At 40.1% G+C, this 268,174-nt stretch overlaps 11 protein-coding genes and 1 long non-coding RNA gene across 19 annotated transcripts; 6 read left to right on the forward strand and 6 right to left on the reverse strand.

Moving 5' to 3' along the window:
• Positions 1-15,551: 15,551 nt before the first annotated feature.
• Positions 15,552-19,385, forward strand: ankrd34c (ankyrin repeat domain 34C). The gene is made up of 2 exons (XM_046393083.1): positions 15,552-16,280; positions 17,182-19,385. The coding sequence occupies exon 2, from the start codon at positions 17,232-17,234 to the stop codon at positions 18,819-18,821; it is 1,590 nt and encodes a 529-aa protein (XP_046249039.1). The 5' UTR covers positions 15,552-16,280; positions 17,182-17,231; the 3' UTR covers positions 18,822-19,385.
• Positions 19,386-19,517: 132 nt separating this feature from the next.
• si:ch211-107o10.3 (uncharacterized protein LOC407663 homolog) lies at positions 19,518-23,336 on the reverse strand. Its single transcript, XM_046393086.1, has 7 exons — positions 23,084-23,336; positions 22,146-22,283; positions 21,823-22,014; positions 21,553-21,714; positions 21,301-21,417; positions 20,961-21,165; positions 19,518-20,428 (listed from the first exon to the last, which is right to left on the reverse strand). The coding sequence occupies exons 1-7, from the start codon at positions 23,154-23,156 to the stop codon at positions 20,332-20,334; spliced, it is 984 nt and encodes a 327-aa protein (XP_046249042.1). The 5' UTR covers positions 23,157-23,336; the 3' UTR covers positions 19,518-20,331.
• Positions 23,337-26,954: 3,618 nt separating this feature from the next.
• idh2 (isocitrate dehydrogenase (NADP(+)) 2) lies at positions 26,955-37,295 on the forward strand. The gene is made up of 11 exons (XM_046393085.1): positions 26,955-27,183; positions 31,754-31,845; positions 32,496-32,661; positions 32,922-33,082; positions 33,172-33,315; positions 34,034-34,170; positions 34,408-34,559; positions 34,682-34,794; positions 35,056-35,153; positions 35,235-35,327; positions 36,902-37,295. The coding sequence occupies exons 1-11, from the start codon at positions 27,069-27,071 to the stop codon at positions 36,984-36,986; spliced, it is 1,356 nt and encodes a 451-aa protein (XP_046249041.1). The 5' UTR covers positions 26,955-27,068; the 3' UTR covers positions 36,987-37,295.
• A 227-nt stretch (positions 37,296-37,522) lies between these two features.
• Positions 37,523-44,287, reverse strand: znf710a (zinc finger protein 710a). 4 transcript variants are annotated; one of them, XM_046393076.1, is made up of 5 exons: positions 44,232-44,287; positions 40,721-42,238; positions 39,831-40,022; positions 39,561-39,735; positions 37,523-39,134 (listed from the first exon to the last, which is right to left on the reverse strand). In XM_046393076.1, the coding sequence occupies exons 1-5, from the start codon at positions 44,274-44,276 to the stop codon at positions 38,965-38,967; spliced, it is 2,100 nt and encodes a 699-aa protein (XP_046249032.1). In that variant the 5' UTR covers positions 44,277-44,287; the 3' UTR covers positions 37,523-38,964. The 4 variants fall into 4 exon arrangements, with proteins under 4 accessions (XP_046249032.1, XP_046249030.1, XP_046249031.1 ...); XM_046393074.1 differs by lacking the exon at positions 44,232-44,287 and adding an exon at positions 42,859-43,258; XM_046393075.1 differs by lacking the exon at positions 44,232-44,287 and adding an exon at positions 42,859-43,254 and having other exon boundaries at positions 40,751-42,238.
• On the forward strand, positions 42,237-124,224 carry sema4ba (sema domain, immunoglobulin domain (Ig), transmembrane domain (TM) and short cytoplasmic domain, (semaphorin) 4Ba). 2 transcript variants are annotated; one of them, XM_046393073.1, is made up of 15 exons: positions 42,237-42,546; positions 103,144-103,563; positions 112,393-112,553; positions 112,728-112,790; positions 113,250-113,348; positions 114,198-114,309; positions 114,557-114,673; positions 114,950-115,107; positions 118,279-118,460; positions 118,870-119,020; positions 119,355-119,565; positions 119,690-119,805; positions 120,213-120,370; positions 120,498-120,589; positions 120,790-124,224. In XM_046393073.1, the coding sequence occupies exons 2-15, from the start codon at positions 103,446-103,448 to the stop codon at positions 121,560-121,562; spliced, it is 2,511 nt and encodes an 836-aa protein (XP_046249029.1). In that variant the 5' UTR covers positions 42,237-42,546; positions 103,144-103,445; the 3' UTR covers positions 121,563-124,224. The 2 variants fall into 2 exon arrangements, with proteins under 2 accessions (XP_046249029.1, XP_046249026.1); XM_046393070.1 differs by lacking the exon at positions 42,237-42,546 and adding an exon at positions 86,839-87,046.
• Positions 124,225-124,493: 269 nt separating this feature from the next.
• On the forward strand, positions 124,494-133,881 carry zgc:162879 (ras and EF-hand domain-containing protein). 3 transcript variants are annotated; one of them, XM_046393079.1, is made up of 17 exons: positions 124,494-125,087; positions 125,711-125,863; positions 127,789-127,879; positions 128,325-128,420; positions 129,825-129,902; positions 129,994-130,109; positions 130,209-130,277; positions 130,917-130,989; positions 131,130-131,200; positions 131,381-131,513; positions 131,611-131,712; positions 132,472-132,616; positions 132,704-132,785; positions 132,902-133,016; positions 133,104-133,217; positions 133,330-133,406; positions 133,492-133,881. In XM_046393079.1, exons 1-17 carry the CDS (start codon positions 124,777-124,779, stop codon positions 133,592-133,594), a joined length of 1,929 nt encoding a protein of 642 aa, XP_046249035.1. In that variant the 5' UTR covers positions 124,494-124,776; the 3' UTR covers positions 133,595-133,881. The 3 variants fall into 3 exon arrangements, with proteins under 3 accessions (XP_046249035.1, XP_046249034.1, XP_046249036.1); XM_046393078.1 differs by having other exon boundaries at positions 124,499-125,087; positions 131,324-131,513; XM_046393080.1 differs by having other exon boundaries at positions 124,920-125,145; positions 131,324-131,513.
• Positions 133,882-134,019: 138 nt separating this feature from the next.
• fkbp16 (FKBP prolyl isomerase 16) lies at positions 134,020-163,883 on the reverse strand. The gene is made up of 8 exons (XM_046393084.1): positions 163,313-163,883; positions 162,860-163,029; positions 161,472-161,560; positions 139,128-139,345; positions 137,007-137,188; positions 136,747-136,824; positions 134,716-134,853; positions 134,020-134,630 (listed from the first exon to the last, which is right to left on the reverse strand). Exons 1-8 carry the CDS (start codon positions 163,785-163,787, stop codon positions 134,544-134,546), a joined length of 1,437 nt encoding a protein of 478 aa, XP_046249040.1. The 5' UTR covers positions 163,788-163,883; the 3' UTR covers positions 134,020-134,543.
• LOC124061364 lies at positions 154,447-158,121 on the forward strand. Its single transcript, XR_006843736.1, has 3 exons — positions 154,447-154,581; positions 155,300-155,891; positions 156,301-158,121. It is a non-coding gene; the product is annotated as an uncharacterized LOC124061364 (long non-coding RNA).
• Positions 163,884-166,118: 2,235 nt separating the features above from the next.
• On the forward strand, positions 166,119-189,142 carry LOC124061358 (RNA polymerase II elongation factor ELL). Its single transcript, XM_046393082.1, has 12 exons — positions 166,119-166,278; positions 169,379-169,426; positions 180,277-180,404; positions 180,853-181,007; positions 183,414-183,655; positions 184,321-184,445; positions 185,878-185,995; positions 186,542-186,998; positions 187,480-187,543; positions 188,008-188,179; positions 188,280-188,324; positions 188,612-189,142. Exons 1-12 carry the CDS (start codon positions 166,141-166,143, stop codon positions 188,720-188,722), a joined length of 1,803 nt encoding a protein of 600 aa, XP_046249038.1. The 5' UTR covers positions 166,119-166,140; the 3' UTR covers positions 188,723-189,142.
• A 2,304-nt stretch (positions 189,143-191,446) lies between these two features.
• On the reverse strand, positions 191,447-197,065 carry pex11a (peroxisomal biogenesis factor 11 alpha). The gene is made up of 3 exons (XM_046393087.1): positions 196,622-197,065; positions 196,371-196,486; positions 191,447-193,696 (listed from the first exon to the last, which is right to left on the reverse strand). Exons 1-3 carry the CDS (start codon positions 196,675-196,677, stop codon positions 193,128-193,130), a joined length of 741 nt encoding a protein of 246 aa, XP_046249043.1. The 5' UTR covers positions 196,678-197,065; the 3' UTR covers positions 191,447-193,127.
• Positions 197,066-215,938: 18,873 nt separating this feature from the next.
• gnrhr4 (gonadotropin releasing hormone receptor 4) lies at positions 215,939-228,539 on the reverse strand. 2 transcript variants are annotated; one of them, XM_046395267.1, is made up of 4 exons: positions 228,428-228,539; positions 227,353-227,968; positions 216,564-216,768; positions 215,939-216,474 (listed from the first exon to the last, which is right to left on the reverse strand). In XM_046395267.1, exons 2-4 carry the CDS (start codon positions 227,866-227,868, stop codon positions 216,014-216,016), a joined length of 1,182 nt encoding a protein of 393 aa, XP_046251223.1. In that variant the 5' UTR covers positions 227,869-227,968; positions 228,428-228,539; the 3' UTR covers positions 215,939-216,013. The 2 variants fall into 2 exon arrangements, with proteins under 2 accessions (XP_046251223.1, XP_046251224.1); XM_046395268.1 differs by lacking the exon at positions 228,428-228,539 and having other exon boundaries at positions 227,353-228,183.
• Positions 228,540-252,538: 23,999 nt separating this feature from the next.
• On the reverse strand, positions 252,539-254,516 carry si:dkeyp-59c12.1 (Ras-related and estrogen-regulated growth inhibitor-like protein). The gene is made up of 4 exons (XM_046395292.1): positions 254,359-254,516; positions 254,220-254,273; positions 254,057-254,133; positions 252,539-253,684 (listed from the first exon to the last, which is right to left on the reverse strand). Exons 1-4 carry the CDS (start codon positions 254,405-254,407, stop codon positions 253,277-253,279), a joined length of 588 nt encoding a protein of 195 aa, XP_046251248.1. The 5' UTR covers positions 254,408-254,516; the 3' UTR covers positions 252,539-253,276.
• Between the last annotated feature and the right edge of the window lie 13,658 nt (positions 254,517-268,174).

Consider the following 268,174-nt stretch of genomic DNA (forward strand, 5'->3'; position numbering starts at 1 on the left):
TTCTGTCTTCGTATGCCAAAGGAAGCTGACAAAGACCTGGGGAGGTGGCTCATGAGCAATCTGCCAGTGATTTCTTCATGCTTCTACGCGTCAGCGTTGACAGGAAGTCTAGCAAAGTGCTAATAAGAGATGTGTTGCCATACGCAAGCATATTTTTGCAAAACGTTCTTGTTTCATGCGCCTGTTTGCCACCAGTCAGTGGACCATAACAAGGCAAAGAAGGCAAATTCACATCCAAAGATAAGCGGCTACACAAGCAGAGGAATGAAGGAAACAGTCATATCAGTTTTTCCTCCCATTGGCTACGTGGATTTAAAGAAGAAAAAAGAAACCTCCATTATGTTTTCATTACACAATGTGCCAGTCTACGTGACGCTAAGGGACGTAAGAGCCTCGACTGCAGGACCTTGGCTGTTAACCTCGTTGACCTTTCACAAAGCAGAGATCAGTTGACCTTTTCAAGTGCATATGATAAAAACAGGAAAGGTGAACAAATTGTGTAAGGTCATCAAAATAAAGGGACATAGGGGGAAAAATAGAGGCACAGTTTGCTTAAACACCTTTCTAAGCTGTAAGACAGAGGGTATTTTTGTGCTGTTATAAATGTGTGTGTCAGTAATAATCAGCAAACTGCAGCTCATACATTGGTATGTGAGACTTCATTCTGTGTGAACATTAGACAGCATAGGTTTTGGACAGGTAGACCTAACAAACTTGACAACCATTCAGCTTTCTTGGGGTAATAAATATCCATCCATCCATTTTCTATACCGCTTCTCCGTCAGGGTCACGGGGGAGCTGGAGCCTATCCCAGCTGACCACGGGCGAGAGGCGGGGCTTACCCTGGATTGGTCGCCAGTCAATTGCAGGGCCAACACACAAAGACAGACAACCACACACTCACACCTAGGGGCAATGTAGAGTAGCAAATTAACCTGTATGTTTTTGGTATTGTGGGAGGAAGTTGGAGTACCCGGAGAAAACCCACACAGGCAAAGGGAGAACATGCAAACTCCACATGGAAGGGCCCAGACCGGCTACTAGACTACTAAACCACTAAATATAAAATATCCAAAGTACTTACATGAAAGGAAACAGTGAAATATTGTACAAAGTGCACAAATAATCTCTTTTCATGTGCTGTATGTAACCCAGTTGATTTAACCAGAGCATGTTTACAGTGCTGCAAATCTTTAGATCATGGAAACCTTTTTATTTTTTACTATGCAGGGTGATTCAAACAGACCTGCGTGTTTTATTTAATCAAAAACAAGCAAATCAGAATGATGCCAGCTGCACCTCCGACAACAAGAGACTCATCATTTGATGTCATATTTGGGTGTGAAGTAGCTCTGTGGGAAGAGTGTCAGTACAAGGCTAGATCAGCTCCTCCCTCCTCTCTGAAACATGAACCAGCCTATAAATAAAAACCGAATCCTGCATTAGTTTTCTATCATCCTCTGTCACTTAAATCAGCCAAGACTGATGCAGCTCATCAAGACAAACTGTTCTGTGCTACTTTTATTCCTGATTGATCCCATCACAGCATTGCAAACCCCTTGTCTTAATCAAGTACAGCTCAGCAAACGTGTTGGCTCAGCAGTGTGGAAGAGCCCAATGTAAAGCCTCATGTTCTCAGTACTTCTGTTTCTTCTTTGTACCTGTAATGCAGCAGCGTGCAGTTTTTCTGACTCTCATCTGTGCTGAAAAATGTATCAGCACTTGAAGCGGGAAAAACACCTGGCATTTGGAAGAGACTGCAGCCTTGCAAAGCAAACCAGCAAGCGCATGCAGACTTTACAGTGTGAATAAAGTCAAGTTCGTAGTTCATATATTACTGTGAGGGACACTTCACCATCAAGCAGTACACTTTGTTCAGAAATGTTAAACAGTTAGTTGCTTGCTTATTGATTTTCTAGTCAAGAGTTCAATATATTTGTGTGAATTAAACAAACAAGGTATTGCATATTAATTAGTGGGCTTTGGAGGTGCCAATAGTGTATTTGTTATTTTAACATATGGAAAGACGCAGGTTAGCTATTTTTCCCTGCTGCCAGTATTTATGCTGTGCTAAGCTAACTGGCTGCTGATGGAAGCTTCAGATTTACCACACAGGATTGAGAATAAAATCCGGCTTCTCATCTACGTCTGGACAAGAAAGCTAATCTTCCAAAAATAACAAACTATTCCATCAGTTAAAACAAAATTAAGCATAAATATTAATTTCTAATTGCATCTATGATTTAAATTCTCATTTGTGACTTGATTCAATTCCAAAACAAACAGACACAGACACATTCAACAACAAGAACACGAAACCGTCCATGTGATGACGCATGGACCAGATCAATGATAGTTAATGATATATATGATATTTTCTATTCTAGGAAACCATAATGTTGGACTTTTGAAGTACAGCAATCTGCCAAGCACCACATTTGAAAAGTGAAAAAATAAATCCTCGTGTCAAGGGTCTTCGGATTATTATTCTGAGAGAAGTCTAATGGCAGTTATGGCGAGCTAACACATCATTATCCAACAAAGGATCCTTGATAAAATGAATGATTTATTTATTTATTTTTTTTGTCTATTTGAAGATTATCACCATGACAATTGACTGCCACACCGCAAGTGCATGTGCTGCAGTGCTGCTGTTCTCCGAAACAGATTGTATTGTGACTCTGCTTGGTGGTCTCGGCTGGATGTGTGGTGCAGCATGGTGGTCATCTCCCCTCAGAGACATGATCAGAGCGCTGCTTCTCTCTAATGATGCTATTCTGGGCTGACTCACCTCCCAGCTGACAAGACAGTGCTTTATTAGTTTCTTCAGGATAAACGTCTGCCTTTCCAACCCTTCCAAAGCCACATCTCAAGGGTCACTGACGACACAGTCCTTTGTATGGTTTATTTATAAACCCCGTCCCTGTGCCTTACTGAGCTTCTCTACACACCTGGCTGTGCGTGGCTGATCACATTGATCGAGCCAAGCCTCTACTAATAATGTGTGATCAGCAACAACAACAGCAGCAGCAGCAGCAGCAACAACATGCCCTGATCACCTCAAATCCAACGTCTTATCTTCATTTTTAAATGCCTTCACACAAATGTCAATGGTATCTCTGCTGTCAGCGGTGATGTTGAGATAAAGGCGCAGTGGGATATGCTCAGACAGTTCTGAAATGCTGAATGTGTTGGAATGCTTTGTTGTGCATGTGCCATGATCATAACATTTCAGTTATGATCATGGCACAATTACTCTTTTTCAGCAAAGACCTTTAACATACAACAACACTGTGCAATGCATCATTCACGCACAGTGTCAGATATTAATTTATCTAAGGGACTGTTAGAGTATGTGTTTTTTCTTTTTGCTGAGGGGCAGTTAGTCTAAATTATTTGGGAGAGTTTCAGCAGAGGGTTTTTTTTTTTTTTCGTTTCCTAATTCCGTATTTACATTTTATTTACTTATTAAAAAATAATTTAAGCTGGGTTGTTTCAGTTTCTGAAAATAAGTAATTACAGTTATTAGTTACATATTTTAAAACTAATTCAAAAAGTAGCTTCTGTATTTTGCGTTTTACTAACCCCAAAAGGAAATTCTTTTCTATGATATGTAACTTTTTTGTCTTACCTTACTGTTTTGGTTCACATCTCATGACACAGGCAGCTGTTTCCAGCCAAAACCCAGTTTACACAACCTGCTGAGCACCAAACAGCAGTCACACGTGAATATTATTTAGTTGATCACAACAAACATAAGTCAAAATGAGTGATTGTGTTGCTCTGTAACTGCTGTATGTGCAAAATAATTAACTATGTGAAACAAGTTGGCCCCATTAGCTTGAAGAGTGATGAGTGAGTTATCTGTTACTTCAGGTTTATGAACATATAAGAATGATTAGGCATCATGAATTTAAACAAGACTCCATGATTATGGAGGTGTTCAAAAATAAATCATCAAATTTAATGTACATCAGGAGAAAAAGGATGCATCTGTAGTTGTACTAACAAAAACTATAAGAAAGTATAAGGAAAATCAAAGTGTAAGATCAGGAAACAACGCTCTACTGCACAATGACCACATGTTTTTTTTTTTCCTTTTGGATGACCCAAAACCCAATTCCATCCATACTCCCTTATGTATTGTGCTCTCCATTTGGCTGTCCTGGATTTGGAATCACATTAATCATCCCTATAAATACACAGATACTGTTGTTGCTGTTACTTCTGTTGGTGTGAAAAGTTCTTCTTCTTCTTCTGTGTTCAGTAGCTGCAATCTGAACATTTGCTTGTGAAGAAGCTGACCAGATTTGAATCTGTTCTTTCCGATTCAAATCAAGCCAGCTGTCAGTGGGCAAAGTCACACACCCTGCATTGATGAAATTGCATGCTTTAATGTAACAGCTTTTCTTTCAGGACTCTAAAGTAATCTATACATTACAAGATGGATAGATGGTATAATATATTTACTGGAATAAGAGCTTGGTTATTGATTTGCCTCTCTCAAATTCTGGGAGCGGGGTAAGGGGGAACGGAGTAAAATTAGCCACATCTTACCTCAGATGACTGTATTGCAAAAAAGTTAAAGTGTATCTGTGTATAGGTATATTTATTTCAAATAATACTCACTATGTATACCTAACGATTGTGCATCAATTGAAATTAAAACAAGTAATCCAATTGTTATGGTTTTAGGACAATGTCCCATCCAAAAAAGTCTTATGACACAACTTATTCCAAAGGGGCAAAATGAAGTAAACGGAGCCCTCTAGAGGTTGGTCTGCTTGCGAACTAAAATGCAATTTCTCTGCATTTTAAGGGCTAAGGGCATTTTAAGGCTCGATTCCACCAGGAACGGCTGTATTGCCTTCTGGCTGCAACATGGCTGCCAGAGCAGATCGCAGCCATCGTAGACAAAGCTTGTGATTCTACTGGGCGTACTGCCAAGCATTTCAGAAGCACCCTCTAGTCTATTTGTTGATGGACATTGCATCAAGCTACACAGAGCAGGCTGAGCTGGGCAGACATAGGATACAGCAAGGAGAGTCTAGTCAGCTTTCAAAATAAAACACCCTTTGCAGATTGCTGATTGTATATCAAAACAGACCAAAAAAAACCCAAAACAAAACAAAAAAACCCCAAAAAACTATATATCTGCATATTATACCTACCCATGATAGAAGCACAGAAATCATAAGGAAATGACCAAATAAACAAAACCTGAGCAAGTCTGAAATGCTCCCGGTGGGGTGAGAAGCCGTGTGGAGGACAGAACAAAGCGCAGAGGACGCAGCTGTGCCCGCTGGAGTCAAGCTGAGTCCTACAAACTGGTCTGCAAGTTTCTTAATATAGCTGGCAAATTCAAACTCGATGCTGTCAATAAAACATCTGTTGAGTTATTCATGACCTGGCACAACCTGAAACTTCATTATACCTCTTCAATGTTCTTCTGTCTCACCTCGTTGCTCTCTTTAGGCCTTCTAAAGAATCTGAGCTTGTCTTTTTTTTTATATTGCCTTAACTGCCATCTCAATCTTATTGATATAATATCATGAAACAATACTTATGCTGTGTACTAGAAAGTCACTTTGTGCAAATGTAGCCTATTTAAACTTCTGGGGGTAAATTAAGCTATTGACTCAACCTGCCCCAAAATCATTGGACCCCACAAACTCCATTTTGACAAAACACAGTGGCACACATCCACAATTATGCTACGTTTCCGACTTTGTTTTGGAGCTCATACTAACATAGATTAACATGTAATAATGTCCAAAAGTTGCCTATTTTATTTAAGATACAAAGCTAATAACTTTCGTAACAACTTTTTTAGCATGACAAATATCACTTAGAGCTAAGGTGGACTGAATAATGTGAACTATACTTGCTTAATTTGTGGCCCCATGATTATTTGTTGTTAATTTTCCCAAGATGCAGTGGGTGGCTCATTTTACCCACTGGCTTGACTTACCCCGTTCTAATTTCATTGGCCCTTTTTCTTCTTGCTTCATGTATGGATAATCATATGCAAATTAGGTAGTTCTTCATAAAAACTTGCTTGCATAATATTGAATATTTGTGAAATAGATGGCATGGTGCCTGGAAACAGGCTTTTCTTTATTTTATTTAAGCATAAAATACATCCATTGTGTGTTCAGGAGAGAGGGCTTGTGAATATGAGTGACTGATCACAGGCTCAGTATCCAGACAGCTGAAGCCTCTTTTGCTGACTAGTTTACAGAGGGAACGTTACGGCTGAGGCATTTGGACTTTAAAAGAGCAATTAGATCAATAGCATCAGTGAGAGCAGCAGGAAGACCAGGAACTCAGCATGGCTACTTGCATATTTATTTAGGGCACATCCCTTCCATCTGCGCCAGTATGAACAGTGACACCGTAAAACACAGAAACAGCCACATCTTCTCATGACTGTAACAGTGCAACATTTGTGATACAGCAGATTTTTTTTTTTATGTACAGTAAATTAAAACTTGCATTAACATTTGCCAGTTTTCCTAACTTCCTGATTTATGAAGTTAAAAAGTCAGTGCGTTTTCAGAGTGATTTCGCAGTGGATGACCTGGAAACTTTCTTCAGTTTGGGTGGAAAGACGTACATGTTAATACCTACAAATAAAGGATTGATTTCTGTATTGTCTGTATTCAATAATGCCTTAACTACTGCATCATTTCCAAGTAAATTCGACTTATTGTCTTCTGGTGTGGATCAGACGTGTTACTGTGGTATCAAAGCTGCTGCAGATTATGCTTTGTGACCATTTTGTCAAAGGCACTGATGGACAATGAAATGCATGGTGAACCCTTTGATCAGCGCTAACTGAATCAGGTTCCCACTCTGCTCAGCATTCAGTGTGTCCTATTGAATAGAGAGCAACATCACAGGTTGAGCCTGAGGACAACACACTGTCCCGGTGTTATCAGAGAAGGCAACTCAAAAAACAATGGAAAAATGATCAGATGTTTGTTAAATTATGACTTGAACAAATGTTCATGTGTTCATGTGTTTATTGAATATATAGATTTTATCACATTTAACTGGTCTATTACACAAAGATTTTAATATAAACACAGACAGACAAGATATTGACACACACACACACACACACAATATCTGCTACACTCTTCAAACCTCATATTAGGAGGAGGCACAACAGAATAAGAGATAAACATGAGTCACCACATTGTGACACTGACACAATCATGCCATGGAAAACATCCCAGCAGCACTCTGAATGTCTCCAACTCCACGTGATGTGCGCCATTACAAATGTGCCTTAAAAGAAGGGCATCAGGAATCCTAGAAAATAAGACACTGACTGAGTGTTAGGAAATTTAAATTTTGAACTTAATGAATCATCAGGTACAGAAGTATAAATAATCACAGTAAGCAGGGTAAAAGACGCATCCTTTCAAGAATAAAATGTATCAAGAACTTAAATTTAAATTTCCCCTCCTCTCTTTGGACAGAGTGGCATACCTCTGAAAGCTTCTCTAACCGTGACAAGATACAAGATGCACAAGATACACAAGATGTTCTCAAGATGTGCCAAATGGAGCTCGGTCACCCTGAGTTTAGAGCCAAACTAAACTGACTCCTCTTCGCACAAATACTGGGAGAGGCCAAGGTAATGAAAAGGGCCTACACCAGTTCATCCTCCGTCTTCTCAAAGACTGAGTCACTTGAAAAACTTAAAGCTGTACGAATCAATATTTCTCACAATAAGGGTTGAATATATGAAATATGCAACACTAATACAGCAGCAAACAACTGTTTGTAGTGATATAGTGGAATAACAGCATCCTGAGCAGGGAATGATGATATTTCTCTCTGTACCATGAGCTTGTCTGTTCTTTCTTTTTGTGGCTGAGCTGGACCTGCGTGCACTACATTAGTGCATGTGAATCCTTCTCTGCCCTCCTCACACACCATTGTTTTCAACATGGCAGCCTGGTAAGAAACTTACATATTTTGGCTAAACAGCACACCAAATGTTTGATTCATATTTGATCAGCGCTGTCTGATTTTCATGTGTGTTCAGATGCCGCTTTAAACTAAACTCACACTCATTTGTCTTGCTCTAAGATGCTGGTGCTCTAGTTTGATGTCTAGTGGCAGTAAATATAGTATTATACTGCACCCTTAACAAACAGAGAAAATAGCCGTGTAATTGTTAAATATCATCACGTATAACTGTGCAGTTCCCCTCACCTCGATGAAGCCATTTCCCCTATTTTGGATCATTATTTTTGTTGTGCTTTGTTATTTTCAGCAAAAACATTCCAGCACCAAACAGGCAGTTAATGACAAGCTGGTGAATTAAGTGGAACATTTGGCAGGTAAAGAGCCAGATTAAATTAAATTAAATATTGGACATAAACTCAGGTGGAATTAAACACAACTCCAAATGAATGATAATGTTGCTACTGTTTGTGTGATGTGTAAACAAAAAACAGTTGTCTAACATGATCATCAGCAGCCTTGAAGGTGACAATACGTCAGTGTTTTGTTTTCATTCCCCAAGTGGCTAAAAAAATCAATTAATGTAGCCTTAATGGAGACAGCAATAATGGGTTTTAGAGATTTCAGTGTGGTGCTTCACGTGATTAGTCTATTCTGTGTCTGTTCTGTGTCTGTACATGATGGTCATATTTTGTATCATGTGTGTTGTGACTTTTGTATTTTACAGAGATGCATACAAATACACTGTATATTACTGCATAGATTGTTAAATCTTTCCATATTTACTTTTCATTTCTCTCTATGTAGCATTTGTCAGCGATGGGGTCAAATTAAGCTTTCAGTAAAGTCATTCAAGAATTGCTTGATATCACATCAGTGTATTACAGGAATAATCAAGTGTTTACACGTTAATGCCCCTGAAAATTTTTTTTTCAGTTAGCCTCTTACTATGAGCAATACGGTTAGCGAAGGTTTGGCCACTTCTGGTTGTTTCTCATGAGGTAAGCTATTAACTGGTATGGCCTAGTTAGAAAAAGATGTGGTCTCTCTCTCAATCAGAGATGATGAACATTTGAAACAAAATCGATGGATTGTCGTGGGCTTGTGTTTTCAGCGATGTCAGTCAAGCGTAATCAAACATCACTCACACAATCCTAGAAGAAGAAGAAGATAAGCTGGATTTTTAATCCAGTTTTAATGTTAATGTTGCCTTCAGTCATGAATACATGTTAAATGCTTATGCAATTTGAAACTGAGACTTTGTGAGCTGTAACAACAAGACCATAATGTATAAAGATGACTCCTGTCGAGCACTGGTATAGTTGAGTTCAAGGGATCTGACCTGCTGGACGGCAAATCAAAGTGAAATAACAACCCTAAATAGCATGATGCATCTACCTTACAACTTACCTGTAGATAGATAGATAGATAGATAGATAGATAGATAGATAGATAGATAGATAGATACTTTGTTGATCGTGAGGGAAAAACAGGCACTCTTATTCATAATCCCTCCTCTGTGATTATTCACATTTAATCACGTTTTGGTGCTCTTCTGCTTTTAAATTGACTGTAGATGGGAGAGTAAATGGTACTGCTCTGGTTTGAGTGAATCCCAGGCTGCCGCGTCTACTTGGAAAGGTAATCTCCCTCTGGGATGTTGAGCTCTGTGAGGCAAAGATAACTGGTTCTTATCGTGATCTGCTCAGTCAGGTATGAGAGCTCCTGGACCAGGGGAACACTAGCGGGAATCTCAGTGCTGTGGGCCTCACAAGCACAATGGGGACCAGGATGTAGATTAATTTTCTTTCCCTTTAACTGAGCGCTGTGTATTTTAATTATGTCTATTATCTTCCTCTCACCAAGTATTTTTGCCAGCAGGCAAGCAGCCAGATCACCGTGGTGGTGTATTACTGTTGTGCCTGTTTTGAATTGAAATCAGACGGGATAAGGGATTAAAAGCCGAGAGTTGTGACTCAAGCAGAGAGAGCCCTCACTTGCTCTGCCACCCGTTGGAAGCTCTGATACCAATCTTGCATGGTCCGTGTGCGCAAGCAGCAGGACACAAACACAGGCGCCTCAGCCAATTGTGTCAGCTTAAACCGCTCAGATTTATAAAGTACGAGAGGAGTGAGAGATACACAGGTGATACTATGCTTTCAACACCCGAATGCTGATTTAGTGCTTTTCAAGGCTTTTTGTTTGCCAGTACATATGGTCAGTTGACATAAAAAACGGCTTAAAGATAAGGTAACCTTCTTTTAGGTCAGTCTAGATCAATGCCTGCTTATGTGACTGATTGAATGAATGTTGATGTCATGTGGGTCTAATGTTGGTCAGCTGAGCAAATCTAAACAAATCTTGCGAGGATTGGCAGGAAATTTTGTACAGATTTTAATGGTTCCTAATGGATGAATCCTACTGACTTTGATGAGCCAGAACTTGAATTTTCATCGAGCACCACCAGCTGGTCAGTTTATTTTTTTTCTTCTACAAGAATTTCATTGTTTATTGCTAAACAGCAAATGTTAGCGCGCTAACAAGCTATCCTAAAGTGGTGAACACAATAATGCTGCCAAACATCAGCACATTAGCATTGTGCACATTTTAGCATATGAGCATTTAGTTCAAGGCACTGCTACTGCGTTTAAGCACAGCCTCACAGAGAATTCTTTAATAGCCTGAAGCAATTTCAGTCTCGAACTGGATGCAAGAGCGAACCAGGAAGTGTGCGTAAAAGCAATTCATCGCTCAGGAGTTGGAATACATTCAGTGTGACAGCTTTCATTGTCTCACAGCTCCTTTCTTTTCGCAGCCAGCAATAATTACTGACTTGTGTTTGTCCTCTGGTACCTGCCAGCTCTTACCACCTCCTAACACAGCTGATCAGACCCAGCTGCAACACGTTTGTGCCTTCTGAGACTTGCTACGCTTTCATATTGGGAACCTGAAGAACAATTATCTCTCTGAACAATACCTCTGTTCACCAGCCTTTTATTGTTGGAGGAGGATTATATTATGATCCACTTACTTAAATGTATTATAGAAGATATATAAAGAGATGTAAAATTCAGCCCACTACAGGTTAATACAGTTGATTCAGTTGCTCAGTGATTAATTATGGATGTGCTCAGTGGAGCATGATTCAGTCTTAAATTAATAGGTGGCAGGTATCCTGCCTTACAGTCATGATGAAGCTTCAGATGTATTGTTAGTTCTGTCACCTCGAGAGGACTCATTTTGCAGTGGCCGGACTGAACCTGTTTGGTCCCGTCATGTCTGATTCTGCAGATGAGCCCTGACATCCTCAAGGATGGACAGAGATGATCTGACGTCACCAACAACAACAGACACAGAAAAAGCTCTTTCTTCACCTTGTGCTGCAGAGGAGGTGTATTTTGGTCAGAGTGTCTCATGGTGTCAAAGACGTCACAGTCTCAGGGGTGTGAACTGCAAGAGTGAAGTTCTCAAACTTGCTGTCAGAACATCCACTCATCCACACTGATGTACCCACATGCTCTGACAGACCCAAACTTCCGACAGATACAGCTCTGAAACATTTATTTTCAGCCACAACAACACAGCTTATTCTGCAAATCTATATGCACTATATGCAGCTATTAAAAGGTTTAGAACAAAATCTTTAAACAAAAAGCCCAGTAATCTCACAGATACTCAGTTAGGTGTCCCTGGATGTATATGGATGGCTCTGTATTTTCTCTGTAGTGTTTCATTGGACAACTTATTTGGTAGCAGCTCAGCTCCGTGGGGGACAGACACATTGGTAAGCTTTCGATTTGGTGGTGTGAACAGAGGTGCGACAGATTTTTACCAAAACATCAGTTTTGCAGCTAATTGCGTTTGTATTTAGTGCGGTGACAGTGCAGAACCTCAAACTCTGCCAAACGCTCCACAAGATAAATGGTCTGCAGGAGAAAAAACTATCATGAAACATGAAGAGGAAGGTACGAGTGCATGAGCGTTTGGTTTGGATATTGATGGTAAAATTCTTAATGATGTTAACAATACTGTCATTTGTGGCTGTATCTTGACCACTTGATTACTGACAGGCTATTAAAGCGCCTCCTATTCCAATATCCAATTAAAGGCTCCACAACAACTCCTAATAAGTGGGTGTAGAGTTGATAAGCAACCAATTCTGAGGCTTCAAGCCCTCTGCTTCATTAGGAGGATGTTGAGCTAAAACAGAAAATTCAACACAGAAAACATCAAAGTACCCACTCTGCAAAATGAGTAACAAACTCCTTATTAGATATGCACCAATCTCCTAGGATACAGCAGACGTACACAATGATCACCCAGCAAAATTGTTGCCTGTACAATGCTCTTGAATAATGTTTTTGAATAATGCTCTCCTCAATTACTGCTCGCCAGAAGGGCAGGTGTTGGTCTGCACAGCGAGATGTAAAAGAGCAGAAGGAGTGATGAAGGAGGGGGAGGCAGAGGAGGAGTGTAACCATTTCAAAATTTCAAGTATGAGAAAGTAGCACTTCTCAATATGAAAAGATCAAAGTGTCTGAAAATGTGTTATCCTTCACGGGACACAGTGGATGAGGAAGGAGGGGGAGAAAAATCACTCATAGCATATGTGAGGGGTGGCAGGTTTTTAAGCTGCACTGGAGGCATTTTCCTAAATCTGCCGAGGTAGGAGGGAGGCATGGAGCAGTCCAGTGCAGATCTGCAGCAGGGTTCGTGCCAGTTCATCGCTGTCGCAGCCCACACATTCGCTTGATACAATCGCAGAGACACCAAATGCCATGAGAATGTCAAACTCAGCCTTTAAAGAGACAACAAGCTCAGTGGAAGAAACACAAACAGCAGCTCAACAACAGACGAGGCACGCTTTGGGAAACTCATCTTCTGTGTCGAAATGCAAACGGTAATGTCAAGATACAAAAGATGGGCAGGGTATAAAAAGATCTGCCTTAGAAGTTAATTGTGTAAAAAAAAAAAAGGACCTGATGTTGATTTTTCTCGATATAAAATGTCGACCATCCTTTTGTGAGGCAGCAGCAGATTTCTTACAGCAGAATATTCAGATCAGCTCTACAAGACAGTGGAGGTGTGTCTGGGCATAAGTCAAATTCTAATACAAATGGTTTTTCAAACTTATAATGTAAAATCTCTATATGCCATCCTTTAAAGGAAAAGTTTAACATTTTGGGAAATACATATATTTGCATTCTTTAATACCGTTAATTAATCAATCTCACATCTGCAGGCTACAGTAAAAATAAAGCTACAACCATAAGCTGGCTAATTTAGCTTAGCAAAAACAGGGAAAGCTGCAGAAACCGACCAAGTCCAGGTGTAAAAATGACACATCCACTTTTTACAGGCTTTGTGTCGAACTGTGTTTTTGGCTCTGAGCATTTACCAGGCAGTCAATGGAGACTCCATCAAGTTGCTGGCTGGTCGTCTGACTTCCAGTAAAACAGCAAATTGTCATTTGTCAGTTAAGTTTTAGGCTTATTCAAATGAAATGCAGTGTGGATTTTGTTAAGCTACCTCTGAAGCTTGGTGTCAAGGTTTTGACCCCTGAAACCGAGTCAAAAAAGTTTGCGATATTGTTCAACCTGTTAAAAACTTGATCACAAGCTGAGCTGTACTCAGGCCATGTTTGAACCTCACAGATTTCACTGAGTAAGTGGAATTTTCTAATAGCCCCAGTAATTCTGAATATGAAAATGAGCCACCGTACATACATATCAAGCAAATAAGAGACTTATTGAGTGGGGCTGGAAGGGTTAAAGTTTAAGAAGACTGTGAAGAATACAAAAGGTTTGCTGACATCATTGTTGAATTTTTCTCTGATAAGTCAGTGAAGCCAGACATTCAATCAACATAAGATTTTAATATAGACACGGAGGCCTATTCAGAGTATGGTCCAGGATAATATATTTCATATATTCATTTTGGACTTATTTCCATTTCCATTTTGTTTGACTCCATTTCCATTTCCTTTCGTTTTTCTTAAACCACTGGCATGAGTTGGGGATTAAGACCAGACATAATGTTTTCTTTTTGCTGACTACTTTAGGAGACATTGTGATGAGACTCTAAATTTAATAACTTTTACATGTACTTTGTCAGGATCTGTAAATAGTCTCAGAGTTACTGTAGTCTGTAGAGTAAAAATCTCACAATGCAGACAAAAAAAAGAGGTTATATTTAGAAAGGTGGGGAGGGAGAGAAGCAGCTGCGATGTAAGATATTTGAAAATGGAAACTGCTCCCAGGGGTGACAGCGCTTATTCTCTCCACTTTAATTATTTATTTTCCCTTTAATATACCGCGGATGACAGCGTCGGTGGGGTAGAGATCACACTGCATGAGGACTGCTGACGTTTTTAAGGCTTCCCATGCGAAAGAACATGCATGAACCAGTGAGCTTTGGCCATGTTCTGCTCTCTGATCCATCATGTCTCTGTGGACAGCAGGTCTGTCCATGATTTGGGTCATTTCCAAACAAATTCTACATTATACACCTTTTCAATAACAGACGTAATTTAAATTTTCTATTCCAAAACATTGAGACAAGTTCTTTGAATAAAAACTGTTGCAGATTCCTTCAAGTTGTTTGATACTTGCCAGAACTGCACTTTTCAAGATATTAAAACAGTATTTATACAAGTCAACACATACCATACACTTTGTATTTGGAAATTTGACCAAATCAGGACAGACAGATATTTGTGCAGATATTTCTATTACAGTGTCTCTTGAAGGGGAGGGAGACATTCCTTTGATTTTGTGACTACAGTATGTGCTGTTTTATGAAACCTCTTTCTTCATGTGCCTCGTAAACAACATGTCCCCGGGGTCTGAGAAGGCAATCACAGGTGAGAAATCACTGCCAGCATTGACGACTGGAGTCCTGAGACGTCAAGTCTTTGGATGGGTCATAAAGTAATTAGTCCCAGTCTCAGAGGAAAAGAGCAGGGGTCAGAGGACTAATGATTGAACATGGTGGTGATGGTGATGGTGATAGCAGTGGCTTACTTGTGCAAGTGATAAAACACAAAACACCTCCATCAAAAAAAAGTATTTGAGTAAATGCCATGAAAGCCTTGCGGTCCTTGGTGGAATGTTATGTGTCTGATTTACCTGTTTCTTACAGGGCTGGGAACATCACTGTTCTCATTAGAAACTGCTTCTGTGCTGTCTCATAGCAACCTAAAAATAGAAATGTCCCTATTAGGCTCTATAGCTGTGATGGCTGCCACAAGTTTTGGCCTCTTTAATTGTGCAGTAAATATATATATATATATGCAGTAGGTGTGAAATATTTTTCTCTATCTCTTCATTTCTTGAGTGAAGATCCAAGCCAATCAGAGACACAAGTGCTTGCATAAATAAGCTCAAATTATTATTATTATATTGACGCAATGTTATAGAAATAATCACACTGTTACAACATATGATTTCTGATTTTAATGAGTGAGGAAGCGGTAGATGGACCATATTGGCATTTTCCGCAGGAAGTAGCATGATGGAGATCTCACTCCTTTGTCATATTTTACAGTCTTCACTGTGCCCTTTCTTACACTGCAGTCTTGCTTGTCTTTACTCCAACAACTGGCGCTGATATTCCACACTGCGGAAAGATTAAATCGTATTTATAGCACAGACTTAAACTATCTGACGCATGGATGACATTATTGTTTTCAAAAAGCAGCATAACCAGTAACCAACCAAATTGCCCCCCCCCCCACCTCCACCCCCCATGTCCATCACGTATAGGCCCGGCAGTGGTTTTGATTTATTAATTCTCCTTTTTGAAATAGTTAAATGGAAAACACTCACGCAAAGCATTTACATGTCTTTGGGAGGAAACGCTCGTTTTGTTTGTGTCCTGCAGATATGAAGATCAACACAGAGGTTTTTCATCAGACGCAATTTATTTTGGTCGACTCTGACGTCAACAGAATACACGTTTCATTCAACATGCAAGAAAGTAAGTTATTTATAACCCGCAGCATCTTCAGGTTGTGATCCTTGAGTGCGCAGTGAAAGGAGTACTCCCCATTGGACTGATGTAGTGTGCCTTCATAACAAAAGCCACGCAGCTCGTGTGCTATGGTGCCAGAGAGGTACGGCACCCTGTAACCCAAACTAGGACGCATCGGTGGGATCACTCACAGCGGAAAAATAGGGACACAGGGAAGACCTGCAACAAACTTTCTGTTTTGAATAATTTATTTTTTCCCAGATTTCTTCCCCCCCTTACATGTCAAAGCATCGGGTGCTTTGAGCATGGAAAGCCTCTCCTCCGAACAGGTAAGGGAATTAGCAAGCAACAGTTTGGTCTGCGACATTATTAAACTGCAAAATTATTGATAACGAAGGTTAATTAATGCAACTTTGTGTCGTTGTCTTGCGCCGCTGTTTTCTTTATCTTACAGGAGGCTGGTGAGAAAATACATTAAACATAGCATCGGATGTACATTATATGTAGGCTAATGTTATGTATCAAGTACGGGATATTAATATTTTCAATAGAAATAACATTTCAAATGAGAGCTTTAACGCAGAATTAGAGAAGCAACCCAATAACTTGTAATTCGGCGCGTCCCTGTCGCCAAGTTATCCAAAATGAGAACCATGTACAACGTGCCGTTATTTAATGTCGCCTGTATAGGCAGGTGTTTCTATTGTCAGTATTTCAATTTTGGTTATCAAAAATCACACTGACGCACAGTCTGAAACATGTTGCTGTTCCGACAGAAGCAAATGAACACGACTGGTGCTTTTGCGCACTTACAGGTCGGTGAGCTGTGGATGCTTTGTCATTCCCCGTCGCTTCCATAAATGTAATGATAAAAGACACTGGCAGGCTGCTGCTACGATTTGAACTTTGATTCTGATATTTAAATTCAAAAGCCTTAACGCCTGTTCTATTTGTGAATCTAACAGGTGCTGTTACATTTCTGTCGTCAGTATGGTTTTGGGCACTGGGCACTTTGGAAAAATATTCCTTTGCACTCTACCTTCGTATAAGTTAGTATGTAAAAATATATATTTTCAAAAATCAGAAATCTGTCATGACAAGTTATATGTCTGCGCTTTAAGTTGTAACAGACTGCCACCTGCTGGTGGCGATGAACAGTGGCGCAAACAGTATGAGTCTTAAATTATAAAGATGTTGCAAGCTGAACTACTTCAATGATTTTGTTCAAAGGGCTGCGAGCTGTAAGTTCAACGCTGAGAAAATCTGTGATTGGCTGGGAAATGGCAGACATACTGGAGCTGCGGACAGACGGAAACTCACTCCTGAAGGCAGTGTGGCTCAGACGCCTGAGACTCACCAGGCTCCTGTTGGAAGGAGGTGCATATATCAACGAGAGCAACGAACGTGGCGAGACACCACTCATGGTGACCTGTATGTCCACTCACAGTGACCAGCAGAGTGTCAGCAAGTCAAAACTGGTGAAATATTTGCTAGACAACCAGGCAGACCCCAACATACAAGACAAAACAGGAAGGACAGCTCTAATGCATGCCTGCATCCACAAGTCTGGACACGAGGTGGTGGATCACCTGCTGAGCAATGGAGCTGACCCCAGTTTGGAGGACAGGAGTGGTGCCTCAGCCCTGGTTTATGCCATCAATGCAGATGACAAGAAGACGCTAAAACTGCTCCTGGATGCATGCAAAGCTAAGGGCAAGGAGGTCATCATAATCACCACAGACAAATCACCATCAGGCACTAAAACTACCAAACAGTACCTAAATGTCCCCCCGTCGCCAGGGTTGGATGAGAGGTCTTCCCCAGCATACTGTACCTCTCCTTCTGATATTGATGTTACTGCGTCTCGCACACCTGAGCAAGAGCAACAAAACTCAGTCTTCAGTTTCCAGACAAAGCTGAAAACCTCTAGTTCGGCTGCGAAGCTCGCCAATGGGCCCACGTCTCCAACACGGCGGCCTGCAAACCCCAAACGTGCGCGTCTGCCTCAGCTGAAGAGGCTGCAGTCAGAGCCTTGGGGTCTGATTGCTCCTTCAGTCCTGGCTGCAGCTGCCGCCCATGAGGAGAGTAAGAAAACCAGCTCTGATGACGATGTAGTTGCAGGGGTAAACGGACTCTCTATAAGCAAGAGGTCAGCTTTATCTCGACAGAATAGCGTGGATGGAAAGGACAGCTTATTCCCACCGGTGGGTGAACAACCCTGTAAAATGACAACCTCACTATCGGTTCCTCCAGCATCCAAAGCGTCATATGAGAGATCTCTAGGCCAGCACCAGCCGCTGGCACGGCGCAGTACTGTGCCCACAGAGCAAGAGAGCAGCAGCTGCAGCACTGGACTCGCCAGTCTGAGAGACACCATGCATAGGAGACGCCTGGGGAATGATCACTATGACTCAGACTCACAGCTCTACACAGACTCTGCCATGTTAGACTCACCTAAGGTTCCAGTGGAGCGAAGGAAACTGAACACATCTCCACTAGCGCTGCTGACCAGTTCCAGAGAATCTCTCGACAGCAATGCCAGCCCATCCTCTCCCAGTACAGCACACAGGCGTGCACCTGGCCTCCTGGAGAGGAGAGGCTCGGGCACGCTGCTCCTGGACCACATCTCCCACACCAGGCCCGGCCACCTGCCCCCTCTCAACATCAACCCAAACCCTCCCATCCCTGATATCGGGGCTAGTAGCAAGCCCTCGTCACCTCTGGCCACAGGTATTAGGTCTATAGCTCCAGTAGCACCAAACACACCAAAGAGAGGCGGCCTCAAGTCCAAGAAGAAACTTGTGAGAAGGCACTCTATGCAAGTGGAGCAGATGAAACAGCTTTATGATTTTGAAGAGTTGGCTCATTAGTTAGCGATGGTGTTTATGCAGCACATATTGTGTGGGTAGAAATGTTAACACCACTAATTGTTAGGATGTACATCCATAACTTTAGCTGAATAGACACGGACATCTAGATGTTGAATAATGTATAATTTATAAAATATATATACATATATATATTGAAACTGAGCAATATAGATAGATGATTTCTTCCCTGTGTTAAACCCAACCATAAGGATTATCTTTCCTTCAACTTCAGCTGTGTATGTATTACAATATTGAATGTAAATGCCAAGAGATGGTACTTTTCCTCTGAACTAGCTCACTTAAATGATAATGTAAAGTGTAGACAACATACAGGGTCCATTCGTAGCCAGCAGGCCACTTGGGTGCACTTTGTGCATATGTAATTAGCACAATTAATGGACTTTTTTGGAAACGAAAAATGTGATGCACTTGTCTGAGATGTAGCTTTGAGTGAGATGAAAATTGACTGTTTGTAGCAATTTTGTACAAAGTGCCTTCAAGATTAAAAAAACACAAAAAACCTAAAAGAAAAAGAGCGGTCAGATACATTTGATGTATTAGGTGGATTTGTAATTCATGATGATGTAACCTAAAATGTGTTTAATTTCAATATTGTTGGTCTCATGTGGAACAAAATGAGTACATGTGATGTGGATGAATGAAAAACATGCCTTAAGAAACAGGTAAAACCATGGGTTATGTATAACAGCACTTTATTGCCCAGAGAAAGGAAAAAATATCAAAATGTTGAATTAACAGAGTTACAAAAAACGTTCAAAGCACACGTGATTCTTATATGACTGAAAAGAAGTAACACTGAGTTACCTTCAAACACACACATCGGTGAAACTTGTCAATTAAATGTCATTTCACGCTAATGGCAATCAAAACTAAAGATCATACAGCTTCCATGTAATTTACCTGTGAAGCATTGCTTCTGTTTAAGTAACAAACTTAATTTAATCCATAGTATTTTTGCAAGTAGATTGTTGTAGATTCTGAATAAATGTCTATCTCTTGTGAATTTCTGTTTTCTATTTGTTTAATCATTGGTTACATTAAGTACAACCCCATGCTGTGTAAAACATAAAACAGAATATGTGATCATTTGCTCATCCTTTCTGACATATACTCAACTGAAAACAGTGCAAAGACCATATATATTATATACTTCATTAATTCTTGCAAATATATGCTTATTCTGAATGTGATTCCAGCAGCAAGTTTCAAGCGAGTTGGGACATGGTCAACCAAAGACCAGGAAAGTTGTGCAACCAAAACTTTTGGAACACTCCTTAGGTTAACAGGTTAATGGTTAACAGGTGATGGGGAAAGGTTCATGGCTTTATGAAAGTCATCCCTGTATAAAGGGCTCAGCATAGCATAGCATCCCAACTGAGTTCAGCTGATAGTAGTCACGCAGATTAGAAAGCACACCAGTCTCTCCTCGGGCCACTTGGCAGTCCATCGGTGCTGATGACCATCATCATCATCATCAACGCCACTGTGATTATATCAGACCAACCATAGAGGCACTCAGATCCCACAGCTTCTTGGCAGCTTCATCATCCCGACCCTGAGGAGCTGCTGTTTTCCGGGCGCAGTCGCTGTAATCAGTGAAGAATTCAGTGTTAAATATGACTCACCCCGTTCCTACTGTGTTGATTTAGTCGTAAGAATAAGATATTATTCAGGATACAATGACGAATGCAGATGGAACTCACATGGTTACATCTTACAATACGGTGGTACTGCAGTATTTTGTATTTTCGTACTTATTCACTGTGTTAGGAGGAACTTGCAGCTCTTAGATTTATAAACCAAATAGATTAAAGTGTGTACATGTACATAAAAAAGTGCAGAGAAATCAAAATACAATACAAATTACACATTACTAATGTTACTCTCTGTCTGTTGGATAAATAGGTACCAATAATATGTCAGTGTCATGTTTACAATTTGTTCTGCTGCCAACACAATTAATATCACTATACTAATTTTCAAGCACAACGCTGTACACAGTGCACAGAGAGGGGGGAGCAACAGGTGAACAGGGGCCATGCAGGCTCCCGATTTATAGCTGAACACACAGTGATAATGGTGCCTCTGATTATGAAGCTGCCGATTTATAACACTGACCTGTAGTAGAGTCCGCTTTCATTCTGCAGGCTTTCCTCCACAGCGCAGTAGATGGTGGTCTGGGCCCCTTGTGTTGCAGACTTGGCCGTGAGCATGAATATTCTAAGTGGAATTTTCTTCCACAGGGGCACTGTGGGCCAGAAGTGCCGGGGGAGCTCAGTCCGGATTACTCCAGGGTGGAGGCTGTATGCCGTTACTCCGGTACCTGCAAAATGAGAAGACACAGAACATGATGCATTTATTTTCTTTTCTTCAGTTTACAGTGGTAATCGGAATATAAAGACAGTTTTTCTTTACATACAGCATAAGGTCTGGTGTGGAATATAAATGCTTTTAATACCTCGCAGCCTTTTAGCCAGCTCCCGTGTGAAGAGGACATTCGCCAGTTTACTCTGTGAATAGCTTTTCATGTGGTCGTAATCTTTGTCCATGTATATGTCATCAAAATAAATTTGACCTGGTGAGTAAGAGTAGTAAATCCTTGTTCAGAAACGTGGCATTTAATGTTGAATAACGCTGAACGAGAGAGAGAGAGTAAATAAAAAGTGCAATCCTTCTCTTGAATTGAGAAAGGAAAAGAGAAAATCTGCACCTGTTTCATGAACTAAGCTGGAAACATTGACGATGCGACTGGGGGAAGACTTCTTCAGAAGGTCCAACAGGCTGTTTGTTAAAAGGAAGTGGCCCAGGTGGTTCACACCAAACTGCATTTCAAAGCCATCTTCAGTCTGCCATTTTGGACAGCCCATAATAGCTATAAATCAAAGTATTAGTTTGTGTAACACCTCCCAACTATTTATTTGAACAGCCTCTTAAAGCTGTTGTAATACGTCACACCATAAGATGTCATTTAGAAATCCACCTGCATTGTTGATGAGAACATCCAGCCTCTCTTCGCTTGCTAGGACGTCTTTGGCCAGTTGTCGCACTGATCGCAGCGATGCCAAGTCCAACTTTTTGACAATCACATTTTCATTTCCGCTTCTGTTCCGCACTTCGGCCGCAGCTTTGTTTGCCCTCTCCATGTCTCTACAGGCCAGAATAACCCTTGCGCCTGTAATACAGTAGCAAATCATTCACATAAAAATCTTTCATATCTCATTTACAAATTATTCAGCAGAAAATGAGTCACAAAATTAGATCATTAAAAGCTGAGACACAGCAAACCAACAAGAAGTCACTAACCCCTCCTGGCCAGATCAACAGCAGTTTCCTTGCCAATTCCAGTGTTGGCTCCGGTGATCAAAACAGTCTTCCCATCCAGCCGGGCTTTGCTGTTACACACTCCACCTGCCATCCATTTCTTGAAACCGAGAAATCCAACTGCAAGAAAGTGAAATAAATCCCCTCTAACTATAATACCTCTTCACCTTTCATAGACAACTTCAGATGAAGCTGTTCACACGACTGCAGTTTTACATTTTGTACCATAATATTCTCAAATGTACAATAGCAAACACTGACTGAAGGTTTTAAATTCAAACTACTGATCAACTAATCATTATATAAATATTTGTTTGCAAAATCACTGAAACCAAAAGATTAAGATTAAGAATGACTGAGGCTGAAACTGAAGTTTTTTTGTTTTTTAAAAAAAATAACTGTAAATAGGGTTTACAAAAACAAACAATTTTAATATGCCAACTTAGACGCTGACTGTCTGACTTAAAGATCTTTCTCTTAAAAGACACTCAGTGATTACTGACTGTTTTGTTTGAAGACGTCTGCAAAAGCAATAACAAACACCAAAACGATAATACAGTTTCATTATTTCAAATTCAATTCAATTCAAATCGGGTGTTTTTGGAAATAATTTGACGTATTACTTTTGGCCTTGTTCTCCTGTAATAGCTGCATTAGTGCACAGCCAGTGCTCGTCTTTACAAGCCCATCATTTAAATAACCATTATGAGCTTTCATCGCAGTTGAAATGAGTGATGTTGTACTGATGATGTACTGTTATTAGACCAAAACCTTACAATAATAACAAACAGTGACAGATGGAAGGATGGACAGAGATTAGACAGAGGTAGATCAATAAAAGTTCATTTAAGACTGCAAAACCCCGACATACAATTATGTGAAGAATAAAGACACAATAATTTATTAAGTGTAGAAATTACCTGCTACCGTGATCAGACCAACAGTTTTAGGATACTGCAAAACAAGAGATCTTATCTCCATGAGGTTCTGCATCGTCGTAACAACCTGCTTATACTTCTGAACTGAACTTTTTCCCTGTGAGGACCCCGCTCAGACCCCCGCTGTCTGACCACAGTCTCTCTCTCTCTTGCAGGAGCAACTTATTAACTGCGAAATAACGACAAGTTTGCCGTTTAATACCTTCCGCGTCTGTACAGCTACATAATAGGCTGTCTTTTACCCGGAAGTACCGCCTACCATCGTCATAGAAAAAAATCCTATTGGTTCTCCTTATTAATAACCTTCTAAATAATATTTTCAGTCATAAAATCTGTAAAGTTACATTGAACAGTGTGCTATATTTAAAAATAAAGAGATAATACAGCTGCCATTTGGTCAAAAGCACTGAATCAGGTAAATTACATGTAAGAAAATAAATTTAAAAAAAAAACATTCTTAAACTACATGTAACTCCTGAATGACACGGTGAATTTGGTGATATTCTGCAGGAAGTTCCAAACACATCATACACATCAATCGCAACAGAATCTGTTCAAATAGCGCTTGAGAAATGACATGACAATAAATTAAAAAAAAAAAAAAAAGACAAACAGACTCAAAACTATGTGTCCTCTGTGTTAAATCCTTGCTGCTGGGCCCTTCCTATGGCTGAGGCAGTGTTAGTGCCTCTGGTCAGACTGTCTGTCACACCCAGGAACTTAAAGCTATTGACCCTCTCTACCACTTCACTTCCAACACAAAGTTGAGGGTGGATGAACTGTCCAGATTTACAAAAGTCCACTACCATTTCTTTTGTTTTTTTTTTATCTTGGGGGCTAGATTGTGTTTAGTACACCATGCTGCCAGTTGCCCAACCTCCTTCCTGTATACAGGTCCATTGTTGTCAGTAATGAGGCCAAGTACAGTTGTGTCATCACCAAACTTAATCATGTAATTCTAAAGGTGGGAGGCAGAGCAGTCATGTGTAAAGGTGTGTTGACAGATACTGTGGATGAAATGTGCTTGCCAACTCTAACACACTGAGCGATTTAGTAGAAAGTCCAGAGTCCAATTGCATGCTGATGCGTTCAGACCTAGGTTGTAGAGTTTGGGTCCCAATTTGTTTGGCAAGATTGTGTGAGAAGCCGAGCTAAAGTCGACAAATGGAAGTCGTGTGTGTGTTCTTATGTTCTATATGGTCTAACAGTTTGTGGAGCACAATTGCAGTGACTAGATGTTGTCCCCTTATAGCCCTGATTCCCTCCCAGACCTGCCAAGAGGTGTGAATGTGTCCAAATGGTCCTTAATTCTCCTTTTATAGTCCTGTTTGGCAGGTTATAAAAGGTTATGCGATGTCTTGCGAGGAACATTAGATGATTTTAGAAAAGACTGGTCACCTCACAGTATATATTTTGGTTGCGAGTGGGCAGCAAAGTGTTCAAGCTGGGGCAGCAGTAAAAGTGAGGTGCGTGGCCAATTCAATTTGCCTGATATTGCTGTGTCAACATAAAAAAAAGTAAGTGGGCAAAAATAATGCTGAAGGTGCAGCTGAGATGCCTTATATAACATTGCTGTTAACTGTTTTCCGTACGAATCCATAATCTGAAATCACATTCCCACAAATCCTCCAGCAGAGGTCGCTGTAGGCTCACAACACAGCATCAGTGCATTCTAAACATGACCACTAGATGGGGTCGCTATGTTATATCATGCCCAAGACGATGTCTTATCTTTTAGGTCCACAGTTACTAGTAAAATCTAAGAGCACTGGGAAAGTACTTTATTTAGCATCAAATTATATCCCAAACTCCCACGCAAATGAGGATGCACCCTCATATTTAAAGTAAAGCCTGATCAGAGCTGCAGCTGAGCAACTGACTTTTATTGTTTAGTTTCTTTGCTTATCAAAGAGAGTACAGTTTCAGTGTGTGGGATCCGCACTCTCTTTTAACTGCAACGCACAACACTGTAGCTGAACATCATGAGTCTGGACTGCGTTTAAGAGCTTTGACCTTGGGGTTTACAGGGTGACATCTGAGAGTGACTGTTAACACTGCGGAGAACTGGTGAGTGTCTCTGAAGGTAGACAGCATGTGGACACTGTTTACATGTCATTGGATCAAAGGAGGCTGTAGAAAGTCCGCAGAACATGTAATTGCCACTGTCCCTGTCTGACCACAATAACCACGTCACAGCCTCTCATTACATGTGCTGGACAAAACTGTGTATTTCAGGGACAAAACAGCTGACCTAGACTGACCTTCTCTATATTGATATAAATACATGCTGAAGAATGCTAATTTCCATATTCCTTGAGACATTGTAGGTTTATAGATTTAAGTATTTTTGTCAGGCCTTTGGAGATCTGACCTTTGTCAATGCAGGCCCACTGTTCTCTAATGTGGTTCCTCAGAGGTGACCTGACTGTCCCTTTTTCTGGCTCACCACCAAGCTCCGTCATGTGACTGCTCTGCACACTTCCCAGTCTTTCTCCCAGTATGGTAACCTTCCCTTGCTAAAATTAGAGGGCCCTCTGCTGAGACTATTTGGAATGTGACTGTCCTGTACCCTGCCTGCAGATGATATGCGATCTCAATAAATATCACCATGTCTCTATTTTTTATAAATCTTAGTTTGAGTTTACTGAGGACTATGTATACTTATATTAATCATGAACGTGCTGTATATTTGTGGATATGTCTTACAGTTACAGATACAGTTCTGTATAACTGTATCCACAGTTTAAAATATATTTAATCCGTTTAGTTTTTGCACCCCAATAAACTCACTGAACATGCAGTATATGTATTCATTCTTTACTGAAGTTGTGCAAATTACACATGTAATCATAAGGACACATTTAAAAGTGTCCTTAAGATTACTATTATTTTTCTTCACATTGTTGTATCATAAATAGTTTGACTTGGGCTTTCTGACAAGATTCATTCATAGTATGTAAAATGGGACTTCAAGACTTTAAGAGTAAGTAAGTTATGTCAAGATAAATAATCAAACAGCTGGTAGAATTATTCCAAAAAAATACTATGCCAAAAATACTAAATTATGTTTGAGATCTTGAGGGCTACATTCCAGCACTTACTAACATTTAACCAACACAATAACCTATTTGTCTGCATTATAAAAGATCTTATTGAGCTAGAGTATTTATGGATGAGGCACTGACAGGCAAGAGCACAATGTACACACTGTGGAAAATCTAAATGCATTTCTGTTTTTCTTTTCAGCGATTAAAATATCTCTGTGGAAAATGGACATCCATTAAGTGGGAATTGTGTTGGCCATCCTTTGAAGGGGCTTTTTAAATGGGCGCTTCACTGAATTTACACATCAAGGAGCAGCCTACCTGACAGTCTGTGAAAACAGTTATGTAATATCATCTAAAGTCTAAAGTTAACCCTGGTGGTGTCATCAGGGTTTCAGTTGTATTACTGGAAATGCGGGATCAAGTGTTTTGAGTGGCTTGATCAATAACTGAGAATTAAAGTTAGGATATTCTTTTTAAATCCGTATCTTGTGAGTCCTGAATATCCATTGCACATCTGTGGCTTTTGGCCACAAAACATCAACAGTATTGAGAAAATAAACGTGCCACATTCCTAAAGATGTCTCTTCAGTGTGTGGGACTGTGAGGAAATAAACTCAAGAACCTACAATCAATACACAGCAGTGGTGGTAGAGAGTGACCTTAGCTCGGCCTGACCCCGACAAGAAAGTTCACCCTGGTGTGAACTCAGGGTGTCCAAACGGCGGAGAAGCTACTGAAATTCATTATGTGTCGGTCCCTCCTCTGAGTGTGCGTGACGTACTCCTAGCGTACCCCGTCGGGGAGGGGTGGAAGGGCGGTGCTGCAGCTCGCTATATTGCAGAGAACCCAGGAGCGCTTGACCCCCTCTTTGCTCTGAGTTTCGTCGAGTGTCAACCGCCAAGTGAACCGGGCCGGGAGACATGGCTGGATATTTGAAAGTCCTCAGCTCTCTTTCGAAGTCTGCTGCTGCCTTTTCCAGAAACCCTGCGGTTCTTGCGCCGGCTGCAAATTGCCAGACTTTGTCTCAAAGAAACTGTGAGTAGGGAGAGATAACCGGTGTGAACCTCAGCATCATTATGATAACGGTTAACTGCTGCTACCTTTGTGTTAAGATCATGCCCTTTAATGTAGCTTTGCATTAGCTTTTGGCTGCCTTTGGTCAGCCAGCCTGGGGAAGTCGGTGGTGCTGTGCTAGGCAGCTATGCTAGCCAAGTTGCATCTGCCGTTAGCCATCAGGGATGCTGTTCCTAGCGTTAACGCGACTGGTTAAACGTTAGAGGCAGCGACGTCCTAATCGCCCACTAGTGTCTTAATAGTTGTTTTATGGCTGTTCGAGTATGCGGCCCACGGTGATTTAGATTGTGATGAGGCTGTAAACGTCGAGAGAGACGAGAGCTGTTGAAGCGAAGCGACCAGCCGCCGGGGGGGATATCCTTCTTTGTCTTCGCTATCGAAAGTTTGAGGAACAGTTGACGACAATGTGAAGATACGTGGTCACATTAATGAATGAAATGTTAACTTTAAGATATCTCCTAATAAAACAGATGTCGTAGGACAGGTTTATAATCCCACTTTACCCGGGAATAAAGAGATAAATCAAGTAGGAAAAAAATAGCCACGCAAAAACTGGCATCAAATGAATCAAGTGAATCTTCCGTTTTTAGCTGTCTGCGCGGAAATGTCATTGCTCATGACTGGGGTTAAAAATATATTTTCATGCAAACTCGGATTAAATCGTTTGTCCAGAAATTATCGGATGAGCTGCTTTTCAGACATCACGACAGTAGTCCGACACTGACTTGGAAAACTTTCCCGAGGTCAAGGACCGTATACGAGACTCTGCTATAGAGAGCAATGGCTGCCGCTGCCGGTGTTCGCTCTGTCCTACATAATGTTTTCCATCTGGGTTGCATTCACTGTCCTACCGAGATCTGCGACTAACCGCATCTATCCCTTTGCGGCTTGTTACTGTTATAGCTGTTAGAGTTTACACATTTTATTTAGTCCAGCACCAGGAAAGCAACCAAAATCAGAATCCTTTATTTCTCTATGATTTGGAGCAGGGATCCAGATTTATCACGTGGTCTCTGCAGTCATCCCAAATTTCATACAGCATGAATATGAAACTAGAAGCTCTGCTGTGTTGTAGATCTCCCTGCAGCCTGTACGAGCACCACCAGTCAGTCAGTGTTTATAAAGCAGTGGGTCATTTGAAGGGCACTTGCCTCTTGAGTGTGATTGAATCAACATGTCATTTGAGCTGTCAGAGGTGAATGATAGTAGCCCCGTTTACATAGCAAACCACCAGGAATGTCACAGGTAGATAACACGACTCATGGTGTTGAAGTGTACTACCATTGCTCTTAAATCCCAATGGAAAGGTCCTACTGATATCGGCAATCTGTGTGACATTTGTTGCCATACAGATGAAGCAGCAGTGCCACTGCGTTTTGTTTGTTGTTTATATGAGAAATTCTTAGGACTGAAAGCAACGTGCCTATCTGTGTGACCTAGCTATGGCCAAGATTGAGAATACAGACAGGGCTTTTTCTTTCTAAAGCGCAGTCATGAGTTGCTGCAATTAAATTTCAAACTGCTCATAAAATTGGCCAACATGCTGTATGTTCTTGGCTGTGGATTTTATGAAGGCAAGGTGGAGTGCTCTTGTTAGACTCCAACTTTACATTTTAACAGTGTAAGGTTCAACAGTTCCTTAAATGATTGTCTTAAAAACGTCTGCAATCTTGCCTGCAGCTTGGTTTGAGTCATTTTCTTTATCCGCTAAGAGGGCCTTTTCTTGGTAGGATTACAACCAAAGGAGTTTAATGCTAGCCTCTCTGTGTTGGAAGTTAACTGGAGAGGACACGTCTAGACAAACAAGACCGTCTTTGACTACTTGCCCCAATATAACCACCTCACAACTCTGTTCTCACAGTTCAGCTGTAAACACCCTGTTCTACAGGGAGGTATTTAAAACGGCTAATGCTGAAATTTGGCACTGAATATTGGTTCCTGTTATTAGTCATGTTTACTCATTCTCTCATGACATATTTCCTGATTTTAATTCATAATTAAGATTTTTTTACACTGGCTTGTATGTGAATATGAGACTAAAAGGGAAATAAAAAGCACGATTGGTGTTCGTGCTGAAACCAAGCCATCTCACTGGTATCAAAATGTTTTTATTGCTATCAGTCCTTGTCGAAGTTGTGTCTAGACTGAATGGAACCATTGATTTGTTTTCTGTTCGGTCTTGTATTCATTGTGTGTCGACTTTTTCATTGACCCATGCAAAGATACGATCAAAACAGGATTTCCTGTACAATTCTTCCATTCCACCATTTTACGCTTGGTAAGTTGTACATTCTTGCTATTGACTAGTTTTGTCTTAAGCTATCGCCAGGAACAAAAATCTTGCAGACCTCTCTGCAGTGCATGTACGAATGAGGTGGCAGGCAGACCCACATGACTTTGTTTCAGCTCGCCCTTCAGCGTCCAGTTTGTTCATACATTCAGAAGTTACATAACGTACTCAGCTCCCTCCTGCACTCCCCTCCCCCTTCACTGTGATAGTAGAGTCCTGTTTTAGCAGATTTAGGTTAGACAAGTCAGAAATGACGCCAAGCAGTACCCATAAATTGCAGCAGGTACTGCTGTCAAAATGGCAGATAGAGAATGTCAGTGTCTGGTTTTCAATTAACAAAAATCCAGTTCTCCTGATCATAATTCATAGACTGCTAATGATTTGGAAATGTTGATTTCAGGTCCACTCTTTGATGGACTGTTTTCTGTTTTTGATACATGTTTTCAGATAGGGTAGCAGCTACAGCAATGATTATTGTAATTACTGGTTAAGCTGCTGTTTGCTTTCTCGATTGATCGTTTGGTTCAAGAAACTGTCAGAAATGTATAAAAACTATAAAGAAAAAAAAACTCCTTAATTTGCTTGTTTGTTCATCTAATTGTATATAACCCCCAAAATATGTAATTTACCATCCACTCTTATAAAGAAAAGAAGTGAGTAATGAAAACTGAACATGATTGATTATAATTCTATCTCCATTGACCAATCAGTCAACTACTTGTTTGACAGTATCTCTATACAAGTTATTGCCAACATCAAATCTGGGACAGTGAGAACAAGGACAGTGGTTCAGTCCATTTTCTGTTGTGCAGCAACTGAGGTCATCTTGTTGGATAAATCTAAAATAAAGCAGGCAAAATGATTGTCATAGTTTCCTTTTACACATGACCAAAATGACAGACTCTCTAAACAAAGCCAAAGTGGTGGAGCACGATGCCACTCATATGCTAAAGGTCAAACTATGACCAGTGAGGTTACCAGCAAGCAGTATTCAAAATTCAAAATATGTCATTTTTCACAACAGTCAATGCTGGTGACAGCATTTGTGGTTGGATGGAGAAGTAGGCTGTTGCAAATAAATAAAAGTCACCAGTAACAGTCAAATAATACTTTTACTTATTTCATTTATATCAGTCTGATTTACACTACTGAGTAACATAAAGATCTCGTCTCTGCTGTGATGTTATTTTCAGTACCTAGTAGTCTCCATGTATCTGTAGTGAGAGGGGCTTATGTCATATTAAGAGAGCATGGGAACAGAGCAAGAGAGGGAGCTGGGCTGTTTGGACAGGTGTTACCAAGGCTTCAAAGTCAGGACTAGGTCATATGTCCTACGTGGATGTTTAATATTTTACTAAATTCACTTAATATATATGGTGTGAACATATAACGACATGTTTGTTGTGTAATGATTCCCCCAGACGCCTTCACTTGCATTATTCTGGGAAGGCTTTGGTAGCAGTGGGGGAGCATTAACTTGGCTGGGAAATGTGTCACTTGATCCTCTGTACCTCCCCATGTACTTTTCTATTCACTGAAATGATCCTGCTGGCAGGACTCACACACTTAGCAGAATAAGAGCAGATACGATTAGAGATGCTAATCTGTGTTGATCCGACTGGACAGCAGAGTGAATTTCACTCTCTCCAAAGTCATTGTTTGAAATAAAACTGAAAAAAGTACAGTATAATGTAACATGCCTTGAGTTATCTAACAGTTAGGATTAAAATTACATTCATAAACACACATTTTACTAACTTTAAGTGCAAAGCAGTCCAAGAAACACTGGAGAAATCCACTTCAGAACTTCAACAGATGGGATTTTACTGAAATTATGAAGCTCTTACAATTGTTATCAGTTAATGTGGCCAATCATGTCAGCCCCAGGTAAAATGATTGAAAGATTGTTATGATATTAATATGCCAAATTATAGCAAAAGTTCCTCAGTGGAGATGAAAAAAAATGGTAGATTTAATAAGCTGGTCAACAGAAAATTAATAAAAATAAGAAAAAATAAGATAAATAGGCAGATTAGTCAGTCTTGGAAATGGTTGTTAGTTGCAGCCTGAGGTGCAGATGTTATCCGACAAAGGAAACAGGAAAAGCTCCTGCTTGTCCTCTACAGATCCACTTTTATTTTTCTGTGTTATGCTCAGCATTCTTTGAGCTATGAGTTAATATGTACTGTTGCGAATGAAAAGCTGGCTTTAGTTGAAACATTTTGCACGAATGATTGACAGATGCCGACAAACGCATCAAAGTGGCCCAGCCGGTGGTGGAGATGGACGGAGACGAGATGACCAGGATCATCTGGGAGTTCATCAAGGAGAAGGTGATAAAGTGACGTCCAGGGGATGGAGGGGTAAACGCACAGACACTGGAGTGAGTCTCAGTGGAGGATGTGCACCCGCCGTCTGACTGGCCTGTTTTTTTTTTATCATAGGCCTGACACGTGGATGTGGAGGGGAGGGTCATGTGGAAGATTATATATGTATGATGTGGAGGAGGGGCCTCTGATGTTTCATTCAGTCAGTGGCTGATTGCCTCTGGAGGGAGCAGATGGTGTGTTGACTCAGGGAAAAAACGTGGGCCAGCATGAGATTAAATATCCTTGAATGTTTTCTGACAGTTGTTGAGTTTTGTGGTTGTTGTTGTTTCAAAAGCGGATACATTAAGCATGTAATCATGCAAATACTTGAAACACACTTTTTGCGATGTATCATACAGTATACATATAAATGAGAGTTGGTAATTTGAAAGTCTTTATTTTTTATATTTTTGATACGTATAGAGCCAGTTCTTGAGTTTAATGTCTTGCGTTACCAGCACCAGTGATACCAGAACAGATTAAAGGATATTTCATTCAGCCTATCAGGAAACCACATTGAAATAAGGTTTTCAAGACAGCAGAACACTGTAATCAAACCAGAATATTTAGTAGATGCTAATTTGTATCACTTATGTTTTTGTTGTGTCCTTTAGCTCATCCTGTCCAATGTTGATGTTGAGCTGAAATATTTTGACCTGGGTCTTCCGTACCGTGACCAGACTGACGATCAGGTCACCATCGACTCTGCCCTGGCTACTAAGAAGTACAGCGTGGCGGTTAAGTGTGCCACCATCACACCTGACGAAGCCAGAGTGGAAGGTATAGAAGAAGTCTTTGATAACTTGTTATGAGTTTCTACTTACAGAGCAGTTTAGAATTTTTTTTCCTGGCCTTTTGTGAAGCTAATGTTGATAAGTGCTACATCTGTTGATCAGTCCAAGTCAATCTGGTGACCGTACTGCATTTTTAATCCATCATGGCAGTGAACATGAAGATGAACCGATAATTTATGGCGATCATTTGTAAATTCTTTGGTGAGTTTTTTTGTTTATTTAGTAATTAATTTATTTGACATTTAGAGTTTAAGCTGAAGAAGATGTGGAAGAGCCCGAATGGAACCATCAGGAACATCCTGGGGGGCACCGTCTTCCGTGAGCCAATCATCTGCAAGAACATTCCCAGGCTTGTTCCAGGTTGGACGCAGCCCATTACCATCGGCAGACATGCCTTTGGTGATCAGGTGAGTCCAGTCTACAATGCTGCAGCAAAAGTAGCCATTCTTTTTTTTTGTTGTTAGAGTTAATGAAACTTTCTGTGCTTCTCTTACAGTACCGAGCTACAGACTTCGTGGTGAACCAGCCAGGCAAATTCAAGATCATCTTCTCACCTGCTGATGGTAGTGCAAGCAAAGAGTGGGAAGTCTACGACTTTCCTGCTGGTGGCTGTGGAATGGGAATGTACAACACAGATGAGGTGAGTGTGTTAGTCTCTTTCAATACATTTCTTACTACCTAACCTGTCTGGGGTGGATTTGTTCCCACTGAAGATGTGAATCTTGAAAAACGGGTCAGGAATAAATACCACAGGCTAAATAATTTCCATTACTTATTTTTAGCAAATAATACTCAAGCAGGCGTAATGCTGCAATCCAGTGCCCTCAAATGACCTCTTAGACAGACAAGTGCAACATAACGGTCATTAAAGTCATAGACTCAAGCAGCGTTCGTATATTCTGAGCTCGCATGTTCTCCTGAACAGATGCACTGGGGCACATTGAAATCGAAGGTCTGGAATACAAACTAAACTACTGATTTGCTAACTTGAAATGGATTACAGCATGAATTAAGGGTGGGAGGTATTCAATTCAGAGGGCTGTGATGCAGTTATAAATGACTATTGATGCATCTTGTGGACTTGGACAATGAAATGATAGCGATATGTACCTGGGATAAGAAAGCTCTCCCTAAGGCTTTTTGTAAAATTGACACAGCAGCCGTTGCAGTAGACTAACCTCTTTTCAACCTGCTTGGCTACTGTTTTGTTTGCCTTCATCACCATGGCTGTTTGATTTAACAACATCAAAGGTCATAGCAGATGACTTTGAACTTGTCAAGAGGACGGTTGTTGACCTCTGTACTACAGGTAAAATGCTACAGCAATTGTGAACTGTTTGCATTTTTCCTGCCAACAGTCTATTACAGGCTTTGCACACAGCTGTTTCCAGTATGCTATTGCCAAGAAGTGGCCCCTGTACATGAGCACCAAGAACACCATCCTTAAAGCCTATGATGGCAGATTTAAAGACATCTTCGAGGACATATTTCAAAAGTGAGTGATTTCAGTGTTGGTGTTTGACTGGTGTTTCGTTTTTTATGTACAAATACATTTGAAACATTTGAAAGTTTACCTTTTGTATGTTGTGTAACTGGTAAAACAGAAGACTGAGACACCAAACTAAAAGGAATAGCATCAGGAATTTGTTTTGGACAAAATGATGTGGTGCAATATTATAGAAAGATGAAACCTTTTCGAAGTTTCAGTTTATTATGTTTATACTTCCTACAGGCACTACAAGCCCGAGTTTGACAAACTGAAGATCTGGTATGAGCACAGGCTTATTGATGATATGGTCGCTCAAGTGCTCAAGTCTTCTGGAGCATTTGTGTGGGCTTGCAAGAACTATGACGGAGATGTTCAGTCTGATATCCTGGCACAGGGTAAGATACTGGAAAAGCAACAGGACTACTGCTTCTTGGGAAATTACGAAATACTGAATGCTATAATTTTCCAAGGTGTTTAAAGGAGGATTCGTATATTTTTGTGTTTTTCCCCATTTTAGGTTTTGGCTCTCTGGGATTGATGACATCAGTTCTCGTGTGCCCAGACGGCAAGACGATTGAGGCTGAGGCGGCCCATGGCACTGTGACCAGGCACTATCGCGAGCACCAGAAGGTTAGTAACCATCTTATTATAACTCTGTATTGGAAAACATTTCATCTGGGCAATGAAACAGAAAATGTATAAAGGGCAAATTATGGCCTTGCAAACAGACTGTGTAATCTGTGGAGCTATACTGCCACCATGTGGTGAAAGCTGAGAATCAAATTCGTCCTCAAAAACTAGTAAATAAGCGATGCATTAAATTCATGATTAAAATAATGTTTAATATTGTTTAGTAATTAAAATAATAATAACATAATCATCTTCTTTCAGGGAAGGCCGACCAGCACCAATCCCATTGCCAGCATTTTTGCCTGGACCAGAGGCCTGGAGCATCGTGGCAAACTTGATGGCAACCCAGACCTTATAAAGTAAGAGATGTTTAAATTTGTAGAGACGTTCTGTCCCTGAGATGAAACAGGCCTTTTCTAAGTGTCTTTGTTTGTCTGCAGGTTCTCCCAGACTCTGGAGAGGGTATGTGTTGAGACTGTTGAGAGCGGCACTATGACCAAGGATCTTGCAGGCTGCATTCACGGCCTGTCCAAGTAAGTTCATTCCTGTGTTAACGGAAGATTTAATTTTTACATCGTAGCTGTTGATGTAGTTCTGACTGCTCTCTGTAACTTAATTCTCACAGCGATGATAATGAACATATACATTAGATATATGTTGTTTTTGTTCTCATTATTAGTTTTTCATTACATTCATTTCAGCAAAGTGTTTGAAATATCCAACAGTTATCTTTGTGTCGTTCGGAACCAAAGAACAATAAAAATAAGCAATGGAAAGTGGGACATCACACCTGAAATACGTAGAATGAAAGACATGAGTGTGATTATGATTAATTTTCCTGATTACATGCATGTAAATTTAGAGTGTAATAACATTATAACATTTAGAGGATAAAAACAGATTGTTACATGTAATCCACAAATGGAGTTAAGACAGTTATTCAGTTGGTCTGTTGATGTAAAAATAATGTGCAGCTCTTTTATTTATATTTAGCTAGTTCATTTGCTGTTTCCCTCTGTTCTATAGCAATAAGCTGCAAGGAATTCTGATTTTCTAATATTTTAGCAAGCAAATAGTTTGAGACAATAATCTGCAGATTAATCAATCATACAAAAACTCATTAGGTGCAGCCCTAATTTGAAGTATGTTTCCATTTATTCCATGGAGCATCTTTGTGTTTTGGGACATTAAGCCTGTAATGGCAAGAATGAATGTGCTTTCAATGTTGCTTTCACTGGCAGATTTCCTACTTTAACTTTGAATGAAAATATTCCCTTTGATGAAACCCCCACCATCAATCAGTTTGAAGAACTGATAAGAGAGGCTGTTATTTAAACCAATTCTGGCCTGCCAGCTTGTTAAACAGGCTGGTAACCTGAAACCTCATCAGTTTAAGCCAGTGTGATGCTAGTAGCCCACATGGTGTAAATTTTTGAGGTTTTTTTTTCCCCCTGTGAAAGTCGTGTTTTCGTTTCAGTTTGCCTGTTAGCAGGATATCTTAAGAACTTGTGACGTTTGGCGAAAAGTTACACTGTGGTCGAAGAAAAAAATGGATTAGTCTTGGATCAAAATGTGAAAGTTTATCAAGAAGATTTCAAAGGATTCAGAGCATTGTGAAATATTAAGTGTGCATTTTTGCACATGAATGATGAAGAACAAACATCACACGTGCTGATCCAGGTACAGCTGAAACACTTGATGTTTGTTAAATCCTTACTTAAGGGTTGTGTAGCCCTGGTTCGAGGTATGTGCCTTCTTGTTCACCTGATTTTTTTTTTTTCTGCACATGACTGCTATATTTACTACGTTATCAATTAATCAGTTCCACTGGCTCACCTGCTAGCTCGAGCATAATCTTTTCTTGTTCTTTTGAAGTATTTTTCATCCATGAGGAAGTGCAGCTCACGTTTGTATAAATACAAGTGCACGGCCATTTTCAAGTAGTACAAAGTCACAATATTTTGAGATGCAACTTGCTCATTCTAATGTAATTAATGATGATGTAACATTAACTCCTGCTAAACCCCTATAACAATAAGGCATTTTCACAGTGTTGTGGTTTCGTTAAGTATGGTATTGAATTTTCTGTCTTCTCTTGTCTTCTCAGTGTCAAGCTGAACGAGCATTACGTCAATACTACGGACTTCCTTGATGCCATCAAGACAAATCTGGATAAGGCCCTTGGCAAGTGAAGGACTTGAAAGAATGAAGTTAGAGTGAAGATGACGGTGTCACTCATCTGTTTTTGTACCTCATTTTTAACTTAAAAAGGTCAACTTAAAAGTAAAGCAATGTACTGTCTGTAGGATTATATAGTGTTTGATTAGGTTATTAAATGGTTGACAGCTGCCGTTCCACCTGATGCCCCCTGACTATCTGTCCCACTATTCACAAGGTTTTATTTTTGTAATGTGAAGTACTGTATTGAATACTGTGTTATGCCTTGGGCAGGACTGAAGCCTCTGTCAAACATTTGCCAATAAATCACTTGTTTGACCCACTATTGGTATGTTTTGTTGTTGTTTCACAAAAAATAAAGGTCAACCATTTTAAAGGTAAATAAATTTATTATTTTACAGTATTTTCTGGTACACAACATTGTACATACATCTCTATCCACATTATCTCCACACTAATGTCTAATACAGAAAGCCATTTAAGCTGAACATTTTCCCTTTGTATCATCACTAAAACAGTGATGGAATGAACACAGAAGCTGAAAAACTCACAAAATTGAGCATTTTTATTTTAATTGCGCTCTATCAACATTGCAGATGGATACCTTGTTTGCAGTTTACAAGTTTGAAAAGCTAAGCACTGGGAAACTGAATATATTGAGCATTTCCCAAATCATTTTCTGCAAGGTCCGTGGCCCTGTCACATGTTGGGAGGTTGTCGTTCATCACTTGAGACCAGTGTACAGCATGATGGATGGCATGCTCTTGCAGACACACTGGGGCACTTAATATTTCTGAGTTTTTTGGGACAGCTCTTGTTGAGATTCATCCATTTATTTATTTATTTAAAAAAAAAACGCAACTGGAAAACAAATGCAGGGTTTGCATTGCTTCTCAAAAATACTGCAGTCTTGTATGTGAAGGCCTGGACTAGGAGAAAACGGTGAGGTTTGGTTGAAAGAAAGCTGTGCCACAGTCTGTTCTCTGTGGTAATCTTTTAAAGAGATCTACAGATGGGATGGTGGGAAACCTGAATGTAATTTCATGAGGTCTGCGATTGGACCCCAAGAAATCCAATGTCCCAGCTCAACACAACAGCAAGGCAGAGAGACTTACAGTGCCGATAGCTGCAAGGTTTGATCCAAGTCTTTGGTAAAGGGATCCTACCATTTTTTTAAAAAAAGAAAAAGAAAAAAAAGGTATTTTGATTTTCTTTTCATTAGCATCATAAAACATTCCACAGAAACAATTACATTCATAGACTAGAGATCAATACAGGGTGATGCTTGTTAATGCAGAAACCTAAAAAGTAGACACAGAGGTCCTCAGTGCAACGCACTGGTTACGGTACCAGCCAGCATACAAGAGGACTGATACATTCTGTACAATAATATACAGTAAAACACGGATTGCAAATGCAGTGGAATATCACTCATTTTGCACACCTCAGATTTAATTTATCACAGTATGAATCAAAGTAAATTGTTATGCTTTGGCATGTGAAATGCACAGCAATACTTGTTCCCGTCTTTAACCCTTCACATTAGCTTGCCCCAGTAGACTGAGAGAAGGACCGGGATTGTCTGAATGAGTAAGTGCAGTAACATCACCGTATGCTTTTATGCTTGTAGCTAAAAATGTGCTTTTCAAATTAGGCTCAGATAGTGTTCCTGTAGTTAAGCAGCTCACAACATTTATTTATTTTTTTGTCACCGAATTGTCCCGGTTTTTGACAGTCCATTTTTGTCAAATATATTTATTAAGTAGATGTGCTGTGTTTTTGAGATGAAAAATATTTAATAATGTAAAAAGTATACATTTCCAAATTTTGTGTTGTACAAGTGATTCCAGTGCATATGAATGTGCAGTTTGCCGGGTTTGTTCTCATTCTTGAAGGAAAAACCCAAGCACTATGCCTTTAACAACAAAAACCAAAAACAACTGCGTTTTCTTTAGTTTGCACTTCTATTCAATTTGGGGTGATTTTAATAATTCATGTAGTGCTGAAGCGCCCTGTGCCCTTCCCATAGGTGCTATAATACTCTATTTGAGATAGTTTAGCAATTTCTGGAGTATTGTTGTTGTTAGCCCGGTTTTCTCGCTCGCTGAATTCAAAGCTCTCCTCTTCATAGTCCTCCTGGCCTTCTGTGTCCTGGGGGGGTTCTGAAGAAGGAAGAAAAGGCGCACATATGATGTGATCCCTGTCTGTTCTCAGTGACACACACATACAGCTCTTCCTAAAGAAACACAGCCTCATTGAGGACAGATGGCCCCTCCTCCCCTGCCTCAGTATCAGTCTCTACTGATAGAGACAGGCATGTCTAATCCAGGCACTGCTATATTTACTAAACACACAGGGAGGGAGTGACAGAGAAACATCAAAACACTTGGCCACTAGAATACACTACATGCTGAGTCAAAGTGCATTAGGGACAGACTGAGTGACAATAATGCGACATGAAGCCCACTGAACAGTCCCACTAGGAAATTGGCCACACATAACCCATCAACAAATTCAAATGTCATTGGGGAGTTTCATGTGTTTCAAAGAAAAGAGTGTGATTAAGGATAATGGATGGAGCTATTCACCTTGTCCATCTACTGAAGTGTCCATGATGCCGTGTTTGACCTTCATGTGTCGGCTGAGGTTGCCCTTCAGGTTGAACTTGCTGGTGCAGTAAGGGCACTTGAAGGGCTTGCTGCCGGCATGGAGATGCATGTGGCCGAGGAGGTTGTACATTCTGTTGAACGACTTTCCGCACACCTGAGAGACAGGAGGAAAAGAGTCAGTATCCCTCCCTGCTCCATCATAGCAGGACCTAATTTGTCTTGAAGTGAAGCTTCACTTGTCTCACTCACCTTGCATTTGAAAGGCTTGACCGGCAGGTGGACGATCATGTGCGTTTTAAGGGTCTGCTTCTGGACAAAGGTCTTGAAGCAGACGTGGCACTGGAAGGGCCTCACACTGGCATGAATCAACATGTGTCTCTTCAGGTTGGCAGACAAGGTGAACTCTCTGGCACAGACGTCACACTTGAATTCTTTCATACCCTACGAGAAACAAAAGGTATTTGGGCCTTTAATTAATTTGGCTAAAAGTATGGTTCAAAGGAAAATGAGTCAGAGGGTAAAAAAAAACACACACAAGGACTTGTGTGTGAGCTCATAAATTTTGGCTTTTGATTCAACTCATGTAGCTGTCATGTAGTGCTGAAAGACAGAGAGGGGAAAAAGTCTAACAATGGAAAGAATAAACTTTTTCTTTGGTTTTAACATTTATTTAACTCTTATTTCAATATTTAACAAAAGCAAAAGTCATGAAAAGAATTTTTCCCCTATAGAATAAAACAGACTATGTAATGAAATGGAGAGAAGGGCCAGAGTGATTCATCAGACACAAAGGGAAGCAGCTCTGCAAACGACACACAGCACAAAATACATGCAAGTGGGGGGTTGAGCCACACACACAAAAAAAAAAAAACTCAAGGCCTTTGAAGACTATGTTTACAAAGCAACTGGTTTTGGAAGAAAAGCTCTGTTGCAAGTGTGCATCATGCTTTTTCTATGAAGATTCATACAGAGAACTCTGAATGAGTGAAGCCGAAATACCTCCCCTTCCCCCTACGTGTTACATTTTTCTATTCTAAAAGGCTTAGTGATGTTGTGCAGTTGCATAAGGCTAGCCTACTCTGGGTTTGGTTTTGAACACATAAACTGGTAGACAAAGGCACATCGCTGGGTCCCAGTACCTTAGTTGCAAGGGTGTGCGCTGCCAGTACCTTGTGAGTGAGAGCGTGTTGTCTGAGGTGGTGGATCTGGACAAACTCCATGCCGCACTCGGGGCAAACGTAGGGTCGCACGTTCTGGTGTTTCATCAGATGGTTTTGTAGTTGGCTGCGGTAAGCGAAGGACTTATGGCACTCTGTGCACTGGTATGTGGTCGGGCCCTGATGGCTGGTCAGGTGGCGCTTCAGGTGTGCGTAGGTAGGGAACTCAAGACCACACTGGGTGCAGACATGGCACTGACCGTTCTCGTGTTTGTTCTCGTGGGTCCTTAACTCGCTCGGGTAGGCAAAGCCACGGCCACAGAAGCGACAGCTGTAGGGCTTGACGTCCGAGTGCTGCAGCATGTGCCTCTTCAGATGGCTGGTCTGCGTGAAGGCCTTTTCACAAACGGTGCACTTGTGAGGTCTGGTTCCCTGGTGGGTGAGCAGGTGAGTCTGGAGGTGGCTCGGCTGCTTGAAGAGTTTTCCACAGTGTAGACATTCATGGGGCTTAATTCCATTATGGCCTAGAATATGCGTTACAAGGTTGTATTTGGATGTGTATGACTTCTCACACATGCGGCACTTCCAGCGTTTCAGACCCTCTCCCACATCAACGCAGTAAGACTCATCGATCTGTACGTTGATGTCCAGCCGGTCAATTTGCATTCGCCTAGCAAGGCCCTCTGGGTCAGACCACAGCATGGCCTGGCTGTTCTCCTCATACTCCCCTGGCAGTGCCATATCAGCAGACTCATAAGCCACCTCATTGGACTCATAATAACGGTTCTCCAGAGGACTGCCACTCTCTCCAGTGGTCTTGAGATTTAGTGCCTCCTCCTCTTCTTCTTCCACAACCAGCTCCTCTTCCTTTCTTACTTTTTCTCCACCAGTATTTTCTTCTTGTTCTTGTTCTGGCTGCCCTTCTGTTTGTCTGGATGTATCTCTCACACATGAGGGACAGTTTCCGCAGGTCTGCTCCTCTTTCAGAGAACTTTGTCGGGTGACTGGATCCTCTGACTTGCCAGGACTACGCCTGCTGTCCATGAGAATGCAGGAAGGAGGGGAATCAGACTCGAGGTGTTCACCTTTAACCTGAGTCTGTGGAGTTGATACTTTGTGTACTTGACCCTCTAAATCTGCATCATTTCTGGGCCTTTTGGTCCTCCCTCGAGGCCCAGGTCGTCTTCTTTCACTGCAGTGGGGCTGGGGTTCAGGCTCCCCAGCAGGTTCAGCCAGGTAGTCCCCATTGGCCCCTATTAGCTGGTCAGCATACTCATACTCCATTGCCTCAGGTGGAGGAGGAGGACATTCTCTGGGTTCTCCTGTGTAAAAGCCATTAGGTGCGATGGTGGCCCCAAAGATTTCATTCTGGGAGATGAGCCCGAGAACGGCTGCCTGCGCCAGAGATAGCACCACCACAGGCTCTGTCTGTGTGCCCACGTCCACTTGGCCCTCAGTCATCTTGGGGAAGGTCCGCACCAAGCGGCTACTCTCCTCCTCCTAGAAGGACACATATAAAACGTACCACAAGTTTTTAAAAAAAACGAACTGAAACTTTGGGTCTTGCTTTAAAATTATTATATACAGTTGTTGCAAACTGTGCCTCACACAGTGTTTCCTCATATAACCACATTTCCTCATAGCAGCCTCGTGATATTGGTAACCTTCCTCTTAATACAAACAAAAGGTTTTGTGTTCCCCTAATACTGAAATTATCAAATTATTTAGTTTTTAAGATTCAATGCACCAGACCAAAGCCAGAAGCGATACAACCTTCCTTTTTTCCAGGACTCCGGGAGAGTATTAAGGTAATGTTTTTAAGGGTTACTCTTTGTAAGCCGCATTCGGACTACGCCTTGTTTCTTTGCTCTGAATCCACAGAACATTCGATTGAGGAGATAAGGCAGATCTGTGTTAGCACCCCGTTTCCTTCCTTGACAGGCTTTAGAATAATAAAGAACACAACAAGGGATGCAGGTCCAGCCAGGAAGTTGACTTCCGTGGACTGTCCTCAGTACTTCCTGTGGGGTCCCGGGGCAGCCCGGCTGACCAAAGTCAGCTCATCACTGAAGCTATCTGTCCCATTCATGAGGAGCAAAGCGTCTCAGCTCTACACTCACCGTAGCCGACTTCATAATGCTGCCACACTGGGCTTCCTTAACAAGATGATATATGCCGCCAGGCAGTCTCATATCCATAACAGACGTTCGATTGAGCTTCGAGCTCATTCCGTATTCCACACCAATGCATAAGCTTTGCTAACATAATTGTATGGTTCTAAAGTGTTTCAGACCCACATGCACATGTTTACTGCACCACCTGTAAAAGGCGAGCAGTGAAACTGTGGATAAGAAATTGTGGCACAACCAAAACTGGCTCTCTGTGGTAAAGGAGAAGTGAGCATTGTAAGCCGCTTATTTCTCAGCGTATTTCTCAGTATCTGACTAGTAGGAAAAGGTATAGAGAGAAGCTTTGACCCCTACTTTCTTGCCAGGCTATACACTATTCTTCAGTCTGTTTCATACAAAACGGCAAGAGCTGCTTCCTTACCTGACACAATACTGAGAGAAAAGAGTGGATGGAGAAAAGGGAAAAAAAGAAGAGGAGATAGTGCAAGAATAAAGGTGTGTGTGTGTGTTGGTAGAGGGGAGTAGACCTGGATGCCCTGATAACCACGTCATTTATAATTACTGCTTTTAAAGTAGTCAGACAGAGACAGACTGTGTGTTTGTGAGAAAGAAAAGGAAAGAGACTGGGTGTGTATTTGAAAGCGTGTGTATGTGTGTACGAGTAAGAGAAAAGAGAGGGAGGGAGGTATGGAGAGAAGGAGAAAGAGCTGTGGGCGGGGGAGGAGTGGAGGGAGGGAGACGGAGACAGAAATGAGATGGAGGGGCTGAAAGATAAAGAAAGAGGGGAGGGGAGGGAGGGGAGGGAAGGGGAACGAGAGATTGAGTGAGCATGTGAGAGGAGGGAAGAGAGAAAGGAAAAGGAGGGGGGGGTGCGGGGAGGGGGGGCTGGAGAGAGACAGAAAGACAGAGTGAGTGAGTGAGTGAGAAAGAGGGGAAGGAGGGGGGGAGCCAGAGAGAGAAGAAAAAGCACAGCAAAATGAAAGGCTGACAAAATGAAAGAGAAAAAGACAAATGACAAGGAGAAAAAGAAGGTAGGGTAGTAATTGCCAGAGTCCGTACTTTCACATTTAAAGTTGCATCTGAAAGACACCTAAGGACAAACAATTAGAGCAGCAGCAGAAAGCGTGAGGCAGAGATAGTAACACAACTCTTGTCTTTTTGAAAAGATGTTCCCACTGCGGTACTCATATGAACGTGAAAAGTAATCTCTCTTCCCCTCACACTGACAAGAGTGTAAATACCTAACTAACAAACTGCACAACAAGTAACCCCCCACCACACACACACACACACACACACACACACACACACACCCAGCCCAGAGCAGCAACACCTCTTTGCCCATCTTTAGCTTACAAACTCACCACATTGTTCCTGGAGTGATGTTTGAGGTGTTTCAGGGATCTCATCCTTCAGGAGAAATGAGTGGAGTAAAAAAATCCACCTCCTATTTATATCTGTGGGAGAGTGGGGCGGTCCCACGGCTCATCCTCCTCCTACTGTTGCTGTTATCAGAACTGACTGTGCCTGCCCCCCCCCTCCAGCCCTCCACCCCACCACACACACACACAGACACACACACACACACACACAGACACAGCATCACCCCATTTCTTTCTCTTCCTCCCACCCTCTCCTTCCCATCTCACTTCCCTTTCTCTTCTCTTTTCTCCTACAAACACACACACACACACACATCTTATCTCCCCTTTCTCACTACATACAATTCAGCATGACCCTTCAACACACATTTCTCTTTAAGCCACACGGAGACACAAGCTCTATCTTTTCTTGATCACACTTCATACTTTGCATTTCCTTTTTTGTGAGTGTGCACTCAAATGCACAATTATAAAATCTGTAGTTTCCCTGTGTACGCCAGACAGATATATGTGAGTCTACGCGTGCACAAACATGTTTATATATATATATATATATATAAAACTATATATATGTATAGAGAGAGAGAGAGAGAGAAAGGATACACATATACACATAGAGGCACGTTCACACTTTCGCAACATGCACAAACACTCAGAGAGACTATGGCTAGAGGTACGTCTGTCAGTAGCAAAACAGTCAGACAGATAGTGTCTGAGAAATGCTAAAATTTTAACTTTCCAGTGCTCATGTAGTTTGCTGCTATTATTTCTAGATTCAAACTAATTAACTATTGAGACAGCATGAAGTATACTGTCTGAGAAATTCAGGAGAAAAAAAAATGAGTGACAAAAGAAAAGAGAAAGAAAGAAAGGAGAGAAAAGCAGTTAGGAGAGAGGGAGGGAGGGAGACAGACATGGGGGAGAAAGAATAAGGAAGAAAGAAGCATAGGGAGGGGGGAATGAAGCTGAGTGGAGGAAGAGGAGGAGAAGTGGGGGTGGGTGGGTGGGAGGGAGTGAGAGAGACAGAAAGAAAAAGGGAGAGAGGAAAGAGAGCCGGGGTGGGGGAGGGAAGAAGAGAATGCAGCAAAAAGGAGGAAGAAGGGAAAGGGGGGTGGGTGTGTGTGTGTGTGGAGGGGGGGTGAGGCATAAGAAAGGATGTGGCAAAAGAAAGAGAAAGAAAGAATAAAAGAGAGAGAAGAGAAAGAGGGGAGGGGGAGTGGTGGAGAGGGGGTGGGGATGGGAAGAGAGATAGAGGGAGGTTTGAAAGAAAATGCAGTGAAAGAGAAAAGTGTGGGGGGGGGTGGAGGAAAGAAGGAGAGAGAAAAAGAGAGAAGAAAAAAGGGGGATGGTGGAGTGTGAAAATAAAAAAGAAGAGTCCATCAGCAAGAGAAAAGAGAACGGGGGGGCGCAGAATGAAGAGAGGAGGAGGAGGAGGGAGGGGGGAGTGGTGGTGGTGGTGGGGGGGGGGTGAGAGCAAAGGGAATGGAGAGAGGAAAGGAGATAGAGAGACGGAGAGAGTGAAGAAAAGGAAAAACAGCAAGGGAAGACATTAACTATTGAACTTCCAGATTTCTTTCAGGCTGTGTTGAGAAACAGTGCGGCAGAGTACCTGCGGGCTAAGTACAGGTTGTGTGCTTAAGTAGTCGGCACTGAAGATGATCCTGATAATTAGACAGGTATTGTATTAAAGGAGAGCTTACCTTACCTTTTAACTAGTAAACACAGGGAAAACGTGTGGAGAAAATAAAAAAAGTGCATTTAAGAAATGTATGTTTAGGTGCAGGCGAGCGTGACAAACACTGTGTGGACACATGCCAATTGTGACTGTAGGGCTGAGGACCGTGCATAAACATTTCCTACTAAATAACAGGAAAGGGCAAACCTTGAAAACCTTGATCAATCATCAGCGGCTGGGAGTGCTGCGAGAATGAGAAAGATAGAGAGAAAGGGGAGCGGAGGGGGAGGAGGGAGAGATAGGGAATGAGAGTGAGAGCGAGGGAGGCAGGCAGGCAGGGAGGGAGGGAGGGAGGGGGGGTAGAGAAAGAGAAAGAGATTGAGTGAGGGTGTGAGTGAGGGGGAGAGATAGCAGGAAGTCGAGGGAGAGAATGGGAGAGAAAATAGAAGGAGAGCAAGGGAAGAAACAAAGAGATAAGAGGCTGAAAGACAAAGAAACCACATGGAAGAAACAACAAGGGACACGTACATAAAACAACACAGAACTAGCCTATGGGGAAAATGAAAAAGACACAGACAACAAAAGTTTGGGGAAGAAATACACTGGCTCCTTTCCAGGCCTGAATCTTCATAACAGCAAAACCTGCTCACTTGTCCATTTACTTTGGGTACATTTGCCTGTATAGGGAAAACTAATAGTGGAAAAGGCTACGGTGGATAATAAGCGTAAAATTTCATTCATTTCTAAGATTATACAGGTTCCTATGTGCATGTGAGACAGAGAGAGAGAGACAGAGGGAGAGAGAGAGAGAGAGAGAGTGTAAGGGAAGTAAGCCATTGCCCTGCTCTCAAGCGTACTAACCCTCAACTGGGATTTCAAATGTGTGTTTGTGCGTGGTTGTGTGTGCGCATTTGTCTGATGTCTGAGATCAGGGACAAGCGCACACACCACTGACACCAACACGCTTTCAGTTCCCCACAGCCCTGAAACAACACACTTCTGACACAGGCGTCCCTATGACTTACTGTATTTCTACCAGCGACTTCTTGTCCATTTCAAAACCTCCGTCCTGATTCGGTGTTGTTTATCTATAGGGGGACAACCATGCGGTGCAGTGTCACATCCTCTCTGTGATATAGGTCAAAGTTGTAACTTTATTTTTTATTTTTTTTTTCAACAAGAGGAAGAGAACAAGTTAGAGATAGAGAGTGAGGGAGTGAGAAAGATAGAGAAGGGGGTGGGAGGGTGAGGGGCAGATACAGATATCAGCTGTCTGTTTTACCCCTGAGAAAAGCTCAATGAATCATAAAACTACAGAGGACTCATTGATGGCAACTCTCCATTTTTCTTCTTCTTTTTTTTTTTTAATCTTGGTTAAAACATATGTTAGTAGAAATGCGAACGACAATATGCTGGAGAAACTCAGTTGCGTACCAGCTGTAGATTAGTCTCTTTATACGCACACCCCACTCTACTTTGTGTCTGTTAGTGAGCTCGCATTGTCAGTGTTGTTTCTTCATCCAGCCCAGTGACAGGCTGCACGCAGCCTGAGTTTGCTCTGACTGTGTGTGAGACGCTGTGCTAGGTGATGGCTATAATTCAACATCCTCTCGCTGTCAGGCAAACTGGAAGCTGTGTAGGTTTGGGTATAGGGTCGTTATAGCTACAGTGCCCAGGTGAGGATTTTCTTGTGATCAGAAAGCAAGAAAGAGAAGAAAGGAATCAGTTCGCTCTGTGTTTTGAACTTTGAGTTATTGGACTGATGTTGATGCTTTAGCCAGCCATTCCTCTCAGACCCGTGTCTAAGGCAGCAAGCCCACACACCTTCTGTTATTTCGAGTGCTGGATCAGTCTCACCTCTGCACGGCATGCTGATATAATAGTAAGTCTAAAGCATGATTAGCTGTTATAATTAAGCTTTCACACAAAAAAAAAAAAAGCACAGCGGGCTTTTTCATAAGCACGGAACAGACAATCACACAGCTTGAATCTAAGCAATGCAGATGGAATATAGCAAAAGTGTATAAAAGCAGCCACACCCTAGTTGCACGCCTCCAGCTTCTTCCATTAAGGTCAGTAAGAACAGACTGGACACAGAGACAGGAGAACACAAACTGAAAAAAAACCCACAAAGCTTCAGTCTTTATCAGTATTGCTTCACTCGCTGCTGCAAAGGAGTGCAACTTAAAATGTATGTGAGGCATATGTGATTAGACAAGGTAGACTATAGGTGAATCACTTGCAACTTCAAGCAAATAAACAAACAAGAATCTGAATCGTATTCTGCATTTCTGTTTCAACATTGATGCTTTCCATGCTTGCTTGTTTTCCACCCCATTTTTGTATTGTATATTCAAACAAATCAAACCGTGATTTAACTCAACAAATCATTCTCATGCAAACCGTAAGACAGGATGCAGAGATGGCCACAGCAAAAAAAAAGAAAGAAACAAAACCAAAAAAAACCCTAAATAAAAGATTACTCTTTCCATTTTGTAGTGGGGGTACTAAATGGAAAGACAGAATATTAGCAATGAAATAGCTCTGCTTGGAGACAACATTGGAGAAAGGAGTGTGGGGAGAGCTTGAAAAAAAAAAAGACTGAATATAAAGGAGAAAAGACAGAGTTGAGGGAGGAGAGGAGAAGAGCATTCAGCAAGGAGGATATAAAAGGAACAGAGAGGGGGGCGAGGGAGTGAGACAGAGAGCTATGGAAGGAAAAAGAGAAAGAGAAGGGAGAGAGAGAGAGCATAAGAGAGTGAGAAAAAGAGGGGGGCATGGGAGAGCAAGAGAGAGAGGAGGAGAGAGAGATCAAGAGAAAGAGGGAGGGGGGAGGGAGGGAGGGGTAGCGAGTGAGAGAAACAGAGACAGAGGACGAAAGAGAAAGACAGAGAGGAGAGAAAAACAGAGAGGGGGAAGGGAGAAAGAGGGATAGCCACAAGAGACTCAAAAACCACAGAATAAAAACCCTCTGTCTGTCTGTAACTCTATATAGATATACAAATATGAATCCTAATATATGGGTGCATTGCATTTATTCAGCAGGAAAGGATAGTCAACAGTACAGATTTCAACATGCACCTCAAGTTCATTCAGTAAGTCAGCAAACACAATGTAGGACCATGGAGAACTCATATCTTCTTATCAGGAATGCAGTTTTTCATTGCAGTAAGGTGGGAGAGGAATTTTACCAAGGTACTTTATCCTATTTTAGTCGCTCTGAAGTCTCTTCCTGCTATGTGATTCATGGAAAAGTATGCTTATAAAATACACTGTACAGTCTCACCATATCCTCTCCGTCTGTGTTGAGATCTTGGCGCTACAGACAGATGTACACAAAGACAGAAAGACATGATTTCGACGATGGCGCAAGTGTCCTACATAGTGAAATGGCCCCAGATTTACTCAAGGTGAGGCCCACAATGAACCACAGAAGCCTATTAACACTAGAGGTCTCTGGAGTGCCTTATATGCTGGTTAGAGGCGACCACATTCAAACTGGCTATAGCAGACACTGTCCCTCTATGGCCGTCACTCCTTTGTATTATTCCTCCACCTCCCGGTAACAAATTTCAGTCGGAATTACTTTTCTTTCGTCCAAGTTTCATTCTTTTAAATCAAACCCTTTGTCTATCTCTTCTTTTGTACCTTCCTCCTGTTTCCATGGTTACCTCTCTCTCTGCTCTGTACACTATCTATCTCTTCCTCCGTTTCCCTCTCTGTCTCTCTCACTCTGTTCTTATCTTTCTCATTTTGCTTTCATCTCTGCCTCCCTTCCTCCTGCTTTATCCCACACCCTCCTCACTCCGGCTTTTATCTCTCTTCACTTTCATCTGTCTTTCACCTTTCTCTCCCCTTCAAGCCTGCCATTCCATCATGCTGGTTTTTTGGTTCTTACTTATAGAGAGAAAGTTTTATCGGTTTCCCTGTCAATTCTGCATTTTTAATCATTTCCAATTTATCCAACCCACTTTCAATGCCATTGAGTCATGCATTAAATTGTCTTGGGTAGAATGTGTGAGTGTGTGTGTGTGTGTGTGACTGTGAGATGGAAACCAAAGGTGCAGGAGGCTCTAGTCTTTTACCGTCATAAAGAAAGAGGGATCATTTCTGTCATGATATCTGGAGATTAACTGGCTGCTGTGGTTTTGTCTTTCAGGAGTGCAGTAATGGACCCCCCCCCACACACACACACCTTATTTTCCCATTTCCATATCAACAGCTAGTGTACGTCAACAAATTTACAAACTGGCACTTATGATTTATTATTTTTGATTTACTAGTGGTCTGCTCTGGTGCTTATCTGAGTGGAGTCCCACTGAGAGCGAAGCCGTTGAGGAAGCAGTGCTCCTCGACGTGGGGCTGCCTCCTGTAAGGTAGCCTGTCATTTCTCTGCAGTGATGAAGATGTTCTTGTGAAGCACAAATGCCTCCCTCTACGCACCTCAGTTGGGAGATAATCGTATTCACACACAGCTGTGGTTGCTTTAACGCACCACCACATCGTGTGTCACCATGTGATACTGCACACTGAACTAACACCGCTTAACCACAAACAGAGACTGGGACACACATTCACAACATGCCCCTTTGATATTTAAGAGGACAATTGTCACTATGGAACATGTGTATGTCTGCTGGCCTAATACCAAATCACTGTAGGGTTGTCATCCATGGTGGTATACATAGGAGGGGGAGTGTGTCTTCAAGTCAGTGACAAACTCATTCCAAGAGACACTGCATGTGGTGTGGGAGGAAGTTTTGTTCTGCAGCTTTGACTGAAACTAACCTCCCTCCCCTCTCCTTCGCCTTCCCCTTCCCCTTCCCCTTAAAGTACCACAACTATTCAGAAAGGAGAATAAAGAAAACCTGAATAGAGGAAGAGAAAAAAAAATGGGGTCCCTAGGCGAGAAAGAAAAGAAAAACAATGAAAGAAAACAGAATGAAAAGCAGCCAAAGAAAAAGGGAAGGAGAGAAAGAGAAGGACAGAGGGAGGGGAGACAGCAAAAGATACAGAGCAAAAGGAGCATAAAGCAGGGAGAGAAAAGCATAGCAAAAAACACAAAAAACAGAAAGCTCTGAAAGACAGAAACGTTTCAGTGGAAATAAATTCTAAGAAGGAAATGAGGGGAGCAATATATTGGCAAGGAAAAGGGTTATGTGGAGTCAGCCAAAATGGGTTTGAAAAATCGATAATCAAAGTAGAGATGGTGCAAATACTAAAGGCTGAGCTATCTTGATTTGCGTTAAATGAACATTCACACCACATTAGACTGGTTGAATGCCTAATTTTATTAGCAGGATAAGAAAACACAAAGAGAGGGCAATGTGTGTACACATGCACACACACACACACACACACATATATATATGTGTATGTATATACACACAAATGGTGTGACTATTTGAAACTTTCATATTATGACAAACAGAGAAGCAAACAGATTTGACCTTTTAAAATGACTACATAATTTGACCTCCCTGTGTTTTAATTCACATTACACATCATCAGTATGCCTGCCAGAACACTTATTATTATCATTGTTAAATGCGTGGGGTGTTTGCATCAGAAAGATGGAGTACATGTAGTTCTGAGTGAAATTAAATGTTTTAATATTTAAATGTGATGTAACTTGAATTAAAAAAACGAACCATTTCTGAGTGAGCAGCCAGTTTTTTAATATGTATATATACAGTATATATATATATATATATAGAGAGAGAGAGAGAGAGCATAAAGCTCCATATTTTTTAAGGTTATCTATATGGAGAGACAGAGACAGAAAGTACAGTAGCCTACTGTACAGCAGGGTAGCTTAGTTTCACTGAAAGACTGGAAACAAGGGCAAACACCAAGCAAAGGTAGGAAAATCTGTACCTCCAAAGCTCACTAATTAACTCACTCTATCTTGTTTGTTTAATCCAAAGTGTAAAAACCTCATGTTGCAGTTTCATGGGAGTTAGCTGCCTGCATTTCCGCTGGCTCGCAACCTCGTGGTGACAACAAGATTCCAGGAAGTGACTGCTCCTGGACAAAAAATAGTCACATGGCAGATGGTGCATAAATCCTGTCAATGAGTTTCAGAGGTGCTTTTTTTGTTTTTTTTTAATCTTTGAACATAGTCAGACTAGCTCCTTCTCCAGTGCTTAACTCACCTGCAGCTGGAGGTAGCTTCATATAGCCGACCGACACAAGCGAGAGAGGACATAATAGCATTTCCATATTCCTTTGATTCTATATTTAAACAAACAGTATATGAAATAGCCGCTGTCAGGGGTCTCTCAGTCAAAACAATGAAAACATTGCTGTTTCTGAAAACTTCAACTGGCATTTAAATAAATAAATAAATGAGATTATAATATGCTTTTGAGGAAATTGTTATACATCTCACTCATTCCCTAGTTGACTTAACTTATGTGACTGCAGCCACTCCATCTAACTGAACAGTGCTTGTAGTTCTTAGATGATGTGGCCTGCAGGAGGTTAACTCTGTCCACCGGCACCAGTAATGTCACGATCAAGAATCTGATACGAGGTATCTGCACTACCATCTGTAATTGAAAACACTGACCTTCCAGCTCTTCTATAGCAAAGTTGCACGTGACAAACAATAATAATTGTTTTGACCACTATGAAAGATAATGTAATGAGCGACGACAGCTATGTGCACCATCTACACAGTGCAGGGACGACATTTTAGTCCAACATCACCCTAAATGCATTGGTGCTGAAGTTAGTGCATATCTTCACTTTGTTTAGATAGAGCCTACATGGATGCGGTCTGTATTGGAGTCTATAAGATAACTTAAAAAAAAAAAAAAAAAATCAAGTAAAGGATAGCCTGTATAGCAATAATACAACAAGCAGCATTACTGCCAATTAAATAATGCCAGGTGAACCATACCAAGCTTACCAGTAGATCTTACTAGTAGATCTTGAAGACTACTGAAGACATCTTCATGCAGTGAATATTACTGCATCTAAAAAGGGTCGCGGAGCAACACAGGTCATTGTATTAAACTCAACTATTATCATGCTCTTAGAAATATTGTAAGATAAACTTTTTTTGTGGTATACTGTGACATTACAAGATAAATCTTCCAAACAACATGCCTGTATGACTCCATTACAGTTAATACACAGACACGAAATTCTGATTAAGTTGTTCATATGGTTCAAAGAAAGCTGACTTCCTCTGTGACCAGAGTGTAGTAAATGATATACGTGTTAGAACACAGGTTAATAGGAAATATGACTATTGTGATAAAACACAGACATTTGAGTGCTATATGTATTTGTTTGTTGGTATTTGTACTAATTGATCTGCAGGGTAACCTGTGTTTGCTTATAGTATTAGTCGTAGCATGGATACTGCTTCACTGTTGCCACCTAAACATTCATTGTTTCCCTACCAGCATCAATTCTGTCTATGATGTTCTTGTTTCAAAAACATCACATTGTGTCTGGTTTACTTAGTTTAGCTTTGGGGTAAATTCACTGAAAACACACAAAGGAACCAGGTTGTTTGATATATGTGCCAAGAATAATTTGAAAGACTTATAAGTGAGCTTAGTTTGTTGACCTTAAATCAAACAAGATAACCTAATTAAGATTGTTAGTTGTCAGCTCAGTAAATACATAAGAAATTAAAAGATTTGATGTAAAATTACAGAACCTAAAGTAAACAAAGTTCCAGGTCATCTTTGGTAAACATGATCCTGCCATACTTCATTCTTGACTCGACTGCTGCTGTACATCATCTGCATCCTGGTTAAAACTGTATACTGAGCTGCAAGAGTTGGAAAAGGACTTTAATAAACAACAAACGTTTCTTTCATCTTCCCCAGGGTACTTTTGGTATGACTGTTTAGCCGAAACGTGATGCTAAGATAAGTATGGAACTACCTTCCTTCCCACCCATTATTGAAGGCAGAAAACTGTAACATTCTTACATAATGTTTTTCAATAAAATTTCTAAAATATTTGCCTGGAACATGAAATGCCTGCTATATATAACTTAACATAGTGTTATTATCCAATATTATATTAACATTTTCAAATCTACTGCCCACTAAAATCAACAGTCTAAACTCTGTGTTGTACCTGTCTGCAGTTCAACAGATAGATGGCCTGGACACTAAATCTGGTCTACATCTCCTAGACTTTTCAATTCTGTTGGCTGATAAGCCATGCACAAATTTCCCTTGGCAGTTGGAGTTATTTTACATACTACATATTTATATTGCATAAATGATTATTTCTGTATTTGTATGGTAAGCATTCTGTAAGTGTAGTATGGTAAGTGAAGAATAAGCGATGGAGAAATGCACTTTTCAGATGAGTCAGACTCAACTGGCAGTGTAGCCTTTGAGCTAGTGCGAGGCAGAATTGCCATGAGGGTTCATCTTGGTCTGCAAGAGAGGAATTGACATTATCTTGGGTAGCAGTTTGACAGAAGGTTGAGTTTGCCTCATTTACCTCCAGATCTTCAAGAGACACTTTCACCTGACAACTCAAAGAAAGCAGAGGATGGTGCATCCTGAAGAGTGTAGTGCTTGTGTTAAGAGCTGGTTTTGCACGTAAAGTTCAGCCAAAGTTTTTGTTTTCTGTTTCATCAGAATCACGTTCGCTTGATAGATAAGTGTCTGACTAATAACCCTGACAGGTTTGTGGTGCTTGAAACAAGCTAGTTTGTAAAATGTGTCATCTGACCTTATCTAAAGTCAAAAAGATCTCAGTACCTGTTCTAAATAACCACTCCGGGCATTGGGCGCAAAAAGCCAACAAACAAGGACTCCTCCTGGCATCACAGGAGGTTGTCACGGTGTCTAAGTGATCTTTCTCAATGGGCTCTGTTTTTTGTGAGCCATTCTAGCTTCCACACAATGAACTATGCAAATGAAAATATGGCCGCACATTTTTTTAAGGCTGTTGCTGAAGGCATCCTTGGTGTTGTGCAAAAAGGGAAAGGACTATTTGTGCAACGAATGAAAAAGGAGAACTTGAGCAAGAAGATCAAACCCTGGCTTTATGAAGTGGACGTGCATTCTGCTTTGTCAGATTGTGGAAAGTGTTGGCAACCAGCACCCAGCAAATCCCAGTTTCCAACGCTGTAAAGGTGTAGTCACCAGTGGTTGACTGACAATTTCCAGAGTAGCTCCTCAAGTTTCAATCAGTAAACAAATAAAAATATTTCAGTTTTCTTTTAAAAGAATTTCTAGCTAATCAAGTGCACATACTTTTAATCAAGTATTTCTGCACTATGGTAGCTTTACTTAAACAAAAAAAAAAAAATCTTTCTTGCACCACTGTGCAGAAATCTTTCAGATCAGGAAACAAATAAATAAAATGAATGAATGAAAATAATCCAGATACAAGTACTGCCATCTTACACTGGTGAGGGCACTTAGAACCAGAGTCTGTCCAATAGTGATTGGGCTGTGGAGTCACGGTACTGAGGTCCTGCCAATACACCTGCAAACTAATATTTCACTTTTTTTTTATTATACCTAATAACAGATTAAAACCAAAACCAAATCAGAATAGACTTGACCATATACCAGTGTTCCATCTGCTGACATGAAAGAGGCAGAATTTATGACCTATACTGCAGCCAGCCACCAGGGGATAAGTGAGATGTTTTGGATTTACTTTTGGGGGCTGTCATGTCGTTCATCTTTATTCACTGTTGATGGTATGTAAGGGACTTACAGCTCTTTAGGAAAGACATAATTGAGCACCAGGGTCAGGGGATCTTTGAATGGTTCCAGCAGACACTAAAATCCATTTTGACAGCATATTGGCAGCTGGAGAAGTATCATAGGAGAGCTCTGAATTCAATCTGAATCAGTTGGACTTTTGCCACACTGCAGTCCTTAGGTTTTCTTGTGGGATTGTTTGAAAACCACTGAGCCACATCAAAAAGTCTTGGCATATGTGGGTGAATTTAAATGCGGGCTGCAAGTAATACTGGTTAGTTAAGAGTCTTAAGGAACAAAACAAAACACCTTTTTGAGATCAGTCCTAGAGATCAAGTCCTGAAGATAGGCAACATCATACACGTGCATAGGTGGTATAAATTCTGTTGAGTTGATTAAGATCCATGGTCCATTAAGGTCCATGTGCCTCAAATTTCATCATCTGCACAACTGTGTGTAGTCCAGAATTTATGTACATGTTGATTTCATGTTTGAACCTGTATGCCTATGCAAACACCCAGGCAGACGGCACAGGTGGTAACTTACTTTCGGGGGCCGGCTTCCAAAAGCTGGTATCAACCACTAGAAGCAATGTCTCAAGAAGACCCATGTGCAGTCAGTATTCAGATGGCAGCTTGAGTTCATGACCATACTTGACATACTTTTTCTCCAGCATTATGGGAGAGAAGCACATAGATGGAGATTTTGCTAAAGGGCTGAACACTGAAACAAGACAGTTCCTCCTTTTGAATGAACAAAGTGATAGCTGGAACTGAGCACATCACAACAGGGTCTGAGATAAAATGGTGCTTAACATCTTGCCTGATTGCCTAGTTGGCCATTGATGACCAATTTTAAACAGGAGGATGAGAAGCAAGTGCATTTTAACAAATAAAGCCCAAAAAGAGAGACCAGGTTGGCCTGTGGGCAGTGAGTACTCCGGCCTCTGGCCATGGGATGTGTCCTGATGTCAAAGTTCACTGTGGCTTGGGCTTTGCTGAACACTTATTTTAGTTCCATGTATTAAGGAGGAACCTCAGAGAAAGGAACTCAGAGGAAGAGAAACAGGAAGCAGAAAAGGGATGAGGAACATTTATGGTTTTATTTCTGCTACCAGGGTAACCTATTAATATTAGATTATTGAGAGCTCAACAGAAATGTTTAATCTAGTGGTGTTTACCTGACATCCAAGCAGAGATGTGAAGACAATGTGTGGGTAATGCATCTGAGCAGACCACAGTCCAGGGCAATGAACTCCCTTTATTTCTGCGAATCAGACAAGATGCCAAGCTGCCAAACATTAATGAAGACTGAAACTGAGAAAGACTGGTCAGACAGGTTTAACCCCATGAATTTTGGAATTTGGATTTTGCTTGGTCAAGGAGTTGGTTAGCAGTTCTGGAGACAGATAGTCAATTGTTGAGTCCCAGGTCAGCGGAAAATGTTTTACATAAGACAGAAAGGAAAGCTAGCATTTAATGTAGCCTTGAGCTGCTGACCTCAAGCAGAGATGAGGAGTGGCATACAAAGGTTTGGTTCACTCACATCTTTCTTTCCCTAGATATTCTTCTATTCCAAACTTGTAGTTTTCAGTCCCAGTCATGTGCAAAATTTTGTGCAGCTTCCTTTGGAGTCCCAAAAAGCTTTAGCCAACTTTTTTTTTTCTTTTCTTTTTCACATACTCCCCAAGACCTTGATGTATGAAACTGGTGGAGTTCTGCGTTCAGCTGTTTAGTAAAAAGGAAAAGACATTGTCCACCTGGACCAGCAGAAAAGTGTTCAGGTATTGATATCAGAATGATGCGCACAGAGAGCAGGCGGAGAGGGAAACTCTGGCTGTAGAGCTTGAATAGATTTCTGATGCACTATATAGACTAAATGCATTGCAGATTGAGATATCATGGCTTCTTTTGGCACTGTGCGTGACTTTAGTACGCATAACACAGAAATGAATTTGATGAACTGTTTCCCAACCAAGATAAATAAAAATACTGAATATAAGCACTTGCCCTGGTTAAAAAAAAAAAAAAGCACTTAAGCCCATATTTGTAAGCCCATGAAACTATGAAGAAAGAATATTTTTATGTTTGATTTCTCAATTTTTTTTTTTTTTTTTTGTGACCTCTGAAGTTATTTTTGGATGTATCTACAGCTTTCCTCAGTACAGGGATTATGCATGAACCATCACTCGATTCTTTTATGCTTTTCAAGCATTTGAGAATCTCAACATACTTTACTGTATATTAAGAATTTGATCTAATTTACTGTTTCATAGTCATTAAATCAGCATCACATCAACCAAATCAGTCTCTTTTTGAAATAAATTATTAAGTAATACAGATGGAAAATACAAGTCAGTTTAATCCAACATTGTCCATACAGTTAATCTTCCAGGGTCAAAAGTAACCATCCATCCTCACACTGTCACAACTTTAAGATGGGAATCTCACCAGTTCTGAGTAAATATGAGGGAAAAAAAATATTCCACACATCTGTTTTCTTTAAATTCAACTTTAAGGGCGCACTCTAAGGGTTTCCTAGTTGTGGCATTGTGCAGTAGTTTATGATCAGAGTCCAGTATTATTTGTATCTGATGTACCAGCACACAATGTGAATATGGTTTGATATATATTTTAAAAAATGGTGAGGAAAAAAAACAGAAGGCTTTGCAAATGCATTACCAGGTAGCAAAGAACCTTATTACGTCTGTCAAGCTTTGTCATTGGAGAAACGTCGTTTTAAATAAAGCTCTTCAGGGCACCTTCACTAACTAGGTATGTACTAACAAGCCAGCAAGGACTCTCATAATTAGGCTGAAAACACAAAAAGGATCAGTTGTGTGAACAATTTAACAAGCTGGACTCCATATTTCAAATGTTTCTCAACTAATTCAGGCTCATATGATATTAGCCAGCTTAATTGATACAATTAATTTCATTTTCATCAACTAATTTATTTCTTCAAATGCAGATGGAGGATTGGTTTATTAATTTTAGAAAAACTAAGTTCTTACTGTGGGGAGAGAGAAAAAGCGACATGAGCCGTGATCAACACTGATAATGAGCTGCTGAGTGGTGATCATGTTGTTTGATGAATGATTGGCTGATGCTATGGTGACAAACAGCACTTTAATTTCAAATTAAGGAACTACCCTTAACATATTCTGACCAGGAAATATGAATCTGCGTTTAATAAAGCAGATTAAAGTCATTCTTGTATGGCAGCAAACTGGGTCACTAATGGATCTTGCTTGCATAATATGCCTACTGGCTGTAAATCTATAGATAATGCCAATCTATCTATAAGTTAACTAAAATTGATGGAATGCTTCTGTTTGAGTACATACAATTTATGATCCAAGAGCATTTTATACATTTCAGCGTATATTTGACAAATCCAGTTCAGAATGTCCAAATTAAATCAAATGTCTTTTGGTTACTCTGTTCTATGAACAGTCAGACAGCTTACAGTGAATCTTTCAGTTTGTTGTTTCCGAAATGAAATTGAACTGACTGGTCGTTTTTTTTAGGCAAAGGCGTTTGATTTCATGTAACTGTATATTCTATTTAGCATGTTGTCTTTATTGTGAAAATAAAGAAACAGATCTTGATTATGATGATTTTATAGGGTAAAAAACAAGTCATAATTAAATGAATATTTTTACATTTATGCATCAAAAGAAAGAAGTGAGTTGCATCTTAACACACAAAGGTCCTGTATGGGCACTGTCTTGAAAAATCTTGGTCACAATCCAGTGAGCTGCAAATAGGTCTTTTGCAAGACTTGTTGCTTTGACAACAAAATTTTGTACCCCGAAGAACTGAAAGTCCAGAGTTGTGTCACATCATCAACAACAGAATTAAGCTAACTCATTTATTCATATGTGTGTGTGTGTGTGTGTGGGTGTGAGAACACAATGAGTTTTGCAGTAACACTGAACACAGCCAACTGTCTTCACTGCTTTCAGTGCATTCAGAAAGTAAAGTATCAGAAGTGTGCACAGCATGCAGAAATGTTCATCTCTTTGTAATTTTGGCACATTAAATGTCCCTTAAACTACATCCAGATAAAAAGTACTGTTTGTGTTTGCCCTGCTAAAGTGCAGTAAATATATTTGCATTTCATAAAACCTCTTGAACTCAGAAACTGAATAACCAACCCCTGTTCCTCTTGGGTTTGCTTCTCGCTGGTCATTTAGCACTGACCGTGCATTGTATGTTATGGATGCCCTCCAGTGCTACTCTGCTTAGCCAGTGCTCCCTCAGAGAAGTGCCGTTCCCCTATAGGATTCATACAAAAAGAGAGAAAGAAAAAAACTTTTCTGCTATTGGTTGAACATGACAGGGCTGCCAACTCTCACCCACTGAGTTTGAGATATACCAAAAATGGCTTAGATCCCCCACTCTTGCTCTGCCTTTTGTGCATGCAGAGAATTGCAAAATATGGGGGACTGCGGTACTTTATTCGGAAAAAAATCGTCTTATTGTCTTTACAACTGTGTGTTCGCATGGAATGAAAACATACAGCAGAGTCTTTTCCTGTTAAGTACCACTGACTACCTGTCCCCCAGCCTTATAAGCAAGCATATATTTAAATAAATAGCTTACTTTGTTATTTTGGCAACATTTCTCTATAAATAACTTCACCTGTGACACTAAAATGGTTTGATAATTGATTGGTAATCAAAGACGTTAATTATACTGTAATAAACAAACATTCATTTTAGAAACACACATACACACACACACTTATTCAATGCAAATCGCAGTGTGCATTATTGCCACTGGGGGTCCTGTGTATCTTTTGCCATCTTCTGAAGGTGTTGTCAGTGCCTGTAAAGTAATGATGAAGGGAGGTGGGAGATTAGTTCTTTGAAGGGCTGGAGACATGCTTCCCCCTCAAGATGAAACACACAGGCTCTAAATTGACTATTTGTCGTATGGGAACGCGAGTTATGTTCAGTCTGAAACAGATTTTAAGAGCTGTGAAACATTTTTATGTAGTGACTTAATCATTTGATTTCACAAGGATTAGGATGCTTACCCTGTAGATCTTGCTGCTTGTTTCAGTAGAGTAGCTTGTTGGAATTCAACACACCTCCCTGCTCATTCTGCTTTTTTTCTTTTCTTTTCTTTTCTTTTTTTTTTGTTTGAATTAGTAATTCTACCTTCCCTGCTCTTGTGCTCAGGTTGTGTATCAAATGAAGATGGAAAAATATTCATATCAACCAACCAATTTAGTAGCATTTTAAACCAAAAGCTTTTATTGTGATGTCTCATATACTTGATGCACTTCTTTCATTTTTAATAATAGAAACGTTCTTTTTAATATGTAAATATTCTTGCATATGCACATCATGCACAGTGGATAATCATTTTGCAGCACTCACAGAAGGAAATAACCAACATCTTCTCCATGAGATATATTTACACAGACCCTAAAATTCGTGTTATTGAATATTTATCTTTCATTCACTGATGGGTCACTTTAAAATATTATTGAGCTGGATTGTGATTAAAGTTATTGAAATAAACAGCTGTTGTGAGGACAGCACACAGGTGCCTGTACTCAGCATTCAGTCACTACGTGTTCATGTGAACATGCAATTTTTAATATATTCCAGTAGATGGCACTGGTCCTCAGTTTTAAAAAACTACACTTGAATCTCAATGATTAGGCTATGACAGCAATAAAAACTAAATTAACTTACATTTCTGCGGTTTTACTTATCTATCATTTGGCTGACTGAACTCCCTAATCTGAAAGGATTACATTTCATACACCCTTATTGCACAAATCAGTTAGATTGATTGCTAGATTGATTAGCCTGATATGGCATTTTTCTTGCCCCAGGCAGTTGGGCACTGTTTATTGTTCAGCCCGGTTTAGCCTTGAACCCATGAGTTTGTGTGTGTGAGAGAGAGACAGAGTGTTCAGTCTTTTATCTCAGCGGAATAATTACATTATGAGAAGTTTTCAGTTTGTTGGTCTTGTTACTACAAACTAATTCATCAGCTTCGTCAATTAACAGCTTCATAGACCTTTAACAGTTGAGATGTTATGCAGTGAGATGAAAAAAAAAAGTTTAATTGATTATTGTTTTTTCAACGAGGTGATTCTAACAATTTAGTGTGTACAATTCTGTGACAGTAATGAGAAATGAAGCTTCCAGAGCTCAGAGCTTCAGTCTGCCTGTGTTTCTGACCAATGGTCTACAGGCCTAAAAGCTTCAATTCAATTTTCAGTGACATGAAACAGACAGCCAGCAAGTCCTCTCTCTGGAGAAGTTATTACGAGCTGCATTTGGGGTTTTTACTAGATATGCAACCGGCAAGATTATCAAAAATCTTATTTGATTAATACGTCATATAATGTGATAAGAGTAATGTGATTCAAGAAGACGACAGCATAAAATTGTAACAGCTTTCTTTACATCATCTTCAACTGGCCGCACTCCAAGACATCCAGAAGTAGACGGAGGTGCGTTAAGGAGGCCACTAGGGGGAACCCAATCCATCATCACATGGCCAGATTCACTGCAGTCTTCGAGATGTGGGTGCAGTGTAAGATGGTGAGACTGTATCTTGCAGGGGTGGATACAATAACAGCACCCTCTGTACAGTGTACAACAATCAAGTGTGAGAGCTCTGCAGTGAATGCTACATCTGTGAAGCCTGACTCTGCAGACAGACATCAGTTCAATTCTGTCCTAATTTTACCCACAGTCTGATCCCCTCCTGGGGACAAAATATTAGGCACACCTTACTTTAATGTAATGCAATCCCAACTGCATTACAGTTAATCAATGCAGAATTGAATCAGAACCTCACTGTCACAGACCTGAGCAAAAATTGCGTGCATTTTCGTATTTACATTTGGATGAATTTCACTTAATGATTGCAGTTGGTTTTATTGTGTCCACCCCTGAAGGTCGTTAATGTCACTCACTGGTGAGGCAAAAGCAGGATGAGGATTTTATTTTTTATTAATAAGCTGTAGAGAAATATTTTGCTCTTCTTTTTAATGTTTTAAAGTAATCAAATTCCGGGCAGTCTGTCTTTCTGTGGATAAAAGCATCATAAAGTCGCGGTTTGGCTTCACGCTTGAAACGTCTTAATCATTTTATCCAGAAACTAAGGGTGAAGAATTCAGATTTTCTTCAGCTGCATCTCTAGATTCAGAGAGTCATAGATAACCTCTGTGTGCTTCCCATGATTGATGTGTTTAGGGAGGCTTTGGTAAACATGAGACGCTGCTGAGACTGACATTGAACAGACGAGGCTGGATAGAAGCAGACAATTCACTGGTCTGGCTGCTCTCAAGATGCAGCTCTGCATGAAAGTGTGACAGTAACCTTGACAGAAAAGCACTGGACACAAAGAAAGAGCGAACATTTTTGTGCTGCTTCTTGAAAATGCATTATGATTGAGAAAAGATGAAACAAATTAAAAGCTACAAAGCTGTTTTTGTATGATAACAGGGATGGTTTGCTGGTTTGAATTAGGCCCCTTCAGGCTGATATTGCTCACAACGGGGCTGTCTGGGGATTGTGTTACTTTGCATGATGTCAGGGCCTTCAGCACCCAGCTGTACAGGTGCAGACCTGTCCAGCACATGACTTTGTTGTTGATTTATTGTTCTCAGAACAGCCAATGCCTTAAAGCCTAATCCAATATTTATGCTCACTGTCTCAGGGACTTTCTTTCAACTACATGCATGGGGCTAACAGGCCTAGTGAACCCACCTGCAAGAAAGAAGAAGTTACTGATTACTTACCCACACTAACCACTGAAACTAGATAGTGCTACAAAGCTTTTTGTGTACCCTTGTGTTACAACTGGAGCTGAAACGATAATTAGTATTTTGGGGACTGATGGTTGTTTTAGTCAGTTGTTTTTGCAAATGAAAATGCCAGACATTTGCTGGTTCCAGGTTCTCCTATGTGAGGATTTTATGCGTTTCTCTATCACATGCTGTACGTGATAAACTGAATATCACTGGATTTTGGACTTTTGGTTGGATAAAGCAGGCCGCCTTAAAATCTTCTTGGGTTCTGAGAAAATTATAATCAACATTTTATTACTGTTTTTGTCACATTTATAGGCTATTGGATTAAGCTTGGCAATGTTGTTGTTTTCCTATAAAAGACCAAAACCCAGAGTGAATTGATTCTACTAGCAAATATTGCCTGTGAATTCAGAGCTCGATAATCATTCAAATACAGTATTTACTTGTGTTTGGGTAGTATATACAAACTGAAACAATATACGTGACCTATTTCAAATTTACATTTTCAATATAGGCACGAACGGGCTTGCAGCTGAGTGACACAGATCGGTTAGCGAAGCTGGACTTTTCTTTAGATTTGTATACACTGTTAAAAATATAGACAAACACCAGTTACATCTTTTAAAATGTATACAGTGAATGTCATGTTACTTTGCTGAGTAAATCAGCTGTCCCATCACATTCTTAATGTTTACTGAGGGTGTTTCAGTGCTAATACTGAAATTGGTACAGGGACCTATAGATGAAAACACTGATTGAGCGTAAATCACCTTTGCAACTGTACCTTGGTTTCTTGTCCTTCGGGACAGACAACAGATTTAATGAATTTGTCTTTATTTGGCATTCACGTTTGTCTTTTAACTCTCCTTGCTTTTAAACACGAGAGTCGGTTTTATCGTTTCAGGCTTTGACTTGACTACGGTGGTAACAAGCCAAGTAACAGACACAGAGCTTTTGTCTCTACCCTTCTGATTTAATCTAGCACCTGTTTGCTATGCAAAGCCTCAAGAAGGGCCCTTTGATATAAGGCTGTGTGGATGTGTGTGTATGTCTCGCACTCTGATGCAAAATGTGATGCTATCACTTACATGCACTCACTAATCTGTGCTCCAAGGGTGGCCGTAAGTATTTTATTTTGTGCATTTATTTCCTAAGATGCTATGCTGTAGCTATATGGAGCTAAACTGGATCACACTAGTCTGTTCCAGCTGTTTATTACTCAGATCACGACCTGAAAGGAATAAATAATAAATCACAGAGCTCCTGTAGGCTTAAAATCAAGATTGTCTGAAAGCATTAAACAAATCTTGCTTCTCTGTGTTTTGCTGTGATATACTACAGTTGAAAGTTGTGCACACAGTGCCACACAACTCTCATCAGTAACGAGTTGGTGCAGGTCAGTGATGTCAAATGTTATGTCCTTAGAAAATTAATGGCCTTCAAGTATGTCAGAAGACAAAAATATTTGATTTCTCACCTTGGATTTAATTGTGAAACATTTGCAGGAATGCGATGTGGAAAACCTATTGACTTGCAAGGCTCCCATGTGCACTTGAAGAATAGAATGGCAGAAGAACAAAACGTTTCCCAAATTTAACTTGGTCATCAATACGCCATAATAGCATGCTTTCTGTAATTTCATGTTTTTGGAAATGTGTTGATTTGTCTGAAATATTGATAATGACTGTGTGTTAAGAATTTTTTTGCACACCTCATTTGATTAAGCTGTTAAAACAGAGTCAGAGAGCATAGATTTAAACTTCTGATGTTAGACAGTGACAGCGTCTTTCCTCAAATGCAGTAGTGCATTTGAAGTACTTTTATATTAGCTTTTATATAACTTCTTTTAAATTTTTGAAACTTACAGATAAAGTGGCCTGCACAGCACTTGGTTACAAGGGCTGCAGTACAAGAAAACTAAAGGGAGTAACAGCTGAACTTGGTGTGATTTTTTAATTTCCGACTGCATTTCATCTTGTAAGTGCTCATTTGGATTTTCATTTGGTTTTATTGTTACATAACACAAAGACAGACACATCTCGGGGCATGAAAATATGGTTAAAGTTGCTTGGCCTTGAAATGTGCACAAGCTAAGTATTTAACCTGTGTCAGCGTGTGTTTCCCCTCCTTTTACCTTGGCCAGTGTGAGTGTGCCTGAAGTCTGGTCAAACAGAAACCATTTTGTTTGATCTGAATACAGCCTTGTAAGTGGATATGCGCTGTATCCAAAATCCACAGCTGGAGATTAAAGGCAAATATCTCCCAGTGTCTTGTACTTTGGTTGTACTTTGTACTAAAGTTCTGACTGAAACTCCATCACAAGGCCCCTTCAGGCTACTGATAGTCAATAGGCCTTGGTGCTATGCGTGATGTTGTGCTGCAGGCCTAATCTCTGGCTTTGATAAGGTATTCGCTTACTTCAGAATGTATCAGTTTCAGATTTTGTCCCGTGTGGATCCTTAGTAAAATCCCCTTTTTCTCTCAGCAGTCATTGTTTTTCATGCCGTTTTCTTAAAGCTAACTGTGGTCACTTGTCATGGAGAGACAAGCCATAGTGAAATTAAGCTTTAAAGGTGTCATTTTTGGTTATTTTAGAACAATCAAAGGACGTTAGACAGAATGCATGCTAAGCAGCGACATACACAGTGTTCAATATTGATCATCATCTGAAACTGCTGTCCCAAGTTTATCCATTTCATTTGTGTTTACAAAGTATTTAGTCTGCAACTGTCAGATTCCTCAGAATGACATTAATGCTTTGTGTTTTCAAAGCTGATAGTTTCATTTTTCTGTACAATACTTGCTCTCTCTTTCTTACCCACTTAGTGTCTCTTCTTCTTCAGAATTTTCTCCTAACCTCACTGCAATTGCATAAACCGACAATGATAACATTTTATCATAAGTAATACCATTTCATTACGTTTACATTATGTTGACGTTTAAAAGCTTTGAATTAGTATTCTTCTACGCTGTACATTCATGTCACGGATAATCTTAAGAGTGATAAATAGGTTAGAGAGCACAGGACGAGAGATGTTTAGACACTTGTTCTCATTGCAGGACTAAAAGAGAACCCGAAGCTGAGTTTGTTTGGTGGCTGTCTCAACTTTTCTTGTAAACGCAACAGAGTTAAAGTATCAGATCATGCAGCTGCATTAGTGTGTGGCCTTTGTTGCACACCTAATGTACAGCATTATGGAAATTTGGCTGCCGCTTCAGTGATTAATGTGGTTTTATCAATGCTTTGCCAAGTTACACAAACTTAACACTCTTCTTACATTACTTGTCAAGTTGTACCTGACTTGTTTCAAGAAAATTGAATCTGATTTTCTGTTGCTCACAGTGTGATGCAGATGCTTTTACCCATTTTTTGCAATGGAACTTTAAATAGACATTGAATACACTGATCCCAAAGAAGCATTTGGTACGATATGGGCCATTGCGATTTTTGAAATAACCCATATCGCACCAAAAACTTGCTGTGTCACATCTCAAAGACTAAACACATGACTTGGACTAGACATCTGAGGACTTGAGACGTGACTTCTGATCTGACAGGGGTTGAAATCTGCATGTAAAAGAAAATTTGAGACAGCCACAAAACAAACTCGGCTTTGAGTATAAGGGTTCTTCTCTTTTAGTCCTGCAATAAGAACAAGTGTCTAAACATCTTTCATGATTGGGCCACAAACATAAAAACATAAAAAGTTCTGTGGTGTGGTGCAGAGCGGAAATGTGGCTTATGGATCCAGTCAAAAGTGTTCATGCGTGGATCTGCAATTGTGCAGTACAGCAGCAGTAACATTGGACCTGAAGGGTTGAGTGAGTGTGCGGCGCTAAAATTATAAAAACAAGCTCTCAGTCTGAAATCATCTCTGCAGCCTCCTCCTGACAATCATCAGCAGTAATCCTTGCAGGTTGCAATCCTAGCAGTCCTATGCTGTCAAAATATATCTTTTCAAAGGATGCATCATAGAGTGATTTTAGTAAACACCAGTGGTACAATACACAGGAGGTGCTACTATCACCAGGGCCTTCAACGACAGATGGTCAGAAACTAGACTGACCAGGCAAGATCACAGCACGCCACAGCTATGAGCTTCCACTGTCTCTGTGCTAAATACTGTAGCATTCATCCGACGAGGCCTTTTCAGACTCCAAAGCACAGGGCTATTTCTAGCAGAGTGTGTCACTGTTGTATTTTTGCATGCTTGCACCCAAGAACTCCAGCAGGCTTGACAGGACTTAAGAAGTTTTACAGTTTAAGAGGAAGACAACATAATTGCAATGGGCAAAACGTATTAAGAGAGGAGGGAAAAAGTCTACGAGTTTGAACACAATAGATCTTATTAGAGCTATGTAATATCAAATCATCTATCTTATCCTAAGGTGTGCATAATTTACAGGTTATGGCCTTGTTTTAGCATAAAAGTGTTTATCAGTATTATCTGTTAGATGTGGTCCTTTTGGACTGGCTATGTTTCATGTTACAAGCCAAATTATTAACTTATTTATTGATTATTAGTTGCATCTGGATGATCAGTTCTAAGTATGAGCTGTTTTACATATCAAAATAAAGATGAGATAATGCACTGTATTAAAAAAAAATACATCCGCAAATGTTTGTCTGTGAGTGAGTGCATCTATTTTTAAAATCACTAAGAGGTCAGACTCAAGCCATACCGTGCGTTTTGCCGCTCCGTCATAAATGCAAAGTGAAAGGTACAGTCTGTTTTCTGTAGGAACACCTCAGTGAACATCACTATACTGTATGTTAGCGTAGCTGAACAGGTCTGCTATTGTTTTTGTTAAATCCATGACTGAGGTACATCTTAAGTCAAGCGACTTCAGTCTCTATAATTAATTGCGTGATTCACCTTCTCTGTCTTAACATATAATCCATATATACACAGTGCTGGTAGTGATGGCAGAGCTGATGCCCTTGTTAAGGTTATGCACTGGTCATATGATACATATTCTAAAAGTAAGTCTTTGGAAATCATGTACATATTATGATTATAAAGAACTCAGAAGTGGCTGGTGTGTCTTTGGAATTTCGGTATTCATCAGTTTTCTCGCTTACGTACTTGCTTTGCTGGCAATAAGTAAGATCAACTTGTAAATCTTCTTGTTGCTGAGCATTTTTCTTTCCAAATCCTTGTTCTCTTCTGTCCGTATGATGGAAAATAGAGAAAGTGTATCGACTTATAGTATTATCTTTACACAGAGACAATTTCAGATAGGTTTTCAAATGTTTGTCTGCATTTTCCAGGTTCTTTCTCTGTATTGGTATAAAAAAAAGCCCTGAACTCACATTTGCATGACATTTCTTTTTGTTACTGCATAGTAATTGATCCTGGAGCAGAGTATGACCAGCTGCTGATTGCTGGGTTAACACCATTGATTGCCAATATCTGCCCATCCAGCGTCATGTGCAAAAAAAAAAAAAATATCTGTCCAGTCTACTACAGAGTCATCGATTCTGCTGAGCACACATCAGTCAATAACATTTCCTGTAGATGGCTGCGTAATTTTTCATTACTTACAATGACAGGATCAGTATCAGTGAGCATGCACAAGCTGGAACTTTTATAACCTTCACATCTCCAGTATTGATTAGGCATCTAAGCTGGCCTGGAAGCTATGAGTGAATGTAGTACATTGTAGTTACTCATGGGACAAAATGAGAATGAAATGGCTAAAGTGTTAGTAACATGAAAGTGGGTGGTGACAGTCCACACACTTGTGTATCTAGACAGATTGTTACATTGCAATTTCTGTTCTTGGTCATTCTGCAGACTTTGCCATACTGAAAGGCAAACATTATTCTCTTTGAATGTATTATTCTTTACCCCTTCTAAATCACTTACAGCGTTTTCTGCTTGTTTCCTGTCAGCTGAAGTTCTTGGCTACCGCTCGTACTCATTGGGATTGAAACTGTTGTTGTGACTCTCTGCTGTCCGTAATGTTGCTGAGAGCAGTTGTCACATATCTTTGCACCCTTTGAGGGACTGCCACACGACCCAGCGGCGGCAGCAGCAACAGCAGGCAGACATCCTCTGATCTAGTCGGTTTCTGGGCTGAGCTAAGTTTAGAGGCCTGCAGAGAGGAGTGACCTGAGAGGATTTTTGGGTGAGGCACAGAAATGGAGGCCTCAGCCACTGCAGTATCAGCGGTGGGCTGCACGCTCTGGTCAGTGTATTATTAGGCCTGGCATGGGAGTAAAGTTTGAACACGCTGCATAATTCAGTGTGGGGTCTGGCTTAACCTCAGTAAACATAGGACTACTGTTGGCTTCTATGTGTCCTTCAAAAAGTAGAGTGTCAAACTTCATGAAAGTTTATGGAATCTGTGAAGTTGTGGATGAAGTTGTTGGAAAGCTTCACAAAATAACATATATATATATTGTAAAATGTTTTTTAAGTAGCTATTGTGTAGTAACATATAAGGATGCACTTTACCAGATTTTTGGGGCCGATTACTGATCTGTACTTTATTATCATCTGCAGTTGTTATATTTTGTTGTTCAACATTTGATTTTAATATGCTGACTGTTAATGTGGTGGTCACATATATATATTTCCTTCAAAATGATTTTGGAAAAGAATGCTTTTTTATATATATTCACATTTGATTATCAGCAATAAAAACACAAAGCAAAACACCTCACTCTATTTAGAAAAGCACGGTGCATGAAAGGAGTCAGCAGTTACTAAACTCCACCATTATTTGTTTAATTAATCCTTGTTGAGCCATGGTAACCTTTCAGGTAATTTCACAGAAGATTTTCACATACCACATCAAATGAATGAAACATGAAGCTCTCAATGATCAGCATTAACAGTACCAATTAGCACTATCTGTCTGCAAACACATGGGGCCCCTGGTTATTTATATGTTTACATAATTATATATATATATTTAGAATTTCTGACAGCACTCTGACCATTTTCATCTCAATGTCGTATGGTTACTCAGTAGTGGAAAAACTCAGGCAGCACCAAAAAGAAGTCACAAATACAGTTCAGTTTCTTACCCCTGAGAAGGATGTAGTCTGCATTTCCTGCGTTGTTGTCATGTTCCCTTGAGACACATCAAAAGCTCATGGTGGCCGCTATGCCTTCAATGCCTGTTGCAACTACGGAAGAGTCCAGTTCAAGCCATTCAAAGAACCTCCCACTAAAGTCTCATTTTGACAGAAACTCTTCGCAGTGCAGGCAGTCCTTGAAAAAACATGCAGACAATATAATGAATTGAGGGAAGACATAAAGTTTTGCATAAAGTGTGAACTTACAAATATGCATTGAGAGAGTTGTGACATGAGAGTTGTGTACGCTGATATGACAGTTGTGTGCGTATATGTGTGCTTTCTCTGGTATGCATGCACCTTTTGCCACATCCTTTAAAATGCACCATTATTGCCCTTTGCACAGTTTTGAATTAATTTTAGGGGGTGTGGCCTGAGGGTCAAGGGGGAGGAGCAATGGAGAGGGCTGGTGGACACGAGCAAACGTCTCAGGGGTCAGGTGACACAAATGTAATCACCAAGGCATATTGTGATAATTAGGTTTTTTTTTAATGTGGTTTTTATGCATTCCGATACCTATATCTATTACTCTCCTTTATGCTTATTATTCAGCCAGGTTTTAAGTTGAAAGAGGTTTTATTTATTGACAGTAAAAACACACCACTCACCACACAGAATCTAGCCATGTGCAACACCCCCTCATTTCTCCCCAAATGCAGCTCAGGTGGAGCTACCTAATGTGACTGAAGTATGTACTTGTGCCTGCACTACTGTTAGCATGCATCATACCCTAAATATTTCATGAAATGACTCAGGACTTACGGATGATGAAGCCACTCTTAAGGCTTGCTGAAGCCCTCTGCACAGTCCTGCTGCTCTCTACTGCTTATGTACTATATTATTATAGCAGGCCGTCTCCACTGAATGTACTGTCTGAAAGCCTGAGTGTTTGCCTCAACACATTTTATTAAAATGGATCACTGGGGTTTAATATTTATATACAGAACTTATAATGGTCAGTGACCATAACAACATGGCAATTATTTTATTGTTTTGTTAACTACTGTGAGAATTATACTTTTCTGATCTGGAAACCAGCTATAAAATAAAAATACATAAATAATAATAAATATCAGTACATTTCAGTCAAATGTATAAATGTACACATTCCCATCAAATTGTAATTATGTCTTCAAACAATCAGCTACCTGCTTTAGAGGCAGACCTGGATCTGTACATATCTGTGCTCTTTCTACAGATCTTCATAATAAAGCTCAGCTTTTTGAGTCTTAAGCACAGCAGCTCAAATTTACACATAGATTATCATGAAGATAGTGTAAATTTTCCAAGAGACCATAAACAGATGATTCCTCCAAGGTGTTGATCAGAAGTGTGCTCCCTGTGATCTTCAACTTCAAATTGAGACTGCTGATTTGCTCTTTTATTGGAATTACACCCTGTCATTAGAAGTGCGGCAGACAGGCGCTTGCAGTGTGCTTGCAGTTCACTGTGCTCCTCACATACCTGCTTTTTAAGTAGAGCCCTCAAATTACCATCACTCAATGGCTCACCTTAGACAGAGACAGAAAAACAGAATTATGTGTAGTCTGCGAAGGATGTGAAAAGTGCAGGGCACGAGAGGCTCTGTTTGGTGGGCTCATTTAATCTTGGGAAATGTTTAACCTGGAGATCAGAAGCACATTTTGGTCCAAACCAAAAATAAAGTTTGGACAAAATTTGCAATTGTGTAATTATGAAAATGGGTTAGTCAGAGCAATATAGTACTAGATTGTGGTTTTAGGAATATATCTTAGTGTCAGGAGAGATGTGATGTTTGGTAAAATTGCTATTGCCTTATTATGCTTTGTGATTTACACTAAATATGCAATTTTTGCCCCTGAATTTTGCATATTTATAAACATGTGGTACATATGAGAAATATTGTGAGTAGTACATAGAACATAGAGTGTATACTGTGTTGTAGATTGGAAGGGAGGTGTGTTGTGCAAACTCATGAAATGTTTTTTGGTATTTTGATATTTCTGTTTGTTGCAGCACAAGCGGGTCACACTGAACTTCTCCACTCAGTCACATGGCTTTAAAAAAAAAAACATTTCAAATTTCTGTATCTTTTTTCAAACCCATAGTGCTCTGATGTAGCCTGCCTCACCTTGCCAAAGGGCTCTGAGCTTTCTTTAGACTAATCCAACAATGCTTATTGTAATATGGCTTCTTTGTCAACTCAGTGTGGTGACAAGAAGAGTGTTTCTTGGGGGGATGAGAGTGGGACGTGAATGGGGAGGCGAACATAATCACTGTGTTGCCTCGGTAACGTAGAACATGATACTGCAGTGAGAGTCAGTAAACAAGGTGACTAGCAGTTCTGCAACACAAGAGCCGGGAGTAGTTACCTATGGCCTCTTAGATGAGTAACAATACAATACAATACTTGATTAGCTTTTAATATTAGCATTTCTCGAGTTTCAGGGGTTTCCAGAGCAGTGTCATGGCTAGTTTCAGCTACTTTAAACCACAAATGAGTGCAAATTAATTGATACAGTGGTGGAAATACTCCAGATTTAACTGCCGTCGCCATTTACGAAAAACCTTCCCAGACCTTGATGTGGATGTTTTTAACATGCTCTTCTCTACCTGCAAATAATCATCACCCCGAGGAGTTATGTACAAGTGTGCCCATCCTTCTCTTAGCCCTGCACTTTTGGATATAAGACACCTGTTACAAGTGTGTCTGCTGACCAAAGCAAACCATATTAAGAAATGAGAACCCCAGTGACATCCATCATGAACTTCAGCTCTCTTATTTGTCAAAGAGAGGAAAAAATATTCATGTTTATAGATTGTTGTCTTTAATTAGCCTTTCCTCAAACACATGGTCAAATACCAAAGAGCAGCATGATGGGATTTTATGAATGTCCCACATTGCCAGAGCTTTATCAGAGCAGCTGTACCAGAGCCCCTTGAGACCCTGCACAAGGGCGGGGCTCTCTTATCTTTTAGATGTTAAGCCCTATGCTGGGGATTAAGATCACTATTACAAGGCAGAATAATATGATGAAACGGCTGCTCTTCATCTTTTTACTGACGGCAGCATCAGCACAGACCACCTTTTTATACAACGTTGGGGTGCTGTGTAAATCTTAAATAAAATCATTTGCAAACAAATTGTGTTTGCTGACAACGATTTCACAAAGTGTTCCCAAGCTTGTGTAGTAATATCATTTACACAAGTGTTTGACAAAGTGTTGAACCTCTCCCCACCCTTGCTTCTGAGCAACTGTGCCCTTCATATCCAAAGAAGATACAATCGCCAGTTACCATTTAACCTGTTTACCTGTGGAATGTTTCGAACAGGTGTTTTCTGAGCAAGTCCTTCTTTGCCCCTGTCCCAGCTTGTCTAAAATTTGCTCCTGGCATCCAATTCAGAATCAGCATATATTTACAAAAATCAATGAAGTTGATGAGATAAAACATTAATATATATATTTTCTTTGTACAGTTTTCAATTGAGTACATGTCTGAAAGGATTATCAACCATCTCATTCTGTTTTATTTGTCCTAATGTTTTTTATTATATATATATATATATATATATATATATATATATATATAATAAGAAATAAAGTTCCAGTAGGCAACATTAAATATATGAAATGACCTGCTATGATGTCTGCTGAGCCCTTTAGCAATCAACACTCCACTTGAAAAACCTTTGTAAAACTTTCAAGGCAATTGTGTGGCTGTTGTAAGCTGGCACATGTAGTGATGTGCACATGGATGTCTACAGTATAATTAACTTGAAAGACAAGAGGTTTACACAAGACGAGGTTGTTTATTCCTAGAGGTTACTGGAATAACACGTTTTTGAAACAAATGAGTCAGCTTTCTGCTGATGGCCTACGTGCTGTGTATGTAGTTTGACATACAGTAGACCATGTGTTTATGTCTTCGGTCGACAAAAGCCAGCGTTTTATCACTTGGAATTAAGCTCTTTAGAGTCACCACAAGAATAGCTCGTTGCTTTATTGGTGGCTGGCTTAATTATAAAATTGGCATGGACCTCTTGTTAATGTGAGAAAAATAAACAAACTTTCTACAGATGATAGCTGAGGTGTGTTTTGGTGGATATAGGCAGTGATAATGTATTATAAGCCTCATCACTCAGTCTGTGGTTTGTAACTAGACACAAGCATCCATAAGACCCTTGCACGTGTAAGTCATAATAAGTCACATCTGTGTTTTGAGTGTTGATGAAGTGCATCAGAAAGCTTTATGTGTGTTTTTGAATGCGGCCATAAAGCACTATGAATGCATTATAATACGCTATGAAGTGCCGCCATCACACACTATAGGAAGTGCTACCAAGCTTGTTCAATAATCTTATGAAAGAGTGTCTCTCTGTTTGTGCATTACAATAACCATCCCATCATTAATGGCATTTTGTTTTCCTGCACTAGTAAAAGCTGCGTGAGGCTTTATAATGGTACACTAATGCTAACGTCACTCCTACATCCTCAACTGTATGTGAGACGGTGGTACTTTAAGAGTGTGTTTGTGCCCTGATGGTTGATTATTCCTAATGCTGCTCAGTGTCTGTGGTGGGTGGGGGGCAGCCTATTGCCTTTGACCTTTTTAATTTCAGGAGAAGTCTCTGGGGCCTGAGGATGCTGCTGCTAAGTGTGATCAATCAACACCATGTATCACAGTTGACCGGCTCTTCCTGCATGTGTGAAATCTGAATAATTCATTGACACCTAATCCTTCAGGGGACATTTTCTTAAGATATAACAGATATAGTAGACTGCATCTGTGTACATTGTAAAATTTTAAATAGAAAACAAATACATTGCTTTTTGATTTTGTTAATGTTGCGGTGATGTATGGTCCTTATAATACTTATAATTTTTCTGCAGTCTATTTGTTGTTTTATAGTCGCAGTGTTGAGAGAGGTTTGGACAGTGAGATTTTGATTTTAAATTTTCACTCAGTGCTTGCATTGTTCGTGAAGCTGCAGACTGAATACATACATTAAATGTATCCTAAATATGTTCCATGGAGCTGCAAATGGGAAACCTCAATCAAAATGTTACTACATCTGTTTTTTATTTGATACTCATAAATGGTTTATCCAAGCCACATCTGATTTTCTTATAACGCTTACATTCACCCTTTGTAGTTTTTTATTTAAAAATGCAGAATTAGCTTTTTGTGGGTCCTCAAGAGCACAATGGGGTCAGACCAAAGTTGCTCCCTCATCTTTCAATGCCGTCATTGTATTTTTTTTTTTCCTTTTAGAAATAAAGTGCTAGAATGTCTTTGCAGCAGTGAGTCAGAACAGCTCGTTGCGAGAGAGGCTTTTCATTTGGAAAGTTGAATGATAGCCTGTGTGCCGCAGCAATAATATTTCAAGGCTGTTGTCCCCTGCGGTCACGAGGGGTTCAGCCAATTTGTGTTTGCAAAGGTCAGGCCCATCTGGAGTGCTGTTTACATTCTGGGGTACCCTCCTTCCTCGGGCATCGTCCACTGAATACTGTCATACACACAGCCTTGTCATAGTACAGTCTGTATTCCAGTCAACCTACAATACTTGGAATGCGAGGAATGTTGTAGTCTTCATTTTAAAACGAGAGAGACGGACAAAAGAGCAGTTGGATTGATTTTCCTGCTCTGCTGTCACACTTATTAACATCTTTGCTGCACACACAGTGCTCCTTTATTTTCTCCTTTTTGCATGTATTGTGACTGAGATGACATTGTTACTGGTTTAGTGAGGGTCACATTTGCAAGTTATAATGGCGGATCTCTGTTAAGAGCTTTCCGGTTGTAGAAAGACATAAACAACAGTTGTTTTATTTAGGCCTAATCATTTATTTTTCATTGTACACACACTCATACACATTTAATGTCGCTCACTGCAACTTTTTTGTAGTTTTCTTTTGTCTGCAGAACATGATGTACTTGGAGTGCAGGTTAAAGATGGCAGATCTGAGTTGCCCATGAACATTAAAAGGACCAGAATTCATCCTTTAGCTGGTCTTCAGGCCTTAAATTAAAGGTCTCTGTGGTCTGTCATTGCTGCCATTTAGGACAAACTCTGTCATCCTCACTGCAGCGTGCTGTGACAACTGTCCTTCCAACACACGCAAACCCCTCAGTTTGTTTTCTTGTTGCATTTATAAAACATTTCAATGATAAGTAAATAAATAAGTGGATTTTAAAGATGCTGATTTAACTAGCTAACTAATTTTATAGTCTGTGGATTGTCAAATGATCTATGTAGTGTTTGGACTGGATGGTCCACAGCACCCTGTGGTGCTGCATTAACACTCACCATAAGAATACAGCAGGGTGCTTCTGATTTCGAGTTTATCAGTGATTGTTTATCCACAGTTTGCATTTTAAACATTTTATTAGAGTGGCTTCAACATTAAAAGCGTATCCAAAGCGTAAGTACCAGATCTGGTCTTCATCAGAGTCTGCCCACCTGTGGTTATTTTTAAACTAAACCTGGAGCTAATACTTGGGCAGAGCTACAGTGCAGAAGATTTTTCTTCTCTACTTATTGGGTTATTTACTTGACAGGATTGCTTGCTTGCTTGCTGTGAACAACAGATCTACAACTTTTTGTGATTCGATTGCGATTGGCGATGTAAATTGTTTGGACAGACAGAACACAGCTGCAGTCCATTTACACAATGAACACAGTCTGTTTACTGTTGGAATATACATTGCAGATTGAATTATTACTGTTATTAGCAGTAACTGTAATAGTGTCTATTACAATACAAAATACTACAAAACAAGATTGTCTTCCTTCCTTTGATGCTTAGCATGTAGTGTGGATATATTTGAGCTTGAGAGGGTCACAGCCACCTACAAAGACTGATGAGACTAGTTTTGATTCAACAAACAATAAATGCACAATGCACATAATGCACTGAAACTGTTAGTTGGTATACAAAAAGGAATTTCTAAAGCAAAAGTATCTTACATTTTTCATGTTTTGGGTTTTGGATTGTTGATTGGAAAAAACAAATGATTTTAACTATTTCTTGTTTTTGGTGGTTTGTTTGTTTGTTTTAGAATAAACAATCAATGCATCAAGAAAATAATCTTCAGAATAATCAGTAATGAAAATAATTATCAGCTCAGTACAGGCAGGTTCAAGTATCTTTCTGTTTGCCAAAAGATCACATAGATGATTATGAGGAAAGATTTCAATGGAACAAGAGGAATTGAGAGCCTCATTCCATTCAGTGTAGTGAGAAAAGTCCAAATCAGATGGGATCTTTGCACTGTACTCCCAGCAACTGGTTGCAGTTGCCAGAGAAAACTCTCCTCTCCTGTCTTTATCTATTTTGTTTAGCCAGGTTCAGGAATGTGTGTCCTTTTGACAGCATGAACATACTTGTGGGTGTGTGTTTTTATATTTGTTAGGAAGCATTAAGCTCTTGTGGTTCTGACTAATCATTGTTGTGAGTATTGTTGTCTGTTGGCTGTGGTCTGTGGTGCACCAGCGTGTAGGTGGTTAACAGCTTATCACTGGGAAAAAGCGACCATTACATCCGTCCCACTATGATCGGACTCTCTTTGCTTCTCAGATGTGCTCAGAGCAACACCAGATTCATGCAGCAGTTTTTGACAAATTTGTTGTGACAGCCAAGTTTAAATATAATCATTATGAGCAGATGTTAAGTCCTAACCATGGTACCTATCCACTCACAGCTGCCAAAAGGAATCCCGGATGACCTTTTTCAGAGGTTGAATATCATCATGCTGTCTGAGCACTGGTAGGCAAGCATTGGTCACGCAATCGAATTACTGCACAGAATAGACATTGTGTGGGCTCCCATGCGCTGGACACACACACACACACACACACACACACACACAGCCTTCGCCCTAAAGGGACTGGCCACATTATAATATACGTTATATTATATGCATTCTGACAACAAGACCCAGTGATGGTATACAATTAAAAGCAGTTGATCTAATTATCTCACAGGTCTGGCTCTAACCACTGAGGGTATTTTGCAGTTACCAGATCATAAATATTAAATTTGGATTTGTGCGTGCAATGGAGAGAGCTCAGCAGTGACAGAGAGAGTGCTGCTACAAGGAGCACCTCCCTTCCTCCGTCCACTTCTCTCCCACCCTTTCACAGAGGCAGCCTATGATGTAATGTTCCTGCTGCTGATAGAGCAACCCCCTCTCCTGCTCTTTTTAATATTTTTTCCCCTCCCCTTCCGATTTGCTACTGCCGCTGCTGCTCTCACTGGTGGTGATAGTGGTGGTGGATGTGTGCGTGCAGTGCCGGTTCAGCTGCATCTCTGGGCATCTCTCGGGATCCCTGCAGAGCTTCTTTTTTTCCCTGTCACCACTCGACCGAGAGCCGCTCCTGCTGAGTACCGCAAGACCTTGTCCTCTGCTGATAAAAGGTAATTCTTCTGGCTCATGACAAAAGAAATTTATTGCAAAAAGAGAGGGAGGAGAGAGAGAGTGAAATAGGGAGTGATACACACAAGGTTGACTGAGTGTCCAGTTAGCTGCTGAGTGAATTGGTCTGGTTGCTGAAAGCTTCTACTTGCCTCAGTGCTGGATGCCATGGCAATTGCTTCCTCGGTGTTCGTACAGTAGCATGGTGTTGGTTTCCATGGCAAAGATGAGACTGATCCCTTTTCTGGCTCAGAGGTATTTCAGCATGTGTGCCGTGGAAAGCTACAATTAACCTTTGCTGTGAAGTGATTTCTCATGTCCTGACCATATTTTATTAGAGATTACAGAAATCCTTTTTTTTGTTCACTACATGAGAATTTAAAAAAAAAAAAAAAAAGATGCTGGAGTTCTGGTTTACTTTTTTGTATCAGATAACTATTTATCTCACTTCCGTGTAACATATGTCTCACTTTGATTCGTCTGCTCTACAAAAACTGGGCGTGTTCAGTGATATGTCATGTTGCTCAGATGACTGATGCGGTGGGTGTTATCTGCATGCAGATTTTTGACCGCTTCAAAAAATTTACACCGTGTTACGTAGAACAAACACCTCATTCGTCACTGTCTTAAAACGGGACGTGTAGTTCTCACACAGGACCACAGTGGGTTGGTTGTAAATACACAGTAGGTGTTTTTTAGGAGTTGTTTAACCTTAACTCTTGCACTATATCAGATGCTAACTTAATATTTCATGTCTTGTCTGCCCCACATGTAGATGGCCTTATAACTAATTCATCCTCAGGATTTTCTGTGTGTTTGAGTCATCACTCATTTCCTCTTCCTTTTGTCTAATACCAGCCATTCATCTCATCCTGTCATTTTCCTCAGCACACAGCATGTTAGGAGTAAATCATTTTTGTTTTTTGTTGTTGTAGCCAGCTTGATGAACTAACACATCTATAAATCACACGCTCATTAATCCCTCGGGATCAGGGTGTATTTGGGATGTGATACCTTTGAGGTCGTTTTATGGCAGGCAGTTAGGGTACTCATAACAACAATTTGTAATTTGCCAGCATGTCTGTAAAATGTGTTTATTTTACATGTGCAAATTAAGAAATTACAGATTTCCAAATTACATGTACATGTATGCTCCAGGGAAGTTGTAACAGAAATGCAAAAGCAGTAGTCACACTCTGTCACACATATTGCAATTTCACTGTTTCACTTTTGAGAAAATTTACATGCCCACCACAAACACATTGTCACTACTCTGCACTTCTACTGTCACTCACTTATAGGGCAGTTGGTTCCCATGGAGAAGGGGGTCATGTTTACAGTGAAGGTAAACGGTCTTTGAGACACAGCGAAGACACTACATGTTAACCTTAAGGCCATTATTCTTCTGCGTTTGCTGGAAAAAATAAAACAGGCTATCTTACAACGGAATGAATCTAATTAGTGCGCAGCTGAAACTGAAAGCTGATGTCCCACTTTGTCATTGTCACCTTTGTTGTTATCGCTATGCCCTGACAGACATGGTGACGCCATCACACCAGTGGATTGTAATAGTGTACTGAATAAGCCCACTGGGTATAACTGTGTTTAAGCTCTTAGTATCTGTGTAATCAATGACGTTAAATGCTGCGTGGGGTCAAAAACCATTACAAACCAGTCAAAAACCATTACAAACCAGCTTCCATTTAAGGGTGTCTACGTAAAGATTTTTCCTCATTTCTGTGTAATATGGATAATGTGACATGCTTCCTCTATCTGAATAATCTTGGTGGGCCATGTGTGTTGAAATATATGCTATTCTGGCGCTACAACTAAGGAATGTTTTCTATTTTGAGTGAGCTGTAGCTTATTTCCTTTGTCAGTCATTTGGACTATAGAACATTAGACAATTAAATGCCTTGTTATGTGTAATCAGAAATCCAAAACTCAAAAATATCCCATTCTCACATTTGAGACGGTCGAACCAGAGAATGTGCTAACTTAAATCATGAATCAATTTTTAAAGTAGCTGCTGATTTATTTTGTTTAGACTGTTTTACTAATCTGTTGGATTCTCTAAAAAAAGGGATCGTCATAAAGCTGAAAACAGGGCTGATTTTGTCGCTCGTGAACAGCTGACATGCTGATAATTCATGGTTTTCACAGGACCGTGATGGTAGATACTCAGTCACATTGATGCAACCAGTCTATCAGTCTAAAACTGCCATACAGCTGTCCTGCTTATTGATTGGCAGCATTGCCTTCAATGACTTGAGACAGCTGGAGAGCTACTGCAGCACAGACACAACAGAAAAATCTATTAAGGCTGACAAGTTTATCTCATCTCACAGCAAATAAAGTTATTTTGTAACCTTTACTCTACTGCATGAACTTTGAGAAATCAAAACGGCATTGCGGGACTGCTTAATGCAATTTCTTGTCATGATTAATTTTGCCCTCTGTTGTACAGAAGAGGACATGGTTATTACTGTGATAATAATACTTTGTATGTGGGGGGGAGAAGGACAGCTCAGGTGGAAACTACAGGAAAGTTGAGATGCTGCCACAGCCATGGAGGGCCACCTGAGGAGCGTCCGAGCTGTTCCTCTTGCTCTGTCTGTTTAATTTCAAGCAGGCCTACTTGCTTTGGCGCTGTGCCATTGGCCTTGGTTTGACAAATTGTTAATCTGATAAATAGTTTGTCGGTCAAAGCTGTTACAAAACATATTTCTCTGAACAAAGATAACACACATAAGAAAAATGATTTAGGGGAAAAACAAGCACCCGAAAGAGGGCATGGTGTGAAAAGTCATGCATACAGTATGATGATGCGGTGGACATGTGATGGGTAATGCTGGGAACTCCAGGTTTCAGACCAGTGAGTAATAGATAGGATGGTGACATAGAGAAAATGAGCATGTATGCAACAGTCTAATGAAAGGATCGACGATGAGTCACATAGATGACTGAAAAGCTCTCTTTCTGTCTCTCTCACACTCACACACACACACACACACACACCAGGGATTGGTCATTGGCATTACCTCCGTGCCAGAGGGCACTCATCTCACAAACCCTCTCTGCTGGAGAGCTGCAATGTCAGAAGTGGTGGAGTAATACCTTTGCTTTTGTCACGCAGGACTATCACAGCTTCCTTTTTTTTTTTTATTTCTCCAAACAGACCAAACACAGGACGAGAAACCTCAACATCCTATGAGCAAAAGACCATCTGAGAAAAAGACATGACTGATCATATGCTTGCTTTGCTATACACCATCCAATGTGCCGAACCAGTCGCACTTGATGCTAAAATGAGTCATTCACCTCAGTTGTAGGTCACACTGTGCCAAGTCAGCTGGTAGTTTTCCAGACAGCTCTTTCAATTTTTTTCTAAAAAGATTAAAAATGTATCCTATTTAAATTTATGAAGATTTGAAACCATGATTATCCAACTATCCAAATCCACCTTTAATGTTACATATTTGTTATACATTTCTAAAAGTTATTATTAACAGGTAATGTGGCCTGCCTCTGAATCAGCTCAATATTTTCCAACCCTTCATTACCTTATTTTAAAGTCTAGTGGAGATTTCAAGGTTTACAGAAGTATAAAACATGTCAGGCTGATGTTTTGGGGAAAATGATGCACAAGCCATGAAGAATCTTTCCATTTCATAACACAGAGACTTGTGTTTGAAATCAAAAAAGACAGTGAGTGCATTCCAGATGGAGGAAGTGTGAGATATAGAGGAGATACGGAGGAGAAAAAAGTGTCATGCCATAAAACCTTGTTTATTTTTGTCAGTGTAAACATCATGTAGCTTTAATGAGGAGTTGGTACTGTCAGATGATCTAAAGAACCTTTTAGCTGTACGTCAAGGGGTTAAACACTCAGACCATACACTAATAATGACTCATAATGATATGGTTTTACAGTTAGACTTGTGGCTGAAACACAGGTGTAAATGTAAATGATGTGAGCACAATGTGAAGGTTTGACTGAGTAGCTGTGACTTTTGTCGCTGTTTTGCTTTACATCTCGGAGTTTTCTGGGATTTTCCTTTTAGTTGGTCGCACTGAACAGATGGTTGAAGTAAGTGTTGGCCATGGCCTTGCTGTTACTGTGCAACTACTGACAAGCTGTTAGATGCACAGCAGTGTTTTTGCTTAAAGGTGAAATATATTTCACCTCTCATTCACAGTGTTTTTTTTGCTGAAAACATGTTAAGGTATCAGTTGTTGCAGAAAAAAAAAAAAAAGAAAAAAAATGTTAATAAGGTGTGTTTTCTTTAACTGGATTGAAGGGAATAAACTAGGCTACATGAAGCATGGTGCTGTCAGAAGCTGTCAGAATAGGCTACATTATACATGGCTGTAATAAATAAGGTAGAAGAAATAGAGGTTGCAAAGCTTTGTTTCAAAAAAGGAAAAAGCAACTTCAAGAGAGATCAAAACTTTGTTGTGAAAGTTTTTTTTTTTTTTTTTTTTTAAATGTTTGCTGTTTCCATCAACGGTTTCTAATGCAAAATGGGCCTGGAAACATGGCTATAAGAGATAAGATCTTATAATGTGCTTTTTCTTTTATATTTCCCTGGCAATGTATGACTGCTAAGATAAACAAAAAGAAGAAAGTGAATAAAGTTGTTTTTTTAATCATCACGTTTTTCTAGCACATGAATTGCACAATTACTGTGTTTGAACACATTGGACAGCGCTGTCTTAACAGCACATTACCACATTACTACACAAACTGAGATTCATGTCGATGACGTCAGCGCAACCCCTCAACACAGAAGTGATAACATGAACATGAAGCTGAGAGCTGGGCGCCAGGGTTGCTCAGTTGTTTTCTGTGCTTCAGTCAGCCTCAGTGACTCTGAGTAGCCTCGTGCTGATATCCGGTGTTTCCTTTGAGTTAATATGTGAAACACGAGGGATTATCACAGTGCTATGAATCCATCCATCCATTTGCTATACTGGTTATCCGTCAGGGGGGCGAGAGGCAGGGCACACACTGGACTGGTCACCAGTCCATCGTAGGGCTAACACACAAAGACAGACAACCACACATGCACACACTCATCACCTAGGGGCAATGTAGAGTAGCCAATTAACCTAAACTGAGCTGGTTTTGGGATTGTGGGAGGAAGCCGGAGTACCCGGAGAGAACCCACACAGACCAGGATTCGAACCTGGAACCCTCTAGCTGTGAGGCAACAGTGCTAACTGTTGTGCTAACTACTAAACCACCGTGCCGTCTCCCAGCTGTGTGTGAAACACATATTAACACACATTAACCCGTCAGTCAGTAGAAAAGGCTGATTTCATTTTCATGCACAAAGCATCAAATTCTGTATACTTTGAATTTAATGAAATACCTCTCTCTCTTTTGATAGTCATTTATTTATTAAGCCCTAACTAATTTAAATAAATACCCTACGGTTGACATCCATCGCTTGACTAAATTTCCCATTGTCCCCAGTGTCATTGTCAGTCAACTTCTAACTGTAACTGGTGGGGTGCTCTTTGTGTACAAGTTAGGGGGAAGGAAGTTAAAAAGGACATTTTGAGCACAGCCATATTAACATGGTCACAGGCAATGGAAAAGCCAACGTTTTTGTCTGTTTGACTGGTCTGAGCCACATGTTTGGACGCCTGCTGGAAGGGTCCTTTATGTTCTATGGATTGTTTACAAAAGGTTGTCTGCATGGCAGCGGCAGGTGGTCCAACTCAACAAGAGGTACGTTACCAGTCCGTCTGACACAGGCTGTAAGTAAGACATCCAGCGAGTATTCTTACTGTGGCCTAAGTACGTCTCAGGTGACGTGGGGAATATTGACTCTGCACAGAAACACTGAGCCGACATTTAGAATCCAAGCACCTCAAACTTGGCATCGTGTCTCCCTCCTTAGCAGTTGCCTAAAGTGTATAATTAGCATCTTCTATTTTAGAAACAGGCGTCCCCGTCTCAACACCCCGCTATCTTACACTTCTCTCTATTTACCCTGGAAATATTTTTGGAGAAGGCATGTGAAATTATTTGGTAACACTTGACTTTAGCAGGATTTTTTTGGTGCGCATTCAAACATCTACATGCACATCTCCTTCCTTCTGCTTAATGCCATTACACGACATGTTTTACATTTAATCACAAAGATGGGATTTGAGACTTTATTAATGTTTTTAACAAATGAATGGAAGCTCTGTTTGTAAACCACACAGAGCAGTATGTGGTTCATCGGAGCTGAATGTCCCCTTTGCAGTTCATGAAACGGCCCCCTTCTGAAACTTTGTTGCATCACTTCTGTTGCACTTTCAGTGTCATGGCCTGAAAACGTTGTCCTTGCCAATGTTGTGAGAATTATTTTAGAACTACTCTGTGGCTCAGCTTCACACACCTGCTCTTAGTGTCTTCCTCGTGTACCCTTCATGTAACCTGCAGCGCCGTAGATCTCTGTTGGCTTGTTTACAGTAACTTATGGCACATTCCATGCTATATGAGGAGTATTTCATTGTTTTAATTTGATAGTGTCTGGAGAATGTTTGCAACGTATTTGGGAGACTTATTTGAAGGTTATTTTACATATTTAAACTTATGTCTGCAGGAAATATTTAAGCAGTCTCACTCTTTTATGCCAGCAGGGGGATAGTAGATAGATAGTTACAACATGCAGGTTACGGTGATAAAATTCCATTTTAAAATCTGAATCTGATTGTTTACTGTGTGATGGCACAGATTAACTTAGAAAATGGAAAGAATGTTTCTCATGAAGAGATTAAGTAAATCGTCATGATCACAACTGAAGGCACAGGATGTGCATGTTTGTACCAAAACATTTAGGCTTTTCACAGATGTACAAGGATGCATGTGACATTTCATCCAATTAACAGTCCAGTGTAGTGACACTTACAGCCTGAAATAAACAAAGCTGTAGTTACATGAAAGCTTAGGTAGGTGGCTTGTTATTCCCAGTGACACTTTGGCTCTGTCTCGTGTTTTGAAGGTCTCAAGTAGCTCAGAAGCAATGTTGGACTAGTGGCTGATATCGCTGGCTAAAATCTTTCTACATAACTGTACTTTTGAAGGCCCAAATGGTAGAATAACAAAAATAAAGGGTGCCAGATTGAACTTGAATTGCTGTACTGTGAGAGTTACACTTCTTCTCCACTTGTTGATCATTGGTGACTTCTACATGTTGTAAAAGAAGCAAATCTGTTGTCTTCAAGTCCACAGGACTCTCACTGACCTCAGATGTCACATTCACAGTTGCACTGCGTATTTAAGATTTTGTGTCAAAAAACAAAGATTTTATTTTCGCACCTAATCTAAATTCACAGAAAACAGTCAATTGATTGTTATTTAACAGATTTTTCTGGAGCTTGAAGTTGCTGGTAATTACAATCATTAAAGTTAGTCTTTATACGGATGCAGGCAGCTGGCTGAGAGGCAAACATCTGCAGTCCATAACAAGAGAGCCAACTCCCAAGAGAGATGGAAAAACAAGGCTCTAAAGCTAAGTTCAGTGTGATTAGGACTTTGTCTCATTTAGTTTCTGAGCACACCATAAATTCACCCACGTCATAGTACGTTGCATAAATGTTTTTCTTGTTTAACCTTAGTAAGAGGATTTTGGGCGAAGGTTTGTGATTTCCCGAAAGAGGATCGTCAGCAGCCTTGTGATTAGAACATCACAGGACACATTTGTGGGTTTTTTTTGTTTTGTTGTATAATACTGGAAATTTGTGTAAAGATGAAACTACAAACATCTTATTGGTTACTTTAAAAACATGTGCATAACATGTGAACTTGCACATTGGTGATTCAAAAAATGAGTCAAGATTATTCAGCTGGAGTGCACCTCCCTTGTTCTTCCTTATTTCTCCCTCCCTCTTTCAGGGTGTGATGGGAGGAGCTCCATTGGGTGAGTAGCTAGAGGCAGGCTGTAGTAGGACACCGTGTCTGTTAGAGGCAGAGCGTGGACCTGTGAGCTGTCATCTGCGAGATCTTTGAACTCCTGTTGTATTTTGTGGATTTTTTTTTTTTTTCTTTGCTGACACTTCCTGGAGGAGGAATCGATCTGTCTGTGTCCCCAAAAGGAAATCTTTTCTTTAGATCTAAAGGAGAATTTTGTTTTGCAGCTGAGTGGGACACAGTGTAAGTACTGCTGTTACACAGACTACCCTTGTGTTCATTAACTGTGTGGCGCCCTGGATTCATGAATCATTGATGTGAATACGCTGCAGTTCCGGTTACCTGTTGAAGTGATGCCAGGATAAAATGTCATTTCCCCGTAAGAGAAAGAAACTTCTTGTGACTGTGTCTGCGGGGGGAGTTTGTTGTTAGTTTCTCTCTTAAAAGGAACAAGTGGGTGTGAGCTGACACGAAACAGCCCTCCGCCCTCTCCAGTAGGTCTTTATCGCAAGGTGATAGCAAGGCAAGGGGGTCATTAAAGACCCAGTCTGAGCGCATTTTGTGCTTGTATTTGTGGGTGACTGTGTATGTGTTAGGGCTACCCTTGCATTAAGAGATGTTGATCTTGGACTTATTTTCTTTGGAAGCACAGCTATTAACCCGGGTGTGTTCGTATTTTAAAGCTTGCTGGCTTGTGTGTGAGTGTCCTTAGTAATGCAGAGGAAGGCTCTGAGACACAACTTACCACGAGTGAGCCTGCGACTGGGAGCGCAGCATCTGTCCCCACACAGGAGTTAGTGAACATGGCAGCCAGTTGCACACACATCCTCTTCCAGCCTGGAAAGTTCGTGTGGAGCCAGAGGAATGTGTGGAAAAGCTGATGGGCGAGAACGAGAACATAAATGTCAACAGAGAGTCTTAATTGTCTTGCCTCCGGTTGTTGATAGTTGAGAGCCAGCGTAGTCAAACTGTTGAGAGGTTTTTGTGTTGAGACGTTGGTTAGGGGTTAACCGTGAAAATCTGGCAGCTAGGAGACAGAAGCATCAGGTGTTACTGTGTGAAATTCAAATCTCTCACCCACACGCTGCTGGCAGCACAATCAAGACTAATGCCAAACTGTTAGCTGCGTGGGTGGCAGTTAATGGACAGAAACCGTGAATGTAAAAGTTTATCAAAAGTCAAGGAGGAGAACAGCTTATGATTTTAATACTCCTCTTACTTACTCTGGAGTATGGTCTGCCAAGTAGTCTTACTTTAAAGACTCTCAAGCTCCTCCTCCTGTGTCCTCACTGCTTTGTGAAGCAGCAGGAGGATGTGTATTATTTCCCAGGTTTTATTCTTTGCTTATTTAAGACATAACATTTATTATATCTCCTTTGGAGATGTAACTTGTGACTAATATAACTTAAAAAAAATCCTCACTGTCCTTCTGTTCTCCTTGATTAGAAAACAAAGAATCTATGAATATGTAAATAATTTAACTACTAGAGGTCTCTAACTACACTGCAAAGTAATTATTAGTGTATATGTGCTGGATGTTTCAAGTTTCAACGTCACACTTGTGTTAAATTAAATTCTGCACCATGATTGGCTTCTTTTGTGATGTCACAAAACCATGTTTCTACACACACACACACACACACACCGCAGTTTTAAGGTTAGCGCAGAGATACGTCACCCCTTCAGCAGATCAGTTTCAAAACAGCCTTTTAGTGTTTAATTTTGCACATACGTCATTCTGCACAGGAAAAACACTTTGTGGAAAGGAGCTGGTTCCTCTCCCAAAAGTGCTCACATAGACCTGTTAGCAGCCGGTCCATCTGTCCAGCTGTCCATGAGGGACAACCGTCACAACCAAGTTTTCAGATAAGCCAGGTTTCCTGTTATATGTAGCACAGATATTATGCACATATTATATAAAATAAAAGCTGATGATGCTAATTTTCTTGTTGGTTACGACTAAACCTTTGCCAAAGAAGAGGGCACAATGAGATGATGCAATTAAAGGAGCAATAGTCATACCTCAAATGTAGAAAATTGAATAGAAGTATGTTTGTTTTTTATGGTTGTTTTATGTATTCATTGGAGGAAAGTCACAGTCTCTTTATTTTGCTGCTATTTTGTATCTTTAGCAGAGGGGAAGATGAATATTTAAGTCATATGCTTCATGTACGTTGTGATTTATTCTTCAGTTCTGTTTCCATTGCACTTAATCACATTTTGCTTTCTCACCTTAGCCAAGCGTGAAAACCCTCCTGTGCTACTTTGAGATATTTTCAGCTTGTCCTTGTGTGTTTTTATGCACAAACTGAAAATGCTCAGTGAAAATGTGTGGACAGAAACCCACTGATGAACCCTCAAATGACAAACAAACAGCTGACAGAACTGGACAAAATGGGAGCTTTCATGAATTTTTGAGAATGGTTAATTATTCCACAAGAGGGTGGAATATGATCAGCCGTGCTATCTCATTTGTGACAGAGAGGTTTTGTTTTATGGTCTCGTACATGGAAATTCATCTGTCTGCTGCAGGAGAAAAGCCTGTGTGTGCTGACCTTGGCCTGCTGTTTTCTTTTGGGTTGATCCACAAAGAAAACAGCTGGCAGTTGTATTGTGGATACCGGCAGCCTTGACAATGAACTGTCTGTATGATGCTGTCAGAAAAGCTTTGGCTCGTTGGTAAAGCATGGGGCCTCTAATATCACTACCTAAAATCCAGGCTCCTTCACAAAAATAGAACTCATGGCGTGGCGACACTGACTCGCAGAACGGTGAAACATTCCTTTGCAGAGTGAAAATTCATTTTTCTATTCTACATCAAGTGTGCCAAAAAGGAAATAAGCCAAAGGATAAAATTATACTTCTGTGTTGTGAAGCTGCTCAAAGCAGCGAGCAACCTGTTGCGGATTGCTAAATCTGTTCGTAGTAGAAAAGACAAGAAAGAAATAAGAATAAATAAATAGAAGACAAGTAAATCTTACTGTATCACATGGTTTTATCACAGCTTATTCTCCCATGCTGGCCCCATATGCACATGTTGCTGTTTTGTCAGCATATTCCAAGGGCATCTTCTCAGCATTTGGCTACTCTGATCTATCTCCTTCATCTGTTCATATAGTCAGGTTGACTCTCTCCCTGTCATTCTGTGTGTGTGTGTGTGTGTGTGTGAGACAGACAGAGAGACAGACAGACAGAGAGAGAGAGAAAAATTTTCCTTTTGGATTTTCTTTCATGTGCTGTTTTCCTTCCTCTCCATATGGTTTGGTGTCGCAAACGTTAGTTTTGATTTCACGCCAATGACGCCACTTTAAACAAAGTATGCACGCAGTTACAGGCTCAAATTTATGCGACGAGCACATAAGTGAACATCTGAATTGGATCATAGATTAGATCGTACTATTATGTCTTTCAAGAAACTTAGGGTATGCTTTTAAACTTCAGCCAAAACATTGTGTTGCTATATTAATTGTTATATTGATATATAGAAGAGCATGTCTCTTTCTCAGAGGACAACATGGGTTAAATAAAAGCAGCTCGTCTTGAAACATGGGCTGGTGGTGTCTTCACTATTTACTGTGCAGCGCAGAAAAATGCTACACATATAGAGTGTTTGTATGTTTTACGATATTTGGAAGCCACTGGTTCATGTGTATCATCAGAAAAGAAAATGTGGCTTAAAAATGACATTCTATTAGCCTAAAGCCATTTCTGTTATATTCACCAAGCTCCACTGATAATGTTTCACATCCTGTTTGTTAGTTACCGTACACTCAGTTGTGTCAGTTTACATTTGAAAATGGTCAGCATCACACAGACCACAAGCCCGTGGACTGAAGCTCATGATCATATCACATTATCTTCATCAGCACTTTTCCCAGCAGATTTTTAGAAATGTCCACTTGTTCCCCTCTCTCATGCTGGCCTGAAAGTTACAAGTCACAATTCAGTTCATTTCTGACCATGGAAAAAGCAGTTTACAAAATAATCTTAGCACAAAGTCAACATAGTGGCTGCTCTGGACTTTTCAGTCATATGACATAAACATCAGATCTTGTTATTTGATTGAATTGACTTTGTTTATGTTGGTGGTGACTCAAATGAGCGAGAAAAGGGTTAATAAGCTGAGGCAGAGGAGGGGTGGGCTGTGGAGCGGCCAGCCACTTGTAACCTAAAGGTTAAATACAGGCCTTCAGGGAGTCCTATTACTGTGTACTCACTGATGGGAACTCTGCAAACATGCATTCTGGGAGCACAGCGGGCTCCTCTGTTTATTCCCAGTCCAGCACTGTGCCACGATGTGGGAAATGACTGTGGACGTGGAACGTAGCCAGATCGCTGTGTTCAGTGTCTCAAATACGCTCAGAACTGCCTTTTAACCAGTATGAAACATACACCCAAGGATGTCACGTGAGTACGGAGCACTCCGGGACTTCGTCTTGTTCTCGCAGTCTTATTTTAAGTGTACACAAGCCTGTGAATCAGCTTTGAGAAACCATGTGGAGTATGTTCACACGTATGTCAAAAGAGTGAGAATGGCAAAATCGCCTTTTCAGGGTGTGTTTCCATCACCCTTCACCTCACACCTGTTCCTCTTGCATGTTACATGTTTAATAATAAAGTTCTATTTTGATCCTTGTAGCTTCATGTGTATCTACAGTCCTGACACTGGACCTAAGGGACGGCTATAAGGTGTCGCATACAACAAAAGTGCGTCAGGTTGTTGTCAGTGACGGGATCTGTGCGTGTGATCCCTGATGTAAGTACTAGAGCAGGCCTGATTAATGGAATCATCTTCAGACCGAGACTTGTCTAGCAGCCTCGCCCTCCTCCCTCCGCTGTGATTTGATATCTCCGAGCATTCCAGGTTGTGCCCTTTACTCTGCTAACGGTGCTACTGACCCTTTCAGACATTCCTAACACAAGTCTCTGATCACAGGCGTCTAATTGCTTAACTGTAAACAAGCTGTACTTTCTTTTAATATTAATGGTAAGGAAGATTTCTTTACTAAGAAGTTGGGTACAGAGAGATATTTGGTAGGCCTGCACGATATGAAGCAAATCTATGACATGTGATAACATTGTTCAGTAGGGTGATGACGACATGACTTGTGATACCAAGAATGACTGCGTGGCTTTTGTGATGCAATGCCATGCTGAAACGAGAATTGCGCAAAGGAAGATGACAGGAAGGAGAGGTGATGCTGGTATTTAGTCATTTTATGCTCTGCTAAGATCCATAAAAAGTTCAAGGAGAGGTGACTGTGTACCTTGTATCCCTCAAGAACACACTGCTGACTTTGATGATCTGGAAATACATGCTGCTTCCTGCTGTAATCCGTGGTCTCTGCTTGTTGTCCCCTCTTGTTGATATAACCCAGAGTAGTACTGTTATCCACCTCCTTGCCACAAAGTAAAAAGCTTTGCCTCATCTGACTTTTATGGTAACACAGATAAAATCTGTCTTTAGTTTGCCAAGTGTTTGCCGTTAAGTGTGACTTAAGTACCTGTCAGATCGTCAAACTGTCTTCGAGTTTGGCCATTTTCAAGAGCTATGAAAACACATCGTACATGCTATTTCAGCATTGAAATTTGCACAGTTCTAGAAAAGAGACAGTGTTTTAAAAATCTTGTAAAGACTGATCTTTGATGCAGTTACAAAATCTCTCTCCTTCAGTGTTTACGCCTCCAGTATAAGAGATGGAAATAGAGATAGAGGATGGGGGTTAAATGTAACAGAGACCACAGGACAGGAGTAGACTAAAAGCTTCCTGTGGCAGGACAGAGTGTAAGCCAGACCTGGCAGACAGGCTGGCAGGGCAGATGTTTTCGTTGAGAGGCACAGTAGATAGCACCGTCTGAATAATTCATCAGATTGGATTGAAGATGTGATATATTAAGACACAGCACACAAGCCATCTTCTGGCCTCTTTCAGCAAGTTTTGTGCGGCATGAGTGGCTACAGGGCTCGGATCCCCTGCATCTCTGCTTTCTTTCTGGCACTTATCCACCAGAGTCTGGGCAGTTGAGGAGAAAGTTATAGATGTGCTGGCTTTGGGTCTGGAGAGGCCTCCAGACATCTGGAGTGGATGAAGCTGTTCAGAATGCAGGTGCAGTTTAAACTCACAGGAACCAGCACTGATGGGTTTTTTTTCTCCCTGCAATATGACTTATGCTGTGGTCAATGGGTCTTATTGCTTCAGGTGACAGAGAGGAGATGCATGCTCTCTAACAACACAGAATATATGTTACCTCGTCAGTCTCCATTTTGATGAGGAATACGTGTTGTCTCAGTTTTGGCCTCTGCGTTTGTCTACTTTTCCTTCTGTTTGTGTTTGTGACCAAGCAAAACAGGCAGATTTATTCTGTCCCTGTTGTATGTGAAATCACTGACCTTACATCTTATAGTTTATAAATAATGTGATGAATCACTTGCTGGTAACGTCAGAGCACAGCATGAGCTACAGAGCAGCTTTTTGGGGTTTGCTGGAATTCAGTTACTTTGGAATATTTAAGAGCACAGATGTTTTTGATACTTGGATGTTTTCTTTAAATGCCTAATCACTTTTTTCTACTGATTTAATGAAACCTCAATAAAAAAAGATGACCTTTTCTGGTTTACAAGGCTCACTATTAACTGTACAATTCCATAATTTAGTCCCACTTGTGTGTGTGTGGTTGCACCATAATGGACCAGCCCTTATACCTCTAAGTTGTGAAAGTAGGGGAAGATGTCAAAGTGGAGCAGCTCAGCTTTCTAGTAACAGATCATTTCACCTCCATCTCTCCATGACATCAGCTCCCACCGACACGCTTTCAGCCGTGGGGGCCTGGGCGCTGTATGGACCTGTCAGGATTCTGATTGCATCTCAGACAAGTATGGACTTTCTTTTTTTTTTACTGCAAATAAAGAGGTACATGAACTTCAAGGGTTGTTTTGAAGTGCTGAACACCACTGCATATTAAATCACTTGAAAGAGAAGCTTGGCATTAAAATGTCATGAAATGTGGTGTAATTTTTCTTAATTATTAGTCTTAGTTGTAATTATTTTACCTCCCTAGAATGAACTAATTTATATAATCTGCACAGTGATTAACAAATCATGTGATATAGCATATCTGCCTGTATACCCGCAGCCAAGCACACTGAACTCTGTCATCTGATAGGTTGCTAATCCCTTTATTATGCTTGTCTGGTTAAATAGAACAGCCAGTCAGCCATTAAATCATCTAGCCTAGGGATCAATGTGGGCCCCACAGTTTTGCTGTGTTCTAGGCTGTGTACAGTATGATTGAAAGGGAAAAAGGAAGCGGGCACAGGCAAAAATGTGAAGTACAAACATGTTAACGTAGATCTAAATGGAGCGATGCTGGCTTGATAAATTTGCCCTTGAGTGACTGCATTAGCATTGTTTATAGGCGTGATACTCTTGAGTGACAAGAGTTCATCTCCGTCGTATGGGTTACCACGTATGCTGGCCTCACAGGTCAAATCTGGTCGTCTAGGACGTTGGATGTCAATGACAGGAATTTACCCCAAATATTAGTGTGTTAAAGGATTCGCAAGATGGCTTGGATGACTGGGATACCAAGGCCTGAGTGACTACCGAGGACTTGGAGTGAGGAATGTGCAGCTCACTATTGATCTTTACTAAGTGAGGTCACTGCATGTGGGGGGCAGCTGCCCCACTCTCAGACCCCACATAATGGGGACAGACTACCCCCACAAAGATATTTTAATGTGGGCTTTCTGACAAATAAAGAAGTCAAATAAGGAGGGTTTGACTTGTGCTCGATATTGGGGTATGTGTCATAAAAGCGCCATCTCTGACGGTATGTACTTTTTAACTCAAAAAGCCCTCTGTCATAATGTCTTTGGCTTTTCCTTGAGCTCAGCTTAGCCTTGAAACCAAGGCTGCCCGAAGTGGGGCAGGCGGGCCCTGGTTGGTCCACAGTAAGGTTCGGTTTGATGTTTCTAGTGAGAATGAAAGAAGTGAAGTTTAAAAAATGTTTTATTACTGTTTTATTTTGTGTGAGGTAACAATGTAGGATCCTTAATTATCAGTTATTTTTCATAATCTGAGAATGGTGAGCAAAGTGACACTACCCAGGAAATCATTAATTTAAGTGGACTTAGGCTCTTAGTACCATTTGTCATCATTGCATTACAATATGTGCTTGTTTTTTGCCAGTTGGAACAACACTGATTTTCAGTTCTGGTCCTCCAAGGAAACCAGACTATCACTGATTCTTGCTTGGGCTTTTAGAAGGATAAAAAAAACATGACTGCTCCTCTGGAAACTTTAAGTTTTTTTCCTGCACTATCTGCCAAAATCAGTTTTGGAATATATTGTCCTATGCAACACCTTGTTTATATACCTGTTTACAAGGTTTAAGTGGTTCAAGGGGCAGTAAAGCGGATCAGCATCATCTACCCCACTCCCCACGGTTCTCAGCTGCCGAGCTAATGCGGCGTAACAAGATCATTATTAGTGCTGCTGAATCAATTAGCTTGTTAATCTATTAGTCATTTGATAGAAAGTCAGTTGATCATTTAGAATTGTATAATTCCTCTGTATATTTAAAGTTCCCCTGTGGAGTTTATGACCTTTAGTCATGTTTCATGAGAGGGTCCCTGTTTTGTGTCTCTTTGTACATGCATACTTACATTATGTGTTACATTATTCCACTGATCTAAAGGCGTGAGGCAGGTTTATTAGATCTCAAGAATACCAGTGTTTTTGGTTACTAACACACATTTTATTTGTTACAAGAAAACTCCACAGTGCATCTTTAAGCACTGAAAGCGGTGGGACTCGAGAAGCGAATCGCCAACTGACTCCAAAAACTCTTTGGTTGTGTTTAAGGCGGGTCTGTTTCTTGTGTCGTTGATGGGCATGTGGAGGAGTGGACATTCTGAGCCTTTTATCGGTCTCACACAGTGATGGATGTGTGCAGCTCTTTGCCCAATGGCCTATAGCCTGGGCTTCTGTCTAAGCCTCTAAGCTAGTGGAATGCATGCAGCCTCTTTCTGTGGACTTCAAGGGAAAACAGCCACGCCGCATTGTTTACAGTCTTTCATGGATGCCACACCAGCCTAATCAATTTCAAAGAGGATAAATATTTCAATGCATTGCTGGTGATTGAATGCTCCATGAATTTACGTGGAAAGCAATGCAACACATTGGTTTTGTTTTGTTTTTTTGTTGTTGTTTTTTTGTTTGTTTGTTTGTCATTTGAATCCTCTACTAGATACAGTCATGCAGGCTTTGTGATAAACCAACAGAACCATCAGACTATTTCAGCAAAACACAGCATGTTTTTTAATTATGAATTGTTTTTTATGTATTTCTCACAAAGGAAAGTCCTCCCACACACACACCTACTTTTTATCCGGCTGACTCATTCCTAGTAAGCAACTTATATTCCATTTTTACTGCTTGTAAAAAAGGGCTATACAAATAAAGTTGACTTGACTTGACTTGACTATCTTAAATAGTGTCCTCTGACCAACTGAAAGCATTTGTGTTTGCTACATTAAAATTTAAGAACATTCCAATTATAATTATTTTAGTCTTTGATATTTAGAGTAATAACACATTAACATATTGTTTGTAATGTATGTACAACTACCTCAGCATACCGTAGCTGTGTATCACAGGCTTATCTATTTTAGCAAATCAAGTTAGTGAAGGTAAACAAGAACAAACGAGATAAAGCACCTCAGGTCGACGCCGTGCTATCAGCACTTGCTCTATCAGGGTCAATATTTCACTCCAGTGAATGCAGACAGAATTATATGGCAAACAAGTGGAGCCATTTAGTATTGGGAGTGAGTGTTTCAACAGGCCTGACCTACTTACAGCAGCCAGGGCTGAAACAGCTCCTCACCTGTGCCTGGCAGACATCAGAACCCTTATAAAAACACAGGCCCTCAATATCTTAAACAGTGCACTGGACAATATTATCCTGTATTTTTTATTTTTCTCATAAAATAGTCCATCTGCTAATTTGTTATTTTTGCTAGATTGGACTGCATATGGTCTACTGCATGTGACTGCATATCAGATTTATCAACACTGAGAATGTCATTTACATGAACTTGGAAGGGGATTAGTAAAATAGATACTAATGCTCAAATTAGGCTGGAACAACTGCAGCTACAAAATGAAGTCATGACTTTGGAACTTCTGCTTAGTTTTCAGTGAGAAATTGTTTTATTTAACTTGAAATGCAAACTCCTACAGAGCACTTATGTTTGCCCTTTTTTATGCAATATTTATTTCAGTATAAATATTTATGATATTCTAAACAATTATACAAACAATTGTGGTGTAGGCAGCAGCACTGTCCTGTAGTATCTCTCTTGCTTCTTGCAAACTGTACAAAAGAAACAGGCTGTTTCAGCAGGTTTAGCAGGGCAGGCTGCTTCCAAAGAGTGGATCAGCTTACACTGGATGATTGAAAATTAAAAAGAGTGCAGATAATGAGAGAGAAAAGTTCAGTTTTCTTCCTATTTTTTTCTCCGAACATTTTTTTTAACCACGTTTGAGTGTTTATTATAATGACAACACATGAAAAGTTTTAATCCAGCTTTATGCCCTGTTTAATGTGTTTTGACATGGCTGGAGTGTCGGGAATAAAAGGGCACAAAGCCAAGAGAGGCAAATGATTCTCACACAGAAGTAAAGTTCTCACTGAATCGTGTATTTGTCTAGTGAGATTAGTTACTCTTTAGTGATTTTCTTTTTTTTAATCTCCATACAAGTCCAGTAAATATATTTGAATTTGATGGATGACTAGAAATTCGTATTATCACCTTCAGAAAGGAAAAGGTGCCTTTGCCCTTTCATTTGCTTGTCTTTTGCCCTTTCCCCTTCAGAGTGTTAATGCCCTTTTCTGTCTGCAGCGGAGACCCTGCTGCTCTTCTTTCACCCGCTTCGGACTTGATAGTGATAGCAGGCCCTGCTCTGCTACTTTACATTTCATCAGCAAGCTGCTTCTGCTGGCTCCACATCTGTTATGGAAATTTGCACAGAGGGGAAATGGAATGAAATGGAATATCATTTCAAATATTTTCACTTCTGTAACCGGGCTGATTTAGGCACTTGTAAAGGTCTCAAAGACAGAGGTGATGAAATACGCTCATCCACTTTCACAGCCATATATTACTATAATCTGTCAATGCATTCTTAGCGCCCAATCGTTTCAAATTTGGGATGTTTTAAGAAGTCAGCGCCTGTGATAAAATTCACAACCTCTGACCGTGTGTCACAAACCCCAGAGGAGAAGCAAGCTTGATGAATTTAACTCCCCTGAACCTTAAGTTCAAAATGTCCTCTATCTCTGTTCAATAGTTTAATAAGATTTTAATTAGGCAATTAAAAGTCTTTCGAATAGCATATGGTGATAATTACTGCTGTGTGGTTCACTCAGGGATGAATGAGCCATTAATTACTCTTAGTTGGGTCTGGGGATTGGACTTAAAATGGGCAGAGCAGGAGAGAGAGAGGGTATGTTTTTTACCCTGCACCATCACCTAATCAGAAATATAGACCTCTGAATGTCTGTTAACTGGGGACCTGGATCGGATTGTACCAGCTATTCATGAGTCCATTGCTTCAGCAAGTTTGTGCAAGTCTTTCCAGAGTTGTTGGTAACTACTGACTCATTTTAAACCAGTAACTTATTTCATCAGATTGTGCCATCAATACATAAGAAATGTCTCAGCTAGTAAAAAAGTAAGTATTGTCTAAATCGCCCACGCCAGCTCACAGGAGGTCATGTTTTTGTAGTGTAAAATGATATATTAAACACAGCTATAAGTTAATGGTTACCTCTTGAAGTTATCAGTTGTAAATATTTAGTGAAAACTAATATCTTGGTAAAACACTTCCTAAGAGCCGATGAGACCATCTCCTTGTAGAATCATTTTTGACTGGCTAGATGGACTGGTTAAGTCCACTTGTGTTTTTCCTGCTGTGAATATGCTGTGCAACCAGCTTGCTGTTTGTGGTAATAGGAGTAATGTGAGAGTACCTTTCACATAGTCACTGTGGCCTGATTCCTGGTCTCTGTGATGAAAGTGCTCTAATGTCTTACTCATAGCTGGGTATCTTTAGATCTGGATGAGTAGTTACGAAATAACCTGAGAGGCGGTTGGACAGGTACAAAACTGCGTCAACACTGTACTCCCACACCACCCACCGGCTGAATCAGCCACACTGTCCATATGGTCAGGCATGTTCCTCCATTAAAGCCCCTTCTGATATATGATGTCCACCATGTCTCACATCTGCTGCCTCGCACATCTGAGAGTCTTCAGCAGCATGGAGGAGTGAAGGGAGCAGGAGGGTAAGGGCTGATCACGGGTTGAAGGCCACATCTGGGAGCACGTGACCTGGGTTATCTGAAGGCTGTGACGTAGATGGCCAGCCTGTGGGTGTGTGTGTGTGTGTGTGTACAGGTGTCTTCCTGAGATGACAGGCATGCCAAGAGGTCGTATTTTTCAGTCAACACTTTTCCAGTCAACAGGCTGTGTGGAATCCAGGGAGCCTTGACCCCCTCCCACTCTACTCGGATGGCACATGCTAATGGTGGTGCCACCTGTTTCAGCAGTATGCGCAGTGCTGCTATTTATAATACTAGTCTTATAAGTAGTGCTGTCATTGGACAGTCTTTGCCATTCAGTAATATATTGTGATAGTTTTACTAGCTGCCAGGAGCTGTATGACTGGAAATAACTGATGAAGAGCGCTGGGAATTTCCCTGTTTGGTTAAATATAAACCTTATTTCCTCTTTTTTTGTCATATACTTTACTGTGAATAAATTTGACAGTGTAGATAATATAATGTCCTAAACTTTATCCTACTTCCTAACACATTCATAACTTTTTAGGAGAATGTTTTATGTACTAAATTTTACTTTGAATTAATGGTTCACGTTTAAGCTTTCAGTTTAACTTTAACAAACTTGCCCATTTACAGGAGTCTCATACTCGTTTCAACCACATGTGTTAATGAATCAGTTCTTTTATTATCTGGAACTTGCTCCCTATGCCCAGCAGAGCTTCTTCCTGCATCATCTAATGGTCTCGCCCAGTGCACAGCTAATTATTTCTACTTCATGGACTGTCAATGACTTGGTGATGGGCTGGAGATCAAATGCGTATGTACCATCATTCAAATAGTGACACTTTTGCATTCCACTTATTTTCCACCCAGAAGCACAAGATATTTTCATTTCCACTTAGGATGTCCTCCTCACTTTTCAGAATTCTAATTTGTCACCTTCACTTACACTCACTCTAGACATGTAATGTTATTTATCCTCATGTAAAGACACTATTGAACATCTATCTAGAGCTAAGGCAGCAAAAGACAGTCTTCCTGAGACAACAATTTATTTGATGAGACTAAAACTGTATGTCAGTCTTAAAAACGTGCTTCATTTTATTTATCTGTGTTTTTGTTTATTTTGGTTACCTATGTTGATGTGGCATTACCTCTTGCTGTTATCAGTTCTAATAATAATAACCTGCGGTAAAAATTTTGAAATCATATGCAGGTATGTCAAGCTTATCTGATAAGGCTGATGTGTTGCTGGAGGGGGACATAGAAAGAAACTAGGAAGATTTCGGAGATCATAGACCGAGAGAGACGGGAGAGAATCATCCGTAGCCAGAGCACACTATCACGTCTGTGTAGGGAGTGAAAGGGATGATTCAGTTTATGCATCATGCAGGAGAGAGTGGTGAAGTGCAGAGTTGCATATAGATTTCTGTGCTGTCAGAGGGGCCCTTGTTCTCTTACTCACACTCAGTCGAGCTCCCTCTCTCTCTCTCTCCCTCTCTCTCTCTCTCTCTCTCTCTCTCTCTCTCTCTCTCTCTCTCTCTGCACCTCAGTAGGATTCAGCTTGATGCATGCAGGCCTCTTTTTCTGTCTGTCACCCAAACCCAGAATTAATGTCAGCTTCACTGTTTCTTGGTCAAGTGGATTCTCACTTTGAATCGTCCCACACAAAGGACGCTAATGATGCTCATGGCCGACCTCCTTGTCTGTTGCATGTTACAGTCCACTGACATCACGTAAGCTGCTGGCAGGGTGCATTCTCCAAAATATTTCAGTCAAGGACCGAGTCTGGATTTTCCAAAGCAGAAGCCTCTCATAACCTTGTCTGCTTTTTTCATCACGATCATTAAGAGTCACAGTGCTGCTGCTGTAGGCTGAATTTCTTCAGTTCCTTTCATTGCTTTTTCAAGTCTGGCCAGTGGTAAAAGAAATCATAGATTCTGATTTATTGGCTCTGCTGTTGGCATAATTTTAAAAATTTTAACGATTGTAAATAAAATGGCCTATTTCGAACAGCTTAACTCTGAAGAAAAAGACCTGATTTTTTTATTCCTCCTTTTGGAGACTGAATTGACACTCTCTATGCATGTTTCTTATATTAAAGTCTTGTGTGTGTGTGTGTCTCTAATGCTGTAGAAATAACCCTCTTTGTGTCTTGTTCTCTGGCCTTTATCATGGCCTTCCTGCTCCTCCAAATGTCATCCTCCCAGCTCAGATTTGGAGATGTCTGTGTTTGCACTAAGTGTCAGACTGCTTATTGACTAAGAGTCAGGAGCCTCTTGATAGAACACAGGAATAGCTCCACTCACTACTTTTTGCTATTGATTGCCATACCTCACATGAAACTGAATCTTCTGTTGGTTTCATTTAATGAGGGGGCTCCCTGTGGCCACTGTAATGGACCGTTTGCAGTTGTAACTGGGTTGTGTGTATTGAATTTCCCTTCACGTCTTGCTATGTTCACTTAATCAGTATCACTGAAATGCCCCATAACTCCATTATTCGTATAATAGCTGTCTTGTGGATTTGTTCTGGTGATTTTTTAAGAATTGTTGTAGGCGTTGTGGATAAAGGAGTTTGCCAGTGTCAACCCTTGAATGATTTGAACTGAGCAGCAGGCCTATGCAAATATTTAACCAGTTTCCTTTGGCTTTGGACACTTTTATCTAAACTGAAGTCTTCTGTGACCTGTGGGAATCTAAATATTTTACAGTATCAGAGGTTGTAATGTATATACACCATTTCTCACCACTCACTAACTGAGCTGAAGTTCAACCGAGGAAAGCTATGGGGCAGAAACTCCTGTAATTCCTGAGCAGGTTCCAAGAAATTTCAACTTTTTTTTTTCTTTCCTGTGCAGGTACAAACAGTTCAAATGTGGAGATTATGGCTTTCTGGGAGTGTAAGGTTGTTTGTCAGTCTCAGACACTATCAAATTATCCTGACCTGAGCACTGTGCTCAGACAAGTTCTGAAGCAAAGCAAAGCTGTTAATGATATTACTATAACTATTGTCATATCACTTGCTGAACAGAAACTGAAAACATTACCAACTTCAGAGGAAGTTTGTTTGAGCCCCACAGATGGAGAAAGTGGACTTTGTGGTTTTGTCTTTGGGATTGTTCTGTAGCCAGATTTTTGTTGGTGTCCAGATAGCCATGTGTTGTTCGTTCCCCATCAAATCACCAATGCAGCATGTTGATTCAGAGTTACAGTCAGTTACAGTCACAGTCAAGGTAAAAGTCTCAAACCATCCATTACTCTTGGGATGAGATTTGGAGGGGTGGAAATAAGAATTTCTGTTTTGTTTGCATTTAACTGTAACTAATTATCTGCTTATATGGCATTCAGGTAGGTATTTAAAACTGACAATTTGGCAATGTCATTAAATTTAAACAAAACATATAATTGAATATCATCAGCATAGCAGTGTTAGGAGAAACACTATATAGACAAAAGTATTGGGACAACTGACCATTACACCAACAGGGACTTTAGTGACATTGCATTGTAAATAGATAGACAGCTTTTCAGCTATAACAGCTGCCGCTCTCTGGGAAGGCTTTCCTGTGGGTATTTTTGTCCATGCATGCAGTACAGCAATAGTGAGGTCAGGCACTGATGTTGGATGAAAAGGCCTGGCTCACAATCTCCATTCCAGTTCAACCCAAAGGTGTTTGATGGGGTTGAGGTCAGGGCTCTGTGTGGGCCAGTCAAGTTCTTCCACACCAAACTCATCCAACCATGTCTTTATGGAACTTTGCTTTGTGCACTGGGTCACAGTCATGCTGGAATAGAAAAGGTCCTCCCCCAAAGTTGGAAGCATAGCATTGTCCACTGCCTGGCCCAACCCCTGAAAAACAGCCCCCATGACGAGATGTGTGAGGATACTTTTGTCTATATAGCGTATCTTTAAAATGTTTTATTATCTGTCCAAGGAGAAGTTTGCTTATAAAAATCACTAATTTGAATGTTGTTCCTTCATTTTTGCAGTTCTCAGCTGAGGCCCTGTGGTGGTGTGTACACATGGAGGCTGATCAGTGGACGCTTTCTGTCTTGTTCTGAGGTCACGGACTGTCCTTCAACCAGGATCAAGTCTTCTGCAAGTTCAAAGGAGTGCCCGAACTTTGTGACAGTGCACAGACCCTCCATTCAAGGAGCCTCTAGCTGCAGGAAGAGAGCGAGCGGGAGAGAAAATAAACAAGTCTTTAAAAAAAAAGAAACAACGCTCTTCATGAATTCCCCAAAAACCTGAAAGGCAAATACTGCAAGTTGGCTGGTGGTCTTGAGGAGGCATGTGGACAATGAGTATGGCTTGGCTCTGTCTCCCGGCCTACACTGTCCTCCTTGTTAGTTACTTTCATATAGCCGTCACGGAAAATGATGTCACTCCACGCCTCACCTTCTCCTACTGTAAGTCTTATCAGTTTCTTGACTATAAATTTAAACTGTTGCTTTCTCTTGCTCTGTATAGTAAAGCTGCTGCAAGCTCACGGCTGACCAGAGATAAAGACTTTACACAGTAGCATAATCTTGGAATTTGTATATCTGGTCAACAGAAACAGCAGCTGTTTTCTGTTAAACTATTGACTATTTAGTATTTTTTTGATTGCAACACTTACTTACCTACATTTTACACTCTCCCACCCTGCCTACAGGACTGATTATGTAATTCCCAGTGGCGTCCCTGTTCATTAACTCTGTCCATTGAAAAAAATCAATATGCTTCATACAGTATGTGTCCTTTGCAAGAGCTAAAAGGATTTGGATGGGTGAAATGGTGTTTGTCTTTGCCATAATGATTTAAAATCCATGTAAATCCGCACTGTCAATGGCAGCTCCATCAGGGTGGCTCTGTCGAGTACCTACAGGTCAGACATCATTGCAAAACGAACAGGCCTATTGTGCTGCGACATACTAAGGGCAGTTTGACATAGTCTCACAAACACTGAGAGCTGCTGCTTTTATTTGTACACTTTTTATGTTTGCTTCCACGATGTCACACAATCCAGTCAGAATAGAAACACAACAAACATGCTTGTCACAACTCACCCTTACAATATTGTTCAGCCTTTTGTGCACCATGATTTTCTCTTGTCATGTGTCTTAGCTACTAGTGCCAAGTAGTGATTTTATCATCACTTGCATTTAATTATTCAAATGATCTAACAGTGCATTTGAGATGACAAGTTGGATTTAAACATTTATTGTGCCTTAGTAGTTTCACTGAAAATTAAACAGAATGGAGGATTATGAGATCAATGCGGACTTTCAGTGATTTAACTGCAGTTAGTGATTCAGGCATCATTAGAGTCTTAATGTCAGAGAAGATTGTGTTGATAGATCTCTTAGTAATCTATTATAGACATGGATGAAACTTCCAGTATGGGACTAATTTTGAGTCAGGCAATCTTTCAAATAGGTCAGCCACTTTGCCTGTCTAAGCCTGTAGTTTCCCTCATGTAGGACCTCTATACCAACAGGTAATCTCTCTCACCTGCCAGCCTCAACAAAGCCCACAGCTCAGCTCTAGTAGAACATTTCACAACAACACACACTATCTATCATTCAGTGAAAAGACACGCTACATTCACACTTCATCCTGTTTTGATGGAAAGATTTGCTTTTTAGGCGTGCAGCCAGTGTTAAACAACACCATAAAACATAGAAAATCCCACATGTCAGAAGCCTTGAAAACTACCCTGCATGTATGTGCTATAGATTCAGTATGGCTGACTTATCTTGACATGGTTAAGGGCAAGTGACTTCAAATTTACGTGGTGGCTTACGCAGTAAGTCTGACATTTAGATATCTAAATAGACTGAACTCCCTGATGGACCACTTTTGAAGTTTTAGATTTTGATTTTAGGCAAAAACCGAGCTTCATCCTGCTGATGAAGGTTAGCCAGGCCTGGTGAGAGAATTTGCCTTGCTGTGGTAATGTTGGTTCTGCTACACTGACATTTTCCAGCCACCCGCAGAAGGGCTTTGTCACATTATATTTACTGTAACAAAGCAGAATGCAGAGCTGCGGGCCTCAGGGACCTGAACTTTATACAGCAGAAAGGGCCTGGTCTTGTGATGGTTTCTGGTCCTCTCTGTCCTATCTGGATGCCAGTTAGCTTGACGGTTAACAAGCCTTAACCTCGAGAGTATGGGCGAGCTGGAACTGCTTGAGTGCTTCTTATCCAGTAACATTTTTGTAGACCAACGTCCCCTCCTCTTCTGTCTTGCCCTCTCTGTCCCTTGGTCTCTGCTTCTGCCTTAATGAAGAGGGTAATCTGCCATGAATAATGAATGGGGATTTGTATGTGTTATGGTGTGAACACTTGTCTGGTTCTCATTATGCGCCTATCAGGGCGGATCATGGATTCAGGGAGTAGAGCCTGCATCTGCTTTTCTCTCTGCTTTTGTTCCAGCCTTTAATGCATACCACACTGAATGGCTTAGTGTGCTGGAGCACTATTTCTTAAAGGCACACCTATAAGCCGTTTACGTTCCCTGTCTTCGCTTGTTGATCTTTTCAGCTCTCTGCTAGACACCATTTGAGTGTGGACAGTCGTGCTTTAATGTTATTTAGGGGCCGTGCCCACGGCCCCACTGGGAGTAAAAAAATTTTAATTATTTAAAAGCTGTCCAGTCTACACCAGTCAAATTAACCACTCTCAAGTAATTCAGAATGACAGCAGTGTCAAGTGAGATAACAGTTTTTCAATACTGTGTTGGTGCCACATTGCTTAACAGCAGTTCTTAATGGTATGAATGCTGAAACACACTCCACTTGCTTAAATCCATGAGATTACACCAATATGGAAAGTCATAGTAACTGATTGTTTTCTGTTATGACTTAGTTTGCATTATTATTGCTTTGATTTACTGAACAATAATGTGACCAAGACTGGGGCTCATCAATGGCAGTTGGTGTTTTTATAAAGCAAAAATGCCAAACAAGTCTGGACCCGGGTCCAGCATCTTTGCTGCTCCTCAATATTATTATGTTACAAAATTAAATATAGTTGGATGTCAGATGAGAAGACACACTTTGAAGGAGTCACGTTGGGATTTTCAAGCTGCTTTAAGAACACTTCAACTGTGTCTTTGTTCTTACTGTAAATACACAGCATGGAGTCAGGGCAGTCAGGTCAGAGTGCTGTTGCACAGTTAAAACCATGCCATAACCTCATGTACAGTCTTTTTGTTCAAGATGCTGCAGCCCTGATCTGGGGAAGGGGTCATGGTGAGTTTCTGATGAACCAACAGCTGGTTTACATTATTGTGGTTAATCTGGGGTCACCTTGCATTGCTCCCTGACCGTCAGATCGCCCTGTCAACATTTTCCATGGGAAAAAGGTTCCTTTAGAGCTGAGGTGCAGGCTCTTTTACACACTGCAGGTTTAATAGATTTGGATGAAGCTGTTTTATTTTAATGTTTAAAGATTAATTAGTTTCTATCCACCAATAAACTGCACCACCAAAGCCTGTTATTGCTTATCCCTGCTGTGTGTATACGTAATGCACATACCTTATCTCTTGCACTTTACAATTTCCTTGGCTTTTACAGTATTTGAAGCATTTACAATCTTACTTTCTCAACACCATTTCCTGAAGCTGTGTTCAAAATTGCCACCAATCTAAGCATTAGCATTTTGCATGGGAGACAATCTCCTGCTAATGAGATGCAGCCCCACAAGTTACCAATGCAAACAGCAGGCTCACAGTTTGTCTAATGAATCTCCCAGTGAATTGACCCTCTTGGCTTGTTGTCTTAATGCATTTCAGATGCTTTAGTCTCCGTCCTTCAGCTTCCCAGGTCTACTCTCCCACACAATTACCCATTCAGTAGCAGGTCTTTATAGCTAGTTTAAAATTACTTGGGATAATTTAGTTAGCGCTCCACTGTGGCCTGTGTTCTGTCTTCATGTCAACAGACAATGCGACCGTAGTGGGAGTTCTGGCATCGGTCTGACGGTGAGCCCATGGGACTCCTGTTGGCACTGCGGCTTCCTGTCCAGTGGTCATTGCTTCACTCCTAGCAAAGGGTCTTCAACACTTCATCTCAATTGGATTTATGGGGGTTCATCTGTTCTATCCTAAGCAAAGACCTTGAACAAGTAAACTTGGTAGATGAAGACAATAAAAAAAACAGTTTGTCCCTGACGTGTCTTTGCTCTGCCTGAGTAAGTTCTTCCTTACTTCTGGAAAGTATGACTCTCCCTTGTGTCTTTAATTTTCACAATCTTATTGTAACGTTGAGGTATTTCAGCTGAAATGTCAGTCCTTCTTTTAACAAACAATTCAAATGAACTGCATCACAGTTTCCCACTTTGGACGTCAGGGATATATTTTACTTGTCCTTTTCACTTTACTCGTTTTTTTTTTTTTTAATCTTTAAGAGAGGTAAGCTGGTGCCACAAAATTAATTAATGTAAGTAATCTTCCTTTAATTAAGGAAGAGTCAAATCATACTACCTTCAAGCCAATGGCTAAACAGTGACTGCTAGCATCATATATTAGTATAGTAATATAGTATTGTTTAACAGAATATCTTCAAACTGTTGATGTCAAAAAAACAAACAAACAACAAAAACAACCCAGTTTTCAACTCTGTGAAGAAATATTTTTGCAAACTATGCACCAATGAAATTAGAAACTTCTTAGACGTCATCTTTGCGTCGAATTCAGGAACTCTTTCTTATTTTTAGTGTCGACAATCATTCTTGGGTCTCAGCACACCGAAGAGTTTGTTGCACAGTAAATTGCCACCCATACAGCACAGTTGCTTGCAACTATGTTAGCAAACAAGAACGGGTGCTTTAAATGAGGTATGCAATCGTCTGATCTCCTGAACATACAGCTGTAAGAGCTGATAAAGCCAGCCCCCTCATTAGGGAGGGCGCTGATTGAATCAGCCTGTTGTAGTTGCCCTACAAAAGAAGGCACTTAGATCTTTGTCACCAAAGGACAAATTACTCCACGGTTCCCCTCTAGAGGGGATCTTCCACACTTTCAATTATCTTTCTGCTTTTTTTTTTTTGGACACATACCCATCAGGAAATCAGCTGCAAAAATGTAAAAGGATTCCTTTAAGCCCAATATAATTAATATCCCCTTTAAATAGATTAGCAAGCCAGTCTAGGCGAGTATTTCAATCCATTTAGCAGTGGCATTTGCAAAAATTACTTTTAATTACATAATAATGGCAATGATCCCGTATTGCTTACAGCTGCCAGTGGTTTAACCACTTGGTGTGCTATTTGTGCACCTCTATAAAGGGTCAGAGAAGTGCTCTAAACCAGATGGAGCTGCTCTCTCTGGATTGGAGGTCTGGTGACGGTGATAGTGAGGAGTAAAGTTATTGACCTATTTTCCTATCTTTTCATGTTGCACCTGTTTGACTTCTGACCTCTGACTCTGTGTTTCCACCGTCTGTAAAGCAAAAAAAAAAAAAAAAGAGCAGAATGTAGTTTTATATCTTGTCCATACCTTCATCTTCACTTACATTATCTGAAAAATGTAAAGATTAACCATAAGCTCCTTTAACAGATACAAAATTCAAAATTACAAAAAAATAAGTAGACAATTAAAGATTATTCATGCAGACAGTTGCAATATTTTGCTTCTGAAAGTTATATTACCTCCCAAAAACAGAGGTAAATAAAATTTTAGTTGTGGCGTTCAAAAGAATTTAAAAAATGGACAAAGTGGATAAACGCAAAAGTAATAGGTCTTTCCAGAATGTGATCCCAGAGTAGGTATATGAGATTCTTCTATAAAAAGTGATTCCAGTAACAACTATGTTGACTGCGAGGTCTGTAAATTTTCCAATTTAAATGGCCATCATTCTTGAAAAGTCAGGCTACTGTCGAGTTCCACTGGCAATTTATAAACTCTTTGAGAACCACAGAATAAAACTCACTCACCTTATTTGTATTGAAGTGTTACCTTAATACCTTGGCAGACAGAAGTAAGAAAAAAAGCAAGAGAGACAAGGTTTCTGACAAAGTGAAAATGAACTATACTGTGCGTTGCACATCTTAAGTAGTAGCATGATGGTCACTTGGCTGCGCTGTCCGACGCCCTGTCTCCGTGGCGGCTGCAGATACTAACTGTTTTTTCCAGTCTTAAATGCTTCCACTGAACTCTTGTGTCCGTTTCCCCCTTCCTGAAGTGCACCACAACATTTCTAGAGGTGCATTGTCATGAAATGGCCCCTCAGGAATCAACCTCAGACAATTAAAAAACAATAGAAGGGATTCTGTAAGAGACTGTGGCGGATGTGGCGGGGAAGGTAGTACAAGTTCAAATATACTCATCAGCTGGTTTTAGCTCTGCACAGTGTTTGACCTGTGGGAGTCATCTTGTCTGGGTTTTGTGGTCTCAGGCCTGTGTTTTTGCTTATAACTTCCCATCAGCAAATTATTTCAATATTACTGAGTGAAAAATCATTCATTTTAATGCTCGTGCAGAAAATCGGGATATTCATATTGTTGTTAGGGTAGAAACTTATTAAAACTAAAGGTTACACCTGTAACCCAGGTTCTCTGGTGGCAGAAAGGATGTTGTTCTTCACCTTTTCTGTATCTTGCTCTTTTTTTAGCTTATGTTGCAGACTCTATAATCAAAACAATTAGCTCAAAGACATTATAAGTCGTTCATATGATTAAAGCAACTTTAAGCATCTTGAGGCGATGTGAACCCGTCATTTTTTAAACCGCTCGATTCTTTAAGCATATCTTTAATTAAGACAGAAGGCAGGCAAAAGTTAATATTAGAATGTAACGTTTAGCATTTACCTACCCCTCAGTGGAATAAAGCACTGTAAACCCATACAAAGTCTATACATAAAGATGATTAATGTTTTCCTGAAATTGTAAATGGAAAGCTTTGTGTGGTTGCAAACCCTCCTGGATCTCTTTAATGATACTCAGTTAGGGGTCATATTGTTTTTCTGTGGTTGTTAAGTATGGCAGTGGTGATGTGACTCCAGAGAATAATTGTGTAGACATCCTTCTCTGTGAAAATCCCTCAAAGCTTTTGTTTTGGTTCAGGCTTTGGCCTTTGTGTCTCTCTCTCCGTAAATCACAGTTAAACTTGCCCAAGGCTCTGCAGGGAGGAAAAAAGGGGGAAACCATAGTGGCACGGAGCAGCACTCCATTTATCCTGTAATGATAGTGAAAAGGAGAGCGAGAACAGCCCCAGTGGGTCCATGTACAGTACGTAGAGCAGAGCCTCTTGTGGTTTTACGGACAGGTTTAACTACAATATGGCTGTCTGTTGCTGTAGTGACGGGCTGCTTTTAACATGTTGTTTTCCCAAAAGAGAGGAAGTGTCTCAACCCTCCTGTACCTACCCACTGAGGTGAGGTTATATCAGGTCACATGTACTACAGGGTACGTACCACATAGTGTGCTCATTATCAGTACAGCTTAATGACACCTTACTATATCTGGACTGAATTAGTTTTATGTCGGGAATTGTAATTATCACCACCAGCATGGGTGGTTTTATTCTAGTATAAATCTGTCTGGAGAATGAAAATGCAGTGCAGATTGCCTCATGGGGTCAACTGACAATAGTACAACTGACTTTGCCTTCATTTAGTAGTGTATTCTGTTTTTGTTGACTCGTAGAAATTTTGTGACATCTTTTGAGTGTTTTCAGGGTTTGGAGGGTGTGGAGTCTGAATAGGATGAATGTTGTTTTTTGTTTTCGATAATGAATTTAAGAGATTAAATGTTAGCTACCATGAGCGGTCATTCCCACCTTCACAAAGCAGATAAGAAAGTTTGGTGTGCTGTGTAAAGTTATACTGGTGCAGCACATTTTTACATTTTGGGCCTGGTTCATTTATTTTTCGATTGGTAATAACAAATCATATCAAATTGAGTGATATTATTATTATTATTATTAAATTTTGTAATTGCTAATTCAATTTTTAATACTTGATTAAAAAGTGTCTTTTAGGACATTTTGGTTTCAATTGGGGTGCATTCTCTTAAATTCTGTGTCTTTTGCCTGATTTGGTTTTTAATTAGTTGAACAAGTCATGAAACCCAAGAGTCAAGAGGAGGTCCCAATTAAAATATTATTGTCTGTGGGGAGGATCTTATTTTATTATTATTTTTTTTTAGTGAAATGTTTCGACCCCATCCACCCATCCCAGTCTACAGCTCTAGCCAACATTCCTCTACTAACATAAACTCACATCACTGAGTAAAATAATATTAGAGGGCCTCGCTCAATAAAATAAATTGAGTACTTTGGTCTGTTATTTTTACCTCATTCGCCACTTCACAGGGGCAAAGGTCCCATATCAGAGCCTCAGTCACGTCAAGTTTCCATCAGCTCCCTGCTTCTGTGTATGCTGGCATGCAATTAAAGCAAGTTGTTCAAGCTGGGCCAACAGTGAAAGCCTGTGGGCTGCTGCAAACCTGAGATACACATAGGCCTTTAAAGCAGTGATTAGGAGAGCTGATGATTTAACCCTTGGCTTCAGTCAGGAGGTGTTAATATGGTTGGAGCAAACCATTCAGTTACTGTAAGAGGAATATGAGGAATTTTCTCACCCTGATGGAGAAGAAGAAGAAGAAGAGGAAGGATGAACTGACGGGATTTAGAAGCTGGAGTTGCAAACACACAAATAACCACAGACGCATTTATTTCTTTTCATTTATTTATTCTTCCTCGGGTGTATTATTACCACATGAGCCCCAAGTCTTTAGTTGTGCTGTAGGCTCTCCTGTAGTAGGTATATTGTGTACGGAGTCAAACTTCACTCACAGTGTGAGCAGTGAAACAGACTGAAATTACTTCAAGCTTTTATATACAACTAGAGCATTCGGGTGGCCAAAATGTACTGTTTAATAAAGGCAAAAATGCCAGAAAAATGCTTTAAAAGGGTGTTTTCATTCATTTGGGACAATGTATGGATGTTTTCTGGGCTGTGCAGTCGTCATGAGAAACAAGACATTTAAGTGAGGCTTGTCAGGAGCGACCGGCTGAGCTAGCGAGTCTGACTGAGACAGAATATCTACAGTATATTTGTGATGTGTATCACGCTTTGTGTCCACACTTTAAACATCTTCAGTGCTTTCATTTGCGTAGTCAAGTGCCTTTTTCAATTTTTTTGTCTTTGGCTTTTATCAGTCCTGTTGTGCTTTATGATATTCACTTTATATTATAGAAAAACTCATGAGTTGCACATTCTGACTTTTCCTCTGTCTCTGTTTGTTTCTGTTCAGATGCAAAGGAGAGGACAACCAGAAGTTTCTCAGTCGACGGGGTCTTCAACTACACCACTCTCCACCTCAGTAAAGAAGACAACATGCTGTACCTTGGAGCTCGGGAGATCCTCTTTGCTCTTAACCTCTCTGATATCAGTGCAGTCAAACTACAGAAAAATGTAAGAACCAATGATCTGTACACAGACCAGTGAGAATGAAGTTATAATAGAATCCCAAGGTACAACATGAATATGGTTGTTAATATGATATGGTCCTGGAAGTCCAAAGTAAATACAATCCACCTCACTGCATTATACCTACAGTGAGAGTCTCACGGTGTTTCTCTTCTGCAGCTCACATGGAAAACTCCACAGAGGAAGAGAGACGAGTGCAGTTTCAAAGGCAAAGACCTGCAGGCAAGTGGACTGCTGGAGTACAAGCTCAAGTAACTAAACTCAGGCCGCTCAAGCTGTATTTACATGACTGCAGGTGTGCCTCGTTGGTCAAGTTGACCATTGTTGCATGGCACTTTGGAAACAGATTCGGGGCACAACCCTGGAAATTTCCTCTCAAGTTGTAACTTTCCTTTCAAACAATGGATTTTTCCCTTTTAAACAAGGAAGTGTCCTCTATGACTCTTTCCTGTGTTAGCCCACTCCACTACCACTTTTATATGTAAACACACAGGCTTACACAGACCTGGTGAGTTTATCATTACTTATTAGTTAGGAGCGTTCAGGGAATCAATGTTTTGAAAATAGCTGAATGAAAAAAAAAATTCTCTTTCTTAAATACAGCCTAATCAGTTCTGCTCTAAAGAAAATGAAGTGTGGAAATGAATTTTCATGAAATTGTTTTCTGTGTCCCTAACACAGACGGATTGCTTCAACTACATCAAGATTTTACTTCGCATGAACAGCACTCACCTGTATGTGTGCGGAACGTACGCCTTCAGCCCCACCTGTGCTTACATAGTAAGTGTTTATATGAAACGGTCACATCTGCTGCAGTGACCTGCTGTGTGCAGCTCGACTCTACCTCTGCACTTCCTGTTTGGTTTCGATTAAGGCTGAATTTGAAACAACAATATTTGAAACAAAAACAATATTTTAGATACCCTGGCAGAAAGAAGAAGTTCTAGGTAGACAAAATAGGATTTTTTAATTTACTTATTTAAAATTAACACTCTGCTCACAGTCTTGTCTTGCAGGAAAAGTCACTGAACACACACAAACACATCTGTAATAATGTCTGCAACATTTGAAACGAATGGTATCTAAAAAGTATTGATACTTTCATACTTTTTGCAACCTTAGTTATGATCTAAGAAGCTGTGTCATTTGTTTTTTTGTTGTTGTTGTTGTTTTATAGAGAAGTTGATTATCCCTGATTCAGAAGTTTTTATGTGGCGTTTATTTATTAGGTTCTAGAGGAAGAGCATCTAAAATCTGATGCCTGCTGCTTCCTGCCTCTCAGCTCACTTAGCAGTCTGGCTGAGGCCCAGGCCCAATATACTGTATGTGCATTATTTTATTATCTCCTGTGCCAAAGGGAAATGGATGAAAATATTTAATGCATGTAATCAGATTATATAAGAATCGACCCAGTTTTCTATCCTTTTCTACAAATCTTTTAAAGCTTTTTAGAACAATCCAACACAAACATACAGGGATCTTCTCTGCTTCAACTTTACCCAAAGACTGAATACCTTTTCACCGCAGCACAGACAGACACCGGTGACTGTCAGAGCAGGTTATTGCGCTATTTTTCTATGAAGCATGTGACTTAGTGTGTGTGTGTGTGTGTGTGTGTGTGTTCTCCAGAAAACTGCAGACTTCTCCCTCGTCAAGAGTGATGCTGGTGAGATTGTTACAGAGGACGGACGAAGCCGCTGCCCCTTCAACCCTGAGTACAAATCCACTGCCATCATGGCTGGTAGGTCCCAGAATAGTTGTGAGCTGTCAAAAAAGTCAAGCTTTTTGTGTGTTTTTTTTTTTCATTATTTTATTATTTTTTATTTAGAGAAGCCGCTGTGGGAATCAGTAAAGTAACATGACACAAGTGGTTGATATGGAGACAAATTAGGGCATAACCTCTGGGTTTCATTACTGTGTATGACGCAGAAGTCCATTCCCTGGTGGTGAACACTGTGATTATGCTGGTCTTCTTCATTGCGTTGCAGATGGAGAGCTGTACGCTGGTACAGTCAGTAATTTCCAAGGAAATGAACCCATCATTTACAAGAGCCTAAGCCAAGGAACTTCTCTAAAAACAGAAAACTCACTCAACTGGCTTCAAGGTACAAGCCTTTGGTTGGAAGTTCATAACATAAAAGTTATATATATATCATTTAATAACAAAAACTGTTTGTGCCGGACTTGCTGTCTGAGACCTCTAGAACTTGACACCATCGTGCAAAGTATGTAGATGAAAAGTGTTTACGTGCAAGTCCCTGATGTAATTGAATTTTCCATTTTGTGTATTGCTGTCAGAGCGAACAGGGACTTCTGTCCCTGGATGCCTGAATTGCACATACTGCTGCTTGACACTATTTTTCACGTTGGTTTTCTTTCAGACCCGGCCTTTGTTGGCTCTGCTTACATACAAGAGAGCCTGCCCAAGGGCAACGTGGTGGGCGACGACGATAAGATTTACTTCTTCTTCAGTGAAGCAGGAAAGGAGTTTGATTTCTTTGACAACACCATTGTGTCACGCATTGCTCGCGTGTGTAAGGTGAGACATGCTTGAAGGCAGAGGGATCATCTAAATGGAACCTGTATGTATCTATCAAACCACTGTGCATTTCATGTGTGTTTGTGTTCCGTATATGCTCCTACACAGACATAAATGGAGGCTTCTGAAAGCTTCTGAAAGCTTCTGAAAGCTTCTGAAAGTGTAAATATGATGAGTCTTTCTCGGCAGTGACGCAGGTTCTTTTGTTACAGAAAAACATTCCTCTTGCATGTTTTCTTCTGTTTGATTCTTTTTCTCCAGATCCTCTCCTCCCTCAATTCTTATCATGTTTCACCAAATATTTGTGTTCAGACAGGGCTCGGTAGCCAATGGCATAGGATTAGCACAAGATCCATGCACAGACATGGATTATCACCTTGCTGAAATACTTCAACTCAGGGCTTTTTAAACAAAATGGAGGACCTCACATAGCATTTGTTAATCAATTCTGTAAACATCATAATATCACAAAACAGTTCTCAAGATTAGGACGCGGCTTGTCTCTGCCAAAGCAACCATGTTAATTACAGTCCAGAGATTGAAAAATATTAGCCGACAGTTTGACATTCAGACAAAATACGCTATATAGACAGACTTTTCAGGAGCTGGGTTCGACCAAGACATTTTGGACAATACTATGCTTCCAATTTTATAGCAACAGTTTGGGAAGGCCCTTTTCTATTCCTTCTCTAGCCAGCATGACTGCGACCCAGTGCACAGAGAAGTCCCAAAGTCCATAAAGACATGGCTGGATGGGTTTGGTGTGGAAGAACTTGACTGGCCCACACAGAGCCCTGACCTTAACCCCATCAAACACCTTTGGGAGGAACTGGAATGGAGATTGTGAGCCAGGCCTTTTGGTCCAACATCAGTGCCTGACCTCATGAATACCGAACTGCATGAATGGACATACATTTCCACAGAAACACTCCAAAATCTTGTGGAAAGCCTTCCCAGAAGAGCAGAAGCTGTTATAGCTTATAAAGCTGTCAAGAATGCAATCTCATTAAAATGCTTTTGTCTCTATAGTGTATGTCAGGTTAGAGTCATTGTGTGAGGACAATCTTTTTGTATTTCAAACTTGTCCTGTGACACCATTTAAATTTTTATTTTTTTATTTTTTTGAAGTTGATCACAACATTTTAGGAATCAATATAGAGAGCCAGCATAGTTTTTTTTTTTTAATTTATTTTATTTTCAGTACCAACTCCCACTGTGTGTCTGACAGTCACCCTGCTGTCATGTAAAGACAAGACACCACCTACAGTTTGTGCATCAGATATAAACCCTGAGGTGATACCACAGAAAGCCCAGCTGTGAGTCACATCCCTGTTTCACCGAGACACTGCCCACTGGGTTAGTTTCTTTATCTTCATGCAATTGTCCACTCAATTTTTTCAAACTTCCAATTGAATAAAAAAAAAAATCTTTCCAGTTAGCAGAGTTATATAAGTATTGACTCATTTAGCATGTTGATAATGTTTATGTGCTGAATATAAAGTAGCCTTGTACATATCACCCTTTATGGGAGTCTGCTTCCCAGACATATTTAAAAAGGTTTTAAGAATGTAGAACAAAGCTTTAAAACTGCTCAAAACACAGATGGTGTCACTTCCTTTAAATAATACTGTATAGCGATCCCTGTTCAAACAAATGGTTACCAAAAATTCAAATCCTGTCCCTTGTTTGGCTTCTTATGTTGGCTGCTGTTCCCCTCTTTGTTGTTTATTCAGGTGTTTAGTACACAGGTTCCACTTGGCTAAGGCTAACTATGGAATGATAAACAATGTTTTGCCTGAAACAAACAAAACAAAGCATGCTCTCATTTGCAGGATTGTTCAGTTTCCCAGAGAGAAGTCATTACTGCCTACATGTTCATGGCTTTTGAGTAGCCTTTTGAACAGGAGATGCTTTTACAAGGGATTAATGAACGGGATGCATTTGCTTCAATTATTCAGAAGTCAGTTTAAGCACAGACTGGCATTAAATTATGAAACTCGATTCAGTCAGGAGGACTAGAGAATATACTGTATGTTGCTCATTATCTGCCTTGGTTACTACAATAATTAATTACCTCAGAAGCTCAGTGCTGGTCATGTGTCATTTCTCCTTCCATCCAGGACATTTCCTCTGATTAATGTAATACTAAAGTGGACTCAGATGAGGCTTCACGTTAAAAGGTTTTATGTATTTTAGATCATTTAGTGCTTCTCTTTGGTTCTCTGCTCTGTACATTTTTAAAACTGCAGCAGCCTCCAAAAGCCAACTTTCATCTTATTCGATCTATGACTGTGAGAAAATTGAAGTAATCGTTGCCATGTGCTGAATGGAAAAGACAGTGTGGTTGGTGAAGGAGATCACCATACCTTTATAATCCAGGTGTTTTTGTGTAAGCAAAACATCTGTAGTCACCTTCCTGAAGCCTGTAACTCCCTGTGGAACATAGTCTGTCCTGCAGTCATACATTACGTCCTGTAAATCACTTTCATTCTGAGGTTTAAAGATGTAGTTGCTTTCCAATTTGCCCAGATATCCTCCATGTCATGGAGGTCCCGCGCCACACGTCCCTTTGAAGGCTAGCGCCAAAGGCAGCGAATCACAGCGACAGTGACAGTGAAGACAGACTGTCGAGGAGCAATGCCTCTTTTTCTTTCATTTAAAAGCATTTGCCCCCCTCAAAGCCCCATGAGGGTTTTTTTTCTGTTTCTAAGCCAGTTGTGATGATGTATATTGTTTTCATGACCTAGAAGTCTGCTGCCTCAGGGTATATGTCCATTACAGACACAACTGATTTCGCTCATTAGGGTTTTACTGCGTGATGTTAATGTTTTTCAATCATGTCAGTTCAAACAGCTTCACCTTTGGACTTGGAGCTTTCTTTCTGTTTCTGTTTTTAGTCACAAAGAAGGCAGACAAAGATGGCAGAACTATTTCCCTAATATAATGCAATATGTATGTTATGGTATGTAAGTTATGCCACAGCAACATACCATATGGTGTACATTATTATTTCACGCCTTTTAGAAACCAGTCAGATCCCCTCAAATCAAACTGTTTTTTTCTGAGGCATTGGCTCCAGTCCCTACCTCACACAGGTGTCAGTCTTATATTCTTGCTCCCTCTACTGGTCACATGTGAAACAGCTCTACACCTGCAATGTCTGTGTTGCAGGGTGACATGGGAGGCGAGAGGGTCCTGCAGAAGAAATGGACGACCTTCCTGAAGGCTCAGCTCCTATGCTCGCTGCCTGACGATGGCTTCCCCTTCAATATAATCCAGGACATGTTCGTGCTGACGCCGAGTCCCGAGGACTGGAAGAGCACTGTGTTTTATGGAGTCTTCACATCTCAGTGGTGAGTTAACACATCGCCTAACTAATGTAGTGACACATTCAGATGTGTTGTGCAAATTTGGCACACATGAGGAAGAAAAATATCTCTTGGGGTATGCTATAAAAATGTTCTGACTGAAACTAAATTACAACCTTTGAAGACACCAAGGTCCTGCAATATTTTTAGTAATTCTGGTAGTCTTAAACTGTGCAATTACACACACATTGTTTTTATTTGTTTGACTGATTATCTTCAACATTTACTGTTTTAGGCAGAAAAACACAGTTACAGGAAAGTATGGTGTAATATTTTACTTTGCCAGATTTAGCTGCAAGTTCTGCATTCGCTGACCATGGTATTTCTAAAATTATTTAGCCTCAAAATAAATGATAATTCTGTATTGATAAGATGCTTGTTTCTGTCTTAAAAGGTATAAAGGCGCTTCAGGAAGTTCTGCGGTGTGTTCCTTCACTATGGACCAGGTGGAAAAGGCGTTTAATGGGCGATACCGCGAGGTCAACCGAGAGACACAACAGTGGTACACATACAACCATCCGGTCCCAGAGCCTCGGCCTGGAATGGTGAGTGCCTGCCTGCTGCCCTCTGCTGGAGAACCTGGAGACATTTACTTGTCAGCACATCGTATGAACAGGTTTCATAAATTCCTGTTTGCTCATCATTCGCATCCTCGATCTTGACTGTCGATCAAGGCTCAAACAGATATCTTTCGAGCTGGCGTCGTTCCCCACCTCTCCTCCTAAACAAGATTCTTATCAAATTGCTCTCGTTTTCATTTCCTGGCAGGTTTATTACTCAAGATGCTAAGCAAAAGAAATGTGCTGTGCAGCTGTAGTTTGGGTCACTATTCAATGTGACCGAATATATGTAAATGAGTTTGATGTGTTGCCTCCGCAGTGTATCACAAATGCTGCCAGGGAACAGGGCATCTCCTCCTCGCTGCACATGCCCGACAAGGTGCTGAATTTTGTCAAAGACCACTTCCTGATGGACAGCGTCATTCGCAGCCAGCCTCTCCTGCTAAAGCGCAACGTTCGCTACACGCAGATTGCTGTCCATCGAGTCCAGGCAGCAAAAAAGGCATATAATGTGCTCTTCATTGGCACAGGTAAAAACCTCGCACACAAACAAACTCATCAACCCCTTTGCAGCATCCGGTGTTACTTATTGGTAGCATTTCTAAACAGTCATAAAGAGCTTAATAATATTTCAAGTAATGGTTTGTATTCCAGATGATGGAAGACTTCATAAAGCCATCAATGTCAACAACAAAATGCACATTATTGAGGAGATGGTGCTCTTCCGTGATTCCCAACCAGTGCAACACATCGAGCTGGACACTGAAAAGGTATCATGCAGTGCTGAGAGAGAAAACAAACCCAGCCTGTTTTACAGAGTTTTTTTTTTTTTTACAGTGTGAACTAATGACAAGCTCAGTAAATGCATTTATGGGCAGTTTAGAGATTCCATGAGCCATGAAGAGTCACAGCCTGAAGCAGACCTCACGTTCAACGAGCTAATTACATACAACTTTCTCTCGGGGGATCTGCAAACAGCTGTGTTTTTAACAGCTGGAATTGTGACACTTCCTGAGTCCTGGCTTGTCTTTGATACTCGGCAAATAAATTCCTCGAAAAGGCTAGGTATATTTAGCTCAGGGTCGGACAAGGAAGATTCTGGATGAAATTAGTAACCCAGTAACTGTATTTGGAGCACTTCCTTCCCGTCCCATGCTTTGTCATCTGTCCTCCACAGGGTCAGCTTTATGTTTCCTCTTTCTCTGAACTGGTGGAGGTCCCAGTAGCAAACTGCACTAATTATCAGAGCTGCGGGGAGTGCATCCTCTCCAGGGATCCTTACTGTGCCTGGAACGGGAGGCAGTGTGTGGATATCAGACAGGCTCAACCAAGAAAGTATGCATCCTTCTGCAAAGTGATCCACATACTGTTTTGCAGCTGAAGTTTTTAGACAAATGCTTGTATAATATGTATGTAAAAGCATTTGAAAATCCCACTTTCTGATCAAATCTGTGTGTTTCAGTGCCTGGCAGCAGGATGTAGATGAAGCAGACACATCAGCTATTTGCAACAAGACAGTGCCAAGCCCACGGTTTGCTAAACCTCCTCCTACACGTGAGTCCACTCTTCTTCTCTGAACTTTAAAGCGCAGCGCTATGTGCTGGATTTTTCCACACTTTGTCTTTTAGGTCTTGATTGCAAATCTCGTAATTGTGCCAAACTACTGTTATTATCAATTCTGCACTAGATAAGATGGAACTCCCTTTTCCATGTGATATCTGACTCAATCTCTGTCTCTGCTTTATTTTCCACAGGAATGTCTTCATGCCAGGTGATCATTATCCCGGCCAACACGTTCAAAGTGCTGCCTTGCAAGCTGCGCTCTAATTTGGCAGAAAGGAGATGGGAGTTCAGTGAGAGCGCGGGTCACTTCCATTACCCCAGCCCAGAGGGGGGGCTAGTAGTGGTAGCTCAAGCCGACAGGCAGGAAACCTACGAGTGCTGGTCAGTGGAGGAGGGCTTCAGACAACTGCTGGCAAACTACTGCGTGAGGGGCGAGGCCAAACAGGAGAGCACCACCTTGACAGGGCGTTCACATACGCCACAGATCTCCCAGGAAGAGTTTGTTATCCTGCCAGGAGAGGCGCGCTCCCCGCAGATCAACACTAAGACCTACTGGAATGAGCTGATAGTGGTGTGTTCCCTCCTGGGTTTTTCCCTTTTGGTCTTCTCTCTATTTGTGGTCTACAGGAACCGTGATCACATGAAGTCCATGCTCAAGGAAGGGGAGTGCCCAAACATGCAGCAGAAGAAACCCAGGATAGTAGTGAAACCGGCTGAGAACTTGCCACTGAACGGCAACACGGTAACGGCATCAGTGTCAGATCACAAGGGCTACCAGACCCTTAACGACAATTACATCTGCAGCACTCCACCGCACGAGTGCTCGTCACCAGACAACAGCAAGAGCTTCTCGGAGTCGGAGAAGAGGCCTCTGAACCTGAAAGAGAGCCACGTAGAGATTTCTCCCACATGTCCTCGGCCACGAGTTAGACTGGGCTCTGTGATTAAAGACTCTATAGTGTGACTCCGGCTTCATGTAATGTGGAGAGACTAATTTTAAGCTGAAAGGAAAGAGTGCACTTGCTAAGAAAAATAAAACCCTGTAAGAGGGACAGCCGAGGAACATCATACTCTTCGTGGAGAGACATTTCATTACACAGATTTTGCACTTTGTTTTTTCTTTTTGTTCTGTCCCTGTGGTCCACGTGCATTTCGTTTCATTTGCCTCTCACTCCCCCTTTATTCATGTGCATTCGAAGCACTCTGAAAAAAATTCCAGTTTGCCTTCAGACTTTTGTCGTTTTCATATACAGCTCACAGGAATGTAACACAGAGGAGGTGTCGGCGATTCAGTGATTGAATTTCAAAGCATTGCCGCTCAGTCCGTCCACAAAGTCTACTGGTAATGCTTTGAAAGGTAGAGTGATATTTATACATGTTCCCACTAATGGCTGAGGCAGTGTTTGTCGTTTTATTTTTGTTCTGTGATCTGGTTAAGAGCCTACCTTTCGCCGAGGCTATGCACTATTTACTGTTCGGTAACAAAGTAAACACTCACACTAGAATATACACTAACAATCCAGGGGCAGGCTAGGAAAATAAAAAAGTCCTGTGATTTGATTTTATAAGATAGCCGGTGTGTATTGACAGAATTATATTCGTCGTCTAGGCTCACACACAACAACAGAGAAAGAGTTGTGGTAAAAGTGAAGGGTAAAAAAAATCAAGTCAGTGAAAATAACTCAAACCACGTCAGTCACTACACACCAAAAAATAAAAAATAAAAACGAAGTAGTATATAACAGTAAATGAAAACAAATCATGCTTTTCTTAAAGTACTGGTATTATCAGTCAATACAAATATTTCTCTGTGAAAGCCTGACTTTCAACAGGGTTTTCCGTCACCAAATGTGATAAAGGGAAAAGTCTCATTCCAGGTATTATCATGCTGTTCTTCATGAGACAGGCAGTCTATGCAAAGCAAATAATGTGAAGTGGGGTAAACACCAAGAAAACCTCACCTCGAGACTGAGTAAGCACAAAGGTGTTGGCGCTGTTAATTACTTTAGGATCAGTGGCACTACAAACACACACCCACACACAGACACACACACTCTCGGTCTCATTGTACTGACTGTAAGTATGCAAGAGATTTCAGCCATTTCGGTGTATTCGGTGAGGGGGAAGAGTGTCCAAATGTTTCTTTTACAAGAAAGACATTTTTCACAATCATTTTTTAATGTCTGAAATATATCTATCACTAATCTCAAAGGGAAATAATAATAAATATTAAAATATACCTATTCATAATCTAATTTAAATAACACACATCTGTATAGCCTCAACTTTGACACATATATTGATAGATGGAGATAATGAATGGAAGAAAACGCCCTCTGATTGCTTACATGGTTTTAAAGGCAACCATAAAGGCAATAATTTACATTCAAATCCAATAATAAACACATAAACAATTGTGCATTTTAGTTATCTTGATCAGCCATCTTCTTATTCAGAAACAGCAATTATCAACCGCATGATCCATCACATTTGTGAGATGTTGGACTAACTTGAATTGAATTTTTTCCCCCATTATACAATTTGAAGTCTTACTTGAGTTTGGCTCTTGTGTTGTGCCAGCAAAATTAAATATTCACAAAAACATGCAGGAAGGCGTACTGCTTGACTCAGAATGCATAGGATTTGCACTTGATGTTGAAAAGCCTTAGTACAAAGCAGGTCATGGATTTGATTACAAATCTGCCTTGAGGAAAATGGGTAATGCCTTCTGAAATCAAGAGATGTGCCTCTTGGGATAATAAACTAACCAGGTAGTAGTGCTGTAGAGTCAAATGCAACACTGTAGGTGTGAAAGGACTGACTGTGTTCAGAAACAAGAGTGAAAACATGGAACACGTGTAATTTAATACTGTCAGCATTGTACAGTATGTGCTCATGGGATGTTTTGTTATTTAACTTTTTGTTATGGTGGCGTCAACCTCAGTCAGGGACTAAATTTATTCTGAAAGTGTAGCACATAAAACAACCACTGGCTGATTTTAAAATACTGAATTATAGATATTAGTATTATGTTACATTTCTTGTAAATGGCACTGCAAAAATGACTGTGTGAATTTCAAAAGACTGGCCGTCTATAGTCAGTCACGCAGTATGAAAGATTCATGCTTTGACTGTTATTAAAAACATAAATGGCAGCTTTTGGTGGATTGGCTGTCATCGGAACAATATTAAATTTGCTAAGTGCACAACAAATATAAAGTGGCAGTGATTTAGTAACACACGTGCAGGTACTGAACATGCTTTTATTTGAATACAAGCCTAAACTAATAATGCCACAGTGAAAGTATCGTCGTCTGCTCTCTCTCTCTCTCTCTTATAATAAACCACTGTAGTCTAGCCTTCTATTTGTGACAGTACAAGTTGCTCTGACTCTCGTCAACATGTATTGTAAGTAAAAAAACAAACAAACAAAAAAAAAAACAAGTTTTTTTTATGTAAAATTGTTTTGTAAATTCAGCTGCCAATGTAAAAAATATTGTGAATTGTATTTTTTTGTATCATACATCACTACTGTTTGTTTTCTTTTTTTTTTTTTGTATTGTACATAAAAAGCACTTTATTTTAATTTTTCAAATAAAGATCAAAAGATAATTTTTTTATTTGAATGGCTCGTGAGTGTTTTGTGTATTTATGCATGTCTTTATGCAGATGAATATAACTTCTTGGCCACATTGTTACATTTTTAAGGCGTTTTTTCCCCCCCCCCACTGTCTTAATCTCGCAGGGTGGAGTCAGAAACACACTGCAAAGCCTGGGGAACAACGGAGAGCGTCAGTGATAAAACTCTCACATGCAACACACACCTTAAAGGCAAACAGAAACAAGCACTTGCGTATGTGCTGTATGTGCGTATTTCAGCTCCACTGCACGCACTGATGACATGTAAGCCAGGAGGAAACCAAACAACAATAAAGTCTGGTTGCTGCAGCAGCGGTGTGTGATATATGGCAGGTAGGCAGTGGCTTATTGGGTCCATTGGTTCGGATGATACACGCCTACACTGAGGTCTGGGCCAATGAGTGGGTTTTTAGTACCTTTGAAACACCTTCACTGACTTTTCTACGGAGGCTTTTACTTTGGTTGACAGCGCAGACGCCATCACTTGAAGAGAGAGCGAATTTTAACGCCACGTTTTAGATGTTTTTAGCTATTTAATTATGGACAGACCCAGCCTCCGCAGGTTATTTTCTGCTTGTGATGTGGACAAGTCCGGTAAGATCGAGTACGAGGACTTCACGGTAGTCTGCCGGGAGCTCAACGTCCCCGAAAGCGAGATCAAAACTCTGTTCGACAAGTTCGACGCCGGCGAGGACGGATACATCGACTACAGCAAGTTTTCCTCGAGGTTCCAGGAGGTGTCAGAGACTCTGGACCTGGCGTCTTTAGGCGCTGGGTCGTCCCAACACCAGCGGTGTCCTTGGGAAGAGTTTGTGGGCGGGATAGATGCAGAGCCTTTTCTTTCTGAGAGGTAAACTCACATCCGGCTACCCACCTGTGGCCTGTGGCTACACGAGGTCATGTCGTCGGTACTTTTATGGGGCATTTGTGCTTTTTCTTATCTGTATATATTTTGTATTGTCTGTATACGTTTCTTAAAATGTCACTCAAACGTTTTGACACGGAATCTGTTAGGAGTGTGATGCTAATGATGACCCTGTATGGGATAGGGCCGCAACTAATGATTTTCTTGAATATTTGATTAGTTGTATGGTCAAAAGCCCAAGGTGGCATCATTAAAAGTCTTGTTTTGAATTCAAAGATAATCATTTTACTGCCATGATGTAGAAAGCAGCAAATATATAAACTGTATAACATTTGAGAGGATGAAATTACAACAATTAATTGGCAATATAGTTGTCGGTTCATCTAATAGTTTGACAACTACACAGTTGATCAGCTTATCATTGCAGCTCTAGTATGGCATTTAAATACACAGTCATATTATTTGTTTAATAAATGTTGTTACTGTCCAGGCATTTCAAAGTTTGGACATTTTTACACAAAACCCACAGTATCTGATCCTAGATAGGTTTTGGGTGGAGTATGACACTGAGAAAACAACACTGGCAGTAACTATTTGCTCTCTTGCAGTCTCAGGGAGCAGCTGGCTGATCTTTACCAGGCCATTCACTCCTCTGCAAACACGACTCTGCTGCAGCAGTATGAGGAAATCATCCACTCCCTGATGAATCAAATCCAGGACAGCAGACTGGAGTGTGAACAGCTGGAGACTAGTTTAAGACGGTAAGGACAAATCTTTCCTATGTGGGGTCTGAAAAAGAATTTTGTAGATAGTCATAACTATGCTTACTGCAGCCAAACTGCTTGAAGATGTTTTGACTACAGAGCAGTGGTGGATTGCTGCCCTCTTGTGTCTGTAAATTATTGTGATGATGAATAAACCCAGGCATTGATGCCACTTCATCAACTGTGATTAACTGGCTTCCTTGGTTTTTAGCCCACTGGACTAAAGAGCAGAAAAACACCCAAACAAGCAGACTGACACAGCTGACATAATCACCTCACAGTGAGCGACAGCAGAGTTCACATGGAGCCATATTTCAGGTCAAATGTGATGTGTCCAATGATTGTGCTCTGTTTTATCTCTGTTTTGGTCACCACCAGCTCCACAGAGCATTTTGTCTTCAGCTGCTAAAAGTTCAGCTTTCGCTATAAGCTGACTGCTAAGTTTGTCTGTCTGCCATTTAGTACTAGTTTTAGTCGGTCGCATCCAGTGGGTGGGTTTATTAGTTCTTTGTTAAACGGCTGATCAGGTTAATGAGAACAGATAGCTCCAACTTAAAACATGCAGTAATAGTTTCAAGGTTTGGCACTATGAGAGCTATTATGACTTATTTGATTCAAGTTATTTTTCTTACATTTAAGTGTGCGGCTATTCTGGTATTGCTGTCAGCTGACTCATCTCTCACTATGCTGATATTTCTGGGTGTCATTCACAGTAATATCTGTATAATTTCAATATGATAAAATAGTGCCAGTATTCTGACTTGTTGACATAATGACGTCACACCTTGCGTGGCTTGTTCATTCAGCCGAAGCCTGGCTGAAAGAGAAAGCGACATTGCTACCAACCCCCACAGTGGAGGAGTTGGTTCCAGAAAGGAGAGCAACTTCAGCTGAGTGGAAGTGGTTTGGTTACCAAAGATCAGATATTCATCAAACCGTGGTAATATGTAAGTGCAAGAGGCTGTAAAAACCAAAAGGGGGCAATACAACAAACTTGTTTCACCACCTTAACCTGAATATGAAGAGAGCAAAAAAATCGTGTTGAGGAAGGCTCTATCAAAACTAACCAACTTAAAGTACCTCTGGGATACTTTAAGTTGGTCAGTTTTATGGGTTTTCACAGGGTGTGGTCCACCATTGATCTTTTCTTGGCTGGCGAATTGTCCATTTGAAAGGGAGAGCATATTTCCAAAGTCACCCCTGTATAGCTGGAGAGAGAACAGATGCAACAGATTTTAAGATTTTTCAAACTGGTTACTGATATTCACCCTGAACAATTCTGTAGGTGGTATTTTAAAGGCTTAAGTTGTGAGCTGAGTCTTTTGATGATTTCCTTTAAATCTGTGAAGGTGATCCCTCATGTAGTTCCTTGACCCGACTATTGAATTTCAGTCCCACATGTGGGAGAGAATTGCGTGTCCAGGTGGTTTTTTGTTTAAGCTCATTCTGTGTTTCAGAAACTGCGTGACACTAGAAAGGTGACATTCCTCATTCAAGGAAGTAGGAAGAACTTAAATATAATAAGAATGAAATGTGTTGGCCTTCTTTGTTCCTTTAATCATTTTACAAACTGTATATACCCATCTGTTGTATCTGCATTTCCACTTTCTGTTGAAATAAATAGATCTTTGAAATCCTGATGTAAAACGTCTACCAAAACAAATCATATGTGAGGTCTTATTGAGAAACTTCACTGACACAGTTGGTTTCACCTGTGGAGTGTGTGCTTGTCCCTCCCTTGTATCTGGTTGGCTTGTGTGTTGCCTGACGAGAGCAGAGCACTCGCAACGTTTGAGGTCAGTCGGGTAGAATTGACTCATGGATAGAAGGTGAATCCTTATTATCAATCCCTCTGACTAATCTTTGGAGGATCTGCTTTGATTCAGCAGCACAAACTTGAATGTGCTTTTGTGTTCAAACAGAGCTGAGGAGCTGAACAACAGTCAGCTGACAGAGCTGGAGGACGATATGCAGCAGCAACTAGCCAGAACAGAAGAGAGACTGAGAGAGGAGGCAAGTGTTGTACCTGCAGTATTTATAATGGACGACTGACCCTGTGATTTACTCTAATATTTATAGAAATTTCAAAAATGTATGGAACCAGATTTACCGTCTCTTATTCTATTTATTTTTTATCATATGCTGTTCCTATAATGTAAATGTTCCATAGGTGTAGCAATCACAGGAACTACAAACTTTAATTTTGTTGTGCAACCCACCTTGATCCTTGATAAACATCTGTATTTAATCAATAAAAAGAGAAATTGACTCAAAGAATGTTATTTTACAGTATGTGAAGTATATTCTACATGTTTTTCGCTAGTTCTGTGAGATGCCTGCATATTTGTGGTGCAGCACACAGCAGCACATTTCATGTCCCCTCACAAAGAGCCTCTGTAAAGTCAGATGAAAGCTGGAGCCAGACTACACCTCTAACTGCTTTGGTTTCATGTTGTAGGAGCGAAAGAAAATGGAGGAAATTCTGGCAACCGTGCAGAGGAAGCATGAGAACAAGGTCACAGAGCTGCATGCAACTGTGGACAGACTGTTAAAGGTAGGTTCTCTCACACAACTTGGATTTACTTTATTCTGTGTTAACCACATTGTATGAAGAGGGTGTAATGTTTTCTTACATCATGCCAGAGAACATGAAAGCTCCTGCAGCTCTGGCTTTATTTCCTGAGAAACCCCTGCTGCCCCTGACAGACAGAGGAAGTGTTTCTCACGTCTGTTAAGGCTTGCTTTCACAGAGCACCTTTTAAACAACTAGGAAGACCAAGCAACAGAATGCATGTGTTTTCCTTTGAAGCAAAAATACTGTACAATACTAAAATGAAAATTGTTGTTAGCTATACAGTGAGACAGCAGTGGTGGATATTTGCTTATTGCAGGCTAAAGTTGGCCCACCATAAGATTTGATTTGTGTCTAACGGAAGAAAAGGATTCCTAATTAGGCAGAGAAAACAAAAAATTAATTGCAACTGAGGATTTTGTGAAACAGTGACCCTTCAGCTGCTGTACCGATGCGTCGCTCTCAGGCAAGCATGTTCTCCTAAATCAGCTTGTTAGCTTGTCTTGTGAAGATATACCACAGGACATCAGCGATCAGGTGAGGACAAAACCCAGTAGTTTTTCAGCCTTTTCAACGGCTTGTGATTGGAGCACTGATATTTAAGAGTAGCTTTTGGTGCGTTTTGAGGAGTGTCATTTGCTGACTCACTTGCAAGGTGTACTCACACTGTCAGTGAGTCAGATGAAGCCTAACATTGATAGACTTGTGAAGGGCAAGGGTGCTGCTGCATGCATCACACGAGTGCTCGCTGACGTTACGGCTTGCTGTGCACCAGAAGGCTGAAGTTAAGCTTTTTAATCTTGTGTAATATACCAGTCTGTGCACTACTGCTTCTGATTGTTTCAAACTCAGTTACCTGCACTTGGAAAACTGACATGTAGTGTAAGAGAAGCACGTTACAGAAAATGCAGTATTATTGTGACGGAAACGTGAAGTGGGATGTTGTTTGTATATTGACGTTGTTGTTGGCACCCCTGATTTATTGGATAAAAGTACGCAGTAAAATACAAACATAAATATTAACAATGAAGGATGAGCGAGATGAAACAATGTGGCAGGATGATAGGAGAGAGACAAACGCGATGTTTGAGGTCATTCAGAAACAGTGGTACCAGACAACATCACAAAGCAGTGCCAAGGTTATTTTTCAACTGTAAGATGTCTCACTCTGCACATTTTCAGGTCACAGTCCCTTGAAATGTACGGTAAATTAAAGACATCCTAAAACCCTAACTGCTACTTTGTTGGGCACTATATGGAACTGCAATTCTGAAAAGGCATTCTTTTTATCCTTTTGGCTTTTTTTAAATTCAAAATAATAAAAAAAATGGCATATCAATGTCTAAAACTGTCTAAAACTGCTGCTTTTGTGTGTCTTTTGTCAAGAGCCAAGAGGACTCTGAAGCCAAACAGTCAAAGGAGGAGCTGGTCAGACTGAACAGGCAAATCGGTGATCTCTCGCACGTAAGCAATTCTGGACATGATTGCATTAGCTGAACAAATCGCATGTATGCTGAGTAGAATTGTTGCAGTTATTCATTAAATCTGCTCACAGGAAAATGAGCAGCTTCGGACCTCACTGCTTCAGGCCCAGACGAACATCGCCATCCTGCACTCGGAGCTGGACAAGCTGAAGAACATGTACGCAGACCAGAAAGTTCAACACGAGAGGTGAAGTGCCATCTCTAAGCTCCTGCCTGTTGACACAAAATATGATCTGCCATCTGGTGTGACATATGGCCTGCATTTCTGAATTCCTTTCTCTTTTAGAGAAACAGACGAGTTGAGGAGGATGGTTGTGGAGTACCAGTCGTATTCCAGTCAGATTCAGATTCTCCAGTAAGTCTGTCCATCACTTGTTGAATCGGCCTAATGTGGACAATTAGTAAATGAAAACTGTTTCAGAAACTCTTGAGAAGTTAATAATTTCTTAATATCTTTTGTTTTAAAGGACTGGTTAAATTACAAAAAAAAAAAAAAAATTAAAGTGAAGCAGAGAGCTTTGGTATTAATTGCTTAGATTTTGACATGTTGGTCTCTAAACGTTTCAGCTGCTAAAATGCAAAGGATGTGTGTTGAATTTTGTGGCTTTTTGATGATATATCAACAACATTTAATACATTTTCAATTTTCAATTAATCTACTTAAGACAACCCACAGATCTGACTATTAACTGTTTTCTGTAAGAATTTTCTTGGGTTATCATAAAAACAGAGTTTAGTATATTTATTAGACAATAGAGACTATATAAGTTACATAGTAAATAAATGGTATGCCAATTTGAGGTTTTTCTTTTGTTTGTTGTTTTTTTTTTTGCAAATGTTTCCTTACTCTGCATTGTGTCGTCTGGAAAAACACCACCCAGGTTAATTTGAACAACATCCAAAGCAGGCCTTGAATTGTCTTATCTGTTCTATGACAGTACATATTTATAGATGTGCCTGAAGCTGTCTTGTATTTCCTTGAACACATCAATAGGGAAACAAACAAAAAGCTGTATGACAGTAATGATGGACTGCGGTCTGCGTTGGCCAGTGCGGCTAAAAGGAGGGTAAGTCCCGTGTTTACTGATGACAGATTTCCTTCTACTAGCTGGCTCTACATCTGATAGAAACTGACAGTAAATTGTTTTCACTAGTTCAAGTGTGAAAAAAAAAGTTTCCTCCCTGTCATTCCTAATCTGCTCAACAGCTGTCTCCCCAAAATGAAATCCCTGCCCGAAGGATGAAACCCCTCCGACAGAGTACACTCAACCACAGCAGGTATATAGAGTTTTTTTTTTACACACCTCTGTGAATCTGTGGTTTGATCTCAGCAAATTAAATTGTCACAGCTTAAGGCTCAAGTATATGTGTGTGTGTGTGTATGTGTGTCTGTTGGTACAGCTCAGAGCTAGATTCAAGCAAAACAACCTACTCTCATGTGGCCACCTGGGCTGATAGGTACCTGGACAGTGGAGTCTCCCTGCCGATGGACACAGCTGAGAGCGCAGCCAGTGATTATGACAGCGATGACAGCAGGAGCTCGGTGGAAACTGTGCACCACAGCTACTCGTACGTCCCGTCTGATGTGGAGGTCCGAACAAACATCAGGTTCAAATAGGTCAGCTCCGGTAATCCCAATACGCTGCTGAGCTGTGAGGACTTAAGATTCTTTACCGTCTTTGTTTCAGATATCAGAAGTGAAATCTGAAGCCGCGGTGTCGGTGGCTCCCAGCAGGGCGAGTTCCTTTGCTTCTTCCCTGCGAAGACGTTTGTCTGCATTTTCCACGAAGGTGAAAGGGCTTTTGACTTTTTAATAAATAAGACCATTTTAGTGATTTTATGTCAAGACTTCTGGATGTGTAGATACATAGTAATATTTACATAGTGTATCACATCTGGCTGAAAATGAAAAGTGTGTTAGCAAACCTTCTAGTGTGCATCAAAGGATGGTTTGTCTGTCAACCCCTTGTGGGGATCTCAACAGGTCAGATTTTTATTTGTCAAATACATTTTACCTGCTAAGCTAATGACATTCCTGTCAGCCTTGGTGTTTGGTGCTAATGTTACCATGGTAACATGCTAAAGTTTAGATGGTCAACACGGTAAATTGTTAATGTCCGTGTGTTAGCTCAAAGCATCTCATACATAAATCATTTAAATGGCGATATTTCTGGGTGTATTTTAACTACGGGTGGAAATATGGTTAATAGCTTTGACCGGCAGACAGCTAAATAAATTTTTTGAATAAAATCTCAATTCAAGATTCGAGGTCCACTGACCAGATTTTTCTGAAGCCCTTCAGCCCTATCACACAGTTTTAATGAGTGGATGGAATCTGCTCAGTTGTATGGAACAACTGAGTAAGTATGGAGATCAGGTCATGAGTTTAGGCAGACTATTTATTTCCAAGTTTGACAATAAACATTAAGCCTTAAATAAAGAAATACTTACTGCTTGTTGTTTTCTATATCATAAATACCACAAAGTAGAGGAATGTCCATGTAAAACTGAGTAAGCTTGTTGTTTGTTTTTTTTTTCCATTTACGAAGCCTTTAGAGGCAGACATAGGTGAGACTGACGAGCCTGTTCCGATGTACCGTCTGGTTTTAGCCGGAGACGCAGGAGCTGGAAAATCCAGCTTCCTGCTGAGACTGACGCTCAACGAGTTCAGAGGAGACATTCAGACAACACTGGGTGAGTGCCACAGCAAACACATCACATTTAAACAGCCGCTGACACATTCTTGGTTTCAGACATCTAAATCTGCCTTTTGGTTCTCAGGAGTTGATTTCCAAATGAAGAGGATGCTTGTGGATGGAGAGAGGACGAACCTGCAGATATGGGACACAGCTGGGCAGGAGAGGTACTGCACTGACTCTGACTGGAAGGAGCAACACTGCGTCAACAACATGTTCTTTTCATAATGTCTCAAGAATCCAAAGTACAGCTAGACTAAAAAATAGAGTTTTATTTCTTTAGGTTTCGTAGCATTGCCAGGTCCTATTTCCGTAAAGCTCATGGAGTCCTGCTCCTCTACGATGTTACTTCAGAGAGCAGCTTCCTTAACGTCAGAGCGTGGGTGGATCAGATTCAGGTAACTGGGATCGGACACTGATTGACAGATGTTGAATGGATGACAAAGCGGGAATGTATTTTACACTGTCCTTTTGTTTTCATTCAGGATTCAGCAGAGGATAAAATCCCCTTGTGTGTTATTGGAAACAAGGTCGACCTCCGGGAGCAGTGTCCAGAGGGAAGCTGTGTGAGCAGTTTGCATGGAGAGAAGTTGGCCAAGGTGAGTAACTTTTCATTCCACCTGACTGAAAGATGTTTATACAGACGCCCGCCCCCTCCCAGGTGTTTAAATAAACTGACTGCAGTCGGATATGTTGATGCTTTGCTTGCAGGCATACGGCGCCTTGTTCTGTGAAACAAGTGCCAAAGAGGGAACCAACGTCGTCGAGGCCGTGCTTCATCTAGCGAGGTAGGAGGCCGGAGAGTTTGACTTTAAAGAGTTTTTCCTTCACAAACCTTGACAACACTTAAACTTGTTTTTTCTCTTTCCACAGAGAAGTAAAGAAAAATGTCAAACTGAGGCGTCAGTCAGATTCTCAGGTCAGGCTGAGTCCATCCAACTCAAAAAAGACTTTTAACACCTGCTGTAGACTGTAGATGATTTATATCGTCTGGTGCGATGGAACAATGAAGGACACGCAAAGTGATTTTTTTTTTTAGCTTTTTGATGAACAACATTTGTTTTATGTGTTTTAACCTTTGAAATATTTGGTTACCAAGACTTAAATATATTCTCATAAATGTTAATTCTCTGATCAAAAGGAAGATATGTTAATGGAAAACATGCGCGAAAACATAAATGCATGTAATGCAATCATGCTAATATTTTTGTTAGGTTTTGTATTTATTTGGTAATAAAGCATTTTTATGAAGTAAGTAAGGAATAATGATGCCTCAATTGAGATTCATCTTAAGTATTTTTAAAGGTTTTGCTAGACATTTAATACATTTTTTGTCCCTCTCAGAACAAACCTCTGCTGCAACAGTGTTCAGTTTCTAAAAATGAAGAGAAAAAGTCAAAGTACAGTTTTTGAAACATTTTTACTAAGCATGGCATCGCAAGCACTGATTATGAAAGCAATAGTACATTTCATTTCATCAGTTAACAAATTTACTAAGTTTCATTTACCGAGTTTACTTTTTGTAGTTTGGTTACAGTTTATACAAAAGTTCCATTTCTTTTAAGTATCTGCGAAACGAAAAATATTTTCCATGTATCGTGTTTCCAAATAAAACAGACGTAACTGGAAGGAAACTTCTGTCTTATCCATCAGCAGAGTCACAGTCAGAGTGACATCACTCGATGCTGAACTATCATCGTTTTCATAAATATCGTAAAGCTTTCACCGAAACATTTTTCTACCACGTGAAACTCACATAAATATAACTTTGGGCTTCAGTGCTGCTGCATTGCATACGTTCTCATATCTTCCCAGTAGGAAACTCTTTTCAAGTAACTAAAGATAAACTGGAGGCCAAACTCTGCACCTGCACATGATGATGATAATGATGATGATGATTTTCAAAGCACTTCCAGCAGAGGATTTCAATTTCTTGCAGTCAGAATGATTGACGTCACTAAGCTGCCCAAGGCTACAACCAAAGCTCCAAGTATAAGCTTCCAGGAAATTCCCTACAACACAACAGCAAAGACAGTTAAAATCCAGTCTGCTGAGTATTAGTATGAAACTTGTTCACGTGTTTCTGTTGTGGCTTACAGATGGTTTCTTTTTAGAAGGAATCAGAAAAGGTGCAACGTTTTCTCCAAGCATCTCCGCTGGTTTAGCTCGCCATTCCTGAGTGTCGTTACCTCCCGATTGCCTTTTGACAAGTTTAGATAACTCGACATGGATCGCCTAAAGAAAAGTGGGAGAAAGAAAACATCTTGACACATCCTGTAAGAAAGTAGTAGACATGACACTTCTCTATTAAGAAAAAGCAGCTGTTGCAGTTTCTAAAATGTCCAGCAGGTGAGAGCAGAGGTCTGAAACATAAAGTAGATGTTGAAGGCTAAAGCCAAACAACTAACAAAGCATAATGATCATTTTTAAATTTAGAAAATGTATTTAAAACCTGATTCCACATGTCAATACAAAGGACTAACTTTAAATCATATTTGGTACACTCTTCCATCAGAGGTGGTCACTTGTATCGAAACAACAGAAAGCAGCACATGAATTCTTGTTTAAGGTTCATGTGCTTCATCTTTTATGTGACTGCAGAGCAATAACTTTTTCGCAGAGAAACTATATCAGTTGTCTCTAACGTATACAATCCAGCAGTTGAGACAAGGGTGTAATTACCAAAGCAGCATATATTTTTCTTTTGTCTAGACAAGACCAGACACGTTTTGTGACCGTGGCAGTGTGCTCTGCAGGTCAGGTCCCTGTAATACTGGCAAAAGTGTGCTGTAAACAGCTGATGAAAACGTTCTCCTGACACTAGCTCTTACACATCAAACACAGCCTGTAGCGAGTAAAACCAGTCGACTAAAATAATCTTTTTAAGTTTTATGAAGATCATTGTTGATTTTTCTTTTTTTTTTTTTTTTGCGATGACAAGTGGTTATCTTAATTATACAGCATGCAGTGTCTCTGACTTTGGTTTTCTTACCCTCACTTTACTGCTTTTGGAGTGCAGGGCTTCAGAGTGACAATATTTAGCTCCTGTTTGTTATTTTTACCAAGTCTGGCGACTCTGAGCGGTGTGGTCACATCTGTAGACTGCCAGATGTGCAGTTTGCCAGAGCCTCTGGAGGATTTGGCAGATTAGACAAACCACATAAACAAGACAGAGCAGGCCCTCGAGAGAAGTTGCTCTCTGGGATCCATTTGTTCAGGCTAATGTGTGAACAGCTTTAAATTCTCTAAACTTTCATAGTGAACATGAAGGGGTGGGGCAGTTCTCCATTATGTGTTGTTCAGGTTCCTAAAAGTGTTTTCTGCAAACTGAGAAGCTGCAATAAAAACAAGCAGCTGTGGATGTGAAGGTGAGGATGAAGAGCAGTGAATAGTGAGAACTTAATGAGGAGTGACTTTTCCACTGACTTTTGACCTCATGCCAGCATGAGGTGTCTCAAGTACTGGATGGATTGCTATGAAATTTGGTTCAGAAGTTCTTGTTCTTGTTTTCATTTAGTGACATCACCAAAATTTCTTTCTTTTTTTTTTTTACAATACTTTTGTTTCTGACCAAATACCTGCAAAACTAATGGCATCCCCTGCAGCCTGGATGCAGAACACAGTAACCTATCAGCTAAACATCAACATGTTAGTATTAACATGGTGACATTTACTGAGCCATTAGCCTGTTAGTGTTTTAAATTGTTTCCTCCTGGGACATATGGATAGCAGAACACTCAAATTTGTCAGGTGACATCAGTATATCATCAGATGCTACTCGGTACATTTATTCAAGTTGTAATTGCTTATTCGTGTGAATAATTGCACAACACTCATAAACCACATAAAAATAAAATTACTTGTTCATTCTTTGAAAAGTCAGTGTTTCTTCAGCATGAACAAATTAAAATTCTGAATTTACTTTTAACCTTTCACTATATCATATATAAGAAGTGGTTTCGAAGTTAAGCCGGCCAGCATTCATTTGTATTGATCGATAGATTTGGTGGCTCTCATTGTAATGGCTGCCTAATTTTAGAGTGACTTTGCTTTGTCTGTGAGGGATTCACAGGCAGATTCGGAATAAACATGGCCAGGGGATGGACCAGCTCAACCACATAATCTCACCTTGGTGGCTGGCTCCAGTTTCAAGGCCTTTTTTAGCACCTCCATTGCCTCTTTGTATTCACCCTTGTCCGACAGCAGCTGAAAGAGATCAGAAAGCGTACAGTCTGAGCAGCGCTGGAGGACTCATAAATCAAAACAAGCTATGAACAGATAGAAAGGATATAGAAAAAGAATAATCATGTATGAGTTGATAAGGATCAAATGAGATGCTTCTTGCGGTGATGGTGTCTCTCAGTATTAACGACAGGAAGTGCCCTCACCTTTCCCGCCCTGAAGAGGGCCTTGACGTTATTTGGCTCGAGGGTCAGAACGTCCCGGCTGGTGTGCAGCGCCTCACTGTACTGCTCCAGTTTGAGCTGAGCAGCAGCCAGGTTGTTCAAACACTTCACGCGGTAGTCCTGCACCTCCTCCTCCTCTGCCTTCACACTGCCATCGCTACCATCTGTACAGAGACAGAGACACACAACCTCTGATATTTGCTCTGCTGTGAACATTGATTCTCTTTAATGGTGACATAAAGACTGTAAACACAAAAAGCAGAGATTGACAGAGATCAGTTAACTAATCTTGGAGAGGACTTATTCAAATATCTTGCAAGATAAAGAAAATAGTTGGACTTGAAAGAGAAATTCCCATCGGGTGTCATTATAAGGATAGTTCGTGTTCTGTTTTTTATTCAACTGGATAATGTATCCCAGTCCCTGCTTAACAAATGCATGGTTTCATCATTAGATAAAAACATGTCCAGCTGAAAGCAGTTGTGACCCAAGTAATGAGCACTTGTTAGTGCAACAGAATTTTTAAGCAGCAGCTCAGGGATCACATTTGTGTGGATGCACAGGGTCTTATTACACTTTATACCTAAAATTTGTAGGTGACTTCTGTTAAGGTTCTTTAAAGTGGCAATAACTAATTTTTTGGCCATGTAGGGCCAATGAATCAAGCTGTAAACACAACACTAGCACATTATCGCCTTGACATGGCAAACTTAAAGCGAACAGTTGCCTAGTTACAAATCTGTCAGATGCAGAACAACATAAATATTCATTTGGAGTTTTGTCTCTGACCACCTGATAAATTTATGTTAATATTCACTCTTTTTTTAACTCTGTTTTTTAGTCTCCACCAACTGCTAAGGGAAATATCTGGCTCTTTAGCAGCCAAATGCTCCTCTATGTTGACCAGCCGATGGCTAACTTTATCTGCCTGATGTCTGGTGCTGAGTAGGTAGTGCCTGCTATGGATGGAAATGAGGTTGATTAGAGTGGTGAGACTGAAACCCCGAGGCAGAAGACCAAAATAACGACTTACAAATGCTAAAATGCTCATGGGAGGGCTACATATAATTATATGCGGGTTTGTCACCAGGAGTGACATATTTCACATTACATTAAGTCATTTGAACATTTGTTAATATAAACTATTAATTTTAATTGATAACTGTATCTTTAAGCTCCCAAGTCTACAGATCGTTTACTGAATCTGTTAGCAATGTCCAAAACATTCACTTATTTGGCTAAGCAGCATGCTAGCAAAGATGTGATGTATTACAAAGTTTTTGTCACCTGAATCTTTCTGACGAATGTGAATTCAAAACTGCATTCACATGTGATAAAATGCTTTTAAACTATTCATAAATATTCATCTACCTCCGTCAACAGTTACATGTAAAATTCTTAAAAATATGCAGACAATTGAGTGTGATCACTCCAGTGTTTATGTGAGTGCATGTTTTGTTGGTTAATCAATTGGCCTGATTTATAATCTCCACGTGCCAGGAATCACATTTGTAAAATACATCTAATGGGTCCAAAGTGACCCAAAAAAAGTTAAAGATGTTGGTGTCTCTGATTCATTTCTTTTTTTCTCTTCATCTTCTCATCCACTAATTACATGATCTCGATGCCCTGATAAACTCCTCTCTTCAGTGCCACGGTGAGTTCACTCACTGGTCCACCATCATTGATACATTAGGAAGCAGTTCATGTTTTTCTCTTCACTGACTTGTTCAGTCACATTTCCCTCACGGGCCCACCCTGCCTCGTCAATGATTGAAGTGATTAAGAAGATGGGAATAATATGAAAGTTGATTAGTTTTGATTATGCAAAAGAATTAAGCAAAAACATTTATCGTGGCCATTGGTGCAGATAGATGTGGATCTGCATGGTGATAGTGTGATTAGTGTGACAGCAGAGTGGAGGAGAGCACTAAAATGTTATGTCATTCTGGGCCAAGATGGATGTGGAAATGCTGTATCTCATCTGTTTCCTATTTCCTGAGAAGATGGTGCTCACATCAATTACTACAACACATTCCTAGTATAGGCAACAGTATGGAAATATTTTCCATGAATAAATTCAAGTTTTGATGCTGGCTGTACCTCTGTTGCGCGTGGTTAACACATCAAGAGCCATACAATAGGCTCTGGCAGCCAGCGAGTATTCCTCCCTCTGGAAATGAAAATTTCCTCGCTCTCGTTTCTGGTTGCCGATGCGGATGCGGTCTGCGATGGGCAGAGTCAATGGGTCTGGTTTCTCTCTGATGTCCAGAAGCTGGAGCTGGTAAAGTAAAGGAGCCCAGGCTGGAATATCAGGCTCCCTGCATGTAAACAAAGGCAAAAACAAACACATACAGTAATAGATGTCACCAGGGCAAGGAGTAAAAGAGTAAAGAAGTATCTAAGAGTCAGCAGTCCATTAAATTACATTGATCTCACGAAGACTATTCAGGTCAATCAAAAAATCAATGCTTCATTCATGCATGAGAAACACGGGTTTGTAAGTCATATGTGAAATTTGATGGTCAAAATAAAGTCGTGCTCAGGATGACAGTTTACTAAACTAATATACAATTATTACAATATATAGTAAAATTTTAAAGTTTTAGAAAAAAATTATCTCTTTTATTTCCTCCAACATCACCAGTCATGTTCCAGCCTCTTTTTATTTTTATTGTTCATCTTAACATTTAGTCATGACTGTATGCTAATATGAAATAAATGAATCAACCTTGATTGTAAGTCAAAACTTATTGTGATTTCGTCACACTGCACACTGGCATTAAACACACAGTAAATGTCAGTAAATGAGATGTGACCAAGGTTTTTATGCTGGACCCACACCAGACAACAAACTGCTTTGATCAGGACTCACAGCTGATATTATCAATCAGTTCCAGCAAACGGGGTCACGCACAAGCTCAAAGTCTGTTTTATTTTTCTGCTCCCCTTATCCCTGTATATACACACACACACTCCTAGTGACCTGATCATGGCCTATGGGGACGACCCTCTATATAGTTTCTATTAAAAAAAAAAGAAAAAAAAACAAAAACAAAAATAAAAACAAAAACCCAAACACTTCCATTGCTTAGTTAGCTCATACACACTCTCATTTTTTTTTAATTAATAAAGTAATTATGCCACAATGCTATATGAGGACTCTGGGGAAAACCAGTAAACACGGTTTTCATAAACATAAAAATGCATCAATTTGCATGTTTTACACAAATTTAGATGAAACCAATGGGGACACATTTTGCATTAAGACGGGAAATGATATTTATTTCTATCAAGTCAGTCCTTCCTTGATTATTGTATTTGTTTAATGAACATTTGAGAGTTATATGATTCTGTGGTACATGAATGACAGTTCAAATGTTTGGAGAGCTTAGTTGCTCATAGATTATGTAATTGAACCATGAGGTCCTCGTTACCTCTGGCCCTTCCTCTTGAACTGCTGAGTCATGACTCCATGACCAGCAGAAGACACCATGTTGCAACTGATGTGAAACATAGAACCCTGTGGTGCTGTGCATCTGGCCTCTTCACAACATAACATGCGTTGACATGTACTGGAAACTGCTATCTAGCTGATATGGAGCTATCTTTAACCGAGATTCTGTCTTTAATAATAAAATCAACAAATTGCTGCCCATAGGGGTGGACCCAAATACCTGAATACAGACATGGAGTCCAGCCACAACAGACGATGACAATGTGAACACCTACTGTAGCAGCGTCCGGATTACTGCTTTACATTATATGCATGATCTTTGAGAAGTACTGTGCCAGTGGCCTTAGGAGGTTAAACATATTTTGCAATCCAACAATAAGTCTAAACAATTAAGACAACTATATTTCGGGAGCTGGAATGCACATTTTGTTATTTCTGAATATGAACGTAAACAGCAATAGCCCCTTTCTCACAATCAGACATTAATGGTGACCACACAGGAGCATCTGCCATGGTTTAATCAGAAACTAAGAGTTCTTGTGACGTCAGAAAAATTTCAAGTTTAATCTGAAGTTTAACAGGACAAGGACGAGTGGCTAATAGAAACACTTTTATCCCACAGCACCACTGAGGAAAACGTCTTCAGTGTTTCAAAGGGATGTCAACAAACACACCCAAACTCAGAGTACAAGGAAAACTTATTGTCACTATGAGGATACACACTGCAAAAAGAAGATACACTGTGTTTTTGATTATGTATTTGTGTGTTTTCATTTGTGCCTTTGAAAGCTTGATAGATTCTAAAATTGCACAAACTCCCATTTCTCTGTACAGAGTTCACTTTTTCAAACCTCTTCTTGCAATCAGCACAACAGCGTGGACTAAACCGTGGATCACTTTTCATTGCTGTGACACAAAACGCATTCTGCGGCCACATCTTTCAAAACTGTTCTTTCACTCAGCCATCATATTCTGTTTCCATGTTGCATACTGTTAAAACCTGCTAAATTCATGCAAAACTTCACCAAAACAAAATCTTACATAAAAATATAATCCTAATTAGGATACAAATCACTAAGCGTCCCTTTTTGGACACAGTCACAGAGTGGTTTATGACCCATCCCAGATTCTGTGTCACTTTTCCTTCCACCTTACTCTCTCCTGAACCCCAGTAAGGAGTTGTTCTCCTCATGGAAGAGGAAAGTTTATGGACACTAGCCACAGGATCAGATGTCTTTCTTGGACACAATGAATGCTGGCTGTCGGGACATATCTGCTGAGGATGGGCAGGAATTCTTTCTAGGGTGTGTTCTAAGAGAGAACAGAAGGTGTTGACAAGAACTCATATGTGCAGTTTTGCACTGCATTGCTGGAATTAGGCTACTGAAGCATATTGCAACATTTCTGCTTAATTTCTGACTAATACTGTAAGGTAGCACAATGCTGAAGTGACCTTATTTTTGTTTTAATGAAATCTCTAATGATTTATGCTAAATAATTAATTAACTAAATAAAAATAATAAAAGATACTTTTCCAATGACAGTAGTGATAATAACTACAAAAATATCTGTTGCTGCTGATTAGGCTGTTATATAATAATGTTTTGCCAAGCCGCATGTGATAAAATTAATTCTGAATATTAAATCAGTATAGAGAAATATGGTTGAGCATTTTTTTTAATCTTTAAATTTTACTGTATCCAACAGCTCACACACTTTAGAGGATATTTGAGTGACTCCAGCTCATTTGAGCAGACAAGAATTTGAAACTGGTATGAACCTGTGAGCTGTCAATGGCTTCAGCTTACTCAAGAGTCACTCAGAAGGAAAGTTAATTTGGTTTTCAATCATCAGGCTCCTGCAACCACATGGCACACAATGCTCCATTATCAGTTACTCTGTGGAGGCTCTGATTCCAAAGGTGTGTGTGTGTGTGTGTGTGTGTGTGTGTGTGTGGCGGGGGGAAGCAACAACAGCTTGAGTACATATATCATCATGTTTAAAGAGACAAATATGATTAGCTGTTTGTTGGCTATGATAAATCCTAACAATCCTGAAGCAAAAAAAAGCATGATCCTTCAGTTTTAAGGAAGGAGGAAGGAAGGAAGGAAGGAAGTACAGTTTCCAGCAGACCCCACCCAGTGACCGATTGCTGCAAAATGATACTGGCTGTTGTATCAGGTCATGAATTATTCAGGCTGGTTGTGTCAATGACACAATTTATGTCTGTCTAACAGAATTAGCAGTATCCCCAGCTACTGGGAGGTTGTGTCAGCAGGTGATATCAGATTACCCTTTCACCTCTCCTCTCTGGAGATCTCATCTGCTGTCACAGGACACACAACAGTGAGAAACTTGCAGCTGATCCAAGGCCCCAGAAACCTGAACCGGATCCCTGTGCTCAGCGCTGGAGGAAGTGGCATTTAGAGACATTATCGTGTAGGGCTGAGAATAAGTAGATGCAGATCCTTTAGAAACCGGTCTGAACTATTTTTGATAGTCAGCATTTACTCCTGTCAACAAGTTTTTGCATACCACTGCATGTTTACAAAGATCAGAGATGAGTTGCGTAACAGGTCGCTCGACAGCAGCACAGGAGAAGACAGTTGATTCATTCAGGAAGAACACAGAGGACATGGTTTGGGTTGCACTGAGTGATGTTAGTCCTTCTACTACTTCCTTCTACTGCATGTAATTTGCTGGGTGTTGCATGTGTGTGTTCAACTAAGGATGGGTCAAATACAGAAGACGAATTCAGTGTGTGCATGTAAAAATACATATGCTGTCAATAAATCTGATTCTTCTTCTTCTTCTAATATGGGCCTCATACAGCGATGAAGCCATCGTTGCCGCTAATGTCACGCATTTTGCTGGTGAACTGGGAATGTGACACCATTACCAAATGATTCACTTCACAGTTTGTACAGTGCATGAACATACTGCTGCTACTTGTTCTCCCCACATACTTTTCTCTACTCTTATCTAAAAGATATTACACAATATCCCGAAGGCTGCTGCATTGAGCAACAGCGTACTCTGAATAACAATAACACACACAGTGTCCTGCCTGCTGTGCCCTGCTGGTGCCTGGCTCCAGGTCACATGGACTTATATATTTCCTTATCAGAATGATAAACCAGGTAAATAAGTCATTCTCATAATTTTTTTAGTCACAGTTCATAAATGACAAGATGTCTAATCTGTGTCTGCAGTCACTCTCCGTCATTAACTGTTTCCTTTAGCTGTGGAAGTGTAAAACACAGTGTAAAAGAAACCTCATGATGTGGACCTCGTGAGGCTTAATTCATTTGAGGTGGACCTTGTCAGCCTATTGGGAGGAGCACATTAGAGTATAAAACATGTCAGTTTGGTCATATCAACAAACTGTTTTGGTGATTCCTTTTAAAATGAACACTTTCCTTATATCAACAATAGTAACACAGTATTTGTGTGAATGTGCATCGGCTGACACTGAAGATCAGGTTAAATAGATCAGATGTCTTATTAAAGGCACGAACAGATTAGTATGTCAATAATTTAGATAGTGTTTGGTTGGTAAACAACTCAGCAGCAGAACCTCAGATATTACTATAGCATTATATATTGATTTTCTTCAGGGGAAACAAAGCCACTTTGCTGCTCATGACTCACATGTATTGGGACACATTAGATGTGAAGTGATGAGTCATTTATTATGAATTGATGCAGGTTACAGCTGCTTCAGAGCTAACTGCATAACCCATATGTGTGATAACAAAACTTAACAAATCCCAAATGATGTGCTATCCTACAAAGGAAATCAATGTCTGACATATATCTCGGGTGAGTCTCACAGTCAAGGAAGAATCCCCAAATGGCTGAATTCCAAGGATGCTACATAACTGAATGCTGCCGAAGGACTGTTCCAATGCACAAGATCCTTCAGACTCTACAAAGGACTGTAACCTTCAAACAGAGATTTTTCTGGGATGCCCATGTGTATCCTGTGCTAAAAGTACCCACAATCCTATGCTCTTATTTCTTCTTCTTCTTCTTCTTTCTGGTGAATTGCAACTGGGTGGGCTGTCATCTATGAGCTTTGCTGGTCTTTTTACAAATGCAGAAACAGAGCAATGGTATAGCATGCCATCGCAGATGGGGCAGTATTCATTAAAGACAGAACCTTTTCAGTGACACAATGACGCACATTTGCTAGCCTACTAAATATGCGTTCTCTGCATGTGAGGGAAAAGTCTCTGTAAGGACTCCCTTGGAAGGACCCACCCCTACCGAGGCAGCATCTTTGACTTTGAGAAGCAGCTACTCACTCCTAAAAAGTTATTCTTCACATGCAAGACTTATCAGGTGACCTTTGAAAAATTGTGTGGTTATGCTCAGCAGTTGGTATGAGCAAGCAGTAAGCAGAAAAACACTGCAGAACACCAGGTGGGAATTTCTGTCTTAAACATGGAGGAATAAGACGAATAACTGAGAGCTGAGCCTCCACTGTTACCATCACGAGCACTAAAATCAGCATGACTGGCGAGCTGTCGAGTGTAATCTGAGAAAGCAGTGTGTTGACAGATCTATAAGGTTTATAGTGTCATGTGGGTCACTGGTGATTAGCACCACACCAGTGTGCCGCTGTGCTTAGCTCAGCGCTGAGCCCCCAGGGTCTTATTAGTGCAAACAGTAAGCAGGGGCTGGTTGGCAGGATGAGATCCCTCCACAAGATCTCAGTGAAACCTGAATCCGCAACTTTAGACCAGGTCCACATCCTAAAACTGAGCTGCAGAGCCAGCTACCTCTGCCTGCTCTGCCCCTCTCTCTCTCTCTCTGCTACTCTTGAGAGATCACACTAACATGATGTTTGCTTTTCAAGGCTGCCTTTTGCTTGATATGGTTGTTATAGTACCATAGATTTGGATGTTATTACACAATAGAAGTTTTGTAATATCACTTCTCTTTCTAGTCTCTTGGGATCAGGTCAGGACCTACAGTAGCCTATGTGGGTCACACATAGCATATACTGTCATCTGTTTTCAGTGTCAATATTGGTATAAATCAGTGGTGGTGAAGTACACAGATCGGTGTACTTAAGTTTAAGTACATCAAAGTAGAAATACTTGCTAAGTAAAAGTCTTAGCAAATCATACACAAAATATTCTGAAAGCACCAAAAGTATTTGTGGCCCCTTTCCAAAATAATTGTATTATAATTAGTGATGCATTAATGCTTAGGCCACATCACTTTAATGGTGAAGCTGGTGAAGATGTGTACTTAAGTAAATGTACTTGGATAATTTCCACCACCGGTTTACATATATATCTAATTAAAAATTCTGTAAAGGTTTGACATGTTATCCACCTTCCTTTGTGAGCTTGAAAATACCAACATATGAGACTCAGAACCCCACTAAAACTGACTGCATTCATGCAACAACAGAAGAGAAACTTCCCCTTACAGACCTTTTTCACAGTAGACATTTTGACTGGTCATAGCAGGAATAACACAGGCCGGTTATCAGCAATTCCTGTCACTGCTGAAGTATTTAATCACCAAATGACAGACATCACAGCTGCCTTAAATTCCTGATGTCATCAATTCAGAATCACAAGAAGAAAGCTGATGTAAATGCTTTTCCCCACTCAACATCATCAAGTCTGGCTTTTAAAAAATGACACGAATGTGGCTTTCGGCACAACAGTGCTTTGAGCTAAATGCTAACATCAACAGCTAACATAACTTGATCACTGTGACAATGCCAACATAATGAAGTTTAGATGGTCTTTATCATGCTCACTATCTTAGTCATCCTCTAAGGACCAGGATGGTTTGACCAAATAGCACAAAAATCTATCAAACACTCATCAAGATACTGCATTGTTGACCAAAATGATCTGCAGATTGACCTGCATTACCATCCCCAGAACTAAAACCAGTCAGAAAATTTTTAGAAACCTCAAATAATCCTGCAAAGACAATGCATGCAGAGTTAACAAATGATCCACAGTGTTATGTTGAGAGTTGGTGTAGTTTCAGATGAAAATGAAAGCACTGAGGTATTCTTTCTACAATTTCAAACAGTCTTACAGAGAAATGACCATGCCATCTGCCAACTGACTCAAACAAGGCAAAAGGTCAGAGAGAAGAGGCCACAGGGAGATTCTTTCGGGCCTTTGGCAGCAGAGCAGATCTGGAGTGCTGACAAGATCAGATCAGGGCTGAGCTGCGAGTTTAAGACATGAGACATTTGCTGAGGCAGCAGCACGGACAGCACTGAGAGACAGAGACAGGTTCAGGTAGCTAGCTGTCTGGATGTTTAACGACTTTCTCTGCCCACATTTATGGTAATGTTTACTATAGGTCACCAGGGCTGACAATATACTGACTGTCTGAATAGAAATGCTAAGTATTTCAGCAAAGCCAGTTGATATATACATTGTTAATGAAATTAATTGTAGTTAGAATACAAAAATACGTCAGAGTTGTCAGAATCTAGAAAGATCCTCCTTTGCGTTACACTGCTCTGTCAGCATCAAATGTTTTGAGGCATCTTGCTTGTCTGTACTGTTGATACCTTCCTGTGTCACTCAGATTTATTCATCCATTCATTAATTCACTCCTTGGCCAAAGTTGTTATTTGTGCCTAATTGATATATCTATACCACTGACAAAATTTCTGGCTTTAGTGTTTAGTAGCTGAAGCAGTTAGCAGATAGCGGTTGCTAGGGTCTTTTAACATTCATCATGCTGAGTGCTGTATGGGACAATTTCATAACTTTTACATATGAAGCTACAGCTAGAAGACAGATAGCTTAGCTTAGCTTAGCTTAGTAAAAAAAAAAAAAAGCAAAACAAGGGAGAACCTGTAGGAAAGCCTAAATGTCATTGACTAACACGTTATATCTTTTTTGTTTAATCCATAGACAGACAATACATTGTGGCTTTACATGGGGTTATGTGTAAGACTTGACTTACGAGAGTGACATCAATCTTGTCATCTAACTCTTAGTAAGACTCGTATGTCCAAAAATTTGAACTATTGCTTTATGAGTTATTATTTATGCAAGGAAACTTTCAACAACCAGTGCAGCTGTGTCAAGCTCATCCAAGTTTGCTATGTTACAAGAAGATTATGTCCCTATTCCTCCCTATAAACCCCTGATTGACTTGGTTGTTCCAATGACGACAAAAGCAGGACAAGATTTAGATGAAATGAAAGAACTGGTAAGTAAAGTTTGAAACCGGCCTAGACCACAGGGCTAGACATAAACATAACTGTAACATGAAATAACATTGAATATAACATTACTCTGTATACCCCCCCAGTCCAGCTGATTACACTGGCTGCACTGTGACCTTCTAACACATCTTTCAGTACCAAAAAAACAGGAATTAAACAAATGTCCAACTTATATTTATAAAGATACTCCCTGTTTCACAACCAGCGGTGACTTTACTGTCTGACATTTGTGTGATGTGATTGTATTTTGTATATTGTAAGTACTGTATAAACAGTTCAGATTAAAAGAGGAATGATTCCATTCTTCTTGTGCTCGTATGAATGATGTGATAAGGACGATAGCCTTTTCCCTCGTCTCACGGGAAGATAAATTTGATTCATGTGTTGTGGTTTAGCAAACTTCCTCATTAAGGTGTATGATAGGACCGCTGACTCACCCTGTTATCTGTCAAGCAGGCCCCTCGCTGCTCTGAATGAAAGCGAAAAACTCCCTCAGAGGGAAAACAGTGGTCACTTTGACGTCATGCTCTCCTTTTTAAAGGATGGAAAGGCCAGTGATGTACCTCACACTGGTTTCTATGGTTACAATCTCAGATAGTGCACTAATATACAATAAAAAAAAATAAAAAAAAACACAACGTGGTGTTCAGCTTTTAATACAAAATCCAAGAGGATTTATGAGGTTGTTAATTTATTTATTTGTTTGTTTTACAGGGGTGAAAACAGGTCTGCTGCTGTTGTTGTTTGTAGTCTGTTTTGACTCCTGGATGGACACACGATGCACTCATGCAAAGGAGCTTAGCTTTAATCCCGGTATTGGTGAGACAGTACAGCTGTTTATCTTCGCCTGCTGCCATACTTGTTAATTTGCAACAAAACAACCACCTATTACAGCCTGAACAGTAGAAACTAACTCACTGGTCGAGTCCAGCACAGCAGCACATTGGTGTGGCGCTAATCACTGGCGACCCACACGACACCTTTCAGCTGTTCCCTCAGCATGTGCTTTCCTCTCCTTGTTGATTTTATTTCCTCCTCTGCAATAAACCAATGAAAGTGCACTCACAGGGATCAAGGGCAGCTACTGCCTACATCCTGGCTGCTGAGCTCCTCAACAGTCCCATCATAATCTACAGCAGATTTCCTTAGCCTGTTAAAATGGATCCAGTCTCAGCCCAGGAATACCCGCAGGGCACTGAGTGGCTGTTTAATTGCACAGATGTGTGGATGTTTGTTTTATTTGTTAATTAAAGTTAAGTTAAACAACTTTATTAAAACAATTTTAAGTAGATTAAGTACAGTACATGAAGCAGCTATCTGTGGCAGGGACAGTGAATGTCAGGACCAGTGCCACGTGTAAGTGAGACTATCTGTGGCATGAAGGTTTGACTATAGAAAAATGTGTAAATATAATTAAAGGAACATTGTGGAGATTTTTTCAAACAGTTATGTTTACAGTCAGTTTACCTTGTGTGTAGACTTGAGGGCTAATAAATCAATGAGAGCATTCCTTCATCATTAGACAATGATAAAGCTAATATTTGAAATATTTTAAAACCTACATTGTTTACATTCATACATACTAGGTAGTTTTTAACACAGAGCAAAAGTCGATCTGAATACGGCCTTAGGGCATGTCTCACATCAAGGCACCGTAGATACAATTCTCAGGCGTCACGTGCGTCTAACAGAGCAGATACGCGTCAGTCAGTTCAGCTGCCTACAGAGTTGGTGTAATGGCTCACATTTCAGTCGCTTTATACATGTCTGAATCATGGACTGCATAAATAGTAAACAGAGCTTCTGGATGACCAAGACAGTGATGAACTCATAGCAGTAGTCCTCAGGTAGCCCTTCAAGTCTAGTTTAATCCCAAAAAACTAGACCTTTAATCCCCTAACACTAAAACTGCACCTGAACACAACCCTGTCTAGACACATTGTGACAGATTGAAGTTTCAGGCAACCTCACTAATATCGAACTCTTATTTTTGCTCAGGTTTGGTCTCCATCAACTCCTAAGAAAATATCTGGGGATCCAGCTTACTGAATGTTTGACTTTCTTCACCAGCTATTTGTTTACTTAATTTTCACACCATTTCCTCTCTGTTTTATGTAGCAATAGATTACCGAGTGACCGTTTGGATTACATAGTCAATAATGTTTTTTAAAAAATGATACTTATTGATACTGACTAATGATACTTACTTATAATGGAACTTTTAACAAAAATCCTCACACCAAGGCACACAGTCCATAATAAATGGCAATGAGTGATAAATACATTGCATCGAGATTACTTTAATCAAATTTTAGTCTCATGTTATATCAAATCAACAGGTAGTTTATCAATTTAACCAACTGAATTCACCTGTGAGCTCCTCCTCTCTGCAGGCAATGAATGAATGAGGGAATTTCAAAGCCTTTTACCAAAACAACAGCTTTTCTCTGACTCTCAGGTGAGCAGGATAAGTTTCAGATTCTACCTTATGCAATGATTTGAAATCTCTCACAGGTTTGGTCTGTGATGCATGGCAGCATATGGATGAATAATTCCTCAAAAGAAAAAAGTTAAAAGCTTTTGGTCTGTGTTACAATGGATGAGAGCAATCTGTCTTACACAAAAATCTATCACCAGAGGTTATTATCTAGAATATCAGCCTCGCTGTTATCTGTAGAAGATATCTTATTCCAGGATTGACTCTAAATCTATAATCAATCAATATGAACAAGCAGTCATCTCTGAGGTGTGCACAGTCTGGTCAAGTGGCAATTCTCATGCAGACCCAGCGAGTGAGGTTTAGTTTCAATAGATTCTCATCGAGCTAAATGTGAAGCTGTAGTTAACAGCAATGACAGCTTGGTTCTTTCTTTCCACAGATATTGTGTCTACTGTTTATATAAACCGAATCTCTGCCACTTCAAAGCTTTCTAAGTTACGACAAATTCTGTGCAAGGAGCCAAAAATCCCTCCCTTTGAAAGATGAAAGTCCTCCCCTTCCATTACTGTTGTACTTCACATAAATTCGTGCCTACTTCAGTGGACATATGAATCCCTGAATGCTGGGAAAGTATGTTATGCGTTCTGTTTAGATGAGCGACTCAATGTGCATTCAGATCAAAGACGTATGTTTTCTAGAAAACTGTGATTTGGGCATAAAATTTGGTTGAGACATTCATTATCATTGAACAGTTTTGCTGTTTGCCTCCCTCTGTGGTTACAGAGTTGTGAACATTAACGTTTGGGACCACAAGCTGCTCAATGCTTTATGTATGACATTCTGCTAGGAGAATAAATGTCATAAAGAGATACTGATCAGAAATTAATTTTCCTTTTAGGTCCAAGCTGTCACACATGCATGTGCTGAAACCAGATAACTCCCACCGAGAAAATGTCACCTTTTTTTGAATATCATCTTGCAAATTGAACGCACAACAAAGCCGACAGCAGTTGCTGCGCTCACTGACTGATGATTAAATGCAATGTAACTTTAAAGCAGCAGTTGGTGCTCGTGTGCACCTGTATACCCACACCTGGCCTTGATGTCTTTAATGTTGGACATATCTGGAGAGTCATTTACGAGCAAGTACATTATGTGTGCATGTTGTCTTTCCTGATGTGCAGCGTATGTAGATCAAGCAAAAACATCATTATCATTCACTGTCGCCCTCATGTCATACGACTGTCCATGAGAAATGTGACTGCCTCAGTGAGTGTGTCTGTTATCTGGATCAAGCTTCCTTTCAGCAGCAGCTAGCTCTATCTCCCTGTGCAGCCTGTGAATCAATAGCAGCACACTGAACTCCTGACTTATTAGTCAGGTTGTCACAGAGGAGCAGCCTGCGTCTGCCGGCTGAGTAAAGCAAATGTAGCAGGGCCATTAGCACGCTCCTTTAGTTTCTCTTTGATGGCTGTGCAGAGATATGAGACCTGGAGCATCAGTCACAAGGGAAAGAGCCACATTTTTCAGGGAGGAAAGGCTTGACTTCACTTGACTAGAACCAGTTGCAATGGCAGAGGTCACTCTCATCACACAGAGCTGAGAAAGCAAACACAGGCAGCCCATTTACAAGGAGTTTTTGTTTTTTTTCCTCTTTCAGATTTTGTTTTCTTGACAGATATAAGTGACAGTGTTTTTCTATATATGACCTCGCTTGTATTGTCCTTCAGCATCTGGAACGACAATATGAAACATTACTGTGGTGCAACTAATCCCCTCAGTGCTAGACAACAACTGAGGTTGTTTGATTTATAATGAGATCTACTAAGTTAATCCCTAAAGCTTAATCACTGCACATCTGATTTTGATGTTGCAGTGAGGATGTCAGTGGGAGTCTGTCAGCCGTTACCTTTGAGAGGAACATTGTGAAAGTATTGTGTGTGTGTGTGTGTCTGTGATAGACTGCTGCAGACGACTGATGACGGAGCACTGACGTCTCAGCAAGATGAGTCACACTCCACGTCCCCACTCGCAGTACCTCTTCATCTCCCTAACACACACACACACACACATGCATGTGTGCGCGTGCGCACACAGCCTCACCAGTGCCACATGTCTCACAACACGTCTCCTTCCTCAGGGCTCACTGGCAGCACCCACCACCTGATACCCCTCCACAGCAGAACCACCCTGCTCTATGGACACATTAGCTTATTTGATATACTGTTGTCTGTACTTCTCCGGCAGTACATGACAATACAGTCAGGATATGCCAGGATTCGAATGTAACAGCTCAACCCTCCCTCCACTATCCCCATCTACCTCCATTCTATTCAAGTTACAAATGAACAAAATGTAGAAATTTGGTTTTCGAGTTTCCAAGTTGCATTCTTTTGCTAATTGAAATGTATATTTAAAATTGTAAAATCATAACAAGAAGTGACTTCTCTGAGCCACAAATGACGTGTGAGACTGGGTGGTCCTGCAAGTCAAAGAATCCCAGAGACAGCTTCCGTGTTTGAGAAATTACAAGGGAGATTGAAAGCAGCTATGAATACAAACTTAGGAGTACATGAAACAGTAGAGTAAAAGCTGGTGTATGTTTGAAACAAGCTAGTTCTGTGCTGGAGGCAAAAGGTTTTGTAGCTGTTCGGAATGGCCACACTTCAAGCTGCCATAATTGTTAATACTGGGAAAACGGCGCACTTTGTACATATGAAAGGTACACTACAAAAAAATAAAGCCCAAAAGTCTGGAGGCATGCACGTAGCTCTATGAGAATATATTTAGACACAGCAATGCACAGCAGCATGCCAGCATGATACAATCATAATGACAATGCTAACATGCTAAAACTAAGCAGGTTGTTGAAAGGTGTCAGGTTGTAGGGGGTTTCAGGTGCTGTTTGGTGATCCTCAAAGATCCCTTTCCAAGATTTAGGCTTTCAAGTAGTCCTAACTGTTTGTTTTCATGGAGTGGATTTATGCTTTCATTTACACATTGTATGTCATCAGACACAACCATCTGATACCACACTACAGAGTGCATCCTTGACCGCTAACAAGAGCACATCGTGTTACCTTTAAAACCATTTCTGGGCAACCAACTATTTTTTGTCATGCTCCACTAATCTCTCTCTTCCTGTCTGGCTGTGTGTATTGTGTACAGCAGACTTGGATGATTTTTAAGTCCCCGTTTAGGGTAGGAAAGGTGCTGGTGGAGCTGAAGAGCCATCTCACGTGTGTTGTTCCCGTGTGTCCTTCTTACATTCTACGCTCTGGAAAACAGACCTCTGTCGCAATATAGTGGTTATACAACACAGCACAGCTAGTGGCATCGTGGACAAGAAGGTGATGTCAGTGAAGCATGAAAGTATTCAGTCAGTGTTCCAGCACACACAGCATGTTTTGACACTAACCTATGAGAGTTACATATCAGAGGTGACGGTAGGACAGCAGGTACAGATGTCAGCCTTTCTGTTACAGAGCCCAACAAGACCACTGTTTTGTAGAGTAATATTTACTTTCTTTTTGGTAGCAGCAGCAATTTTTACATTTTACATAGGTCACATGGACAGAGATGCATAAGAAAGAGAATGAGCAGAAAAAAGCCTTATTAAATTTAACTCTGACATGTACTTTGAAGCTCTACTACAGTTTGGTGGTGCAGTGGATAGCACTGTCGCCTCATAGCAAGAGGGTTCCAGGTTCGAATCCCGGTCTGGGCCCTTCTATGTGGAGTTTGCATGTTCTCCCTGTGCCTGTATGGGTTTTCTCCGGTTTCCTCCCACAATACCAAAAACATGCACATTAGGTTAATTGGCTACTCTAAATTGCCCCTAGGTGTGAGTGTGAGAGTGTGTGGTTGTCTGTCTTTGTGTGTGCCCTGCTATTGACTGGCGACCAGTTCAGGGTGAACCCTGCCTCTCGCCTGTAGTCAGCTGGGATAGGCTCCAGCTCCAGATCCTGACAGATAAGGGGTATAGAAAATGGATGGATGGATTTTAATATACACCCCCGATTCCTAAAATGTTGGGAACTTTGTCGCATCCATTTGAACATTAACTCAATTGAAAGCATTCCAAAGACAATATTTTTAACGTTTTACAGAAACAACTTCATCAGATGTAAACTGCTTTTCCTGAATTTGATGCCAACAACAGGTTTTAAACAAGCTGAGACAGGAGCAAAACACACAAGAGTGGGAAAGTTGTGGAACTGTCAAAAAAAAACAAACAGCAAACACATCTGTTTGGAACATCCTGAAGGTAAACAGGTTGGTTGGGAACAAGCAGCAGTATCATGATTGGGCATGAACGAGGCACCTGAGAGAGTCTCATAAAAGCAGGGATGGAGTGACGTTTTTTGCTTTGTCAAACAAATGATTATATAAAGGATATTACTACATGGACTCTGGAACACTTGGTAAAACCACGGTCAGTAAACACAGTTTGTTCGTAAATGACTCGCCGTGTTACTTTACATTTTTTGTTTATTTTAGCAGGCATATAAATCACAATGGGAAGTAGTTTGTTGTCCAATGTCCTGTTTGCTCCCATCATATTGTGGGTTCTAATGCTTTTGTAATGACAAAACATCCCTCTGCTGAATACCCACCAACCTTGGTGAACAACTTGCCCATGCTGACAACAAGAGAAATAAAGTTAGCAGGGACAAGGTGCAAAGGTACTTTGGTGTACCAAACTGGGAGAAAAGAGGCGACAAAAATAAATTTAAGCCAAAGTTGGGCAATACTAGCAAACCTCAAACCAATGTGACGATCACAAAGCAATCTTTAACACCAAGTGTTATCTGCTCTAAAAACAGTGGTATCCACCTAAAATTCAATAAAAACACATTTCAGTAGGGGAGAGTTACTGTCCCACTAAATACCCCCAGAGCACTGAAAGCAGAAGTAACTGAGGGCAGTGCTTTATTACAACTAAGACCGTGTCGATGAGAGCGATAAGCGTGCTAGCAGTACGGGAAAAAGGTAAACATCCAGGGAGATTAGATGAGGGACATGCACAGTTCAAACACTGGTGCCAAAACAAGCCGCCATCTAGTTTTCAGAAGTAAAACAAAGCGTATTTTGTTCAGATTTAATTCATACTTTTTTTTTTTTTTTTCTTTTTTGCTTTGTTTTGGCATTAGGTCAACACATGAAGCTTCAAACTAATGTGTCAGTGGTTGTGGCAAAACAGAAGAGTGCTTGCTCATTGAGAAGCCTGATCTTATCTGGAGCGAGCTACAGCTGTCGGTGCATGCTGGTCTGCTTCTGGAGCATGAGGTCTGGGTGTGGTTTCGAGTCAGCCTGCTGTGTCTGTGCCAGCAGAGAGACACACACGGAGCCCAAATGCTACAGTCAAACTTGTTTGGGTCACGTGACCACAGAGCCAAGAGTTCAGCTGTTGCTGGAATCCGTCACTGACGACAAACAGGAAAACAAAGAAACATGTTTTTCACACTCGTGTCAGTTACTTCTAAGAGCCGGTTGTTTGTTCAAGTAATTTTGTCCAGAGAGGAAACACCGGAGAGGAATGGTTTAGATTCATCACTGCGTTTTGCAACAGAAGAGAGTCTCAAAGGTCATATTATTCATATGACCCAGGTGGTTGTGCCGAGTGAGTCACACTACCTTCAGCTCAGGGAGGAACTCCACCTCATAAACTTTCTGAGTGGACAACGTGCTTATGGAGACAAGGACTGTGTGTGTAAAAGTGACAGACTCCAGTTCGGCTCTGTGGTGAGTGAGTCACAGTACCTGTCTACTGGTTAAGCGCCTAGTGAGATGAAATGAAAAGCAGAACTGTCCGTTCTTGCTTGTGTCCTGTTACATTAGATGATAAGAGAGGCTGTTTTGCAAGAAGAGGAAGGACATGCACACACAATAATAGACAGACCCAACATTTTACATAATGTTAGCATACAAGAAGTTTTTCTTCTTTCTCCACGCTTTTCGGATACGCGGACAAAATGTGTCATAAGCCACTGACATTTGTCACGTTTTTCAAGGGTTGCTACGCCCATAGGTATCACTCACTTGGCATCAGACTTAATCTCAAATGATCACCTTTCTCACACGACACTTTGTCACGTCGCCACTTTGCTCTCTTTCCACATGCCAAGTGAAATGTCACTGTTACCTTTTACAGCTGCATTCCCCGCTGGTTATGGGTGTGCCTCGGTGAGAGGCTCCCATACCCGCCAACTTCAAGGGCGTCAACAAAGATTTCTCTTGAGCACATTCCCAGGAAGACGTTTCACTGGTCAGTGCATGTTATCCATTATTTCAGTGTAAATATTTCACATTGTGAGTCACACACTTGAAAACATCCTCAAAGAAAATGGCTTGTTCAATAATTAGTTCGTGATACAGGCTGGATGTTTCACAGCTCAAAACTGACCTAATCCAAATAATTCAGACCCGATGACACCGCAGCCATGAAAACTCTGACGTCTGATGTGATGACGAGATGACCACAAAGACAAAGAAGAAGAAAATAAAAGCTAGCATGCAAACATTTTGAGTTCTGTCTCACAATGGCTGTCTTTTCTGACGAAACGTCTGACGAACGAAACTGTCTGTGATATTTTTATTAGCCTCCTGAAACTAAATTGTTTACTGTTTGAGCATATCGCTTCCTTTTGTAGCTGTTGTGTGAACATGTTAGTTTGTTGATGTGAGCAGTATCTCAAACCTTACATTGGCTACAGTACAGCCTCAGAGAGCCACTAGCACAGTGATAGACTTTTAGCCTTATTTGGGTGTCTTTAATACCTTTTACCAGGTCCAATTTCTGAAAAATGTATCAATGGTTTGTTAATACCCATCAATTTTCTATTTTTTTTTTGTTTTAGATGCTATTTTCAAAACTTTCTTCATGTCTGACAATAAAACATTTGGTGGGCAAGTGAACAACAATGGAAACAAGTCCAGCATTATATCAATCTATTCAAAAACAAAAAACAAAACCAAACACCCATTTCGATGTATTTACTCAATGTATTTACACCTGCGCTTCTCTTTTAATACAGTCCATGATTTACTTGCACGCTATGACAGTCTGGTAGTCCAAAAACTGCAGTCATGCCGGATCAAATTTAACTACACAGATTAACAGATGATGAATGCTAGGTAATAACCATCAGTCATTGAGTTAACAGTTACAGGTTCCCACGAACCATAACTTGCTCAACTTGCTCCACCCTGACACCTTACTGGCAGATCAATAAGAGTGGTGTAATCAAGGCTCCAACAGCCATCAGTCCCACCTCCTCTGGGGCCAAAAAGTGGGAGATTCCTCTCTCTCCTCCCACAGTAGGACTTGTTTGTTTTTCTCCCCTTCAAGACGGACGATGATAGCATCTGGTGTGTCTCCACAGCGTCTCTACTGTTAAGGGTACTCGCTTTAGTATGTGATCATCTACTTCTTGTGTGCCGTGGGTCTTATCTCTTATTCCACGTAGAATGCACCAGGGTTAAATTATTTGTCCCTTGCAGTTCTTTTTCTGGATGGTACTACTTGATTCAAAGAAAAATGTGACAAGGCAATGTCGGTTTTCCTTGCTTCAAAGGTGGCACTCAAATATAAACACTGCATATGCGTTTGCCACACTGACAAAATGACATTGGGGCATTAAATGACACAACTTTTGTCTACTTTTTATGTTGTCATTATTTGAACATCAAGTAATTTAACTATTTCAAAAAAGTATATATTATTACTATCTCAGACTGGTGTTTGCAAGGTCCGGGTAGTGCAGATTGGTGCTGCTCAGCAGTGGCCTGAAGGTAAAAAAAGAGCTGAAACTCCCCATCTTGCATTGTTTCTGATTGAATCAAATTCTTGTGCTTGAAGGTCTTTGTTTGAGTACCCAAGTAGCCTAATGGTTAAGGCACAGACAGACACATCACTGAATGCAGTCTTGGTTTTCCTTGTCGAACACATGAACAAAAACATTTTTTTATCATACATGTGGGGCTTTTGTACACATAAAGTACATTTTCTTTTTGTATAAAGCATTTTTTGTACAAAATAAGCCTCCACTGGAGTGTCACGAAGAAGCTCTCTAACCTCTAATTTAATTCAGACATAACACCGTGCTTGTCCACCTCAGTCACTTTTACATACCGCCTAGCTGGCAGGTGTGTCTGGGCTGCCTGGTAATTAGTACAGATTAAAAGCTGAAACCAGCTACTTGTGGCTGTGCTTTGGTGTCACAGTCACACAGAAAGCCTTGAAGAAAGCCTGACGATGTACTGACAAACTCTCACCACTCCTAAAGACTGCACTTTGTCATGAAAAATAAATAACTTTGACTTTTGAACAGTTTAAAAGCCCCCTTTATTCTACTTCACCATCCGACCAACCTCACATGCAGTGCTAATGATAAATAGCAGACGATCCCCTCATGACATATCAGTACAACAGTGGAATGATTAACTGGCTGACATTCTCCATCTGGACTTGGACTGAACGATTAATCTAACTGTGGCACATCCCAGTGGCCTAATTAACACCACTTCAACATGTGCCACTGAGGTGGTAAGTACAGTAACACTTTTGATGGCAGCACCGAGGCTTAAGTTGCTGTTTGTTGACAGGTGGCCAGAATAACCTGACAGCGTACCATTTCACAGTGAAGAATGTGTTTCAAATGTCGCTAAAAACCCGTTCATGTGCTGTATACCGTATAATGGGAGTAGTGCAGACTAATTTAACTGTGGTTTCTTGTTTAGCAAGTATAGATTTATTCGAATGAAAATAAAGCAGCTGCCAGTGACACTTAATGTTGTTGACTTTGGGGTTGTACGGGGCTGATGACGTAGACTCCCTCTGGAGGGTTTATGAGCGTTAAACTTGCGCCTGTCCAGAGATCAACAGATGTTAGCTTGCACTGCTCTCTGATAATGACCTGCAGACTGAGGAAAGGCAGTCTTTGACTCTAAGCAGCATGTCTCACTGGGGAATAGATTTGACGCAGGCTGCTGTTTTATGAAAAGGCAAGCGTGATGGAGTCCATTGTCACATCTCCACTTCCAAAAGCTCAGGGTTTTAATGAAACAAGAAAAAAGACCATTTTTTTAATAGTACATTTAGTCCCAATCAGCTTGTCTGCTGTAATCAATCAGATAAATGCTCCAGGGGGTTTTCATTATCCCCTTTTTCACCTTTTTCAGGAGTTACAGCTCTGATCACATCAGGCGCTGCTGCTGGCCCATCACCCACACACTGAGCTACAGACCACTCCGCTGTGTTCAAACACACTGTCTGACCAGCTTTGCACACTGTTCTAATAAATAACTGTCAAGTGCTCTTAGCAGCAGTGTTTGCAGCAGGCGACTGACAGAGTTCAATCAATGCATCTGCCAGAAAACACAGAGAGGCTAATGAGTTTTTCTCTCATTGTCTCACTGTCATTTTTACAACACCGACACGCTGAGCCTATCAGACTAACTGTGAAACATGATGTCTGTCACTGCTTGTGATCCTTACTTTTGTAAACTTATTTGCTCAAATAATTTATTTATTAAATACTTTTAGGCGGGTTTAGCACATGTGCTTCTCTGGAACAACATGTCCTGCATGATAAGAACAGAAGTCTTGTTCAAGCAAAAGTTTGACATTTTGGGACAGTGGCCAGATGTTAGACAAAAAGATCAATACTACTCTGGTGTCTGTATGGGAAATATGAAGCCACAGCCAGCAGCCGGGTAGCTTAGCTTAGCACACGTGCTGAAAACAGTGAGGAAACAAAACAATAATAATAATAAAAAGAAAACTTTCCTATTTTCCAAAATGTCTAACTTGTCCTTTAAAGGCCCCCGAGCATTTGTCTCTCCTGATTTTTCCAGACTGAGGCTTTTTCCATTATCGGGTAATCTTTTTACCGTGTTTACCTTGGAGTTTAGATGAGGTTGTAACATGCTGTTTTATTGCGTATGTTCTTAATTTTCCCACTTATTATACCAAATCATTATGTACCAAATCCATTTAACCTCACTGACTGGAGAACATCACATTCAGAGCAACAAGCAGCCTCAGTAACTGAATCATGTTTAAAGAGCTGGCATGAAGCTCTGATTATCTACCTTATGGCACGGCTAAATTTGTCTCCACAGCACACAACCCTAATCAGCTGCATCAAAACAATCATTAACTAACCTCCTGCCGCCTCCTCGTTTTTCGTGGCCTCCTTCTCCGCACATGACAGAGGGCAAGACTCCAGACAACACCTCAGGGACTCCTTGCTCTCACCTCACACACCCCATGTCCTATCATCCCCTTCACAGAGCTTCATAAAACAAACAGGACCGCACACACAAAAGACGCTGGAACAGTATATTACAGACACCGAACACGCTTTCACAACACGATGTTTGGTACATTCGATCATTATGTTGTCAGCAGTGTTCAGTTGTGCTGTTTTTATTTGGAATCATATATTTAACTCCCGTATCCTGCACCTTAAGAAGACTGCAGCATGATATTTCTGGTGCATGTTTGTTTAATATGCCCCTCTGTACAGCTACTCTGTTAATAGTACTGTATGTTGTGCATGAAGCACAGCACATATGCTCAAAACTGCACGTAAACATTTTACACTATGATTTCAATGAGTTTTCATATTTACATTTTGTGTTTCAGTTGACAGTGGCTGACTGTGAGTGTTTGAGAGTACCTACTGATGGGTGCAGGCTTGTATAAACACTTTCTGGGAGTGGATGTTATTGCTTTCAAAATTCAATTAATGGTCACAATTTTACTAAATATACAGTATATTACTATCTGCCTAAAAAGCCGTACAGCAGAGAGAGAGAGATACAGAAAGTAATTAACTTTGTAAATGAGCCAAATTAAATCCCATTAAACACATTTGCTAACACATTTTCCCTCCAGATTCACCGTAAAAGATTTCTCTTTCAAGTACATTCACTGATGTGTTTTCACATGTTGAGGTTCTCCAAATTAAAGATAAAAACCACAAACAAAAGTCTTTTCGTAAGCGACGCACCAATCACTTCTTTAAACTGGCTCTGCAAGGGTGTGAAGGTTATTAACCGCTAGTGGTAATATGAGTGGTGTCCTCCCATAGGTTGTGAGGTTACAAACACACCATTGATAAGCTGCCTCTGAATGGTGTTAGGAGGAAACCATCTGCTCCTGCTTAGGGTTCATTAACCCTGCTACTCCTGGATAACCAGGCTGCCCCCAGAGCAACAGGTACGAGACGCCTGCGAATCTTGTTGAGATGAAACGTAGAAATAATAATTAAACCTGGCCAAGGCTTGTTAAAACAGCTATAACAGGAAAATTCTTACCTTCCCAGAAGTCCGTAAGCATACTGCGAATCTGCCAGCAGTAATGTGATCTCACCCTTCTGCATAGATATGACACACTCCTCCAGAGCCTACAGGTGTCAAACAGCATCCTGTTATTTACTGACTGAGCATTTTACATCATGACAGAAAATACATTTAAGCAAAACTTTGTGTTGTGCATTTCAATGTCCTCAGAACTGCCTAAAACACTCAGAGTTTCAAGAATGTCGACCAGCCTTTTTTTTCTTTTTTTTCTTTTTGTGCTGTATTAGCTCCAGGGATGGCAATATCATTTGATTCTGATCACAATATAAAGCTGATGGATTGTTATGAATTTTGATACCATAATTTTGGTTCACACAGGATTAATCATAATGACTTTTGTGATCCCCTTACTTCTTCTCTAACACCACCATATTTGATTAGGAGTGAAATTTTGGATATTGGATGGATTGTCATGAAGCTCACACACATTTGTGTTCCAATACTTTGGTTTGTAACTATAGACTGTAAATAAAGTAGCAAATGTAGCCATGGTGATGTCACCTATTACCGTAGTTTATTAGTTTAAGCCTCGAGCTGTTGCCATTTTGGATTTTTGGAACCATAAGTGATCATATATGTATGAGAAGGTGGAGATGGGGAGGATACGCATTGCTACTCCCCTGTGATGACTGACAGTAACCATGGTAGTGACACATCAATCAAGAGGTAGCCACGCCTTAAAGCATATTGTGCTTTATTGTCTATTTTCCTCTAAATATTACCATAATTTACAAAATGAACATCATGTTATATTGAAAAAGATTTAAAGTGGCGACTGAGACCATACATTTATTAGGGAACTGTTTACTGATGTAATAATGAAAGCAAGAAGCAGCACCTTCTTCTCATATGCTTACATACAATCAAATGTCTTTTTGGAGCCAGTGGAGTTACTCCTTGCTGACCATTAGAAGAAAGGTATTTCCTTATTGGTTTAACATTTCAGACCCAGAACCTACATCCATTATTGTATACAATACAAATGATGTTCCTATCAACCTCAGCTGTACTTTGTGGTTTGTAATTTCATTTAAATGTTAGCATTTAAAGCTGAGAGAGCTAGAGTGGGGAACATTATACCTATTTAATGTCAAAATATCAATAGAACTGTCATAGCAATGTTAGTCAGTGTTTCCATTTAGCAGGAATGGCCTCACAGAGCTGCTGGAATGGCTGCAGATTATTGGGTTTTGTTTTACTATTTTCACAGTCTCTGTTAGTCACTAATGATGTATAATGAAATATAAGCTATAATGGGGAAACAGTTAACATTCATACTGGACATTTATACTACTAGAAAAAACAACTTTGTCTGAGAGAACTGAAGAGTTAAACCTTTTTACCTGGTTTACATCTCCCTCTCCGATAACAAAGACAAGCTTGCAGTCCTTCTCTACAACAGTGCGGTCCTCCAGGACACACTGCATCTTCATGGTAACCTCCTGACCCCAGGTGGGTCGCAAGGCGTCTGGGGCCCTGGACTCCAGCACCTTCTTCCTTAACAGCCGGTCCTCTGCATGAGGAAAGAAGCGAAGGTCGTGTAGGAGCAGATGGAGCTAAGCTGCTAGTTGTTGGTAAACATGTGCTCAAAAAGATCCACAAACACACCAAGCTTGATCTCAGACATGTTTTGGTCACTTTTCTTCTTTTGTGATCAGGGTTTCAATCCAAAAATAAATGTAAAGGTTCAAGTTAAACAGAGGAAAAGCACTAGTTACTGTTAAGTTAGGGATGCAGGAAGACCTACCAATACTAAGACTAAAGTGTGTCTCCGCTGTTCACTGATATATCCTCACCTGTGATGTCCTGCCAGTCTTCTGCCATGAACAGCTCCTCAAAGGTCGAGGTAGTCCACTCCTTGAGTGCATATTCTGGAAAGAGACTCTCTGCTGAGCTATCCCTCTCCAACACATCATCATCCTCTGAAGGGTCTTGGAATCGCACCATCTTCCAGCTGTTTGTTTTTTTCAGTTTCCTGTGTTGCTTGCATTCTGTGCCTGTGCTTTCTTGCTCAGGATCAGAGTGGCCTTTTATCTCAGTGCTTTTACTCTCTCCTGCACAGCTCTCTGTTTCAGCCTGCTCTCTCCTAAACAGCTCCTCGCCTTCCTCCGCAGAGCCACAGGGCAGTTCAGTGTGATCATCCCTGTCTGCAATCTCAGAAATGGCCTCTCTTACTTCTGGATTTGTAGGCTCCACTGCTGGGTCTTTGTGCTCTTCACAACATGGACCTGTCTCCATTGCACTACAGAGAGCGATGGACGCCGTCTGCATTAGTCTGTAAAATAGATGATCCTCCTTGTCCAGCCAATCTTCCAACCGGGTGCAGGTTTGTAGTTCTGTTGTGAGCCAACTTCTACCTCTTGCACTCTGTCAAAGCAAAAAGAATATCTCCATAATGTAATTCAGGTTGCGTTTCATTAAATCCCACTCAGAGTGCATCCCTAAATCCTGGCTTCATCTAGAGTTTTTTTGAAAAGCTTTCTAATTTCTGCTGTTTCGTTGCACTTTGACTTCCTCTCTCTCTCTCCTGCATGTGTTCCTCTTAATCTACATAGTCCAGTGATGAGGCAGCAACAAAAAAATGATCAATGTAAAGAAACTGCGCAGTGCAACCAAGCACTCTCAGCCAGCAGGCTCGTGCGGTGGTAATCTGCAGGATTAGAAGAGAAAAACCTAATCTGCCAGAACGTCTGTAAGCTTCTTAATGACTTCACCGCCGTGCCCCATAACGCAGTTTCCATGAACGCAATCTACCAATAAGATCTGAGGAGAAGCAGGCTCAAGCTTAATTTACTTGGAGTTACTTTGGGAGATTTTTATTTTCACTTTCAAAGAAGTGAAACAATAGTCACTGAAGAGTAGAATAGACAGGCTGTAAAACTGATACTAAATTTCATGTCAAAATACACGTGAGATCACATCGTGAAAAGTGCAGCAAGATCCACATCATGTGTATATTTCATTTGGGTACATTCACTGTCATTCTTGACCACTGTTAACAACTGTGTTATCAACCCATAAAAGTAATTTTGCTGTTTGCTTTTGTCAGATTCACTGAGAAAATAATGAATGCTGCCTTTTTACAAGCTTTAGATCACAAATAAATGATAAACTGTAAGTATTTCATTAGAGTTTGTTTGTGAAGTTTACACTTTACATCAGCGCATATTTTTAACTGCACTTGAGCTGACCAGTTCAGCCAACTATGACTGGGATGTACAAATATTTATGGTATGCTGGGACTGAGCTAGACGGGTTCAGTGACAATTTTTAGAAAGGTGAGGCTAATATTATCCCTATTAATAAAGCACTGCATCACACATTAATCTAAAGACTTTTAGCAAGAAAAGTAAGCTAAAAATATCCACTTGTTCACAGATGGTGATGTGATAACAGGATTGAGATGGTATTGATTAAAATGTCACAAGACCATTATCAAGGCTTCAGTAGATGTTACGAATTTATTGTTTTCAGCAAATGAATGGCAGAGAAAATTTCTTGCTGTTGTTACACTGATGCACCACCGCAAAGGTATCACTTCACAAGGAAAATGAGAAAAACAACAAAATATCACACATTATATCAAGTATTTGGCTGTCACATCAAGTGTCACCGAATCACATTCCCAACCTCGAGAGAAAATGAGACTAATGTAATGCTGACATATTGTAAATAAACACTGCATTTCTGACTGCGAGGCTGCTCTTTAATCCACGACCAAAGCATGTTGTCCATCAGGGATTAAATTAATCCAAATTCCATATTTGTATTTTAATTTCTCTGACACACAGAGAAATGACAGACAGACAGCAGGTCAAGGTTTCATTTATTTGGAGTTTGCTCTTTCTTGAACACTGTGTCTTAGTTTCGAGATACTCATACTGGTACTTTGATACTTTAATTTTACTACTTCTGACAATTTGTCTCCTGTTTCAAAGGAAAAATATATTGCAGTCCACATTTCATTCCACTAGCTTCACTTACATTTAAGGTTATTTATATAGCTGAAATGATCAGTTGACCGAAAATTAACGGTCACCTGTTTTGATGAGCAAGTCATCATTTTTGTCACATTTTAAGCAAAAATGCTGAACATTTTCTGGTTGCAGCTCATCAAATGTGAAGATTTTGTTATCTTATCTGACGGTAAACTAAATATGTTTTGGATTGTTTATTGCTTGTAGAAACAAAAGACTTTTAAATTTGTTGTTTTGGCTCTGGGAAGTTGTGATGGGCGTGTCAGAGACAAAATGTTTTTCATATGTTTTGATTTGATGACAGTTTTAATTACAGTCACTCTGTGCATGGATATGGACGTCATCTTGCGCCCAGGCGTTTGTCTGCAGGCTTAATTACATCAGCTCTGTTTGGGTGTGATGCAAAAATACAGAAAATACACAGAATGCATTAAATCGAGTTAGACTTCACTCAGAGCGAGACAAATAAGTGGAGACTTTAAGGGCACAAATGACCATCAAGAGTGACCTGGAAAGCGAAAGTAACATAGTTTCCTTCGCACTTCCTCCGTGTGTGTGTGTGTGTTTGTGTGTGTTAGCCCCGCCCACACGCTCTGTACTCCGTGACGTTTCAGGCAGAATGTCGCCAATAGTCTTCAGTTGTAGAAATGGCAGCGCTGAGACAGGAGCATCGGTATGGGCTCTCCTGTGGCAAAATCAACAAAAACACCCCGAATCAAACTCTCTACCACGTCAAACTCACTGACACCGCCATCCGGACCCTCGAAGCCTTCCAGAACCTGAAGGTAAGACAAATGATCGGGTTGAACTTTGAAGCTTGCGTGTGTTTTTCCAGATATATTTGCATTTTCTTCAATCGCCTTCCAACTCCGGGAACTGTAAAATCCATAGTGGAAACGCAGGCTGTTCTTCCTTTTGGTAGCAAAAAAATAAATAAATAAATTAAAAAGAAAAAAAGTAAAGTTGAAATAGTTCAGTAGCTCAGATCCCATCGACAAAAGCGTTGGTGACTGATAAATCGAGTCCGTGTGGGTTTGTTCTGGCTGTGATACAGCAGAGAGCAGGCAAAGCTTGATTTATTGTAGTCATATCAGGCAATTCACTGGACTTTGATGAATGAAGCGATGTTTTATTAAACTCTCCTATAAGCTGTGAGTGAAATGTGTTTTGAGCTGAAGAGGAGACGCTCGGACTATTTTAAAACTGAGCTGGTCTACTTGTTTACCAAAGCGTAATCTGTCGACAAACCAAAAGGCATTAAAGTTCACGTCTGACAGAGGTTTGTGATTATGCCCTGAGCTCTGCTCTTCTATGCAGACATTACATCTGAAATTCATTATTCAGATTACGGGCGAACACAGATGATTGTCAGGCATTAAATGTTTTTATTTTTATAAATGTATTTTTTTGTTCAAGCTGCTTTTCTCTACGTTTCGCTCTCGGGAATAAATTAATGAACAAGCTATCAGGCAAATTATTCGACTCCTGAATCGGGAGACTGTTTTATTGCTTTTATGGTCCATTAGATTAGACCGAGATAATTTAGTCTATCCAAATGGTCTTTCCCAGAGCAGTGCTCGATAAGACAGTCAGTCCCACAGTTGGGACTGCAGTTAAAGGCTCAGTTAGAGTTTTTTTTCTCCTCCCTGGATGTGGGAATCAGGTTTAGCTGTACAGTTGTGCTCGGTGGCAGGGCTTGGCAAGTTGCTGTTGAGCTCTTGTGTATTATTGTTTTTTGTTTTTTTCAGGGGTTTTTTTTCCCCCTTCTTCTTCTTCTTCTACTTGCCTTTTACACGCCTGGAAGCCCGCCCAGCTCCAGAGCTCATTGGTCTGTGAAGCAGAGTAAACTCCAGAGCTCACACAGCCTGACAGCTTCCTCCAGGCCAAAGCAGGCAGGCAGGAGAGGTTACTGCAGAAGTTTTCCAAGTCAAAGACCACCCCAGAAAGTGCTGTTTTTTAGACCGTCGGACTCCCACCGTGGTGTGTGGGAGATTTTATCCTCAGGAACTTCAAACTGGAAGATTTTCTGTTATTAAATATGGTATATTTATGTATTTTCATGTCAGTGCTGTTGGCTTGGAGAGGGGCTTGTGAACCCTTAGGTTCAGAGTTCTTAACTATGAAAATGTAAAGCCTTTAACTAACATTTTAACATAAGATTATTGACTAATTGATTGATAAGATGTGAGAAAACACAAACAAAAAAAAAAAACAAAAAAACAATTTGTCACTCATCACAATAAATGTTGATTATTTTTCTGTTGATCCACTAACTCTTTATAACAAGGCGCCCATTGTTTAAAGAGTTTTATATAATGCTATATAAATCAGTTATAGTCAGTACAAAATGGTTTTATTTATATAGTCCAAAATTGCATGTCACAACGCCTCAGTGGACTTTATAATCTGTACACTGAATGACACCCTCCATCCTGAGACCACTGATTCCAGTGAGGGGAAAAAAACACATTTTAACAGGTAAAGAATGGAGGAAAAGTCAGGATTGACTGCAGAGGAGGGATCCCACTCCCAGACAGACATGCCATCGATTTTTGCAGAACATACCATCAAAATCAGAAATATACATATTGCAATGACAAAATTTCTGATATATGAAGATCGCGTGAAACATATATAAGCCATTAATAACAACAACATTTGGGTTGCCATGTCGCAAAAAATCCACTTGGTTGATGTAGCTATTATGTAATAACGAACTTATACATTTTGGTAGTTCATTCAGAAAGACTCACGCTAATAACACATCATATCAGTGCTAAGAAATGGACAGTGATCCAAATGCTCCAGCTCGAGGAGGATGCAGAGCGATTGTTCACAGACTGGGAACCCCAAAATTGAAGGTGTTAATGGCTCATGAGAAATCGATTAACTCGGAATGATTTATTGATGTTTATAAAGCCACTGGTCACAGCTCAAACGTAAAGTGCCTCATTAGAAAAATTGTACTGTTGGTTTCAGCTCTTGTGCATACTCCTAAATATGAATAATTTTTCTCACATTTTAGAAAATTGTCTAGCCAAATTCAGACCTTTCAGTAAGTAAGAAAGTCTGATTTAGCTCTAATACTGACAGTTCAATTCATTATTAAAATGTAACGGATGATGAAGAAAATCACAACAAGGATCCTCAACAGGGAAGATATTTCCCCAGAATCATTAATAATAAATAAAGAGTGCTGTCAATCACAGGCACAGCTTGGATAATAGTCTCTGTCTATGAAGCATGTATCATGTTGCCTCAAAGGCAGATTTTTTACAACGTATTTCTGTCAGTAGGGGAGAAAGAAACAATACGTGTGGTGTTCGGCAGTTCAAGCCAGGTACACTGTGGTCTTGGAGAGAAGTGCAGTCACAAACCACAGCATGGAGGGCTTATAAAAAGCACTGTTTTAAAGAAATATAATTGGTTTCAGAAGGAGTTTTGTTTTTCCTCTGGGAACTGGTGGAGCCTTTAGTCATTTAATCATTTAGAAAGGAAATCAGCTGCAATATACAAAAACATTCTCAGCAAACCAGTTGACATGAGAAAGGTTTTCTGTAGGCAATAGATCGATTAATCAGACACATTCCTCTGACAAGTAGGGTGAGGAATGCCTGAACTGTAGACCTAATGACACAGAAATATGACAGTAAATCATCAAGCTAGAGCCTGATGGGAAATTGCAATTATGGTAACATTTCTGGCATCTAATGAGAAAAGTTTACCAAGCATTGTCTTATGAAGCCGGATTGCTGTTATCTAGAGAAATCCACACAGCAAAGCTGGCACTATGGCAGTACATTTTTACTCATCGTGGATGAGCTGTCCATTAGATTAAATATGAACATGATTCCTGACCACTTTCTTCTTTCTCTCCCTCCTCAGGCATCACTATCAATTCAGCCAGCGATTTGCTTCAAGGGGAGCCAGGGGGTAAGATGTTCTGCACACTCTACCTAATGCCTCAGAAATTGAATGCTCTAATTAGTTCTGATTTGCTGTGAAGTGCACTTGTGACAGTTCTTCTGCACATCTTATTTGATTTTTGTGCATTCAGTAAGGACATTCATGCATTTGCAGGTTGGCCTTATGGCGCTCCAAATGTCGGGATGACTTTGATGTATTTCTTAAAAGACTAAACTTGTAATGATCAACACAGAGAAAACGGCTGCTTTGAATGCACCAGAGCCTAAAGCCTGAGGGAAATGTGTCATTAATTTGCTCAGCTATGTTGTGTCAAATATCCTGAAGTACTGTATATGTATATACACAGCGATAGGGTACATAATCTAATAAAGCACTTGGCACTGAAAGCAAGAGCCTGGATTCCTGTGAAGCATCTGTAAAGAAAGATGCCTGTGTCCAGCCAGATTAGCTGAGCCTCTATTACACCCTCCCTGGCTCTGCCTGCTAGGCTACTACACATTTACCACACAATCGGCCCTGTCTAAAAGGAGCTGTTCTAATCCCTGCAAGAGCCGATTGCGTTGACGAAAGTGACTTTGCTATGTACACAAATGCTGGCCCTGTGTGCTCACATGGAAGCCCTAAGACAGGGAGCGCTATACCCCCAGGCTGCTAGCCAGGTTACTGGGTCAGGCTCGCAACTGGGGAGGCTTTGTTCAGGGCGGGGGAGGAGGTAGGGGAGTTGGTGAACCCCAGGGAGCCCCCATGTCTCCATGCCTGTTGTTTCTGTGCAGACATGAAAGATTTGAAATACAAGAACGATGCATGAACGGAAGAGTTTTTATCCAGGCGGTGCGCAAAATACGTCCAAAAACACGAAAAATGTATGTAAACGTGATGAAACGTTTGTAAAATGAGCAGCAGCTTAAACTGCTCATAAGGCCTTCTGTGAAGAAATGTTAAGTGAGTACAATTTAAGTGTTCTTTAATCACTGAATAGGATTTGGTGATTATATCTCGGCTGGCACATTACATATTCAAATTGCTTTGCGGAATTCAAGATCGGGCTCCCTCCCCCTCCAACAGTAGTCCCCGAGCTGGACGATTGGGCATTAATGAGATAGCTGCAACCATTGGTGGTGGGGGGAGGCCAGATTAAGCCGTTAGTGGGGGGAGGATGTTGGTGAACATGGCAGTCTGGCATACAACAGATACAACAGACCGAGAGGATAACCAGTAGCCCGCCTGTGTCTCCATGTTGGAGGTTTACCGCTCATAGATGTAGATCTTACTTTTTATTTATTGGATAAGTGTTTGCTGGAGCTCATCACTTTGTCAAAAGCAACATGAGGTCCAAGAGGTCATGTGTGCCATCTGAGGAGGGTTGGGTTCACTGACAGTTGCTGGCTGTAGAGCTCAGTCTCAGAAGCCATGACTGTTTCTTTCTGATCAATGTCTACACCAGCCCATGTCACATTTCCTATAAAGGGGTACTTCCAGGGCCACAAAAACCAGAGGAATTCTCCAAATCACTGTCCTGGCGTCACTCCAGGGCTCAGCGGTATCAGGGGCCAGGGCTCCTATCGAGAAATAGCACATTGAGGTTTTCGGCTGCCTTTCACTCTAACCCTGCAGCATTTAGCCCTGCTATTGTAAATTGCTTGCCAAGCTCGTAATCTTGCGATGAAAGACACAAGGCTTGTGGATGTGTCTGAAGCTGGTGTTGAGGTAACTGTGAAACTCACAAATTCTAATAAATAATTCTGCCTTTGAATCTATCTGAGCTTTGCTTTGGCTCATCTAAGTAGGACATAAACAGACTTAAACCTGGTTGATATTTGAGGTCAGCGAACTGAATGAGTTTGATCGATAACTAGTATCTGCAGCAGTGAAAGAAAATAAATAAAAAGGCGAGACTGTGATGCAACTATAAAGAAATCCATTCTGGATTACTTGGAAATAATTGCCAGGGATTAAGGAATATATTCAGAGCTGGTCTGGGTTCCCATGGCCTGGAATTTCACATCCTAGTGCTTATTTTCCTTTAGGGCTGGCAACAGCGTCTGCTTGTTGGCATGATCTTTATCCATTTAGTAAGAAATGAAGCTTGTGTATGTTGTTATTTATTAGATCCATGCTGCAGGGTGCATATTGATTAGCAAATGTGTTTCGTCCATTGCCTCAGTGCTGGTCTTATAAAAGCACACACTTGTCTTTCTTTGTTTCTACTGACACTTCTGTATGGGTTGGAGAGCACTGTATCTCAATCATTACATTGTGGCCTGCTACCTCTTAGTGGCTCAGTATTATTTTGTACTACTGAATGTAAGTTTTATTAGTGTAATATCGTCTTAGTAAACACGGACATTGCATTTGTCTATCGTATGTCGTGCTGTGTCAGGTGTGACATTAGTTTCGTTTCCTCTTCAGTTCATAAATGTTAAATTGCAGTTGCCAGAGTAATTGTTTTTGTTTATGGCCCGGTCTGTATTTATGTGCACAGCTGTCACATAAAGGAAACGGTGTAGGGACGAGGGGAATGTAGAGGCGCTCTTGAAGATATTCTCATGACGACTGTGTGTGAAGGCTGAGCTTCCCCTGGGCTCCCTCCCGCCTGCCCTCTTGATTATTTTGCCATTTCACCCCATGCCTTGGCTGAATCCTTGGGAGACATCAGGGCCTCTATCTCACACACGGCTGCTCCGGCTCTACCCCCCGCCACCACGCCGCTTTGCTTTGCCTCCCGCTCGCACTGCAAATAAGCTTTTTTCAGTGTGTGAGTGTGTATGTGTACTGCACACATTCTTTTTTTTTTTCGCCTTTTTTTTTTCTGGAAGCTAATTAGAATAACAATAACAGGAATGTGGTTTGAGAGCCGTCCTCTCCCAGTGGCATAGCAGCGAGAGGGAGAGTTGTCCCACGTGTTTCTGAAAGGGCACACGCCGCTCTATTCATCCAGATGTGTTAAGCCAGGCAAAAGTCCCTGTGTTCTTTGCTTGTCTGAGGCCCACTGCGTTTAGGCAGAGGCAGTTGGCCTTAGAAGCTTTAGATCATACAGTATATTTTAGGAACAAGCCTCACGAGATCCTACAGTTAAAAAAAATGACTTTCCTTTAGTTAGCTTCTCTGTCATTATTGTGTTCTTTAGCTTCAAACAAGGGATTTTGAAGGATTCCATGCTAACTGCAGCAGTGCTGTAAGAGTATTTTATGGTTGGAGTGCTGTAAAAGATCAGATATCAGTGGCACAAACTGATTTGACTGCAGGCACTGTGACTAAATGTATATAAAAACTTGAGTTTACCGGAATTACAAATACACTGAAACACATACACAGTTGTGTGTTGTGGCTTTGTGACGTTTATTTACATTACGAGCTAATCTGGGACCATTAGGACTAAATATGTAACCACTAGCCTGGGAAACTGGAAATAGCAGTGAGAAAAACTCACTACAACAGCAGAGACTTGTGTGAATGAGTGACTGACGGTAGATTTAAATACTGTTTGACTGGTTTTTACAGGCTCAGTATATCCAAACTCAGCACCGAGATAAAATGAATGGGACAGGGAGAAGCCGTTTTACTTGGAAATGCAGATGAGGTGATATTTTAGATTTATGCTCAATGTTTGGTCGGTGGGAGCTTCTGTGTGCCGTTAACCTCAGCAGGCTATTTTGGTGCTGGCATCAGAATCAAAATTATTAAAATGGACAAAGTCTGAGCAATGCCAAAGTAAAAGCCCCTTAGCTGTTTGTATTAACTGCATTTTACAGCCAGTTTTCTTCTTTCTTTGTTTATTAACCTTGTTTTCATTACAATGTTCTACATCTTTTAAAAAAGGGAATTGAGCCTCGTTTTGCCATCTAAATATGTTCAGGAGGCATAAAGATATCTAAATATTGACATGGCTACAAGGAAGTTTCCATTTAAATGACTTCTGATAAATGTTAACAGCCTCACTGTGGAAAGCTGTCGATTATTAAACGTGCAATAAGTCATTTGGCGTTGTACAAATAAAACCAAGTTGCTGAGAGTTTCATACAGTGTCTGCACCGGCTTATCACAAACATTTTTCTCTTCTTAGATTTAGAAAGAAAAACAGTGCAACAGGAGCAACACTAACACTGCAAGCATGGGTAGTGTTTTTGTTTACAGTAGTGACAAGTCTTTTAACCCCAAGAGCTTTAAACCAAGCAGAGAGCTATTGTTTAACCTAAAGACAGAGAGCTTCAACAGGATCCTTATTAATTTTGTGGTGGAATACACACATTGTGTTAGGAGGAGCATTTTCACTGAATCTTTCTTATTATGAACTCTGGGGTTAAGGTTGAAGTTTCCTTGGATGTTAATCAGGTTTGGACATACTTTCCAATGCACAATCTGTGAATTGTTAAAGGATTACAGACTGCTTGCTTGTGTGGAGAGAAAAGTGCTGTAATGGGAGTATAGTGCAACCTTCCAAGTCGTTTTGTGGGATTGCTACAGTGAAACAATTAGGAATCAACGAGGAAAACACATTAGTGCTCTTGGTGCATCTCGGGTCTAATCGTCAGTGTGTGCAGGGAATTTCCCAACTTCCAATGATCACCATCTAATGCAAATTAGTCAGGGTTTTTGATCATTTTATGTGGTTCTGCTTTACATATTGTGAGTAGTGGAAACAGTGTCCTGTCACTTAACACAGGCTTTAAAAATCTCTGTCCTTCTGTGTACAAAGAGGGAAGCACCTACAGTAATGGGGGGTGGGGGTGTCGGGGGGTGGGGAGAGTGTTTGTTGAGGTTGACAGATTAGCTCCAGCTTCTTGGAGAAAGACTGATTCTGCTTGGCATAACAGGCAGGACCTTGGGGGATGCGCGACAGTTGCCCATCCCTATATCCCCACACTAACTCCCGTCAGTCCCCTCCCCTCCTTCTTTTGCTTTCCTGTCTCTACCAACCCCCCTCAATGAATAGATCCCTGAGCACAGGAACCACAACATCCACCCAGGCTCAATGAAAGCACAATTTAGACTATGATGTCACGCGTTTTGTTTTCGGTAAATGAGTCACAGTGGAATTGTAGATCTCACCGTACAAAGCTTGGGGACATTGAATAAGAATAATTAATTTGAACCCTGTGTTTCTTCTCTGAAACACTGTTTTTCAACATCACTGCACTTGCTTGAGTGCATGTGACAGGGAACATGGCTGACAGTCAAATGTTTTCCACTGTCAGGCCAATGCCTCCGCTTGTGGAGTCCACTGCACTGATGTATCTCAACTTTGCACAAGCATTTAAATGTAAATAGAGAGGGAATCATGAGTAAATATACTTGCAGCCCCCCCCACCCCTACTGAGTTGCTCGGCACATTCCTAAAGGAAGACCATTTAGGGCCATCCCTCTTGCACTGGCTCTACTGGGAGCCCCCCTACACACCTAAACCCCCAATCCCTCCCTTTACCCTCCAACAACACACAGCCACACGTCCCCACTGTTCATGAATAATCCAGGCGGGCCGACGGCCCATTGCACTCAGCTCTGTGGGGGAAGACGCTAGAACAAAAGACAGGCAGCTCACAGAGCAGCTATGGCTGAGCAGGCTCAGATGAGAAGACAATGGTGACTAGTGTCAGTACAGACAGGGGCAGGAGGCATAGACTTCAGTGTAAATCACATATCCTTACTCCTGCTCCCATCTCAGTGTTGCCACGCCAAATACCAGAACGAGGAGCATTGCCTTCTTGCTCTCTTTTGCAGAGCAAAGAAAAGAAAGACAGAAACCTTCCTCTCATCTTTCCCTGCAGATGTTTGGCTTGCAAAAGCACAGGACTGGAAGCGAAGAGAATCTCTTCCGTGAAGCTATTTTTTTTTCCTTCCTCACCAAATGGCAGGGTTAAGAATTCTGTTTAACCCCATCAAGTATGGTGAGCAGTTAAACATGCTCGGGGAGTTAAAGATGAAGTTTTACAAGGACATCACCGGTGTTGTCCTTTGTCCTTGTTCAACTGCTGAGCCCCCTGCCAAGATTTTTCTGTTCCAGTCCAGTTCACACCTTATAACAGCTTGAAAGTATCTGACATCTCCAAACACACAGGCCCTGGAGTAGCAGATGTGGCTGGGCTGTGGTCACACAGGCAGTTATTGTATCAGCCTGTATGCTCCATGGGGGGCTGCACTGACAAGGTGCTAAGGATTGCCATTCTGGTGCCATTTGGTCGCTTTGGCTGACTGTCCAACGGCTAAATGTATCATGTTAATGGGTGGCATTACAGCACACAGCTCTCACTGCTTTTATAAATGTTATTTTATTAAACTGACCCATGTTAACAGGACCCTCTGATGATGATAATATCCCATTTAGCTTTTCTCTGATTAATTAATCATCAGATTTAAAGACTCACACAATCATAATTAGTGTACTACAGAGCAGGAGCAATTTAATGAATTATTTCCCTTGTTCTGGGCTGAGCTGAGCTGATTCTGAGCAAATAGTGATTTAATAACTCAGGAAGCAGGAATAAAAAAAATTATACATCAGAAAAAAATTTGAATATGACTGAAAACATTGTATATTAATGATTACGGTGATAGATTTTTCTAAATGAAAAGAACTTCAGTAAAATGGATTCTTTTGGGAGATTTGTTTTTTAATCCGTATTAAGGTTTATATTATATTTAAAAATGTGTTTCATTGGATCACCTGTCAGTAGCACCATATCTCCTTTACCCCCTTGGGTTATTACAACTTCCACGACAAAACAGGAAACACCAGAAGATAACGACGTGAGGGATGTTGCTTGTGGCTATTTCATCAGAATGAAATGACAAATTGTCAATGAAAGTCACCATGAATAAAAGCAAACATGATTTCAGCATGATCATGTCAGATAGATTTTTGGTGGTTGCTTATCAGTGAAGAATGAAGACAAAATCTCCCATGATCTCTTTTGCTACTTCAAATCACAATCTTTTCTTTTTCTTTTTTTTTTAACTGAGGGACCCCTAACAGCAGAAATTACATGTTGTGTGTATGAAACCCACTCGCTGTCACTATCCTTATAAAAATGTGAGCAGTCCTTGAACACTGGAGCGGTATTTTTCTATAAGCTGTTATCAGCCATGCGTGAATTCCGTTTGCCACTTGGAACACTTAAAAAAAACCCCTCCTGTGTGTACACAGTGTGACTCATTAACTATGTTGCTTCCATTTAAATTGAGGAATATAAGTTCATTGTCTTTCTTTCATTTTTGTTTGTTGATATAGTGATGCAGATTCTCTCTGCCAGGTAGTTGACCAACACTCCCTCTGTGGGAGTGTAGGGCTTCTCCTGGCTGTAACACACACTCAGCCTCAGGAGGATCATACCAAAGCTCCATATGGAGAGGTCTGTGACTCAGCGTCTTCATGTAAATCTACTACTTGACTGACAGGAGCTTCAGGACCATAAACAACTTGGCACAAGTGGTGTCACTGACTAAACACTTCACAAGTCAAAATTAATTTCATCAAGCTCGATGGGGTGATGATGAAAAAGGCCAATTTTTCAATAAATATAAGTATAAATTTGCTGCAATGATTATTGTATTCTGCAGTCACTATTTATGGCTGTGATTTGTAAACATCTGCTTGTTCCGACCAACAGCAAAGTTGTTGAGTCGGTTCTTCTTGTTGTTGGTATGCAGCTAAAATGTAATCATCTGAACAGGCAACACAATCGGGAATTTTTACTTCCTGTAGTGATCAGCAGCAGCAGACTCAAGGGTCATTTTCAGTGCGGGCCTCCTTGTAACCAACAGCTTCTGTTTACTGAACAAACGGACTGACAGTTTGGCCAGAGGTTTGTTATTTCAAGCAACTGAATCCTGATTGCATCGATTGTATTTTTTAAGACATACTACAGTGTAACTGAGAAAATAGCAATACACTGACTTTAATGAATTTACTGTTTATCAGGCCACAAATGAGAGAATTACATTGAGAAAATGAGTGGAGTGTGACTGGGGACTGGGCCTCACTAATACAATTTTTCAACTTTATTCACTCATGTTCTTGATCCTGGATCATATTATATGGAGAAAATGTTTTCTGGTTTTCCCTCTGATGTCCTTTTGCTGTTCTCATCACTTAAGACATTAGTCTGACACCATAAGAACCTCTCCAACCATGATAAACACACTGTTACATCAACACTGTATAGGTGGTGGAAACAGTATAGCAATGATATATTATTAATAAAACATTAATTTTAACTGTAACTGTTTTGACAATTGAATGCAATTGAATAATTTCTTCGTCTTTCAAAGTAAGACTTGAACTGGCTATAGGAGCCAGAGGATGGCTCCTATAGCCAGATTCATAGTAGCTTTTTAATAATATTTTAGAGTTTTGAAAATCTGATGGTGGTGGAATATTTTTAATAAACAAACCTTGTTGACAAGACTGGCTTAAATGACCAAAGTATTAACTTTTTTTTTTGTTTGTTTTTTCTTCTTGCAGTTTAAAAGTTGTTTGCATTTTGGCATTTTGGGCATTTCACAACTGACATTTCTTGTTTGTTATTCCAGAATATCTGGAGTTGTTTTTTTCAGACAGTATATCACTCTGGCCATATACTGGGTTAGGTCCTGTGGCTAATGTTATCAAACTTAAGACAGATAATGCTGTGTAATTGACATTGCTGTCTAAGTTTATTGACTTAATGACTCTTCTTTCTGTTACACTAATGCTGCTAGCCAGCAAATGTTTCAGATTTTGTTATCTTCTCTCAAAGCCAAGCTAGCAGGTTCCCAGCTTTCCTAGCCAGTGCTAAGATGAGCTAACTGGTTGCTGTACTTTTCTATTTACCCCACAGATATGAGAATGATATCAGTCCTCTCAAAGAAGTCTTAGCAAGCAAGTGAATAAGCATGTTCCCCAAAATGTCAAACTGTTCTATTAAGTGTCTCATATTGTTGGTATCTTGCTACCCTTTCAGGGTTAAGTTTGTGATCCGGTTGTCAGACACACAGGCTCCGCTATAGGAGTCAGGAACTGGGAACTAATGGGTTAAATGACATATGGTTATGAAGCTTGAGAAGGAAGCTGTGAATAAAACGGGGGCGACCTCTGAACAGTCTGACCTGAGTGACATTGATTAGAATTAGAATGTGAAGTGTGCACAGTGGTATGGATGGGGGTGACAGGCAAATCTAATGCATGGCTGGAGGGGGTTCATCGTGCTGCCTTCAACTGAAAGAGGGTACATGGTGGCACTATTGCAATGCTAAATGTATAAATGTGTCTTATCACGAGCTAGCTTTTGTTGAGAAGCGCTCTCATTTTAAAAGAAATTCAAATAAATGCCGTTCTTCTGCATGCCATTCTCTGCGTCAATAACCTCATTTTAGCGACCTGTTGATTCTAATTTTGCTCAAGGCAGCTACTACCTTACTCTATTAAAGTAATAGTTCCTGAGGTCATGGCTCGTCTCCTGCCCCTGCTTGCGCTGATGTTTTTTGGCTTACGGTCCTTAATTAGCATAAAACCCAAAGCAGATGTATACATGGATCTGCTTTTACCACTTCATGCGAACAGTCATACATAAAATAGGTCAGAATTAATGGTCAGCTGTGTGTCTCAAGTGTTCATGGCCTTGTGGGCTGCTCTGTGTTTTGTGTTGACATGGGTGGGCTTGTGCTCATGAGGGAAAGCTGGAGGCTGATGGGGGCAGGGTGAATGGCATGCATTGGGTTTTTAGAAGAGGAGGAGGGGTGTTGAGGAGAGGAGCTGTTCATTGGCTCTATGCTGAAAAAAACTGCTTATGGCTTTGCTGCATGACTGGGCATTTGTGACAGCTATAGTCCTGCCTGCCACATCTGCCAGGGACACTGTGCTCTGAGCCAGTCAACTTATAATCAATCACTTAAGACTGATAACTAAAGAGGCAGCTTCGAGTCCATCTGACTTTTTTTTTTTTTTTTAAAGACCTGACCTTAAAAACTGCCTGTGTGCATTGGCCTGAGGTGGTATCACAATGTCTGCTACAAAAACAAGTAAAAGAGAGGAAATATTAGAGCTGTTGCAGCCTTCCCCCATGAAGGACAACTCGTCAGTAAGCATGTATTCATGCTTGTAAAGGATGGTTGATAATCATCGGGCTTCTGTTGAATCTAGGACATCCAATCAACAAAAGTACTAAACTGTCCATTTTCAGGCTGAAACACAGCTGCAGGCGGTGCAGAAGCGAGCCACCGCCAATGTGTTTTAAAGGTCATATTACCTGTTGGTTAATGACTTTCTATGTTGAACTGTCCTTTTAGTGGAAGTGGGTTTTTGGGTCATTTTATGTAACAGGTTTCTGACAGAGATAGACTTCACCCTGCTGAGTTGTGCATTGCATGGACAGGCTGTGACAGAAGAGGTTACAGCCCAAGTGAAAAAAAAAAGCTGTCTGCTTTACTATTGTCATGTTTTGGCTTTCAGTCAGGCTCCTCCCCTGGCTGGCTGCAGGTCATCATCCCTGACCTGGGAGGTACCATGTAGCCTCTGTGATTGGCACAAGTGGGAGATTATTTAGGTCACATTTATTGTGTGGGGGGGGGGGAGAAAAAACACAGCGAACGAGTCAACATTGCTTCAGTCAGTCTTGCTAATAATAATAACATTAACAGTTTTTTTTATCCAGTATTTTTCCACTTTAAGAGACTACGTTAAATCAGATCAGGATACATCTGGGAGAGATAAAAACATGCTTATTACATAACAAACCACACAAATGCAAGGATATCAGTTGTGATACAGCACATCTGATACACATTCCAGTTACCATGACTTGGCTTATTTTGACTTATAAAGATATATGACTCTTACAAACAATGGTTCTAATAATTTGATACTCATTTTTTTCCCTTGATAGTACATCAAGATCCCAGTGCTGTCCCCCGAATCCCCAGATGGATTCAGAGTCTTTTCGTTCTACTTGTCCAGTGACAGCAAAGACAAGCCTCAGTCCAGCTTCGACTGCATTCACCAGTATGTCTCAGGGTAAGCAGCACACATAACCCTTTCCACAGTTGACCACAAATGGAATTCATAGTAAATTTAGTGTCAGAGTGAGACCACAGGGCCTTACCAAACAGTGGCCTCTCTCTTCAATACTACAACAACAGACAGTACCACTGTCAGGCTATATTTTAACAAGACTACAATAACACCCAAAGTCCCTCATGTCAAAGCTGACCTCAAAGGTGTGACCAGTAATAACTGAGAACAGAGAGGTAGTGTTTGTGGCTATGTCTTTTAGCCCTTATAACTAATCCTCTCTAACACAGGGCTGAAAATTGCATGCAGACACAAGTCAAAGAAGCAGTTTGTATGACAGCAAGAATCTCTAATGCTTGTGTTTGACATAGGGCCAGTGAGCTGAGGCGAGCCAGAGAATTTGTAAGCTTAAACTCTCAATCTTCTCTCTTTTCTTTACTCCTCCACACAGGGAGGGCAGGGATCACCTGGAGGGCCAGGGCAGCATTCAGGACAAGATCACAGTTTGCGCCACAGACGACTCCTACCAGACAACCCGGGAGCGTATGTCTCAGGTGGAGAAGGACATCTGGAGCCGCACAGCAATTGAGATCAAGCCGGGGCCAAGTGAGTTTTTGCTTAATAGTTTGTTATACATTCTGCAGTATCTTCCAGGCTCAGTTGTAGCAGCCTTCATGAGTTTTCATGTCCCTAGAAAGCTTCTAAACCATTGCTTCTCACCACTTCATCCTGCTGATAATTGCCATATGATGTGGAAGTTATCACATAATTGATCAAAGTGCTGCCTTGCAATTATTCATGTGAGAGGGATGGCCCTCTTTCTTGTAATTTTCCTTTCATTTTGACCAGATTGCTCAGGCATTGTGCCAACTTGCCTGCCAGTACCATTAATGTGATCGAGTTTGCCAAAAGTGTGTGCTAACAGGTCTCATGCTGATGAAGTTTTGCCGAAACTGTAATTACGCTGACTGGAATTTTTAGTCATTTTTCATTTGATAAAATACATCATTTAAAGAAGAGGCCAATTTTAAGCTGTCGTGATGTGGGCCTAACATATAGGATCTCCTTGTAATAAATTTTCGTTATTCACTGCCTCACTGACTGAGTCATGGTTCTAGTGTCTTTGTTGATTAAATCAACCATGCTCTAACTTTATAAATGATCTAGCCATGAGGCTTCATGACATTTAGAGGTCCCGTGTGAATTTAAATGCTTGTGTAGATTATATTTTATGAATGGAAACACGCTGTGTAGACCAATGCTACAACATGATATTCTGGATAATTGCTATAGAAGCCAGCTGTTGCATCTGTTTCCTACAGATTACTTGTCATGCTTTGCTGCAAAAATAGTCTCTCAGAGGTTTTTACAAAATTAATTTAACATATCTGGAACATGTATGCCTCTAATAAAAGTTGGGAAAAACATGAGCGATCCTGGTTAGGAACATACAATTACAGGATATCCTATTTTACTGTCCTTCCCTTCTCAAAGACACCAGAGAGAGAAATAAATGTGTTATGGATCACAGTATGTGCTATATGCAACGGAAGGCACACAAATGTTTTGCGGTGACTGAATGTCTTTTTATGGTACAGTAATGCTAGACTCATTGGAGAAAATGCAAATATACCAACTCACAATTACAGGTTGCAGAGTAGAAAAATCTCCACAGTTTACATAATAATGTATGATTTAAAGTTCAGTTACACCCGGGGTAAAGGAGACACTGTCAAATAGGAAACTAAATTTCAATCTGTTTTGAATATTTTCTTTACTTTAGCATTTATGTTTACTTTCCTCTGTAACACCCATACACTACTGCAAACAATGTCCAGTCACAGCTCTTAAATACGACCACAATACCGCAAAACAGCGAGTTATCAAAAGTGAGACATCACAGGCATTATGGGAAGTATTGTTCCATAAAAACTACCCTGTAAGTTTTAAAACTTCCCTCAAGCTGCTTTTATTTATTACTGTCAAACAAAGTTTCTAGTTGCAGCTTGTCTGAAATGTGGCAGTACAGGTTCTTTGAGTGCAGAGAGTACATTTGCTTAAAATCTTTATGGTCTGGTTCAAGGTGGATGTTAAAACAAGCTCCTGCAAGACTGTTGCATTTTGCACAGTGGATTTAAAGTGACTCCATTTGAGTCTTACAAGGAGTACTGGTACTACTACTGTATATTCCTAAAACCGTTATCTAAAATGTTTCTAGAAAGTGTAAATATTTTCATGTTTTTGTAGTATTAATGTACTGTAAAAGGACCTGAGTATATATGAGACTTGTACCATGTATTCCCTGTGAATGTGTTGTTAGTCTTCAACCTACAGAAACCTCTAAAGTATGGCTTAATGTTGTAATGAGATTACGCTCTGTAGATATCTATAAGCACTGCCTGCCTGCCTGCCTGGGTCCAACTGAATTAGTACTGCAACAGGAAGAAAGGGCCTCTGTGTTACTTGCTTTAGTTTCCATGCTCCTCTGTTTACTCAGTCAACCCCTTTCACTGTTTTCCACTGGCAGCAACCCTGTCTTTGCACACTGACACAGAAAGGTGCGTGAGCACAGCACTGTGTTCAAGGTGTTTGTGTATATAAATGGCTGTTTCAGATTAGACTGCTGCGCATGCTGTATCTGTTGCATGTGCATGAAGCAGATTGCATGACAATAGGGAGAGATATAATGAAGATAAAACGTATGAGGTTTTCTCTCGTATGAAGGCCTCTCTTTCAAAATCAGGTTGTGATTTGTATAAATGGCCTTAGGGCTGGATTAGGAAGGATATGTGGCTGTGGCACTACAGGATACTGTCAATGTATGTGAATCATGTTATCAGATCAATTATAATCTACTGGTTCTACTCTAATTTCATGTACGGCAGCGACTGTATGCCTGTTCAGCAACAGCTTTAGATTTCTGCCGTGATACCATTTTGACAGAGGAGACTGGCCCCTACCTTCCACAAAGTCATGTTGAAACTCTGCTGTGCCCTTTTGTTTTGGTTCTAGGCAAGTGCGTGAAGGTCCAGAGGAAGCAGGCTCTGGTATCAGGCTCAGATAGCAGCAACAAGCACTCCCCCAGCAACAAGAGGAGCCTGGTTCCCAGCCCTGTGGCACAACGGCCCTTGAGGGATCGCATCATTCATCTGCTAGCCTTAAAGCCCTACAGGAAACCTGAGCTTCTGCTGTGGTTAGAGAGGGAGCGGGCCAGTCCAAAGGACAAGGCTGACCTGACCTCAGTGCTGGATGAGGTGAGACTGTTGACTAATGATGAAATACACTCAGATGCAACAAGTAAAAGAAAATACCAAAGTGTGCTAAAAACTAATTTATCAACTTTTAGGATCAGTGGATATTAAGTCAAGATTGACACGACAAATGAAATTAGTCCCCAACTTTTTATTATGCTAATGATACTAATGAACAGGCTGCTGCTGTACAGCTTTAAAACTCTGCTCTAAAAAGGTGCTGTCAGTAAGTTTATTTTAGGCACATTTCCTGTGTTCACAATGTTTGAGTGTCCCACTGCAGTCATCAAGTGGAGACTGTGCTGCCGCTGGTAGCTGTAATTAGGGCTGTGCTTTAATTATCTTTGGAAGAGAAGATTGTGTTTTGACAGGAGAGGGTTGGGTGTCTCCAGCTGGGATCTGACTACTTTCAGAATTGAAAGTGGTTGGTTAGGCTAGATTTGAATCAGCAGGATTAAGTTGTATAAGGGCAGGGTTAAAATGTTTATCACGGGAAACAATACAGAGCCACTAAAGAAAAGTCATGCTTTATTTAAAAAGAAGGTGGAGTTACATCATTGCAGGTTAACACAGTTTGGTGCTTTTATAACCTCAGCTGTCCTCTATTCCTGCTGTATTCGTTCTTCTTTCTGTTAATTTATTAACATGTGGAACGTTCTGTTTTTCAGGTTGGTAAACTGAACCCTAAAGACCACAGCTACTCCCTGAAGGATGAGCTCTACAGACACGTCCAGAGAGACTGGCCTGGATATCTAGAGGAGGAGAAGCAACTTATCCATCGGCTCCTGATCAGGTGGGTGTTAAGGTAGCCACAATACTAAAAATCTCTTTGTCTGATGTCTGACAAAATATTCTGTTTGGTTTTTTTAAAGCAATAGTTCAGCATTTTGGGAAATATGCCATTTGCCAGTAGCTTATCTTAGCATCAAGACCAGAAATGGGAAAACAGCTAATCCAGTTACCAGCACCTCTAATGGCCACAAACTAACATATTATATTTATTTACATTTTGCTGTTTAATCTAAAGAAAAAACAAATTGCCTTTGGACAAAGTCAGGCTAGCTGTTTACCCTTGTTTTCTGTCTTTGTGCTAAGCAACGCTAATTATCTTATGGCTGTTGCTCCATATCTACTCTTCAGACAAGAGGGTGACATCCATCTTTTCAATTACCTCTCCGTAAGAAAGCAAATAGCGTATTTCCCAGATTGTCAAGCTGTTGCTTTCAACATCTTTTAAACCTTTAGAGACCCGTTTGGATAGATAATGCAGTAAAGACTAAGGGATGGATGCATTTTGACAGTGCTGGCATTAATACAGAAAGGCCACTGAATTAATGTAGAAGTCTGCTGTGATCATGTTGAAAAGGGGAGCTTTTAAATGACTACTTCTCTGCACTGATGAATCTCTTAATGGACACATCAAAGCAGAGGAAAAATATTCCCTGCACCGTGTTGCCAAATGGCATTAGCATGGAAGAGCAAGGCTGAGCTTTTCAGGCTGAGCTTCCTCCCCCTGTACGTTTCCTCTGCCTTGCCAGTAAACATGCTGGCCATGTGCTCCATGAGCATTTTGGAAAAAGCACGAGTCATGTTGGCTGATTGCACAACCCCCTCTGTTCACCACCCCTGCTAAGTGTAAAAAGCTTTACAATTGTAGTCATCAAACTGTTTGCCAAGTGTGATAAAACTGTGATGGCCCGTAAACACTGCAAACTCCAGATTTCTTTCCTCTAGTTAATTTATTTGTCTAAGTAGGTTCTTCTTATTCATATTCTCTTACCACCGTCGCTACAACACATTACGTTAACATTTAACGCTTCTGAATTGCACTCACATATGAACATATGATTAAGAAGGTTGCATGAATCCACTTGGGGGGTGTGTGACATGTAGCGTCTGTTTGAGGAAGGAGCTGTAGGAAGCAGATTACTAGGGAAGAGGGTTTGGTCCTGCAGGAGGTGATATCTGTTGCTATTGTTCTGCTCACTGGACTGTGTTTAGTCTTGTGGTTGCCTCCTGTAGACTGAATCACCAGAGACACAAAACATAGTACATAAACATGCAAAAAGCTTTGATAAAATAAAAAAAAATGACAATTGTGTAATGTAAATGATTACAGACTTTCTGTTTCTACATAAACTCTCTCTTCCTGTTTAGCTTTGAAGGCCAGTTAACTTGCAGTTGCAGTCCAAACTGAAGGTACTGTGTTCTTAATCTTTCTTCAGGAAACTTCAGCCACTCCACAGTAGCCAGTTGAGGAGTCCCCAGTCCAACCATTCATTCCACAAAACTCCAGGGGACTCTCCTTCTTCACAACTCAGCCCTGCCAAGAATCTTTCTGTGGTAATTTTTCACTTCGAACAAATTCTGTTTTCTTCTACTTCTTCTTTCTTAAAAATACTCAAAATAGACAGGGTATGTCCTCCATTTCAGAAACACATTACTGGAATTATGATATTTTGATAATTCACATATTTTGTGTAATTTCATTGAGTGGCTTAAGACTAAATACAGACCTGACTGAAAATAAAGGAATAGTTCAGCAATTGGAAAATATACCGATTGGTATTTAAATCAAAACAAAGATGAGAAAATAGATACCACTCTCAGGCCTCGTACAGTAAATGTCGAAGGTTACTTTTACACTAGTATGCTGTTGTTACTGGTGGACAGATCAAGGATACCTGTTTTCTCTTTATTCCTGTTTTCAATGCTAAGCTAACTGGCTGCTGGCTGTAGCATCATATTTACTGTGTAAATGTGAGTGTCAATATTCTCATCTAACTCTCAGCTAATAAATATATTTTCCATGAACTATTCAATCATGTCTAAAGTGTCAAACTATTCAAGCATGTCAATCACAATTCTCTCTCTTTTTTTCCTTTCTAGAAACGCCCATTGCCCTCAGACCCATCCAACTGCCAGACCCCTAAAAAACAAAGACTGTTAGACCAGTGTTTGCCTCTGCAGTCGCCCTCTTATGGAGACAATGCTACCAAGGGGGCTCGTTGCTCCTCCAGTCATGGAAACTCTAGCGTACAGGTCAAACTGGACTTTGAAAAAACTAACAATCATCTCCAGGGGAGTCCAAATCATCTGTACTCACCACACAAAATCAGCGGATGTTCTACTATTCCCAAAGCAGAGAGGACAGAGCCAGGCAATGCTGCACCCAGCTCTAATCTCCCACAAACTGACACATCCATTTGCACTGACCAACAGTTCAACAATGGCCAACATAAAAAGAAGAGGTCCAAAAAGCACAAAGACAAGGAACGAGAGCGCTTAAAACCTGACTGGATTGAGACCAGTCCAGACCTGAAGCAGAACCAAGAAAATCTCAAAGGTAAATAATCCTAAAAACATTAAATGCTCTTCTTTGAATTGTGCTGTCATGGGTCTGTTTTAGATTGCTTCTTTGGGCCACAACATTATTGGCTTTCAGTTAGTAAAAAGGAACAAATCCTTAGGGTTGAGTTATAGCTGCTGCTGGAAGTCAACAAAGAGCAATGCATATATTTTCATGAGAGCTCAGTGAGTGTTGTCAGGACTGCGACACTCTCTCCGCCCTCCAGTCCTCACTCCTCACTCTAGTCTGTTGATGATTGACTGTGAAACAGCTGGGTGACCTACGGTCGAGCGAGTCAGCAAGCAGCATTGCCTCCTACTCTGAGCTGCTGACGTGACTGCTTGCCTTGGACCAGATCTCTTATCGGAGGCAGTTATAAATGATTCCACTAGCCTTGATATGATGGGCACATTATCGCATTTGCATTGGCAGATTGCTTTAACCTTTTTTTCAACGTGTGTGTTTTTCCTATCTGCAGACCATGAGGGAGAGAAAACACCTGTCAATCGAACCTCAGCAGAGGAACTTCCTGACTATTTGATGTAAGATAATACACACTGCTATATGTCATAATCCCACATTCAGAAGGGATTTGTGATTCTCAAATGAAATTCAAATAGTTGTCACAACATCTGTGGGTGCACATAAGTATCTTAGGTCACTGAGGAGTTTAGTCTTCAACCTCATACGCTGCGGTTGAGAAAAGAAGACTATTTGTCCCAAAAGGGTTATTTCAGCCCCAAAGTATTCACATAAACAGAGGGAAGTAAAACACATCTAAATGAGCTGTCACAAAGCTTTCACTGAGAATGACTTTGAAAACAAATGATCTTATGGCTTACATTTATACATCTGGTCAACACATCATGGTGTTAAATCAGTGACGTGTCAGGCCTCTCACTCCACTGTTGTGCAGTGCCACCTACTGGAAGAACTGGAGAAACACAACTTGGCTTCACTTCTGCTGTTAAATAACAGTTTTCAATAATTTTGTTTTCTTTTTCAGAAAATACAGCACCATAACAGCACTGGAGCAGCGTCAACAGTACAAGGATGACTTCTGCGCCGAATACGATGAATACAGAGCTCTTCATGACCGGATTGGGGCTATAACAGAGATGTTTGTTCAGTTGGGCTCAAAGATCAACACTCTCTCCCCGGGAACACAAGAGTACAAGGTACTGGTCTGGACCAGGAATCGTCAACTGCTCTGTTTCTAACGACACAGTCAACAGATCAGCATCCTAACACTTTTTTTTCCTTTTGTAATCCTTTCAGCTCATGGAGGACCAAATACTGCAAAAGTACCGAAAGTATAAGAAAGTAAGAATTATTTACATTTACATCATCATGATCATCATCATCATTTTATGTAACACTCCATTCTGTGCCTCATGCAAGAACCACTCATATGAACATATTCATTCTGAGGCGGCACATATGAGAGATTTAAGAGAACTCGTCACATTTAACAGTTTTTTATATATAAAAGTCTCTTATATTCTTTCAAAAATAAATTGTGATGATTAAAAAATGAGTATGAAAATTGCTACTAAATTGCTAATTGTTACTGAAAACTTACTGATGCCACCCTTTCTTTTTCTTTCCAGAAGTTTCCCGGGTACCGGGAAGAGAAGAAACGATGCGAGTATCTCCATCAGAAATTGTCGCATATCAAAGGCCTGATCACAGATTATGACCGAGCACAAGAACTCTCTTAGTAACTGGCCTCTACCCTCAGCAGGGTGGAATATGACTGGACCAAAAGACTCGTAAATGACTCAAAAACTGCCCATCTGGGTCCAGGAGTCGCTGAGACACTATTCACTTTATTCCTTGGAGTAGCAGTGGAATCGAAGAGCGAGGTTATTTTTCAAAAGTGGGCTGAGACCACCGACTCGTGATCAAATGTTGCCCTTTAACCTTATGGTTTTCAGTGATGACTATCGCTGTAATGGCTGGATTTTGTTCTGCTGTAAAAATGATCAGATGACACAGTGAAAGCCAAATCCATTGAAATGCAAAACAGATTTGAACCTGTCTGCTCAATTGCATTTTTATTCTATTCTTTATCTTGTCAGACCTAAAAAAAAAAAAAAAAGTGTTGATTTATGAAAAAGTATTAATTGATGGTACAATCAGTCTAAAGCAAATGCTACTGAACTCTTTATATTTAACATACTGATGAATTTATTTGCTGATAGAAAGTCAAATGTTGACCTAAGACATTCAGATACATCACTTATTCATTGGTTACAGTAATAAGATAAAATAATAACATTAATATAGTTGTGCCAACAGTGTATCTCTCTTCAGACCACATGCAATTCAATTTATCAAGATTAATCTCAGCCTATCGCTTAAGTTCACAACGTGCTATGGATTCCATGCTACAGTTTATGGGACCAGTTTCTTCAAGCTTTGGTCATAACAACTTAACAACATAACAACAGAAGCTTTTCTGCCAGTGTCCGGTTTCATTTCTAAGAAATGTTTGGAAGGCCACAACACATTTTCCCCCAGTACCCCAAAGCTGGTTTCAAGATAGTGCTAATGTCGGTTTCACCAATAAATAGCCTACCATGAACTGCCTTTTCATAATCAACTCACACGTGTTGCACCTCTTCTGGTTACAGCTTTGTTTACAGATACACACAGTAATCATGCTTTATCTATACTGTAGGTGAATGATGTCAAGTTGCTCAATAAAACTTCCCTTTACATGCAGTTTTGAAAGCTTACAGGGTATTTATCTTGGTAATCAAGCTTGTCCAAACAATTTTGGTTTAATATAATTCTGCTCCGTTTGAAGTCTTGATGTAGGTATTTAACTGAATAACAATTCACTTCAGTGAGTGTTAGATGTTGATGTTATTCTGCTGGTCACAACAGATATGCCTTTAATAAATTGGACTGTGTAAATTTTAGCCCCATGTGTGAAGCGTGGGGAGGACGGCACTCAGTTCAAACCACTTTCAGTTGGGTGTAAGGAGCAGGCTGACCTCCAAAAGCTCCTAGCAGGGTTTTTAGACTTCTTTCTGGAATTATTTGTACCAATGCAAATATATCTGAATAACCACAACCTGTAATTTTAGTTCACCTTAATTAGCTGTGGCCTGAAGTAGGAACTAGTGATCAGATTTCAGTGTTCTCTGGATGTTTGCATCAGTGTAGCTGTACTCACAACTGTTGTCTTAATGATGGCTTAAAATTGGAGAAAGAAGTTAATATATGCCTTATACGTATATGTTCAGACATTTCCAAGATTACAGTATCCCTGTACAGAAATATTCTTGGGTTTAACCTGCACAGTTCAAAGTCTTCTCAGACTGTTTCTGTAAATGTTTTTTTTTAAGTTTGAAGGAAAGTTACTGGATAATTGTTGTGCAACAGTTGTCTCATCTGTTTGTTGTTGTCTTTTTTCCATGTACATGGTAATCATTTTTGTTTTAGCTTCATTTGTTTTCTCATAATTTGTCAGATAATCATGAACTGTAAAGGAACTTCATTCACTGTCCAATACTATCAAGCACCACTATCAAAAAAATCATTGCAGAAATCCATACAAAATAATGTGCTTTGCTTCTTTTGATTTCTTAATGCAAATACTCACTGGGCTTATTGTCACATATTTAGAAGCTCCTTTGCAAAAGGTTAATGTACTTTTTTTACAATTGGTATTTTGGGATGTTTGAAGTATTAGCAAAAGTTGGTCTTGGCACATATAAACATTTGCAAAAAAAAAAATGGTGTTTCCAAATTTTGAGCATTAAACATAATCAAAGCTTAAAAAAAAAAAAAGTTGGATTCTTAAAGATCCAGTACACCTGCAAAAAATTTTCCAATGTTCTGGCTGTTTGGATCTATTCTCAGGACCAGACCTCACAACCCTCTTTCATGATCCTTATTTCAATATGAGATTATCTTAGCAAATGTGCTTCGTAGCCCCCCCCCCCCCCCCCCTCCAGTGTGAGAAAATATTTGATGTCTGATGAATCAAAATGAGTGAAAACAGTTGTGTGCCTTGTTCTGGTACTGGATCTGGAAATCAATGAGCCATGGTTCAATTATATTTAGAGACAAGAGCACAAGGCCAGCTCAGATGTACAAAATAATTTATTTGCGTTTCACAGAATTTTTCAGAAATAACAGAAAAGGTACTGAAATGTTGTTTTAATAATGGCGGGATAAAAACCTTTCACACAGCAACAGCTTTAAAGTAATAACAATTTACAAAACAAATTTGAAGTTAAGGGCTTCCCATTTACCAATAAAGCAGTACTGGTCAGTTGTGCAATGAATATGTGATCAAACAAATCATGGGTGACACTCCCCTGGGAAAAATATCATTCTGATCGTAGTATCAATGAACACAGTTGTACCACCTAACGTGGTATTTCATAGAGCAGACCCTTGCTGAAAAGGGCTTCAAGTGCTAACTGTGATTTTTTTTTTTTTTTTTTTTTTTAATGTTGCAGGATCTAACTACTGAAGGTGCCTTTTACATTCATAAAGCAGATTAACTCTGCATGTAATGATTATTCTGGTATTCTGGAAAAAATACAACCTTGGGCCAGCAGTTTGTACACGTCTGTAGTTTCACACTGTTGCCACTTTTCAAAAGTGCTTCGTTCATAATTTTTATAATGAGTTGATATCAGATGCCTTGTGAATTGCATTAAGTGTATCAGCACTGTTTAAATGGAACATTTTGTTGAATATTCAACATTGTTAAAAAAAAAATAAAATAAATAAGGTTTTCCAGGACACCAGTTAAATTGCATCTAATGTTAGCTATTTGGTTTTGTTTTAATGTCCATTTCCAGCCCAGCAAACTATTTCTACATATTACATACAGGTGCATTTAACTAGTTTGTTGGCACTGGAAAATCAATGCCTCTGTGGAAATGTGAAATCAAACATTTTGCCAACTATAAGTGACTGCAACTGCTCTACCTAGGAGAACAAATGTCTTTATTTATTGCTTTGTATGTGTTTGTCCTTTCTTTGCATAGTTAGTTCCTTGTTTTCACAGCGAAACTCAAAAGTATGGTGAAAGGGAAATTGAATATATTTTTTCGATTTTTAAATGGTGGATGCTTTATCACAATGTCATTCTGTTGAGAAAAGCTTTCAGAAAATAAAGTGTATTGTTGTCTCAGTATAATTGAAAAATAAAGCTCTTTCAATTGCCACCAAGACGTCATGTTTCCCCAAGAGGGCAGTGTTACTCTATTGCTAAACTGAACCACAACTGTTCTCCACGGATCACCATTCAGTCAATGACTATTAACATCAAAAATTGTAGTTTTTAAAAAGAACAGTTTTGAATCATTACGTTTATTATATAATTTTATTAACAATTAAATCAAACGTGAACTGGATGAAATTATTGCCATAATAAATTGTGATAATAAATCAAGGCACATGCAGCTTTATCACTGAAGTTCTCATTATTTACTCAGAGAAGTTAGAGTTTTCCAGTTTATTCTTGTGTACAAAACATAAACATACACAGAATTCCTAAAAATATATTTTAAGAATCTGATTGTAAACAAATAATCATGTTCATCAAAATAGTAACATGATTCACATCCATCTCTCTGCTGAGAGTCCAGACCATGTCTTGCATAGCAGAACAAAAAAAATAAATAAAGGGTGAGGTATTTCCCCAAACTCTCTCAGGTGTAGGTTTTGTAGGTTCTCTAGTTATAAAACTACCAGTGTTCTATGTGGTGTTAGAGGAATTCACACATGTTTAGTCATGTTTAGTTTAGAAAACACACAAAAGGCTACTACTTTAACTTGCTTCCTTCTAAACCAGTGCTTCAAACTTTAACTGGTCCCCATTTGAAGCATTTATTGTGCCCATTTCAAAAGTACCGTATTGAGTTCATCAAAATGATTTAAAAAAAAAAAACAAATCCTGCAAGTAGTTCATTTATTGCTGACTTGAGTTTGGTGTAAAATATGCATGCCATTCTAACCTGCCTCTGACATGTTGCCTAATTTCATTGTGCAACCAGGTTGACCTTAGTCCACCATTACAGCTCCAGCTAGATGACACTAAAAAAATTGTCATGATAAACCTTTTTATCTGCAGTCAGTCAGTCACCACCCTTATTATCATGGACTGATTCTTAACTTGGGCTGTGCAAGGGTTACAATCCCAATCAGTGAGGAAATTAGACCACAAAATCCTACCACTCCTGCATTAGACTGGTATATTCCCAATCTGTCTAAAGGAATGAAGAGATCACATATATTCTTCAGTGTGTCTAAGGCAACATCCGGATGTGATTTTAGGCTATCCAACAGCAGAAAGAGAAAAGCATCCAGCTGAGGAATGACAACGTCAGCCACTTCTGGATTCTCACGGAGATGCTGATCCATTTTCTGTCTAAAGTGTTTATCTCTTGCTCTCTGTACCATTAACTGGACGACCACGTAAACATCTCTCGTCAGATACAGAACTAGTGAGAGCAAGTAACAGCGAGAGGCATTTAGGCTCCAGCGTTCTTTGTTGATATCACGGATAAGACCGACACTTCTGGCCCAAAGTACATTGTCACAGACAAAGTAGAGAGCGCGGTTGATGTTGACCGCAGTTAGGCACAGGCACAGCACTCGGTCAGAGAGTTGCATGGTTCGCTTAGCAGCCTCAATGGAATTTATTGTGTTTCCCAGCCTGAACACTGACAAAGGAGGAAGAAAAAAAAGGACATTAGAGCAGTAACCAATTAATATGAAATGTCAACATTTCATAGTTTCAGTCCACCATGGACAGCAGAATACAAGCTACATTTCAACCAAACTACAACATCTTTTATCTTATGATATTTTTGTTGCTCAGATGGAAAAGGGTCTTAGATGCAGGACAGCAGTGCTGCAGTTCACCAACAGAACCCAGCCTTGGCCCGATACAGCTCGACTGCAATAGCATCAAGAGGGACAACAGCCTCAAAATTCACTATCTATGAGCTGTCAAAGCCAGTCTTAGGCTCGGGAGTATTACAACCACAGTTGGTACAGATGTCCATCACAGCTAACAGTGGAGGGAAAAGCAAAAGGCTTAAATGCGGCCACAAACAGCCATCAGCCTTGTCTAAGCCTGTGGGCTGAGGGTACACAGATGACAAGGAGAATACAAAAGAGAAAAACTTGAAAAGCTGCACTGAACTTGCAAAAACCTGAGTGTAATTTGTACAGTACTTTTACAGAGCACAGACAAATGTGACCTGACACCAAAGCCATACGTTTTGCTACTGTTCAGGCCATCAATTCCCAATAAACAAAACACCAGGCAACATCTGTCAAAAATGAAGGCTGTGCTAAACAATTACCCGAGGTAAATCCTGGTCTGGCAATATGAGGTTGAAAGATTATACCAACACAGTTATGTCATTTTTACTCAAATCATCTGTGTTTCACCACACGAAAACATAGTTTTTAGTTCACAGTTGAAAATACACATCATTCTTTAGGTGCCATTGTCAAAAACGTTGCTGACATGTAACGTTACCTTCCACAACATTTGCTAAGATAAATATGTTCAAATAGTACAACTGTTTCTTGGTTTTCAGGACCATGGCAACCTGTTGCTATGAATTTTGTAATTGTGATACATTTTTAAAAATAGCAGATGAGACGTCATTGTGTGTTACGTCAACTGTTCGAGAGCACTTAAGATGTTATTAGGAAACTGTAAAAGACGGCAGTTCAAAAAGTGTTTGTAAAACAGATGAAAGTATTGAATCCTTGACAATAGGCTAGCCTTGATGGAACATGGACAAAGTCAACGACTTTAAGCTGTTATTTGCTGTGACTCAGCCCACCCTCTTGTTAGCTTTAATGAATGGGAAGACAAGAGCTTGCCCTGATGGTGCTGAAGAAATATCATTGTGCTTATAGAGAAAATTCAGCAGCGAGTCAAGGTTAACGAGGGAACAACAGAAAGAAACTTTCAGATTATTATGCTACACACCACAGAGCTGTTATGTATATTCAGAAGCAAAAGAGCAGAAAAATGAAAAGGGAGGCTTCATTCACTGCATCTGTGCATATATATATATCTATAAAACTAATGCTGAATTCACTGAGTGACTTGACTGAGGCTCAATGTTGTGGCTCAGAACAATTTCTACATATAACTATAAACAGAACGCTAAGAAAACTAAGCAAGCTGCAGTTGTAGCTCATGATTGTTTAATTAAGTTTAGGTCTGAAACATTTATCTTGCGAAAATTGTTGTGTACTTCCATCCTCTCAGTGGGCAAGGAAAGCTCCTACTCTGTTTCATAACATTTTAAATTCTTTTGTGTCTGTTAATCAAACAGTCAAGATACTGTATTTGAAGACATCAACCTGAGCTGTGGGACACTGGAAGTTGATTTTTTTTATACAATTGCAATACAAAACACTTCAAAAATCCACTTCAAAATGCCACCACACATAAGGAAATAGACATCAGGGCAGTCAATTACAGGAGGCAAATGAGTACAAAGTACGTGAAGAGCACAGCCCCCAATAAATAGCATAAATATCAATGTGACTATGATAGTACAGGTTAGTGGTTATATAAGACATCAACTAGAGCTGCATCGGCTAGTCGATTAATTGACTAGCTCAACTTAAAGGAAATTGATTTCAAATTATTGTATTAATCAATCGTTTTCGAGCAAAAATGTAAAAATATGATAGCTCCAGCTTCTAAATGTAAGGATTTTCTACTTTTCTTTTTTATTTGTATTTTATATTTTATATTTATATTTTTATATTGGGCTTTTAGACTAATGTCGGACAAAAGACGCAATTTTAAGAGGTCACTTAAGGCTCTGTAAAATTGTGATGAGTATTTTTTTAAATTACATATTACAGAGTAAACGATTAATTGATTATTCGTAAAAAAATAAATAAATAAATAAATAAAAATCTGCATATTAATTGAGAGTGAAAATAATTGCTAGCTCTAATATCAACATCAACACATTCTTTTACACCAACATCATTACCACAACGCTCAGTGCAAAACACGATTCACCAAAGTATTCACCAAATAATCATCAGCGGATTAATCCAAATCGATGTAATGATCATTTGCAGCCCCACACTAAACAGTTATGGATAATGGAGGGCTGCAATGTTACTGTCGATTAAGTGTCAACTCTGTGCCACATTTTATTGAGTAATAGGGCGGGACTCTGAAACATAATTTTGCACCAGGCAACATATAGTAAACACATCCCAGATAAGTTCTAAACACGGTAAACCACAATAACCTTTGGAGTATATCCTTAATTAATATATTTATTTATCAAGTTACTCTATTTCCCTTTTCCCTCTGACACAAACCCACGAAGTCATACTCACATTTTCGTCCGGCGCTCATGGCAGCTTCGAGACTTTTAAGTTTTGCCACAAGGTCCTTTCTGTCTGAGTGCTTTTGAAGTAAATATATCGATAGTGCACATGCATACTGAGTTGCCCTGAAATAATAATAAAAAAAAAGGCAGAGAGAAGGTGACGTTAGATGTTTATCTAATAACTTAACTTCTTCTTTCTACTAGAAACATACGACGTGGACAGTTTACGAACAGGCAACAAAACTTACAACAACTTACCTGAATATACGGTCCCTTCCTTGACTTTGGCTTGTGAATTTTGCAAACGCGTCCATGCTCGAATGTAACAAGAACAACTTGTTCTGGTTTGCTCACACCGACTTGCAGCCTCTTTTAAAGAAGACAGACCCGGACGTTGACGTAAATTTCTCGCTACAATTTACATAATGTCATTAACTTGTGTTACGTTTACAAATCGTCAGATATAGCGGCCCGTTTAAATTTACCGGTTAAAACTACGTAGAAAAATTGTATTTTTGAGCTTGTTTCACGTTCACACTTAGCTAATTTTCCAGTCGGTTTGGTTGATACAGGACAGCAAAGCGTACATGTTTCTTTACGGACAGCTATTCCATCGGACCACAAGTCGAACGGTTTTTGTTGACGGACCAGCGCGTCATTGTTAATCACTGTCAACGCAGGGATTTTTGTGTCCTAAAAGCCGCAACTATATCAGAAAAAAATAAAATAAAGTAACTATAAATTCACTATTAACTTTCACGGAAGCATTGGCAATGGTTACCATGATTACAGGAAAAAGAAATTTTCTGTTGCTCTGTGGGAAATTAACGTTTATTAAGTATTACGTGTGCTGAAAAACGTAAAACGTATTAAAACTTAAACCTTAGGTACCTATTTTTTTAATAAAAAAAATATTTTTGGTAAACGATGAGAGCTATGTGTCAGATACCATTAACAATGTAGACCTAATACTCAAAGAATGGCTGGTGAACCGGAACAAATTGTCCTCCGTTGTCATGGTTTGGTGTGTCTATTTATTAGTTTCCTGTTTTATTTTGTAGTTTTTCTGCCCTTTTGTCTGTTTTACCTTTCAATTTCCTGTCTTTGGCTGTTTTCCCTCCATTTTCTCGACGATTGTCGTTCGTCCGTCCGTGCGCCCCCTGTTTCACCTGTCCAGTCTTTTGTCTATTAATACCTGTGCTCTCCTTTTCTTATGTTTGGTATCCTGTGCTCTGTGTCCTCTGTAATCCCCATGTTTCTAATTTGGATTATTTCCTTGTTTGAACAATTTCTCAGCTGCCTTGAATTTGCTTCTGTTCTTTTTTTGAGTAATTGTTTTCATTAAAGTCTTTGTTCACCTTATCCTTATGTCTGTGTCTGCACTTTGGGTCCTCCATTTTGCTATTCTTAGCAGTAAAAACCACAACATAAGAAACTAAGAAACAAACACTTCAAACCATGACACCCCTATGATGGCTAAAACATGATAATTGCTCTCTTTTCTCCCTCACTGCCAAGTTCCCCCCTTTTTCCTCTCTTTTCACTCAGACTTCTGCTTAACCATCAACCATCTTGGGACCTCCCTCTCTCCTCTGGCTGGTGTCTCATTCCAGATGTTCGGCTTTGGATCTTCATCCTCCAAGAGATCCTGCCTCTTCTCCCCTCTTACCTCTTGTATTTTCTGTCCACATAACTGCAAATCAATCCATCAGTTTATGGTTAATGCATCTCATAGTACCACTGTCAGCTACGCCCCAGCCACATGGCCCTACTTTTTTTTTTTAGGGGAGTCACAGAAACATTTAGCTTTTTGGCCACTATCATAATTCTGAACAGATCAGCCCCAGCCACCCACTAATAGGTCAAATATGGGTGGAAGCATGTTGAACTTCTTCAAAAAGCAGGCTGAGAGAAGGAAGCAAGGGATGCTGCACCGTATGAACAAACTGAACAATTCCTTGCCTCATTCACTGAACTTGCAAAAAAAATGACAAAACCTTGTATGGAGTCCTGTTGTGTTCACTGAAATAAGTCAAATACAAAAGACTTCAGTTGCTGAAATAGTGTTGACACATTGCTTCAGTCCCCATTGTGCCGAAAGCTCCTTCCTTCCTCTCACAAGATGGCAGGTGTCCATTTTAACTTTAACTTTTAATTTTAACTGTCACCTCAAACTCATTTCTGCTATACATTCAACATAGCATACAAATGTTCTTTTTCTCAATACCAGGGTTTAACAAATAAGAAAAGGTAAAGAAAAAAAGAAGACTAACCTACTCCTGTGAAATATACAATCTAAATATGACAACCCAAATGAACAAAAGAGTCAAGCAGTGATGGAACACTATAAATGTGGGACATACCAAAATGCTTCCATTCAGACATTCTGCATGTATTATTTAGAATAGTTTGACCAGCTGGAAGCCCCTTTAACAGCGGCTTTACAGAGAGTTGAAAAATTGGGGGTTTCTTAGACAGCCTACAGTTTTTTTTAGTTTTCACAAAAAAATGCATATAAATAAACTGTAGAAGTTGTAGAAATGTAGAAGTTCCTGAATTGTTGACTGACTGAAACAGAAATGACATTTATTCACTTTACAAAAATAAAATAATCATGAAATATGAGTGACTCTGTTTTGGGGCTGACACTTGTGCTGACCGCCATGTTAGTCTGCACGCACAGGTGGTTTTAGAGGAACTAGATCCTCTCCCTCATCCGGCTCCAGGATGTCTCCAGCAGTGAGACAGATGAGACAGGAACAAAGGCTTGAGCCACTTTCAGGGCCTTGAGGAAGATTCCTTGCCACAATGCCATCATTCTGCCACAGGCTCTCTCTATATTGTGACCTGCTCAGGCATGAGCTCCCCAAACTCCTGTGATGAAGTAACAAGCCCCTGACAAACAGTGGACTACTTCCCAACACCCCTGTATCATATACTGAGCCATGGTAATAAACAAATATGTCTAGAAATATGCCAGTGCTGTCGCAGATTGCCTGAAGCTGGACAGAGAGGAAGAGTTTCTTGTTCGTCTTGTGAATGGGGACCACGGGGAGCCTTGTTGCTGATGTGAAACCCACACAGTGGCTGAAGGTTGAGCTATTCGCAGGGTGTTGGGAGTCATGGCCAACTTCAGTACACTGTGTCAGTGTGGTGAGGCTTACCACTTTTTTTTTTAGGAGAGACATCTGATGTGCAATATCAACACAGCACATCAAAGAAAGACAGCAGAACAAGACAGTCCTTGTTCCAGCCAGTACACCACCTGGTGGACCTCCATATATTACCCCCTTGTCTTCTCCCTAATGAGAAGAGTGTTCTTGATAAATGGCAACAACCTCATCAAATTATGTTATGCCATCATAAATCATGCAGCACCTGGGCCTTTGCGCTGAGAACTTTAGCATATAGGATATATTATAGTAAAAAAATCTTCAGGGAAAACCATAGAACAAGAACTCATATCACCGTTAAGATCAAAAGAGTTTCTTTTCATTGGGCTGTCAGCTAGAAAATGCAATTTACATTACAGTTTAGTTTTGTCATACATGTTAAAAGCGTTCAGGGCAGTGGAAAAACATTTGGGGTGTAAGAATGTTTGGCATAATTCATTTTCATTACGGAATAATTATAATCTTTCATCAAGAGGAAGACCGTTTTTTAATTAAGTCTGGGATAGCAAGGGAATTAAAACCTTACAAAATATTAATGGAGTGGATTCAGTCCCCAGCTTCCAAAAAATTGTGTCAAAATACAAAGTTGACAAACATCCTCTTTTTTCTTTTTCAGAGATCAGCTTGTAAAGCTTACCAAGTCCCCCGGGGGTCAGAGTTGAGTAATCACCCAGTTGAGGACAGCCGTGGCCTAGAGGTTGGAAAAGCGGCTTGTGATCAGAAGTATGCTGGTTCGCATCCCCCACTGCATGGGCAGGAAAAAATTTGAGTGAGGAGTGATAATGTCCCCACTCCCCGTTAGCCGGCTGATGTGCCCTTGAGCAAGACACTTAACCCCCAGTATATGCTGCCTGGGCACTTGATGCAGCCCACTGCTCCTGTGTGTTTCACTGCATGTTGCATGTGTGTGTGTGTGTCTGTTTCAATCAGTGATGGGTTAAATGCAGAGAAATAATTTCCCAGCTTGGGATTAATAATGTAATTTAAATTAAAAAAAAAAATTGTCAATCTGTTACAGAATGCTCCAGATTTTTGCACCTGCTGCAGGTGTGAAGGCTTGGGTGGAGAACTTTTCTGGTTTGGGTATTAAACCGAACAGGGAGGTAATATGGCGTAATGTTGGGAGGGCATCTAAGAATCCAAACCATCAGTACATACACCTGAAATTCTGCAATAGAGCATACTTGACTCCAAGTATTTTACACCCCAAATGCTTGCTGGCATGATCATGATTTGATGCAATACTTGAGAAACATTGTGTGCTGCTATTGCCTCCCCTTTCAACGGCTTGTCCACAACCAGTGTGTCAACTACTACCAATCCCACATACTGATTCACTGTATTATGAATGTGATTGAATGTCAGGCTCAAATGTAATGTTTCCAAATCCCCTGGGCTCTTTGTAGATAAGGTCACTGTGTATGGCAACCCTCATTTCCATAGAAGTAAAGTCATTGTGGTGGTGTTCTGGGGTTGAACAAGTGACCTTGGAAGAATGTCATTTGCCTGTCCCCTTTTTGACAAACATTTTCTCATTAATACTATTTCCTAAATTGTATTTTTAATTTTACCGAAAAATGTAGCTCTTATTTGAAGCATCCTTTACAGTATGAATTGAATGGCATTTCAAGGCTGCCTGTCAATCAAACAGCCGCAATACTTGGTGTCCACAATAAAATCAACTGAATACTAGATGAAATGGGCAGCTCATTGTTATGATTATATATTTAAAGTAATTCTGACAGCCACTGAAAGTGCTGGTCAGGACTTACATTACTTCCACTGAAGTGGAAAGTTCACTTTGAAAAAGCTTCCCCACTGGTTTTGCAGATATAATGTAAGAGATAATGCCAGATGATGTGTCCATTATCAGGAATTAACGGACAATGGAGACAGAGACCAGAACTGTCCAACCCTGAGTCAGAAATCTAACAATATGCTAGCAGCTATGAGCAAAAAAACTAACATTATGACTAACATTAAGATTCAAAGTCAATAAAAATTGTGATTGGTTGATAAACAGCAAATATAATTTGATAGTATGTTTAACAAGACTATCTAGCTGCCATTGTCCCCAAATCAATTTCAAGATTTTCCACAAACAAATGATAATCCATGTGTGCAGTTGCCCATAGTTTCACTGGACCCACTAATTCCACTGGCAGCAATTAATTGACATCCTGCAGCCAATCATAATCCAGTATTCAGTCAGACATAAGGTATAAGAGGAATTATAGGATGAGGTGGAGGCAAGAGCCATCAAACATGCAGCTGTTGAAGACTGTTTGTAGCTCGTATGTCGCTGGTCTGTGGTGAGGATGAGGCACTAAAAGACAGCACTCAGTGCTGATATTCAATTTTTTTTAAAGTGAACTTAGTGACTATACATTAAATGTAGCAGCAGCTCACATATTACATTGTCACACTCATTACAAGTACTCTGTGATATGGTCTCTCAAAAATTGCACCGAAAAGATCTCTTAACTGAGGGTGTTCACACTTCTGAACAGATGCAGTCCTAGCTCTGAAGGCTGAGTGTCCTTGCAGCAGGCGGGTGCTTTGTGGTCTGTAGAATACGGGATGCTGGTGTGGTGGCTGAGGTCCAGGAGGATCCAAAGAGCCGCACCAAAGAATTCTTGGAGGAGAAAACGAACCACGGGATCGCTCAAGGCAGAGCTGGACAGGGTGGGCAGGCAGTGGCAGGATGGTGGACCTAGAGCACAGGGAGAGGAGGATTAGGAGCGACCAAAGTCATACACAACAATCCAGGTAAAGAGAGAGCCTGAAGCATCACTGCTATGTAGATTGCAGCGATCTGGCAGTGTCTTGGTAGATGAATTGAGGCTTAAGTACAGGCAGCTTCTGGAGGAGTTGATTGAACAGCAGGTGAATAGATGGGAAGGTGTGAAGGAAGTGAATCAGCACCATCCAGCTCTGCCACAGGGATAATAAACCCACACACAGAGGGAGAACACACAAAAACTCAGGGGGGAAACAACAGGGGGGAAAAACACCGGGGAAAACTAAGTACAAACCCAAAGACCCTAACACTCTGCCTGACTCCAATATTATTGCATGTCCATATTTAACTATGTTAACATAAATACATCATTACAAACAATTAAAGAGGTTACCTTCAGTAAAGAGGCAACCTTCAGTTGCTTCAGGAAGAAAAAGTTAGAGGAAAAGGAGTATTATATCAGGCAATAGCATAACTTCAGGCTAGTCTGTAATTCTTATCTTTCTAAAACCAGCTGAATACAATATGTCATCAAAAGTTCATTATGAGTGAAAGTAGAATTACCGAAAATATACGGAAAAATTAATTACAAAAATCCTCGTACTTCTGCCTTGTTAATTTCCATGTCTGCTCGTACAGGGGGTTAAAGGCATTATGAAAAGTGTGGGAAGGAAAGGGAAGTGTGATTAGTGCTGACGTAAAATCTGAGTTCAGAGTGTGAAAGTCTCGTTTTAGTTCTTTTTGAGTGGTATCAGTGTATTTTTTTTTTTAATATTCAGTTGTGGTTGCTAAGATACGATATTCTCATTATACCGTAGTTATCTTACGTGTTCCTCAAAACCCTTAGACATATATGTCTTACATTCACACTTTCTTCAGGGAATTTCCAGAGAATTGTTTTGATTGCATTTTAAAACACAGAATTAGATAAATACCATCTATAGTCTCTAAGGTGCTACATGGATGCTCTAACTCATAGCTATTAGCATATGTTCATATTTGAGTCCAAGTTTATTTATTAGGTACATTTAAAAACTCCACACATTGATTATTGTGCAAGAACAAAAGCAAGAACAGAACAAGTAATCAATAGAGCAGGCCAGAGCAAGAACAAAACCACACAAACACACACAGTTACAGGAAAGTCATAAAGAACTACAAGCCAAAGTTGAAGAAAGGATGTGAGAGCATTTTTTAAAAGTGGGAGCAGATCTGACAAAGTGTAGGAGGCTATTCTGCAATCTGGGGACTACAGTGCTAAAATACCTGGTCCTCCTCAAGCTTCAGTCTCGAGAGAACTGCATAGAGGTCTCCTCCTTGATCTGAGGGGTTTTGGGGTCGAGGTTGAGCGTAGGAGTTCTGAATTGTCAATAGGACCTGAGACAATCAAAGCCTTAAACACAAACAACAGAAATTTAAAGTCAATCCTAAGCAGCATGTGTGAGTCCCCACCGGGGTGATATACTCTATATATAGGCAGCCAACAGTCCAACAGCAGCTTTCTGTAGAAGCTTTTGCCAAAACTACCAATTTTTTGGAAGACGGATCTTAGGGGACAGATCTTGTCAGTCGCTTTAATTCTTTTTGAGTGATTTTTTTTTTTGGGGGAATGACTCTCATCACTGAAACTGAGGCTGTGCATGTACTTATACCACTGTGTGAGTATTGTCAAGCAGTTTTTCCAAAAAGAAAACTATAACAGTTCAGGAACTCTTTCTACAAAAACAAACAGCAAGCAGCAAAAAAAAAAAAAAAAAAAAAAAAAATTGTCATCATTCAAAAAAATCATTGCTTTTGTCAAGTTACATACTTAAACATGGCTGCAATTTTACATTAATGCATTTCACGTACATAATTATTTTCAACAAGCTGAAGCACCAGATAAAGACAAAAGAGCATTTTTCATGAAAAATGACAATGAGCTAAATGAGGCTCATTGTGACTCAGCTCATGGAAGCTGATAACTCGATGAGGACGTATGTGGGGTTAATTGTGTTAATCACCACACCTGGAGTACAGACACTGCTAAATACCGCCAAACGTTGAAAGTGCAGCTTTATTTATGAATTATGAATGTGCTTAAAATTGCCTTCATAAAGGTCAAAAAGTGTTAACATTTTTTACTACTTTTAAAGTGGTGCACAAATTTACAAAATCATCCACCTTGTGTTATTTTAATATTTTGTTATAACTGATCAATCATTTTTTCCATTTTTTTTCCCTAGAGAGACCTGAGAGACAAAACATTCATAAATAATAAAGCTTTGCAAATGTTATCTTGTCAGATACAGGGACATTGCATTCCTGCAGTCAGTACTTCAGTGTTCACCTCAGAGATTTTGATTTAACTGACTACAGTTCATCATGTCCCTAAGACTTTCCAGCTGAGTACTGCACTTAATTTATCACTCTTATTCATCATTTTAAAGTCCTTCAAAAACCAGTTCTTCCATACATACTGTATACGTTATACAAACAGTAAAAATGATGGAACATTAATATTTTTCAAGTACTGCATGAACCCAGAGATTTACCTACTGGAAAAAGGTTAATAAAGTTGGTTTGAAATAATCCATCCAGGGACACTACAACAATACAGCTTGTCTATTCATATGTCTAACACACAAGCCTCCAAACCACAGTGGATTCTTCAGTGAGTTAGAGAAAGAAAAAAAAAACAAGGAGGTGGTGGTGCAGGACTTTATTGACTGGAACAAGTGGCTTTAGGGTCTTCACTGAATCTTCACACTGCTGTGTTTCCCGAAGCTGTAAGCTCTTTGTCCCCCCATCTTTGTATTAGACGTGGTACTCCGAGAAGAACCGCTGTGTGAGCTGTCAGTCTTTTTTCCATTACATTCTTCAACTGAAAAAACGTGTACTGCAAAACCGTGTGTGTCTTAAAGGCACACTCAAGACAAGAATAATGAGAATGATTTTTTTTCTTGACAGTTGCAGTTCAGTACTTATTTTTATTATGGACGAAAGTCAACTGATAACTTTGAGATTAATTGTTCAAAGATTATGAACGCTTGTCAGTTTTTCCAAACAAACACATCAAGGCAGACCAACGTGATGTGAAGGTGTTCAGTGATGTTTTTAGCACTCTTAACAAAGCGATAGAGGTCAACAGTATCGTGAAAATGACAGAAACGGTTTAAGGCATTTGCTGTCTTACTAACCGAGATAAAAGCTAGAGCTATTCAGTGATGCCATATTACATATTACATTCATAGTACACTGGCAGCATTGTACATTTTGTATTACAGGAGAACTGCTTGTCCAGATATTTTTAGATTTATGATATTGCGATATACACCATTATCAAAATATTTTAATCCTGTGCTGGCTAAAGTGTGCTTGGCATTCAACAATTTGCCAAAAGTTAAGAAATGAGACTTTATTTCAATTTTGTTGCTGCATGAACAGTTGGCGAGACAATTAAGACAGCTTCAAAACATAACCTTTACAAACAGGCTGTCCAGATGCTAAAATGAGCATAATAAAAACATATCTCACATCTCATATATATAAATTCTAAGTTCTAAAATACAAGCTAAAAATTCAAATCACTGACAGTGTTGTTGTTGTTTACTAAGTGACTTTCAAATTACGGTAAAAGAAAGTCACCGAATCCACTGTGAAAACTGTAGTTACTAGACTGCACTGAAGTGTTATAAAAATGTTTATCTGAAACATGACTGCAATAATGGGAATGTAAGTTAAAAATGCAAAGGTATTGGATGCAATCATAATACAGTGGGTTACTGATAAGTTGATGGAGTCAATCAGAACTGTCCTTATTGCCATGTAAGAGAAGAGGTTTCACAGCAGCAAAAGATACCAAAAACAAAAAGGCACCAAAACATCAATAACTAACTTGATAACCACAGTGAGATTAATTTATTAATTTATTAATTTTATTACTAAGTTTACTCTTGGAGCCAATAAATCCTTACCTTCCTACCTTTGGGTGAGGGTATGATTCTGGACTCTTTTCCGAGCTTTATACACTAGCAAATAAAATTTAAAGACGTCAATTTTTAAGAGCCTTAAATACCAGCAGTCTCTTTAACAAAGACATTTTCCATTGCCAGTTTTTTATTTTTACATTTTTTTGCTCTCTTTCTTCTGTACTTCACATTTTACTAGCAACAGATTGTGTCCCAGTCTTAATTGGTTGGTCAAAAATGGCAAGGTGCAGAGATGTCACACTCATAGATACATAGCACTAGCTGAGGGTTATTATGAGCTGTGGTCTTTGAGCAATTCACCTTTGAGGATATTTACAGAGATTTAGTGTAAATGATTTGTTTACACGGTCAATGGTGCTACCGAGGAAACCCATTTCTTCTTAACTTGTTGTAATGAAGCATCACATTTAAAGGAAAAGTTTGACTGTCCCTTCATTTGACACTTTTTTAAGCTGCTCTCCTTAAGAATATACAGTATATGGCAGTATATATACAGTATGTGGCTTACTACAGGTAGAACAGATTATATTGAGGCTTTACAGACATATGAGCTCTGCATCCAGAAGGCTGTCAGAAATATTAGAAATGTGTCAGCAGTCCACATACAGAGGAAATAACTGCAGAAAGCCATTGCGTCTATGTGGCTGCATCCATGCTTAGCAGCATCATTTGCACATATTTATGCAAATGTCAGCGTTGTTAAGTATTGATTGCACATTGGGAACGCTTAGCTTTTATTCAGCTGGGAATTTATCAGAGGTATCTGAGGCATACTGCTATGATAATAAGATCATAATATCAAAATATTTTTAGATAAGATCACGTTGCTGTGCGATGCTGTTGGGTTTCAGACTCTATCAGACTATAGTTACAGTGTAAGTTGGTTAATGTCTGTGTTTTACATACAAATGAATGCGTACAAATTGTTATTTATGTTTTTAAAAAACAAAAGGGAAGAATTAAATATTTAATTCATGTTCTCTGAGTGGAGAATTTAGGTATGCAATGACAACCTTTAGTAAAACTGTGCAATTTTATAATTTTATCCATTTTAACTTGCCTAGTGGGTACCACTCGGTCAGCCTCTCGCATAAATTCATGAACTGACATGTACAAATTGTTATAACGCATAAAAGTGAAGAATCAAAGCACCCATTTATTATCGAATTCTTGGTTTGACTTTTAGCTTTCAAGTCTTTGAAAGGAACAAGAACAACCTGTTGTAGCGTGGAACCTTATGACAAAGAAATTTGTCACAAACACATTTGATGTCCTCTTTGCACTCGTATGCAGAGCTACATGAAAACTCTGCATAACAAACAAGAAAACACATTAAAGGGGAAAAATGGTTTTGAAAGAAAATACCAGTTCCTGCAGCTACAATTAGAGGAACTAAAATCATTTTTGCACGTGCACATATCTGAAGAAGCATAAATAATGAATGTGTCTATGGTGATACTTGAATGAACGTCGCAAAAAAATACATCAAGGTGGAAAGGGGAAGGGAAATTGTGTCCCTTTCCAATGCAGTGAAAATGATAAATTTAGTAATTAATATGCTGTGCTACCAATTCAAATCAGTTTCTCTCATTCACTGCTTCTCTCTGTCTTTATCAACCTATTTTGCATCAATCAGGAAGTCAAATACTCAAATTCCAAATAACTCAACATTGTTATTAATTTCTGTATTGACATACAGACTCAAAAGTGTTTATTTGTGGTGATTAAATGCAGATGTGTGAGTTCTGGGCTTTTTTTCTTCATCATCAACATCAACTAACATCTAACTTGTATCAGAGCTCTGATACAAACAGAGACAAAACAATGGCAACATTGCAAACAGAGATTCATACATGAAGAATAAACAGAAGATAAGATAATCCTCTATAGATCCCCCAGAGGAGAAGCTCAGCTGTGACAACAGTGCAAGGACAGAATATAGATAAATAGAGAAACTTATATTAGCAACTAGGTCTACAGAATGAAACAGTGCAATACAATACATAGATATATAATAAATTCAGGGACTGTTGTGGCTCAAAAGTGACACAAAAAGGAACCCAAAAGCAGAACACTCTGAGCCAGTGAGCCAAGTTAAAAAGTCTTTACTGAAGTTGACTCAAAAATATTTCTTGCAGTTCACAAAGTAGATCAGGGCTAAGTGACACAAAGTCTCTGAAATGAGACAATCTTCTCAAAGGCTGGGGCAGCAGGTGAGTGCATGTGGTTTCTAAAAGGAATCTCCAAACGTTGGATCTCAGGTGCCACTGTTTCAGAGACATGAATCCACTAAACACTGAAGCTGAACACAGTAGCAGCAGGTGAACCCAAACACAACGCAAACAAGAGTTAGCACGCAAAAGATCCGAGATCAAAGCTCAAAAAAAGTGAGTCTGACCTGATGTGGCACCACAAAGCAGTTGAGGATCATCTGGCAAAGATGGTGAGTCAGGACTAGTCTTTAAATACATAAATAAATACTGAATCAGGAACAGGTGTGTTGGATAATTGGAGCACAGGTAAAAGGCAATGGACGGCCCCGCTCAGCTACAGATAGCATACATGCACAATGGTGAGACATGATGGAAGGTTCAGTTTTTCTCTCAGGAGCAACTTGTTTCATGACGCTCCCTGGAGGCACAAAATTCCATTTCACAGCTTTCACTTCATACATTTTTATTGCCCAGTTTTCCAAATAGAAAGAGGGCGTGATTTATGAGCGGTAAAATGATAAAGACACAATGCACTGTTTCTGATTAGAACCTGTCGCTGCTTTCAAATATCCTTCTTAATTTGATTCCCTTCTTAGTGACATTATAATCAGTGTTGCTTCCCTCTCCAGCCTTCACTGTATTTCCTGCTCTTCAAAGGTCATTTGTCCATACATTATACAGGCAGGTAAGCAAACAGAAAAGGAAGGTTGATTGTACCCAAATGACTCACCTCCCCTAATAAATCACGTTATAACATATTCACTCAAGCCCACTGGGTTTTTATTTAGATGTTTGACTGTGGCTCAACAGCATCTTTGTTGTTTTGGATTAATTTTTATATATTACAATGTTTTAGTATGCCAATTTATCAATGGGAAAGTAAAAATAATAGGAAGAACAACAATTTCCTGCAGGATCAATAAAATTTATATTATTATTTATTATCAATAAAGCTTGTCTCTTGTCTGTTATATTGTTCTGTGATGTGGTAGCCCATGTTGAGACATTAAGTGCAGCTCTGAAAATGCTGGAATGCAGTGCTGATAAGCATTACTTCCCAAGTTTTCCACAGAATCCAGTCAGTGGTCTCTGTGATATTGTGTGTCACATACTGACAAAATGAATGAACGTGTAAGGGAGATAAGGGAGATAAGTTTCAAAACTGAGGTTTACTGAGTTATTTGCTCAAATATATATACACAATTTGGTCTGAGGTAAGACATGCCATACACACACACACACACACACACACACACACATACACACACACAAACAGAGAGCGAAAGAGAGAGAGAGACTCATACCTGACAGAACAAAGATCTTCATTGGCTAATGGATCCAATGTTAATATGACAGCCTGCAGTAGTGAGATAGATTATTTCCCCAGTTTTAGTGAAAATGAGCTGACCTCGGATATCACCACTGACACACAGACGAAAAAGTCAATGATGTACTGCTCCTCTTGGACAAATCCGTGTAACTTTGAAAAAGTCAATGTGAGGTTATGAGAAAATAAAAGGGAATAAATGCTACTTGTGATATCACACTTGGCACATGGAGCTTCAGTGGCTTTGTGTCAGCCAGGTTAATTAAACACACAAAGAGGGGAGAATCAGTGTGATTGCCTGTCTGGTAAAATCAGAAGAGGAAAATCACAAGTTTTCATGCTCTGACTGTGTGTCTCTACATGGGCAGCTGTGATGTTTTTCACTTTTCTCTCTTGGGTCTCGGCCGAGTTTAGCTAAAAAAGGAGACTGAGTGGTACATGTGCACGAGAAAGAGCCGCCTCTCTCGAAACTCGATAAAACGATAAAATCCTTAAGCTTTGAGTGTTGCAGGCTGGAGCATGTTGGCTGGAGCAGATCACAGCTGACTCTGAGCAAGCAGGAGCGCCAGTTCATCACAGGGCTGACATACAGACAAACACACACTCACACATATTCACACCTACAGGCATATTAGAGTCGCCACTTAACCCAACCTGCATGACTTTTGACATGGGAAGACCATGTAAAAGCGATACAGAAAGGTCCCAGCAGGCACTGGCCCTGTTCAAATCCAGAACCCTCAGTGTGCTAACCACTGCACCACCATGCAGCTCTTACTATAGATTATATAATCCTACAGATAACGAATTGGGTGGTTTGGTGATGGTAATTTTGTTTCTCAATAGTAAGCCAATAGCAAGATAGAAATGCCAACATAAAATATTTCTTTTTAAGTCGGTTGTAGTGCTGCTGTCTGGTAAAATAGAAAATTACCTGCTGCCTGCCTTTCTGCAGAGCAGCTCCTTTCCTCAGGAAATCAGACACGTTAATTCATCCATAATCTGCAAAATTAGCTTTAATTTTCAAAATCTTACCTGGAGGCTGGCTTTAAGAATAATTAATAGAAGCAGCCAATCTTCTCATTCTCATCTCTCATGCTGGTTGAGGTCTTATTGAGGCTGCAATGTTAAAATGAGACCATTTCATGAGCACTTAGTTTAGCTTTAGAAACACTAAAGTTTTCTTTTTGTACCTTTAACAATCATAGTGGAATTTTCCAAAATGAGTTTTTGTTTACTGTTTACTGTTTGTTTCTGTACTGGCTTCATATATTCCTGATACTTCTTTTTGGTACATGAATCTCTTGCCTTGACAGCATCAGCATGGCACGACCCTACTGACTGTCTGATGACTTAGATTATGGAAAAGAAGTATTTGATCCAAACTCCATTCATTAATGTTGTGACAACGCCTCTTGCTTCCAGTCTCTGCTTGGCTGGGTCTGCTTGGTCTCTGTTCTTCTCTTTCAGGAGGAAGCCAAGAGTGGAGGTTGTCAGCTGTGCTGCTGGGCTGGTGAAGCCTTTAAAGTTGGGAAGCTTTTAAACCCAGGAGGCCTTTCAAGCTGGTCTGCTCAGCTTCCCTTTCTCTCTCTACCGTTACCTCCATAGTGTCCTGTGTTTTTTTGCTGTTGTTTTTTTTTTCATAATTCACTTTGCACTGCAGAATTCTGCACTTCCTGCAGATCGTTAAGTGATTTAAAAGAAAAAATGGAAATGGAAATGGAAACAAAGATGAGCAACACAACAGGAGTTATGTCATTCTCTCAGCCTTACATGATAAAAAACCTTCAAAGATCACCACTCATACATTTGGGGTCAAAAGATCAGTCTGTGGGTTAATGATTTTGGTTGACACTGAAGACTGAATGCTTCCTGGTTTTCCCATCACTGTCACTTCTTTGTGCACACAACAAGCAATCGCAGTCAATCATGAACCGATTCAGGAGGATGAGCGGCATGACAAGTGACGCAGAACATGTCAGCCTGGATTTAAAATTGTTGTCTGGATCGTTTAGTCTGCTGTCCAGGCTCTCTTATCAATTATGAATCAAATTTAGCTGTGTTCTGTGTTTGATTGATATGCTGATAAACTGACTCACTGATTGATTGTTACACACCGCTGGTTGATGAGTTGATTGAACAATAACTTAGCTTAGCTGTCTTTATGTTGTCGATCACTGTGGAGTGTAGCGGGCTGGCATTGGCGAGTGGTTTGAAAACTAAGTGTTGTTTTGTTTGATTTGTTCAAAAGTACACTTTACACCTGTATGGCTAACAATTTTTCTGGAAATATATAAAGACAAAATGGCCCATGGGTGAAGTTTATACTCACAATTTGCCCCTCAATTCATTTATTATCCTTCAGACTTTTTGTAAAGAATTTATTAAAAAATATTTATTGGACCTATTGGCATAAACATGTGAATTCATTCACATAATCTAGCTTTGCTTTAAACAGGCCTCAATGTTTACCTTGTGAAAGAATAAATTAAGCAGCGAAAGTTGTATTTTGGGCTGGATATGAGATGGCACAGACATCTTTTGATGTTTGTTTGGACTGTTGCACTTCAGTGATAAGATATGAGAAAGTGCAGCTCAAGTTTTTCTTTTGAGTTTTGGTCATTTGAACTTGTGTATTTTCTACCCTTTTGAAGTGTTCTTCTTCTTCTTCTATTTTTATCAGGTCAGCTTAGGTGAGTCAGACAGCATACGTGTTATTCTTAAATCTAAAAGCTTTACCAGAGTGTGCTGTGCATCAGAAGGTTTCTGAAAACTTGCTTCCTTGTGGGGTATTTAGCCCACAACAACAAGGCATATGAAACGCAAATACTGTATGATTAAATACTGTCTAATTTTATTAAACCAGGAGAGTTACCTCGTCGAGATCAACATTTTACAAGAGTCTTCTGGCAGCAGCAGCATGTAAAACATGAACTATAGATGTTACAAAAACATACAACACAAACTAATATTAAGTAGGATAATGCCTTACATAAATGAGATAAGATATCATTAATATTCATATTACATATCATCAATATATGACTGAATGGATGTCCATGATTCTTGTTCTCCACGAGCAGAGCAAAGGCAAATACTCATGACATAAATTTTCTAAATGCAGGACCTTTTTCAGGATCAACACAGCAGAGTGATATTTTTAGCTTTTTGCAATGATGCTCTGAAATGTTTTGGATGCAGCCTGCTCCCTATAGTCTAGCTACAGATATTGGTTACTCTGGTCCTGCACAGCACGTAGCAAGTTTCTTGCTTCTGTTGCTGCCTTTGGGAACAGCAAACTGGAACATTTTGCATTTCATAATTCTCCCACCCAGACAGCCGCAGTCATAAATTCTTTGATTCACCTTTATCCACAAATGTTATGTCTTACGGATAGACCAGCTAAAGCCAGAGTGAATTTCTGAAGCAATGTACCTGTGACAGGCGAGAAATTTCCCGCTAGGGTTTGTCACTCTGTAATAGGACACCCTTGAGGTGGATCTGCCAAGATTAATGACCTTATCGTTCGCTGTAGCATAAGCATGTGTGTTCCGGGTCACTAACAAATATTTCATTGTGCATACCTAAGCATGTACCTGTCATCCACATCCTGTCAGTTTTCAGCAGGTTCAGCAACTATGCTGCTATTGCTGAGAATAAAAGCTGCACTAGATGGAGACTTTATTTTGACTCAACAATAAGGAAGGAGATTAATTATGTTGCCTCTTCTCCATTCATGACAGCTCACAGAGATGACACTTATCATGTATGATACACTCCTCCGTGTGTCCAAGTAAATAAGACAAATTAATGTTGTATTCAGTGGCTGTCGTCACAGCCCATGTGCCAAGACACGTGTACCCGATCCAATTTGTAGCAATTAAAGGCAAAGAGCATTCAACAACTTTGGGGAGAGCAGAATGTTGGTCCTAATAAAACACAAGTGGTTCACATATGGTGCGTTGAAATGTTCATTTTCACACTAAATAACACTTCATTATGCACATAACAGCTATCTATCTGCAATAAATGTCAAGCAACTTTTCTAGGTTAAGCAGCTTTGCGTAATTCTTTTAACACAATGTGAACAGTACCACTTGACTGATATAATCCTCAGTACATTCTCATTTTACAAATTCCAAAAAATAACTTTCAGCAAAATCACTTTTTTTGGGCAGTGAACACAGAGTGAGAGATAAGCTTATGGTAGTTAGAAGAAATGTTGAATCGGCCAAATCCCAATTAAATAAAACAAGTCACTAGCTTGATATCATATTCTGTCACTGTATGGCATTTCATTTCCATGTATCAGATTTTCAGAAATTCTCAAGTAGTCAGAGAACAAAACTGGCTTATCATAGAGTATTATTCTTCACAAAATGTGCAGCTTTTGCTATGCAATGGCCTGATCCTATCTCTGATAGCTATTGTTGCTGGATCGGATTCTTCGTATTCAACCAATCCTCAAATCTGAAAAAGAAAAAAAAAGGTTTCACATTGAAATTAAACGTTTTCACTGGTTGTGCACAGATGCTGAGAGGAAAAAGACTGCCAGGTTATCCAGTCAGCTGTAGCAGCTCCTACTGTGTGTAAATGCCACATTTTAGAGCTTTTCTCTAAATGACAGGGGCTGAAACCTTTCGTGAAAGACCACAGTTACACAGTGAAGAAAAAATAGTTGAAAATCAGCTTTAAAAACTGGGGGAGGAGAACTTCATTCTTGACCTTGGAAAAAGCGGTCGAGAAAACCACAGGGTCCATTTACTAGCTGTTGTGGAGCCTTACAATTCCAGCTCTCATGGCACTGTAAATGTTCGCATTTCTATTATTGTCATTGTTTTTTATCATCTGGTGTAAGCAATGTCAGTAATTAATTAACCTTTTCAGTTTGATGCTGAAAGATAAGACTTTGTAAGGTAATGGCCATAGTACACTGTACAACAACTAGTACAACAGCTTCCCAGAACAATAAAGATTTTCTCTGAATGAGTCATTTCCAACTGACGACAAATGCAAATGAGCTCAGTGGGAAGCCAGTCATTGTTTGTGCATTACCCAAAGCAGATTTAAAAGAATAAAAGAAAAGATATTTAATTAACAAATTAACACACTGAAAGTAAACATTACAACATCTTCCAGAACTTGCAAACGAGAACCAATTTCATGCAAAACAACATATACTATGAATCTCTCTTTTTTCAAAACAACATATCAAAAAATTGAATCACATTGAATTAACTGTTTACAGTTAACATTACGATATCACAGCTTTAGAGTTTCTGATTGAAATTAAGTTTTTTTCTTGCACATTTCTTGGTCACAGAAAACAACACAATTCACAACACAATAACTCCAATAACACTAATACTAATTTAAAATATAGCAAATATAGAATGGTGAATAATAGCTATTGGATAGACCCTTGTTTTTCTTCACTGGGATTTTTGTCAGTAGACACAGAATTGATCTTGGACGGTCAATATCACATCAACAACATGCTGAGCAGGTACATTCAATACACAGCACTGTGTATACCATACCATAACATTCATTTAAAAGGCCATCATTGTCAATAATGATCATGTCTTAACATTCATTTTTGTAAAGAAACAAAATCACAGTTTTTTTATCAAACACAGAGCACGACAAATGGCAATTTAGAGCAGTTTCTGGTCACTAAGCAAGGATTAGCAGAGAACAAAAAAAAAATTACATGTAATTAAAAAACAAAAATAAACAAAAAAAGGTTACACCACACAGTAATTAGCCAAATGACAAATCTCTATATTAATCAGTGTAACAATTATTTTTAATCACGGAGAGATGGTTTATATTCAACTGATTATCTTTAATCACCTACACGTTTGTGGGGTTTCTTTGACAAAGGAGATGACACAGGACATCAAAATATCAAACCAATTTTTAAACCATTTAAACCCTCTGTTATCAAGAGTGGTGATGTAACAAGTAAAACCGGAGTCAAATTCCTCATATGTGAACACATAATTGGCCAATAAAGCTGATTCTGATTCTGATGTGGGTACAAGACAGAAGATTTGTCACCAGCTTGTCCTTAATTTAAACTTTGTTTAAGCTTGGTGAAAATCTGCTCAGCAGTGTGTGACACATTCTGTACGACATCAGTACTGGCTGTCATCTGTAGAGAAAGATTAAGCTCACTGCTGGATAAGATCAGAGATTCTTTTCACTGAAATGCTTTCGACCACTACATCTTGCTTACTGGGATGACTCGCCTTGAGCCACTTTTCATGTTACTGTCTTTTCCCTCCTCTATGTCTGCACTGCGGCTACCTGAGGCAATCTGCCTATGAGATGACAGACGAGTCATGTGCACGAGGCAAGTGTTATTTTCTAATTCAGTCCGGGTGTTTGCACTTCGACAGCATCTCTTAAGACCTTGGTGAAGATGAATGGTAAACAAACCATAGGTGATGGGATCTAGGCAGGCGTTGAAGAGACCAAAGATAAAAAGCATATGAGTGAGTGAATGAGAGACTGTCTCCTCCATTTTCTCAGGAAACAACCAGTACCACAGGCCTAACAGGTAGTACGGGGTCCAGCAGATGATGAACGACGTCACGATGACAATGCTCATCTTGAGAGTCCTCATCCGAGCCTTAGGGATGTTGTTGTGTGAGCGGCGGAGATGCACATCTCTTGACACCACTAGAAAAGATGAGAACACCATCTTTGTCACACACTTCTCAGGTTCAGAAAGAATGTTTTGACTGCAGTGAAAGACAAACAAGACTTACGGTTATTTCGGGCCATGCGGCTTGATATCTCAATGAGGATTCGGGTGTAACAGAAGATCATGATGACCAAAGGCAGGAGGAAGAGGCACACAAAGGTGAACATGTTGTAAAGGGTTTCCTGCCAGTGCTGGACAAAACTGCCGTGGGTGGTGCACTGGGTGAAGTTCTCAGGGACCGTGATGGTCACATTGTGGAATATAAACATCTGCATGAAAAGATAAGACGAGAAGAGTTTTTGCAGTCAGACAGAATGGACGCTAATCATTCAGCGAATTCCTCACTATCCACTGCAATGCATCACAGAGGGGATGAGGAAAGAAGAGACTTCTTCTGAAGTGTGTCCTATGTGGAAACACCAGTAGTAGCAGCATCAGTCGCTCTTTAGTTTCTCAATTAACTCGGGAACAAATCATGAAAACACTCTTGCAGTTTCTCTTCTTTTTTTTTTAATTTGTTCTCCTTTCCTACTGATTCAGGAAAACTGAGGTATCCTAAAGTTTTTCCTGTCCAGCTGCACAGATATTATCCAGTATGAGCCTGTTAAAGTCCAACTGCACAAGCAGCCTCTCAAACACTATTTCATTTGCAGCATTTCTAGCCGATTGTGATTGTTTCCTGCGTTCAGCGCCTTGTGTGGAGGCACTACTGTCACTGCGCACTTGAACGAATGAGAGAGGACTGTTAAGCACTACATTAATAATATAGTCCATTTACCTTGGTGTCACTGTGTCCATAGCTGAATCAGAATTAGATGGAAAACAGAAGAGAATCTCCATATGTCAAGATGCTCGTCTTAGTTTGCATTAAGAATACTGTGTAGCACACTGTAACAGCTGAATATATCCTTTCCATTTTGAACTGACATCTGGTATGTCTAACAGTCTGACGTTCACGTCAATAAAAAGATCTACACTTAATATTTTTCTTGGACACAGAAAGCCTTTGGCTGTGTGGATCTGAGGAAATATTATATTTATCTTGCAGGCAAGACAATCCCAGGAGACACCTGGGTTCTTGATACACTGCACTCACTGATGGTTATGGACACTTAGGTTAAAATAAAGGCAAGTAATTGAACTTCTTGCACAAAAACAGGGCAGCCCCCAAAGGAAAAATGACAGTCCTGGGTTTAATGTGCTTAAATTAATTTTATGCCTAATTGTTTTCTCATAAAATTTTGTTAAAAACACAAAAGCAAGTTAAGCAAGCAATTAGTGTTTGGGCAATAGTGCAACAGTGTTTTTATTTCATTGTGCTGTGCTGCTCTGCTCAGGGAAAATAAATGAATGACTGGGAAAATAAATTTGATTTGTGCATTGAGAGAAACAGGTCAACAACTGCAACATTATGACACACTGTGTATGTTTTTTACAAACCGTTTTATGTGATTGTGATTTACAACTTGTATGCTTCTAATTTACGATGGTTACAGCAGGGGCTAAATGTCAGCTTTACTATCCCGTTTTTATTAAGAGGCATGAAAGCATGTAAACTGAAGGCAGACACCACAGAGGCTCAACCACAAGAGAGAGAGAGAGAGTCCAACCTCGAGGCTAAAACATGAGTTGAATTTTGAGAGAATGTAGCGGAGAAAATAGAAATAGCAGCAGTGTTGCTCCTGGCTATTTCTATTTGTCAAGACATTTGGAAAGGTTTGTTTGAGGGCCTCAGATTTCAACTTGTCCCACAGGCTGAGCTGTTGTACAGCCAAAGGGACTAAGTCAGTACGTCAAACCAGGTAAGCATGGATAAATTTGCTTTATGAGCAAGACATCCATGTTTTACTTCCAACATGCTGTGTGTATCTGTATGGCCAATGTGGACCTTTGAATTAACACAATATACATTTTTTCTGCTTTTTCCATGTAAATTACATTTGATTTGATTTCAAAGAAATGTCTTGAAAGCTTTGAACGACCTGTTGAGAGAGGGATTCTTTTTTTTTTTCTGGTTTTGTTACATCTTCAATCTTGCTGTCACTCACTGTCAGTCAGCACAAAATCATGGTGCCTGGCTTCGCACTGAAGCGAAGAGGGTGAAGTTTCCAGAAATACCAAATAAGTCATGCTGAATCTGGGGAAACGTGTCCAATATGATGTTTAAAGCATCCAGAAAATTTCCATTTGACGGACTGTAGCCATGCTAACATGGAGTCTTGGGTTTAAATATTTAATTCAGTGTACACCATGGTGTATACAGTTTGCTGTAACTTTAATGAAATGTTGAAACAAGCTGATACAGAATGTACAAAATATGATACAGTCACATAGTGTGAATTTTGTGATTTTTCCAACCTCAAGTCAACACGAAGACACGTGTTGACTTGAGGTATCTGTGTCTGATGTTCAACACGTGAACATCAGACACAGATACAAAATATGTATCTGTGAGTGCATAGTGTGATAGTTTTGTACATTTAAATATGCCACTCACCAGTGCATTTAATAGATCAATATGCAGTACATTTTTCTGGTACAGGACTGTGACTCACATTACATGGTTGAATGGAACAGAAGGTGTTACAATATAAAACTTTAAGAAACAGAGTAAGTCACAATCATAGTGATCCTGATGTTACACACATAGTTATATTAAAGTAATTTACTCAAGCAGAGTTAAAAAGTGGCCTAGCAGCCATCACTTATGTGCTTTTTCTAAACAGCATGAAAATGCCAAAGCTGCAGTTACAAGTTTATCAGTTTTAAATGTTGGATACTGTAAAGTAAAAAAGTCTAAAATGTCAAAAAAGAAGAAAAATAACTAGATAGATCTTTGTTATATATTTTGTTGAGCTGCTCTGACATTACCTTAAATGTTTCCAACAATGTTCAAAGGTTTACTTAAGGTAACAATGCATACATCATGCATGCCTCAGTGCCTGTTGTGTGAAACAATGAGCCCAAATCCTCTCATAATTCAGTAGTTTAACCTTGAAACCACCAGGAAGGTTGCTGCTGAAAACTTAATGGACGTTCTTCTTGCTTTTTTTTTACTTTCCCCTTTTAAAATATGTTCATACAGAAATATCAATTAATATATTAATAAGTAACATAGAAATAATAATAAGTAAGACAGAAAATATATTCTGAATTTCCTTTCTGGTTTATTTCTTTTCTCAGTCATCAAACCAGCAAACCTGAAGGGTCATATTTATGCGTAGTCACAGCATTCATACCGAAGTGATTACATTATTCAGCATCTATTTCATTTTATTACATGTCATCCTGTGACTCAATAATAATCTATAGAATTTAAATAATTTATATTTATAGGATTTATGTCTGGATGTTTTTGTGCTGAGTCTTGGTTATGAACAGAGAACATCCGGAGCTCTTGAATAATGTAACACATGAAAGAGTTGGACTTCATTCTGACTTTTCCTCATTCTGGTCTTCCTCAGAGGACTGAGGACAGTGAGATGTAGTCAAAAGCCCTGGAAAATGCCAGATTTTTCCCGCTCACTGTTTTCTTATGTCTGATTATAACTTAGGTTCATCGCTAAGTTGTCTGTTTTAAGAGGTCAGTTTTCGGTTACAATAACAGTTTAGTTCATTTGTCACCTACCTAGCATCATTTTCTTTAGTAATTTCATTCAGATCACTGTATGGCTCCATGAGTATTGATTATGTATCTACATGTCCCTAAGTATTAGATCTTATTTATACAGAATATTTAAAAAAAAAATAAAAAATAGTATACAGCGCAACATGTTTTATATAAATGATGAAAGCACAAAAAAAAAATTGTAGATCCACATTAAATTCTATTTATATCCATACATACACATATTATCACCTCAGCATAATGGCTTCCTCTGAAGCTAAAATGAATATCACTCTGACTCATACATGTTAATAAATATTGAGTTCATCCATTCTCAGCACCCTAAGTCATCTGGAGGTTCAACGCCTCCTGTAATCAGATGTCAAACAGACAGTACAGGATTAGGTGCTGGCTGCAGAAATCCTTAAAGCGCACCAGGAAATTGTCTTAACTTTGAACATAGTGTCACACACACCAAAGCCGAAGACGAAAGGTTAGGAACACAATGTGCGTACAGAAGCTGGAGCTGAGTTCTTGTCATGTCTTACAGGTTAATATGCTGTAATTTGAACCCTACTGGAAGCCCTTCAGATGAAAGAAAATGCAGCTTTTCATTAAAAACTGATGGAAATAATAAAAAAAAAGAAACAGCAAAGTGAAAATCCTGAAACAGAAAAAAGCTTGAAAGCGTTTAATCTTTACACGTCACTGTGTGCACTGCTCCATAATTAGATAAGCACTTAACTTTCTGACTTAAAACCTTCTCAGTACATTTTCTTGTTCTTTTCTTTTCTGTGATACAGTATATATATATATATATATATCACTGCTCAAAAAATAAAGAAAACACTAAAATAACACATCCTAGACCTGAATGAATGAAATATTTTTATTAAATACTTTGTTCTTTACATAGTTGAATGTGCTGACAACGAAATCACACAAAAATTATCTGATTTCCTGCCACCTCTCCCAGGCTACTTGGTTCGCACTCTGTGTCAACAGTCTCATGAAACTGGCAACATTACTTGTTTCTGAACATGAATACATGAATACACATGCCAAACACTGTGAAAAGGTAATGCCTGCAACGTGTTATTACTCTTACCTGGCAATTTAAGGTAAAGGGTTTTCAAATAAATCTCTGTATTTGTCAGTATGACTGACTTCTTTTTGCAAAGAAACAGAGATGTTGAGTGATTCAGTCCACTCATAGAAAAAAATGGCTCCTGAGGCTTTAAAACGCTTGAGACACTTGCATTTCATTAAAAGGGTGCAGGAATAAGAGGGTACTTGAATAAGTGTAGGGTTCAGCACATCTATCTATCTCTCTATCTATGAGATTTTTGCACCTTCATTTATTCAGAGACGTTTCATTGTGGCAGGAAAGCTCTGAAAAACCAGCCCTGGAAGCTCTCCAGTATAACCGCAGAATGATGTGGCTGGGAATTGAACAGCTCCACTGGTCAAGCCAGCAAGCCCAGTTTTTTCAGTTTCCCACACAGATTTATCCTGCTGGTCTGGGAGAACCGAACCCCAGCACAGTCTCACTTCTAGCCCATCACTGCCCAATGGTTTGAGTAAAGCAACCACAAGAGAAACCCAACACATGATACAGCATCTATGCTTGACTTTTCTATTGTTACTTTATTCCGTCCAAATGAATGTTTCCCACTATTCAACACTACTCATTAAAAAAGGCTTGGTCTGTTGTGCTGGCCCACTGTGTACACACTTATCTTACCAAAACATGGAAATGAATGCAATAGAATTTCGAGCACTCGTAGTAAAAACGTGACCACTGTATATTTTTTCCCTCCACAGGCTTGTGAGTCATCTCTCTATTTCTTTCCAAAAAGGATTCTGCATGAGATACCACCAGGACACCACTGGCTGCACACGCTGTCTGAAATAATCACTATCACACAACTATGGATAGCAAAAGTGATGGCTGTGCCACACAAAGATCACATATGGTTCATTTCTATGACTCACTGAATTTGCGGCCACCTGTGAAAAGCACAAAGCAACTCTGAGTCATCAAAGTAGATGAATGTTTCATGCGAATCATCATGTATATTATGACGGCAGGTGTGTTCTCTATATACGACAACAATGCCCCACAATATACTCGCATTGCTTTCACATGGTTTGTACCCACAACATGAAGTTGCAATCCCACACCCTTTAGAAATGTCTGACTAAAAATGCACAAGAATATCAGTGAATTTTTGGTCTAAGCATTCACACCATAATCAATAAGGGAAAAAGACTTTTTGACAGATAGGATGGGAATTATGTCTGCATCAGCCTTCATTAGACTTGTTGCAGTGCTATGGTACTAGCAAAAACCAGATTGAAAGTTTTTAAAGATACAATTGTTTTCCATCACAGACCAAAAAAAGCCTCTTTGACTTTTTTTGTTGTTTTTTTCAAGAATCAGTTTAGTAATCAGCAGATAATTACCTTGAAGAGCAGGATCAAGCCCAGATTTTTTTTTGAAGAACTGGCTTGCCACAAGCTGTGGACTGCAAAATGTTCACAACAGAAAGTAATTGGGGCCATACACAATCCATAACTTCAAATAAAAGCTTAGTTGGAATTATGTCAAAAGGGCTGGAAGATTTTTTCATATCAGAAGAAGTTTAGGCAGAGTAATGGGAGAAAAGTGGCTCAAAGAATCCCACCGTGGGTGATTAACATCTGAGCCTGAGGTAATATCAAGTCATAGTATCTCCATCTCTTTTAACAAAGTGAAATAAAAATAACATTCAGCACAAGGAAAGGCTAACCAATCGGTCAGTCTTGAATGCAAGTCGTGTGTTGTGCTGGTGGGCAGAAATAAGTTGAGAAAAATAACAACAGTTCTTGTGTTTTTCACCATCTTATCATGAAGGAACAAGAATTCTTTCAGAGCTTTAAAACGTGGCTTCAGTCTGCTTTTTTGCATTGACTTTTAGAACTACAAATACTCTCATTAAATCGAGGCTGCTTGCTAATCTATGAATTAGATCAATTCTTTAAAGGAACCATGAGATCTAAACTTGGCAATGCAGAGAATTCAGAGAGGGAATTAAATATTGTGCAATATTTAATTATGTATTATGCATATGTAAATATTATGCTAAATAAGTGGGAAAAGTCTCTACTAGCAGCCTCTAATTCTCAGTTAGGAACAATGCATTGCTGATCTGACACAAACCTGTACATGATTTCCACAGATGATATCCTCGGAGCCAGACACGTGTTATTGTACATTAAAAGAATTAATGATATTATATATACTGGAAGTCTCATCAACATGAATATTAAAATCATTGCAGAGACCAATGTGATCACACTTTAGTACAGGACTGGAGAAAAATTCATGTGGGTTACATCAAGTATGTTACTTGAATTTCCCTCGGGATCAATAAAGTATCTATCTATCTATCTATCAAAATGAAACAGCAGGTTTAGAGGAGCTGGGAGTGGCCCTCCAAACTTAAATACAAACACTCAGAAAGAAGAGAAAATAATTGCAAGCAGTTAGACTACATTCAAAAAGCTTCTTACAGATGGATCAAAACTACAATCACAAGTAATTTTGAGACGGTAACCAGGATCTAAATCAGCAGAAAATAATTTAAAACAAATGTTTTGTTAGAAAGCATTCTTACTTTTGGAAGAACTGTCTTCGGCAAGATCAAGGGCCACCCCGACATAAGTGCTGCCCCAACAATACCCCCAAATACTAAACTCTAGACTGACTGCTGAGAGAAAATCAGGATAACTTTGGCACATGTTTCTTCCCATAAAGTGGATTCTTCTGGTGAGTTAGCCACCTAAAGTTAGTAGGTTAACCCCTAAGATTCTATTAAAGTTGCATTGTGTGTTATTTGACTTTGAGAAATATGGCAAAGTGAAATCCATCCATTTTCTATACCGCTTATCCGTCAGGGTCGCAGGGGAGCGGGCGAGAGGCGGGGTACACCCTGTCCTCAATTGCAGGGCTAACACACAAAGACAAATAACCACACACTCACACCTAGGGACAATTTAGAGTAGCCAATTAACCTAATGTGCATGTTTTTGGTATTGTGGGAGGAAGCCAGAGTACCTGGAGAAAACTCCACATAGAAGGGCCCAGACCGGGATTCGAACCTGGAACACGACCTGGAACCCTCTTGCTATGAGGCGACAGTGCTAACCACTGCACCACCGTGCCGCCCGCAAAGTGAAATCACTCAGGATATTACCTTTGGTGTGATGTGAGGCAGGCATAAGTATGGTTGTTGTAACAAGCTGTTTAGTGGCCCACTTGTGCCAGCTTAATTGCTGCCTAAAAGTAAGTGCGTGGCTGCTCTGTTAAAGCATGGAAGGCAATTTGTGTTCTGTAAAAATGTAAAAGGGTAGATCAGACTATATTTTAACACTTTTGCATGCTTGCTTGCAGGCTATGGGAGGATCTGTAATGTGAAGCTGTCTTGTCGGCTTACCAATCGTCTTTGAGGCTTTTAGACAGTCTTCGGAGGGTTAATTTTTTAAATATGTATATATACTTTTTCAGTGTCACTGGTTTTGGCAAGGAGAGAGTGATTAGCATATCTACACATATAGCACCACACTCTTTGAGTATGACTACATATGCACTTTAATAACTGCACTGACACTTTAAGAGCAACAACACTTTATTGAAGATTTACATAATACATTTTAACACACTGCTTGTTTGCACATCTATATGGATATATTTACCTTATTTATTGAATATTTATCGTTATATTCACCGTCCTTTATCAGGTCTGACTTTGACTTTGCTGATAGGTGCTGTGTGTGAAGTGTAGTACAACAAATGTAAGGTGATTTAGATGTGTTTGTTTTTAGTAATAGTTGATGTAAACGGGTGTGTATAGGTTACTGAATATGTTTGTATGTATATAAAGAAATACAAATGGTGGGTTATTTATAGTGGCCGGCAGTGGATCCCCGTGGGTGGAATCTTCCAGGGTCATTAGCTGAGACACACTATATAAAGGCGCCATTTTAACAACATGAGTGCTGTTGCTGCTCTGATGACTCTGTGCTGTTTGTCAAGATGGATGAATAAAAGAACCACATCTGTGACACTCCTTAAACCCGCCTTGGATTACTCTTTTTGCTGTACCAACCAGCCGTAATTGTGGTCGTTCCTACATTGCATAATAATGAGAAACGTCACTCCTCCGGACTGGATATCTGCTCGGGCTCTTACGTGCACACATGTGGCACACAGCTTCCATGATTTCACCTGAAACTCCCAAACCTCTTGTTATTTTTATTTATTTATTTATTTTTTTTTTTTGCACAAGACTGGGCTGGGTTAAAGTTAACTTTTAACTGATGATATGTTGTCTGGAAGAGGTACCCATAGGTCTGAGGTAACAAACTATTGTTCTTTCTAAAGGTTAAGTAAATAATATTGGAGACTAGCATTACCAAATAGTAACATATGGTGATTGAGAATATAAGAACGTTTCTTAATTCACCAACATAAATAAAGACACGTCAAGCTTGTTATCAGAACAGGTTGTGGGAGGAGAACGGGATGAAATCATGATAGAAGGCCAAGCTAGAATTATATCTGCAGCTGCGGACCCATCGTTGTCATCAGTTTGCAGTGATCGGATGTGACAGTGGGCCGTAAATTCAGCTTTCGGATGATCTTGAAAGTGAGACAAACACAGTTGCCCCAGTAGACTCAACTTTCACAGTGAGAGAAAAGGCACTGAAAACATACTGCATATCTAACAGGTTATTTGACTATCAGCTTGTCTTTAAAAAATACCCTTTCTCTTGTTTGGCACATTCAGTTTGGCTCTTTTTCACACTCTTGGGTCTTTGAAGGATATTTAAACAGTTCCAGAAAATATACGTATTTTAAGCTTTTTCAAAGGGAACATTTAACTTGAGTGCTGAGGTTTAGGGAGCATGAGAGGCACATCACTATGTGGCCACACTCTTAAAGCTGAAAAGTATAAACCAGTAATAAGTATCCCCTCTTACTGATGCTGCGTCTTGTAGAGAATCAGATGTCTTTCAGAGGAAGTCCTGATCACTTTGAGGATGTGACAACACGGTGTAGCGGGCTCATTTTATCACATTTAACTACACAATCAAAACAGAGCACACAATGCCATATGCCTTGACGCACACACTGAGTGACTGAGGGTATTTTATTCTGTAAGCACGGATGTGTGATTAGCAAGTTTGCAATGTGTTTTCACATAAGCAGGGGTTGTTAAGCATAATTCTGATATCAGCAAGATACCAAGATTGGATCTTGACTTCTTTCACCTCATTGTCTGGTCCTACTCGATAAGACTGAGGATATAAGAATGTGATCTTACACCGGATTAGTACTTGATAAGCATTCCTGATATTTGCAAACACCCTGATGGTCTGCAGGGCCATTGACCTGCGAACATTATGCTCCACTTGATTGGAAATTTAATCAGGAAAAAAAGCTGACAAGTGCTCAAAAGGTCACACCAATTCAAGGGCTGTTGGGAATTTTGTATGTGTTTTCACGACCAGTAACGACAACCTTGTACTTTTAAGTATTGTGAAGATTTTCACAATTTATAAATCAAAGTCAAGCAGCATCCATCCATCCAATGTCTATACCACTTATCCGTCAGGGTCTGGAGCTGGAGCCTATCCCAGCTGACTACAGGCGAGAGGCGGGGTTCACCCTGAACTGGTCGCCAGTCAATCGCAGGGCCAACACACAAAGACAGACAACCACACACTCTACTGCACCACCGCGCCACCCAAGTCAAGCAACAATTTCTGATAATATAACTTGAATTAATCCAGTTAGACTGACACTTTGAAGAGTTAGTGTGGATGATCAACAAAGTGCACCTTCTTAGGTTTTTGATTTTGTCTTACACAAACTGTATTGCAGATTCAGTGAGGAAGCTGCACTTTCCATTACATAAGATTTGTTTTTTATTATTTGCCCGGATGACTTGAGTGTTTTTTTCATCTGCAAACTTGACAGATAAATTGTCCTGCATCTCAACAAGCTGTATTGACTGGAGTAAAGCACGCAGCACTTACAGCTTGCCATCTGAGCTCGGTCCAATTGTCCTGCAGATAAAACGCCAGTGTACAGAGATGTGAGAGGCGTACAGCCAGCAGCTCAGTGTGAAGTAACGTGTAGGGACGCACGCATTGGATGTAAAGTCCCACAGTGGAAGAAAATACAAAAGTTTTCTCCTACCTGAGGGAGCGAGAGGATCACACTCATCGTCCAGGCCACAGTCAACATGATTTTGCTTTTCCTTTTGGCCTCACTGATACCCAGTGGGTTGAGTATGGCAGACTGTCTATCCAAGCTAATGACCACGGTCACAAAAGCGCAGGAGTACATCGCCACCAGTTTCATGAACATCAGCAGCCTGCATGCGACGTCTCCTGCCTGCCACTGCACCGTGATGTTCCACACCGCGTCCACAGGCATCACGATGAAAGTCACCAGCAGGTCCGCCACAGTCAGGTTCATTATGAGGATCCTGACGTGTGACTTGCGTTTGCCGCCGTTGCTGGCAGCCCAAAGCACAAGCAAGTTGCACACAGCCGACACTGCGCACAGAGTGAAGGTAATGATGACTCTGACTTTGGCTGCGGTGGAGAAAGTGGGCAGCTGGAGTGCATCTCCATCGGTGCTCTTGTTGCACACTGACGCGAGTCCGTGGCAGCTTTCATTCACTGTTTGATCCGTCAGCTGGTGGAACATAATGAAGTCCGCTGAGCTGACTGACAGCTGGAACAAATTTCAGTCCCGACTTTTCCTAGACTGTGTCTTTTTTCTCCATCTGCAACTTGAACTGTGAAAACTGAAGAAAGAAAGAAATTAGTTGTCCTATATTTTTAGCCCAGATCAGATCTATGAGCTCTGCAAACGCCGCAAGGTGCAGATGCGTACATGGCACTCCTAACAGGGATATATATAGTTGAAACTGTAGTAATTCCTGGCGCACACGCCTTTCATTAACACGCAAGCACACGTCACGTTACTGAGCTTTTATCTGATATTCAGAAGAGTGACATTCGTGATCCTAACCCTAAATGAAAAGAAACTAAATTGAGGTGTCAGACAGCAACAGCACAGGTGAGGGTGGGAAATGCCAGTGATAATAACACTGAAGTCATCTGTTGAACTTCTAACCCTCATCCTTTTTAATTTTCTCGAAGATGCAGTCATAGTTTCCTCTAATTAAAGGAAGGAATTTTTGTCCCCAAGGAAGAGAAAGAGAGAAATCGAGATTTTTTCGACACAGATAAAAATATCTTACCTGCAATTAGGCGCAGAGCTGACAGTGAGCGCTAATGGAAATGGGAGTTTCTGCTGCAGCTGTTGCTTCAGTCCGCTTCATTCCTCCGCTCTGACGTGCACAATGACAAGCGTCAGCATCAGCTGGGTTGGTTTGCTCGGTTTGTGAACCACGGGAGCTCCTCTTCCATGGGGGGGGGGGGGGGGGGGGTGTAGGGGCAGCCCCCTCTGCTGGCCAGATTGGGACAAATGGGAAATATCATTTTACCCTTTTAGGTAAGGTAAGATGAGAACAGAGCCTCACTTGAACCTCCTGTCAGTTGCTGATACAGCCCGCAGTGGCAGAGGTTTGAGGTTTGGCGCTTCAGGTCACATCTGGAGCATCCAAAAGCATGTCCAATAACTTATTCCTGAGCAGTTCAGATCATATGGTGTTCAAAGCATTGAGAAGTAGAGAAAAAAAAATCATGATTTGCTCACTGCTTCTTCCAGGTAAGAATTGGCCGTGAAACACCATGAGTAGCACATCCTTTGAGCACTGAGGCTGCCATGCCCTGCAGCCTTGCCTGGGCGTGCTGAACTCTATTCTCACATCGTCCACAGTGAGGATGGTTAACCCTGGAAAGATTTCTGATGGAGATTATTTACCAATTTCTGTTCAAGTGCTTGTGGATGCATTGTTCTGTTTGGATGGAAAACTAAACATTTGTGCTTTTTTATTTTCCTTTTACTTAAATATCATGACATGACCTTAGATAAAAGTTTAGCGCCGCTTCTTAACATAACTGGCGGTTAATGGTGCAGAAATGAACATAAAATAGCACATTAATTCCCTTACCTTCTCATGTCATCTACAAAAAGCCTCTATAGATAAAATGGCATCCATAGTGAAAGTTGGTAAAATAAGGCTAAATGTGCTCCACTTCCCCTTTTAACATATGAATTTGTGTTTTGCTCGCTGTTTAACTAATTTAACATCTCTACAGGGGACAGCATCTATTCCCTGAAATGCTGCAGACGTGCCACCATGAAGTGTGCCATCCTGCTGCCGAAAGGACAATGGCGATGTCTGGATGCAACAGGCGGCACGCTTTTGTTCCAGCCGAGTTGGCAGCAAGTTGCCGCATTAGCGGGACATGTACATGTACTGCACAGCGTGGGGCAGAGGAACAGCAGCTGCTGTTTTTTTCACAAGGTCTTTGACAGTGGAGCAAAATTCAGTCAATACTGTTATTTCTCTCAGTTCTACAGCGATGTTGCTGACTGCCATAATTATATCTATTTGTGTCTTTAACACAGTAGCAGTCGCCTGAAAGGACAAAGACTCTTTGTCTTCTTCTGCGACCTCCTCACCTCCAATTTCACCCACTGAGCAATACTCAGAACCTTTTTGTTAGGGTCAGGTGGACATATTCCACAGTACCACAGTTGTAAGGTATAAAAACGCTGACAGTAATAAGATAAGATAATCCTTTATTAGTCCCATAACTGTGAAATTACAATGCATGAGCTAGAAAAGGGTACACAGTGTGGACAAATAAGAAATAGAACTAAGGATGTGTCTATTATGGAGTCAGGTAGTAGTTCGCATGTCGAGGGCAGAGTTAGAATTATAATGTCATGTTATGCAGTGCGAGTTTTATCACAGCATGCCTAAAAGGGTCCTCAGGTCTTAAAAACTTTCTCTTCAGAGTTGCTGACTGAGAAGTGTAAAATCTCTAGTTTAATGCAGGACACTATGTCTCAAAGCCGCTGTCGAGGTGTGGGCAGGGCAGCGTCCTTTCACTTGAGCGTGTCTGCCCAAGAGGCAAAGGCAATCATGCAGCACTCAGCAAGTGTCAGATCAGGATCTTCTCCATCAGTAAGGCCAAACAGAGCTACCAGACGCTGACGATTTCAAACTTTGTACTCTTTTCAAGGCTTGTAGGCACTGACTGAATTTTCTTCTCATTTGAAAAAAAGAAGGTCCTCTTATACAAGGCACTACTGGTAAGTGTGCTTCACATTGAAATGGATGTGCAAATGCTCACAAAGACAGTAATGAATCCAATTATTAACTACAAATGCATACATTCAGTAATAAATCAACCTGAGGAGCTGTGCATTCATTATGTTCTTCTCACTTGGAAATATTCCACATACTTAACCATCTGTGAAAAAGAGAAAATACTTAATAAGTATAAGTAAATAAGTTTGAGCAGCGACATGTGCAGGCTGCTTCACAGCATTGCAAGTACCAGCGACAGTAGATTGGCATATATTTCTACTTTTTTTCCCGCACTACTGACCTTTACTGCTGGATTTCAGTTCAGAGCCGCTGTAAAATTTAATGGGTCCTTCTTTGGCTCTTGCAACACCTTTTCCACAAAGTTTCATGAAAATTGGGCCAGTGGGGTTTTTTTTCCATATACCCACTAACCAAACACGACTCCTTTTGCAGAGGTAATAATATAAACCTCAGTTTAGATTTTAATTTGTTCGAAATTAGTCATTTGGCTAACAGGAATTTAGAAACTTGATGGCAATTTTAACAATGGCAGGCCATCATCACAATATGATTCATTTTAAAGTCAGTCCATTACAGTAAATCATCTCTTGACCCTTCACTGCTGACTGCTATGCATGTTGAAGGCATAGCTATAAGCCTCATGCAATTTTAACAGGCATGTAGCATGACCAGAATAATGATCAAATGTTGTGACAGACGCAGGAGGATCATCACAAGTTATAGTCATTCTTAGAGTCACTTAAAATGCAAAATCAGAAGCCCTCGTTTCTGCTATTATACATCTCCATGTTAAAGAACAACAATGCTGTTTAAGGCTTCACATTCTCTTACAAATGCTGAATCCCTCCAGAATAAAGATCAAGGTCTGCTCCTCCTTTGACACATTTAGTAAATAGGTCGTGTATCAGAAGTCACCAGAGCCACCACAGCCCTGTACTGAACAGTGTCAGCGTGTCATATGGTGTATGCACAGCAAACACATTAACAGCCCATATGTAGCACGACATCACTGTGAGCAAGCAAGCTCACAAGCCCACATTTTATATCAAAATGAAAATGAATCCTGATTCTACAGCATTGATTTAAAAGCTGACACACTGAAGTAAAAACTGTGAATATAATCCCAGTAAGTGAATATCATATGCATTAGATACTTGTGCATTTATGAGATGGAATAGTCAGCTATGTAAACAGAGACCAACCTGGTGGCAAATAATTAGTTTTAATTGAGCTCACCACTGCAAGCTATAGCTGAGGAATATCAAGCTGTCTTAAATGACATAAACATCTTGTACAGGATTACTCTTCTCGAAGAAACCAGCAAATTGCCCAGTTTGATGCCAGTCTTTATGCAGGCAGAGCATTGAAGGGGCAAAAATAGAGCCTGTCACTTGTCTCCCTGGATTTAGTAAAAAAGGAAAAAAAATGTTGAATTTAACTCCTCTCTCATAGCAATACATCCATATTGGGTACCCTCCTCTTATAGTCACATAGAGACATAGAGAGAGAGAGAGAGAGAGAGAGAGAGAGAGAGAGAGAGAGAGAGAGAGAGAGAGCGCAATGGGGTAAAGGAGAGGAGAGGGGAAACTAGAGGGAGAGAAATTATCCACAATTTCATGCATTTTCCATTTCTCCCTCTCAATGAACCGCAAATCGTTATGATAATCCCGAGTTCATCTGAACAAGAGAATATGATCCTGCCCAAAGGCTGTGGCATACATTATCAGCTCTATTTCAACACTGCACCTAGTACTGCAAGTAAACACACAGTTGAGTGATCTGTTCCAGGGCACTTATCTCTGTTGATCCATGCAGTGCCTGTATAGGCCACAGTTTGTTTTAAGTAGTTTCTATACATGTGATTTGCATAACTTATGTACTGAAATGCACAATATCATCCATACAGGGTTGCGCTGAAAAAAATAACAACAATATATGACTTATACATATGACTGAAGCTTGAGATCCACTGACTGTTTTAATTCCTGATCACTTTGATCTCTCCCCAGTTTGTTCTCTGATGATCAGCTTCAGAGGCAGGCCTGATAGTAATTCTAACAATAAACAGAGATAACCAAATAAAATGAAGCATGTGTATTATTTTTATTATTTAGCTAATTTTATTTTTATCATTTCAAAAAAAAAAAAAGTACTTTGTTAACTTTTTTTTTGTACGGAGAACATGGTAGCCTATTCCATTTAGCTCTGTACAAACCAGTTAGGCACAGGAACAACTACATGACCACATGTAACCTGCCTGTGGCTATCACTAATGCATGAAAGCTTTGAATATAAGAAATGTAAGGCCATGGTGAAAATCTAACAAAACCAGGAGATTACATAAAAAAAATAAATTCTTAACTTTTAGCCAGGAGAAAACATCACAGAGCCTTCAGTGAGGAGAGAAGCAAAACGCTACATTTAAACCGTTACTGGACTTAACTAGAATGTGTTATCATCTTCATAGATTTCTTAAGCTGGACTTGATGTTCTGTCAATACTGCTGTAACGAATCCACCCAGACTCCATAAAGAAGACACTCGCTTTAGATCTATCTAATATATTGCTGCAAGTGTTATGTAATTTCTCCTCATCACTCTTAAGTTCAAAAATATTGTTTGATAGCAAGATTTCTTTTTCAGTTTGTTCATTTTTGTGACCTTGTTTCTGAGTTCTCAGTGCAGCATATTTCAATGAATCCGCGTGAATCAGGCATGTTTTCAAATCCTCGTCAGGCCACGGGGTCAAAATACTTCTCAGAATTATTTTTTTTTATCGGTCCAAGCTTGTCACACAATCAGTCAGATCCCCTAGGATGTTCAGATTGTTATATGGTTGTCTTTCACTGTGCACAATGCTTTGGCCAGCCGTAGTTTTTCTTGCTATGGCTACTCTACTGTGGTCACTGAAACCAGCAGGATTGGTTGTGGCCTTGGGACATTGAGTGAGAGTTCACTGGCGTTATTAAAGTTATGATTAAATTAGACTGACTCATTGCAACATGTAATCTTTCAGAGCACAGGACAAAGAAAATCACTCAGTGTCTCAGTCCCCCATTAAACATATGTCTCTGTCTTCATATGCTTTCTAAAGCATAAAGCATAGCACAAACAGAACATCATCTGTGTAATGTACATTAGTACCACGGGGGTCTGTAACATCAAGGGAAAGTACCGATTTGTAAGGGAGGGGAATTTGAAGTCACAGTTTCATTGGCTGGTTTCATCAGATTATTTCTGTGTCCATCCTTAAGCATTTTTGAAGCGAACCCAGAGACACTGTGCCTCATGCGTGAATGTTTTCTTATTGTTCTCTTATATGTGTTCTTACACAAAGTAATAAGAGGAAAGTAAGAAATGTGTGCTGACAGCCAAGTCTGTTCTTACCCACCTGAGCATGTAGATGAATTGCATTTGATCTTAAGTTGGAGGCGTGTGCCAAGCAATTTGTGATTAGAGTATGGAAAGACCCCAATAAACATATAAGGACAGCAGACCTGTGCAAAGCACAAACCAAGCAGCCACTGACGCTGGACAGATAACAGGGCAGCAAAGAGAGAAACACAGTGCAGCAGCCATGTCCATGGTAATGTTCAGCAATTATATAATATGCTTTTTATTTCCATGTGTTCCAGCCTCAGGTATCAATCAAGTCTGCCTCATCTGTTTGCTTGTTTTGATGGAGCAAGAATTATTTCACTGACTGATTCATATATCAGGGTTATATGAGGGTGTTCCTCATCACTTCAAGTCAATAAATGCCAGATCCAGTCCCTGAGGTGACATTAACATGTTCACATGGGAACACCTGCATGGATCCTCCGTCCTCCCAGCGTCCAGGTGATAAACAAAAGAATGGAAGGAACAAAGTTTGAAGGTAAAGCTACTTGACTGTGCAGTGGGATACCGAATCACCTTACTTACATATCTTTAGCAGTACAGCATCATTATTGTCCTGGAACATGGGGCCATCGTGGAACAACATATTTTGCACCACAGGGTGCAACAGGTTCTATAGAATATATTCATTGGTGTTACACAACCAGACAGAAAGATGGCTGACCTCGTTATTATGGATGCTCTGTTTGAACAGATGGAAACAGACACTGTGGATTGAATGTAACATTTTGGCTCAGGACAAATGCACACATGTCTGTACTTCGTGTTGGAAACAGCTTTAACACATCACGTACACGCATACATACATATGTATGAATTTATGTGTAATATGAATAATGTGCAAAACCAGATCCTGACTCACAGCTCTGGGGTCTGGGTTTTATCTTATACACACCAGGTCCTGCATTTTTGTGCACTGACTTTTTGTGCATAACTTTATTTGTTATTGTTGAGAGTTTGACCCTCTAAAGGCTGTCCTATCTGCTTCATCAGATTCATTCAGTTCAAATACTGTGAAATACTGCATGTCAGATAAGTGCATTCAAGGTTTTCCTTTCTACCACAAACCAGTAAGAGGAGTTCAGAGGGAAAAAAGAAAAACAAATGTCTCAAGTCAAGCAAAACTTTGGCAGAAAACACAGGTTTTCATGGTCTTTTAGTGTTGGTTTGAAGCTGCTGTTTTGCAGTCACTTTTGAGTTTCAATGTTGGATTCTTTGAATACAGTACAGCTGTTTACAGTACAACATAACCGTGTGAATGGAAACTCTCACTGGATGTTTCGTCAGCCTTTTAATTCTTCCTTTGATTCTTCTTTGTGTTTTGTCCATGGAGCGCTTTTCGATTTTTTTTTTCAGTGAAGATGTCAAACAAAAATAAAATAGGGTTTTGTTGCTTTTGATTCTGTTTTTCAACAATGTGCAAACCGACATTCACAGCGATGAGTGAAGAACACAAAGCCAAGAAAAATAGCAAGGTGTTGACTTTAATTTGTAAAGCCAGTGTCTGAGCTCAGACTCAGTGGTCACATACATGTCATCCTTCCTTCTTTTCTTCAGAGGTTTTGTCTCAGTGACCAGACTTTGCCCCCATCATGTGGTCACTTGAGGTCTCAAGAGCTCCTTTCCTGTCGTGTGCTCCACTGCAGTATGCTCAAGTATGCTCTGTTGTGTATATTACAGAGGCAACACGTGCAGGAAGACACAGCATTAGATTTGCAACATTAATCATGTTTAATAAGCCTCAGGGATGCATGAAAAATGTATTACACACAAGCACAGCACCACTAGGTTGGAAAGTTTCTTTTATTTTGGCCACACACACTATTTACTGAACGCTGAAAACAAATACTGTGTGAGGATTCGTTGTTACCAGGAGTGGTTTTGTTATTGGAGTAGAACTGAGAAAGATACTGGTGCTTCATTTGTTGGCCAGTAAAGTCAACATCAGAAATGGGAGACCAATATCAATAAGAACAAGCTTCTCCTGGAGGCCTGACTCACTTCCATGCGTCTGAGACTCTACCATTGTGTACAAATATCATTATGTGTACAAGCTTTGTGTTGAGCAAGGCTGAATTTTCTGAATGCATTGAAGTCATAAATTTCACAGTTTTCAGCCTTGAGCGCAAATGTGAAGTAACATGTGATTTTGTAATATGCAAATTAACAACACATTGGTGGCTCTGGAGTGTCTTAAGGCTGTAATGTTTCATGTGTGTGCTGCTGGAACATCAAAGAGCAGAAAATGACTGTACAGCTATAATGCAGGCTTCTCAGTATGAAAAGACCCAGAACTGGTGCTCATCTTTCAGACTTCAGCTTCAGAAAGGCTAGACATCAAATTACTCTCTCTGGCATTAGTCTGACTGCATTGACAAATAAAATTTCTAGTCGTTGTTTATTGAAAGACAAGACAAATAAATGCTGGTTAGCAATTACTCAGTGCAAAAAGACAAGTGTGAACAGCCACAGAGGAATCTTAAATGTTGCTACCTCCCCTGTTGGATTTGCGTATCTACAAAAAGCTCGAATCTAATTTACCTTCCTCATATCTTGTTACGCTGCAGCTAATGTATGCTGGTTATTAACTTCATTATAACGCAGATCCAACCTGGAGTGCTTATTGAAGTGACTGAGACATGGCAGCAATTTCCTGAGAGTGAGGTTTATCCATACAGTCCTGAAGAAGTGAAAGTGGTCATCATCTTGTATCAGTTATTTCATTGCAGCTACCAGAAGCTGCAGTGCATCCGGAAAGTATTCACACCGCTTCGCTCAATAAGGTTCAAGTCTGGGGTCTGACTGGGCCACTCAAGGACATTCACAGAGTTGTCTCGAAGCCACTCTTCTGTGATGTTGGCTCTATGCTTAGGGTCGCTGTCCTGTTGGAAGATAAACCTTCACCCCAGGCTGAGGTCCAGTGCTCTCTAGAACAGGTTGTCAGCAAGGATGTCTCTGTACATTGCTGCAGTCATCTTTCCCTCAACCCTTACTAGTCTCCCAGTTCCTGCTGCTGCAAAACATCCCCACAGCGTGATGCTACCACCACCATGCTTCACAGTAGGAATGGTATTGGCCAGGTGATGAGCAGTGCGTGGATTTCTCCAGACATGATGCTTGTCATTCATGCCAAAGAGTTCAGTCTTTGTTTCATCACACCAGAGAATTTTGTTTCTTGTGGTCTGAGAGTCGTTCAGGTGCCTTTTGGCAAACTCCAGGCGGGTTTTCGTATGCATTTTACTGAGGTGTGGCTTCCGTCTGGCCACACCATACAGGCCTGATTGGTGGAGTGCTGCAGAAATGGCTTGTCCTTCTCCCCTCTCCACCGAGCAACGCTGGAGCTCTGTCAGAGTAACCATTGGGTTCTTGGTCACCTCCCTGACTAAGGTCCTTCTACCCAGATCACTCAGTTTAGTTGGGTGGCCAGAATTAGGAAGAGTCCTGGTGGTTCCAAACTTCTTCCACTTATGGATTATGGAGGCCACTGAGCTCTTTGGGACCTTTAATGCAGCAGAAATCTTTCTGTACCCTTCCCCAGATCTGTGCCTCGACACAATCCTGTCTCAGAGGTCTGCAGACAGTTCCTTTGACTTCATGGCTTGGTGTGTGCCTTTTCAAATCATGCCCAATCAACCAAATCTACCACAGCTGGACTCAGCTCAAGTTGTAGAAACCTCTGAGGGATGATCAATGGAAACAGGAGGCACCTGAGCTCAATTTTGAGTGTCATGGCAAAGACTGTGAATACTTATGTACATGTTATATTTTTTGGTTTTCATTTTTCATAAATTTGCAAAAACGTTGTCATCACTTTGTCATTATGTGGTAATTTGTGTAGAGTTTTGAGGGAGAACTTTATTTTAATCCATTTTGGAAGGAGACTGTAACATAACAAAATGTGGAAAAAGCAAAGCAGTGTGAATACTTTTCAGATGCACTGTATATGCCCATGAAAGTTGGAGGGACACCAGATTTTTGATATCTATATTTTTGTATTCTTATTTTATTTTCTAATTTATTTTCTTACTAATTTTTTTTTTTTTTTTTTTTTTTGTAGTATGTAGTTCTGATCATTTTACATTATGACTCGAACTCCTCATAAAGTCAGTATTTTTCTAATTATGCCATAACTCACAAAAAGTCACAAACTTGTGATTAATAGCGCATTAGTCCCATTTTTAAACATGTGAGAATAAAGTGCAGTTACTCAAACACACATAAATCCATTTGAGAAATAAAAGCATAGTTTGCTTTGAAATATAGTTGGCTTGTACCAACCAAATTTAGTATCCATATAACCATGTTGACAGGTCCCTTTCATCTGTGGCTTTTTGATCTATGTTGCCCAAATGAATGTGGATAAAGTCTTGTTGTGTATGTTTATGCATGTATGTTTTTGAGTGTAGCAGAAAAACTTCAGCTCTTTGTCAAGAAAAAATAGGAGCAATGTAGATGTTATTGTTGCTAAGAGAGTAAAGAGTGGCATGACGCCCCAGTCTTCAAAGGACATTTAGGTCTGCAGTGTTCTGTACTAATCGGTGTTTGTAGAGCCGTTTTCGAATGCAGCAATTTAAGACAGGGTGACAGTTGTTTACTTCACATAATAGCAGTGAAGCTCAATTAGATTTTCATCCCACAAGGTTTCCAAACGGTGCTAGACAAGCCTGTCTTCTTGAATTTATAGTTTTAGACTCACACACAAATTTGCCAGTTATACTTTAAGAGAAAGTATAACTGGCAGAGGGGACAAAATGCTGTATTCTTTCACTGAATGAAAGTTTTACAGAAGTGTGTGAAAAGAGCAGAAGTTTGATACAGAAGACCGCGGTTCACATCTTCAGTCTGGTATGTGGTTCCATGTAGGCAAGAGAAGCACCAAGTCAGACAACAAACTGGTCCTGTCCTTTGCTTTAAGTAACTTTAGACTTTTTCAATATTTAAAAAAAGTCAAATTTACTTAAAGCAAGTGTTCGGTATGAAATTCATGCAATATAAGCGCCACTGTCGAAGGCTAAGACGTGGGCTTTATTTCCATTTAAAACAGAAGTTCACAGAATGTGGAGCAAAAATGGGCCAGAAAATGTATCAGGTTGAGTCACAATTTATTTACTAGTATACATAGTCAAAAATCACAGATTACCATTTGCCTCACGGGCCTCACAATCTGTACAGAAAGCCTCTCTCAGGATGGTCCGACACTTAAAGCATGCAGATTTGTGAATAATGTGGATCTGTTTCGCTGCAAGGAAGCATTGCACCTCATCAAAAAACAGAAAAATAATGATACAAGTTTCTAGGCTGTCACTGGCTATTTGTGTGGTAATTGCCTTGATGTTGGCACAGCATGTGTGGGATGCATCTTTTCTCATCAGTCACACTGCTAACAGCACGGTGGTGATTTCAACATAAAGTAGGTCATTGGTGTAGTGGCTATCTGCAGTTTCAGCCCAACCGGTGAAGTCAAAGTAACAATAAAGCAGCTGTGTTGCTCACCGTCTGCTACTTTATTAACGCAACAGGCTGTAGTAGAGCAATATTTGTCTTTTCTGTCTCTAGTCTTTGTCTCTCGTTGCCTCTTTTACAGGTGTACAGAAGCCTCATAAGGCTACAACAGAAAATGGTGTTGGACCCAAAATACACAACATAAGGCACACATTACACCAGGGCTGGTCACCCATGCAATGTGGATTTAATTTTAAAATTCTTTTAATTACCTATAAAACACTGCACAGGCTGATTTGTATTTCATACTTGCTTCTCCTGGCAGACCACTGAGGTCTACTGCCCAAAGCCTTTTGGCTGTCTGGCAGAAATTGTGGAACCATCTTCCTCTGGACTTAAAAACACAGAGTCAGACTTGTTAAGAAGCTGTTACAAACCCATCTGCCTTGTATACTCTTTGTCCTGTAAGGTGTGTTTGGCTTCTGTGGAGTTTTCAAGAGACTTCATGACACTAAAAATCAGCAGCTGTACTAGCGGCCGTGTGTTCTAACACAGCTTCGTTTATTGTCTTAGTATGCTCACATCTGCTAATTAGCACTAAACACAAACCTTACAGAAATACAAACAAGCCAGATTATGATTTTGCCACCCGATGTTTTGCTTGAACACCTGACCCCACAGTCAGGTTATCAGGGCTGGACTGGGATGAAAAAATCAATCCTGGCACTTTTGGCCCAGACTGGTCCCCCATAATTGGTCATATACCATCCACCATTACACCATCCTTATTGAATACGTGTACTGTGCCATTCCCCCAGGCCACTATAAAGCAGTACTAAGAATCCTAAGTGCTGCTGAAGTGTACCAATGAAAGAGGACCTGTGCTCTCACTTGCTCTTGACTGCCTCCCCCGGTGATCAGAGTAGGTTGTGAAGTACACAATATCCATTGTCAAGTAGTCTACAGCTTGTTGTTTTTAACTGTCTCTCTTCTCCACTGGTGGCTTAACAACCTGGCTAGAACTGACAATGATGTAAGTAGAGAGGAAGAGATGATTACAATTAACTGGGTTGGCTATTAACATGATAATAGGTTCAGATCCAGAATTGTTGGTACGCCTTCACAAAGCTGAACAATTTAAACAGCACCATACTAGTATTGACTAATAGTTGTTTATTCAATTAATGCATGGAGCTGAGCTAACTATGGCTAAAATGACCAAATCTAAAATTAAATAAATAAATACCAGTCAACCGCCACAGGTGAATATATTTAAGCAGAACATGTCAGTAATCATTGTATTATTTTAAGCAAATGACAAACACAAATAATAAAAGAACCCAACATTTTTGGATCACCCTTTGAGTTAGTTCAGACAAAGCTGTCGCTAATCTTTTGCCACAGTATGCCCTGACTGACCCCAACCCACACAATAGTCTGACATGAGACACATGCCATTTAGCTTAACTGTGTTAACGAGGGTTTTGTTTACCTGCGATGGGCTAATGCAGAAACACAGTGTGCTGTATGTAACATGGCTGAGTCTGTGGGCCCTTTTCATATCACTCTGTAGATATGAAAGGCTCATTCTGAGGTAACAAAAACTCAACAATTATTATGATTATACACTAAGTAAAATATAATTTTTCTTTTCTGCCAATGGATCCCTCTAAATCTTACACACCGGACCTTTATCACCGTCAGTTTAGCCAGTGGACATTCATTGTTCACCCATTTTTTTTTATTTCATCACAACATCGTCTCAGTGATGTTGTCATTGTCTCCTAATAATCCTATCCTGTCCTAATCCCCAAATTATATACTGGTCTTAATGCGTTTGTGGTTTTCATGTGACCGTTAACTAATCTAGACTAGTGCATTTGGCTGTTTCTTGACTTCACAGAAGAGGTTAACTAGAGTAGAAATGCAGGAAATTTGTTTTAAATTATGTGTCTTTCCAAGTTTGTTCCCCCATTTTAAAATGAAACCTGTGCAGGTGCTGAAAGCGTATAAATCTGATGCTGATGCAAACGTCAAACGCAGTATTTTCTCCTGTTTGAGTATTGTTTGTTGCACACAGTTCCCAGCTGTTTCAGGAAATGAAAAATAAGATGACTGTAATAAATGGGCCTGGGACTGATGTCACAGACAGGTTAGACATCAGGTCAGAATGTGTTGAGAGATAAACTACTGACTGGGATTTGTTGACAGTGAGAAAATTATAGTTATCCTTTAAGGCACAGGTGGGTGTTAACAATGTGCATTTACTGTATTTCGGGTAACTCTGAATAAAATTGTTGTCGTCCAAGTGTCATTTACTTTTTCCCCTTTTTCAGTCTTTTAGAGACAAACCCTTTTTTTCAGTTTTGCATTCAGCTGCTTTTATTGATGTTTTGATTTTTAGAAACTTCAAAGATGGTTTGTTTGGATCTCCTTTATAAAGCAGCCACATCCTCCTTACGACTACGTTTCGTCTGCATCAAAATAATATTGACTGCAGCTACAGTCGAAGCCAAACTTTCCTGTTCTTTTGCTTCCCTCTGTCGCCGCAGCTGTTGCTAAACAAGTATACGGTCTAAAAATGAGATGTTGTTATTGACTTCCAAATGTTGTTTGTGAAATTCAAGTTAAAGCCATTGACACCTCCTGCATTAACCGATGTTTCAGCTACAAATGTCTGCATGTACATTCATACAACACCGGCACAAAGAACTTATCTGAGAGGAGCACAATATGCTGAGCTGAGGCTCACTGTCTCACCACAGTGTGTCAGAGATGATGGCAGTACCTGATGTTTTGATAAGCAATGCCGGCACACCTGGGGGAACTGCACTGCTGCCCTTCCTCTTGATATTCAGACTTGATATTTCAGACTTTCCATTCAACACAGGTTCCCACCTTTAAAACTTTTGTGATGACTCCTCCGTTGTTGGATTCATCAGCAAAGAAAAGGAGGGGCTGATGGAGAGCTTCATCAAATCAGCAGGAGGTCTTGCGTCCCGGTTATCACAAACACAAAGGAAGAAAATGTGGAGAGGCTGAGCTCTCACATAAGTAACTTCAGGTTCTTAGATAAGAGTCCTTGGGGTGCAGCTTTTTATACCAATGCATGCTAAAATTAACTTTTATGAATAGTGTTGATATGCAACAATTTTCATCAGCAATACACATTTTGGGGGGGTACAAAGACATTTGGCATTTGTTAAAAATAAATTTATTGAATATATCTGTGCTTGCCAGTGATTTTTAATTGGAAACCTGTTATGTGTAGAGACTAATGAACGTACTGGTGTTGGTGTAATGTTAACTATGGTCAACTTAGTGTGTAAGCATGCTAACATCCACTAATTGGCTCAAAACACAAATTACAGCTGAGGCAGATGGGAATGTCATTAGTTTTGCAGATATTTGGTCAGAAACTAAAATCAGACTCTTTAGGATTCATGTTGAGGGAGACCTGAATGCAGATTTCACCGTAATCCACCCAATAGCCACTGAGAGATTTCATTTAAAAAAACACCTGTGGGAACCTCATGGTGGCGTGAAAGAAAGGTGAAAGGATCACAAACATCAGTTGAGTTCATTCTCTGAGGCTCGTAAAAGTCCGGACAAAGTATGCTGGAATACGTCCAACAGTTGATTAGATATTTCAGTCGTGATAAAAAGAATCGAGCAACTGACCAACTGACAGATGAAAAATGTTAATGGGATGCATGGCCAGGCTGTCGAAAGACGACTGTTCTGAAGGCTCATCTGCTGCGTATTTTTACTACATAATGAAAACATAAATCTTGCAACACTTTGCAACAAAACTGTGCAATTGAAAGGAAATTGTTGACATAAAAAGGTGCAAAGAAATGTCAGCAGTGAAGCAGTGAAGCACCCACGTTTGAATGCAGAACCAATGATTTCTCCTGCAATTGGGCTCCTTCGTCACTTGTGTATTGCAGTCAGCTTCTAAATGCAGTGTGCAGTAATCAGTATTCCAGTATTCTTCACAACATGTGGCACTGTGGCTCTGGACTGACACTCTAACACTTGGGAAATGAGCCAGAAACAGATTAATTTGTTGTGCTTCAATGGGAGCCAGAAATTCAAATGTGTGCAATTCAAATCCAACCTCCGTCATTGCTAATCCTTTTCCATACAGACTCCACTCCAATTAAAACAAATGAATTACTATCATTTTCTAATTGATTGCCTAAATAGTGATAGACTTTCCAGCTATTGATTAACAATGACTTTAACTTGGACTGATGTTTGAAATTGTACATATGTGGTTTGGATATTTGTGTGTCTGGCTGTCCAACAGCCAGATGTAGAAAGAGACGGACACAGAAATCAACATATAACAAATAACAAAAAACGTGGACAAACAGACAGAAAATAGATAGCACATTAATTGAGAGTTCACTTTGCAGGGTTTTCTTTTTTTTGACCCAGCTGCCCTCTTGTGTTCACTTTCAGAAATTACTGTGAGAGAGGAGTTACTTTAGCTCATAGATGCATTTTGAAGCTGTAGTTTGCTGCTTCCGCACTGAATTGCACTGAATGTGCAGCTGTTGTCATGGCATTGCACTCATCTGACATGCCTTACTATTGGTTTTTGGTTTTAAGTAATGTTAATACAGTACCTATTTACAGAACACAAGATGTTAATATGGCTTTGTCTTGGTACACAGCCCAAACAGTTTAGTTATCTTTTCTTTCAAAACATTCAGGGCATCAATAAGCTACAAACATACATGTGGAAAGATGAAAAATGAATATATTATTATGGACTTATATGTGATTTTGACATCCTTTTTTCTTTCTGACTGTGGCTACTTAACAATGCTCATCTGAAAAGGCTGCAATATATATAATATAAATTTAAACTACTGAAATAATTCACAGAAATCTCTTCATGAGACTGGATCCCCATGTCTTAGTATAAGCATTAACAAAATGAGCTTTATGTATAAATAATTTAGTTGCATAAGCCCCCATTCATTTCAGCTAATGATATTAAGTGATGATGGGAGGTAGAAAACCATGCCCTGCTTCTAATTTTCCTGTCCAGCAGTTGAGTGCTTTCCCCCTTCCCATTTCATCCTAATGCGTGATGTTTCTGGGGAGTCTAAGCTGCTGGCTGCCTGCCCAGCTCTGAACAACTTTGGACTCTGGACAGCAGTTTGTGTAGTGGAGCTTACGATCAGATGGCTATCAGCTTGCTCAAGCATCCAAACAAGCATTAGGGGACCTGCTCTTACACCTCTGCTGTGTGTCATTATGACAGAGAGACTTTACTCTCTCTCTCTCTCTCTACTTAAGTAATTATTGATGTGCAGTAACACACTGTTGTTTTAAATATGAAATCTTTATTACTTTACAGGTTAGGGTTTTAGTACTCTTTGTAGCATTTTGTCAAAATAAACATAGACATTAAATTCTGATACCAAAAAAAGGATAAAGACATGAAGAAACAGGTAGTCTGGATGTGGCAAACTCTATCTTTTACAGTTTGGTTTTTTGTATAGATTAAAGGACCAAGATATGACATGAATGGACAGTTTGATGCTAGCTGCTTCACTCTGTTCCCAGTCTTTGTGCTTGGCTAAGCTAACTGGCAGCTAGCTGTAGTGAAATAGTTAAAAAAGTTAGTTAGTTAGTTAAAAATGTCAATGCTAGTTAAAAAAATTTTAGTTAAAAATGCTGTACTAGTAGTAGTAAAATGCTGTTACACATAACACATCACATGCTTAACTGCTGCTTTCTTGAATGAATTTCAATCATCTTATTAAGCAATTTTCATTCAGATTTCAGAGCATATTGCAGTACTGCTCATGATGACTGATGAATTCCTCATTTCTCCTGACACAGCGGTGCCTGTTGTTTCCCCTAATTTGTTAGACATTTATGCTTTTGACATTGCTGATTGCATTCTCCTCATTCGCTTAGGAAATTGGTTTCGGCTTGCTGATAATGGCCTCAATTTGATTAAATAGCATTTTGCAGAGAAATTCAGTTGTGAATGAGAGTGCTTACTTTAACCCCTGTGGCAAACGAAAGTGGTGTTCACCTGAGGTCACTGTTTGGTCACATTTCACAGTGATTCAGTGGTTGGCTTTGCTAGTACACAGCCAGAAAGTGCTGGGTTTCAACTGCAAAGTGTTATTGACTGTGACGTTTTCATCCTTTTATTCTCCTACATGTTGTCATTGAGTGACACCTGATGTCATGTGCTATTTTTCTGTCTCCAACAGTCCAAAGGCATGCTGAATAAAACTGCATGTCTCTATGTCTATGTGATAGCACTGTAATAATCATTAATCAGTCTGAGGTATTTCCCTGCCTTTGCCACAAGAACAGGAAACTGCACATTCGGGTGCCCTTAATTAAGCTCAAACTGCCAGAAGGATTGCTCGCTGCCCTTCACTGATTACTAATTAATACAGCTGTGTGAGTCTTATTAACTCCAGTTCTACATAATGTTTGACCTACCAGTGGATGTCGCGATGTGTGACCCTTGATGCAGTTCAAGTAGAAGAAAAATTCTTTGGAAATGCAATCAGTAGCATTCTTCACATTCAGTACACATTCCCTGCAACTCCCCTTTTCTCAGCATAATTCACAGGATGAATATCACACAAAGGGGCTGTTACACAACGCCGGGCCCCTGTAGTGAGGTCAGCCTGGCAGGCAGCCAAAGCTGTTAAGATGTATATGCATACCGAGAGGACACGTTATGCACATGCTGTGGGAAGTATGTTGCATATAAACTGGATATTATGTAAAACAGGCTGAGCCAAGCCATCTTTAAAGGGTAAAGCCAGGATAAAAGATCGTTCACATTTCTGGAGAGAATATAGTGACTTTGGGAACACGAGAATCAATTTAAGGCTAATTAAGAGGCTCACCCATGGAACTGGAAATTGAGTTTTGTTTGCTTTTAATTCTGTCAAGGTCTCTATAGTCAGAGATATCAGAGAAAACTATTAATTTATTATATCTTACTCTATATATAATAAATTACATAATATGTAAATTGATATATTAATAAATATACAATAATAGACACATATATGTGACTGAATATGAATTTAAATCTCACATATGTGTAAGATAAAAAAAAAAATCAGAAAATCATGAGAAAGACATCTTTGATTCAACTGAGTTATGATTATTTTGAAAGGCCCTGAAAACCTGATTTCTCATTCAACATGTGGTCTTTCAAAATCTTCGGCAAAGGCTTTTGTTGCATCAGTTGGAGTGATTCAACCTTTGGATCAAAATTTAGGGAAAGCTGTGTGGCTGTTTTCATCAGGTCAAACCACACCTGCATCGTCGTGAAGAAACTGATCATGACTGTTAAATTCTTGAGACAATAAGTCTCAATAAGTCTCGCATTGCATCGTACTGATCTTCTCATCCAGCTTTCAGCAAGAACGTGAAGGATAGAATGGAGATAAATGTAAAATTTCGAATTTTGTTTGTATGAACACCACATGTATTTTTGTGATGCTGAAATTAAAAAAAAAGTACTGCAGTAATACCTGCAAGAAAAAAATCAGCTGGCAGCCTCAGCAGAAGAAGATCATTATCAAACCTAGTCAGCCAAGACCTCATGACTTCTGTTGTCAAATGAATTTTCATTTTACTGAATGTTACAGTAGGCTACTATTTCAGAGTTAAAATATCAATATACCTGTGATGTCCACTACAAATGGCCAGTTCTCACAGGCAGTGTCTGCTGCACAGTGGCTCCAATTCAGCCTCTCTCCACCCATTACGGCTTGATGAGTCACTCATCCCAGTGCCTGATTTAATTTTTCAGCTCACGTGCAAAGATCTCTCTCACATCCCCTCCACGTGAACCTCTCATGTGAGAGGAAACGTTTTCCCAACTCAATCACCCATTTTATATTGGATCAAAGCATTATCGGCTGTGCCCTCCAGACATGGCTCTCCTGCACTCGGTGGAGTATCAGGTTATTAAAAGCTTAAACAAGCAAATTATCTCTCGGTCTGTGGGATTATATTCTTGCATTGCATTTAGATGTTAAACTCTCAAATACCAGTTGCTTATTTTACCACTGAATTATACATGATGGGTGAATTGCTGTAAATTACAAGCCTTTTCAATCACAGTGTAAGTTAAGAATCTTTGTTATGAGCTCTTTACTGGCATTATGCACTACTGTTTGTATGCTTAAAGAGAAGCCCCTGTCTCTGAACATGTAATGCAAAGGGTAGACTATACTACTAGACTACTTACAGTTCAAGAGAGGCGATCTTAAGACGCACAGGAAGAGAGTGAAGAGAATGAATGTCAACATGCGTGTACTTGTTACTCTGAATCTATTTCCTCCCATAAACCTATTATAAACAGCAAGAGCAAGTTTTCAAGTGTGGAAACTAGCTGGAAACTAGAAATTAGCTGATTGCAAAACTGGGGGACACGTGGCACACAAAAATAAAAAATCTGGCACCAGCATACAAAAGGTTTTCATGTACAAGAATTAAACCCTAACATTAAGAAGTACCAAGTGCAACTGAACTTTGAACCTTCACTACTTTCACCACTGGGGGTCGAATTACAGTTGCTGTGTGTACACACCAGGTCCTTATTTGGAAAGCTGTTGAGCTGTGGAGCGCTGCAGGGGGTCCTTAAGCCTTTGCAGGGGAGCTTAGCAAAGGCAAAAGGGCATAAGAAAAAGGATAGTTGGCATTTTTGAACAGTTAACACAATTCTTCTTTAATCTGTTTAAGGAAAAGGCTCATTGAGCACCTTGGTTTGTTTTACAGTCCACACATTCCAGACCCCCCATGTAAATATTTTATTAGAAAACTGAAAGTCATTTTTAGGTTGACAAAAGCCTGTAGTACCACAAGGTAAGAGTCCAGGTGTGAGCCTATCTCACGTTAGGCTTTTGCCGTTTGCTATGTGACCAGTGTTGATGTGAGTGAGCTGCCACAGAAGAGCACTGTCCAACAAGGCTAAAACACAGTAACTACATAAAATTTGTTCAAAATTAAGTTATCATCGTCATTAGCATATAACCTACAGACAGAAAGTTAGCCACTTTCTCATCGAGCTCTCAGCGAGAAAGTGATCCAATATATTTCCCAAATTGTGATTTTTTTTTTTTTTTTTAAAAAAAGGTCAGACAGTAAATGTATAATTTCCATGAAAAGTAGCATGTAACATTTGCATCAAAAAAAAAGCATATAGACAGCTACAGCGAAGAGAAGATCTATCGAGGTGGTCTAAAGCTAAATTTGACTTTAGCTTTCATAAACATGTAGGCAATTAGCAGTCTAAACTGAATTGGCTAACTCAAGTCAATTTTATTTACCAGGTTGATGTCATGATGGAGAAAAAAAAAAAGATTAACAAGTTCCGCTTAAAGTTAACTAGCCTAGTTTGCAAGAGCAGCCTACCCGCCATGTTAGAACCCAACTTATATAAGCATTTACACACTTTGTCCAACTGGCTGTAAATCGCTAATTTATTATGTCCATTTCAATAGGAATACTACTACTAACAATACTGGATGAACAGACAAGATAAAAACTGTAAGCTAAAAATTGTTAAAACAAAGGTCGTTTTCTGTAAATCCTTTGGATGTCACTGTCACTCATTCTGTAGGGACTGCTATTGGCAGAGCAGTTCATTACTGATTGGTTGATTAATATCTTACTGGAAAATGAGTACAGTATGGACTGGAGTGCTATACTACAATCCTCCAGTTTTTCATGCAAAGATAATATTACACTCCATGTTTACAAAACATTTCAGGTGATATTTTATTTATGTTTATGTATGTTCAGTTCAGTACAATTCTGTCTCCACTTCGCACACAACAGTTTAATCTTGATAATTTACCGCAAGTATCACCTTCTCTCTTTGTTTTATGTCTTTGTTTACCAGGTCTCTGAACTCTCTGACCTCCTATCCTGTTTAAGTTGCTTACACAGTAATGAAATAAGGTCTGCTTGTATTTAATAAGGTAAAAGAAAATTACATTGTCTTACTGAATTGATTAGTTATGTCTCTTGAAAATGTGCTGCCAGCCAGACTGGAAACAGCATTTAGAGGAAGTCGTACATGTGACCTGAAGCTAGGGGATACTGACATCAGTATTAGATTGTTTTGGAGTATTTCAGTTACCATACTAAATTCTCCAAAAAATGCATGAAGTTTGGCGGATTTTAATGAATTTCTGTCAGAAAAGTCAGATTTTTTTCTTTTCATGCTGTATATGTACCTGTGATGATGCCAGTGTATGCACTGTATGACTATGTCATATGATAATATTATTTCAGAACTTAAAATATCCAAATGACTTAGGATGACTGCTGATAGTCTGATTTTTTAATTTGGATTTGTTTTAAGGTTTTCACTATTATCTGAGGAATGGTAAGAAGTGTGTTTTTTATATTTCTTCAGGAATACTGTCCTTGTTTACCCTCCTCCTTCTTCCTCTAAATGACTTTGGCTTCATATATTCAGTCAGGGTCCGGTGGTTTAGTTACTATTTGACTGAATGTTAAAATGTGAGAGTCACTAGATGCAATTTTGAATGTGTCTGAGAGTCAGGCAGACAAAGACAATTGTCTCAGAAGCTGCCACGTTTCAGGGGATTCAGTTTACTAAAATAGTGCTGTAAACAAACCCTTCTAGGAAGGCAAAGGTGTAAAAATTGCTTCCTGTTGTGCCACAGTTTCTGTTTAAACGCGCCGATGGCAGGTTGAAACTCTGTCAGCGGTATAATGATGTAAGGACTTTTTTTTTTTGCCCTGTGACCAGTTTAAAAGCAGGTTTTGCTTTAAACACTGTGGATGACCACGGCATCTATTTTTCCAGTGAGTAAATGTGCCATGTCATGAAGCACTTTTTAGCTCCAGGTGGTTTCAGGAACAAGATATTAAATATTAACTCCAGTGGCCACACTCAGTCTGTGTGCTGTAATACAGTGGCATTGTGTATTAAATGAATGTGCTGATGAAAAACCCCTGGCAGAAACAAATACACATGTATAGTCTGAGGCTTCTGTGAAAAGAAATACATATAGATCAGAAAATGCATGTGCAATGATGACCAGACCTATCAGACCTATCTGATAACCTATCGGTAACCTCATCACTAAATTGTTTCAAAAGGAATCCAGTTATGATTCATTCTGACTTCCAAATTGATCCCCTGACAAACAAAGACGAAACAGTTTTTTTAAAAAAGGCTATTTTACAGCTAGCTGTTCAGAATGTTTTTAAATTATCCCTACATGCACCAAGACATGAATTGTCCATGCACATGTCATACTGACAAATTTAATTCAGTCATGAAAACATCTTTAGAACGTGGAAACGGTGATATTTCATCAGTCTATTTTCCACAGTTTATTATCTCAGTTATGTATATGATAAAAAAACAGTAAGGACCTGCACAATACCATAATAATTAAATGCTGTGGTCACTTGACTCTGACCTGCAGCATGAGTGCAGCATCAGGTTACTGTTTTCTTCAGCAGATCTGATGCCCTCAGCTCAGCGTGGACATGCTGTGTACTGAACCGTATCATATACAACAGCAGCAAAGTGTACAAGAAAAAGCAACACCAGCAGCAAAAATGGTCACTTTAAAGCCTGGAGGGCAATGAAGCACACAAATGTTAGTTTGTTGGTCTACTGACAATCTATAAGATAAGTTAAGATTGTACCGTATTGCACAGTGATTTATTGAAATTCAATTTATTATAAGTACTTAAAAGTAATTAACACACACATATAAAAAAGAAAAGCAGAAAAGAAGAGCAGGAGCTGCTGTAACAGGCTGCCACTCCTGTGGTGCCATCTTCAAGGTATAGAATATTGTGGCCAAGGTGCCTTTTCATGACTCTTTGCCAACACTTACTGCATATAAAATGCATTTAATGATGTAAAGTGCCGCACATGTGCCCTTTCACAGCTTTTTACCAACACGAAACAGAAAAATGTATTGGTATTTAGTTTTTTTAATTTTGCTTTAGTGTATTTCAGACATCATAAAATCGCATCTTGTACAGGCTGTGTTAAGTGTCACAAAAGTATCTTTTGTGGCACACAGTGATTGCCAAGTGTCGGGAAAGTGTGCTTCATTTCAAGGCTTGTGAATAAAGATGCTAATTAGCATGTTAATGCATTACTGTAATGACATTATAACTACTCCAAATCCTCCTTCAGTTGGATGAAATGCTCATCTCCTGCCTGAATCTGATTAAATTCTTTTAATAACAAGCTTTGCAAATGTATTATGTGTACATTTATAGTTTTCTATAGAAATCTTCCCCTAAGTGTGGGTGACACATGGTTTCAGCTCCAGTGAATTCAAAGGCAGCTCTTGCAAGTGAAACATCCTTGCTTATCATGGGCTGTGTTGTGAAGTGACCCAGAGGGGTCAGAGACTGTGACAAGATCCTGCAAAGGCCAGACTGTCTCTGTCCCGGTCTTACTTTGTTAACCTGTGCCTTGTTGCTGTCAGATTTCACACACACACACACACACAAGAACAGACAAGAGGGGGAGCTGGCTCCAGCTTTCCTGCTATTTGCACCCCCACGCTGCTGCTTTAATAGCCACAGTGATGGGCATCTTCCTCAGTGACGGAGCGTGAATGGAGGGAAAAGCAGACATTTGTGCGGCTGAGTACTGGAGGTCACACCAAGTTTACTGGAGCAGGTCAGCAACAAATTACGGGACTTTTTCAGAGGTTATGGTCTCTAGTTTCAGGCAGAAGTTCACAGACCCTCACACAGTTTACAGCCAAAATCATTTTTGTGAACAATCATAATCATTATATTTAGTATCCAGTGTTTGCACTTCTTTAAACCTGCATTGTTGCTATTTTTAAAGTATTGAGTCCCATTCCTAATCCTGAACAAATACATTACAATTATTTGCACCCGAAGGACTTTAAGACATGGGTAATTGCTGTCAGAAGAGCATTTTTAATGTTTTAAAACTAGCTTGTTATTTTCTGAGAGGAGGAAGGTTCGTGTATTGTGGCTACTTCACGGCTGTGAGAGGGATCGTTTTGTCCCATCAGTCCATCAAACAAAGATTCCACATACTCGCACAAATGAGGAGGTCTCTCTTGGCCCGCTTCCCCAAATACTGCGTAGGAGTCAATAACAGGTCCTATGGTACTGGGCCATGAGATGTGGATCTTAACGAGATCCAGCCTTACTGATCTGGAGCTGACCCATCATGGGGTGTGAGTACGGCTTTCAACAGTGTAGAATTAACACAAATGAAAAACTTCCATTTGTCAACATTTTATGCTTTATTTAAGACAAACAATACATTCCAACACTTGACCCATAATCAATGAATTAAACTTTACAGGGCTCATAAATATATAAAACACTTCCATTTTTTCAGGTTGTTTTTTTTTTTTTTTTGCTTTACATTGTTTAAACTCGAATAAATACAAATATGTATGTTTTACTTTCAAGGATTAATTACACAACAGAGCAGGACACTTTCAGTCAGTTTTTTTCCCCCTCCAGCAGTACAAAAATTTCACTTGTGAACTCAAGAGTTTTCTTTAATCTTGATACAATATCTTTGGCCATCACTGTAAGTAAAGGCACATTTAATTTGTGCATAGAACTTCCTGCGATCTGAAGCCACAGCTGGTATATGTAGCTTAAACATATTGCATACCTTGTTGCTCACTACAGTATGTTACATGTCAAGTATCTGCATAATGTATGAGACTGTCATTTCACCAGTCTTATGTAGCTTGATGTGCAGCTAAACTCGCATCCTGTCACCAAAAAACATCCGCAATTTCTGTGACGTTGTTCGGTCTCCGTGTTTTCCGAAGCTTTTGTTCTTCTCTGGAGTGTTTCCACAATTTAAAGTCAAACGCAGCTGCCGCCTCTGCAGCGTCTCTGCCTCAGAGGACTTCATTGTCACCATCCAGTCAAAAAGACACAATGTGTAACCTCTCTTATGCAGATTTATGAAAGATCTCCCTCATTTTCTGTTGTGGTTTCACTAAAAGGAGTCCGTCCGTCTCCTGGCGAAAACCGCAGACATGCTTTTCACTATGCCCTTGAACCCCAGGGGCCTCTTTGTGCTCAGCTTGGTGTCCTTCATCCTGTCCACCAGTCCATGAAACACCATGAGCACGCTGTGGTAGTTCTCGGCTGCCGACACCTCATAGAAGTGGCAGTCTGTTTTGAGAGCCAGCAGCCAGCCCTCCTCGCTCAGCACCGTCCGCCTGTGGTGCAGGTCCCTCTTGTTGCCCACAATCACTATGGGTGCTTTGTTCAGGTACTTGATGGCCTGAATGAGCCTGCTGACAGCGTTGAAACTGGCCCTGTCACAGATGCTGTAGACGAGAACGTAGCCGTCTGCCCACTGGACCTTCTTCTCAAAGAGTGACGTCTCCACAGACAAATCCTGTGAAATCAGACAGTTAAGTACACACGGCAACAGCCAGAGGTGGACAGTAACGAAGCACGGTTAAAATTAGCTACAATGTTTAAATGCTGTGTGCACATCAAGGCATCCATGATGGTAAAACTGCTTAACATGCGTACAAATAAGACTATTAGGCTGTACATTTGGTATAGTGTAGTGCAGCATATTTTGTTGAACTTCAATTTGAATGGGTAATCTTTACTCAAAATGAAGTATTTTACTTTAATACTTTATTTTCCTTAATTTGAGCACTACGTCTTCTACCACTGGTAACAAAAACAGCCCGACAGCGGAACAAAACAACATTATCAACACCAGAAATCTGTCAGAGAGTTATTTCTGTCTCCTTACCTCAGAATAAGGTGAATCCCAGATGTTGAGAGTGATTTCCCTCCCATCTACCATGAAACTGTGGCTGTAGATGGATTCTGCGAGACATAAAGTTGGGTTAACGGGAAATCAGGTGAAGTCAAAAGGTTGCGTTGCATCGACGTTAGTAAAACCGGATACTTACGAATATCTCCGTACTCTCCGATGAACCTCCGAGTCAAGAGGCGCACAGTCAGAGCTAAACATCAACAACAAGAAAGAGTGTTTAACGCACCGGCAGAAACGCACACAGCCTCAGAGCATTTCTCGCGACATGTCTTTACCTGATTTGCCCACGCTCTCTTTCCCCATGACAACAATGTTGGCATCCATCTTCAGTGAAACAGCTGCTGCGCGGCGCCGTTCAGCTCCATGTGAGGTGCAGGAGGCTGCCGCTGTGCTGCCGCCGGCTCGCACCGCTTCTTATAGGACACGCCAGTGGGCGGAGTAAACAACACACTACAACAGCAACAACAACAGACTGAGTCGATCGCTTCCTCACGTGGAGCAGCTCACGCGCCCGTCTGCAGCAGGTGGACGGAAGGAGAAAACGAAGAAGTGCAAATAAATTTGATTCTGATTTCTCACCTTCTCGTGTTTTTGTTTTGTCTTGTCATGGCTTTTAAAGGCAACCAGAGCTATATTTATTATTCACGTACTACACTGTGTGAGGTGCTACTTGCATTTGGCTTACGCTATACAGACAAAAGTATTGGGACAGACCTGTTTGTTATTGAATTCAGGTGTGATGTGGGGCTGTGGGCTGAGCCCCTTACTTCCGGTGAGTATGTCATCACATGAGTACTTTTACTTTTGATGCTTTAAGTGCATTTTGCTGATAACATACATGTAGTTATACTGATGATCTGACAAGTCAGGTTTTGGATACAGAACTTTGAGTTGTGGTGGAGTATTTTCATAGTAGGGTTTGGCTATTTTTACTTTGTATAGTACAGAGCTATTTATTACAGTACCGAACTTCTCCAACCAGTACAGTTATTCAAATACTGTACTGAAGTACAAGTTTAAGGCGCTGTAGTTCAAGTATTTTTATAATCCAAATGTAAATAGAATGTTTTTTAATCGACTGCATTTATCTGATTATCTTATTTACTATCTATCTATCTATCTGTCTGTCTGTCTAATTCTGAAAGTACATTTTGCTGAAGTTGTTTGTGCCAGATTTTACTCATAAAGGAGTATTTTTACAGTTTCGTGCTGAAACTGAATACTTGCTCAAAAATTAAAAGTCACATTTGTGTTCCTCAACTTATCAGAATTAAAATAAGGGTCTGTTTTAAAGCTGCACCTGCTTGCTGTAGTAAAGAAACCTTTAAGAACATCAGAACTGTGGTATGTAAGATTTCTTTTTTGCTGTGCCTCGTTTGTTTTTGTTTTCTTCTTCTTCTTCTTTATCAACTTCAATCCAGTTTAATAAAAGGAAGACTCTTCTTTTCTGTAGCTGTAATATTAATAACAACCACAAGGGGGAAGCAGCTTTCAATAAATTCATTCCACAGCAGCTTCCTGGAGCCGGAAAAAGGCAGAGGAAGCAGGCTGAACAATGATTGGCTGAACAGAAACAGACCTCAGATAATTGGCTGTTTGTAGAGCTCGACTGTAACTCCCTGTGTGTGTGTGTGTGTGTGTGTGTGTGTGTGTGTGAGAGAGAGAGAGAGAGAGGGAGAGATTATCTTTTTCAGCTTTACTCACTCCTCTGTGGGCTTCAGTCTCCATGTTGATTAAATTTCTTGCAGTGTCCCTGTTTCTCATGTGCGCATAAATAGAAAATATAATGTATGAACTGTATGAATACCGTATGAATCACGCACAAAGACCAAGGCACCTTAATTTTAAAAAAGATTAAAAAGATTAAAGTGACATATTTTGTCATTGGAGGGAACTCACTCCAACGAAATTTGTTCTCTGCATTTAACCCACCCAAGTGACGTGCACACACACACAGCAAACCCGGGGCAGTGGGCGACCGCGTGCAGCGCCCGGGGAGCAGTGGGGGTTAGGTACCTTGCTCAAGGGTACCTCAGCCATGGACACCGGGACGGGGAATCGAACCAGCGATCCACCGGTTACGGGTCCGACACCCTAACCGCTGATCCACGACTGCTAAGATACAGCTTTACCGAAACATATTTTTTGCGTTAGCCTCTGATTTCTTCCACACTTCACATTCTTGTTGTAGTAAGACGAGCTCCTCAGTGACTCTGTATCTGCTCAGCTACGCTCCAACAGTAAAACCAGATCACAGAAACCTTTCATATCTTCTCTGATATCAGCCCCCTCCCTCTCTTATCTCATTTAAATAAGATTACTCCAATGCTGGTGACTCCAAGAAGATGTTTTCAAATATTTGGCATTGGAATGTATATACCAAGGTTATGACTGATTTCCTATCATGTATTTTGCACACAATATGTGGAAACTTTGAGCTCTATCCTCAGAGGTCTTGCTGGAGAACACTGGAAATATTGCAATGTTTAGTGTGTCACAAGATAAATGTGTTCATTACTTATTTAGCATATATGTGAGTTGGAAATGTCTGTCTCAGTATAATGGAAAGAGAACTATACAGGGGTTTTAAATGTCTGTATTTATCATTTTGAGAGGTGTTAGCATGTGTGGGGCTGAGTCATTAAGACTAAGAGATAAATAAGGCCAGAATGTCATGTAATTATCTTCATGAAGTATATGCACATGGAGGTTACAGTATAAACAAATGCATCATAATTAATATCATATTCAATGCGATTTCAAAACACATTTATTTCTGTGTACAAAACTATTCACAGTTGAGAGTATTAATGTTTATCCGTCTTAAGATACGACACTTTTTAATGATTCGAATGGACCAGTCGCCATATTTCTCAAGCTGTCAGCGTCAATCAGCTTTGTCATCACAACACGTCAGTGTGAAATTCATCAGGCATCAGAGGCACATTAAGTTTCTTGGCCAGCAAAGGTGCTACATTCATGAAAATTCAAATCGCACAGCTGCAGAGAAGCTACAGTAGAGAGAAATGTTTTTGGTCCCAAAGGCACAATTGAGAAGGCAACAATCCCAAAACAAATTATATGATATCTGCCTGCATCACCAAAACAAGGAATTAATTTATTTATAGGTAATTTATTTAGGCTTTCTGGCAGTACTTCCATGAAGGATGTAGTTTTTGTAAATGTTTTTCATTTGAGAAAATACTTGTCTCTAAACAGTCTGTTAAAATGCAGATCTTCTGTATCCCAATAAAAGCTGATTTGTCTCAACAGCTCAAGAGAGTTTTGGCTTTGGATAACTACATTATTTACTGCTTTGCAGCTCAGAGACTTATTGTTTTGTTGCTGCTCTTGTCTTTTTGCCTCAGTCAAGACAATCGATTTCCTTCAAAGGAAGAAGTGTATGCAAATGTTCCACGGTGCTGATGGTTAAACGTTGGCTCATGCGTCTCCATTACAGGTATGTAAGTGATGGCTAAGCAAACTATGGGTCCTTTAGGAGCATTTCCAACATGTGATGTATAAATGAGTGTGCAGCAAATAATACAGCATCAGGGGTTATTTTTGAAAGTGGAATTTTGCAGATTTGAGGAAGTCAAACATCTTTATCTCACATGTTCCACAACTCATTCTCTGTGTTTTAATTCCCAACAAGAATTCGAAAAGTACATTTTTGGGCTTTATCACTTCAAAATGTAGGTGTTACCGTTAATAACAAGCATACTTATGAGCACGCGCTTCCTAATCATGTAGAGAAATGCAAACGTACACGTCTGCAACATTCATTGGTAAAGTAGTTAGATATTCTCAACAAGGTCTTTTCACCACAAGCCGCTTCAGCTGTGTGTGCTTATGCAAATAAATCTTCTTATGGACTTTACTTACACTCACTCTTTGTGTGTGATAATTCCACTTTTGCCCGTTTCAGGAAATAAACTGGAAACAGTCCTCCATGATAAAAGACTTCAGAGGACAGGTCTTATTTAAATTTATACTTTGAAATGTGGCCCTTTAAATAGAGAAGGATCATAGTGAACTGATTTGTGAGGCCGTAAAGAGATGTGTACGCGTTAAATTTATCTTCATGATCATCAGCTCATTTTAAAAACTATTAGGTATCAGAAGTGTGTCATTCAGATTCCACATATTCACAGTGCAGAGAGCCTTAGTTTGTGAGACGGTTCGTTACGTCTGAGAATATTTTTCACCTTTCTGAGAAGATGAAAAGTGTTGGTTGCAGCCAAATGCTCAGTGTGGCTGACCTGTGTTGGTTTAGTTGGCTGTATGTCTTTACTCCCTGCAACAGGCATGTATTTTTTGTCCTCTTAAACAGATATTTTTGTAGAAAACAAATTTCTTTCCACTAATTTATTTTTATGTTGTACATACAGGCAAAATGTAGTGAGTATTAGTCTGTTCATGCTGTTCTGTGCTCAACTATATAAAAGCTGTTGTTTGACTTTCTTTTCTTTTTTATTTTGGCCGCTTAGGGCTGCAGAACAACACAACGCTGACATTTTATCACTTTATAAAGTTGTGAAATGTGTCATCAAACACTTTTTTTTAACACTATTTCCACATCCTGCAGATGGCAACATTAGGATTTATGAGTTTTCATGAGTTTCATTAGGAGTCTGAGTAGTTTTGGACTACCAGATCAGTGCAAATATATTAAAATTGTCTCCTGCAAAAAAAAAGTTGCCATGAAACCGAAGCAAACCTAAAGGTGGTTGGGACTTTGGGGTTGGATGATAACTTCATATGGGTGCATCATCACTGCAAGTAATCCCGTTCACGTGACTCACAGAGTCAATTTGTGCTTCTTTAAGTCAAAGTTGCTTTCTTGGTAAGACGGGGCCTTCCAAGTCGGGTCTTACAGAGGCAAGGCAAGACTCCTTCAGACAACGCATGTTTTGGAACAAGCAAGCAAGTGTGCATCACTGAAGACATCCTGCCCTTAACGCATACTGTGCTGTTCATGATGTCCGGGCCCTTACCTCTTGTTTTCCACTTTTAAAAAGACTGGCAAAGCATTGAGAGCATAGGATTGTGGGTACTTTCTGCTCACTGAGGTTACTGGCATCCTCAAAAAAATCTCTGTCATTTGCAGAATTTAAAGGCTCCTGGGCATTGGAGCAGCCCTTCAGGGGCATTTGATGATGTAGCATCCCAATGTAGCAGCCATTTCCGGATTCTTCCTTGATGTTCAGATGGGCACATTGACTCCAATGACAGAACAAGAGCCGGAGTCTACAGTGATGCTAGTAGCTTTGCAGTGCCGGCTTAGGCACAGTGATGCTTTGCGTCAAATGTTAACACCAACATGCTGATATGTTTTGCAGCAATACTGTTTACCATGTTGATCATCTTAGTTAAGCATGTTAGCGTGTTCAACATTTGCAGATTAGCTTATCCCGAAAATGGGATGGCCATCTGATAGTTGACACACATTTCACTTGAAGCTACAAGTGTTAACCTCATGGTGGCGCTAGTGGAAAAGTTAGGGGATCACTACAATGTATCATTCATCTTCAGCTGTCTGTACAGTCTTTAATTGTCATCTGTCTAATTACTATTGAGGTATTCCAGTCAGGACCAAAGTAACAACAAGCAATGTCATTCTTAGACCCTCACCACAATCCTGGCTAAAGCATTGGTCACTATCCGATCAGCAATGTTTAGACTGAAAGTGCATTTTTAGTCTGCCTTTTGCAACAATTTTAAGATTTTAAGTGAGAATATTTCCTAAAGGATGCAGAACAGAAATCTACGTTTGGACATCTGCAGACAAAGACAGAATGAGATCTCAGTTCTTCAGGACTAATCAGTTGCTTGCAGCTGATAAAACTGAAGGCATCCATCATCAGCGGCCACTTATACACTCATGCTTTCATTAGACAGCTGTGATACAGGACTAGAGGAGGGGGAAGAGCAGGCCATTAGCATGTCATTTCCGAGACAGGAAGGAAGCTTTCAGACTCACTGTCAGAATTACAGGATGAGGAAAAAAGACGAGGGCACACCACCTTTTATACAGAGTCTGAAATAATTCCTCCCTGCCAGCGCTGGCGGGGAGAGAGGAGGAATTATTTCAGACTCTCAAGACAAAAACAAGCAAGCAGTGGTTATTAAACAACTCTAAACCTTAACAGTCTCTCAACTAAATTCGGTTTTTATCTTGCATCTGATTGTAAATATGAGTTTGAGCTGCAGATAGAATATTTAATCCCTCTACATCGTATAAAAATATGCTTTGATGGCTCATATACAGAACTGACTCCACTTTGCCAACGTCCTCAAAGAAAATACATCTGTTCCAGGCGGCCGTCCCACTGCGGCTGAGTTTGTCAGGCGACCATATGTTCACATGTTGCTTTTAGTTTGGTTGCATTTGACTTCAAGCATGTTTGTGTGCTTACTGGGAAAAGCACTGCCTGAATATTTCATGGTATAAATATGGTAAGTGGTTTGTAATGGTCCCTGGAGGTTCTTCAGAATTTCACATAATGTCCTCTCTCCATCACTCCTGTGTTTCCGCTCAGCTTGTGCACCAGGGCAGCCGCTGAATGTTTTCCACACCCAAACTGCTTTTTTAGAAATGGGTATAAATAGAACAGCACAGTGTTTAGCAAAATATTCATTATTTTTGCTAAACACATATAAAATATATAACATATTAGTGTGTAAACAACGCAAACATACTAACCTATCAAGGCTAGAGGGTAGACCAGAGTCCCCCGTGTTCAGTGAGATGAAAGTACTGTTTTTGTCAAATGAGACTGGATGATTTGTAGAGAGTGATACAATGGCTTCAGTTTCCTGTTGGAAAGGGCTGACGGCAGGGTAAAGCTCTGACGAAAATGGAAAATACACGTTTTAGGCAGGCCTTTGTTTAGTTGGTGAAAATGCATTTTGCTGTTGACTCTGTCCAAAATGGTACATTGCTTAGCTTCCTACACCAGTACTCCTGTCTGCTTCTCCAAACACTACACACAGTAATAGTAGTACCATAGAAGTACCACTTAAAAGAAATCCAAACTAACCCTTTAAGCTCAGCTGTGGAGTGAGCTGAGTTTAAAAAGATCAGCTGAAGTCCAAGGGGATATTTTGCAGTCTGAGTCTATGTTAGTCCAAGGTGACAGGAGTGTATTATGAATAGATATGAAAGCAAACAGGGTAACATTTACCCACTAAACTTTAAATTCTCTGTAGATGCAAGGAGAATTAGATTACTGCTGTGTTGCTGCCGATCGTGGAGGCAGAAAGGTTAATGAGTAGCTTCCACTTTATTTGCATACATTTGCTGTATGCAAACGTTCCTGAGACACAGTGGGGCAACGATACCCAGCCAACGAGACTTCATGGGCTCAGAGAGAAAGACAGCAGCCGTCAACCTTTTCAGCTTGTGTCTTTTTTTATCCATGTTTTGAAAATAGAGAAAATACATTTCTGTCTAGTCTAGCGAAAAACACTTAAAATCTTAGAAAGTTCAGCTGAAGACATGGATGAATCATTGTTGTTGTTCTGAAAACAAAGGTGGCAACAGCAGATGTAAAAAAGGCTGTTTTGTTTGTTGTTGCAAAGCTGATCCTCACCGAGACTACGAATACGACCGAGGCCAGAGAAGTCACATGAATACCTTGTGCTGTGCAGAGCAAAATCTGCAAGTGAATTATCTCTTCAGCTGCATGAAATCATCTTAACTCTGGACAGCCTCCAGTGACAGCGAGCCTTTTGGATGTGGTGTCCAATTAGTCAGCTTTTCAACATGAATTATCAGCCCACCACATGCCAAACAGTGACAATCAAAATGTCAGCGACAAAAATATCTCCCTTGCAAAAGGAGCAATGAAATCTGCTGAGTGAAGGGATGAAGCCTGCAAAACTGCTTCGCTGTTACTATGGACTGTTTCATGCTCTGGGACTGTGCTGCAGAGGTAGTGCTGGTTACTGTTTCTCATAAGCCTGGCTGCCAAATCCCACCATGTAGATGACCCCACCCATCTTAAACAAAGCTTTGCTTTAACTTCCCCTTTAAGTTCAGAATGGCGACATTTGATTTATGAGTGTTTTCCTCCATAGTTGCCAGTTGCAGCAGAGCAATAACAAGAGGCTTTAATTAAAGGGATTATGGGTCTATTTCAAAAAAAGGTCACATGACAAAACATATACTTCTTGCACAAATGGTTTTCTACCCACCCTTCCCTTTATTTTCTTCTGCTTTTTTTTTGGCCTTCTGGGGGTAGCACAAACAAGTCCTGAACACAGTGCTGACCTATCATCACCTTCTAATTTGATATGATTTTAATTTTGCCATATCATGAAGCAGAGGGACCCTACAATGATCACACAGCCGGAAAATACCGGCTCAGATGTTATGTGGGGATACATTTGGCACAGAAAGCTCACGATGAAGCAGATGTACATGAACAAAAAATAGCCACTCGAGCTCTAACAATCATCCGTGTTCTTTCAGTACCACCAGACATGCGATTAAACAGATTTTTTCTTTTTTTTTATGAAACAGACAAACTGACTGTGCATTAGAATCTCCTGAGGGCAGGCAAAATTAGTTTGGGCTCAACTGTAGCACAGTGTGTTAAGAATGCAATCCAGAGGCATGTGACGGCTGCTTATAGTTATATAAGGGTTTTTCTTAACCTTCTTGAAGTAAGAAAGATAGTACACAGTAATTCTTATGATAAGCTGTCTAACTACCACTGAATTTTAGTGTTCAGATCTGCTTGCTGTCAGCCTTGGGACACTCCAGTTTGTGCATAGAGACAATAAAGTAGTACTTTGGTGTATTTCCAGGAGACATTTGTATACTTCTGGTTCACATCATCATAAAGCAATAAAATGAGGTTTATAAGGTCGCAAAGAATGGGGTGAATCAAAACAGTCCCAGCGTGTCGCTCCAGGTCGCACACGTCGTGACATCACAGTGCCTCAACTCTGTGGTTCCTCGCTTTGGGAGCAACTTGTTCAGGTTTACGAATATTGTTTTGACAGACAAATGGAGGCCGATGTGAAAAAAAAAACTAAAGGACTGTGACTGAAACGTCCTCTGGACTGCTCCCCAGGGCTATCTGCTCTGCCCTGCCATTGTTTCCATCTCAGCCCACTTGTAACTCAAAACTTTTATACTTTTTTTTTTGTTCCCAAGCTCAGGCGGCCTGCGCGCTTCTTCTTTACTGAGTCCTTGTGTGTGTTCCATCAGACTTGTCTTTCTGGTTTTAACAGTTTTGCATTTTTTTTCCCTATGAATGCACCCATGTTGCTCTGTGATCTTTCTGTTTCATTTCCATGAAGCAGGTTGGGCTTGTGTTTTAAATGTCTTCCAAGTATATGTCAACAAGTATGAACTTTGTAGAATAGCACATACTGGGCGGAGTAGCGTTTCTGTGTTTTTGACTTCACATGATGCACAGAGGACAGGTTGGATTAACGTCGGGTGAACAGCAGGTTCGTGAGGCGCGGCTGTGTCTGAAAATAAGCACGTGTATCCGCTGGCTTTATTTGCCTGCGGGAGGAAACTGACCTCGGCCCTTTCATATGTGCCGTGTTTGAAACCATCTCTTCAACAGCTCAGACAATATTACTCTATTTTAAAACCACATGCTGCCCTCTCCGTTGATACCAGTGTAAAAATAGACGGCAGAATTGAAATGGTTTGAAATGTAGTACAGACAGCAGCTCGCTATATTTAGACACGACACAATCAAAAAAGCACTTGGTGACATTTTTAGCAGCTCCCTATTGAAGCTGCAAATGCCATTTTACTGTCCTTACATGCATGCAGTATTCATGTGCCTTGCTGATGCCTGAAGAGAAGCTTCACTCCTGGTCAGCCTGTGTAAATTAGCAAATGAACTGTGGCAGTAAATTCTGGTAGGCAAATCTGCTCAGTTTGAGTCTGACCTCTCAATTACTGTTCCTTTTGTCAGCGTTGTATGAAATGAGGGATGAGAACTCTGATCTCCTTTTTAAAGAACAACAGTCACAAAGTCCATGAGGCACTAGTTAAAAATAAATCAAATACATAACACAGACGGCTTCGAATGGCATGGCTTTCTTCCAGCAGCTGAAGTAGTATCTGTGTCTTTTGCTTGGCATATGATGAAACCGAATGTGGTCCAAACACTCAGAGGTATGAACATGGAAAAAGTATTATAGGTAAAAACATACTTGGAGTTTTCAAACAAAAATATTCTCATAGTTTTAAGTGAGCACTGTCCTCTGAAGAAGCCACTCCCTACAGGTGAAATTCCAGCTAAGCAGCGCTTCATGGCTGAATGATGCAGCGCCCAAGGCCAGACCAGCTGATCTTTGGCCTGAAGGAGACGGATTTTGGCTCTAGGCGAAGGAAGCTGTCTCTGCCTGAACATGGAGCGGAATTAATGAAGAACTTGTTTTGGCCTGATGAGGTTAGACATGAGGAAACTGTTTAACGTGTGCCTTTTTTGTATGCAACTGAACGAATAAAAGGGACTCTTCAGGTTATATAACAATGACAGTATAGGTACTGATCAATTCAAACTGCTGAGTTTCCATCCTCAGAATTAGACTGATAGAAGTTACGTAATACCACATGGTCTTGATGTAAGAAATACAACATGAGGCATGGACAAGGGCAGCTAATAAGCTCAGCTTCAGTGTCGCCTTAAAGGCACAGGACAATTTGGGTTGTTTTTGTTTTTGTTTTTTTGCTTCGTGTTAAGTGTTAGATGAGAGGATTTACACGTCTCTCATATCCTGTGCATTTGTCGATACTTAACTCAGCATAAAGTCCAGAAACAGAAAACAGCTAGCCTGTCCCAAGTTCAAAAATCTTGCCAACCAAGACATCTAAAACTCGCAAATAACACTTTATCTCTCGTGTGTTAACTCCATACAAACACAGAAGGGTAAAAGGAACAATTTGAGCTTTGTTTTCCAATCTCACGTCACTGCTTTTGTCCGTTGGCTAGCTGTTATAGCTAATGACTCCTCACAAAACACCTCAGCTAATCAGTTTTACATCTTGACTCTTGAACAGACCAAGCCATGTAGATACATGGTATTAGTCAATGAGCTTTGCTTGTGCTGGTAGTTTTATTCTTTCATGAGAGCCCTGTTAGTGTTTATGCTAAGCAGAGCTAACTCCTAAGCTAACTGTCATTCATTCTTTTAAATGAAAGGTGAGATAATGGCTATAAAATACATGCGGATATGTGTATTATCTATAAAAGTGGATGTTTATCACATGCCAAACGACATCTTTGTGAAGCAAATGGAGAATAAGCAGCTATATGTAACGACTGGGTTTTTTCAGTAACTCAACACAATCTCATTTACTAATACATCTGTTGACAAGTTCACAACAAAAGCCAAAAGCCCACCTGCACTGTGTCTGCTGTCCACATGAGAAAGGCTGAAGGTTTTGGATGGATGCCAAGACGTATGATGACAGGTGAGATGAGGACTGTGAAACCATCGCTTGACCTTCTTTGCATCACAGCTGTGTAAGACCAGTCTTTGCTGTGAAAGTGACTGAATCGGCCCCGATAGCCGCAGATGTTACCATTAACAGGTGTTTGAGTTTTCAGTAGCACAGAGACAGTATATACGCTCCCAAAACCAGTGTGGAACTAGGAGTGCAGTGAACCATTAAAGACCAGAAGCAGTGTTGGTTTGTGAAAGGACCGGTATGTTTTTACCCTCAAACTGTGAAAGACAAATAAATTGAAAAGATTAGATTGACATAGACAAGAATTTAGCTCAGAATAAGTGCTGACATGTCACTGAGGGACTGGAGGCATGTGAATATCTCTACCAAAAATAAATAAATAAATAAATAAAATCACCTGAAAACAGAAGATCTGATAATGAATCTGTATATCCATGTATTTCAGGACAAATAAAAGTATGTTCACTGCTCTGCACTTTTAATACACAGTAGCACAAACATCATGTTGTAGTAAGTAGACAATACTGTACAATGTATGTAAAGTACAAATTTTTAGCAAACAGTAACTTTTCTTTAGTAAGAATTGTGAAATAACAGGTAGTGCAGACATGGTTTCCTCAAAAATTTAAACAGGAAACATTCTTGTAATGCAGCATTGTTTGTACTCCCAGTTATTCCTCAGAATTCTCCCATTTCCCAGTGTCTCTCAGCAGATAGGCTGGGCTTCTTTTTCACACTCCACCCTTTCCAAATCCCATAAATAGCAGTTGTTTGAGAGGGCAGAACAATAGTCTGCAGACTTTTCTATTCATACATTCCTGGCACCGGTCCGAGCCATCTCCACCCACCGCTTGTTACTACCTGACTCATGTCCCTGCACGTCTACTGTATGTAAACAGTGGTACAAACACACACACTGATACTTTTATGATCACGCACACACACACTACAACGTTGTTTTCAACTCTGCTCTTCTTGAACTCAGACACTGGTCTGATTTTTTTTACAATAGTAAGAGGAAAGTATAAATCTTAAAGGGTGCACGATGATTAAATGGATAAAAAAAACAAAGTCTTTTTTAAATCATTTTTGCATTCTGCCTTTATGTGACAATGAATGTACAGACAGGAAACATGACAAAAAGAGGCTGGTATGACATATGACATGATGAAAACCAGACTGGGGACAGTGTAGTGCTATTGTATGCCCCTCAACTGCTAGTCCAGCAGGACACTTTGACGGGACATTTCCTTTGGAAAAAGTTGCTTTTATGCGCCTCATTTCTTGTCTTTCCTTGTGACATGCTGGCCTCTAAAAGTCCTTTATTCACACATAAGGCTATTCCAATGTAATGTGAGGTCACAGGCTGACATGGATGCATTTTAATGCTCCTACGCAGCAGCAGGTGACTCTCCTAGGTGTTTGTTTGCACTAGCCTTAGTAGATCTTAACCTTTTTAAGACAGCCCAGTCGTGTACAGACATGTATCGGATTTAAATCTCTTTGACTTTTCTCACTTTAGTTTTGTTGCATCAGTAGAGTCAGTATTTCAACATGTGTTAACAATTCACAGCTTGTCTTTTTTTCAAAACACACGTGATTTCATCGGGAGGTACTAGAAACTGACTTCCGGGAGAAAAATGTAAAACAAACCATGGCGTCAGAAACGGTGTGGCTGTCTTGGGTTCAGGAAAGTAAAAAAAAAAAAGGAATAAGAAAAGTAAAAACAATTGTGCCCCTTCCTGTCTTTTCAAAGAAAAGTTCCACCCAGCAACATCATCAACATACTTCCTCTTTCACTTTTCCATATAGAGACTCAGTGTTTCTATTCTTCAACCTCACAGAAAACATTGTAAAATGGCAATGCCAAGAGCCATCCGACATGAAACGCCAATTGTCATCCAGCCTGTTCCTGGTGCCCTACATTTATCAGGTCGGGCTGTTATCGGGCCTGTGTAGTCTGACCCAGTCACACCGAGAAAATTCATCAGTGAGTCGTCACAAAAAAGGCGCTGCAAGAAAAATGCTAGCTAGCGGGGTACATGCTAAAGTGAGTCTGTTACTGTTAACAACAGTTTTAACAACATTTTTCTGAGATAGATAGCTCATTGACAAAATGTTGCTAATTTTTGTCATTTAAAATATCGGTGTGACTTGGAATTTATACCGCTATCGTTGTCACAGGCTCAGGTCAGATGCATTTTTTAGAATAGCTCCATCCAACAACTGAAATGACTCAAAGTCTCATTGTGAGTATGAATGGGATTACAAGCTGCAACCGAAGGAGCTTTATTACTCGAGAAAGAACTCAGTGAAGTCACTGAGTCGCCACTGCTGAATAATAACTATGCTCAGTGCGTCCTGAACACGGACATCCACGCACAGGTGGTTGTTGCAGCTGAGTGTGTTCAGCACATCAGCTCTCACTGGGATTTTAAAACTGTAACATACAGTTTGTGTGATTCAAGCAGCTGACTCTAAAACCGTCAGCTTCACAGTATTTGCTTCTCCCAGCACACATAACGTAGGAAACAACAAGCAGAAGCGTTAGGAAGGATTTCTGTGTGGGAGTTTGCTTCTGGTCAAGAGTCTACGATTGATGATCAATTTGCATTGGACACCTGCCACAGTCGAGGCTGAGA

The sequence above is a fragment of the Scatophagus argus genome, chromosome 7, assembly GCF_020382885.2.
Source record: "Scatophagus argus isolate fScaArg1 chromosome 7, fScaArg1.pri, whole genome shotgun sequence".
NCBI classification, from domain to species: Eukaryota; Metazoa; Chordata; class Actinopteri; family Scatophagidae; genus Scatophagus; species Scatophagus argus.

What these genes read in the sequence shown, in the direction of transcription:
- ankrd34c (XM_046393083.1), top strand. Translation starts at nt 17,232, where the DNA reads ATGGCAGACATACTGGAGCTGCGGACAGACGGAAACTCACTCCTGAAG.
- si:ch211-107o10.3 (XM_046393086.1), bottom strand. Translation starts at nt 23,156, where the DNA reads ATGCAGAACCTCATGGAGATAAGATCTCTTGTTTTGCAGTATCCTAAA. An exon ending in TGTTGATCTGGCCAGGAGGG is followed by an intron (nt 22,015 to 22,145) that starts GTTAGTGACTTC and finishes ACTGTATTACAG; the next exon opens with GCGCAAGGGTTATTCTGGCC. An exon ending in GAAAGCGGACTCTACTACAG is followed by an intron (nt 20,429 to 20,960) that starts GTCAGTGTTATA and finishes CACTGATTACAG; the next exon opens with CGACTGCGCCCGGAAAACAG.
- idh2 (XM_046393085.1), top strand. Translation starts at nt 27,069, where the DNA reads ATGGCTGGATATTTGAAAGTCCTCAGCTCTCTTTCGAAGTCTGCTGCT. An exon ending in GAATGTACAACACAGATGAG is followed by an intron (nt 33,316 to 34,033) that starts GTGAGTGTGTTA and finishes TCCTGCCAACAG; the next exon opens with TCTATTACAGGCTTTGCACA. An exon ending in GGCAACCCAGACCTTATAAA is followed by an intron (nt 35,154 to 35,234) that starts GTAAGAGATGTT and finishes GTTTGTCTGCAG; the next exon opens with GTTCTCCCAGACTCTGGAGA.
- znf710a (XM_046393074.1), bottom strand. Translation starts at nt 42,966, where the DNA reads ATGAGCTCGAAGCTCAATCGAACGTCTGTTATGGATATGAGACTGCCT. An exon ending in CGCACACCCTTGCAACTAAG is followed by an intron (nt 40,023 to 40,720) that starts GTACTGGGACCC and finishes TGTTTCTCGTAG; the next exon opens with GGTATGAAAGAATTCAAGTG. An exon ending in CACTTCAGTAGATGGACAAG is followed by an intron (nt 39,135 to 39,560) that starts GTGAATAGCTCC and finishes TTCCTTCTTCAG; the next exon opens with AACCCCCCCAGGACACAGAA.
- sema4ba (XM_046393073.1), top strand. Translation starts at nt 103,446, where the DNA reads ATGTGGACAATGAGTATGGCTTGGCTCTGTCTCCCGGCCTACACTGTC. An exon ending in ACGCCTCACCTTCTCCTACT is followed by an intron (nt 103,564 to 112,392) that starts GTAAGTCTTATC and finishes GTTTCTGTTCAG; the next exon opens with ATGCAAAGGAGAGGACAACC. An exon ending in CTCACTCAACTGGCTTCAAG is followed by an intron (nt 114,674 to 114,949) that starts GTACAAGCCTTT and finishes GTTTTCTTTCAG; the next exon opens with ACCCGGCCTTTGTTGGCTCT.
- zgc:162879 (XM_046393078.1), top strand. Translation starts at nt 124,777, where the DNA reads ATGGACAGACCCAGCCTCCGCAGGTTATTTTCTGCTTGTGATGTGGAC. An exon ending in ATGGAGAGAAGTTGGCCAAG is followed by an intron (nt 133,218 to 133,329) that starts GTGAGTAACTTT and finishes CTTTGCTTGCAG; the next exon opens with GCATACGGCGCCTTGTTCTG. An exon ending in GCCGTGCTTCATCTAGCGAG is followed by an intron (nt 133,407 to 133,491) that starts GTAGGAGGCCGG and finishes CTCTTTCCACAG; the next exon opens with AGAAGTAAAGAAAAATGTCA.
- fkbp16 (XM_046393084.1), bottom strand. Translation starts at nt 163,787, where the DNA reads ATGCAGACGGCGTCCATCGCTCTCTGTAGTGCAATGGAGACAGGTCCA. An exon ending in GAGAGGGAGATGTAAACCAG is followed by an intron (nt 161,561 to 162,859) that starts GTAAAAAGGTTT and finishes TGACACCTGTAG; the next exon opens with GCTCTGGAGGAGTGTGTCAT. An exon ending in GTTAACCACGCGCAACAGAG is followed by an intron (nt 137,189 to 139,127) that starts GTACAGCCAGCA and finishes GTCTCTGTACAG; the next exon opens with ATGGTAGCGATGGCAGTGTG.
- LOC124061358 (XM_046393082.1), top strand. Translation starts at nt 166,141, where the DNA reads ATGGCAGCGCTGAGACAGGAGCATCGGTATGGGCTCTCCTGTGGCAAA. An exon ending in GCTTCAAGGGGAGCCAGGGG is followed by an intron (nt 169,427 to 180,276) that starts GTAAGATGTTCT and finishes TTCCCTTGATAG; the next exon opens with TACATCAAGATCCCAGTGCT. An exon ending in TGAGATCAAGCCGGGGCCAA is followed by an intron (nt 181,008 to 183,413) that starts GTGAGTTTTTGC and finishes TTTTGGTTCTAG; the next exon opens with GCAAGTGCGTGAAGGTCCAG.
- pex11a (XM_046393087.1), bottom strand. Translation starts at nt 196,677, where the DNA reads ATGGACGCGTTTGCAAAATTCACAAGCCAAAGTCAAGGAAGGGACCGT. An exon ending in GGAAGGGACCGTATATTCAG is followed by an intron (nt 196,487 to 196,621) that starts GTAAGTTGTTGT and finishes TTATTATTTCAG; the next exon opens with GGCAACTCAGTATGCATGTG. An exon ending in CATGAGCGCCGGACGAAAAT is followed by an intron (nt 193,697 to 196,370) that starts GTGAGTATGACT and finishes CTCCTTTGTCAG; the next exon opens with TGTTCAGGCTGGGAAACACA.
- gnrhr4 (XM_046395267.1), bottom strand. Translation starts at nt 227,868, where the DNA reads ATGTTCCACCAGCTGACGGATCAAACAGTGAATGAAAGCTGCCACGGA. An exon ending in TGATCCTCTCGCTCCCTCAG is followed by an intron (nt 216,769 to 227,352) that starts GTAGGAGAAAAC and finishes CTTTTCATGCAG; the next exon opens with ATGTTTATATTCCACAATGT. An exon ending in CCGCATGGCCCGAAATAACC is followed by an intron (nt 216,475 to 216,563) that starts GTAAGTCTTGTT and finishes CATCTTTTCTAG; the next exon opens with TGGTGTCAAGAGATGTGCAT.
- si:dkeyp-59c12.1 (XM_046395292.1), bottom strand. Translation starts at nt 254,407, where the DNA reads ATGGATGCCAACATTGTTGTCATGGGGAAAGAGAGCGTGGGCAAATCA. An exon ending in AGAGAGCGTGGGCAAATCAG is followed by an intron (nt 254,274 to 254,358) that starts GTAAAGACATGT and finishes GTTGATGTTTAG; the next exon opens with CTCTGACTGTGCGCCTCTTG. An exon ending in GGGATTCACCTTATTCTGAG is followed by an intron (nt 253,685 to 254,056) that starts GTAAGGAGACAG and finishes CTGATTTCACAG; the next exon opens with GATTTGTCTGTGGAGACGTC.